Source organism: Phasianus colchicus, chromosome 1 (genome assembly GCF_987193195.1).
Source record: "Phasianus colchicus chromosome 1, bPhaCol1.hap1.1, whole genome shotgun sequence".
In the NCBI taxonomy this organism is placed as follows: Eukaryota; Metazoa; Chordata; class Aves; order Galliformes; family Phasianidae; genus Phasianus; species Phasianus colchicus.
In genome coordinates this window covers 129,129,943-129,418,300 of record NC_143436.1, presented here as the reverse complement: position 1 = coordinate 129,418,300, position 288,358 = coordinate 129,129,943, and the positions used below count along the sequence as shown (strand labels likewise).

General features: G+C 37.7%; 4 protein-coding genes and 1 long non-coding RNA gene across 14 annotated transcripts; 1 reads left to right on the top strand and 4 right to left on the bottom strand.

Moving 5' to 3' along the window:
• Positions 1 to 13,401: 13,401 nt before the first annotated feature.
• Positions 13,402 to 72,939, bottom strand: PRKX (protein kinase cAMP-dependent X-linked catalytic subunit). Of its 6 annotated transcripts, none has more exons than XR_016460295.1 (10): positions 72,446 to 72,939; positions 43,277 to 43,445; positions 39,305 to 39,568; positions 34,002 to 34,121; positions 28,239 to 28,334; positions 24,674 to 24,731; positions 23,801 to 23,878; positions 20,589 to 20,737; positions 19,935 to 20,080; positions 13,402 to 13,576 (listed from the first exon to the last, which is right to left on the bottom strand). XR_016460295.1 is itself a non-coding variant. In XM_031596130.2 (9 exons), exons 1-8 carry the CDS (start codon positions 72,630 to 72,632, stop codon positions 20,612 to 20,614), a joined length of 1,098 nt encoding a protein of 365 aa, XP_031451990.1. In that variant the 5' UTR covers positions 72,633 to 72,939; the 3' UTR covers positions 16,335 to 20,080; positions 20,589 to 20,611. The 6 variants fall into 6 exon arrangements, 4 of the variants coding, with proteins under 4 accessions (XP_031451990.1, XP_089982220.1, XP_089982224.1 ...); XR_016460296.1 differs by lacking the exon at positions 13,402 to 13,576 and adding an exon at positions 16,335 to 17,881; XM_031596130.2 differs by lacking the exon at positions 13,402 to 13,576 and having other exon boundaries at positions 16,335 to 20,080.
• On the top strand, positions 58,071 to 84,236 carry LOC149920030 (uncharacterized). 3 transcript variants are annotated; one of them, XR_016460307.1, is made up of 4 exons: positions 58,076 to 70,283; positions 70,697 to 71,492; positions 81,904 to 81,986; positions 83,826 to 84,236. It is a non-coding gene; the product is annotated as an uncharacterized LOC149920030 (long non-coding RNA). The 3 variants fall into 3 exon arrangements; XR_016460305.1 differs by having other exon boundaries at positions 58,071 to 71,492; XR_016460306.1 differs by lacking the exon at positions 83,826 to 84,236 and adding an exon at positions 82,318 to 83,612 and having other exon boundaries at positions 58,071 to 71,492.
• A 45,538-nt stretch (positions 84,237 to 129,774) lies between these two features.
• LOC149920029 (maestro heat-like repeat-containing protein family member 2B) lies at positions 129,775 to 135,738 on the bottom strand. Of its 3 annotated transcripts, none has more exons than XM_090126076.1 (10): positions 135,638 to 135,738; positions 135,347 to 135,502; positions 134,999 to 135,121; positions 134,610 to 134,689; positions 134,067 to 134,202; positions 133,858 to 133,950; positions 133,191 to 133,300; positions 132,557 to 132,709; positions 132,168 to 132,322; positions 129,775 to 130,368 (listed from the first exon to the last, which is right to left on the bottom strand). In XM_090126076.1, exons 1-8 carry the CDS (start codon positions 135,692 to 135,694, stop codon positions 132,673 to 132,675), a joined length of 792 nt encoding a protein of 263 aa, XP_089982202.1. In that variant the 5' UTR covers positions 135,695 to 135,738; the 3' UTR covers positions 129,775 to 130,368; positions 132,168 to 132,322; positions 132,557 to 132,672. The 3 variants fall into 3 exon arrangements, with proteins under 3 accessions (XP_089982202.1, XP_089982199.1, XP_089982195.1); XM_090126073.1 differs by lacking the exon at positions 129,775 to 130,368 and adding an exon at positions 130,698 to 132,012; XM_090126069.1 differs by lacking the exon at positions 129,775 to 130,368 and having other exon boundaries at positions 130,698 to 132,322.
• A 143-nt stretch (positions 135,739 to 135,881) lies between these two features.
• LOC116230706 (maestro heat-like repeat-containing protein family member 2B) lies at positions 135,882 to 141,623 on the bottom strand. The gene is made up of 15 exons (XM_090142175.1): positions 141,473 to 141,623; positions 141,062 to 141,183; positions 140,796 to 140,918; positions 140,491 to 140,656; positions 140,237 to 140,335; positions 139,917 to 140,068; positions 139,410 to 139,553; positions 138,784 to 138,876; positions 138,321 to 138,440; positions 138,057 to 138,164; positions 137,708 to 137,867; positions 137,233 to 137,579; positions 136,766 to 136,818; positions 136,327 to 136,434; positions 135,882 to 136,073 (listed from the first exon to the last, which is right to left on the bottom strand). The coding sequence occupies exons 1-12, from the start codon at positions 141,621 to 141,623 to the stop codon at positions 137,401 to 137,403; spliced, it is 1,617 nt and encodes a 538-aa protein (XP_089998301.1). The 3' UTR covers positions 135,882 to 136,073; positions 136,327 to 136,434; positions 136,766 to 136,818; positions 137,233 to 137,400.
• Positions 141,624 to 150,531: 8,908 nt separating this feature from the next.
• LOC149920028 (maestro heat-like repeat-containing protein family member 2A) lies at positions 150,532 to 235,732 on the bottom strand. The gene is made up of 5 exons (XM_090142152.1): positions 235,567 to 235,732; positions 152,039 to 152,221; positions 151,729 to 151,838; positions 151,097 to 151,249; positions 150,532 to 150,861 (listed from the first exon to the last, which is right to left on the bottom strand). Exons 1-5 carry the CDS (start codon positions 235,730 to 235,732, stop codon positions 150,532 to 150,534), a joined length of 942 nt encoding a protein of 313 aa, XP_089998278.1.
• Between the last annotated feature and the right edge of the window lie 52,626 nt (positions 235,733 to 288,358).

The following is a 288,358-nucleotide window of genomic DNA, read 5'->3' as shown; positions in this document are numbered from 1 at the left end:
AAAACCATAGCTCATCAAACTCACGTAAGAGCTTTAGAGAGAAAGTTACAGGAGGTGAGTTATGTTCTCACCTCCTGTGAGTGAAAGTAGAGCTACAAGTCATGAAGAAGATGGGGAAAAAGAGGGGAGATGAGGCGGCCTTTGAAATAACAAAGGTCACCTAGGACCTTACTGGGACTATAATAGATATTCATTTCAAGACTTGTCAGCACCTGAGGCTTTGTCTAATGATTTAAATACGAATATAGTATTTTCTGGATGGAGTAGGTGGTTTGAAAGGAAACCAAGGTGTGTAATATTAAAAAATAAAGTCCCTAACATTATGCCCAGGGTACAGAAATGTGTTTTGTTGTTCTTGCTTTCAGCATAAGGGAAAGATAGCTGCTGGGAAGTCTGGCTTGGTTGCTTTTACAGCTATAGAGATATTGCTAAATGCAGCATGTAGACTCTGCTGACCGGAAATGCCCACTCACCACCTACACGTTTATTGTGAAACCAAGGCAATAGCAGAGCACATCAAGGCTGCCGTTATCAAGTCAGATGTGAATATCAGAAATGCTTTAGTCTTCTCAGAAGCTGAGCAAATCAGCTAGACAGTGAAATCTCAATTATTGGTGCAACAGTCCATATACAGGTCTAAGGAGGCTTGAATCAACTATCAGACAGTGCCTCAGATTGTTCCAACTTCTTTTTTGCAGTCTCTCTGCTTAATCCACAGAGCAGATTCAGTGAAACCTGATAGGTTACTAGTGAGTTGCTTCCTACAACCTGTTTTCTTCCTCTGCAGTCTCAAATGGAGCAGCTAAATCAGGTTTGGCATGCAAATATCAGAAAAGAGAGAGGTTTGTGTAGATATATTAATTGGCATATTGACTGTAATGACTGAATAGTAATTTTTAGGAGGCAAACATGGACATGGCTATAGCTATTGCTGCAATTTGATATTTTTGGAGGGTGTTTTAGAGATTTACATTCCTTTAAAAAGTCCTTCTCTTGTTCTTCTTCATGGTATTGCAGTTTTGTACTCTCATATATTAATTCTGGATTGTCTTTCACCTCTTGTACAATTTTTATATACAAATCAAGAGTATTTCACTGTATAAACACACACCCAAATGAGGCAAGTGGAACCATTTCTGTTCCCAGCCACCTGGTCTATTTCATAGTTTCAACACAGCAATTACACAGCTGAACATAATCTCTGCGGAATTTGATGCATTTTCACAATAGAATCTTGGCTAAGAAATTCTGAGTTTATATTTATCATCGTTATTTTTATAGTCTTTGGCAGCAGTACACAAGGAAATCAAGGAAGGTCAGTTTCATTATTTTCCCAAAATGATAAACATTTTCACCATGTGGCTTGTAGAAAATATTGTAAGTAAAATACCATGGGGAGATGAGGAAGTACTTACTAAACAATATATTTAATACACAATGGCAGGTGCATGCTAAAAACTTGGGAAATTATCCTAAGTGATCTGAAATTGTCTAACATCATTGTTGCTAAAAAAGCCACTTATATTTGCATAAAACTCAGACAGTGATGTTTTTGATAATATCTCTACGCAGTCTAGAGAAAATCAGAAAATAATACAAGTTTTTGTTTGCTCTTTTGTGAGAGAGAAGACCAGAGCTTCTACCTCGTGCCATTGAGCTATGTGTTCAGTGAGTCTGTAGGTGCAATTAATTTGTCTTCACTACCATGCAATCTGAAATATGTTCACCTGTTTTCCAAATATGGCCTTTGACAAAGGAGAAGGAATGTCAGAATGCATTGTCCTTAACCATCATAAATGCATTCCTAGAATATTGTTAAGAACACCCTGAACTCTCCTGAAGTCTTTAGTAACTCACCTGTATCTTCTTGATTTTTCATTTTAACACTGATGCATATGAATGCCTGAATGAATATGAATATGAATACACAGTGCCTTTTTTCCTACCATGCTCCTGTGCCATGCTCCTGTCTTACCAAGAGATCAGTAAGGGAATAAAAAGGCTTTGGAGGTCAGGATTTAATTTAAACATTCAATTGAGTGACAATCAGGAAGTCGTTTTATCCTTCTGCACATCAGTTTTCCCTCTAGACAGCCATTCATAACATAAGTGACACTGAAATTTCTGTGTGGGTGGCTCTGTTATTAATTGTTTGCATGATGTATCCAAGGGTCTTTGTCACAGAGTCAACCCATCTGCACTGAACACAGTACAAAGCAGATAAACACACACATACAGATTGTAAAATCGTGTGTAAGAGACGAAGCAACAATGATCCATAATGCAAACAACATTAATACTAGCTGTCTTTCATGACTCTTACATTAGAAAATCCTGGAGAAAGCAGAGCTTTGAAAATGAGACAGATAGATGAAACATTCACTAAAAATGACTTAGTCACAACAAGTTTCCTGCTCACCAGCAGATTGTTTTGAGAAGCTGATATCTGCAATACTTGAGGCAAAGCAGCTGTTTTCAGCTACTCTCTCCACAGTAAGTCCTGCATATCGTATATAAGGCTGGGATGCATGGAGGCAGCTAGTGCCTGCATGATGTCACCCTTGAGCGATTGAACATCTGAGCTTTATTTCATAAGGTTTTTTTTCATTAAAAAAGCCAAAATGTCTACTCTGTTATCATAGCCCATCCTACAAAAGGATTACTGCTGTCTAGTTTATCGGAGTTCATTTTTTTTTTGCTAATGGTGCCCACATTTCATTCTCTTTGCAGTATACAAAGACATTAATCTTGATTTTCTAGTAATCAGTCCAAGGATTTTAACACTTAATATTTCATGTGATGAAAGCAAAGAAATGTCATTATGATATAATTAAATTCTCTCTCATTGACCCTTAAAATGTTTAACAGCACTTCTTGCAGCCATATAATTACAGTAAATCTCAAGGAAAGCTTCCAAATTCAGTAAACCTATTGAATAACAACTGCATTCTGCATTCCTGAAACCACAGCTGTTCGCTTTGCTGTTGAGATGTATTTAAAGGACCTTGAAAGAGTAACAACTATATGACCATAGCAGTATTCGATAGAAAATCCTACTGACATCATCGTTGATTTGTTAGATATCAGAGATCGCACTGCAAAAGGTTTCACTTTTCTGTTCAGAACATGTTATCGAGGATTTGAGCTAAAGAAACCGTTAAATGTTTTTTTCTCTATCCTCAGTAACCAGAGGCCATACAAACAAGTAGCAGTTACAAACATTTCTGATAAGAGATAATCAAGAAAGAATACAAATATCAGAAAAAAAAAAAAAAAAGAATACTATTGTGTTCCATTCAGAGGTATTTTTTCAGAAATAGAGATATGAAAAATTAAATATTAGTGCAAGCTTTAAGACTGTCAGTCCTTATCTAGCTCTATTTGAATTCCTCTGTATAGGATTGCACTGATAATTTTGTAATAAAAAAAATAAGGTTTTACTTTACTCAAATGCCCTCCTTTCAATGAAGAGCTTCCCTGCATTGATGGTGCAGATCACCGTATGTACCAAAAGAACTCCACAAATATCATCATTTAAAATGACTGAAAATACATTATTTTTTTCCATCTGTAGCCTCTACTGGTGTGTTTCCTGGCCAGGTATTTCTCTCTCCAAGCTCTTCCTGCAGCATTCACCACGCACAGCTAATTCACCAACCAGTCAGAGCAGTGAAGCTGCCTTCCTAAGGTCCTCAGGGCAGGGTGAGATCAGCCACCCTTCTGATTCGCACCAGCAAAGCTCTGCTCTCCATAAATCTGGTTTCCTTAGACTTTTCCTGCTGATCAAAGAATCGCTCAGTGATAATGTGGAGCAGGAATTGAGTTTTTTGGCTGCTGGATGCAGACATGACAGCACTCAAAGTTAACAGATGTTTCTGCTTTATCAGAAAATGATCTCAGCTTCCACCCCCTAAATTTCCCCTTCTAGAGGAAAATCAGCCCAAATCAGTTGAGCAGATATTTGAGGAGTGGGAGGAGGGCTGTGCTGCCTTTCACCCAGGCACCAGAAGGAGCTCAGGACAGCTCTGGCACTTCTATTTCCCCACTGTGAGTGCTCAGGACAGTCACAAGCCATTCTGCTCTCTTTCTTACCCCATGGCATGTTCAGGGCAGTTTTCAAGGCTGTGATATGCCTCCCCATAGAGCAGCTGGGACAGGGGCCAGTAGTCCAGCTCATGGTCCAGAAATGTGATTCTGATTTGAATTTTGTGATGGGTAAGGGAGTTGCGCTTAGCTTTCTTGGCAAAGAAGGGAGTTTGGCCATAGCCTTTGTAACACAACACAAAGTGCAAACCCCAGAGCTGGAGAACACAACACTATAGAAGGAGTTTGGCTCAGCCTCATTTTATCACTTGCAGCATTGCTGTGTTGTGCAGCTGAACCATGACCACGCTGCATGTAAATGCTAACAGATCACCACTGTCATGAAAGGGCATAGGGACCTTGCAGCCAATTACCTGGGGTAAAGGGTTCACACTCACCTCACAGCTATTTGCCTGTAGTTTGGAAAAGGCCTAAAAATGTTGGGAGAGCAAGGAAAGAGCTTGTGCTGGTACATCCCATTCATGGAGGCCTCCCCCAAGGACCTCTAATTATGGAAGTGCAGGGGACAGTTTACAAGCATCAGTGCTTAGTAGGCACAGCTGTGTCATGGTTGGGTGGGGACTGGGAGGCTCAGCAGCAACTCCTTCTGAGAGGAAGGGTTACTGCAAGGCAGGGAGAGGTGCTGCCTGCAGACACAGGGTGAGCAGTGCCTTCCCCCTGCTCCAGCTCCCTCCAGAAATAGGGACACCTCACCAGACCCACCTGCACCATTCAGACAGGTCTACTCCTGGGGGCAACATGCTAAAAACATTTTCTAAAGTTTTTCCTAAGGAGGTTGCTGTTCTATCCAAGAGGAGGCAAACTAAATATCTCAATTCAAGTCCTTTCAGCCTCATTTCTTTTTAATTCCTTCTGGCTTGGTGACAGGTTTCTGTTCCTACCCCAGTGCTCGTTCAGATCTGGTCTCTTCCCCCCACGAGCTGTCAGAGCTCTGCATTCTCTCTCTGGCTGCTATTAAACATCTCTGTACAAACCCCAGACCACAAGTTCTACCCCACAAGTCCTTTTTTATTTTTTATTTTTTTTCCCTTGGACCATGCTTACAGACTCTCATCTTACTGAAAGAAAATGGAAAAGACCACTCCTTACTTTGGCTCCCATATTTCTGCTACTGTTATGGAAACTGCGCTGAGAGGCAGCAGAGGTGTGCAGCTGTTTGGTTCTCACCCCACACGGTGCCACGCAGCAGCATTTCACCACAGAGGTACCTTTTAAACCACGTTTCCAGGCTGTGTGCAGGTGGCTGGAAGGTACCTACAAGCGAAACACTGCTCTGTGTCACTTATAAGTTCAACAGCCCTCTGTGTTTCTTCCAGCACTGCGCTGCATGAAAAAGATCTGCTTTGCCCCATTCCCATTTCATTGGCACACCTCCAGCCCTTGTCCATGTCCAAAGATGCCGAAAGCAGGATAAGCTTTGTTAGTGCTGGCAGAGATAAAATTATTACAGAATTTTAAGAAGTAAGTTGACTCCAAAAGCTACAGCACTGGTACAACTTGGTACCATTTCATGTCCTATCACTGTCCTATCACCTGAGAAAACAGACCAACACTCTCTGCACTACAACCTTCTGTCAGGCAGCTCTGGAAAGCAATGAGGTCTACACTCAGCCTCTTCTTCTCCAGACTAAACAACTTCAGTTTCCTCAGCTGCTCCTCAGAAGTTTCTTTTTCTAGTACCTTCACCAGCATCATTTTCTCTGCACAGGCTCAAGGCTCAATGACCTTCTTGTAGTGAGGGGCCCAAAACTGAACACAGTACTCAAGGTGCAGTCTCATTAGTGGTGAATACAGAGGGAAATTCACTTCCCTGGTTCTGCTGGTCAGGCTATTTCAGATGCAGGCCTGGATGGCCTGGATGGCCCTGACTGCGGCAGAGGGGTTGGAGCTTGATGATCCTTGAGGTCTCTTCCAACTCAAGCCACGCTATCATTCTATGATTCTATGTCATCAGCCTCCTTGGCCAGCTGGGCACACTGCTGGCTTCTGTCCAGATGGCTGTTGATCAGCACTTTCAGGTCTTTTTCTGCTGCTTCAGGTCAGTTTTCCAGCCAATCTTCCCTAAATTTTCCGACACTGCTGCATAGGATTGTTTTGACCAAGTGCAGCACCTAGCATTTGGCCTTGCTGAATGACATATGAATGGATAGATTTAGCCTATCCAGATCCTTCTTCAGGGCCTTCCTAACTTCAAGCAAATTAACACTCCTGCCCAATTTGCTGTCATCTACAAACGTACCGAGGATGCACTTAACCTTCCCATCCAGGTCACTGATAAAAATGTTAAATAAAACTGGCCGCAGTATTGAACACTTTGGAACACCACCAGTGACCAGCCACCAATTGGACTGAACTCCATTCACCTTGAGAGCAGTGATCCAGACAGTCTGTCACACAGCAAACCTCATGTCTGTCCAAACCATGAGCAGCCAGTTTCTCCACAAAAATACTGTTGGTGTTACTTTACTAAAATCCAGGTAAACAGTCCATAGCATTTCCCTCCTCTTTTAAGTAGGTCATCTCATCATTGAAGAACAGGTTCTTGAATTATTAAAGAAGTAATGCTTCCTATCTCACAATCATGTTAAATTATAAGCTAAGTTCACAGATATCATTAATTTGATGATGAGTCTATTTTTCAATGTGGAAGGGCAACCTAAAGCAGTAAGAAACCGTATCAAAATTACAGCCCTTCTGAATCAGATGTTGCAGCTACTTATATGACCTTGACATACCCAAAGAAGTGAGTATTTAATGATTACTCAGTTAAGCTGCTGCAGTTATCAATGAAAAAAAAAACAACAAAACCACATGACTTTAGGTTAGAACATTTTGGAAAATACTTTTTTTTTTTTTAATGCTCCCATTTGATGTTACATGGACTATGTTTTGTGAGTGATACCTATCACGCTCACAGACCCTGATGTTGCTGTCACATAATTTCAGAACTGCTAGTATTTTGCAGATACACAATTCATTTCAACAGACTCACATGGATACAGTAAGAACTCCTGTGACTAAAGTCTCAACAGTCTTGAACCTTATTATACTCTAAATCCATATTTAGTATCAGAGGAATGGTTGGTAACCCATGCAGCCAGAGACAGTTCCTCCAGATGTCAGTGTAAATGTCTAAGAAAATTCTGAAGCTCCTTTGCCATTTTATTTAAATTGTCAGTGTAGTCTCCATTTCTCAATTCAATTCTATCACTCCATTTTGAATCAGGACCATCAGGAGGAATCAGAGCTCTTGGTGCATGATAGTCAATGTCCTCTCTATCTCACCGTACCTTACTGCGCTATGTATAAGGCTATGAACAATAGCACTTGATTCTAATACATACTGTATTCAAAATACAGAAAGCTGAAAGTGGAGATAATTTCTGTATACAGTAGTGTATAGCCATTAAAGTGTTTTTAATAGCACTGTAGTTCATTTTTAAAGGAAATTTTTATTATTTATTTTTTATTTTTTACAGCACGCAGTGGATTATAAATTCATGGTTTTCATATGAGAAGAGGATATTCTGTGATCCCTGACTGAAAAGACAATTCATGGGGGACTAATGCTTGCCAAGTTATCCAAGGAGGAGCACAAATTCTCATCAATTAAAATAGGAAATGAGTAAGGAAAAACATTTCATTTTCCTGTCCTTCTTTTCAAGATTCATTCTTAAACTCTAAATTTAGAAGGGTTTGGAACTAAGCCTGGCTGAAACAATTGAACTATTTTCTATTGTTTGAAAATAAATACAACCATTCTGGGATATACTGTAGAGTACTTCTGTGGTTATTTCACTTTATTTATTTATTTATTTATTTTAGTATGAGAACAATTCTTCCTTTATTCTCCACTCACCAAAAGGCCAAGAACAATTCAGGTTCTGTTAATTAACAGTGGTCACACATTCCTTGAATCTGTCTGGAATGTTTTTCTTTGTCTTTACAAAGCATTTCAGAAGAGGGGGATTAAAAAAAATAATGGTGTTATTACTGTATGTACACAAACAGATTGCTAAAGAAACAGAGAGCATATCACAAGAAAGGCATTACTTGAAAAGGACATTAGTCTTCCTCTGTTTCAAATTAAATATATTCCAGGCCAATTCCCATGGCGCAGTTTACAGTTGCAAAGAAAAGATGCACTCTCTGTATTAGTAAAAGCCGAAGTATCAAAGTGAATTATGCTGTATACACGAGGACCCTTGCATGAGCCATAGGCTGCTGGATTGAAGCTGAGTGAGCGTGGAGAAATGCATGTCCTTAGACCTATTGCATGGCTCTGTGACACAACCCAAGGAACAACTGCATGGCTGCTGCAGCCTTTGTCTTGATTGCTTTTTATGCCAGAGGTAACTTTTCTTCTCCAAGATTTTCCAAGAGAACCCACTGTGCTCCATTCCCATGTGTCTGCGATGAAAGAGTTGGCTGGCGAGTTGAGCACAGTCCTGCTCGCACTCATGGTTCCTGGAAAGGCTTTTTGGTGGTGACGTGCTCTCTGTCTTCACTCCAGTTAACTGTACAGAAGCTCCTTTGGACTTATGAATCATCCAGACAATCACAGCTGGCAGAAATGCAAGCACCACGTTACACAACTTCACTGTCTGCCAGGTTGTCGTGTTACCATCGAAAAAGCAGGGTGGAAATAAGTTTCTGGTGAAACTCCTTTAACTAGCAGATATATACTTTAAGCAGCAGCCGGTATTCTTTGGACTCAGTGCACACCCATTTTCTGCCCCTTGGTTCCCAGAAAGCTGGGTGCCTGATGTCAGCCCTCTCCTGGAGCCAAGGGCTATGCCACCCTTCCAGACCTGAGAGAAAGGAGGTTGAATAACACGGCTGTTTAAAAGGTTATGAACTGCTGGAAACTCGGTTTGACACATGGAACCGGATGAAGTAACACTCTTCCTACTGTAAGTTGTGTCACATACAAAACCTTCTTAGCAGAAGGACTTGCTTGCTGCGAGCTACCAGTGTGCAGCAGTTAGCATTAAGGCATAGTCCACTGCATGGCTTCAGACCTCCATGAGGTTTAGAGAGGCTGAATGCAGTGTTTGAAAGGACGAGGAGCTGAGCAAGTTCCTTAGCTCTGTTGTTTAACTCTGCTGAAATGCTGAAGTTAAAGTTGTGAGAATAAGGAATGCATTAGTTTCGTTGCTGTTTGAAAAACTTTATTCAATAAATAATGTATTTTTAGATTTTAATTAGTTTGATTTTAAACTAAAACAAAAGTTTTGCATATTTTATTTGCTTAACTTCCAGGGACGGTTCCAAAAATTTCATTAGAGATGAATGCAAATCATTGTTCTGAAATGTTTAAGCAAAAGTCAAAACTTTTCCCAAGTTCTTCCTTTTTTCCCCAAATTAATTTACTTAATCGGATCTTTGAAACCCTGAGTCCCTCTGGTGTCATATAAGATACCAAATAGGAGAATTGCATAGAAAACTTTCAAAACCAAGGAAATATTCCCTCTCCCATTCCTGAGATGCTGCTATTCTTTAGTTTCAAGGAGTAAAGCCATAGAAGACTGCATCTGCCTTACATCAACTACTTCATGGGTGGTGGGGTTTTCAGTTGGGTTTGGTTTTATACTTATTCTATATATGGGAGAGAGTGTCAAAGGAAAGGATCACTGAAGATTTTACATTTTTTTGAATCCCTTTTCCAGTTTGAAGAAAAGAAAGCTATGGTGATAGCATGCAACATTTCTGTTAGAGAAGTTTGGAGCACACATTTTTTTTACTTATTCTCTTACCCAGAGATCCTTTTTTCTTTTTCTTTTCTTTTCTTTTTTTTTTCTTTTTTTTTTTTTTCCCCCAGACAGTTACCTACAAATCCTCTTACTGACTTTCTGCTATTTCAAACATGAAAAATATGAGAAATTGGGTAAACAAAACAAAGGACATTAATAGAAGAAATTGTCTTTAAAACTTTACTATTGTATCCTAAGACCTTATTTTAAAGAGTTAAAGTTAAAACATGTTAGTGAAAATTATTTTAAAGACATGAGCAAGATAGGATTTTCTCTTTTTTTTTTTTTAGAATACTTTGGTCTATTTCTGATTCAGACTTTTGTATGAGTCACAATAACGCATTGTTTCAGAGTGTAATTTATTGTTGCTATCCTCCACAATACCTTGACAAGAAACAAGATCAGAGATGTCTTTAATAGAATAAACAGAAGTGAACTCCACTGAATGTCATCCTCAGCAAGGAAACAGATTTGAATATGAAGAAAATGCTTCCAAAACAGTACAGGAAAATACAGCTACAGATGTCTTTAAAGTGAACTAGCCAGTAAATGTAACAACTTTTGGCAATATATGAAAATATGTTGTAACTCAAACCTGATTTTCAAGGTGTTTTTTATTTTTCCTTCCAATACATCATAAGCAATGGCCCTATGCAGAGAAAAAAAAACGCGACACTTTTGGATAACGCGCTCTAAAAGTCAGTGACTGTTTCTACAATCTTCCTGCAGCTTTTCCCTTTTTAGCCCTTGAACCTATGCCAATCTATGATCAACCAAAGAGATTTAGAGAGAAAGAATTTATGGACTGAATTATTTCAAGTGCCATGGAGTGTCGTCCACTCACTGTAAAGAAGCTTAAGGATACCACAAGATAGATTTCTCCTCCTCTGCATTTTTATTGCACTAATTACTATTATTGTTTTCCATCCAGGTAAATACTGTTTGTAAGGGGAATAAAAGAGGTTTTCACGCTTCTTTCAAAGACTTGGATTTTGACATGATACAAAAAGTATTTAGAGTACTGGTGAATGACAACAACCTACAATTTGACTTCAGGAGATAAGTGACCACCAACCTGAGGAAAGGGAAAAATGGAACCCCTGGGATGTCACAATGGTGTAGAATCATAGAATCATAGAATTGCTCAGACTGGGAGAGACCTTAAAGATCATCAAATCCAACCACAACATAACCATACTATCCTAACTCTAAGAACCCCCTGCTAAATCATGCTCCTGAGCACCACATCCAAACAGTTTTTAAACACATCCACCTCCCTGGGGACCCTATTCCAGTGCTTAACCACCCTTTCTATAAAGAACTGTTTCCTGTCAGTTTCCTGATATCCAATCTAAACTTACCCTTGTGCAACTTGAGGCCATTTCCCCTTGTCCTGTCACCAGTGAGAAGAGACCAGCCCCGCTCTTGCTGTAAACACCTTTCAGGTATTGGAAGAGAGCAATAAGGTCTCCCCTCAGCCTGCTTTTCTCCAGACTAAACAGCCCCAGTTCCTTCAGTCTCTCCTTGTAGGGCATATTCTCCAAGCCCTTCACAAGCCTTGTTGCCCTTCTTTGGACCTGCTTCAGCATCTCGATGTTCTTTCTGTACTGAGGTGCCCAAAACTGAACACAGGACTCGAGGTGAGGCCTCACCAGTGCCGAGTACAGGGGCAAGATTACTTCCCTAGTCCTGCTCACCACACCATTCTTGATGCAAGCCAGTATTTTACTGAAAGCACTCCAGTAGGACCTAATACAGAGCAAAGGACAACCTACAACCATTCACTATGATGTGGATTGAGAAATGTCCTGTATGTATGGCAGCTTCTCTGTTAGATTTTAGCTGGTGATGTAGCTGGATCTTTTCTGTTACATAAGTTTTGACATGTGGGTGGGAGAGAGGAATAGTTTCCAACTTCCTCTCTTTTTATTCCTCTTATTCATTAGTTGCCAGATTTAATCCCCAAAGTGAAGAATTTTAAACAGCCCACCTTCCTGATACCTGTTTATTCAGACAACATATTTTATATGAAAAGGTTTGGTATTTTTTAATATCTTCTTGAATTCACAGATTTTCTTTATTCACTTGCCAAGTCAATGTATTAAAGTATTACAATGTGTTGAACAAATTAATGCATTAATTTCAAGCATGTCATATTTTGCATGTTAATCATCACCAGCTGTATAAATAAAATCTTAAGTACTTAATTACTGGAACAATCTGCAGAGTCTTGAAACAGATTTTGCACACACACATTCAGAACCCAAAAATTAGTTACCTCAAAATTAGGGGTTAACAGGAAAACTGGACTGAAGAGTAACGGTCACTCTGTTACTGGTGTCTTGTCTAAAAGGAAAAAATCCCTGTTCTGCAGCAGTCAGCGAAACAACAGACCCACACTCTAACAACATTCACATAAGTGATCGATGGTCAAAACTTACTTCTTGAATCAAGCAAGGTTTTGCTGGGAAATACACCAGGCACAGTCCATACATGTCAAGATTTTAAAATGGGTTCAAAGTGCTCACTGAATTTCGTGTTACTTTGCATTGTTTTGCAATAGTCATGCTCTCCAGGGGGAAATACTCACAAGAAGGAATAGAAGGACTTCAGCTATACTCAGTTGTTGGAACTTCAGCTCAACTAAGTAGAAGTAAAGCTTTTCCTCTATTTAGCTTACAACAGGGAAACAAAATATTTCCTACTTCTTTTTATTCTATTTATTCACTTAATAGTAAATTCTTATCAGCATTTTTTTTTAGTTTCTTCTCCAAAATACATAACTAAAATTGGTAAAACACTGAGCAAAAAATAAGAATAGAATGTTGAGAAGTGCTGATTAATTTCTAAAAAACCCTCTTTATATCACTAAAAATTACACCACTTGTGAAGGTCTTACTCTATTAACACAGCCAAACAACCCTACATTGGTTACAAACCTACATTAGAAGAGGTTCCTAAATTAAGTATGAATTTCTTCTTTACTGAGAAATAAATACTAAATCAGAGAAAGTACTGTATATTACACACAACTTGAAACATTTAAGCACTGAATAGTTAAGTTAATCTTTTCTAAGTGTCCTACGTCAAAAACTAAGCTAATAATCAACTTCCTGAGAAAAATAAAATGGACTTAAAGAGGGCTACCACAGAAAAGTTGAGTTTTTCTAAGGTTCAGTCTTACTCTTTGCTAAGTTGTTGATCACACACTCAAAGAAAGACACTGAAAGACAACATGGCAAGAAGGTTTACGGTAAGAGTCTGAGCAGAACAGGGATCTCAGACCTGATACACAGTGTGCTTGAGAAGGCTGCTTTTTTCTTCAAGTGACTTATACCATGAGCAGCATTTCAAGCACAACCCACTCCTATGCACAGCTTGTAACACATGCATAAGTGAAGAGGACGATGGGTGCAATATTTCTCCTTCTCCAACCCAAGGCTTTTAGTCTCAAGTATTTTCTGAACTAGGTTAATTGACACAGAATAGGGCAAGAGAGCAGTTTGGAGCTTAGCAGCCAGTACAATGAAGCAAGGACAGTCACTACTTTCCCAACAACCTTTTAATGATAGAGCAAAGAGTGCATGTACAAATACATACTGATCAGACACAGATATTTCTTGGATGAAAGTCTAATTCAAGCTCTCTTGGCTTTCCAAAGTAGTTTTCTCTCTTCCATTTGTCTTCTTATTATTGAAAACCATGGTATGGACAATGTGCTGGAAGCAAGAAGGAGGATGGTTAGCTGTTTAAGCTGACGCAGACTACGTTTCCTAAAGTACCTGTGACATATGCCTGTGATATACTCTGATAAATGAAGTAGTGCAGCAGACACAGCGCCTGTACAGTGCCTTACAGAGCTTCACACGCAAGAAAATAAAGAGCTGTGCATTTTTCATGCTCCAAGTTAAACAGTAATTCAAGGGGAATTCTATCTGCGACTGCAGCGGCCCACGGTCCTAAATCACAGAGTCAACAACAGATTCTTGCTCTCAGCTGCCCCACTGGCACTAAATCAAATGCAGCAAATCATACAGAACCAGCCCAAATTATTACAATAGCTCCCTAATTTTTTTTTTTTTTGATTACTCATTTCCCAGAAACAATAATTATACTCAGATTTGTAAAACTTAAAAGTAATTTTAATCATTGAGATTGCAGTATATTTTTAAGAGAGCACCTGATAAGAGTTGTACTATAAAGAGGAGTAAAGAGGGGGAGAGGTGTTTTTTTTTTCCTCTTTTTGACATTTGCCATAACAGCAGGAGTGTCATTATGGTAACAACCACAGGCAATGTTAACACAGCTACATATAAGCTACATATAAGCAGTGGTGAGGGGACCCAGGGTACTTCTCTTATTTTTTCCATTCTGTGCTGGGTACCCAGGGAAGGTGTTGGGACTGGACCACAACACAGGTGTCTGTGGAGGAATGGGAGAAGGGAAAAGGAGGGGGAAGCTGGGACCCTGAAGGATGTCATGGTGTGCTATAGGGTTAGCAGGGAGGCTGTAGTACAAATATAGGACTGGGAGATTCCCAAAATGCCCAAGGGGTGAGGATGAGGTCCATTTGCTGCTGGTGGGGCCATGCCTTGGCTGAGCAGAGATTCAGAAGAACCTGTACCCATCAACCTGACACTCCCAGCAGCCAGATAAAACTGTTGTTACAGTAGCTGAAGTCTTTTCTTTTTTTTTTTTTTAAATAAATAAAAAATATAGTAAAAAAATATGCAAAGATTTTTTTTTATTTTTATTTTTATTTTTATTTTTTTTTAAGAAAGAACCCTCATATCATTTCCAATTTTTCCAGTCAAACAACAGTAAAGTACACATAGTATATTGCTGTATTAAAAATACCAGCTACTTTCAGGAATGCAACTTTTAAGCATAGACTTCACTCTTCCAGTCCAATCACATAAATGTTTGTTAAATAACCTGCCTGACCTTCCACTGTACTTACTGCTCTTTTTTTTTTTTTTTTGCTGTCAGTTTCTAATTTTCCTGGATAGGCTGAAAAAAAAATCACAACTCAGCTTTATAAAATCTTATAATATTCTTTGTTTCACAGATAATTGTGAAACTTGACTTACAGTCACATCTGGCATATTTATGGAGGGTAGATGGAAGGAATCTGAAGAAAGGAAGGCTAGACTTCCCGCTAGACACACATTTACTGTCCCAGTGAAAAGTGGCCTGAAGACTGAAGCTAAGAAAGAGTTTCTAGAGGTAACTGCCTGATATCTGAATATGTACAGATTTACAAAGCATGGGGCAATATTCGGAGTTGCAAAAGTGGCAACTGCTTACAGCCATTTCTTACTAATATTATATTGCTATCAGTATTTAGTAATGAAACCATTATTTAGGAAATCACAGAAGGGCAGATTTTTATCAAACCACTTCAATTTCTCATTTTTTTTTTGAATTAACCACGCAGATGAGAGAGATCTAGGGGCTGTGACCAGTACTTATGTGACTATGATCCACAGAGACGGTTACAGATCAGTAAAACCTACCTGCTCTGCATTAGTCAAGAACCATATTTTACACGACCTTTGTTGGAGAAGATTCTGAGTTAACATATGAAGCCAAAAAATATTCAGTACTCAAGCTAGTGAAAATGAACAAACACTCTATCACACAACAAAAAGCTTGGGTAAGAACAAGATGCCAAACTGAATTCTTTGCAAATACTAAATTCTTGAATGTTAGCAAGCCTATGTTCTAAGTGAGCAGTTATTTTGATTCATGTTTAAGACATGACTAAAAGTTTGCCAAGGCTTACTGCAGTGTTCCTTCACTTTCCATTAGCAATTTTTTTAAAGCACAACATAGTGCTTTATGAGTGAAAAATGTCAATGCGCAAAATTTAGATTTAAGCCAGGTACAAAAAACCCCACAAAACTGTGTTAAAAAACAAACCCTTAAGTATTTCATACTGTATCCAATCAAGCAGTCCTATAACCATGTAATTACCTCTCTATATAAGTAAGAAATAAAATGCAACTGACACTTGAGAAATAATTTACAACCAACATCTAAATGATTTCTGGTAAAAGCAAGATTGAAGTTTTTGATAGAAAATGAAAAAAAGGTTCAGTTAGGTGTGCTTGACATTTAAAGAATGTTCTTTGGTGCTTAGCAAAATGACAGCAAAGATTGAAATAAATGTTCCGGACAGCGTTCAGATAATTAAATTGTGAAAATGTCAAATAAATTAGGGTCATATAATCAAAGTTTAACGAGAAGTTCAAGTCAACGGTTTTCAGTATCAGTACTACCTGAAATGAATTGGAAAATGTACTTCTTGGCACTTCTTCCATGCCAAATGAAATATTTTCCACCACTTCTGTCATACTCTGGAAAGACTTAACTCCTGAGAAGGAGGAAAAGTTGTTTTCCTATTCCTCTCTCCTTCATCATTTTTTTGGATGAAGAACCTGTACCTCCTCCCACCATAAATGGAAGCAAACTAGGTTTAAACATTCAAAAAGTTATAAAGGTTTATTAAATGAATTCAGATTTGACAGATATTACATAAATTAAGCAGCAATAAAATTTTACTAGGGTTTATGTACAGATCACAGTGATTTTCATTGTGCAATGAGGGCTGACTTTGTAACTTTGAACAGTACTTATACATGTGAGCTACAACAAGCAACCAGCAACATACAACATTAGTCCAAGTTCACCTCGCAAATCTAGCGGTTCAAACTGGTTACGTACTACACAAATGCCTGCTATCACTACCACTACCTACTACACAACAGAGTATTTATAAAGCAGTTAGGTTTGCCATAGAAAAGTGCAAAACATGGAAAGTCTGTACACAGTACAGTACGAAAAGGAATCATGCTACAGTCATTGAAAGCTGAAAAATAACTCTATAGCATAGGAAGCACTGCATCACAACTCTTCTGAATGGCAAGCAGATGGGCTGAGGAACAGCCATATCTTAATTGCTTTCAAACCTGCAAAATCCCTGTTGATCTATTTAAACATAGTTCAGTACCTATATTTTGATCAATTGACAATGATTTTTTACAGTGGAAGATCACATTAGTTAAAGCTCAGTAGCACACATATTCATTGATCAAGCTAATTTACAGGAAAATCTACAGCATATTCTCCATTTAAATCATGAAGCATTTTTATTATTTGGTTACAAGGCCATTGAGTTTACAATGCACATTTATCACTTAAAACCTCAAATCGGGCAATTAAAAATATATATATATAAAACTCAAAAATAAAGATTGTTTTTTAATGTTTAACATTCTTGTTCGCCAAAGCAGAATATGAAAGGCCTATGGGCTCTTGCAAGAAAACAGTCCTTATGCAACAGTCTATATGCAAAAATATATGTTAACAGAAGCAACCATAATAAAATGAACTTCAGAATAGAGGAGGAAGGAAAAACAAAAGTATCCTAGCTTGCTTAAGAAAGAATAAAATAAATCCAGAGTCCTTAGAGCAGTGTGTATCTGGAAACATCTGCTTGAGCACTCAGACAGAACTATGTTCGTTAGTGGTCCATGAAGTCCTAGCAAAGACTTAAAATAAAACCAACTCACTTGTGCAAATAAATAAAATGGGCATGTAAAGTAACAGTTCAGTATGTTGAAGACTGTAGAGAAAATAACTGGTCATTTATAATAATGTTTCAAAAAGGTTTCTTGGATTTTAATTTAAAAAATTTTGAAGGTAGCTTTGTACTAGAAAGCATGTTGACGAGGTCAGTAGTTAGGTATAAGTACACATGGCTCTGGAAATAACGTGAAGTCCATGGATTAGTACTATAAAGATGACTGTATTCACCTCTTTAGTCTCTATCATAGTGAGTGCCAGTGCATCCACTGCCAGCAATGGGTATGTGAATGAGTAAGAATGGGTAAGAAAGAAAATCCACTATTTTCTGTTCAACCTTTCAAAACTTCTGACCACCAAAGTAGCAAATTAGTCAAATGCAACTTCAAGCTTCGTTTACTCAGCTCTGAAGACTTAAACACAGTGCAGTTTTTAAACTGGAAAGAAAAAAATAAAATCATGTTGTTTTTGTAGTACTTAGGATTCCAAAAAATACTGAAACTTGCACATTAAAAAATAAACTGTGCTTCCTCCCCCTTAGACAAAGTAAGCTCTTTTATGTACTTCAGTTTCTCTAACTGATTTGGAATAACTAACTCCATGGATACAAATAAAGAAGTCTAGACTTATTTTTCAAGAGAATGAGGTATTTTTACCACGTTAAAAAGATAATTTTCCATGGATTTTCTCCTTCTTATATATTCCTACATAGTTTTCACTAATTTTCAGCTGGGGCAATCAATTTGCAGCACTTTTTAATATCTGTAATAATCCAGAACTACCTCTTTGAAGAAGCGTAACTTCATTACATATTGTATTTCTGCAAAAAGTCATACACAGTCTCTAAGAATTAATTTGTTTTATAAAGATAGAGATCTAATAAACTAGAAATGGCAAGCTTTCAAAGTACATTTACTATTTTACTACATTTCTATATTGTTTAGAGCTAAACAAAAGAGAATTGAAGTAATTTTTCCATCAGGAGAGATCAGCTGTAGATCTGTCATAAATTTATAAAGATAGTAATTTAATTTGCAATTACTAGAATGCCTGTATAGTAAGCACACATAATTTAGTTCAGAAAAATGAATCTCTGGCCTCCATTTTTATGGCATTTTATATTAATAAAAATGTGGAGAATTCTTTGTAGGGAAAACAGTCTGTAAGATCTACAGAGACAGTTTTATGTACAGCCATCAGTCATAGTGGTACAACTTCAATAAGCTGATGTGCTTCTGAAACAAACAAAAACTTTTGATCTAAATATGACTTCCCTAAAAGTTATCTAAAACCAAAAAAGTATTTACTTTTTGAAATCAAAGCACTCAGTTTCCCTTGTATTAAAACAAATATCACAATATGAAACATGAAAAAGACTAAAACAATCCTGAATTGTACACAATCTACTCTTGTGTTTATGTGTACTCATATACGAGAGAAATACATATGCACACACAGATACTTGGTGCTACTTAAAATGAAACAGTATTGCAAATACTTCCTAAATTCAGTGTATTTAAGATGTCAGAAAGCTGTTATACAGTTTAAAAGAAATTCCTCAGATCTAAGGCTTGAACACTTACATATAGAATTCCTGGCAGTGGAGACTTTAGGCTATTTCCAAAAGCAGGAGCAGAAAAATCAGGCTCTAACATATATTTAGTGTTCCCTCTGATAATTAGAAGTGCCAAATATTCAACAACAACTATGCCAATAATGAAGAAAGTCTGTTATGGCTCATGCTTTAAATTTAGAGAAGATAGCAAGCTTAAGAGAGAGAACAACTCCTGTAAGAGCCAGTTATAGCCCTTATACCAGTATGCACTGAACTGAATGTTTACAGAGAGTTGTCACAAGAGGAATCACATTTCAGACAGCACGTCATCACTCAATATCCTGGTTTGTAGAGACATCAGTGTAACAGAATTTCATAAATTAACCATTAAGATGTATCTTAATCAACAATAAAACATGCCCTTGTCTTTCCGCTTTCAAGTACTATGGTTGCAAGTATGAGGCATTGGAAATTTTAGGTACAAATCTTATTTAAAACTTAATTATTTTTTATTTTTACAAAGAATTATAAAATGTATATAAGATGATGAAAAACTCATTTATCCTTTTAAGATTTTTATCCCTAGAGAACTTCTTGAAAAACATTATTTGAAAAATAAAAATCATAGACTCTGCAAAGTACAAAAATTTACATCTTTGCACAGTTCCTGTGCTTTAGTTGTATTGTATTCATTATATACATATATACTAATTTGTGCTTTTAATTACACAAGTTTAGTATAAACTTATAAAATTAAATCTATGAGTTAATTATGCAAAAAGGATCTGGGAATAGCAGGAAACTTAACTAAACCATAAGTTAAAAAAAAAAATACTAAAATATTTCACTTTACTCAAGTCTACTTTGGAGTAGACTGTCAGCATTACAATTTACTAAACCAATGCCAAATGTTTTCAGCTAAAACTGATTCTTGCCTGCCTCCAACTCCTTAGATATTCATTATATTCTCATTTGCATATCTGAATGCAGTATAATTCTCATCCACAAGGAGAATCTTCATTTATGTATTAATATAATTTTTTCTTCAGACTTGCTCTTCACTTCACTTTCTTTCCAGTTTCTAGGGCAAAAAAACAATGAAAAAAAGAATTAAAAACACAATGCAGAACATATGAATTCAATGTCAGTTTTCAGTCTTTCACAGTTCTAAAACATAATTCAAAGTATAGAATGAAATTGACAATCCTGTTCCTCGAACTAAAGCATTTACTCTTAATACAAAAACCTTGGAATTAAGAAATGAATGTTATTATTTGTCAAATCAATCTACGTATTTGCTTTTCACACTCAATTTAAAAAGTTAAGATTGAAAGATTAAAATATGCTTGGATAGGAATCACTATAGAACAAAGTCTGTAGCATACCTCTATCATTCAGTAAGCCTGCTTTAAAATATATTATTTCAATTTTACTTTATACCATATATTGCTGTGGCCAATTCATGTTGGTTTCAAGACCTGTATGGAAGAATTAATCACTGTTATGAATCAGAAGACATAGTTTCTGCACAAGGCTCTCACTCACCGACCTGCAATATTTTGAAGAGGATTCCTGGCCTGTAAACATACCTTATCCATTGTAGATGGTGCATTCAGAAGTTCTTGAAAATTTCTAGATCTTTAGGGGGTACTGGAGGCATTTTGTTCCAGTCATCTTCAGGATAAGCTTCAAAATTGGAAGTATCTCCATCATTGGATACTTTCGGCACAATAGGAGGCTAATGAGCATAAGTACAAAAAAAAGTTAGTATGCATTTACAGAAGTTCACCTATTTCACCAATACTGACTGATGTTGAGAGAGAAAAGACTACGGCAACACATACATGTTCCAAAACTTTGTATGAAGTTAAAAAAAAAACACACTTATAACGCAGATATCTATTTGTTTAGCATTCGAGCTCCAGATACTTTGCAAATTGAAGTTAATTACTGCACAAGATTATTTCAGTTTAGCTTCCAGGTATGTTCTGTTATGGGGTACTCTGCAATTCCCCTCATCTTTCACTTTTCAGCCAACTGGCAAGAAGAAGCATAATCATCATCAGATCCCTTTCAACTAAGATAAAGTCACGATAGCAGGGCAGGTAATTGCTTTGTAATTGAAGGAAAAGAAACCTTCAGCTTTCAAAACAGATTGGCTGCATGTGAAGAGGCTGAAAAGACCAACTTGTATGTGCCTCACACTATCTACTACACCTTTTTCTAGGCAGCAAATAATGAAACTGCTGCACTGTAAAAAACTGATTTTCACAAGGATGCCTGTAAAATTGTCTTAACACAAATGGATCTTTGGATTTTATGGAAGTTGGAAGTCCAATGAGAAGTAATTGTTTTCTACCTCTTTCCTGAGAAGATCCTTTGGATTTACAGTTTACAGTTTTTCTTTTTTTTCCTATTTTCTGTTTAGTGCTGAGATTACTCTGCCTTCTGGACACAGGAATGTAAGAAACCTTCTTTCTGAAACACTTAATCAATTACAGGTAGAAAAAACATTTCTTTACTCAAGTGACCTTCATTCCTATCCCCTTCTTAGTGGTATAGAGACCTTAAGTATCAGCATACCAAACATACTGCTCTAGTTTAAGAAAACCTGAAGGACACCAAATAGGCCAAAGAAACTTACAGCACAAAAAGAACTACGAAGCGCAATGTTATCCTCCATTTCCTGATAAAAGCTTCCATTGGCTCTGAGATCTAATTTGAAATTTTAAGCTTTGAAAAACGATGTTAGCAAGTTTCCAGCTGGAAGGAAAAGTCCTTACAGACAGTACTTCCACACTTCAGTCAAAAACAAAGCCTTGTTTGGCAATATGGCAGCCACAGAATACTGCACAGATTCTTATGAAGATGGGCACAATCTACTTTGCTCCAGAAGCTCAGCTTCTGTGATTTATGTTTAATGCAGAGTCCAGAGAGCTGTGTGCAGGGGACACAGGTATGTAGGACAGCTCCCCAGGTCACAGTCTTTCATAATCTCAATCCTCCAATGTTCCCAAACTGCAAAAACAACTGGAAAATGTACTTTCAAAACTTCCTATGCAGTGACAGCTACCCAAACTGACTGAAGATTGCCAAAATGCTACAGCTAAAGTCAAGGGAAGATGTAGCCTGGCCCAAAGCCTGCTTTATCTTGATCTTGCTTTCAAAATGTCAAAGAGCCTCAAGGCTCATGGAAAATTGGTCTTCAAGAAAAATCAGAGCTATATGCTCCATGAGACGGAATGCCTGATAGCCCTGCTTCCCTGGAAGCAAACTATCAGGGAAACTAGTTTTGTTAAGTAATATGGAGGCAGAGAGGAATTCACATTAACAAAATTATGTTCTCTCTCCCAGCACTTAATGTTATTTGCAAAATATTGGCATTTAAGATCATTTCAGGACTGTGATTCAGTGCTCCACTTGTACAACAGAACAACTCTTTTTAGAGGAAAAATGCATGTGTTATGTCATGTTTTCCATCTCTTCATCAGTAGATAAAAGACTAAGATTATCAAAATAGTTATTTTTAGAAGCAGAATCACAAAGCAAATTTCTGACCCAATTTATGACTTTGCTTTGAAGAATAATTAAGTAGGATCTCATCCTCATCTTCTAAAGTTCAATGCAATTATCACTAAGAATAAGAAACAAAATTTCAAATTCATCACCTGAATGCCAGTGAGTTTTTTTAAATTATAATGCTGCATAAAGGGTGCTTGGATCTGAGACTAACATTCACTTTTTTAATACTATTTGCTATTTGTTTAGTAATAAAAATCATTGTAAACCAGAGTTGAAATTTCTATTACAATGTTATATTCCCATCTGTGATTTCTGCGTGATCAGAATTTATGGTAGGTAATATGAAAAATGTGCCTTTGTTGTAACACGTGTAGATAAATCGTCAATAAGGTGTTGTAATCCCAACATCAAATAGAGAAAAAAATTGCCTACAGCATAACATTAGGATGTTGTTTACAAAAATACCTCATGAGTGTTTTCACTTCTTATCTATTTTCCCCAAATTATCTAGTTAGAAATTCATTGTAAAAAGCCGTGCAAATAAAAGTAAATCCAAACATCTAATTAGTACTTGACTGACTGCAGACAGCTATCTATGTTATTGAAAATCACTTCTGTGAGAAATTGTTCCAGTTAGAACTTTGAGGAAAGAAAGGTTTACTTCCAAAGTTCTTTAAAAAGCATTTTACAGTGTTGATAGCTTTTGCAAACATCTGTCCTCATCATATAATACTAGAATTCAGTGCTGTTAAAACTTATGTTAGAATTACGTTCATAAATCCTTCTCTCTCACCTTTCCTCTTCTTCCTACTCCCATATGCTTTACATTTTATTAAAGCATTTACCTGAGTTGAACTTGGCAGAAAAAAATTTAAGCCCAGAGAAAATATTCCCACAAATACAAGATGCAAACAAAGGTAATCCCACATCAACACTCTTTCAATCCTACAACAGTAGTTACTTACAAAGACCTATTAATGAAAACTGAAGCTTATAGTATGTAATGTTAATCACCAGACTCCAGCAAAACAAAGCAAGCTTTTTTAAGTTGACTGTTCATAAGTGTATTGCACACAATATGTGAACAGACATTCAAATAAATTAAATTTGCAGTGCAAAAGGGGAAAAAAAAAAAGTATAATTATTGATGGATACAAACACTCAGATACTCATACACACATGAAGACATACACACACTGCAAAAAAGTTTCAACAGAACAGTTCAAATGAACAATAACTTCTCATTGGCATGTCCTATACAGTGTTTTTCAGAAGGCACCTTTAGTCTCCTTTGAGGTACAGCATCCCAGTCTATAGACCTGAACCATCGATGCCTCTTCACATCATCTGCTCCATTCTTTAAAAAACAAACAAAACATTTAATAAATGCATCTGAATGCTAAGACATGTATTTCACCATAAGAACTATGCCATAAAAAAAACCTGGTGGTTTATTTAACCTTGTATCATTTTTTCAGGAGATAATCAATAAAAGATTCTACAGGATAAATTTACAGGTTTTATTTCCCTAGCAGATCCTCAGCTCCAGCAATACAGTCCAATTTATTTATTTATTTTTAGCATTTTTCTTACACAAGGGAGATGAAAATTAAACTTAAAATATCCGCAATGCCATTCGCTGTAGTTTTATTTAATTCAGTTTACTTTGGAGCTTCAAAGAACGACTCTTATTCAAATCTGCTTCCTAATTCTCACACTAATAAAAAAATTAATTGTGGGTTGGTGGAGTGTAAAGTAGAAGACAATACTAGGAAATACTTTTATCAAATGTTACAGATGTTTAGTACTGACAACAAGAAGTCCTAAATACTGTTATAAAAATATTTATATATATAAAACCATTTATTTTTTCATTTCAGTGTTTTGTAGTGATTACTTTGGTTTCAATTATGTACATTAAGGAAAAAAACTTTTTTTTTTTTTTTTTTAAACTTTTGAGAAGAGGCGGATAACAATATGAGTACAACTTCCAGAAATACAGAGGTGAACTTTTCATTTAGAACTGTACAACAGAAGTCATATTTGGAAACATTTAACTCAAACTCATGCTTATAAAACTAAAAACTACTTGTAAGTCTTTTATTTAGAATTCTTTCACCTTGGTGCATTACATCTAACATTTTATACTGACCTTCATATTTCCTAATCGCCTTGTCCTGTCAACCACAAGTAGCTTCTTAATAAGGTCTCTGCAATAAAGAATATGTGTTCTCTGTTCAACAGAAGCAATATATATTTGATTGCCATACAAATGCTGTAGAATAAGAAAATACATCACTTCGGCTAGTTAATACTGTGTATTATTTATCCATTCATTCATTTTGTATTTCAGGAGAGTTAAGAGTCATTATCTTCTGTTCTCTTCTTTCCTTCTCCCCAAGTAGTACTATCTTTGCATTGTTGTACTTTCCTGGGCATTCTGAATATCAAAATTGATCTCAAATCTATTTAGCAGAACACATACATATATACATACATATATACATATACACATACACATATATAAGTCACACCCTCAACTTCATACATTCAAATTTAAATTCTGTGAGAGCTAAATATTTGGGGAAACCATGGAAGAACTACTCATCTTTATAGAACTAGTAAGACCTGCAAGCTTTCATTTCAATGAAAATGAAAACCTTCCTTTGTGATTCTACATCACTGAGCAACTCTACATAAATCTACATCGACATTCTAAAAGATGAAAATACATTCAGAGACACAAAGGATTTGTGTTTTAAGTGCTTTCTAAGTGCCAAACAACATAAAACTAAATGAGCATAATTTATCAAGTTCAGTTGATTACTTACGAGTTGGGAGAAAATCTGTCTTCATATATTTGAAGCAGTTAATTTGTATCTCAATTATTACTGTGCTACATATCATTCTTCTTTCACAAACTTCCAATGAAAGGTAAGAACAACTGAGCCATCTCTCTTGTTTCTACAGCCTCAACAGACTTGAAAGTTCCAATATTGCATGAAATGCAAAAGATCTAGAGAATATGGCCAATTTAGACTTTTTAACCTTGCAGAAATTTAAGCAAGCTGATTTACAGGCATAGCATACCTGTCTCTTTCTACCCTTGGTTCAAACACCTACTATTCCAAAACAAAAACAATATTGTGTCAAGTATCCTAGGAATCACAGAAGTGTACACACAAAGAATACATGAACTCACAAGTGAATGTTTCAAAAGCTGTTGTATTTGGCAGGTTTCAGTTCTAAAACTAAACTGGAAAAATATTCAACTGCCAGATAAAAGGAGAATAAAGAAGGCAGAAATCACTTTTTAAACTCTCATGATAGTTTCAGACAGTCGTTGTTTGGATTATATTAAATAAATCAATTGACTCCCTTTACAGTGACCTTCAGTGAAATACTTCCTTCCAGTTCTTCATAGAGAAGCCTATATAAGTGGCTATAAACAATCTTTTCAGGTGAGTAGAACTGAAAAGAAATCCAGAAAACCAAAATGAGAGACATACAACAACCAAAGTGAAATCATGGCGTTTGTTCTTCCAGTATAACTAGAAAACATTCAAAAGATCATTATTTGTTAGCTTCAAAAACTGATATTAGAAAAGCATAGTGAAACTCAGTGATGTGTATTGTCAAAAAAAAAAGAATGCTGCATTCAATAGAACCTAGAATAATGCCTATTAATTTGAGTGCTTCTTTACTTTGTAGTTTCTCAAGAAAAATTTAGAAATCATCACGTTAGAATCTGTTGATATACTGCTGTATGTACATGCAGAATGAGATTTTACATCAAGACCTTTCCAGATTCCTGGAGCACCGATGTTTCATTTGATATTTTCCAACATTGTCTTTGCAAGAAAAGTTTACAAAAACAGAAGAAAAGTTTTCCTGCATAAGAGCAAAGACTTATAATTCAATTGTTACAAACACCGTATAACATCAATACTTTGATGGATGTGTCAGATAGGACACGATACTTCTCTTTCTTTCTGAGATACCAACTGCTAGGAAGACGATAATGAAAGCAAGAGGGATATAAGTAAGAAAGCAGACTGTCTTACTAGAACAAAACAATCTTAGCAAGTGCTTTAAGAAAATGGTGCAAAGATGTGAGACTACCTATTCTTCATATTATGATTTAAAATAAGGGAAGTTGCTGCAACGAGAGATAAATTATGCTAACAACTTGGTGCAGGAAAGCAGGTGAAGTCAATGGATGAGATCACTCAAAACCAAAGTGTGAAAGGGAGAAAGTCCAAACCAGAATCCCACAAGACCCCTTAAAGGCAGGAATGTAATGAGAATGAACTGCCAAGCACAAGCTGAAAGAACATCTGGATAACAAAAACTGGCAAAGAGGTGTATCAGCAAGTGTGCTGATTAATGTATCCTGCAATTCATGTCTAGACTGAAGAGCAAAACCTGCATTTACATGCTTAATAACATAACTAGGAAACTTACAGCATCAGGTGTCTTCTGGACAGTAGAGGTAAATGCTTGTCTGTCAACATTAAATACAAGCACAAACTAACAACACCTCTACTTTCAAATGCCTTCAAGCGCTGCTAGATACTCTATGCTAACAACCTACCCAAATACCCTAAATTTGAGCTGTTCAGCTCTGGTCATGCTTTTATACTTTAATGCACATAGTATGCACGCTAAAAATGCACACTATCTTTCCTAAAATAGACTGGATTAGGAAGACTGGAGGAGACTACCCTAGTTAGAAACCAATTCAAGATAGTGAGGAAACACTCTTAAGAATAGACACGAATCAGAGACACTAATGAGTATAACCTGACATAGTCAGATTTGATTCAGTGAACCTGATGATTCAGAGAAGGCTTAAAAAATTTCTCCCCAAACTAATAACTTTGCAGGAGAATTCATGAATGTTCAGATAAAGTTGGAAAGATTTTGTTATATTTGACATACAGTGTTTTATCTATCAAACTAGTGTTGACATTAAACACATGCCATTTCTACATGTCACTTCAAAATACCTCGAAAGGTTAACCTAGGTATGTAAGAATAACTTCCTGCCCTCACTCATGCAATCATCTCTTCATCTGAATAGAGGCACCTATGTTTACAATTACACTTTAGAACTTCTAAAATTTACTAGCAATTATTTCAGTGACAGAACTTTCAATGAAGGAATTCTGGAATAGGAGAAAGAAGCATTTATCTGCTACCCACCTGTAATGATTGAAAAATATTGTGAATAGAAAACAACGCATATTTAAGATTGCACATTGAACTGGGACTCCACTATCTGAAGAGCCATTTTACTCTGGACTTCAGAAGTATCAGAGTTCATGTAGTTATGCCAAGAGTGATTTAAGTGGTACTTACACAAAGGAACAGTACGGTGTCCTCTTAATTTTTATTCATGCTACAGTATCTCCTCATAGTTCTCTTTTCTTCCTCTCCCACACCATGCTAGCACCACTACGCTTTGTACAATGCAGGAAAGCATTTAATATTCCAATACATGCAGAGAAGTATGAGAGGCAGATAGTATATAACAACTGTATCACCTGCCTGAAGTCTATCACACATACAATTCTGAGTGCAAAAGTAAAGGCAATCTAAAATATTTTCCAACTTAGTGTTTTAGAAAATCACAATCATCTATGAAGATCCTTTCAAAAAGAATGCTCAGAAGGAAATTAGAATATAAAAGACATGGTTGGGAGTCATAGACTTACTTTACATATAAATCCAAATGCCGTGGGAAATCGATTTTGCCAGCAAGAATCTTCTGGTATATACCAAATGGATTGTCATCAAAAAATGGAGGAAACCTATTTTAACACAACAAATGTATATAGGTTAGGGAAAAAAAAAAAAGAAAATAAGAATCTTGCAAATATTATGATGTTATAGTAATCTCCCCAAACTGATTAGATTGTTCTTTTTGGTAGGACATCAACAATCAAATACTAACTTGGTAAATGAATTACCAAGCCATATTGAGGCCGCCATTGCAAAAAAATTTGTCCTGTAACCACTGACTAGTTTCCATCCAGACTGTCAAAGGCCCTACATACAAACAAGGTAGTTCAGGTCAGTTATTTACTGTACTTCTTTAGTTTAAGTACAGGCTTTGTTAGACAAGGTCTGAAGGAGACAAGTTGTTCAGACTGTTCAGAACCCAAGTCTCTTAAAGAGCAGCTCTCTTTTCTGCATTGGGAAAGATAAAGCATTGATTTAATCTCTCCAAGATGATGAGAAAATCAAGATACAATTAAAATTCTACACTTATTTTCTATAGAATTCTCCATAAAGTTGTGAGCTATCAGAGAGACTGCTTCCAGTCTGACATCCACGGTAAGATTTGAGAAAATTTTCTGCTGTGCTTCCCTTACCAATATATGACAGACCCTAATTAATGCAAGAGGCTCAGAGCGTACGTACTTCCGTACAACAGGCAAATTCAGCTTTGACCAAGCGCCAAGAGGTTTTCATAGTCATCATTTTAGAAATTACCACAGGAAATATTTTAGGGGAATGGAATAACTATTCATTCACTAATCTTTCCCACCTTGACTTCTGTAACACAGCACTGCTCTTATGCTTCTACCTCAAATCCTTTACAAAACAGAAACTGGATATAATTAATACAGATAGTATTCAAAATCTCAAATACTGTTACAACAGCCTCAACACTTAAAATGTTTTCACATTTTCTTAACACTGTGTAATTATTTTCTAAAAGACTTAAACTGCAGGCATGTGTACACAATACAAATACAGTGCTGGTGGTTTTAGAAGTCACTGGTAGCAGAAACAAGGGCAAGAACATTTCTTCATCTCAAGTTCTTCCCTTAATTTTACATTACTCAAAGCAGATTATTCCCTAACAAGTACCATACTTTATTTCCTCCATGTAAATATTTTCAGAAGTACTAAATGCTTATTTAGCTGATGGTGAAGTGGGTTAGCATTTCCTTTTCAATGCTCTAAAATTCAGACACAGACATAACCAAATTCTTCCCAATATGACTAAGATATGTCTTTAATCTTTTTTTTTTTTTTTAAGGGAAGAAAAGTTATAATTTTCTGAGCTTTGAACTATGACCAAACTATTTGTTATTATTATGAAAAACTGAATATTCTCACTATTGAAACTGGAGAACATACAGATATCAGGAAAAATATTTACATTCTTATGAATTACTGATTTGATAGAAAAGAAGAAAAGTGGACGTATTTAAAACATGTAACATTTCTGCAAACCAGACACTACTGTAGATCATATAAACGTTTTTTTTATTCCACTTGTGTAATGTCCTTCACATTCTCCAAAGCAAAACAACAAACGTATATAGTGTATTAATGAATTATAAGGCAATTAGAATTAAACCTTTGAACTGCTCAGCATGAAGGTGCCTGTTGCAGTAAACAGATTGATATGTAATATAGGATTTTTTTTTCCTCCATCTCCAAAAGTTCTATATGCTGCTGAGGTGTTGAGTCAAGAAGAATAAGGAACTTGTATATGTTTCTATGTATCTGTGCACGTTAAGTTTGCTTTGTGCTGTCCTAATTTGAAAATTCTATATTACTATGTTACCTTTCAATTATTTTTTTAAATTACGTTTGGCTATATAAAAATTTAATGTCAGTGTTGCTTAAAGTGTATTTGAACTGTATCGCAATATGAGGTGAAAACTTTTCTTACTCAAAAAACAAATAACTTGACTAATAACTTGATGCTACATGTAACTGGTCGATCTGCAACACATAGCATGGAATTTTAACACAACAGCACAATTACTGTGCTGGAAGCTACCTTATAAATCAACAAAAAACCCCTTGAGCTTCAAACCATCTTCACACCACAGAGCAAATATAAACAGCTGCCTTTTTTCCACCAACTGAAAAAAGACTAAAAATTCTCTGTATATAAGACAACAGCTGCAAACCATTCCTTTTGCTAACTGATGCGTAACAATGGCACTGACATTGGTCTCAAAAATAACAGATCGTTTTAGCACTGAAGAAGAGGTGTTGCAAAATGTCAAGGGAAAAGCAAGTCTGACATAAGAAACTATAGGCAGCAATCACTATCTACCTATAAATGATAGACCAAGTATGAAAGGGTCTGTTGTGATAGGACAAAAGAAAACGGCCTCAAACTAAAAGAGGGGAGATGTAGACTGGATATAAGGAATAGTTTTTTTTTTATGATAAGGAACAGGTTGCCCAGAGAGGTGGTGGACACCCCGTCCCTGGAGACATTCAAGGTCAGGTTGGACAAGGCTGTGAGCAGCCTCATCTAGCTGTGGTGTCCCTGTTCACTGCAGGAGAGTTGGAATAGGTGATTTTTAAAGATCGCTTCCAATTCAAATGATTGTGTGATTCTGTCACGTTACTACCAGAACAGAACAACAAAAAAAACACATAGTTCTCATTAAATGAGGAAATTCAGTTAGTTATATTTCTGATGACAATCCTCTAACACGAGTAATACATTAAATAACAAGTATATTTTTCTCTGTGGTAGATTGTAACAGAACATAGTCACTCAACATACATAAATCTCCTAACTTCTATTTTCTTCTATTGACACTTTATTTAGATTGTTCAGATTAACTCAAAAAAACTCTGGCATTAATAATCTTTCCCTGCTCTTTCTCCTCCCCATATTTTATTATCTCAAACCTAAACAGGACTTTGCCCTAAACCCAGAATGTGCAGAACCTGAATTCCATGGGCCACCAGGGACTGAGTTAGTGAAATAAGACACTGAAGAACAGGAAAGTGTGGTTTATTTTGTTTGTTTTTAGAGAGATCATTTCCTAACACACACATCTCTCTATTCTTTTCAATTGCTTTTGGGGTCCAGAGAGTAACTTCAGGAAATAAATACCAAATGTCACAAGTCATTTAATTGCACATAGTAACTTAGTCTTAAAGTCAATTTTTGCTCACTTTCAAATAACTGGCCTGCTTCTTAAGTCTTTGTTGAATTTTAAGGGGTTAAAAGACAAAACAAAACCTCTTATGGCTGTTTCTTGCATTAAGAGCCTTGACAGTAAGTATCAAGCCATATCTTGAGCTGATGAGGGAAAGTGCTTTAAAACATTGCTACTGCCAGCAACAGTGAAAAGCTGATAAAATGCTAAAGGCATTTAATCTGTGTGGTAACATTTCCTTTTAAATAAAAGATGGACAACACAGTCTCTGCTACCCTCAGCCCCTTGTCCACAAACCTCAGAATTTTAAAACAACAAGACGTGGACTGAGACTCCAAACTGAAGAAACAAAGCATATATACATTGTTATGGAGAGCATTTAAACACAAATATTTTTATTAAATCAGAAATATTGTAGTAAAAGAAAGACTGTTACAAAACCACTTGCAGACAGCAGCTGCTCTGTCAATCAGCCAACACAAGACCTCAGCTGTCTTTTAGAAAATGCATCATTTATCTCTATTAGTTAAGAGTCTCAATAGCTGAAACGTTCCTATTAAGCTTGAGGGAACCAAGACCTCTTCACACAGTGTCAAGTCACAGAAAATCCTACAGCTAGAAATGACTTCAGCTGCTCCCATTATGTTAAATATGTACCCACTATATTTCAGCAGAACATGCAACAGTCATAGTTCAGTGTTCTTAAGTCTTGAGATCTCACTGACTCCACAGATGAGATCTTGCTTGAATATCACCTGCACTCAGTACATTAGCCTTGGAAACCATTTCTGCTACTATGCTACCTGAGTTATGGAAAAAAAAGGGAAACTGCCAGATTTGCATTTTCACTGGGAGTAGGTAGGCAGAACAGAAAAGTTGGTATTCAGAGGTCCCCCACCAAATCCTATGGAAGGAAGTTAAACCACTTAGACAACCATTGGGAGATTGTAACATTTGAGCTAATGTTATTACCCCAGACACTTTTATCCTCAATGCTGTCTAAGACTAAGATTAGCAGCAAAATGGCTGCTGGGAATCTTGCTTCTTTCATTCATCCCTCTGCGAAGCAAGAAGAGAATCCCACGCATACAGGTAGCTATGGAACAAAGGTGAACCCTGACCTCTACACAGATCAGCCTATATAAAATACTTTTTGTTAGATGAGTCAGCCAACCTTGCCTGTGTCAGTAGGAAACTCCTAGTACATTTCTATGCTTTTTCTGCCTTGAGATTCACAGCAAATGCATATTCAGATCTTCAGGACTTTAAAATACCAAGCAGAGGGCTGTAGCATTGTCCTCGGACACAATTTGGATAGCATGAGTGGCTCATTCACATCAAACATTTGCTGTACACTGAAGCTCTGAAGCGATGAGCCACTGACAGTCTGCTCATGCAATCAATTTTTTTGTTCAAGCATCACAGCCCTGAACTGATGGCATGTCACAGAAAAGGAAGATCAAATCCAAGGAAGGAAGTTTTTGTTCTCACTTTTCTCTATGGGGCTGAAGATTCAGAACGAAAGGCCATAATGACAACCTGATGCATGCTCAGTCTGTGAGAAGGCATTGAGCACACTGGGACTGATATTCTAGAAGTTGTTCTAACAAACACTTATTGAAATACACTGTTTCTTTGGAAGCTATGAAAACATAGCTTTCATCTGTACTTACTCTATAGCAGCAACAATGACAAACCTGTTTTAAAAATTTAAAAAAAATATTAAAAAACAAGGAAAAGCATATGGATGCCTTGTTTAGGAACATGCACAATTTCACTTTCTCTCTAACCCTGTTACTTATTTTACTGAAAATACACATATATACTTTTTAAATCAGAGCAAAGTCAGGCAATTGCTTTTATCTACCTAATACTTAGAGTGAGAAGCAATTATTTATATTAATGCTGAAAAAATCTAATTTCCATTTTTATCTTCTGTGAAAAAAGAAATTTTGAGAAATTTCAAAACATCAGAAATAACATTTGAGAAAAATGATTATCAAATAGACTGTTCAACCTTTTCCCCATTGTTTTTCTTAAAACCAAAGCTCAATACTAACACAAACTGCACTAACGTGTCTTCCTGCTTTCCATCTATCTATTAACAGACTGCAGTTCCCACTGCAATTGTTGTTTTGCTATGCTAGAAACTGGTTACAGAAGTTTCAAAGAAAAACAGTATTCACCGTCTTCATCTTTTTATGGTCTTGCATATAAAAACGTCAACTTAACAGAACTCTTGTCAGAAGAGATTAGGAAAAAAACAGCTACTAAACAAATGTACTTAAGATACCTAAAAGGAATTACCTAAAAAAACTAATTTCCTCTCCCCACAAATACCCTGCCAATAATGGTAGTATCCTGTTTCTTTGTTTTTAATGTAGCACTGTAATTCTTGTCTTCAAAGACAAAAAAAAATGAAAACTGATAATGTTATTAACAAATTTAACCCAAATTTGATCTTAAGAGGATCACAAACAGAACTAGTAAAGAATCATAACCTTACCTCTGACATAGTATTACTGTGATATATTAATCACTATTACTTACCCTGACAACATCTCAAATATAAGAATTCCCAGGGCCCACCAATCCACAGCCCTCCCATGACCTTTGCTTTGAATGACTTCTGGTGCAAGGTATTCAGGAGTGCCACAAAGCGTCCACGTTCTGGGAGGAAAACAGAAAACATAGAATACAGTAATAAAATTACACCAAATTGGAACTAAAATTACAGTTAAAAAAAAACCAAAAACAAGCAGGAAACGTTCAAGATATGTCTACATTACTTATTATATATAGGATTAAAGGAAAAGCAAGACCTCTACGGATTTCAGAAGACTGCTGTAACATGATCCAGTTCACTTGGCGTATAAAGAAAAATATAGAAATTAAGAAACTGCTTGGCTGCAAGAGACACCAACCTCCTGGCTGCTAGCATGGCACTATACCCATTAGCCTATATGTTGCTTTGAGATCATTAACAGTAGTTTTCACCCTGTAAGCTGCAGATATTTGACAGGCCCAGCAGTGGCAACAGCAACGTGAAAGACAACTCATATTCCAGATGGCCATGCAGATTTTAACAAGTGTGGCATGCAGGCTGTTGTTCATCGCTGGCAAAAATGCATAGCTAATGGTGGTGACTATGGTGAAATCTATTGTTCTGAGAATTTGTTCTATCAAATAGTGCTACTGTGCTCTTCATAGTTATTGTAATTTCCATGGAAATAAATAGGAAGCATTATTTTATGCATAACTTTAATTTGTACAAACACTTGTGCAGAATTTGCCTGGCTTCACATCGCAACTTATTTTTAAACACAGTCTATAGAAAAAAAGAAACTCTGATTGTCTTATTTCTAAATGCAATATGATTTTTCTCCAAGGAAAACAATGAAACTGGTAATGAATGCATTAATATGAACAGCAATCACCTTTAAAAAGCAAAATACACATCTTTCATCTTTCTGTTTTTCTTCTCCTTCCATTTTTCTACTCAATTTAAACCACCTTCTTCACAATCATAAGGAAATGTTCAAAATTTTTATTGCGACATCTCAGACTATCAACATTTTCAGTTTATCTTTTGTTTTTTAGAAGGTTAAATAAAATGCTTTTCTAAGATTGCAGAACTTTAATTGGAGCTTTAAAAAAAAAAAAAAATTCCTAAAATATTAAGAATTAGGATTAGACAAGCTGTATAGCCAGTCATAATTTTCAAAAATTCAAGATGCAAGGAGTTGAATTTCTTTAGGCCTAATTTTAAAACAGCAAATGCAAATTACTCTACAGCTAAATTGAGCATGTTATTGATATATTGTGCATCTATTGAAGCCACATTCACTGGTGTAAGTGTAAATCTTCAGTTTTTAATGACAAATGGATGGCATAATTTAAATTGATGGAAAATATAAACTGACTTTCCAAATCAGTCGCATTCAAGAAAATTCCTGCATGCAGCACTATTTACACACTGCTGCCATCTAGCAGTTGCCAAGATAATGCCTACCGTCTAAAAAAAAAGAAAAATTAGGACCCGCTCTCCTCCTAAAATTTAAGACACTGTATTACAATCCAGTATACAAACTTTTATTTATGCCGATTTAGCCCATCCTGCAAGTAAACAACTGCCAGCAACTGGTGTCTTCATCAAGTTGTGTATTTGTACCACATGATCATGACTTATGTACTCTCTTGTTGGTCAAGTAACAAACTATTTTGTATTTTGGAAAATGCATGAAGTATTATTTTGATTATTATGCAGGCTGCTTTGAAAGTAATGCCTCCTATTTATTTTTATGAGAACTACAATCAAAACAAAAAGTACAATAACACTATTTGACAAAGCAAATCATCAGCTACAAAACACTACTTTTCAACAAAGTCACCACCATTTTCTCTGCATTTTTGCCAGTGATGAATTTGAGCCTGCATGTTGTGCTCATATAAGTCTGCATCAGCGGAGGTGACCCACTATTGCTGGTGCCACTGCTGGAATGCAGCACCCACTGCTTCTCTATCCATTCATCTACAGTTTGGTCCCCACTGACATTCAACAAAAGCTGAAGAACGTGAATGGGTGCTATTTTTTTTCTGCATGGAGGAATTCTGTTCCAACCTTTACTTCATCTACATCTCCACGTCAGATGCCATTTGGACAGAGTACCCTCTACTGCCATCTTTCATGTGGTAATGAAATGTAACAGAATGTTGGTGGGAAAGTTCAACCTCTAGCGCCATATAACCAACATTTATCTCTGACACCGTGGGTCAACATAATAACATAGGAGGCGTTACTTTTGGAGCAGCACTTGTAGTATTTCATCTGAGCCTTTAGATGCCATCCTTTTGGACAAAAATTATAAAACATAAAAATAAGAATGGACCAGATCCTTCCAATTGCTTCAAAATTTTCACTGCTATGGATTTGCAAGGTAAGAGCTAACAAGCAGGTAATCAATAATTAATAACACTGAACATGTGATTTTAAAATCAGGAAATCAAACTAAATATACGCTTGTAACAAAGATAAGCTATCAAATAACATCTGTCAGACTCGTTAACACTGTCATTTGAAGAAGCTGGTTACTATAGTGAAGTGTTCCACACTATTTAGCCTCCATCTCTGTTGTCCTTGCCAAGCTTCTCACACAGGACCCAGAAATAACTAACATCCTTTTTCGTGTTGTCTTCTGGAAGTTTCTCCATAATTAAATTCAATGGAGATGGCTTTGTTTCCAGCCCTCAAAAGTTTGTTCTGCAGAATATTCTTGCTTCTACAGTGACACACAAGACAATTACATAAGAACAAGACTTGCTGCATCTTGCCTTTTGTTTTCTCTGTTTCAAGGCCATTATGAAGAACTGCTGTGAGAATGAACCACTTTAAGGAAGAGTGAAGAAGTGTATCAAAATGCTTTAAACTTAACCACTTAAGTTATTACTGTGTTGTTTTTTTTAATTATTATTTTAATGGGATTTATGCTGAGGAATATAAAATTAACAGTGAACAACATTCCATTAAAAACAAACATGGAAAACATTATTTAACTTGAAAATTTCAGAAAACTAAGTAAAATATGTGCATAAAAATGTAAAATTGTGAACTCTACTTTTGTACATTCCTCTGAAATATCACATAAAAAATTGTGGGAACATCAGAAATATGTTTACTTTCTGTATTATTCCTGAGTAGTGATATGTCCTTTCCATAAAAAGAAATGTCTATAATTATAACAACTATAAAGTTCAAAGCAAATCTTTCCTATACTCTAAAAATAACAGTGTTTTATTCTGCCCCACAGTTGTTTTCTTTTTGAACTGTAGAAAGAAAACTTTACTTCCTCATGCACCATAATGGGAAGAGAGAAGTATGTGTCCAGAAAACCTCAAATTAAGTACTACAGAATCATTTATGTGAAGTAATATGCATCAAGAACATGTAACTATTCAGGCTTTGTGCAGACAACAATTTATGTTATAATTTATTTCACAAATCATGTCTTCCATCCTCTAGAAACATCCTCACATATTTAAAAAAAACAAATATTCTCTTCATTTTCATGATAATATACACATATATAGACTCACAAGGTTCACATGCAGAGATGTCTACCGTATTGGTCTCAATGTTTACTATACACAATAGTCTATAAAGCAAAAATAGTCTATAAAACAAAATAACCATAATCAACTGGTGTGTGTTAATGGATAGATGGGGTGTAGGTTTTGTTGTTGTTCTTTCTTTTGTTTTTAACAATATGTATTCAATATGTATTTTTACAGTGACAAAAACAATACTGTGCAAATGATTTTGTGGGAGGAATAGCATGTAGTTACAAAAAAAAAAAAAAAAGACTTGAGTTACCTATGCTCTGCATGAAAAAGTCCTCACTCCTTTCAACTGTGCTCTGTATTTTCTATTAGCTGTCATACATTTACATGCACAGTAATACTTCCTAAAATGTACTGAAATGTATTGGAACAAATTTACTCTTATAGATTCATCTTTCAGTTTGAAAGATAAACTTTCATTTGAACTATCATGTGATATGACCGGTTACTCCTGCTTTATCTTCAAACCACAGAAATCCAAATCAAGAATAACCACTAAGTGGCAGCATATACATCTAAAAAGGAGGGAATAAAAATTAGTACAAAGATGTCTTACTAAGAGAGCCTCCGACTTGCATCAGAATTTTTTTTTTTTTAAATGTCAATATGTATAAATCTGTTTGCTCACTAGGAACTGAATTCAAGCAAATGTGCAGGTACTAAAACATCATGGATTTAAAACAGAACTTTCAATTTCAAGGGTGAACAGGTGTATTTATTTCTGCCTAGCATTCTACTGTGCTGAGACAACACAGCACCAGAAGCAACCTTCATGACCACTGTAACATGATTTAATCTGTCCCATCTGACTTTTATGTCATAAGAGATATGTTAAGAGTAGCTCTCACAGTTCCTTCACTTCAAAACATTCCTTTAGACTTCCCCCACATGCTGTGGAAAAGATTCCCCAGATGAACTGTTGGAAAAGTAGCAGCTAATAGGTGAGTGAAAAGATGATTAACTATTTTACTCAACTAGAGTCATCCATTTATCTAACCTAGACCAACTGGATATGGTCTCTAAAGAGATAGCGCTAGGGTATGATATCAAACCTTACAAAGGCATTTTTCTAACTTGACAGCTAGTTTTTTTCCCTTATGTTCAACCTAATAACACTTCTTTCTTGCTTCTTTTTAAAAACACACGTAATTCTGGAAGAGTAGTTCAAATAGAGAGAACAGAGAAATAATGGAGAAAAATGATGTGTTGCCAAAATGTTTACATAATGCCAGTAAAAGGGATTACGGCACTGTAGAAATCAGTTAAATTATTTTTGCTGAACCTGGTCCCTACATATTAGTTTCATTTTAACAACAAGGTTATGAAAACACAGTGTCCAGCTTAAAAATATTACATCACCAAGAATGTCTTTAAAAAGAAATCCGAAGGAAACAGCAGTTACAAAGCATTTAGTAATTCCACTTGTCCAGAAGATTGTGTCCTATTTAACATATCGACACAGAGATCAATCATTTTCTCCTCATTTTACTTTACTGAAGTCTCTTTTTACAAAAGGACTACTTGAAAACCCAAATACACAAATGTACGCATACAAAAATATTTTCCTACAGTTGTTCACCTGTGATGCTACTCCTAATTAAGCCTAAAGTGTTACAATGATTTCAAGAAAGCCCACTTCCTTTTTATTATGTGACTTCATATTTGTGAAATGCTTAGCTCTGAAATCAAACTTTTCCAACTCTTATTTTTATGTTAAACAGTAAAAATGCACTTACCTATCCACCAATTTTTTAGCAAATCCAAAATCAGTAAGTTTGATATGTCCTTCTTTGTCTAGTAATATATTTTCAGGTTTTAAGTCTCTGTAAACTATTTCTTTGGAGTGCAGGTATTCTATTGCACAAATAATTTCTGTAGAGTAAAACAGTCCCGTGCTGTTGTTGAAACGGCCCATGTTGCGCAGGTAACTAAAAAGTTCTCCTCCTGGTACATATTCCATTAACATGTATAAAAAGCGTTCATCGTGGTAGGTCCAGAATCTGTAATAAAAATATTATTTTACTGCATAAACAAATTATCTCAGTAATTTGCTGCAGAATTAATGTAAACTGAAATCTTTTGCCCCAAGTATGTAGATAATATTCAAGAGTTACTCTGAAAGTAATGCCTTCTGTTTTAATGTGTTGGCCCAGGACATCAGAGGCGGCTGTTGGTAGTATATGGCAGTAGAGGCTGAACCTTCCCACCAATATCCCATTAAGAGTTTGTTGCTGTGTGAAAGATGGCAGCAGGGAGGCAGTCTGACAAAACGGTGTCTCACATGCAAGAGTAGATGAGCAAAGGTGTGGAACTGAATTCCTCCATGCGGAAAAAATGGCACTCATTGATGCTCCTTGATGCTTCCTGAATGCTTATGAAGACCAAGCAGTGGATGTGAGTACAGTGAGGTGGTGGGTGGTGCATTCCAGCAGTAGCAACAGTGGGTCACTTCTGCTTGCAAAGACTTTCATGATCATGGCATGCAGGCTCTTGTTCACCACCGGCAAAAATGCACAGCTAATGGTAGTGACAATGTTGAAAACTACTGTTTTGGAGCTGAGAATTTGTTCTATCAACTAGTGTTGTTATGCTCTTTGTATCCGTTGTAGTTTCCATGGAAATACACAGGAGGCATTACTTTCAGATCAACCTATCTATTTATGGTTACTACTGTGCAACCAGTAAAACCCAATCAATCTAGGACTATCTAACAGCTGTTTAAGTATTAGACTTAACCTGAAAAGTAAAAACAGATAGTTCAGAATGTGCACAGCAAACACTTAAGAAAGGAAACTCCTTTGCCTTTTACAAAACAGGTATCTGCTAAACACCTAATAACTGATTTCATATACTGCTAGTCTGCTAAGACCCAACAATTCTCACAGTTGTATTTTATTTAATCAAATACTGCCAAAGCCATGGGAGGGGAAGAGCAGAAGCTGCTTCTGTAAATATATTTTTGCCAATATATTCACACAGAGGACACCAGAGTGCTCTCCTTCCCTTTGCTTATTACTTCCTACATAGAAACATACAACCTCAACTGAAGTTAGTAAATAAGCATAAGATCATAATGCTTCCTCTACTATCTTTAACAAAAATAACAGAAAAGTAAAAAATGACAGCATTCTTTCATTTCTATGTCTCAGTATTAGCCTACTGAGAACTTTTTTTTGTTCAGATTGTTGTCTTTAAGAAATTTTGTGAATTATTTAAGAAATACTGTGATACATTCTCTCATTAAGTGCAATAAATAACAGTCAAGAATGAAGAAAATAACTCCACATAGTTTACAAATACTTTTGTATAGAATACAGGAATCTTCTGTCTCACACTCCCCTGAGCTAAGCTGGTTTTTTTTCTACCCATATTAATGAAGATGTACACCACATATCCAAATAACAGTAACATAATAATTAAAAAGAAAATGAGACTGCTATAGGGCTGAGAGATTATTTTTATTAATTCTAGTTTTCTTGAAATGTCAAGATTCATGTTAAAATCACAGTACCATATGAACTGCTGAACCCACTGAATTATGATAATTCACTCAAATGTATCAATAAAGATTGCCTATGAGTCTCCAATGAACAGCTCTCCTGAGAACATAAACATTTCCTCCAAAAAACAGCGTAAGAGTATAGTAGATAACTAACTTCTCTGTTTGAAAACTGATAAAGATCCTCTGTATATGTTCTTTCTTAAATGCAACAGGAAAATGAAAAAAAAAAAATCTTGAAGGTTTTATATATGAGAAGATATAGGATGAATGCCAGAAATAGATGATGTGCAGCAATACTTTAAAAGTCTTCATCATAAAGTGCTACAAAAAATAGAATTAAGCTTTACTGGCACATAATCCTTGATTTGTAGCCAGAGGATAATACTACCTGTGTTTAAGTTAGTGATACTAAATGGGAACACAATAAATAGATGAAAATAATGTAGTTGAAAGGATCTGAAACAGAACTATACAAAATATTATTCTTTTTTCTGATCAGTAATAGTAAAAAGAAAATAATGGAAGAAACACATGCATCAAGAAAGTAGGAGGCTGGGAAAAGCCCTGTTTGACAAAAAGTTAGTGTTCACTGTCCATAAATGCTTGTTTAGCCTAAAGCACACAAATACAATATTTAAACACAACTTAAAATTTAACTAACTCATTTCAGCTGGGTTGCTTTAAATCTCTCTTGCCAAGGGACACAGACCAAAAAAAAAAAAAAAGCACAGTTCATGCAGCATCACACACAGCACGTCCACAGGAAAAAAAAAAAAAGGAAGAGAGCTGAAAGACATGATAAACAGTTGCCTCGCACACAAGTGAACTTCTATTTGACTTACATTCCTTTCTTGAAGCTTTAAAACCTTACATTTTGGAAACAGGGCAAGAATGAAATCCAAGAAAACTTGTCCATTTGCATTTCTGACCACTGCTTCCCTGGGGACATCAATCCTCATGATCCTGTCTGACTTTTCATACAAGTTTTCTTGTTCCCACACCTGTAAATCTGTGCTTCTAGAGCTGTGCAGCATTTTTCCCTCTCTCTTTCTTAAATAGAATTTATACATGTACATAAGTCTACATGTAAAATCCTGTTCCTCCTGTTCTGCCCATACTTTAACCAGTTTAACCAGATGCATTCTCAGCCTCTCCAACTCGCTTTCCTACATGCATATCAAATGCTACATACCCTAGAACTCATTTCACTGATATTAGCACACATGGAGGATTTGTGAACACTGGCTAGAAACTAATAGCATCACCGTTCTGGAAAAAGCAATAGCACACAAGGGAAAAAGACTCCTCCTGCAGGGCTTTTTCCACACAACAAGAGCATGATTATCATGCTTTTGCGCCTTCTCTCTTTGATGCTTTCTCGGCTTTGAAGGAGGCTGCGCTCCCTTTGCTTAGAGATTAACTAAACCTAATGTCTCACGTTAGTAGAAGAGGTTAAGGCAGATAAACGCAAAACAAATCTTGGTCAATGGCCCTGGATCCATTTATGAGAAAATGGAAATGGAAATTAACTGTACAATTACCCAAAAGTTTAGTTATCCAATGAAAAAAGACTGAATAGAGAAGTGTGCTCCTTTCTCTCATTAATAAAAGAGATCAATAAAATTATTAGACCTGAACTAAAAAAAAAGTATTCTCTATTAACTATTTAATTTGTACAAATACCATAATTACACCTCAAATATGGGAATAACAAAACATATGAAGTGCTGCTGTGACCTCAACAACGAAAAACGTTCAGAGAAGTTTTCAAAAGATATAATTAAATCTAACTATATCTTCATCAATATATTGATAGTACATACATACATAGAAATTTTTATTATTCTAACATGAAGAATTATTATAGTTCTCAATTTGATAAGCTAAGGTTAACTTTTCTTCAATTATATTTTTTTCCTCCCGTAAGAAAATCTCTGCTGTAATTTGAAAACAAGAAACTATTACAGAGACAGCATAAAAATAAAATTTCTAATAAATTATTGCTTAAATGTTTAAATTGTGATACTTAAGCTTATACTCTTGATTCTTCCACACTACTTTAGTTTGAAGTCTTACTTTAGATTACTTAATAGAAAATAAACATTTGGCGTTTGTTAAGTATACAAGAGCTTGCAATAAGACTCTGGAACACTTAGCTTTAAATGCATTAGTTTAACTGCAAAGTGAGAAAATCAATACAACTTACAATCTGATCAAAAATGGGTGATTGACCTCTTTCAAAACTGACTTTTCATTGTGCACGTGCTGCTCTTGCTTCAGTCGAATGACATCTGGAATGCTCATTACTTTCAGTGCAAAGTAATGTTTTCCCATTTTTTCCTTCACCAGGTGAACACGTCCAAATGTACCTGTGCCTGAAAAATTGAAGAAAACCATCAACTTACAAAGGGAAAAAGAAAAAAGAAAAAAAAAAAAAAAAAAGCCAAGACAATTTGCTGGGTTTAAAAACACAGGATCTCAATTTCTTTTTTTTTTTATTTTTTCCTCCCCATCAACATTACATTATATTAGCTGTTCCCGCACATCATTTTTTGGGGGGAGGGTAAGGAAAAGATTTGTCATATTTCAGTGATAATGTTTTAATAAAAATAACAATACCGGGATATCGCCACTCTTTGGATAAATAGTAGAAGCATTTCTTGCTAAGAAGGGAATTGGTCCTGAGAAAGACTAAAGATGATCTACAAAAAAAATTGATGTGTAATTTGAAAATTCAAATGTACCCAAAAGAAACGAAACATGCAAAACTGTTCTCAAGTACAGAAGAAAGGCAGGGAAACATTCTCTTAAATTTCAGACATCAATTTCAATTCAGATTGGAAGGGGAAGGTAATGTCAACTACATATATACATGGTGTATCACATAAAGGGAAAAAATCACCTCTAAGGAAGAACTGTAACAGGCCTGACATTTACTTAATAAAAATAACAATTTAACTTTCTACAGTTTATTTATTAAAGCCAGATAGCTAAATTAGTGCTTAAAATGTAGGAACCCAAAACACAGAAGAATATACAAAATAGATAACAAAACAAACAATACAAAGTATTAATCTACTAAGGCTTGAGTGACTGAAAACAGCTGTCAGCAAATATTCAGGCAAGGAGATTATTCCCTTAAATATCTACAGAGCAGTGAAATGACTCAGTACATGACGGGAAAAAAAGCTTAAAAGTTGCTCACTTATACTTATAAATAGCAATAAGATCTTCTTGTAGTGCCGCACTGCTGTATTGACTGTTAGTAGAAGATTTCACGCACACTTTTTTTTTTTTTTTTTTTTTTTTTTTGTAGAATGTTGTTGCATTCCCTTCTCAATTCCTTCTAAAAAATATAAAAGGCAAATAAAAGCCAGTCCAAAACACTGGCATTTCTCATCAGGCAACATAGCAATTATTAAAGTTCCCTTTAAATGCTTTGCACTCGAGATAATTATACAGAACTGAACTGAGTATTATTTCAGAGAAAGCAGAGTTAAAAGTATTATGTTTAGCAACACTTCTATTTGTGAGCAGCACAATGTTACACATCTCAAGATGAACTCCCATTTCAGCTCTCTGGGTGGCTGGTTGCTCATCGTTTTGTTTTCATTAAACAATGTCATATAGGTTCCTCTAGAATGGTGCAGCACATTTTCAATCCTTTTCTCTGACAGAAGTACTTCCCACAAAATGAGACACTTGGCATTCACATCAATTGTCAATTTATAAAGGGCCACTCCCTTCTTCAGAAGTCCCTTCCAAGGCTGTCAGAATTTTGTACTTCTGCTCACAATTACTGCCTCGCACACGCAGTAGGAAGGCAGCCCAGTGACCTGTTGCAGAGTTATGAGCTGGTACGTCAGCTGACTGCAGAGCGGGTTGATGATCACCCTATCCTACAAGGAAACTTCCTATGACATGTAGTGGGGTGAAGAGAATGAATATGTATGTGGAAAGGGGAAGGATGGGAGAAAAAAATAGTCTGCATTACAGAGACAAGAAAAAAAGAGGGGGAAAAAGAAAAAAAAAAAAGAAGAGCTTTTGCCTATAGCAAATTCAGAAAACTTACTGTTTGTTTTGTCATCCCCCTCCCCCAACCTCCAATGTTTGTTTTCATCATGTGTACTTCCTTAAAACATTTACATTTTATTTAATTCTTTTTTTTCCTTTTCAGTCACTTGTATTTTTGTTTAAGAGCACAGCATTTGCTAAACCCAGAACAAAATACACAAACGAGGAACTAACAACTTCAGCAATTCAGTTTTACAAAAACATGCAATTCCACTACCAATACAGCTTTCAAAACCAGCTTTCAATTTCTCACTACACAAACTCACCCAGGGTTACAGTCATCCAAAAGATTATAATCAAAGCTTCTTTAAAAAACAAAAACAGAAAACAAACACCCAAAACAGAAAGAATTAACAAACACATATTCCCACCTGTCCTCAATTACAGCTCTTTAACCACAAAAACTGTAAACAGGTCTCAGACAATGCTTGCTGTTATATCAAAGTAAGACACCAGGTTACTCTGGAAAATTTATCATGCAATTAAATCCCTTAGCAATGCAGTCACATTGCATGACTGTAACTGTAAACAATCTCATTTTAATTTGGATGAGCCTATGCAGGAAACGAAACAAAAAAATAACACCATAAAAAAAAAACAAACAGAACATCCAAGCATGGCTATCTGTCCAGACCTAAATACTTATTATTTACATCTTTATTGGACGCATACACGAAAATAAACATCTTTGCTCATTTCAGAATTAGGAGCTGAAATGCAAATTGAAGTATCTTGAAAAAGACTGTCAAGAATAACTACAGTTCTATTACACATCAAAACTAAAAATCATCTTAAAAATTAAAGACTTCCAAATGCTGTCTTGGGAAAGTGACAATAGCTACTGCACGCGAAAATGCAGTTTTCATGTATGTTTTGGTACCTGTTTCAATAGACATCTTGCACAAACGTATTCAGGTGGAAAGCCAGAGGTTTTTAATGCCCTCCTGTTTCATGACTTCGTGTATGTCCAAGAAATTTTTATTTTAAAGTGTTTTATTTTCACTCTGCTATTGGTCTAACATTAAAAACAGTTGTGCTTACAAATAATGATATCAACATTATGTTCCACTATTTTTACAGCAGGATCTGCAAGAAACTTAATTTAACTTTGGAAACACGGCCTCTTTAAAAGTCTTCCTGCCAGGAGCTGCAGAGCCTGGCATGCAATAACAGATGAGTGGCAAAACCTCATCCAGAGAGCCTGGGGGTAAAGCAGGAGGCCACACAGGTGAGCAAGAGCCTACAATCTCCCAAACCAGCCCCATTCTTAGACTGGCTGCATGCAGCATCCTTAGCCTGACTCCAAGCCACTATGGAAATCAAGATAGCAATCCAGAACCCCTCTAACTCAACAGACCAATAAGTCCTCCAACATCTGTTTTTAGGTATTTCTTCTCGTGATATGAATTTTCTCCCATTCAGATCTTCTGAGAAGATCTGTTACGCCTACATCAGTTGTTAGTGATAGTATCCAGATACAACCAGCACCCTTCCAGTGCTTCTGGCAAACAATTTACACACTCAAAACCCAAAAGAAAAACAGCAGTGATATCCTGCAGTTTAAACTGAGGACTGCTTGCACACTAAGTTCTTTACTCAAACTCTTCCTCTTAGAAAGAGAATAAAAGGGTAAATCAACTACATATTTATTTATTTTTTCAAGCAAAAAAAAACTGTGTGTCATTAATAAGAATCAAAGGACAAGAGAATTTGCAGAAACTCAAAGAAAAGAGCAGTATAAATGTACAGAAATGTAATTTCATTTCTGCTTTTATACACTACCACAAGCACATTCATGGCAAAAAGCCTTACAGACTGAAGCAGTGAATTGGCTGTGGGTAAAATGGAGGCTCAGCAGCCATAAAACCAAAAGAAAGTTCTACGAAGCAGACAAAGGCATGGTTACCTGTCTTGTGTCAAAGCACCACTGTCTCTTGCCCCCCAGGAAGGAGACAATAAGGTCATGGAACAACTTCTGTTAATGCTTGTGCAATTTTTTTTGTCCTGATCTCCTCAAAGCTCAGGTATTTGAACAGACTAAATTTCACCCTCTATGATAGATAAAAAAACACACCTTAGAATTACATTTTAATATTCAGACACTTAACATATAGCTATGAAAGGAAATAGGGTGTTTACAAATTTGGACAATATTCTACTGACTTTTACTTAGCGTTCAGTTCTCAAAACAAGAGAATTTCATAAACTGTACCATTCTAGATGAGACCCTATCTCCCCTTGAAGGCATATAGCAAACAGAGGTTTCTGGCCACCAGTAACAAAAGCAGTGTAGAATGCTTGCGCTATCTGCAGTATGCAACACAATTCCAAAATTTTCAGGTCGAAAGGAATAAACAGAACAAGCATGCAAAATGCTAACCACTAATCCAGTATAATCTGTTTACAACAGAAACAATAAATTTTTTGGATCCTCTTTGCAAATTTAATGTGATTGCAGAACTTGAAGGAATGTCAACAATCTTCTCAAGTAAGTAACCTTCTCTTGTTAAACACACAAAAAGGGAGGAGGGCAAATACTGCTGGGGACCAAAATGAGCATTCTCAGTCACATAAAACAAGCTGCATTCCCTAACATTGCCCACAAGAACATCCACAGCATCCAGGATTTTGTTTTTTAAAATCTGGGAGAAAACAACAGCAAAGGTGGGAATTTTTCTGATTCAATCTCAGGTACTTCTGATGATTGGAAAACCAATCCTGCTATGCTAGATCAACTGATATAATAGAGTGACTAATCACGCACAGACTATTTTGCTATTGATGTATATGACTGATTTAATGTTCAGTTTGCCTCTTTGTTTGCCCCCATTAATTAGGCCTAACTGTTCCAACTTCCTACTCTTTCAATCTCCAGTTCTTTCTTAAAAGTAAGTTTGCCCTGCTCAGATAGATACCATCTGTTTTAACAAAGAATAAATTAGGTCAAGTGAGCTACACAGCCCTAAGGGCTGCTTTCTGAGTCCCAAAGGGGCTAGTCCTAATTTCCACAGATGCCTACAGAAACCATCAGATGCATTTGTTGTTTACAGTTATTACAGTTACGATAAACATTTCATACCATGCCATATATTAGTCTTTGTTGGTAGCTACAAACAAGACAGACAATTCTGCAGAATTTCAGAGATAAAGTAGGCAAACTGTATCAGATTACAGTCTTACTACTCAGTGTCTAACCTGCCTGCTCCTTAATCTGTCTTCTCTTCAACAGCCTAGCAATACATGCCTTAGAAGGCAGAGGGGGCTTTCATTATTCTTGACAAAGAGGGGGAAGAAGGGACACAGCAATGAGAGGAGCATGCCCAAACTTACCAGAAGATTAAATATTTTAGAGAAAGAAGAGGAAATCATACAACACAAGCAACTGTGGACTTCTACAACAGATAAGTAACACAAAGTAACACAAGACGAGGATTTGGGACATCAAAGCAGTTTTTGTTCAAGTATTTCCAACACAAAGACTAGTATCGCGTCAAAATGGCTTGCAGACCACCGCACACTCAACATGCCCAGAGTCTTCATATCGTACCATAAAACAACTGTGGGCTGCTGTTCATAACCACCACCTCTATACCTCCACCTTCCCACAGAGTTCTGACCTACACCTAAAAACAAAACAGAGATAAAAAAAATTTAGATGTTTAATATGCTGCCTATTGCTCTATGTTACCTTATTAAATAAGTGACTGTTACGCAATACCTTTTGCGAAGCTTTTGTATATCCTTCAGTTATCAAGTGTCTAAGAGCTTAACAGCATAGAAAATGGGACCAAACTGCCTCATACAGTTTCCCACACGCAGCTTTGCCAGAGTTCTATGATTTTGTTCATTCATCCACTGTGCTATTCCTAAGCTTCCACTAGGAACTACATGGATCAAGAACATGTTTTCTACTTAGCAACAATCTGAAACACCAGACAGAAAAAAAAAAAAAAAAACTGCTTTATAGATTCCGGGTGAGATCGTCAGTTTATGCAGGATAGAATATTACTTGCCCCAGAAATACCACTTGAATTGGTGTTCCAGTGTTCTGGAACACTTTTCTTACTTCTATTTTGGATTTTGGATTAATCCCTTTGTTAAGCCACTTTTCAACTCAAAGCTCAGTACCACCAATTCTTTATCTCAAGTTGAAAAGAAACCACTGCATGTTCTTAATACAGTCTTGCTCTCGCCTCAAAAGATTCACAGCTCCTGCTTTCCTGAAAGAAAAAAAAAAAAAAAAAAAGAAATGTCCACTTCTTTCCTGCTTCCAAATTTCAAACGTCCTGAATATGTGTCAGTTCTTTCTATGTACAAAGAGAGTCTATGACACCACAATACTAAAACTGTGCATAACACTACAGAACTTGGCTTAGCCTATTTTCAAATTCCCACAAAATTTGATATGCCAGAGAAGAATACTAAACGATTATATATGTAACTCCTGGTGCTGAATCATGCATTTAATTCTTTTTGAATTAAGAATGGTCAGGAATGACCGTGCGAATTAAAGCATACCAGTCAAGCTTCCTATTTTTCCAGAAAGTTCTGAGCCAGGTTCTTGATTTCAAGAACAATTCAACAGAACAACCATTGCAGGAGTTATTTTCCAATTCCAGATAAATTGTTTTGATCACAATCTGATGGGTATCTATGAAAACACTGTAAATATCTGAATGTTTTTAAACTAAATTATCAGAAGCTTTGGAGATTTCTTCTTTCTCTTTATTGTGTATGAGCCCCTGCTATTTCAGAACAGAATTATAGAATATTCTTAGTTGGAAGGCACCCGCAAAGACCATGAAGTCCAATTCCTGGCTCCACACAGAACCACCCAAAATTCAAACCCTATGCCTGAGAGCATCGTACAGACACGCACGTGATCTTAAGGAATGTGGGCCTGGCAAAGAGTGGGGTCAGGACTCTGAACTTTGGAAGAGCGAACTTTAAGCTGTCCAATGGATTGCTGGCCAAGATCCTCTGGGATGCTGTCCTTAAAGACAGTGATGCTGAGGAGAGCTGGCTACTCTTCAAGGATGTCTTCCTGAGAGCACAAAAGCTCTCCATTCCTCTGAATAAGAAAGCAGGCAGAGGAGGTAGGAAACCAGCATGGCTCGGCAAGGACCTGCTGGGCACGCTGAGGGGGAAGAAAGGTGCGTACAAGCTCTGGAAACAAGGGTGTGTCACCTGGGAAGAATACAGGGATGCCGTCTGGACTTGCAGATGTAGGATCAAGAAAGCCAAGGCACAGGCAGAACTGAATTTGGTGAGGGTTGTGAAAAACAATAGGAATATATTCTACAGGTACACTGGCCAGAATAGACAGGCCAAAGTGAGTGTACCTCCTTTGGTAAATGTAAAAGGAAAACTGGCTTCAACGGATGAAGAGAAGGCTGAGGTACTGAATGAGTTCTTTGCCTCGGTCTTCACTGGCAGCCAGGATTCTAGTATTTCCCATGTCTCTGAGCCCTCTTGTCCCTAAAACTCTAGGTGGGGACCGGGGCGGTAAATCTCCACCCACTGTAAGGGCAGAGACCGCCTCATGAGACTGAATGTGTACAAGTCTATGGGGCCGGATGGCGTGCATCCCAGGGTTCTGAAGGAGCTGGCTGAGGTGGTTGCCGAGCTGCTCTCCATCATATTTGAAAAGCCGTGGCTGTCAGGTGATGTCTGGATGACTGGAGGAAGGGTCACGTCACTCCCATTTACAAGAAAGGGAGCAAGGAGGACCGGGGGAACTACAGGCCAGCAAGTCTCACTTCTGTGCCTGGGAAGATCACAGAACAGATCATCCTGGATGACATGCTTGATCATATGAGGAATGAGCATGTGATCTGTGGCAGCCAGCACAGCTTCACTAGGGGAAGGTCATGCTTAACCAGTCTGGTGGCCTGTGATGGAGTGACAGCATTGGTGGACATGGGAAACGCAACCAATGTCATTTACCTGGACTTGAGCAAGGCCTTTGACATGGTCCCCCACCACATCCTAATCTCCAAATTGGAAAGATGTGGATTCGATGGGTGGACCAGTCGATGGATAAGAAACTGGTTGAAAGGCTGCAGCCAGAGGGCGGTCATCAATGGTTCTATGTTCCCTGGGTTCTGTCTTGGGACTGGTGCAGTTTAGATCTTTATCACTGACATCGACGATGGAATCAAGTGCACCTTCAGCAAATTTGCTGATGACACCAAGCTGAGTGGTGCGGTTGACACGGTGGAAGGAAGGGATGCCATTCAGAGGGACCTCAACAGACTTGAAAGGTGGGCATAGAAGAACCTAATGAGGTTCTACACAACAAAGTGCAAGGTTTTGCACCTGGGCTGGAGAAATCCCAGGCATCTATACAGACTCTTAGGAGCAGTCCTTGAGAGCAGCCCTTCTGCAGAGAAGGACCTGGTGGTCCTGATGGATGAAAAGCTTAACATGAGCCAACAGTGTGCTCTTGCAGCTCGAAAAGCAAATGGTATCCTGGGCTCCATCAAAAGAGGAGTGGCCAGCAGGGACAGGGAGGTGATTGTCACCCTCTACTCTGCCCTCGTGAGGCCACATCTGGAGTACTGTGTCCACGTCCAGAGCCCCCAGTACAAAAAAAGACAGAGAGCTGTTGGAGAGGGTCCAGAGGAGGGCCATGAAGATGATCAGGGGACTGGAGCACCTCCCTTATGAGGACAGGCCGACGGAGCTGGGCTTGTTCAGCCTGGAGAAAAGAAGGCTGCAGGGTGACCTCACTGCAGCCTTTCAGTACCTGAAGGGAGCCTACAAACAGGATGGGAATCAACTCTTTGAAAGGGTAGATAACAGCAGGACAAGGGGAAACAGTTTTAAGTTGAGGGAAGATCTAGGTTGGATGTCAGGGGGAAGTTCTTCACTATGAGAGTGGTGGAACAGGCTGCCCAGAGAGGCTGTGGATGCCCCACACCTGGAGGTATTCAAGGCCAGATTGGATGGGGCACTGGGCAACCTGGTCTAATATTAAATGGGGAGGTTGGTGGCCCTGCCTGCAGCAGGAAGGTTGGAGATTCATGATCCTAGAGGTCCCTTCCAACCCAGGCCATTCTGTGACTCCTTGAACTCCAGCACTCGGGGCCATGCAACTACCCTGTGGAGCCTATTCCATGCCCACCGCCCTCTGGTGCAGCCCCTTTCCCTAACCCCCAGCTGCCCTCCCCTGCAGCTCCACACCGTTCCCTCAGGCCCTGTTGCTGTCACACAGAGCAGAGCTCAGCACTGCCCCTCCGCTCCCTGTGAGGAGCTGCAGCCGCTGTCAGGCCTCCCCTCAGCTCCTCTGCTTTGTGCTGAGCACACAGAGGGACCTCAGCCGTTCCTCATATGTCTTAGCGTCTACACCCTTCACCATCTTTGTAGACCTCCTCTGGATGCTCTCTCTGATTCCAAGATTCATGGTATTAGTAAAGAGTTTCAATCTACATTTATATTATAACTCAAAATGATGAATCCTAATCTCTCCAGACATTGATTATTTTTGCATCTGCTTTTGTGAATACCTCCTACCCCCTGAACTGGGATTAGCACTAAAATAGTAAAAAATTGAACTCAGTGTCCTAGAGGTAGCTCAAGCCAAAAGGAACTGAATGCTATTTAGCTGTGAGGAAAGAATACTTGAAATTTACCTTTGATAGGACAAGAGGGAATGGTTTTAAACTGAGACAGGGGAGGTTTAGGTTAGATATTAGGAGGAAATTTTTCATCCGGAGGGTGGTGACGCACTGGAACAAGGTTGCCCAAGGAGGTTGTGGATGCCCCATCCCTTGTGGCATTCAAGGCCTGGCTGGATGTGGCTCTGGGCAGCCTGGTCTGGTAGTTGGCGACCCTGCACATAGCAGGGGATTGAAACTAGATGATCATTGCGGTCCTTTTCAACCCAGGCCATTCTATGATTCTATGATAAAGAATGAATTCTTATAAATCATTAATTTTTCACTCAATTTTTCACTTATTCTGATGAACTAGAATTGCTTTCCAGTAATTTTTTCCCTCCCAGTGGAACCAAAAATAGAGATGTTGAATAAAACATGCATGAGAACACATAAAAATCACATACACACACAAAAGATTTGTTGCACATTCTCAAGGTAAATCTTTATCTAAAACGACATTAAAGCTTTCTCATCATTATCTCCTTCACATTCTCTTTCAAGCAAGCATATATATGATTGATCAGTTGCCTTACTGACACTTTGAATAGAGATATTTAGCTTGTTTTTACATGAAAAGGAACCTGAAGCATTTTATGTCATTAGGTCAATAACTTTTTCAAGGACTTCTAACTAATGGGAGCTGTCATTGTCTTGAACATTTAAAACAACACCTATGTAGAAGATATAGCATGGTTCAGGTATTTAATAAGTTGTTTCAGTAGCTTTTGTTCTGTCAATTGCTGTAGTTGAATCTATTAGCTTCTATATGTTGATGGTAAACTACTTTATGTACAGAAGAATAATTGTTCCCAGAAAAAAAACAGAAAACCATTAAATAAAGCTGACCAATTCAAAGAAAATGGCTGCGCCCCAAAATATGTTTTCACCTCATAAAAAAACTTGGTGACAAAAGAAAAAAGAAAAGGCTTATAGAATCATAGAATTGCTCAGGTTGGAAAAGATCTTAAAGATCATCAATTCCAGCCACAGCCTAACCATACTACCCTAACTCTAACAACCCTCTGCTAAATCATGTCCCTGAGCACCACATCCAAACGGTTTTTAAACACATCCAGGGATGGTGACTCAACCACCTCCCTGGGGAGCCTATTCCAGTGCTTCACAATCCTTTCTGTAAAGACGTTTTTCCTGATATCCAACCTAAACTTATCCTGGTTTAACTTAAGGCCAATTCCCCTTGTCCTGTCACCTATCACCAGTGAGACCAGCCCTGCTCTCGCTGTAAGCACTCTTCAGATATCGGAAGAGAGCAATAAGGTTTCCTCTCAGCCTCCAGACTAAGCAGCCCCCATTCCTTCAGTAGCTCCTCCTAGGGCATATTCTCCATGCCCTTCACAAGCCTTGTTGCCCTGAATATGAATACAATAACCCAAGAAGGATTTGAAGTCATTCATTCTACAGAAATGGAAGTTGCACGGCATCTGATAAATATCAGAGATACATGAAACATCTTATGTCCAAATTTTTAAAGTAGCATCATCTAAATTATGAAAAGCTAAATACTATTACTTAATATCTAACACCTGCTTAGCCATTTTCCTTTTCAGCCCCCAAATACATGCCCCTACAACCTTCTAGGATTTATAGGATTTTTTTTTTTTAATTTTTTTTTAATGTAATCAGCATATTTTGTTCCACCCCACAATTGATCTTGTAGATATCTTTCTCTCCTTTTTTGTTTTGTTTTTCTCCCCAGAACTACTTGGAGGAAGTCATTCCCACATTAATTCAAAGAAGGTATCAGGCTTAATATCCTTGACTGTGTCCTTCTAAAAATCAAATGGAAAAAATCTTTCAGAAGTACAGAGGTTTAGTATTACTAAGTGAATGTAATAAAAGCCACATTCTTTGTACTTGACCAACACTGGACAGAAGCCTCTGAGGGACTGTTACCGCTTGTAATAGTCACTTCAATTACATTCCACTTCAATCTTCATGCAAAATAGTGCTAAAGGAGAAGAAAATCAAGGGGACATTTCACACTGTATAAAAAATCTGTATTTTAAAAGATTTAAAAAAAATATCTATCCACTGTTTACTGTGGTATTTATAGAATGTTTTTAAAGCATAACACTGAAGAATAAATTCTGTCTAACTCTGTAGACAAATCTGTGACTTCTGTCTAATTTAAGTTATTTAAATTATTAGTACTTTCATTGAAATATTCAAGAAATCACTAAATAGCAAAATACAAGGTTGAAGATACCATAGGATATCCTATGTTGTGTTACTACGGAATTAAGCATAGAAGATCCTACTTCAGAAACAGACTTGCAGGTGTATATATTTAAATACAAGCAAAACTGAGAAACTGAGTCTTAACCAAAAAGGCCAGGTTGAAGTCAAGACACATTAATATTTAGAAAGAAAATCCTACCAAAGCAGCACCAAAAGTAAAGTTCATAGTCAGTACCCACATTTTGCACTCAAAAAAAAATTAAAGATCAACCTTCTTTTCCCTTCCATTTTTTTTAAACTTTTTTTTTCTCTTTTTTTTTTTTTTTTAATTTCACTGACTTGGAGCTAATTCATGATGCCAAAAAAATACTGAAGACAAAGCCTGGACAGTGAGTTGCTTAAGGCCTTGAGGCTTCAAAGTTCATTATTCACGCTTTCACTTCTACCTTAAAGGTAGAAGTGTATCAAGAAGAAAATCATTAGCAGCCCACTCAATTCTTCATATTTATCACCAAAACTATGCCAAATGATATATACACAATTTTTCTTTGTAAGAAGGAGTTCAATGAAAAACTCAATATAAGCCAGCAATGTGCACCTGTAGCCAAGGCAAGGACAACCTTACATTGGGCTGCCGCAAAAAAAAAAAAAAAAAAAAGCATGATTAACATGTTGAGGGAGGTGATTCTCTCCCTCTGCTTTGCTCTGATGAGATCCCATCTCTATAGAACTCACAGCACACAAGAAACACAAGAGCTTTGAAAACAGCTCCATAGCAGGGCCAAGAGGGCTGATCTAGTAGGTGTCCCTGCCCATAGCAGGGGGGTTAGAACTAAATGATTTTAAGGTCTCTTCCAATCCAAACCATTCTCTGATTCTACAACCTTCAGCAGTGTCAAAAGGAAAACAAAACAAACAACACAATCTCATGAATGTGTTATTAAAAAGAAAAAAAAGTCAATTCATTCATCTACCAATTTTTTTTTAAATAACAATGTTGTTAATAAGCAGATATTGAACACAAGAAAGAAATACAGTTTTTCCAATTAACAACAGCAAAATCATGCCTAATTTGCAAGCCTTTATTTAAAGATATGGTCTACAATTTTATACAAGCTATTGAAGCTTATATAGCATAGAAGTCTTCAAAGGTACTTGAAATTATTTTAATGTTTACCTTACTCTTCAGCTGTTATGCAGACAAAAACAGAAAAGGATTTCTGATGCAACTAAGCATTCTTCAAAAAACTTTAGCTCTATTTTTATTCTGAACAGGATACACTGAAGATTTGTATACTATCATATTATCATACTATCATATTTTCATATTATCATACGCACAAAGGACTCAGTCTCGTAACTGCAGCAAACAAATGCCCTTCTGGAAATGACCAAAATGACCTATTATCTATAAGCTATAGTCAGTACATTGGATCACTGGGACTCTGTATTTCATTTTCTATAAATTAAGTTTTACACAATAAATCAAGTAGCGAGTCAAAAAGAATACTCTCCTTAAAGACTATTTCAGTATTCAGCCTGGAACACTCACTGATTTATTTTGAGGTAAGGGTTAACAAGATAACCGATGATTCACAAGTGGAACAAAGTATTCCTCAAAGGGATGGCTTTGTTTATATTCCTAAAACAGTATCAACTGATACTCCTGAGAGACTACAGAAAGATGCATTAGGCATCTAGAGTTCACTTCACATGGTCATTACCTTTCCACATTCACTCATACTATACCATACAGAAAATAATGTAACATTGTTCAAAGCAAGGAGATGAAATCACTGTTGTTTGGCACTAGAACGAACATAATATTCTCCATATAAAGAGCTATTATGCAAGAAAGAGGAAATAAATCTAGAATATCCAAATAAAGTTCTATCTGATACAGAATGGGAACAAATGCGCTAACACAAATATTACGTTTCAAAATCCCAATCTTAGAAATCCATTCTCAAATAGCATTTAAAAATTTCAGAAGAAAATTTCTGTAAAGGCTCTAGAAACTGTTATTGATAAAAGTGAAGTGTAAATATTCTTAGTATTAATACAGAACACTACTAAAGACATGCCAATGTTAATTTAACAGTTTTCTTTAGCGTAAATACTTCAACACAGTGGCTGAAAAAGACTGTTGGCTTAAATTTGTCCTGTTACTTGGGATTGTATGGACCACTATATAATTTCCTACATAATGCAAAAACATAAATCAAACCCCATTTAAAGTTCTGTTGCTTTCTGACATCAGTTCAGCCTGCCACATGGACTCGAAGCACAGAGTGGATATGTTTTTCTTGTTTTTACCATACAGTTTCTAAATAGGAAAAAAAGCCACTGTGCCAGTTTTCCACAGTCAGAAGCTAATTGTCTGCATCAGTCTTATGCATGTATATCTCTGTTTTTTGTTTGTTTTCTTTTTAAACTGCAATCTAGTATCTCTCCAATGCAACTCTGCTTTAATGATAGACATCTGAGTATCTGTCAAGTAACCCCACAAATCAACAGGCTACTACAGGCTCTTGCTCGTCATCGACAAAAATGCATAGGTAACAGTGGTGACACCATTTTGGAGACAACATTTCTCCTGTGCCAAAAAAGTGTGTTTTGCAGCTGAGAATTTGCTCTACCAAAGCAGCTTTATTGTATTCTTTCTACCTTTTGTAGAAACAAACAGAAGGCATTACTTTTAGAGTGACCTATGTATATAACAACCAACCTGTCCCATATTTAATATATATATGCGTACTGTGATAATCTTCACATTTACCTCTATTCTATCTTCACATTTACCTCTATTACAGAACACTACTAAATCCTACTAATAACACTGTACTTGCTTCTTTAAATTGCATATAATCCTTCATAATACGGATCTCAAGTTTTCTAAAAACTGCAATTTCTAATTTCTAATTGCAGTTTTGTTTGAATTTGTCTATGATTTCTATGTTGTGAACAAATAGGCTTTTCTTAAATACTTAAATACTACCTGTCTATTCAAGTTCCATTAAAGAAAAAAAAAAAAAAAGAAGAAGAAAGAGAATAAGTCATCTTCATATTCTTATTTTAAACTTTGATCAACACCATAAACAAAAATTTACAGAAATCCAAAAGAACGGAAATAGAAAATCCCACTCCAGTGGAATCCTACAGAAGCACGTACCTTGACACAAATCCTTCCTTAAAATTGACAAATGGACATAAAACCTGAAGTACTTCAGAGTTCTGCCAAACAAATGCAGTTTTTCAGTGCACTGAGAAGAAAAGACCATTTAATTCCTTTCACATGCAGCGAGTTTAGGCTGATGAAATTTCATCCTTACATCTTTCAGTGACATGCAGTGAACCACCTCAAGCTGCAGAATCTCAGCTTGATGGTGGACTGGATTTAGCCAGTAACCTGCTGGTGACTAAGTACAAAGCAATACAGTGGCAAATTACCAATATAAACACAAGGAAAAAGAAATAATAAATTGAGATGTTAAAAACTGCAATTTATGACAACTGTGTGGAAAATACATTGACTCAATACACATGGACAACTCTCTACCCTAAGTAGACTGGCTAATCTAAACCATATCTCAAATGGAAAACAAACAAAAGTCCCCTTTCCATTATCTGTAACAGACATCAGAAAAGCAGACAAGAATGAAGTCGCAGTGCTGAGACTTAAACGTGAACAGTTCTTGATTAGCATCACCTTTCTCAAAAATCTCCACTCTTGACAAAATCTAACATTTAAAGTACTGCATGGAAACCAATTATCAACATTTGAGATGTTCCAGTCAGTCTCTGTCCCAGGCCATGAAAAGTTATTTCCAGGAACTTGAGATATTCTGCCTGATCATAAAGAATATCAACTATATTATCTGATAGTAGTAATAGAAGGACTATTATTAGATAAATCATATTAGTAAAAACACAGTTTCTTGTTCTATCAGTTACAGTTATCAGCTAGACAGCACAGAGAGCTCTTCTTCCTTGCTCTTACTTTCCAGTCATCAGAACATTCATTAACAGTCCAATATTTGAAATATAGCTTTTGTATTTACATAAAAATATTTTCCTCTAGATTTTCAGTTATTTCTCACTGCTTTCTTATGAATACCTTCTTCATATATATATATTTTTTTAATTCTTAACTTTTTTTTACATACACTCATTAATCCAAGCACAGGTTAATTTATTTTGTTTACTGCCAGGTCTGCTTCTCAATTCTCACTCTCATTCTCTTGTTACATAAAAACTTGTAATAAGTTATTTCAACCTCGCTTGACAAATTTAAAAAGAGGATCATAGTCTACAGTGGAGAAAGCAAACAGTAAATTCAACACTGTTCTGATGGGACAGACTAAATTGCAGCTAATCAAATTCACAAGTTGTAGTTATCAGTGCAAGAGTACTTGACAGACCCTTGTACACTACTTCTCAAGAACTGTAGCATCAGTGTTTACTAAGACACTCATTTGCAATTATAGTTGACAATAGCACACTTCTCAACAGAAATATATTTTCAGCTCTTCATTTTAAAAAATTAGCCTTTTAATATAACTCATAACTCAGGAATTACACTTAAAGAAATAGTGCACAAGCACTAGTTCTGCACAGATCACTCTGGAAGCATGCCTCCTATTTCTTTCCACGGAAACTACAACAAATATAAAGAGCATGATAGCACTACTTGGTAGAGCAGATTCTCAGGATGGTCACCATTATTTCACAATACTGTGGAACAACCAGCAGTCTCAAAGACAGGACAGAGACTGAAGAAATTATTATTTCACAGTAAGACGTCCTCCTGCACCACTGATGAAAAACCAGCATGGCACTATCCAAAATGAAGTACTTCTGAAGCTGAGAAGAAAGCTGCACAAATTACCAATATCTTCATTCTTGATATAAAAATTAAATTTTATCATTTGTTTGTGTATCTCTGGTAATCCTACTAAGTACCATCAATGCTTAAGAGTCCGTATTTTCTCTATACTGTTATTTTTAGTCAAGTTTGAAAAGTTACTTGCTATTTAAAATTGGATATGTACTATTTGCATAATAAATTATTCAGAAGTCTGCACAGAAATGGATCTGACTTGCTTCTACAACTAAGCAACTATGCTACAGAAGGATCTCCAAATGAAAACAAAAAATTTTTTTTTATTGTTGTTTCTTAAAAACCTCTGCTCTTCTGACATCCTCCTCAAATGTTCCAGCATCTCTATGCTTTTTTCCCTTCTCCATTACTGAGATCATTGTTTAATTTATTTCAAACACTGTATTTTGAAGAAACAAGGGAGGCCAGGTAACAGTTGTGTTTGTTCTCAACACCATTCAGAGTGTCTCTATCAAAAATGAAAAACAATTAAGCTAGAAACTGCAACTAGCCTAAGATTATCTACTGCAAGCAAAAACATTTATCCCTCCTACAAACACTTTAAATGCCAAAACATGAAGATAAAGGAGAAGTTTTTCAGTGTATTTTATAAACTGGCAACACTTATAGGTAGGAGTGTCCAACTTCAGGATATTAATGAATTCACCACTACAATATTCTCAAACAGAAGTATAGCTCCATCTAAGCATTCAACACACTTTCTGCCTGCCAGCCTTCTCTAACTATCCATCCACTTCAGTAGTTGTAGTTCTCTTTCCACTAAGTGGCCTCTATTAAAATATAAATAAGAACCAGGCAAAAAAAGTCAATGAATTTTAAAATAGTTATTTAAAATTATATAGAGGAATGAATCATTGTCTCCACACGTATGATTTCAAAGCACTTTACTTGCAAGTAAATATTTAAGATCAAGACTCAAAGAGAAAATAATTTATATAGCAGACTTTATCACCGAGGAATGTGTCCTAGGAAATTCTTAAAAGCAAGGTGAAACAAGCATACTCTGAGAGCAAGGACTGTGCAGCCAGTTCCTGCTTTAAAGCTGGATGTGTTTACCTGAAGACATCAGAAAAAAAAAAAACAAAGTTGATGAGGAACTGGCTAATTAGAAGCACAGCCAGTCAGCTTCCTAGATTCCCACTTCACAATATTGTTTCTCTACTTAATACTATCATATAAATCAGTCTCTTCTCAACAAATAAAGCATTCACTAATAAGTCACATCACATGCAGTATAATTCACATACATTTCATACTAAAAGAATATTTAAAAAAAAAACAAAAAAACTTGATAAACAGGATTTTGAAAGCCTGTTTCTCAATTGAACATTGATGTCAGTCAAGTTGAGCATTTATGGAATTACGATCCAGCCACTTGTATACCTCATGCTCAACTCCTGCTTGCAAAATTACATCACGCTGCACTATTTTGGGGTGCAGGGAAGACACCATTTCAAAATAGCTTTCAGATTTCAGACACTGCAATACTGCTACTCCGCAAAATGCAAAAGGTTCACTCAAACTGTCTTATTACATATTTTGAGAGCGCTGTTTTCCCAGGATTACCTCAAATCAAGCAGCAATGCTGCACACTTCCTAAATCACAACTGACTGCTACAGGAGCACTGAAAACTGTAGGCCTACCTACCAAATAAGTAAGCAGCACTGAAAACAGTCATCGCCACCTCCAACAAAATAATCTTTTACCTTAAGAATTAGAGACAACAAGAGTTGAAACAATTGTAGGAACTCTTTCCACTTAGACATTTAGAACAAAGATACAGTTTAATAATATCACAGAATAGCTTACACTGGAAGGGACCTTCAAGATCATGGAGCTCCAACACCCTGTCATGGACAGGGTTGCCAAGTTTATTTTATGAGTGCTTAAAATATAAAAGGGAAAGCTTTCATTGGTTTTAATGCGTCAGAACTGGATACGCCCCAATTTGTTTCTAATCTTCCACTGATGAAAGACAGAATGTATATAACAGACATTCAAAAAATTAAATACTTTCTTCCCCCCGGAAGAAATATGTTTTCTTTTCATTTAAAATATTTTGCATTAATCTTGGTGTTGTTCCTTTTTTCAGCTTCTTTACAATTCCAATTACTTTGCTTTACCTCTAATGGCTCTGTCTTGTGGTTCTTGTGAGCCTCACCACACTTCTTTCCAGCTGTATTTCTGAACAAGGAAGTAACAAAACCTAACAGTAAGCAAGGAAAAAATTCAAGAAAGAGATTGAAGGAATTACTACTACTCATGGTGAAATTGCTAGAAGATGTGCAGGGAGTTTTTAAAAACAACTAACAGAAATTAGCTGCAATTCTAGAAAACTTATAGAATATTTTCAATGTGATTATATTCAATTATTTCAAAAGATATTCAGGAATGAGGAAATTTTTCAGTTACGGTTGCTAATGCTAATTTATTTTAAGTGGCTTAAAGTATGCTGGTAACAAAAAAAAAAAAAAAAAGGAAGGAAGAGCAATGTTGATTCAGTGTAACATCCACCACTTCTGAGTATGACAATATATGGCAGAATTGTTCAGAAGCCTTTGAAATTCACAAAAACCAAAGAAGAGTTTAGAGGCATCAGAACACAAATTCAGGATGCTGAAATGCAACCTGACACGTTTTCATGAAAGAGATGACAAGCATCCCAGCTGACCAGCAGCTGTCCTCCTTGTTTGTTAAGTTCCCCAGGGACACAGAAGGAGTTACCCACTAATCTTCCTGAAAACAATCTTAAATTTTAAAATGCATACTCTGAAGTTATTTCTGGCAGGCTCTGCACAATTAAAACTGTACAGGCTATCATCTGTTGCACACAAAGAGGTACAAGGAGCCAATACCAAGCTAGAGGGAAGAGGTTGAGGCTAGAAGTCTGTCATCAATTTTGGGGGAGGTGGCTAGAGTCTGCTATTGCAGTACTGACAGGTTTTACATAAATACAGACAGAATCCAGAACTCTTAATTTGTAAAGCTGCCATCTATGTAACTATTACAGTTCGTCCTAATTAGTAGATTAGCAAGGTAAAAATCTTACACCCAGTTCAGCCTGTTTTTGAAGAGTCTATCTCCCTAAACTATCCTGAAGCATTCAATTTACTGACTGGAGTACTACATGAAAGACATGAAAAGGAACACAAACCAGATATTTTGCTTTAATCCAGGGAGCTCCCTGAACCTTTTCTAGTAATGGCTGTGTCATTACCATAAATATTTCAGATTGCTCAGTCCCATGTACAATCTGAACAACATTTAAGCAAATGTCAAGAACTCTGTATAAGAAGGCATGTCATAACCTGCAACTACTCCAAAACTCAATTACTGCAATAGCGGGGACTCAAAATGGGCACTTCTGATGATTTTGTAACAAAGTGTTACCTACTTTGACAGTATCATGTAAAAAAATAAATAATAAATAAATAAATTAGCAGTACCACATTTCCCTGTTTTATTTTCCAAATAAAAATATATTGCGTTAATAGCTTTAGTGCTTTCTTAAATGCACAAAAAGGACAATGTGAGGTGTACACATGAAAAACAAATACAAGTATAAATCACAAGCTGCAACTTAAGCGACACAGCTCTTCTACCTAAGGTTGCCTTTCCAAAGTAGCCCAATGAATACATAGATTATACCTCCTGAACTCTTGCAAGCTGCATAGTAGAGTTGAATGAAGTTAATGAAGTTAATGTGACCTTTAAGAAAAATCAGATCAGAATCCAGCCTTGAAGAAAGTTAAAAATACATTAAGTAAGCACAACCGCATGCTGCAGATACTGTGTTAATGCTTTGTATAAATAAAGAATTACAAAATGTTAACAGATAACCAATTAGGAAGTCCTATGTAACTACACTCATAAAAAACAAGCAGAAGACTTTCCCTTATTCTTTCTACATCAACCTACAGGATTATAGAGCTTGTTTCATAATTTTATATAAATTTAACTATATATGCACATATATTTACAAGTTTCATAAGCTGATAAAGAAAGCTACAGGTGACCTTCACACTGAATATCCAGAAAAGACACAAAGTGCAAAGAAGGTTCTACATACAATTTTTACATTTAGACCCTGCAACCTGTTGGTGTAATGGCTACAACACACATTGTGAACCAAATAAAACCATATAACCTATCTTCTTTTATTTTCATGTTAAATGAACTGTTGACAATAAGTAGAGTCTAAAGATTAGAAAACTGGATACTTCACAAAGTATTTAAATTAGCTCAGAGATGTAGTTGGACTTTCCTGTTCCCCAACAGAACAATAAAGTGGGGGTCTGTAGTGGAAACACAAGTCATGGATTGAACCATTAACTGAGTACCTGGTGTGAAAGCGGGGCCAGCCCAGGGGAGCTCAGGTGCATGCAATGCCTGAGTGACTGGCAGGGGTGGAGCCAAGATCCAAATTAAGACCTCATTTAAGGGTTGGCAGTGGAGGCAAGGATATCTTGCTAGAGATCCCTGCTTACTTGAGGCCTTCTGAAGGTAAGCAGTTTCTTTCCTTTGTGTCCACAAATGTTACATCTGAGCAAATCCTCACTTGCTGCAGCCCAGGATCCTTCTACTCTGCTGTCACTGCTGTGCTTTCCAACGCATTACAGGGTCACAAAGAAGAACATAAAGATCAGTTCCAATGATCACAGCAATAGTCAACCCCGGGGCCAGTGTGACATTTTGTTGCTATTGATAACAGACATATATATGTTCTATCTCATAGTTGAGTCACCTAGAAACAATACTTCCTTCATTATTTTTAACGTTTTTTTTTAGCAATTTGCCTCAGGTGAAGCATATTGAAGCAAACCAACTGATTCCCCAGAGAAAAATCACAACAAATTTACACAAAACTTAGTGTTCATCAATTAAAAGTCAGGCTATCAAATTCTCCCAGGTGGGATGGAAGGGAAGAAAGCAAGCAACTGAGCAGGATGTCTTCAGGAACAGATGTCACAGATCACCACAACTGAAGACTAGATGGGGTAGCTGTCAGAATTCACCAAAAACAAATCTTAGACTTTATTTACATATGCATTTGAAGAGCTACTCTGTAAACATCTTCAAACTACCTCTAAAATGCAGTATATGCATTTTAATATGATCCTTTAGAATAAGCTCAAACTTAGGCAAGCTTACTTTATTATCAAAAAAGCACAAGCAGTTTAGCATAGTTGAACTGCTAGTGAGGCAAACAGTTAAAATCTAGTCTAGGTATGTCTATAAAAGAGAACTCTAATAGTATACTGTATGTACAGTATGGTACATATATAGGTATGTTCAGAAGAGCATATTCAGAATAAAATGAGCATGTAAGGATTTCAGGCTCCAGCAATATTTCCCCTGCTTCAGCCATCCTTCTGCCTTTCAGTGAAAGAGCTTAGGCATTTATGTGGATATAGTTAAACTGCTTAAATTGAATTGTAAACACAAATTATTCAGAGTTCACTAAGACTGGGGCCCCTAAACTGCATAAAAACAAGAAAGAAGCTTAAGTTAATCCCCATGAGACTGCCATTTTAGCATATTCAGAGTGTTCTTCAGAGTAGAACAAGACGTTTCATTCCTGTTTAAAGAAGCTTTCCAAAATGATAAAACAGTATTAGGCTCAGAAATTGTATCTTTTGAGATTACCATAGGGTGTTGGGCAAAACTGCTCACAGAAATCCTGTTTCTATTTTACACCCCGCTCCTTTCAGGCTTTAGGAGGAGGCTGGGAGCATTCACTGCTTCAGAAGTAACATCTTCTCAAGCATCATCCCCTGAAACCACTTCAGAAGGAAATCTTGAATTTGCCAGCTTAGTCTTACCATCACAACTGAAATTAATTTAAAACCCTTCAAGTATATTACATTTATTGTTTCACTTTGGATAGATACAATGCAACAGGCAAAGATTTGAACATTTCTCTTACAAATATTAACAAAGCAAGACTACAGTAATCCAAAGAGAACAATGGGATGACCCAAATGTTTTGAAAATATTTTTCTGTCCTATAACATTTCACTCGCATTCCAATATACTGTTTCATTAACTACTTCCATAATTTACCTGTCGTCCAGGTAAATTTCCTCAGCAGTCATACATTTACAGTCTCTATGTGGAAGAAGAGCTCTAAAAGAAACATGCCATCCCGTATCACTAGAATATCCCAGATGCACACAAAATGCAGCACCCAGCAAAATTTTACTTACCAACTCGCCAAAGTTGCTGAAACTGACCCAAAATTTTGCAGAATGGAAGGATATATATTATGCTTTACCAAGGCAATGTATTAAACTACTCCTTAGCTAATGCTAAACATGTTTTACATTAGGAAGTATCAACAGTAAGGGAGGTGTACTGTTTAACCTAAACTAATTTAGTTAAGTACAGCTTATGCCCAGACAAGTCCTTGCAAGGTAAACAAGAAGCTCCTATCTCCCACTTCAGGAAAACTCATTCTGTGAATTTGTCTGCGTGTCTACACTCCTCACAACAAACAGAAGCAGCACATAAACCCCAACACCCCTTTCTTACTTTTGATACTTATCTCTTGAATATCCAAATGGTTACTATTGCTGTCCACCACAAAAAGCCCAGACAGGCAAACTCGGGAATCTAAGCATAGAAAAGCTGAATCAAGCAGCATTTTGCCAACAAAGTTCATATTTCAAATCTAAGTACGTAAATAAATAAACAGAATCTCTATTTCTGTTCCCATTTTCTATCTTGTCAAGCTTGGGTTGATATACAACACTTTCAATGGTATTATTTTTCAACAGTATCTTCATTTGGATCGTAAGTTTTGTTTAAGCAGAGACTTTCTGTGGAGAAGGTGTGGTGTTAGTTGCTCATGATTCTGTGGGACGGGAGTTTTGCATATTTCTGAAATATCACAACTAGTTTGATTCCAGATGATTTGCATCACAGCAGGCACTTCTGTGGCTCTCTGAGCTACTTATAGGACTCAGTAGGTTATTTATCTTCAAATATATCTGATAGTCAAAGGCTATTCTAAAATGTACTAAGTTCTCAACATCAGAGAAAGAATCTCAAATTTCTTTCTGCAGTTAACTACATATCAAAACATAGCTGTAGATCTAATAGGTCACAGGCAAATACTAAGTAAGCCATTTACCTCCTCATTGACTTTAAAACCGAAAGGCAGAAAAACAGAAATGTGAACTTTCAGATTTCACATGCTCAGACTTCTTCCATATACTTTTTCTTTTCTGACCTTCCTTTTTGAAAGACAGAAGACAGTACTTGTTTTAAACCATTTTTTCCAGACTAAAAAAAGAACAACAACCTTATGCAAAAGGACTCGTTGCTGCTGATTCCACAGTAACTATCACAGTGCTCAAACAAGCAACAGAAGAAAGCTGAGTCACACCTGGTCATTCCCACTCCAGATCAGCTAAAATGGTACTAAAGGTTTATTTTTTGACAAGTATGATGTTGTGGAAGGGAAAAATGAAGCAAGACATTCCACAGAAGAGTGAAAATAAAATCCAAGTAATTTAGCTAGATGACTAAAGTCTCAAGGATGTACAAATGCAACAGTGAATTCAGGTCACCATTACAGTCACAACGTTCAGACTGTTTTCTTTCAAAACTCATGGTATTTAAGGACATTGCCAAGTAAAATTGGTGATTATTTTTTATCATTGCAATATCAAGTAAAAGTGACAAAACAGAAAAAAAATGTTCTCACACCTCCCTGAATAGTATTCAAAACAGCTGCTCTCAGCAGCAAAACCAAAACTAAAGCTTAGCAAGGCTGAATCAGAAACAGAAGAGATGTAAGAAAAACTTTATCCTCGTGTGGAAGTTTTCATTTAGACTACAAAGAAGGAAAATAGTCCTGTAACATCCTATACACAACCAGGTTCTTCTCACAGCATTAGACGGCAGTTCTGTACCTACTGTCCCTATAGTATAATGTCATTTAAAATAGATTTGGCTAACATATTTTGTCTGTGAACTCACTGAAATTAAGTATTTAAAAATACGTTGCTTCTCACTTTTCCCATGTACTTTTTAAAATTTTCCCATGCTCAGAAAAATTGCAATACTGGTTTGCCCAATTTTTTATTCTGCATTTGCTTCATTTAAAGCACATCATGGGAACAGCTGTTTAAAAGAATCTTTTCAAATGAAGATATTATTATTAAAATATTTCAATCAATTTAATAGATTTACAAAACCTGATTTACATTCAAAATGTGTGCTATGGAATTCACTGCACTTCAAAAAATGGGCAGGAAACTTATTTCGCAGGAGAGAGGGCAAGAATAAGTTTGTCACCCTCCTCTATCCAAAGCTGCCTGCTACTCCTGCACTAACCTACGTTTAATTTGGGAACATAAGATTTCTTCTTCGCTTCCGCTTACCCAAAAGTAAAGAAATAGCTTCTAAATCTCTTTCACTTGTACCTATTACTCTAGTTTATCTATATTATTTCTTCATTATGACATAGCTAAAAAATGTAGTATCTCCAGAGTATGAGTAAGGTGTCCAGCTGCAGACACCAGCACCTGGAACAGGAAGGGTGCCCTTGTTAAAAGCCCAGCAAAGCCAAGGATGATTCACTTACTGTTCACGGTCTCTTTCACCAGACCTACAAATGTTTTGAAACTGGTAACTTAGGCATGGCTGGGCCATGAACTTTTAGCAGTTAAGTTTCAGTAAACGTAGCTGTGACATCTACATTTTTGCTTCTATGCAGCATAGTACTACCTTGGCACAGATGAGTATCTATCATTTAAGCTCAACTGATTCACAAATATTTCATTCCAGTCTGAGCAGCAGTTTCTGAACATACTAAGCAAACACACATGGCTTAATCTCCATTGAAAAGGAAATCAATTCAAAAACAAAAGTGGAAAAAAAGGCACCTTCATTAGCTCCAAAGGCAGAGCATGTACCTTCTTAGATAAGATGGGTAGTAAAACAAAAAAACAAACAACAAAACAACCATGTACTTGAAAAACTCAAAGCCACAACTTCAACCTCTCAGGAAGTAACCTTAAAGAAATATTCTTCCTGTTCTTAGTGCCAGAAACCAGTCTGCACTCCACTCCTGGTGCCTGCACCAAATTTGCAACTACCTTACAGACCAAGTCTCAGGGTTGTGCCCCAAAACCATACACTACTCTCTGCTCTCAATATGTTTTATCAGAGAGCCTACAAATATCAAAGCCCAGGGATGTTTAGGGAGAGACAAATGTCCCCCACTTATCACCAAGTAAAACTATGCTTACTCTCTTTTTGCTCTCTTTCTTCCCTCATAAGGTGCTCTTTGCTAAACCAGGCCTAACTTCCAACAGAAGTCAGAGAGCAGCAGTTCTAAGCTAGCTTGCACTGCAGTGGTCAGTCACATTAGCAGAGACTAATCCTTTCAGTCTACAGAGGATATTAAAGCCAGCAGCTGTTGCCTTCAAAGCAAGTACCACTTCCAACCACTATTTGTTTTTATTAAGAACTTTATTCCATCCTCCAAAAGGAGGTGCCCAATCCCAAGGATGACCACACTCTCACTGACAGTAACGTAATTTATTTAGCTTACATCCTACTCACACACAGCAGCAGGAGCACAGAGCTTACCTCCAGACTACCACTTGCCTGCAGATAGTTTCCAAGGCTGCCTTTCTAGCCCTGAGTATATCTACAAGCAACAGTGATCCTCAAAGGGAAGATACTGGAACTTCCCGTCCTGTAATTTCTGGGTGTCCCCTTTCATGCCATAGCTATCTCCAAATATCTCAGAGCACACACAGCTTTCGAGCACACAGTCAAAAGACAGTGGCTGCTCTTTTCACAGCACTCAAGCTGCACACAAGGCTCTGGGCTGCTGTAATGAAACTGATAACAGTACAATCATCTCCTGTACTTCCACAAGGAGATCAAATAAAAGGAGGATAGGGTAATACTAAGTTAACCACGAACAAAAAGAGTAGATACACTCTCTCAGTACATGTGATATAAACCTAAACTATGTTTAACTTATTAAACAACAACAACAAAACTTTAAGCCAAGCAAAAATGTGTCTCTCAAGCTGCAGTACACCTTTGATAGCTTGTAGCACGTTGAGCTACAGGATGCAGGGCAGCATGTCAGCAGGCACATACAGAGCTGCTGACCCCATACCTCAGCAGCACTACAGCCATTTCAGGAGGACACCACATCTTCAAGTTTACAAACTCTGCCAACTTGGAGGCTGGTACAGATGTGTTCACTTTCAGTATCACTTTGAGGCTGCCAATTGCTTCCTGATCAGAAGCGAGGTCCCTTCCCTTCTCACAGTCTTGTAACAAGGAACACAGACCTCTTAAATCTACTTCAAAACCAACTGAAAATAGACAGGCTCAGCTCCTTTTTAAGGTAAGACCTTATGCGTACATCTGTGACATATGACATCACATCTTACGTTTTGTCTTTTTCTCCACCGACAAATGCCAAAGTCCAAAAGAGATGCAAATACTCATCTACTCAGACAGAGAGTTACAAAAATATGAAGAGGGGGAAAAAATAAAAGAAAAAGAAAAGAGAGCAGGTAGGGAGAGCATCCTTTCAGTATTGCTAATGTTATCAGAAGTAGCTGCCTGCTCCTTTTTACATTTTTTTTTCCTTCTGCAACTTTACATCAAGCAGTTTCTCTTTACTGGAATAAACTTTCCTCTTTCTTAAACTCTAAGGAGCACTTTAAAGAACACCTTAACAAGTTATAACATTCAAAACCATCATCAGGATTATTTCTATGCTCTGAAAGTAATGCCTCTTATTTTATTATGCAGGCACACAACATCAGAGGTGGATATTGAAGCTAGGGGAGCAGAGGTTGAACCTTCCTAACAAGATCCTGTTACATCTTGCTGTCGCACAACAGATGGCAGCAGAGGGGCAGCCTGTCCAAATGGCATCTCACATGGAAGTGCATGCGAAGCAAAGGTGTGGAACTGGATTTCTCCATGTGGAAAAAATGGCACCCACTGACATTCCTCAATGCTTGCTGAATGTTTATGGAGACTGAACAGTGGATGCAAGCACAGTGAGGCAATGGGTGGTGCATTTCAGCAGGGACGACAGTAGGTTACCGCTGCTGGTGCAGATTTTTATGAGATCAGTATGCAGGCTCTTGCTCATTGCTGGCAGAAATTCATAGCTAAAGGTGTGACCGTGTTAAAAAATAGTGTTTTGTAGCTGAGAATTTGCTCTATTAAACAGTGTTTTTGTGCTCTTCATGTCTGTTGCAGCTTCCTTGGAAACAAATAGGAGGCATTACTTTTGGAGCAGCCAATGTAAATTTCTTCATTGGCCTCAGCAACATTTTGATGACTATTGCATTTTTTAAGAATCAGTCTTTTCCCACAGACTGTGCTCCACATGAAGTCAAAATCTTTGGTGATGACAACTGTATCCCCAGCAACCGGCCGTGATGTAACAAACGAGACGAACCACTCCTGGCGGAGGGACAGCATCACAAACCTTTCTGGCAGACTCTGAGGAATCTCAATTAACGTCTCAATAAAACGCCTGTTGACATTTCAACGTCGAAATATTATCTCATAAAACAACATACTTCAAGAGAAGGTAATGTTGTCTTCACCAATCACCACACTCCCAGGCCTTTTCAACTCCATTTTTAAAGACCTTTTCAAACCACGAATTGCACTAAGAAAGGATTTCAATCCGCTTCACTGACTGAAGAGAGCTGGAGTTAAAGTTGCTTATATCTGCAGCAGTTGCCTGAATAGATCTATCCAAAATCCCTCCAGAGATCTCTAACGAAAAACGTCCAACTTCTGTACCGTTGAACCTTAGGTGTTCAAAGCACGCACAAAACCAGCACAGCAGGCAGATGTTACACTGATACCAACACATCACCACTGATGGTGGATGTGTCAGGTTACCAAGTGTGCGCATTTACACCTCAGCGCTGCTGATCACAGGAGCCTTTGTGAGTGTGGCAGATGTGGGATGTAACAGTGCCTTTCACCAACATTCAGCTCTAGGGCAAAACACCTCCGCATCAGCATTCAGGCCAGCAGAACGCTGGGGCTTTGAAATACACTTAAACGCAGTCAGCTAACTTGTTTGATCTCTCACCGGTCCTACGACTGCATTTAAATGATGAATTTCTATCACGATGCACCCACATGCAGCTAAGCCAGCCGAAGCAGCTCCGTACCGGAGGGCGGCCGCGCTGCCCGCGCACAGGCGAGCCGGGCGTAGCGCTGCTCGGCTGCAGAGCCGAATCGCACCTCGCGCCCAACGCGCCCGCGCTGCCCGTACCACAACGCCGGGCGGCACAACGCCCGCCGCGGACGCGTGTGTGCGTGCGAGGAGGGGGCTGCCCCGGCGGCACCTGTCGCCCGTTAACGGCCCAAACTCCCGCCGCGCCGCCTCCGAGCGCCGAGCGCACGGCTGCGGGCAGAAAGGGGGAGCGCGGCGACAACGGGAAGGGGACGGAGCGGAGGCCGCGCCCGCCGGGAGCACCTGGGCGGCTCTTTGTTCCTCCCCGCTCCCGCCGCCCCCGTACTCACCCACGGTGGCCAGCGTCTCCAGGTCCTCCAGCTTGTAGGCGGCGGGCTCGGGCGCCGAGGGCGAGCCGGGGCCGGCGGGGCTGGGGGCCGTGGCGGCGGGCTGAGGAGCGGCCAACCCCGCCGCCGCCGCCGCCTCGCCGCCGCTCTTCGCCCCCATTTTGGCCTTGGCGGCGCTGAAGGCGTCCATGGGGCCGCTCAGCGCATGGAGGGCGGCGGGGCGGAGGCGGACGAGAAGGAGCGGCGGGGACGCAAAGTTTCAGTTTTCAGCAGGCGGCGGGGTGGCTGCGCCCCGGAGCTCGAGCCCGCGCCCGCTGCCGCTGCCTCGGAGGGGACGCGGAGCCCTTCAGCATCACGAGCCGCCGCGCGCGCCCGCCGCCCGCAGCAGGAACAGCCGCGCAGGCAGACAATGGCGAGGGAGAGCCCGGGCGGGCCGAGCCTGGCTACGCCGTGCTGTGCCGCGCCGTGCCGAGCCGCGCCGCGCGACACGCCGGGCGGAGGGGCGGGGTCTGCCCGCCGCCGCTGCGGCACGGGCCCGCAGAGGGTGGCGGGGCGGGGGCAGGCGCGGCCCCGGCGCTCGGCGGGAGCGCGGAGCTCGGCCCTCGCCGCGGGCGCGGCTCCGGGGAGGCGCCGCCCTGCTGGGTGTCGCGGAACTCCGGCGCTCTGCGCTCGGTCTCTCCCGATTAGAGCGGTGCTGCCGCCGCCCCGAGAGGTCCCGCGAGCCCCCTCAGAGCTGCCGTCCTCTCTCCTCGTTCTCTCGCAAAGTTTGAGAGGAGCGGCGGTGGCCGCTGTCGGTGGCAGGACGGTTTCCTGGCCCACCTGCCTTCGAGCTGTCGGCTCCGGGAAGGCTTTGCCAGTCCCGAGCGCGCCGGAGAACCTCAAGCACTCCCCACCCAAGCATGTCAGAAGGCTAGGCGTGATTGTAGCCTCTGTTTTCAAATGGGTAGATGACTGGCTGCAGACAGCCTCAGAGTTCCCCGCTGCAGCCCACGATGAGATGGTGGGGTATATCCACACTGAGCTGGCTGGAAAGGCCCCTCATGCAGCACTGAGTTGCTCTGGACGAGGAGCTGTTGATGATTGTACTGAAAGCCAGGGAAAATTGGTGTGTGAGCCAAGTCACTGGGAAGAGGTCATGTCAAAACGGGGGAGGAATTCCTAATTTTTTCCATGCCTTGTTCTGGCCCAGTTCTACGCTAGTTACAGCTTCTAGCGCTCACTCCAATGAGTGGAGTGTGTGTAAGGCTGAGTGTAAGGTTACGGAAGTGGCATTTCGCATTTCCTTTGTATTGCATGCAAATGCATGGTCTACTGACTTTGGTGTGGAGAGCATTCGATGATAATGAGAAATAAGTATGTGTGCATACAAAAATGAGTATCGGAATGGAAATTGCTATTATTGGAGAAGGGAAGGCTCCAGGGAGACCTTATTGTGGCCTTGCATTACTTGAAGGGAGCTTGCAGTCAGGAGGGGACGGATTTTTACACGGTCTAATAGGACGAGGGGGAATGGCTTTGAACTTAAAAGGGGGGTATTTAGGTTAGGTGTTAGGAAGAAGTTTTTTACACACAGGGTGTTGAGGTGCTGACACGAGGTGGCTGGCAAACCTGCTCATGGCAGTGTAGTCAGAACTAGATGGTCTTTAAGGGCCCTCCAACTTAAGCAATTGTTTGATTCTATTCTATGATTCAAATTACAAACTTATGTATCTGTCTCTTGAATTTTAAAAGATCTCTGTGGTCTTGTTCATTGTTGTGATGCTCACAGCATGTATTATCTATTTTTATCTTTTGGCTTGTTGACGTGGGGGTTATGACTAATTTGGAAAAATGCTAGATCATCCCTGCTTCCTGCCAGCCTGTGAAATGAATCATTAGTCAAGGAGGATGACATAATTTTTGCTATAACATTTCAGATTTCCTTACTGCGCTTTTTGAAATGTGTTACTGTTCTATTTACTATTTTATTTAATTTCATTTTGCATTATGTATCGTAAGTTTTGTGTACAAAAAATTAGCGTGAATTATGGCTTGAATGTAATATTTCAAAGGTAGGATAGATGTATTTCAGAAATTGGGCTTGATGACCCTTATGGATCCCTCCTAACTTGGGATATTCTATGATTCTGTGAAAGATTCTGGTGGATTGTAAATTTAGTTTGGTCAAAAGTTGAACAAGCCAACAAGCCTCTCTTAACAAGAATGGAAACATCTTGTTTAAGATAAAAGCTTGAAAAATAAACATTCATATGCTGAAGAAATCAGAATGTGCATACAAATATAACTTCGTAGAAAAAATAAAGACTACCCTAAGTTCAGTCTGCCCAAGATGATCTTCCTGAAACCAATTTTGTCCTGAAAACAGGGAAATCATTCACTGCTCAGACATTAAAGAGGACAGAAAATACCATATAGAAGGTATATTTCAAGTCATGTTCCTGTTTATGATATGAACTTTAGTGATTAAATTTCTTGCATTCAAGATTTTTAAATTTCTTTTAAAATCTCCTTCTGTACTTTAATGGTTTGTGGGTTGTCACATAGCTTATATGGTGAGACCCATTCAAAAAGGCTGCAATTCAGTGAGGTCTGTAAACAGTGTTAGCTCCTTAATTCAATGTCCATTTTCTTATGACGAAACAGTCTTGTGCTTACTGCTTTGCTAGCCTGGTATCCAAAGCATTTGCTAGCTGTAGTTGTAGCAATCTAATTGCAATGTTTATATTGAATGTCAACATATTATTACTGTGCTTTACCACCTCTGTATAACCTACTTAGAATTTATCTTGCAGCTGCAGAGCAGTATAATATTTCAGGGAAATAAAATGCCATTCTTTCTAAATTAAAAGAGACTGAGAATCAAAACTCATAGCTTCATGAATTACAGGTGGAAGCAGAGCTGCCACTGGGTAACAGTAGCAGATACTAAGCTTAGTTTCTTGCCCAATTTGTCTGCACTTTGTAAGAAGGTCTGCTGCCCTGTTCTTTTGTCTGTCGCTTTTGCCACTATTTCAACTTAATATGTGAACTTTTGCTAACAGGTATTTCTCGAATAATCTTACTCATAGGTAATGCACAGTACTCATTTCAGTTTTCACAGTACTTTTTTAGTTTTCTCTCACGTGTGGTGGATGCCTTCAGTCAGTTTCTTCTAGAATAAAGTTGAGTTTCATATCTTATGTTTCCATTCCGTTATCTTGTAGGTGCTCACACAAGGCATTAACTATTATATTTTTTTCCTAGAACTACCAGATGTTACAGATGATTTTTTTCCAAATATAGTGAATACCTTACTAACAGAGAGTAAAAATTAAAAAAAAAAAAAACAACAGTGGTTTAATTTAATTTTATTTTTCTCTCAACACTTGTGGTTTTGAGTGATAACCTTTTTTTTTTCTTTTTCTTCCATTTCCATTGCGCAAAGCCTTCAGTTGCTTATATTCCTTTTTAAGTTCAGGAGCTTGGGGAGACAAAGTTCACAACTGTCAAGGAGTTTGAAGTTCCAGGTGTTAATTGTGTTCCTCCATGTTTCCTTTCTCATACATATGTTTGCTACACACAGAGCCACGCTTTCCAGACAGTGATTCTGTGGGTGATAAGCTACAAACCTACTTTCTTTCATTTTTCTTTTCATTTTTTTCCTTTTTGGGAAACCTTTGGAAAGGATCTCAGGAAACTAATGCAAAGGATTCCAGTTTTTCTGCCTGACTATGTAAAAATTCATAACAGAGCTCACTGCTCTGTCATTTACAGAAGACATTGTGATATGCATATCAAACAAATGGATGTGATTTAAGCACCGGACTCTCGGTTTTGTGGTTCTCTGTGAAGAGAATCAGTCATTTAAATGTCTCCATGACTGCAGACAAAAGAGTCTCTCCTGTGGTTTGAGCAGGTTTGCGTTTGCTTACCTGAAAGCATGCTTTTTCCTCCCCATAAATTCATAATTTTCCTCGCAAATCTTGTTAAAGCATATCTTTACCATCACCATCACAGTGAAATAACTACAACAAGATTGTTAGAGAACCTGCCCAAACCTGCAGGGAGGAAGTGAATAAGTTCTTCAGTGATTGCTATTATTAATAAATAGTTCTGCATCTTCTTCCCTTGTCACATTATGTACAGTGACTAAAAGCGTGGGACTGATCTGAGGAAGAAGAATAGCTGGTAAAGATAATTAGTACTGCTATGTGTTTTTCATTTGTTTTGTTTTGCTAAAGAAGCTCATGATCAGGCAAGTTCTGTGAAGTAAACAAGCAGGAATTTTGTACAAGAAATCCCTGCCTGTGACAAAGAAAGGGGGAAATTGTGAAGCCCATCTGAAGTAGTTCCTTCAGTGTATGGAAATAAGAGCATTTGTATAATGAACAATCACATATTATGCAAATATATGTAAGGATTCATATGGCAACTATCATACCTGTATTTTAATATGATTGTTTAATTTTTTTAAAAGTGTTTAAATGGTTATGAATGTAGAGTCTCAATCCAAACGAGAATTAAAGCACACACACACAAAAAAAAAAACAAAAAACAAACAAAAAAAAACAAAACAAACAAACAAAAAAACCCAGCTGTCAACATCCCAAACTTCCGTAGCATCTTACTGAACTGATGCCTGGCTTCAGGAGTGTGTCGGCTTCTCCAGTTGCAACACAGAAGTGTTGTTACTAGGGTGTCTAGACTTCTGCACAGCCTGAGCAAGTTTGTGCCATCATCTTCTGAAACAAGATTGAGATCTGGAAGCTAGATGTTGCTTTGCCTACATTTGCTGAGGAACTTTGCGTGAAGCATTCTCAATGCATATCTCACATATATGCAAAACTGCTTCCCTCACCAAATGAAGCTGTGGTTGCCTTTTTAGAAACAAACATATTGGAGGAATGCTGTTTTATTTTATAAGGGACACTGAAATACCAGTGTGCTGGATAAGCTCTCAGAATCAGATGGAGATATTTTCTTTAGATGGAAGGCAGAATAGAACAGCAATGTACCAGAATTTCTTTTTGTTTTCCCCAGATAAGTAGTTATGTGTATTCCTACTAATACATCTTATTTGAATACACAGGATAGGACGCTGTTTATAGCAGCCACTCAGCAAGTGGAGCATCCAGCAGATTTGATCTTAATGGTATGAAAGGAGTTCTCATTCCAACCTCCTTCCCTTAAATTAGCAGAGACAATTGCAGGACATATTCTTCACATTAAACATCCCTCCTTCACAATCATTCCCTTTTTTGCTGTGCCTGTTAGATGAAGTTGTCAGTTTGCTGTTCTGTAGAATGCTGTAGAAGTCTTAAAAATTAAATGTAGTACTAGATTCATTTATTTATACAAATTATGGTATATTACAGTAGTGTGTTTTTACAAATGTCGGCAAGGTCCTGCAAAGATTATGAATGGTATGAACCATTAAATTCCACAAATGATTGGCTAGTGTGAGCGTTATCAAAATTTTATAGCAAGACAAGCATTACATGAACTTTATAACATATTAGTTGTCAGGCAGAACAATAAAACACACCTTTTGGTGCCTGGCTTAGAGAACTAAGCCATCTCATCAAGGAGTCATCAGTTAGATAGATATGAACTCTTTATGGCAGAACATTTTTTCTCTATATATGAGACATAATAGTTAAAGGACTTCTGAAGTCTAATATTGCCATTTCTAAAGCACATACAACTTGTGCATGAACAGACTAAATCTTTCAATTCAACTTTTTTAAAAAATTGTTTGTTCCCCTCATATCCATGACTGAGAAGGCTTTTGTGAGTAAAAAGAGAGAACTAAAATTTCCCTCTAGTCACAGGCATCAAAGCGAGAAAGACAGTAGGTGTGGGAATCTATTGTGTCTTCTTTGATTTAGTGTCAGATACTCCACTTGTCACAACTTACACTGGCATCAGGCTTTTAAAGGTGTGGTTCTTGCTGAGCTGATCCAAATCCAGGCTGCCAGGGTTTTGTCCTTCTCTCAGATCATGAGTCCCACCCACACCCTAGTGTGTGCACTCTGCGTTCCAGCAGCTTCCTGGTGAGCCAGTTCAGGAATTAGTTTGGGCATTTACTTATAAGGTTGCTAGGTTTTTAGCTAGATTATTGCCATGCACAGGCTGTTAGGGCACATGGTGAACTCTGGGGAATTTAAAACTGCATTTCCATCGAGCTGCTTCAGTTTTATCCTCTGCTTTCTTCTGCTGTATCCTTGTGTCCCTCCCATTGCCCCTCAAAAAAGAAATTCAGCACTTAGAATGCTCTGTGGATGTACACAGCTGCAGATGAAGTTTGCATTACCCATGAATGGCATTTAGATAGATCTTGATTCAGTCTTCTGGATGAATTAATCACTTCACAGTGCCACTGAGGTTGGCAAAAAAAAAAAAAAAAAAAAAAAAAAACCAAAACAGGAAAAAGAGATGGGCACCTCATTTGGGTCATCAGAATTTCTTGTGTTCTGAATGTATCTGCCCAGCTCAATCAAAAAGTACAAAGTCGGATTTAACCCAGGGCAGCTCCAGACAATAGGTAAGCACTGTGTCTGTAACTTCTCTAACGCTTAAAGTCAGCTAAAGTCTAACGAATGCAATGCACATTTTTTTTATTGAATGGTTAATGTAAGCAAATCTTGCTATTCTTTTGAAAGCAAAATTCTTGCATGCATGAAAGCTGTTATCTTCAAAAATAGAATGGAATTATGAAAAGGATTTTACAAGTTGAATCTAGCTACAGTAATCATGCCTTTACTGTCCACAACTGATCTCTTCTGCCACTAAGTAATATATTCTCTTCTCAATCTGTTCTCCCATATTCTGTAATTTGTTAATTTAATTAAAAGTAATACAATGTAAGTTCTCTAAATTCATTCTGTAATGCCACACTATTTTAACATTCCAAACTGGTCTGATTTATACCTTATCTTCACCATCAGTTATTTTCCTTACAGAAACATGAGCTAAAATAGATACAAAAACCTTCAAAAATATTTCTAGTGATACTCTTATAAACTGATCATTACTGAAAATGAAGCAATAAATTTTAGATTTCTTAGAATTCATTGTTGTAATCTTATATATGAAATAAAACCTGTACGGTGTTTTCCAACTCTTTTTCTGCTGGTCAAATATATATATTGCCAAACAAATACGGAGTGATATAGCTGTGATTCAGTCTTCTGTTTACATTTCAGTTCGTGAACTGTTCACTACATGAGTCATTGTAGATTCATTAAGGAAAATACTCTTAAGTGCCTACCTAATCTCTATGCATTTCAAACAATTGCCTAAATTCTACTAAAACCAATGAAAGTAATCAACAAGATGCAGTGTTTTTGTGGCTACAGCTGGGTTTCCATTCATAGTTAGGTGATTTTATGAATGGCAGCATATAACAAAAAGCATAAAACTATTCAAGCGATGGAACTGAGTAAATATAAAGCGGAAGTGCATTCTACTCAGGCATCTTGCCCATTAAACTATGAACTTGAAAAAAAAAACAAAAAACCCACCATTGTTGCTTTTTGGAAAAGTCAAGTTAATGTGATTGTTACAGATTTGAGCAAATCTTAGATTATTTCCAAGCATACATACATTCACTCCTGACAAAAGATAATTTACTGTCTAGGGCTTTATAGTGCATTTAATTTTCACATGTATCTTGTTTTTGTATAGTAAAAGTCTGCAAAATAGTCAACATGGCAAAAGCATAACACAATGAAAATTGCACAAGGCAAAATTCTAACATAGATGAGTTCAGCAGCATAAAGGCCAACCAGTAGCTCATCAATCTTGCAAAATATCTAATTACCTAACTCCTGTACTATCTTTAGCAACTGATTTCTGGCCTTTGAGCTGATCTTGTTTCCACTCTTTGTGTTTGTTGAAAAGCAATGGATCATTTGTCTGGACATCTGGAGTGGATCACTAGGTCACAGCTCAGCTAAGGGCATGGACTTTTAGAAATCCAAGATGTGCACAGCCATTCTACTTACCAGGTTTTAGACTGATGCAATTTTACAAACTTTAGATAGATGAAATTAGGATTATTTAATTGAATGTAAAGTCTGTCAGCTGGAATTGAAACTATCAGCTTTTCTGAATATAGTTAACTACATTCAACTGGTACACTGTCAGGGCAATTCTATACATGAGAATACGTGACATAGTGGCTTGAAGTAGAGAAAAAATCATATAGAATACATACTGTAAGTCAGTGAAAAATAAATGTTAGCATTTTCTACTGGCTTTGAGTTTAGTTATGTCTAGAAATCAAAGCATATCCATCATGAGGCAGAGAAGCATCATATTGTTAAGAAATACACTTTTTCAAGGCTTATGTCTAGTGTTCTATTTCTCAACATATTTCTCTCTTTTACCATGATTTTTTTTCTTCATCCACCTGCCTCCTCCTCAGAGCCATGGGGAAATTGTAATGACATAGGCTTTGCACCAGATATAACCTACACTTGGCATTTTTTGTTTGTTTTTGTTGACTGAGTAGATAGTATGAATTTGTAAAATAAGAAGTCGTTTCTGTGAGCTTCACCCACAAAAGAAAAGGGTCTTCAGTTCTGATGTGTCTCTCCATCTTTAGTAAACCTCTAAAATGTTTTATGTGCTTAATTGTATTTCCTATGATATCTACCTATAAATGGCAAATCTGTGTTAAAGTTACTTCAGTTGTTGTAACTTGGAATTCTGTTGAAACATTACCATACAAGTCTATTCTTCATCATTAACATAGGCAGTTCTCATAACACTTTGAAATGCCACACATGGCTCTTGACACGTTCATGGACATTGCTATGATGCAGGAGGCACTGCCTGGCTCTGAATTCTTACCTGTGTTGGTATATTTGCAGGTAGAGGAGACTGGTAGTAGAAGAAATGCTTGGGAGATTATTCTGGGACTGCAGATAACACTTTTTTTTTCTTTTTTTTTTTTTAAGTTTCTGTTATCTTTTATAAATGCAATTAGCAATTCTGCTAATGTTGAAAAGGAGAGGAATTTTATGGAGATTTCATTGAGTTCACATTTGGAGTGTGGAGCTGACAGCTAATCAGCACACCACAAAGCAAGAGAGAGCTCTCAGCAGTTGAGGATTCATCTGCAGCCATAATTTGTCTCTTTACAGCCCTAATCCAGTAAGGCTTCCCAAGATAGATGTTGGCACCCAGAACCCTGCTGAACAGTGCTGCATGTCTGTGTCTAGCCTTCCTTGGGAAGGGGACAGAGCAGTCCCTCAGAGTGTTGCTCCATGTGAGCTATACTGTTATGCTTAAAAGCATACAGGAGAATAAGGCAATGACTGGCATTACATTTCTTTCATCTGTGTGCCCTTAGTATTTCTGTCTTTTTTATGTATTTGTATATTTATGGAATGTATCTAATATATTTTCATCTAATACATATCTGCACTCCCTTTCTTTCCACAGGTAGTTAATTCTTGTTACTGTTCTGTTCTCAGATGTTCCTGAATGTCTCTTTAAACTATTGGTTAGAAACGGAAGGGAAAAAATAGAATGTGTGATGGAGGATAGGACAGAAAAGGTAATAATACCATTTCTGTGTTTATTTCAGAAATACGTTCTTTTATATAGTAAAATTGTTTTCATTTTGAACAGTTCTATTTTTCTTCTTTTCTTCCCTCTGTGTGCCACAGAAGCCCTCTGTATTCATGGAAGCCATAGAGATCCTGTAGGACAGGGAAAAGGTTTTGCTCTTTGGTTACTTCTTTTTTTGTGACTGTTATTCTTCAGGTACTTTACTGTCTTAACCACTTTATCAGTGGTGCTGCTTTCTTGTTATAAAAAGCTGTTCTCCTAATGTTTATATACTGTGGGTTTCTTATCTGTTTCTGTTTTAACACACCCTTTCACAGAGAGACAGGCAGTCTCCTTGCACAGGACAAGGTTCATATCTCCAAATGAGAGCTGAAAAAGTAATTGTGAGAAAATGAACAATATACCAAGGACAAATCGTGCTTGACCAACCTCACAGCTTTCTATGATGGCATCACCAGCTGGGTATATGGGGGAGAGAGCAGTGGATGTCGTCTACCTTGACTTCAGCAAGGCTTTTGATACTGTCTCCCATGACATCCTGATAACAAAGCTCAGAAATTGTGGGATAGATGAGTGGACGGTGAGGTGGGTTGAGAGCCGGCTGAATGACTGAGTTCAGAGGGTTGTAATCAGTGGCACAGTGTCTGTTTGAAGAACTGTGACTAGTGGTGTTTCCCAGGGGTCGGTGCTGGCTCCAGACTTGTTCAGTATCTTCATCGACAACTTTGATGAGGGGATAGCATCCACCCTCAATAAGTACATCCATGATACAAAGCTGGGAGAGTGGCTGACACACCAGAATGCTGTACTGCCATTCAGCAAGACCTGGACAGACTGGAGAACTGGGCAGCAAGAAACCAGATGTGGTTTAACAAAAGCACCTGGGAAGGAATAACTGGAAGTATCAGTACAAGCTGGGACATGACCTGCTGGAGAGGAGCTCTGCAGAGAAAGATCTGGGGGTCCTCATGGATGACAGGTTGGCAATGAGCCAGCAATGTGCTCTGGTGGCCAAGAAGGCCAGTGTGATTCTGGAGTGCATTAAAAGGAATGTGGCCGGCAGGTCAAGGGAGGTTATCTTTCCCCTATACCCTGCCTTGGTAAGGCCTCACCTGGAGTACCGTGTCCAGTTCTGGGCTCCGTGGTACAGAAAAGACAGAGATCTCCTGGAGAGAGTCCAGTGGAGGACCACAAAGACAATAAAGCGCCTGGAGCATCTCTTCTGTGAGGAAAGGCTGGGTGACCTGGGTCTGTTCAGCCTTAAGAAAAGAAGACTGAGAGGGGACCTTATTAATGTTTATTAATATCTTAAGTGTGGGAGTCAGAGACATGGCCAACCTCTTTTCAGCAGTCTGTGGGGACAGAATAAGGGGAAATGGCCATAAACTGGAGCGTAGGAAGTTCCACACAATATGCGAAGGAACTTCTTCATAGTGAGGGTGACAGAGCACTGGAACAGGCTGCCCAGGGAGGCTGTGGAATGTCCTTCTCTGGAGATATTCAAGATCTACCTGGATGCTTACCTGTGCAGCCTGCTGTAGAGGCCCTACTTTGCAAGGGGGTTGGACTTGATGATCTCTGGAGGTCCCTTCCAACCCCTACAGTTCTGTGATTCGGGGAAAGGATTTTTTATACCTTCTCCATTAGAAAGGATACCCAAATTCATTGCATTCATGGCATCTGTGCTGCCTGTAGTTTATGTTATCTTTGATTTCTTTAGACTTCAGATGTTAATTGGATTCAAAAATAAACTGGAAAATTATGAAATTGTTCTGGACTGACTTAGCTGGATTCAGCATATTTTGTTTGTTTGTTTGTTTTTTAGAATCTGAATTTGACAGCTAGAACTTCGGGAATATCAAAAAGAAGAAAATTGCTGTCATTTAGAAAGAAATGCCAGTAAAGGGATATGGAGATTTCACAAAGAAACACTGGTGAAGAGTGAAGTACTTCCCTAAAAGAGAAGAATACAAGTTTGAGGGCATTAATACCTGATGAGATGTTTTCCAGTCAGCTGTTTCTGAATGAGCACATGCTATTTAGGTTGAAAAGCCCAAATCAGCTGGACAGTTTGCTGACCATCTTGTTTTTTTAGTCAGTGATAGATAGTACTGACTGTGCCAGCCTATGCCCTCAATGTATGTCAGATAAGATGAATGAAGATCTTAGCAAAAGACATGCAGGCAGGTTTTCAGGAGTTAAAAAATCAAAAGTTTAAGGTATGGAAATCATATTATGATGGTTTTGCAGACAAGAGAGTTAAAAAGCAAAGTTGGAAGATGGAGACATCAAATGTTTCTTCAGATTTATTCAATGTCCGGTTCTACTCTGCTGTGAGGAGCAGAATAACCTTTATCTGACTGTTGATACGTCTTCCTTTTGCTATAAATATTCAATAATGTCAGAACATAGTTTTCTGTTCTACCTAAATTATTTTGTTATTAATATTTGATGTAAAAAAAAACAAACAAAAAAAGAGCATGAGGATGATTTGGGCATTTGAGAAGGGATATGAGAATAGTTAGTGATGTTATTTCTGAGACAGCTCAATGAGAAGAAATGAAAAGCATTACTAGTGTCTATTTTGCAATATTGTAAATATTTCATATCAGTCTAATTATAGCATAGTTTATTTCTTAAAGTCAGTGGGGATAAGATGAACATAATATGACAAATCTGATACTTAAATTTTTTTGACATGAAGCTTTAGGCAATGTTGCAAAGGTTGACAGTTTAATGTTTCCAGCTATACTCAGGGATTTTTAGCAGGATAGAATCTCTAATGAATTTTAATGCAGTCAGATTACAGTTTGAAGGGGATTTTTTTGGTAACGCTAATGCAAAATATATTTCTCAGTTTGGCTTTTTTTCATGAAAGCAGATATGTGTATGTTTAAGTTTGAACTTATTTACAATTTGAAATCTATAGGAATGAAGTAAATACTTAAGTGCTTTGTTGACTAACAGAAAAACTAAGCACGTACTTAACAGTAAGTGCTTTACTATATTGAAACTCTTACAATTGAAACAGTTTTTCCAGTTGAAGTATGAGTACAGTGAAAGAAGAAAAGAAATTACCTTTGATCTCACTGAACCAGTAAATTACAGGCAAAGTTCTGTAAGAAGCATTTGTAACAAATCAGGCTGATTCAGCAGAATGAAGCTTGAAACTACACGTTCTTATTACATGTAACACTAATTTCACTGGGTGTGAAATTGTTTTCTGCTAATCCAAAAGCATGAAATAAGCACACAGAAAAGCACATTTTATAAAATACCACACTGATGATTTCTGACAGAATAATGATTTGATAGAGGGGAAAAGTGCAGTCATGATGTAGGTTTGCTGGAAAATTCACTTTCAAGTACGTCTTTAGTACCCAATTCATTTCTTTTCCCTTTTTTTCTTTACACTAAATTTTAAATTCACAGAGAGGTAAAAGCATTAAAGTGTAACTGCTTATTCAAAGGAAATACAATATTAGAAATTTACTTTTTTCTTTTTAAACATTTGCTGAAAATACAGAGTCATTTCTTGTCATCTGAAACCTACAATATATTTCACAAATAAAAGATTAGTTAATGTTACATCATTGACTCATGTAAATCTCTATTGCTAAGTCAAAGAATTAGGAAATCTGTTATTGTTACCTAAAGAATGGCATCCCTCCATTATGTAGAGACACCATGAACTATCACTAGAAATGATTATGCATTTAGTATCTGAAAACAAAAGTGCAATTATACAAAATCCTGAAAAGGTTTCTCCTTGTATTGAAGTTTGCTGTTCTGAAAAGAGTTTCTGAGGAAGCTGTGCCCATCATTCAAGGAGGGGAGAATAACTTCTCTGAAGTGGAGCCTGTTGAGGTTTAAGTTTAAGGGAATTATTTTAAAATTGGGAAAATGTTATGAACTCTGGAGCTTCTTGAAACCTCTTGCTACGAAATGGTAGAATAGCTTAGATTGAAAGGGACCTCAAAGACCATCTAGTTCTAATGCCTCCTGCCATGGGCAGAGCTGCTACCTACCAGATCAAGCTACTCAGAGCCTCATCCAACCTGGCTTGGAACACCTCCAGGGACTGTGGAACATCCACAATTTTTCTGTGCAGCCTGTGCCAGGGACTCACTGCCCTCTGAGTAAAGAATTACTTCCTTCTTGTAGTTTAAAGCCATTTCTCCTGTCCATAGGCGTTTGGCTTACCTGGGTGGCACTGAGTGAACAGGAATTGTCTCCAGCTGTATAAACAAAGGTCACTCCAAAAGTAATGCCTTCTATTTATTTCCATGGAGACTACAAGAGATGCAAAGAGCATGATAATACTTTTTAATAGAGCAAAATCTCAGCTACAAAACACTATTTCCCAACAAAATCATCACCACTATGAGCACATTTTTGCCAGCAGTGAACAAGAGCCTGCATGCCATGCTTGTAGAGATATGCACCAGTGCAGGTGACCCACTAGCACTGTTGTCGCTACTCAAACACACCAGCCACTGCATCACTGTGCTCACATCCACTGTTTAGTCTCCGTCGACGTTCAGCAATGAATTTCAACAGGTAACATTTTTCCACATTGTAGAAATTCAGTTCCACACTTTTGCTTCACACGCACTTCCATGCCAGACACCATTTTGTCACAGTGCCCCTCTGTTGACACCTTTTGCATGGAAACAAAATGTAATGGAATGTTGGTGGGAAGGTTCAACCACTACTGCCATACCGCTACACCACCATCTGCCTCTGACATCATGCTTTAAAATAGCAGACTTCACTTTCAGAGTAGCCCTCATAAAATATATAATAAAGTTCATGCATAAAGTAACAAAACTTATTTTTATCTTCACTATTTTTTATTAAAACAAACAAACAAAAAGCAACAAAAACACAGAACTAGTGGGATATTTGACCTTGCTTTTACGAAACTAATGTATCAAGCTGGTTCGATGGCTGCAATTCTCAGTGAATTCTTCAGGTGTTCATCAGAGATTTTTGATGAAATTTTATTCCTCTGGTACTTTATTCTTGGAAATAGTTGTTCACAAATGAATGTACTGCTGAAAAGCAATGACATGAATAAGGCATTCAGGAAGAGTGGATGAGCATGACCCATGTACCTACAGCTGAAGAAACCCACACAAAATGCTGATGTCAAACTATTTTCCCCAATGCTTCACTACAGAATGGATTCACAACACGTTTTGTCGTGAATCTAGCTATCATCAAAACTGTTTTAAGAGACCATCATTCTTGGAAAAAAATGTTACCTTTGCTTATCTACCTTTGCTTGTGAAATTGTTTATTTTACTGTAGACATAATCTGATTCATCAGTATTAATGAGAATAGTCAGAAAACACACAAAGATAGTGAAACCTGTCTAAAGTGACTTTAAAAACACTTTGGACTGCGTTCACAGTTGACTCTTAAATTGTAGTCTGTGACAATACACTCCATAAGTTGATTGCAAATAATTTATTTTGTATTCCTGTAGTGCACTGTGTACCTTTTATGAAATAGATATATCTTGTCATTTTTCTTTTTCTTTTTTTTTTTTGGCCTTATCCTCCCAAGTATTTGGGAAGAATCCATCTTCATATAATTAAAAAAATATTGACATTCCAATGTCTGTCTGTTTTGTTGTAATCTTATTACTGCAGTCTCTCATCAGAGCCAAGTTCAAACCAAGATCCTGCTAATTTTGACTTCCTTTTATCATTCCTAATTATTTACTATCTTTCTCTGAGATATATTCCCATAAATATTGGACAGGTCCCTGTATGAGTGCATCAATAGTTATTTTCAAAGAGCTTCTATCTTTTCTGAATTTCAACTTTTTTTTTTTTTTTTTTTTTTTTTACTTTTTCCTAACAGTTTTTTTTTTTTTTTAACCTTTCTTCTGTAACTGGATCTCAACATTTACATTATAAAATTTGTGCAGTCTTTCATGGTTGTAAGTTTGAATACTAAATCCTGCTCTACTCTAAAATACATCTAAATTTGCCTGTGTTAGCTTTTGTTCTTCCCAGAAATGCACATTTATTTCTGTGAATTCTTCCTATATTTTATATCCTTCATAATTCTGGAATACAGTCTTCTGTGAATCTCTGCTTACTTTTGTTGTTTGGTTGCCTATGAACAGTTATCTGTCCTATTAATTTTCACTTCTGTAGAACATGTAACTGTTTCTGGCATATTTTGCTCATTCTTCCTCACTGTTGTCTTGCTGTTTGCAGTTTTGGATTTATTTCAGGTTCTGTAGCAGCAATTCAATCTTGTATATGTCTTTAAAAATGCATTGACCGCAGTGATTCAGGTTTTTCATTTTTGTTGCTGTTATTTTGTAGGAATATAAATATTTATCAGATATTCCTTATCATTATTTCACATATATATATATTTTTTATCAGCTGAACTCACGTTGTTTTGTTTGTTTTGTTTTGTTTTTTAATCCATTTGGCAGAACTTTCCTGTAAGAACAGAGTAAATATTACAGCTGGTTTTCCCTAAAAAAAAAGTTAACAAATTTGGGAAAATAATTTGTTTTCATTGTGGAAGAAAGGAAAGGTAGATTAAAGTCAGTATTTATCTTCGCTCTGGATTTTAGAAACAGTGCAGTCAGGCACGTACCCAGCTGATTAGGGCTTTTTAACTCAGGTGCACAGATGGCTAATGCAGCAGTGCTGCTTTTAGTTTATGCCAGCTGAATATACCAATTCTAGTGTGCATTGCACTGGTGGCCTTGGTGTGGGAATGGTTTTTTGTTGTTGTTGTTGTTGTTTTTTAAATAGTAATAGTGCAGAGTACATGTAAATAAAAATTCAGCTGGAGAGAAAAAACTTGCTGACTGTGAGTTGTATAAGCTATAGAAGTCATTATAGAGAATGCTTCTTTAATTGCATCTTGCAGTCCAGAGTATCCATTTCCCAATTTCCACTGCTGGCCTTGCTGTGTTCTTCACAGAAATTCTGAAATCACTTCACAGCTAAGCTTTGTCTGGCAAAAGGCCCTGGAGAAAAGCTTCGCAGAGGAGGTGTAAAATATTAGCACAAAATAAAAAGAAATAGCCTCAGGCTTGCTAATCTTCTTGAGGTTGAGGACAATCCTCTGTTTTTTATCTCTGCATCACTAGCTCCGAAAATGGACTACTCATTAGCCATTTCTTATTCTCTGTGAATTCTAGGTGCACAACATTCCTATACCTGCTTAAGAATGCTGGATACCCCAGAGAACCAACCCAGCCAGTCTTCTGTGCTGCAGGGAAAGAACTGATAGAATCACAGTATTATAGAATGGTTTGGGTTGGAAGAGACCTCAAGGATCATCAGGTTCCAACCCTTATGCTACAGGCAGGGCTGCTAGCCACTGGATCCAGTACTAGGTCAGATTGCCCAGGGCCTCATCCAACCTGTCCTTTAAACACCTCCAGGGACAGGGCATCCACAGCCTCTCTGGGCTCTGGACCCTCTCCAAAAGCTCCACATCCTTCCTCTATTGGGGGCTCCAGGCCTGTATGCAGTGCTCTAGCTGGGGAATCATGAGGGCAGAATAGAGGGAAAAAATCCCCTCCCTCTCCCTGCTGGCTGCCCTTCTTTGACATAGCCCAGGATACTATTGGCCTTCCAGGATGCAAGTGCACATTGCTGGCTCAGTTTTTCATCAACCACAGCCCCTAAAGTCCTTCTCTGCTGGTCTCCTCAAAAAATCAGTAAGTTCTATGGTTTTGGAAACAATTCTTACCTTGAATAATGGAAAATTCACAGATCAAATGTTGTATGTCTCTAAGTACTCTTCACAGTTTATGAGAATTGCTGATTGATAAATGGAATTGAGACTTCTTTCTAAGAAAGAGTTCCTGAAGCATCTTCCATATGGCTAAACAGAAGTGGCTGGTTTTGCTTTCTTTAGCACATTCCCAGGTCCTTATTAATATGAGAATGAAGCATGCTATGTCAAATTGTTCACTTGAGAACAAGTCTTTTGATCCTGTTGGTGAGGCATTTATAACTAGAACATAAAAGTCAAGCTGGTTTAGGCAGCTACAGGAATATGGTCCACAATCTTTCCATATTAGTTCTCATGTGATGTTATTTCTCCCACACTTTATTCCATTTTAGTCGCGTTTAACTTTTCCATTCTTCTAAGTATATTTAGCTGAGCACATACTCTGTTCCAGAACCTCCTTTTCTCTCTTTTCATGACCATTCTACTGACTGTATCAATTTTAAAGATAATTGTTATTGTTTTGGATAGCAGTAGAAAGCAGACTGCTAGATGGTGGGTGTAGCAGTGCCTGTTCAAATGTTCTCACTTACTCAGGAAATACCCATTCTTCTGCTTTTTCTCAGGAAATACATTATCATTTTACAATAACCATCATAATAATGATCCCATAGTGCTTTATGGTTATTTCTTCTGAGGACTGTTTTTATGGCTAAGTTGAAGACTGTAAGCTCACATTTGGCTCTTCAACTAAGGGCTGAGTTCAGTATTTGAAAGTTTCATCTGAGACATCTTCTGCATAACTTCCCCTTCAGAAAATCATACTATTGCTGTCCATCTGTAACATAGAAACCCAGTTTTATTTATTGTTGTAAATCTCATACACTTCATGGTTAGATTTGCAGGAAGAAAGCACTTTGTTTTTAAGTTCTTAGGGATCTGCTCTCATTTGAAAAGACAGAAATTGTCCTATACATTACTCACTGGAATTAATTAGGGATCACAAATATCCAATGTATCCATGCTTAATGTTTTAATTTTTTTTTCAATTGTCTTTTTGCAAATGAAGTGGAAACTTATGCAGATAGTCATTCAGTAACTTGCTAGTATTATCTTCTTCTATGATGATAATCTATCTTTTTCAAAAATATTATTTAGATGTCCTATTTTTCATCATTTTGGAGACATTCATAAATTAACGAAAAAATTCTGCTAAATTTATGTTATTATGTTTGATCATGTATACAATTCATGGATGTGCTACACCTTTAGTTTATGTGCTTTTTGTCAGATGATTCTGTTGTTATTAACATACCTTCTGATTGCTACTATAATTAGTCACTGTATAATATAGAGCATAATGATCATATATAAAATCTCTACTAATTACCCTGTAATCTACTATTTGTTGATTAGAAGATCGTGGGATGAGTATTTCTGCTATTATTAATCTTAATTTACATGACAATTATAGGACTGCTACAGATTTTTCCTGTTTTCTTGCGTGGCTGTGTTGTGTGATGTTTTGTTACATTAATACAATACTGCCTTTTTACAATAATGCATTTTGATCCCTACTCGTCCAGTTTCTTTTTATGCGTGCATCAAGTCTGCATTGTTCTTAAGCTGGTACGTTTGCAGGTCACTACAGTGGCTCATCTTCTGTTTACTCCAAAAAGTATCCAAGTGAGTTTTGAGGCTTCGGGATATGTCAGCATTTATGTGAAATAGTTACAGTGCTCAAGTCTAGTTTAAATATAGGGTGAAACCCTGCCCATGCTGAACAAAAAATACAGGGAGCAGTGTCTCCGTGAATTAAGAATGTACACATACCTACTCTGAAGTTCAGGAGGAGGCAGTGTGCTTGGATAGTTGGATGAAGATGAAAGGAGAAAAGAATAAGGTTAATATAATGCTGGCCATTTACTATGAACTGCCAAACAGAAGGAGTAGGTGGATCAGGCTATTTTTACGTAGCTATATAATGTATCCAAATAGCAAAGCTGCAATAGGTGGTTTTAATGAAGTTTGTCTTTGGATGATGAATTTTGGTTTTCAAACAAGAAATAGCAAATTGTCAGATGGACACAATATTTTTATTTGAATAAATGGTTAGTACTATCTCTTTTAAGTATGATTCAAACTATCCAGACGATGACACTTGAAAATATAGAGGCATGTTCATGTAAGTGATCATAATATATCTGGGATTCTAGGAAGAGAAGAGAATGGATGGATGGAAGAGGAGGAAAAGACTGACAGATGTATATTTCAAAAAAAAAAAAAAAAAAAAAAAGACAACACATTCAAGGATCTAGTTGTTAGAGTCTCTTGGGAAGACAAAGTGAGAATTTAGTGAATAGAATAAATTAGAGAAATTATCTGAGATTAATAAAATGGAATCCAGTAAAAATCCAGTAAAAATGCTTTTGGAGATAAAAAAAAAAAAATGTTGCACAGATACAAAAAGGGGAATCAGTCCTTCATCAGAAGACTTATAGAAAATTATTTTGGGGATCGAGCATACAGCTACATAATAAATGTAAATCAATGTGTGATGTGGCTAAAAAAAATGCAAATTTCATTCTAGGGGGATATTAGCATCTATGTTATACATTACACAGGTAGTAATTATTGTGCTTTTTCCATGTCTAGTGAGGCCTTGGCTCAAGTGATGCATCTAATTTTAGGAATTACTCTCTGTAAAAGATGTAGACAAGGAAGACTGAGTACAGAATAGAGCTATAAAAGCTAAAAGATGTAGACAATGTGATCTCTGAATGCAGTTTGAAAGAGCTAAGTTAACTTAGTCTAGATCATTAAGACTGCTAACAGACACATATATAAATATTAATAGACATAGCATACAAAGACTATTACATAGGAGTATTCAGTTATTTTCCATGTCCACCAGATTGGCTGAATTTGCAACAAAAGGGATTTGAGTTAAACTGAAAATATACTGTTCTAAATAGATGAATAGCTAATAACTGGAACGAGCTGCCTAGTGTAAAAATAGTATTTCTATCACTGGAGGCTTTGAAAGAGAGACGAGGTGAACATATATTAAGGGTGGTTGAGGCTGGCTGTCTCGGTAGAGAAAGATAGACTAGGTAACTGTTCTAATGCTGGTCTGACATTTCCACCTGTGACTCTGGAGAGAATTTTACTTCCTGAATGAGTTGGATGTGACTAGGAGTGGAGCTACAAACTGGTATAAAATTTAGAATCTACAGATCAGGGAATAGGAACTAGGAAGCAAGGGAATTGGTTCAGTGCATGAAGACGTAATGGCAGAATGAATGCATGAGCAAGCTGTATGCCTCCTTACCTCTGGTCAGCCTTTATGCTGGATCCTTAGATCACAGGATTTAGAGTATGATTGCCTGAAACTAGACTGAAAGTTATCTTGAGTGTGAAATCACATAGGTCAAATGCATCGTGTAATTTGAAAATTTTCATTGTTATAAGAAATAAGTTCAGTTTAATGCTAACAATTTTTTAAAAAATAGTTTCCACTCGAGTGCCTTCTTTCAGATTAAAATTGTAAGTTCTCATTATAATTGACTCATTCTAATAAGGTTTTATTCTTCTGAGTGATGTTATCAATCTTACTTGAATCATTGGGAATAAATGCAGAAATTAACATAAATAAATGAATAAATTCAAATGAGAATGTATTTTTCACTATCAGATAATGTTCTAAATTAAAAAATTACCCATGTTAAGTATTGAAGAGGGACTGACTGTCCAGAAAATGATAGGAAAATTTGAGCACTAGAACCTTCCTTAGTTAAATTTTTAAAATGCTAGAAGAAAATTGTACTTACATCTCCCTATCAAGGCAATGTCAGTCATGAATTATACAGAAGCTATCACTCAAGAGCTAGCCTTGTATAATGGAGGCCACCAGCACATAACCAGTGTTATAATGAATACAATGCTTTAATAGCCCATTCAAATCATCATCTACTTTTAGAGAGGGTCAGAACTGCTACCCAAGAATTTTCTACTAGCAATTTTTGCAGTTCTGAGATTCAGCCTGCAATGATGTTTTCTGACTAGGAGATATTTTAGAACTAGAAAAAATAAGTGTTGCCCAAACACATTTTTAATAACAACACTTACTATGACAAAAAGTACATACTGTAACAGTAAGTAAGCATTTCGTTACTGAAACTGCAAAGTGTGAAGCCACACAAGTTGTTGACTTGCTCTGAATAGACAAAGAAATGATAGTTCTACACTGAGGCTGTCTTTTTTGCAAGTAGGGATATATTTATGCACTCTTACATTAAGATGTTTTGAATGATCACATAAAGATACCTATCTAGAATAGATTTCCCGTTAGCTTATGTTATGTCCCATGATTGCTGTGAGTGTCCGGGCACTACAGATGATGTACATACTGCCTAAAAGTATGCCTGAAAATTACAAAGATATTTTGATTTTAAATCCACTGGAGTCTTTGAAGAGAGAGATGCTTCTAAAATAGGCCTCGTATCTAAACCAGGGGATCATTTTTCCCTGCTCAGCACTGATGAAATGGGGAACTTCAGGAATCTAGCTTCAAAGTTTGATGCCATAGGTTGGAGGAGGGATGAAAATGTCTCAGAGCCTGCCTTAAATATAGAGGTTCTAAGTCCTGAACTGTCTGTTGGAAGTGAAGGAGGAGGCTGTGATGCACAATTCAGCAGAACAGGAACAGAGAAGGGTGGAGCCTGAGCCTAGAGGCTAGAATCACCAGCAGTAAATCTGCTTATCAGTGAAGCATTGAGACAAGATGGACAAAACTGGGGGAGTAAGAAGTTTGACAAGGGTGCACAATTATCATGCACTCAAGTAGAATGGGAAAGAGAAAAATAATGGGGAAGTCTGGTATGGAACAAACTGGAGGAGATGGAAAAGAATAGGTAAAGATTACAAAAGGCTCTGGGACCACAGTCATTGGTCTTCTATTGGTCTATAGTGCTTCTATTCAGAAGTGAGAGGTGAAGCAAGCATTCTTTGAGTGTCACCAGCACTGTTGTAGCTCCCCATTATACAGATGACCTGTCCAAACCACTGGCATGATACAATGGTTTCTGGTTTATTTGATTTTACTCCAGTTTGCATTTTAGAAAATGCATGTAGGAAAGGTTCTATTAAGGTAATACCGTGTTTCCAAGCACCTAAAATTAAAAGGCATACCTCTTATGATGCATTAGTGCTTTTATTTGCATGATCACATACAGGAACTATTTCTACGGACCCACTCTTATAATGAAGATGATTGTAATCACAGTACCTTTAGTCTACTTTTCGCTGCAGCTGGAGGCTTTGAAAAATTACTGTCTCACTTCCTATTGAATAAACACCATCTACTCTGTGTACTGCAGTTATACATGAACAAGTAATAAATAGCATCCATGCTAATGCAGATGACATAGTGGGAGCTTGAAGTGAGGTGTCATGGGTGACCCTAACTTAGTCACTTCCTGATTTCTGGCAGCTTTATTTTGTCCACTGATTTCTTCCAGCTTGGGCTTTTTGTCTTAAGATTTAGCACCCCAAAACCACCTGTGAAAAGTATGAATTTTCATAGGTAATATCTCTATGCAGTCTGTTTTTTGTTGTTGTAGATTTTTTTTTTGTTTATCCCTCATGTGAAAAACTTTGCTTCTAAATGGAGATATCTATTCCAACAAACTCGTATTTGTTTCTGGGCAGTTTCACCCGTTTGTGATTATTTCTTTTTATGTTTATTGTTGCTTGAGAGGATGATAGCTCTAGACTGTTCCATTTAAATAATGTACATTGTTGTTTTTTTTTTTGTTTTCTTTTTTTTTATTCAGGATCTCAAATGTCTTTCAAAGTACATAGTCCCTGGTAGTGTGACATGAGAATATTTCTCTCCAGCTGCAAAAGGTTTTATTACTTTTCTTTTGGTATTTTTAGCTATTTTCTTTGTCACTATTCCAAACCAGCCTTTTCAAGAAAGCTGTAAACACTTTGTCTGGCAGAGCCATTTTGCCTTGCTGACTGGTTACTATTGATCTGGCAGCTTTATTGCTCTCATCATAGAGTTTTTACTAATCACACTTGGGATGTGCATCTTGATTACATCTAGACAAATAGTGGTAAGATTTTAAAGATCTTATAAACGATTCATGAAAGCAAAACGGAATTTTTGATCAGCCCTCCCTCTAACATCATGGGAGTGTGAAGAAAACTATTTCAACATTGAGGGAAGATCATTTATCATGATTTCAATTCTCTCCCCCGCCCCCACCCCAAATTTGAAAAAAAAGTTAGCTGAAGGAAGAATTAGCAGTAATGGAATGAAAATTTCTATAAAATGTTTGTAAGATCAAGTAGAATATGAGAATATAGATGAGTAAAGAAAGATGAAAGAAACCTAGTAAAAGATGAATGTGTCTCGTGAAGAAAAAAAGGGCCAAAGAGTTTGAAAGACTCTGTCCCAGTATATGGAGGCCTAAAAATTAGCAAGGTGCACATTTGTCTTTTCATAAGTGTTTCTTTTATATAAGTTGGGATACTGTGTCATTACATATGTGCTTGCAGCACTGTAAATCAGAAATGTCATCTCAAAAAAAGAAATAACTGGTCTCTATGGTCTCTAGAAGACAGGTAAAGTCATACTGTCTGAGGCCTATGCCTCCCCCCTCCTCTTTCACCTGAATGTCTGCTTTCTTGGAATGCTCTTCCTGAGACTATCATCATAATCCCAGGAACTGGGGTTGGAACTAGATGATCCTTAATGGGCACTCCCAATTCAAACCACTCTGATTCTAATTCTATGAAATTTGCTTCCATCACAAGTTACTCCTTTATAGGAGAGCCTATATCTAGCTCATGAACTACTTTGTTCACCTCATCCTCCACAAAAATTAAAATTGCAAAAGATGTGTCAGGGCAAATGATCAAAAATAATCAGAGTGCAATGCAATTTCACTCATGTTACAAAAATAGCTACGTGCAAACCCTGTGGACACTGCAAAAAATGAATTATTAAATTGTGACAGAATAATTCTCCTACTGGTAGATTTGCAGCATAAAAAAAAAAAAAAAGAAGGTGTCTGGAACTACTGTGACAACTAAACACAGCTGAATAGGAGACAGACAAGCAGAGAGGAGCTGACTTGCTGATTATCACTATTAAGAATCTGTTTAGAATAGTCTGTGTGCCAAATGCTCTTTCAGAAAGCATAATGTGGTTTATTCTGCATTTGCTAGCTCTCTCCTTTTCCCCCTCTTTCCATTATACAAATCAAATGAAAACAAGTGATCTGAAAAAAAAGGCAGCATATGTTTTTAGTAAGTAAAAATATTTCTGACTTGTTTCTCCTACAGGCACAGTAGCACACTGTACAGTAACATATTCAACTATTCTTGACAAAGTCTTGTTCATAAATTTGTCAGAAGACAGAAAGGTGATGGTGGCACATGGATGGCATGTTAGGTACTTGCTGCTTATTGAAAAACTGGAAAGATTTCTGGATAGGTGAAGGCAATTTGGATGTGTCTTTGTAGACCAAGCAATAACTTCTTGGAGCAGTATCTGTCCATGGATATCACTGACAATATAATATATACATGGTGACTTCTGACACACGTTAGATTTGAAACGAGTGGTAGGCAGGTAGGTAGGTAGTGTGTCTGCATCACCTGATGTTCTTTCTTCTGTATTTACACTTCTGTACACAGCTGTACTGAAAACACATTTGTTCTTCCAGTATTACATTCATATTACATATAATTTATGTGAAATTCAGCAACACGAGGCATGCAAGAAGCTAAAAGAAAGCTGAAGATTGGAAGTCAGACAAGGAATAATTGGGTCCTCAGGCACCTTAAATAGTATAAGAGAGTGTTTGGTTTTTGGTATCGAGGGACCATTTTGTATTGGAAGGAACTTATTTTTTCATTCCCTGAATTTGCTTTACAGAATGACTTTAAATGTGCAGAGAAAAGATGGGAATGTCTTTAACTTTGCCCAGCTACCATTTGCCATAAGCTGTATGTCCATCCAGTGTGAATGATCTTACACAAAAATCAGTAGCGAAGTAACTGGTGTTTAGAGAATTATTGCTGGACTTCAGCAATAGCATCCTGCCGGAACGTACAAGGCAGTTTATGCCATTTCAAGCCAGTGTTCCAGACTGTAAACTCAGAGAGATATCCCTACATTGATTACCCACTCATTTTATGTTTTAAAGCACTGGGACTAGAGGCATTTAAAAAAATAAATCATGAATTTGGAAGATAATTATTTGGAAGAAAATTTAAAACAAATCTGAGATAATACCTCAAAATGCCCAGATTCATAATCATATTATTCACATTCCCAGGCAATAAGACTTAGGTAAAGTGTATGGGCTATATCTGGTAGTCATTTCCCTTGGCTTTATGTGGGCACCGCAAAAATTAATGTTGCTATGATAGGTCCCCCTGGTCACAAATGAGATTATGGATCTTCTGGCTAATTATTCGCAGGCAGCTCATGACTTTTAAAAATAAACTACTTAATGCCCTGAAAGACCTCTTTACATGTGAACGATGCTTTGGAACCAAATCAGCAAAACTAGTGCTTGGCTTGGTCCTGTGACCTCAGTGGCAGGTCATCAGATTTGTTACCTTGGCAGAGATTTAGATCACTAGTTTTAGATGTAAAAGATTGAAATTTTAAAGCTGCTTACTTTTTTTCTCTGAACTTTGCATTTCACTATGATATAATCTTGTTCCACTGAGTCAGAACTATAGCAGTGGCCAAATACCAGGTGGCTTCATTTTCATTCCTTCCATTTTCTGAAACCAGTGCACCAGGATATTTTTCACTCCAACTACATCTGAAATTATGTAGTTTGTAGAAAGATTTAATAGGTAGACTTAGAATATTGAACAATATTTAATAGTTATAAAATACTTCCAGCATGCCAAATCTTGTCTTGAGATCTGTTGTCTGCAAGGAGAATAGGGACAGCATGTACCAGACTGGGAGTTATTTTGCACCAGCCACTCCTGAAGTGTTTTGTGCACCTCCAGGCCTGAAGGAAAGTAAAATCTAGTCTGATAGCTAATACCAAAGAACAGAAGGCACTGTGTTTTGGTGCATACCACATGTCAGTGTCACTCTTGCTAAGCTCTCTGAAGGTTCTTCTGGCCAAGGAAGGGGCAGATAGAGCCAGGATCCTGACCTTTATTTTCTCATCTTTTTCTTTGTGAGTAGGCTCTGGCCATTGTCAGTATGGGCCTCAAAAAAGATTCACGAGGGGAAAAACATCTTGTATTCTGACCTCTATGTCTCTTATTGCGTAGCTGTAACTTAAGGTATGGTGTTAGGCTTGTGATTCAAAACAGGAAAGACTGCCAATCTCAGAACCATGTGTCGGAAGTCAGAATTAAGCTATGTTGTTATTAGGCATTTTTGTATTCTCTTAACTACAAGTATGTTGTCTTTCAAGGCTGGTGTTTACATTAAAACCCTTATCAGTGCCAACAAAAGCAAGGCTTGTCTCTCTGACAGTAGGAATCCTGTTATTACGTCTTGATGAGTACTAGGAGAAAAATGTCTCCCTGCTGCCATTGCTCAATTGGGCTGAAACAAACAGTGCAAAAGGAAAACATGTTACCCATCAAAGCTTATCTCTGAATGTGACTCTATCAAGAAAAGTAGGGATGCTTTCTGCAGCCTGTCACACAGGAATACTCCCATGTCTCTGCCTGTTGTTAAGGAGCTGTCAGCACTGTGGCAGCACAGCTCCCCTAGAGTGCTGCCCAGAGAGTGTTAGCAGTCAGGGGTTAATGTAAAATAAAAGAGATGGAAAACAGAAAACAAGATGAAAGAAATGAAAGTAATTAGTCTGCACAAATGCTGCCAAGCACCTTTCCAAAAATAGCAGATCTTACAAGCAAAAGCAGAAGTCACTTAGTGACACTGGCTTTGCGGTAGGAGAAATATAAATAGTATAAATAGCAAGTAGTTATGAAAGCCCTTGAAAGGAGAAACAGAAAGCACATGAAAGACCTTGGAATCACTTAATCTGATTACAAAGAAGTAGTATCCTTAACATTAAAGCTAACATTAATATTCTCAAAATTAATTAACAAATGTAAAATAATTAAGATGAAAGAGGAAATAGGCAGCCTTAGTAGTCTGTCGGCCTCATTTGTTTAGAAGGGTGTTTTTGTTCCCCCCCCCCCCTTTTTTTTTTAATGAAAGAGCTATAAAAAACAGAAGGATAGATGGACTTGACTTAGTTTCTTTCATTCTTTGCCTTGAGTGAACTGCAAGCCAGTTGTCTGCATACCTTTTGTCAATTGGATCACCTCTTTGTTCAATAGGAAATGACTGAGAATACTCCTTCCTTGTTTTCTTTCTGATCCTAAGCACTAGTATCACTGCAGTTTTCCTTTGTGTAAGAAAAGGAAAAGTGAAACAAGGCAGAAGGTGTAGACATGACACAGTGCAGAGACTAGTTTTAGGATCATTGATTTCTAAACTGAAGTGATTGAGTTCTAAACTGAACATCAACTCTTTGGATGCAAGTCAGACCTTTGAAACTTTTGGTGCTGTTTAAATCCAACAAATCCCACCCATAAAAATCCCACCCTGTTCAGACTGTGCCCACATTTCACATGTTCTAATGAAGCAAGACCCAGCAACTTTTGGCAAAGAGAACTTACACAGACCTGCTAGCTTCCCAACCATATGAAAAGGTAATGCATTTTTATCAGGCTTTTTTGAACGTGTTGTGTGGTTTGAAAAGTCACTTAACTTCAGATGCAAAACAACAAAAACACTCACAGTTGACAGACTTTTGGCTGAGTCTTTGACCGTAGATTACTTTGGCACAAAAGCAAATGGCTCAGATATACTAATGAGGTAGTAGGAGTTGAGTTCAGCTGCTCAGCATTTGTGGGTGTGGATGTGGTATGTTCATGGGAGGTATGATTTCAAGTTTTTCTTAGATACTCTTAGAGTTTGGATGAATAAATTATTCAAAAGAGAGAATGATGAGTGATTCTATTTTTAATGCAAGAAATTCTGTGTCTTTTGCCAACAATAAACTCACTTATAATATTTAAAAGGCTTACGTAAAAAAGAGATTAATAAACAGTCTAAAAAAAAAAAAAGGATATAAAAATGGAAAAAAAACATTACCCACCCCAAAACTCATGGTATAAAGAAGTATTAATATCAGTAGCAGAGCAAAGAAGGCAGATCTGACAAATGAAAAGTCACCATAGAAAATGAGCTCTCTATTTCTCCAGTGATGGAGGATGGGCAGGCAGATAAAACTTTAGTTGGGAGTGGAACCTAAAATGAGGGGCGTGCTCTACATATCATGTTGCAGAGAAGCCACAGTGTTATGCCATAGCCTCATAGCCTAGATTTACTGAGAGTCAAGAAAGGGGCAACCTAAGGTCATGTAAGGACTCTTGGATTCACAATGCTTACATGTGCCTAAAGATCCTCAGAGTACGGGCAGCTCCTGAAAATAGCTTTTCTTGGGTAGAACTGTGGGGAAAATGCAGATGTTTACAATTGCTGAGGGATTTAAAAAGTAAATATGAAATAATTTAAATTATCAAGTCTACTAATTTATAGTAAGATGAAGCAGGAAAGGTTCCTAGTTTTTCCACTGAAAGTGCTGTTTGTGATAGATGAATGGAAGCAGACAAATGTAGGCTCTTCATGCATCTGCTCAGGTATTCCTCATACTTCATCTTATTCTGGACTTGCTGTGACTTCTGACTCCTCAGATTCGAGCTTTTCTTAAACTTCATACTGGGTGATGGAGGCAGTTAAAACTTGCTGCTGGGATAGGCCTATGTGTTCTCAAGGCAAAAGTTTTCAGCTCTGTGCTCTGCTTCCTTTCTGTTGTTCCACAGTTAGCAGGTTAAAAAATAGAGGTAACAAGGAAATCAATGAAACAAGTTTAATATAAAGTGCTAAACTCACTTTATTTAAATGGAAAGAAAACAGCATTACTGGAGTGATTTGTTCGTTCTGTAGTCTAAAGTAATGAATTTTGGATAGATAAAATTAATTCTGCTAAACTAAAATAGAATTTAGTACTGCTAAATTGACTTAAACTAGTGCTGCTAGGGTATAATATTTTACATTTTCATATGCAGCTAATAAGCAATTTTCAGCTGCAAATATTAGAAACCTCACTGTTTCATAATTGCACTTCTAAAAGGAATTAAATGTTGCTCATTGACACATTTAATATTGCTGCTTTCTAACACAGCTGCAATGCCCTGCAATGTAGATTGTAAAGAACACAGCCAGCTTACAGTAGAAATAATGCCCACTACATCACAACAGATTTTCCATTCTTTTCAGAGAAATGTTTGAGCTATAACTTCCAAACTAAGCAATGAGCACTTGAACACATGTAAGCCTTAAAGAAAAAGGAGATAATTTTATTTTGAACGTTTGCCTCCTGTTGCCTTTGCCAGAAACAGTCATTTAACATCATCATGTGAAAAGCTACCTTTGCTTTCAAGGGATTATTGGTTCAAATCCAATTGCAAGTTTTTAAATCATTTTCCTGTTAAAAGCTATCGTGGCCGTGTAATCGCATTAGTTGTTGACTGGCTTCTATCTAGGCAAGGCAGAATGCCATGATTGATGCAGAAACTTGGCACGTGCTAGCTCAGGCCAAAGAGCATTTTTAAATGGATTATCCACAGACTAGCTCCTGATACAAGATCACATAGGAACCCACAGCTGTGCTCACCCATCTCTATGCCTAATGCTTTTTCATGGCTATTCAGTAGAGAATTGCTGAAAAGCACTTCATAGAACTATTCTCCATCTCTTATGTACATATTTTGGCTTCAGGCTTTCTTTGTTGATATATAGTGAATCAGCTGATACATAGTGAATTACCAGATACTTCTTTGGGTCTGATTATCATTACATGTCTTAAGGCATACAGAGCTAAAAAAAACTGTTTAAAACTATTTAAAATATGTAAATATTGTAAAATATGTGAATATTTCTGTAAAATGTACTTGCATATTCCCAAGATAGAGGGAAAAATAACTTCATGATGCTGTGTAGATTAATGTCTTTAAAATTTGTACATTGGTATAGGCTAGCTCACACAAAAGATACAGAATAGATCAACTTGTGGCTATCCTATCAAGATAGAAGAGTGACTGGTCATTACATACATGTTCCCTTGTATTGTTCCTTTCAGCTTAGTGTAGAACAATGTTATCATCACGGGTATTCTGATATACCTTACACCAGGCTAACTCCTGGATCCCTTAGAAACATTTTCAAGGGGACTGAATGTTATTAGTCAGATTCTCTGATGTTTATGGTGTTTGCTTACATTTGAGAACATCTCCAAGCTTCCTTTCCCTTTCTGGGGTTCTGTATTAGTATAGTTTTACCTGCGGTCTCCATGTGCATTAATTAAATTACATATCTTGACCCTGGCAGCTTCAGCTACATTCATTTCCCAGGCCACACCTATAGACCTGGAACTATAATGAGAGCATTCCACTAGCTCAAAATAGACTGCATGTGACTTGTATTTCTGTATGCTATAAGGAGAGTTCTTTCTAGTCAAAAGCACTCTAACAGGAATCGGGATGCAGTCTGTCAGAATGGATGATCTTTTCTCATAGTCCTGCCCGGGAGAAGAGCAAAATTACACAGAGGACATTAAAATTGGGTGAAAAAAAAAAAAGAAAAAGAAAAGAAAAAGAAAAGAAAAGAAAAAGCAGGCCAGTAGACCGTATGGAGCAGAGTAGCAGGCATACAAAACATAGCAGGCAAACAAATCCAGTATTCTGGCAGGGTCTTGGCAATACATTTGGACTTCAAGAGAAGTGTATGAGAATAAGGGCATTTTTAGTTCCTTTAGCACTTACTGAAAGAGCCTTTATTATGCTGACTCTATGATCACTGCCCTCTGAAAAATTACCCAAAGAATGTATTTGGAATTACCCACTGAACTTTGTTCTGTGTTGCCAGCATATTTTGTTTGAACTTCAAGCATGAACATGCCCATTTCTCAATATAACACTCTCTGTTTTCATTTTCTTCTTGTGTAATTCTTCAGCTGCTTGAGAGGAAAAAGAAAAAAGAGCTATTTTCTCTTCGAACTTGGGAATGCCTTGTTCAGTCACAAGTAAAACAAAACAAGGCAAAAAACAATGATAGGATACTCAGGCTCTGTTTAAGGCATCCCAGTCTTTAATTAGATCTTGTGCTAGCCATGGTAAAAATAGCATCCAGAAATAGTGTGTGTTTATGTGAATAATTTAAATTACTCTCTGAGTATAAATGAAACAATTAACTCACTGATTTTACAAGAATAGAGAACTTATTTTCAGTCTAACATTGCAATGACTACAAACATTTCTAAATTTAAATCGGAGAACAGAAATAGGTGAAAAGATTACAGAAGCTTGATTCAGGCAGTGATGTGATTTTTCAGGGTTCAGTGTGTGGATGCTCTGGTGGAAAGAATTGTATTGTTTGACTTGTGAAATACTTTCCAAAATATTTTGAAAACATTTATGTTACAGTGTAATAGAAGTCCAAATAATTGGGACTTACAGGAGAAACATGATTAACTTTGTAGCTATCCAAAATCATTTAGGCTAAAACTACTGCCACCCTGCTGAATTAAGAAGGGGATAACATCATTGTAATGGTTATTTTGTTGTTAGTGTATGTCATAAGGGTTTGTAGTTAAACAATCTACGATGGAATTGCGTGTGCCTGTTTTGACAACAGGCTGTTTTAAAAATAAACTTTGATGATTATCTTCAGACACCTACACACTGACAATCTGTAGACAATTACCTCTCACCCTTCCAAACTGACTGTGCAAAAGAACGTTTTCCTCTGTCTCCTGGATCAAGACCATATTTTATCCCCCAAATTACCTTTTAGAAATTTACTCTTTTTTATTTTTTAATTCTGTTATAATGTGCAAATGGACAGTTGGGCAATATCAAAAAGAGAATCTCCATTTAAACTATGAATGTGAATCAGAGTTAGATTATCCCAGATTTCATGCATGCATGTGTATATGAACTATTGTTAAAGATTACAGCTAGGAAAATTAGTGACTTCTTTGCCCCAGAGGTACATGGATTTCAAGGTGCCCTTGTGAGACTGGAGACCAATCTTGTAATGAATGCGATATTATCTAGTGCTAATAAAAAGAGCTGATTATGAACTTTCAGTCATGTGTCAATACCTCTGCAAAAACATCAATACAGCCCACGTTCAGCCAAGTCATTCCACTTTTCCTTCATCTCTCTTAGTTTCTTCAGTTTTATATCACAGGGAATTAGATACTCTGTACATAAACACACAAAGTGAATAGCAATTGCAAGGATTTGTGTGCCATGAAGGTGTTACAATTCACTAACAGACAAATAATGAATTAACATGGATTGAGAGTAGATAAGAACATGAAACAGTACTAAGCTGCCCAGACTCTGAAGTGTCCATCCATGGCACTATTCTAACTTGTGGTGGACAAAGTCAGAGCAACCTCATCTGCCTTGGAAGTTTGCCCTGATTTGGTGCTTCCAGAGACCTCTTTCATCCTTCATTAATCTGTGCTTCTCTATGTGCACATTCCTGTGTACTTATATGGCAATCTTGGCAAAAGCATGATCAGAGTTCTATCCAGTCCTCTTCTGAATAATGTATGCATCTGGATATTTTTAATGCATACAGTATTTGATGATAACTTTTATGAACTATTTCTAAACTCAAATAGTCAGTTTTGCTGACCACATTTTTGAACTATCCCTGAAACTTTAAGTATGATGGTTCTCATGCTTTGTCATGAAGGCCCATAAACAGAACATTTTAGCCACTTAGCTGTTCAAAACACTATTTTGAAGAAGTTGTACTTGAGGTCTTCACTGTGTAGCAGAGATGTTCCAGTCACAAAATTCAGCAATGAGACAACATTACAGTGCTGAACTCTGTAACAGGAGTGCTGTAGTACCACAGTTATGAGTATCCTAAAATTGGACCTTAGAATTTTTAGAATACAATTTCAGAATCACTGAATAGCTTAGGTTGGAAGGGATCATGAACACCCTTCCAACCCTTGGTTCCAACCCTTCTGCCATGGGCAGGGCTGCCACCCACTAGATATGGCTGCCCAGAGCCCTATCTAACCTGGCTTTGAATATCTGTAGGGATAGGGAATCTACAACTTTTCTGGGCAACCTGTTCCATCCTCTGACTGAAGAATTTCTGCCTAACTTCTAGTCTAAATCTCCCCCTTTTTTTAGCTTAAATCTATTCTCCCTTGTCCTATCACAACCTGTGTAAAAAGTCAATTGCCGTCTTCTTTATAACCTCCTTTAAGTACTAGAGGACTGTGATGACATCTCCCTAGAGCCTTCTCCAATCAGAACAAGTCCAGCTCCCTCAGCCTTTCTTTGTACGAGATGCTCCAGCCCTCTGATTACCTTCATGGCTGTCCTCTGGACCTGCTCCAGCAGCTCCAAGACTTTCTTGTTCTGTGGGCCCCAGGCCTGAATGCAGTTCTCCAGATGAAGCCTCACAGGGGCAAAATAGAGGGGGATGATCCTCTCCCTTGCTCTGCAGGTCACCTCTCTTTTAATGCAGCCCAGGATACTGTTGGCTTTCTGGGCTGCAGGTGCACACTGCTGGCTCATATCCGGCTTTTCATCACCAGGACTCCCAAAGTCCTTCTCTGCAGGGCTGCTCTCAGTGAGTTCTTTTCCTAGTTGGTATATACATTTGTGATTACACTGACTCAAGTGCAGCAGCTCATTAGATTCATATGGGTCCACTTCTCAAGCTTGTCCAGGTACCTTTGGATGGCATTCCTTCCTTCTATTGTATCAGCTACACCATTCAGCTTGGTGTCATCTGTAAACTTCCTGAGGGTGTGCTCTTCCCCACTATTTATATTATCAATAAAGATGTTGAAGAGCACCAGTCCTAAGATGGAATCCTGAGGGACATCATCTGTCAATGGCCATTACCTGGACCTAGAGCCATTTATCATAAACCTCCATCTGCAACAATCCAACCAACTCCTTATGCATTGAATAGTCCACTCTTCAAATCCATAGTCCACTTTTTGAATCTCTCCAATTCAGATTGAAGAATGTCATGTGGGTTCATGTCAAATGCCTTGCGGAAGTCTGGATAGAGGACACTTGTTTGTCTTCCCTTGTAGACTGATGAAGTCATTCCATTTAGAAAGCTACCACAATGTCAGGCATGATTTGCCCTTCGTAAAATCATGCTGGCTGTCTTGGATCACCTCCTTGTCCTGCATATGCTTTAACACTGCTTCCAGGACTGCTTGTTCCATATTCTTCCAATCACAGAGTGAGCCTCTCTAATACTAGTCATATCAAGCTACTGACCTGCTTTTATGTAAGGCCTTATAACAAACTGATAATTCATTCCTTTGTCCTGGTTCTAAAAGGCAACAGTGCTGCAGCAAAGGTACAACTTTTTTTTTTTTTTTTTTTTTTTTTTTTTGACTCAGTCATCATGGAGAAAGATATTGAAAAGGAAGAGCTAATGGTTGTGTGATAATACAAAGTACTTTTTAATTATTATGTTACATTTTTTGAGATGACTTTTGATTTATGCTACTTCTCTCAATTGCTTTCAGCATAGAGTATACTAGATGCAGCACCGCACACTGTTACATTACAATTTCGGGATAAAAGTTTGTTCCTTCCTCCCTCTGATAAATTTTAGAGGTAAATCATTCTATATGCCATTTAAGACATTAACACAGTGTTACTAAATATTAAATTGCACATTTTTTATGTGCTCATCACCTGTTATTTTCAGAAGAGTGCCATCATCTTTTTCCTGAAATGGAAGGCAGCTGCTGTCACTGCAAAGAAGGGGACAGGCCCCAGTACAGAGACCCTAGTGCCCACTACCAGCCAGGGAGAGTCCACACCCTGCCCAGTCCTCCCAGAAAGAGGCGCTGGTCCCTGTGTGGGTTGCTGCCTGGCTGCAGCAACTGGACAGACCTGTAGGGTGGTCCATGTCAGTCAGCTCTCATGCTACTTTACTCTGTGCTGGTGAGACTCACCTGGAGTAGTGCATCCAGATGTGGAGTCCTCTGTGCAGAAGGGACATGGACCTGTTGGAGCACATCCAGAGGAGAGCCACAAAAATGATCCAAGGGATGGAACACCTCTCCTATAAGGACAGGCTGAGATAGCTGGGGCTGTTCAGCCTGGAGAAGAGAAGGCTCAGGTGACTGAGTGCAGCCTTTCATTATCTGAAGAGGATCTACAAGAAAGAAGGGGACAGGCTCCTTAACAGGGTCGGTGATGATACGAGAAGGGGAAATATTTTCAAAGTTAAAGAGGGGAGATTTAGGTTGGACATAAGGAAAAAGTCCTTCACAGTGAGGGTGGTGAGACTCTGGAACAGGTTGCCCAGAGATGCGGTGGAAGCCCCATCCCTGGAGACATTCGAGGCCAAGCTCTGAGCAACCTGATCTAGCTGTGGATGTCCCTGTTCATTGCAGGGGAGTTAAACCAGATGGCCTTTAAAGATCCCTTCCAACTCTTAGGATTCTGTGATTCACTGATTCTCTGATTGTCTTTCCTCTGTCTCCCCCACGAACAATGGCCTCCACTGCGGCCCTGCTAATGCTGATGCCTCTGACACTGTTTCTGTGGTCCTCTGGGTGTCTGCAGAGATTTGGCCTGTCCCCACCACCTAGCCTTCATCCTGGTGTGGTCTGTCACCACAGCCACCTCCTGCACTGGGAGCAGCCAGTTCAGGACTGTATCCACATGACTTTTGATATCCAGGGATAGACACTTCACAACATCCCTGGGCAACCTGTGCCAATTCTCAGTCACCTGCAGTGTGAAGAAGTGCTTTCTCACATTCAGAAGGAACCCTCTTTGTTTCAGTTTGTGTCCATTGTTTCTTGTTCTGCCACTGGGCACCACTGAAAATAGTGTGTCTCTAACTTCTTTGCATCCAGAAGATAGTAAAGGGCAGCACGCTTCCTGCTGCTTTAAAATGGTATGTATACATTTTAACTATTTTGTAGGAAATCAATACAATATTGAATATTCTTATTTGTGAATCTACATCTACTTGACTGTTGTTTCTTTTTTTTATGACTTGCGAAATGTTCATTCAGTAAAATCTGCATGAAGCAAAAATCCATTTGACTAATCCAAGTACACAACAAGATGCATACTGCAGGCTAGAGCCTGTTATATTTTACAGTCATCTGCACTTTGAAATAGGTTCTGCTTTTCAGTTCATAGGCATAGTAAATAGCACAACTTCTCACAGCTGATACAATATTTCACAGCAATGCACAGTGGTACAGACCCATGATCTGTGCCTTGTATGCATTATAGATATTTTTTAAATCCTCAATCAGTAGGATTTCTTCTAATTTAAATAAAACAAACAAAAACTTGGATTTTTATTCATGTTCTGAAAGATTTTGTATCCTGTACAGCTGGATCTATGTTTCTTATTCTAATCTTCTACATAATTGAATATGGATCTTCATCCTATTTTATAGCATTCTTAAACTATCCCACAAAATTTCTGAAACAATTGTCTACTAAATCTTAATTGATTTAGTAATAGCTACGGTATATGTTTATTATCAATAAATATATATATGCTTCATTTTTAACTCTTAATTTCAAATTCATTTTATTGCGTTTTCCTATAAGGTGCAGTGCACAAGGGAATAAGTAAACAAATTGGTTTTAACATGTAAAGTCTAACCAAGCACCTAAATGAAACACTGATTAATGATTCCCTTCCACTTGTTCTAAGACGTTCCTGTAGGAATAAATGCAGCTGTGAGGCATTTGTGATCTTTGGGTTTTCTGTTTGTTTGTTTGTTCTGGATTCAAAGCTCATTTCAGCCTCTGCACTTCTCCAGTGGTACATTCAGTGTTTCCTCTTTGTTTTAATGGAAACAAAATGATGACTTTCATACTCCAAAACAATTTTCAACCAACATGCTTCTAAAAATTATGCCTTCTAAAGCCGTTTAGATGTTCTTGTGCTAACATGTAAATTAATTTTCTTAAGAGCTGCTTTAAAATAGCTTATGCATGCGTAAATATTTATGGCTGGAACTGTATTTATGACTACAACTGAAAAAGACCACAGACAAGCCTCTAAGTGTAAATAACTGTCACAAGAATAGTGTCTTTACTTTAGCTTACTGGATATTAATTCATGTACTTGGCATTCTGCATACTTTAGTAATTAGGCACTAAAAAGTTGAAGATTTCAGCAGAAGAAATATATGTCCATACCAATGTCTGCCACAAAATACATGCAGTAGTGATTATTTTTGTTTGCTCATCTGTGAAGCTTCACAGATTTGAAATATGCAAATACATTGTTCATTTGTCGATGCAATGCAGCTTGCTTACACTTTCTCAACAAGCTACTTTGTAGGGAAAATTAATCTACAGCACACTGATACTACGAGCGAAGGTGTATTTGATTTTTCTTAAGTACAAAGCCACAAAACTTTGGCTAACTGCGCATTATGCAATCATATATTTTGTTGATTGTATAACTACTAATACTATAAATTTAAGCAGTGAGAGATAAGATGTACTCTTCTTAAATAAACAGCTAGATACAATAGTTCCATAGATGAGGAAGTACTTTAATGAAAATATTTTTTTCCTCTTTCCTCTTATCCAAGTAATTTAAGCATTTGTTATGACCAGAGTTTGAGAAATTACTGGAAGTGCCAAATAAATTACAAAGAAGAATTTCCTATATTTGGATAACATATTTGTCCATAGCCTTTTAAAAGGTTAAGAGATTATTGTGATGTTACTTGTAGACAATTGTGGGTTATTTTTCACTGTGAAACTCCATGTTCATTAGGGTGAAATTATTTGTATGTACTTTGGCCAAGTTAACTAGCTTAAAACTTCACTGACACGGAGAGGATACAAATACGCCATTTTGAATTGTTGAGATGTAAGAACTATGCTCATTTTTTGGTAATGGTGGTCAGCATAACTACCAGCCAGCAGAAAGTTCACAATAATATATCTGTAATCCCTGTTCTCACATGTTCATTTTTCCTTCTCTGTTCAAAACTGCAAAAGCAAAATAAGACACAAAGTGTGCAGTACTTCCCATGGGGAAACTGTAAAATGCTGGTTTAAAATTAAAACAGCCAAAAAGATATTCTTGTTTTAAAAAAAAAAAAAGATATTCTTGTTTAAAGGAAGTCTGAGTATAGTATCACATTTTGAGATTAAATGGAATCATATCGATACTTCTATGTAGCAACAAGGTAAAGCATTGGTTAAAAAATTTTGTTATTCATAGCTTATGGTGGGACATAACTCTGTTAGACAAGAATGCTCATTCAGAGATCATAATTATCCATGTTTTAAACAGAACACAGGTTCTGTGCGTATGTTCTTTCTCAAATTTTTCAGAGATGTTGGAGGACACTTAGGAGAAACTTTTAAGTTATGAATTTGCTCAGTAGATACAAACGTTACTCCTCTGTAGAATTGTTTGCTGTGTATTTGATGGAAAACTTACATTTGCAGATGTGAATTCCTGTGTAGTTAGTTGAGACTGGTGCAAAAATTAAAATTTTTTACACTGATCTTCAAGGAGTCTTTTATGAAGGGGTAAGCATTCAAGTAAAAAGGACAATGAAGTCATCTGTTCACAATGCATAAGCCATACTTTATAGCTGAAAGTAAAGTAAAAGCAGATTGAATAGCAACTGCTTCCATGGAAGTTTTCACTGTCAGCTCCCAGAATGATCAAGCTCTAACATTCATCCCTCCAACACCAACTGATATGATAGAGGGTAATAAACAAAAAAGAAAATCAAATGTATTTTGAGAATTTGATGTATTTTTCATAAATAACAGAGTGCTTTGGACAAATAGTTTGAGATTTGTGTTACTAAACTATCTTTATCAATGACATCGATGATGGAATTGAGTGCACCCTCAGCAAGTTTGCTGATGACACCAAGCTGAGTGGTGTGGTTGACACGGTTGAAGGACGGGATGCCATTCAGAGGGACCTCGAGAGGCTAGAAAGCTGGGCCCGGGTGAACCTGATGAGGTTCAACATGGCAAAGTGCAGAGTTTTGCACTTGGGCCAGAGGAATCCCAGACATCCATACAGACTGGAAGGAGAGGTCCTTGAGAGCAGCCCTGTGGAGAAGGACCTGGGGGTCTTGATGGATGAAAAACTTAACATGAGCCAGCAGTGTGCCCTTGTGGCTCGGAAGGCAAATGGCATCCTGGGCTCCATCAAAAGAGGGGTGGCCAGCAGGGACAGGGAGGTGATTGTTCCCCTCTACTCTGCTCTTGTGAGGCCCCATCTGGAGTACTGCATCCAAGTGTGGAGCCCCCAGTACAAAAAAGACGGAGCTGTTGGAGAGAGTCCAGAGGAGGGCCACGAAGATGATCAGGGGACTGGAGCACCTCCTCTATGAGGACAGGCTGAGGGAACTGGGCTTGTTCAACCTGGAGAAAAGAAGGCTGTGGGGTGACCTCATTGCAGCCTTTCAGTACCTAAAGGGAGTCTACTAACAGGAGGGGAATCAACTCTTTGAAAGGGTAGATAACTGCAGGACGAGGGGAAATGGTTTTAAGTTGAGGGAGGGGAGATTTAGGTTGGGCGTCAGGGGGAAATTCTTTACAGAGAGAGTGGTGAGGTGCTGGAACAGGCTGCCCAGGGAGGTTGTGGATGCCCCGTCCCTGGAAGTGTTCAAGGTCAGGTTGGATGGGGCCTTGGGCAGCATGGTCTAGTTCTAAATGGGGAGGTTGGTGGCCCTGCATGTGGCAGGGGAGTTGAAGATTCATGATCCTTGAGATCCCTTCCAACCCTGGCCATTCTGTGATTCTGTGATAATTGTGTTACTAAACTATCTTATATCCTTTGCTTTGCACTAGGGTGTTATGTTTAACTAGTCTAACTCTAGTAAGTCTAGTAAAAATGCGAAATTTTCTGGATATATAAGCATATATGTCATATAAATGACTTATGTTCTCACCATCTATTTTTAGAAGTGTTGAGAAAACAAGAGATTATTTTTACTTATACAGATTAGCATATATTGTATCCTTCTCTCTGATTAATGATACACTGATGCTGTGATTTCCAAACTGTATGTAAAAAGGACAGGTCTTAATTTCATTGGTACTTTAGAATAGGCACATTCGTTTCAGTATTTGTGTGTAAGAGAGATATTTTACGAGTGATAAAATCTCTAGGACTCATTTAATTAATGTATGATAAGCAACTTCCTCTGTGTAGCACTGCATGTCAGAATGCATACAGTGAAAAAAAAAAAGGTAGATTGATTGATGAATATAAAATCAATTATACAGTATTAGCATACATGAAACTTGATATTTTTATTATGAATAAGACGTGCATGTGAAGAAAATTGTTTATCTCTCAGCTACAGCAAAGCAGTGAGTTGTGTTCCCTCCTAGTTCACCCTATATTGAAGTACTAGGACACTTTACCACAAGAAGGTGTTGCCGAGAATATCACGCCTCATCTAACTGTCAACCACTAAGGTATTAGAAAAGCTGGTTGATAATATGTGTCGCAAATGACTTCTTCCTTCTGTTTCACAGATCAGGACCTCTGCTAATTTGGGAACAAAGGCCAAGATCACCTCGGTTTTATTGCCCAGAGGGGATGGGCTTTGCCTGTCCTTTCAGACATCTCCAGGCAGTTTCTTTTCCAGTGTGCATGAGTGCTGAAATACTCCATCAAGGTATTTTGCATTTTCCCACTAATTGGCTGTCCAGTTGGAAGTGTTAACTACATGGATAGGTTAACTACATATTCAGAATACTTTGTCCCTCCTCTGGAGTGTATGGCACAGACAAGGACAGTCTAAGCAAGTATTTGTTTTTCCTGTTGACTTAACTCAGAAAGCAAGTAGTGGGCTCTCAGGATGATTTGTGAAAATGTAAAAATCAACAAACCAACCAAAAAAACCATCCTGTAAATATAAAAAGCCCTGCAAGTTTAAGTATGTGAGACTCACCTTGCTGAGGGCAGACGTTCATGTTTTAGGTATTTCAGTAATTGTCTGCTTTCTAGTGCAGCCATCTAGAATTTCACCCAAAGCTGAAACAGGTCAGAGTTAATCTTCTTAATATATGAATTTAAATTGGGACTTTTGGGCATCTTATTAATGTATATAAACACTTGAAGGGAAAGTGCACAGAGGACAGAAGCAGGCTCTTTTCAGTGGTGCCCAGTGAGAGAACAAGAGACAGTGGGCACAAAATGGAATACAGGAGGTTCCCTCTGAACACAAGAAATACCTCTGTACTGTGCAGGTGGATTTTAGAATTACAGCTTTTTTCACTGAATTATTATTAGAGATTGATATTTAGCCCTTAATACTATGGGATAGGGGGAAAAACTACTCAAAAAGTATGCAAAAGACTCTATTTTTAGCTTACTATTTAAATAAAGATAAAATCTCAACACTTGGCTGGGTTTCTTGGTCAGGAATGCATTTGCTACACAGTGCAATCATTGGAACTAAATATGCTGTGCAAGCTGGAACAGAGATAAGGACAGGAAAAGGGATGGGGTTTTCCCCTTCTGAAGGTGTGGCAGAGAAATATTTTTCTAGCCAATAAATTCCAGATTAATGAGGCTTTCTAGTCTACATTTATTTTCATGCTTTTTTTTTTCTTTCAGTATTTTACGTTAAGTCCTTAGCCATGTTTGTGTTATAAGAACAATTTCAGATTTTCATTAACTGTACTTTATTGGCAGAAATCCTTTAATGGTAATTCACTGAGCGTTATTACGAGAGGCAGACTGTGAAGCCAGGGTTTGGTTGTTGCTGAGCTGCAAACAAGCAACAACATCTCTACAGATGTCTGTGGCTTTTCTGTATAAGTATATGGCATTTAAATTGTATTATTTCCATACGTTAGCATGCTTTTAAAATTTTATGAAGTATTTTTCATTGTTAAAAATTCTCCTCTCAAATACTGTTTGCAATTTCCTTTAAATATTTTTACTCAAAATTTTTGCAGATGTTCTTAGTTCTAATTCTGCTTTGCCATTAAGATCTATTTATTATGACTGCTTTCTTCAATCAGTTGCATAGTCTTTTCCTGAAAATAATAGAAAATAAATTGTTCATTAGATCATTTTAACAATAATCCCTTGTATGAATCAGTCAACGCATTGCCTCCATCTGCCTAAATATTTTTTATTTTGTACTAGAGTTGAAAGAAGCACTTAATACTCTCTCAGGCAGGTGTTTTACCCTTACATATCAAAATCCTTGGGCATCAAAGGCATATCAAAATCCTCCAGCATCATCTCAGCACTGGGACCAACAAAGCATACCAGTAGCAGACATCTGAAATTCACTAGCATAACACTGTCAGGACAGTCCTTGGCTGATAGAAGAGTAATTTACCGTATGGGAGGTACAGACAGACCCAGATAAGCAGAGGATGTGGCTCGTGTCAAAAATGTCATAACCACACATACGCCTTGTTTTTGTGAACACCAACTTTAGCAGTGTGGATTAGAGTTTATTCCTAGCTACAATTTTCCATTAGAACGTTCTGTGATTTTATGATTTGTGAAAACTGTGATCCTCTTAGAGTTTAAGAGAATGTGTGATTGTCTGAGTGGTGCTTTGTGGCTTTCGTGAAGTCATTTACAACATGCAACATGACCACAGAATGAGAGTGATTCATGATCGTTCTGCTTGGGTAGCATTCAACATCCTATAGAGAGGCAGAAATTGTCACCCAGGAACAGACTGAAAGGCACCAGAGGGTTAAAGAATTCACAGAACATTGAATATTTTGGATTTAAGTAAAACATATGTGAAATAAGTGGACAGGAAAAAATGATGTCACATTTAAAAAAAGTTTTGCTATACATGGAATTTGTCATTAATAATCACAACTGTACAATGATGATTTAAATATTATTAAGGCAGATTATCATTCTACTCCATATATACTTGCACTCACAAACATATACATGTGCACCAGTTTGAGAATCTGAGGAAAATATAGGTTGTAACAGTGTGCACTGATCATACAGCAGAGGCTCATGGGTTTATAGTTCATCTACTGCATGAGAATGCACATGAAGCAATGTTCCTTGGAACTCTTTAACTAATCAGACTTCCCTGAAGTGATGATTTTTGTCTTCATGGTATCTAAGGTTTGCTGAATAACTTCACAATTCAGTCACTCGTGAGCAACTGAGTTTATGCGGTGTGGTATGTGCACCCATGTACATGTGAGTTACACAAAATGTGATGCAACACGTAAAATTAAACAATCCTCATCAGGAGCTACCAGTGCAACAGACTACTAATAAACCAAACTGGGATGGTCTAACCCATGTTTCAACAGTGAGAGCATCTGAAAACATTCAGCTCTGGAATGACATTAATGAGATACACTCTCCACATCAAAGAGAAAACTCTGGCTTTCTGTTTTTGTTTTCAAACCTCTACCTTGATCTCAACATCGCCTATGCAACACTAATATTGGATGTGCTAGATTAATACTTTATGTGCAAATGTGTGAAGATGCAAAAGAAAAGGAATAGCTTTTGCTCCTCATGCAGAACATAATGCTAAGCAGTAGATTCTTGCCCATATTCCCTTGAAGTGGAGGAGAAATAATTATGTAGTAACAAAATTGTTCCTGCACAAGCTGCACTGTGGAGACTTAATGGGTAATGTGCAATGAGGTGAGAATAGAGCTGCTGCAGGTGTGTAGGTTTGCAAAGTGTTAATTAGAAAGCAGGTGAACATAAAGAAGGAGCACAGATGGTGCTTACAGAGATGATTGGAAACCAAGCCACCGTGCAAATTCAGTGTTTTGTAACCTAAAATGATAAAAGGGTTCTGATTCTTTTTTGTTTTAAATGAGTTAGTCACAGCTGACCAAATTGAGTCCAGAGAACACATTCAATTATAGATCTTAGAAATCAACAATCTCTATTCTGCTATAAAACTCAAAGTTTCCAGACTAAGGAAAGGCTTTGTTGCTAACTTGCCCCTAGGATAAAAGTGTCAGATTTTAAAATCTGCTGTGGAAAAGGTAATGAAGAGATTATTTTTCCAAAATATATGCCATTTGAATGCTAGCTGTCCAACAAATTCAACTGAATATTCTCCGGAAAACAAAAACAAAACAAAAAACAAACATTAACTTTATCAATGTTGAGGAAGAAATTCTTATTTCTCCCCATGAGACGAAGAAAATCTCCAGCAAAACAGTAAAGCAAAGCTCAAATCATTTTCATAATCAAACAGAAAACTGCAATTGACCACTCAAACATTTACTTTTGATGATCTGGAAATACTGAAATCCAAATTGAAAACTATTTAATTAGAAATAAAATTAACACTTAAATTCATATTATGAACCAGAAAATAAAGTTTTTATTGAAGATATAAAAATGAAGATATGAATTCTGAACATGACATCAGTTGTTTTGAACCTTCATGCTTAGCAGCATTTGTTGCACTTTTACATAGAGACCAGTTTTGAAAGGAATCCTGTCACTGTGCTCTAATGAGGAGACAGAGCTCGTTTCTTTCCATATAGTATTTTCCCATTCAATCTTCACAATAGCAATTTCAAAGGATAACAGAGTGAAATGAAACAACTATTTACTCCTTTTTAAATTTCCCTAGAATAACTATGGAGAAATATAATCTGTTATATTTAAAATACATACATTTGTCACTGTCAACAGAATTTGATTTACTCACACGTCTGTGTAGCTTGGCTGAATTTCAAACTTGCAGATACCTACTTTGTTTGAAAGTTTTTAAAAGCTGCCAAATTGCAGTGCTTAGTTCTGATTAGTTGTTCAGGTTAGTTGTTAAGGTATGTAATACATCGATTTCAGTAGGTAAACTTGATTATTCTAATAGAATTTTCTCAGATGAAAGTATATTTATTCCTTCAACAATTCACTCAAATGATAAAAATCACTCTGCTAAATGAAGAACTAAAGCATGGAATGCTTTCAGTTCTGCTATGCAGAAATCTTTTGATAGTTAAGTGGGTACTAGAATACATTTCTGGGGAAGTAAAGAATTTTCTTTAATGGAATATGTATAAGCGCAGGTCAAACATACTGGGCAGATATCTACAGGGAATCTAACAGAATTACAGAGTATCCTGAGTTAGAAGAGATCACACAAGGATCACAGAGCCCACCTCCTGGCTGCACTCAGGAGCATTCAAAATTCAGACCTGCGTCTGGGAGCAACGTCCAGACACTCCCTAAATTCCGGCACTCGGGGCCGAGCCCACAGCCCTGGGCACCCCGTTCCATGCCCACCGCCCTGTGGTGCAGCCCCTTCCCCTGACCCCCAGCTGCCCTCCTCTGACAGCTCCATGCCGTTCCCTCGGGCCCTGTCGCTGTCACACAGAGCAGAGCTCAGCACTGCCCCTCCGCTCCCTGTGAGGAGCTGCAGCCGCCATCAGGCCTCCCTTCAGCTCCTCTGCTCTGCGCTGAGCACAACGAGGGGCTTCAGCCGCTCCTCATGTATCTTGCAGTCCAAACCCTTCACCATCTTCATAGCAATCTTTCTGACGCATTCTCAAACTGCGGTCCTCAAACCTGCACCCAGTGCTCGAGGTGAGGCTGCAGCACAGCAGAGGAGACAGCCCCTCCCCTCTGCCGGTGGCTGATGCAGCTCAGTGCACGGTTGGCCCTTTGGGCTGGCAGGGCACGCTGCTGGCTCATGCTCAGCTTGCCGTCAGACAGAACCCCCTGACGGCTTTGTGCGGGGCTGCTCTCCAGCCTCTCATCCCTCAATCAGTACCTACATTCAGGGCTGCCCGGTCCCAGGTGCAGAAACCAGCTATAGATATAGATGGCCTCGTTAAGTGGGGCAGGAAATATCTTGAGATATCTCAAGTACCTGGTTCTTTTTGTACGGTTATTTTTAGTTCTGTGAGTTATGCATCTGACTGAGAATGAATGAGATTTTAATGACAGATAATGCAATGCCTTTCAGAATCTGAGTATGTGTGATTCATACAAAGTCAGCAAGGAGGTACCTGGAAAAGCAAGGAATTGAGTGGCGTTCTCCCGAGGCCCAGATTAATGCTTAGTCTGTTGCACAGCCTTTCCTCCTTCAGGTAATTTAACAAGACTGTTCATGTTTCTTGTTAGAGGGACATTAAATACTTGCCTTTTGATTAAGTGTACATTTCACCTTCAAGTTCTCATATGCGAGAAATTGGTTTTCACTCCTGTGAAAATTGTATCACTGAAACACATGTACAGTGTCTGATTCAGATATATTCTACAAGTGCCAGCTGTGTACATGTGCTCTTTTAGGCACAAATGGTAACATCTTATTTTACTGATTTAAAATAAAAAGAAGTATAAATGCATGTTTATCCACAAAAGCTATGAAAATCTGTCCTTAAGATGTGACGTTTCATATTGCAACAATCTTTCAGGAAATTAAGATGCATCAAGTTCAAAAAGAGGATGCAGAGGTAGAACACAGACCGTCAAAACCAGTTTTTGTTATTATTTAAAACTTTCAGTACTTTTAAGATCTAATAATTTTGCAAAGAAAACCGAATCAGTCCCACTGAAATGTTATTTCTACAGAACAGGCAACAAATGCATCAAACATGCATATGTGGATGTTTGCCTATTCTGGTAGATATCTCACACAGGAGATTTTCAGTCTGTGGAGCAAGTTCTGCTGTACCCCATGATCAAGGAGGGGTTAACAAGTTGTACTCCACTACAACTTGTTAAGCACGTGATAGCTACAATTTATATGCAGAGCTTGTGAACCTGCCAAAAACTGACAAGGTTTTAATTACCAGTAATACAACCAGTATTGTGAGTCATTTTGTAATCTGTGAATCCTGAAGTTCCTCCTGTGTTTTATTTTATCCCCAGCTCCTTAGCAGTGTGTGTGAGTTTATATGTGTCTTTAAGGTCAGAATGCAAGACTATAGCATGTTTCATTTTTAATGGGCTGATAATTTTAGAGAAATAAAAATCATGATACAGAAATTCATCCAGGTGGATCAGTAGTTCATTGAGAATTGTACATGTTGTGAAGTATAGATTGCTTTATGAACTGACATACTGTTTCATATAGGATGGCCAATATTACATAACATTCCTCCTAGTCAGGATGGAAATACCTATCTCTGATCTAAATTAATGTCCAGTTCTTAAAAGTAATGTACCATGCAGTAGTGGAGCTTTTGGTTAGAATGGTAATAAAAAGAAGCTTAATTGGAAATTCTTTTAAGAACTTTCCTGTACTGTACATTATTAGCCTGGGGTAGGTCATTCTCACCTCCATTAGTTTTCTGACTGATGGAATACATTTAAATTCTGCCATTTCTTTAAGTAAAGGATAACTTTTTTTTCTCCTCTTGATATTTTCCTTAATACCCTTAGATTTTTTCCTTGCACCACTAAAACAGGCTGATGTAACAATCTGATATGTATTGCTTATAAATACTTCCATTGTCTTTAGACAGGTTGGCTGCCAGTTCAAAAGGATTTGTTGAAACAGCATATTTTAGCAGGCTACACTCTCTTCTTCTCTTAGCAACAAGAGGCTCTGACGTTAGCAAGCTTATTTTGGAAAGCTCTACTCTGTTCAGTGCATGATCTGAGCACTCCAGGGGCTTGAAACTCAACTTTTTAAACTTGCAAATTAATTGAAAAGCTACAGGAATCCTCCTAGAGACAAAGCAAAGATTTCCTCCTTCCCTCCTTCTTTCCTCCCTTCCTCCCTTCCTCCCTTCTTTCCTTCCTTCCTCCCTTCCTCCCTTCCTCCCTTCCTTCCTTCTTCCTTCCTTCCTTCCTTCCTTCCTTCCTTCCTTCCTTCCTTCCTTCCTTCCTTCCTTCCTTCCTTCCTTCCTTCCTTCCTTCCTTCCTTCCTTCCTTCCTTCCTTCCTTCCTTCCTTCTTTCCTCCCTTCCTCCCTTCCTCCCTTCTTTCCTTCCTTCCTCCCTTCCTCCCTTCCTCCCTTCCTCCCTTCCTCCCTTCCTTCCTTCCTTCCTTCCTTCCTTCCTTCCTTCCTGCCTCCCTGCCTTAACAAATCTGCAAATACAATCCAGGGCAGGAATTAAGATGTTCTTGTGAGTCAAATATCCAGTTTGGTATTGATTTACACTGTCATATTAAAATCAAAGTTGTATTAAAAGAGCCTAGTGGAATTCAGAAATTTGTCACTGAAATTAAGCAATACATCTTGAAAAAAAAGCAGGTAAAATAGAAAAAAAGTAATTGAAGGAGAGAGAGAAAGGAGGAAAAAAAAAAAAAAGTGTGAAACAGGAGCTTTCCAGTTGCCTGACCCCTTTTCATCCCTAAAGAGTCAGGTGAATAGAATTTTATTTATTAGAATGTTTACTGGAGGCACAAAGCTAGAAATACAGACAAATATTCCTGAGGCTTTTTAGCCTGGAAATGCTTCTAGGGGCTTTTTCAAAGCTTGTTTTTTGGGTCTCAGAGGAGGGGAATTCAGCTATGAAAAGATGAAGGAGAAAATAAATCTTAAAAAAAAAAGTGTCATTAATTGTACACATTTAAATAAGATTTGAGTGTATATAGTCACATGCTTAAATTTAAGCACGGTCTGTTTCACAGGCATGCACAGTAGTATTCAGTGCTTATGCAAGAAGTGGTTTCTCAGAAGTGGAGACAAGTGTTCACTCTTTGCAGAGAGGAATTAGAAACAATCAGGTGTTGTCCCTAGATGCCAGCAGGTATGTTTCCTTTTCATCTGCAGAACACTTATACGTCAGCATCTGCGCCAGAGAGGGAGCACTCTTGATCAACCCTTGAGAATTCTATGCTCAGAAAGCAAACATTGCCAAAGAAGAGACTTAGATTCACTGTTTGCAAACAAAGCACAACGAAGCACACTGAAGGGGAAAATCCTTCTGAGCTAATCTTTTTAAAGTAATCCTTTTAAGATCTAGAATTATTTATATTTTACTTAATTTCATTTTTAAACATGCTATTCTATAGTTTTGAGAAAGCTGAAATGACAACAGGTGTTTCTAGGACTTTCAGTTTGTAAGCTACTCCATAAACTCACAGTTCCAACTGCTGGCAGATTTACCAGGATTTCTTAGCCGTACAAGTAGGAGAAAACATGAAGGTGAAAGAATACAAAGAAAACATGGTTTTCTGCATAGAAGAACAAACAAACAAACAAATGCACCAGAAAATAAATTTAATAAACATTCCTAAGTTTTCTTATGCTCTCTTAGACTTAGAGACTATACAGTTCTATTCTGAAAAAACAGCCCTGCTAAAGTAATCATTGTATCAACAAGATGCATAGCTATCTTGGCATAAGTCTCAGACTAGACTGACACTCTGAGTCACAAGCTCATGTGTATGACTTACCTAGATATCATTGCAGTCTCCTGGTTCCCCTGTGCCTGGATGCCCAGAGGGATGAGCAGACTGCTGTTCTCAAGATACAACATAAAATAAATCTGCTAATTTAGAATTCATTGCTCTTATTGTCTTTTGACAAAATAATGATGTAAATAAATTCTTGCAGACTGAAGAATTGGTGTCATGGCATCTATCTGCATCCTAAACCAAAACTACAGCTAAATCATAGGAATTGTTAAAGGTGAAAAAGAATGAAATACTTTTACTGAGGAATAAATTAGTGGATCATCAGAAACTTTTTTTTTTCTTTTCTTTTTTCATTATTTGCTTAGCACATCTAAAGAAAACCTTTGTGGTTTGTGGAATGGAGACCTTTTGTATTTTTCTGTTGACTTCCTTCAATGCTTCGTATCTGGTAAACGTTTGGGCTTGTCTTCACCTTAGCTGCAACTGTAAATTATCTATAGGATACTCTATAGATGTTATCTGTCTTCCCTGAGCTCTGAAATAGATACAGAACCTGTGTAGGAAGAAAGGGTTTAAACCAAATGAAGTCAGAAAGGGAATCAGGCGCAATTTAGACAGTGGCTGAATGTGTTGAGGTGGAATGAGGAAAGATGTGGGCGAGGAAGGTGTAAATGAAGAGAACAGGGACAGTGTTGCTGATGATAAAGAGCCAGTGGAAATAGAATGAATGTAGTCCACAGAACAGATAGATTAAGAAAGGAGTACCCGACAAATTGAAGACTGGGATGGATTGACTCAAGAAGATGATGAAGCAAGGATAAAAATAATTGAAAAGCTAAATAGAAGTGGCAAGTAGGAAAGAAAGAACTATATCAATAAAAAAGGGAAGAAATTGTAACTTGCAGCAATACATGACAATGAATAAGAAGGGAGATGGCAACTGGAATACCGTGAGCTGAAGAAATGTAGGCTAATGAGTGACTCCCAGCAAATGCAAGGGAGCACTTGGAAAAGAATGAACAAATGTATGAAGGGTAAGTACCTGCGGAGAGAAAAAGTGAAGGAAGAAGCCATTGGATTAGGAGGAAACTGAGATTAAAGGAATCAGTAGTCTGATGGGACATTATGTCACATATAGTTATGTTTATATCTGCTTTCTAGCCTATTTTTAGCTGTACTTCTTCAGTCTGATCTCTCTCATGCTTTTATCTACAGTCAGATCTTACGATGCTCCTATTTTTAGATCAGGTTCTGGAGTACTCTATTTGCATAATAATAGTGATGCTTAGTAAATCTGACAGTGTGAAAAATGTTGATTAGGAATCTGCAGAAAATGTAGCACTGCTTTCACTAAACTTTAAATATAAGCAAAGAAGAAAGAGTAATGTTTTAAAATAACTCAATTTCTGTGTGTTGATCTCGCCCATATAGGAGCCCCCCAAAATCATTCTGACTTTCATTCACTTTACACCTCTCCACAATTGAATCTCTCTTCAAGACATCCTGCAGTGTTTGAAAAAGGACATTTAAACACTTGAAAACCTACTGAGACAATCCAGTATAACCGGGCCAATTCTTTGAATTAAAAGTTTCTGTTTTTTCTCAATGAAATTTCCAGAGCTTTAAATCCAAGCTTTTCTATATTATTTCTCCTTCCTGTATATATTGCCTGAGAATTTTGCTTTTCAGTTTAATTAATTACATGTAAACTAGCCTGTAGTGTTTTATTAAGGAAAGGCAACTCAAGATGTGTCTGGTCAACAGAGCCCAAGGTGCAAAAAATAGAACATCAGAGGCCATAACTGGGAGACTGAGAAAAAACAATGCCTTTCTTTTCAATGCTGAGAGTAAATTTCACCATATCAGAGTCTGATATTAGAAAATAATCTCATGAAGCCTGCTGATTGAATAGTATCTCTGTAACTAAGACTCATTAAAAAAAAAAGCAACAACTTACTGCTACAACTATAGAATTTTAGAATCCTATGATTATGTAGCTTGAAAAAAAGCCTTCGAGACCACCAAATCCAAACATCAATCTGACCTACCAACTCCTTTCACTCAACTCTGTCTCCGAGCACCATTTCAATTCTTGACTATCATAACCACTAAGAAATTCTTTCCTCTTCTTAGGTTGTGATTTTGTTGCATCTATCTACTGTGGATGCTAACTGGCTCTTCTCTGATAATCCAGAATAGAAACTGCACTGTTATTTTCCTTTCAAATTGCTTTTTATCTAGCAGCAGGTGGTTATAGACCTCTGAAGAAAGAAACCCTGTGGCAACCCAGGTATTGCAGGTCTATACCAGGAGCATGTGTTCACACCCTTCTGGTGACTCATGAGAAAGTCAGGGTAATGTGTTAAAATTGAATTCCTAGTTGCTGGGGTTTTTTTTGTTTGTTTTGGTTTTTTGTTTTTGTTTTTGTTTTTTTTCCTGATATTGTATGGAGGTTGATCCTGCAATTTAAAAATATTAACTATATTGAAATAACGTAATTAAGTACCATAAATTAAGCTTGGAAGGTTAGGAAATATCAAAATTACAGGTGATTGAGAAACCTTTTTTGACCCTATCAGGCATCTGTGCTATGACTTAGTCTTTAATTACATGATCATGCACTTTTTTTCCTACAGTAAGACTACCTCATTTAGTCAATAGCTCAGTCCTGTTCCAAGAATGATCCAACCTGTGTAGTTAAAGGTGTTGATAGCTTACCTGTAGAACCACAGTTTCTCATACCTTAGTTCTCCATGTTTAAATTGGGTATAATAATACCTTGTTGTCTCACTGGTGTATTGTGAAAATAATTTAATTAATGTTTGTGCATTGCTTGGCTACTAGAGCAAGCTACAAGAAAGCCCAGGAGAAAAATAATAATTTTGTATCTAGGGAATGCCTTGAGTCACGTGTCTTATACAGGGTGTGGGCTATGTTTTGGACAATGAATAGTAAACAAGATGTGGAAAGAGGACAGATCATCATTGGCCTCAGGTATCACATGTTTTTTGGCAGGTATCACATGATTTTTGGTAGCTAAGAGGATTCTGTCTCATCTATTCGAAAGGCTGAAGTAGATAGAGCAAGAGTACAAGAAGTAAAACAGTTCAGTCTGTGCTCTGGAAAAGACAGAAATTTAATGGGGAGAAAAAAGCACAGAAGTCCAGAGAAGTAAAAACTGTAATGTAGCTTAAGATTTGCACTGGACACATTACTTTTCCGTTCTTTAGCTTTTGAGTGCTAGAGCTTTTAGCTTACCCATACATTTTTGAATATCTTCCTTTCTTTTACATATGCCTACTTAGGTTCCATCAACTCAGAGAATCATCTTAACAGTCCTTAAGTAAACAACCATGAAACAGAAATCTCATTCCACAGGAACCACTGATAACCACAAACATTGCAGATGTGTATCAGTATCTATCTCAGCTAGTGGAAAACCTAGCTGGTCTTGCAGCAGTGCTTGGAGTTTCTCAGCTAAGAATTCTTTACCATAAAGAAAGAAGAAAAACTTAGTCTAAATCTTGGTGGGGAAAACATAATTCTGCATCTGCTACATGATCTTCATTTTCTCCTACTTTTTTCTTCATAACTGTAATAAACACCTATGGTGACTAAATGGTAGGAACTTTATTTCATTACTTCCGTGTATTTATATCCAAATCTACAGTGAATTAGTTATTTTCCATTGCATTCTTAATATTTCTTATGTAGAGTAACAGCTAAAAAGAATATTGAAAGCTGCCATAAATTAAAGATGCTCTTGTGATTATTTATAGAAACTGTGTCATATCATAACATCAGTTATGGTGCTGTGAGTGCCTGCATGAGACTTAGGCAACAGTATTTTGTTCAAACAATGTTCCAGCACCTACAGCAACCCCATTATTAAACTGTTTCCAGAGAGGCAAATCTTGCATTTCAAAACTCTGTGTATCAGGTGAAATGTGTACAGACCCTAGTATGTCTTCTCAGGGAAAAGAAAAATAAATTAATTAAAAAAATCAGTAATTCAGTAATTTTCCTCTCTCTGTTTTGGAGAGAAGAGAAAAAAAGTAACTGAAGCTGCTTGAGCCTTGCCTCTGTGTCTAGGAAATAGATCAAGATTTCTCCTACATTCATCGTGCCTCTGTTAAGGAGAAAGTCAAAAGCTAAGGAATTTTTTGCTGTGGAGGAAAAAAGGAGTGGTGTCACCCAGAGGTGTGCTGGAGGAAAAGAGTAGTGGGCAAGAACCAACCTGGATGGAAGCTACTCAAAAAACCCTGAAAAGCCAGGCTGATGGATTCTGCCTCCCCAAGCAGCGAAGCAGGGCCATCAATGAGAAGCATCTCTTGGGGCCATGCTCTCCCTGGGAGTCACAAACTCACCTCCTGCACAAACAGAAGCAGCACAACACAGTGTAAGCAAGGGCAACCAGGAGTCTTTGTGTCTGTCAGTTTATCTATCTGCCTCAGCCAAACCATTGTGCTTCTTCTGACCTTTAGCCTGATTCGTGTTACAGATAGAATGAGTGGGGGAATATATTGCTCCTTTGCTCTTCAATTAAGACAACAGATGTCAAGCAAAGTCATTTTGTTTCCTGACTTTTCATACCTGAGTTCTGCTTTTAATATTTATGCCCCTACTGATTACAAGGCAGAAAGCAGAGAAAAATCAACAGCAAACCAAGGCCTAGTAAAGTGGTTCTCATTCTCAAAAAGGATATCTTTCAAATGCTCTGTATTAACATTTTTTTTTTCTGTTATGTGCTTTATTTTCAATTACATTTCAGAAAGAAAATCAACTCGTCAGGTGATACATAGTGCAGACAAATTCACATTATTTCACATTTTGCGGAGATACTGACTTAATGGCTGAGGTGGAGGGAATTTCATCTTTCAGCTACCAAATCTCAGAAGCAAAATGTTTTTACTATTTCCTCACTGAGTAGTTTAAGCTACAGCCCAGTACGTGATGAGACAGAATACACCTGGAAAAATACCTATGCATTCATTTATTCAAGTTGTCTTTGCATTTTGGACCTCACATCCAACACATCAGAATGCCTGACCATATATTCTGGTCTAAGAATTGCATTACAAATCACTGAACTTCAGGCTTTCATACCCTCACATTTGTTCTTTCCCTACACCACTTCAGCTGCTTGCGCTTTTCTTCATCTGTAAGGAACTGGAAACTTGTATGATTTTCTTGCTCAAGTAAAAAGTACAGTGGTATAAATTCAGCTTTTTTTTCTTTCTTTTTTTCTTTTTTTTTTTTTGTTACATTAAATAGAAGCATAATGAATAGGAATTAGTTCTCTTTACTCCATCAAGTAGTCAATTAACTCAAATTTGCTCAGAATGTAAAATGATTCCTTTCCTTGACAGCACTTGACAGCATAATTTCTCCTATATCTCCACCTGCTCTCTCTTCCACATCTATTTGCTCTGACTTTACATTTCAGAGAAGAGGAATGGATGCAGCAATAAGAAGATTTCTAAGATCCCTGGAATTAACACCTGTGAGGTTGTGTGTCAGTTGAAGGGTATAAAGCTTTTCTTTCCTCAGATAATAATAATTTAAAAAGGACCTATAAAGGCTAAATGATGACTGGCTAGTCAAGAAAAATGAGGAGGAAAAAGTGGTCTCTTGCCTCTATATCCACTCTCTCCTTGTGATGACTGAAATATAGCATCCTCCAAAACAGATGTCCTTCTCTTAATCTTCTTCACATTTCTGTTGCTCCTTCTCTTTCATATCCAAGTCTCTTTTAACTATTTTTTTTTTTTTTTTTTTTACTTTTTTACTTTTTAAAATAAAAACAAGCAAACACAACTTCCTTTCATTTTCTACCTATTTGCTTCCTTAATGCCTTATGTGTAATCCCCTGTGGTCTTCAACTCTTCCACTATTTTTCTTTCAGGAAGCTTGTTTGTAGGGACTACTCCAATAAGACGTGTGGACTAAAAGGTAATGGATTCTGCAACAGTGGGATCTACTCATTTGGGCACACAAAAATATCCCCACTATTTTTTTTTTTTTTAATATATATATATTTTAAATTCTGTCTGAAGAAAACTGATGCGATCAGATGATCAGAGAGCTGGAACATCTCCCCTGTGAAGAAGGGTTGAGGGAGTTGGGCTTGTTTAGCTTGGAGAAGAGAAGGCTCTGGGGAAACGTCACAGTGACGTTCTAGTACTCAAAGGGAGCTTACAAAAAGGAGGGAAATTGACATTTTACACAGGCAGATAGTGATAGTCAAGGGGGAACATAATTAAACTGAAAAAGGGAAGATTTAGATTAGATGTTAGAGGAGAAATTTACACTCAGAGGGTGAAGAGGCACTGGAACATGCTGCCCAGAGTAGTTGTGGTGTTGTACTTGATGATCGCCAAGCCATTCTATAGTGGCTTCCCTGTATTTTTTTTTTTCTCTTCTTTTCCAATTTTCCCATTTCCCTTTTTCCTACCCTTTCTTTCCTTTTTTCCCTTTCTTTTATTTTTGAAGATATTCTATGTTTTATCACAGCCACTTCCAGTTTAGAGTCTTTTTAGTCCTTGGAGTTCAGTCAGTTTTTGTCTCCCAGGAGAATTACAATAAACTTATAAGCCAACATGTAAAGTAAAGACTTGGAGGTAATTTGAATGAAACACTTTCACAAGCTCACCCAAAATGAGAAGGTTGGTTTGGCTTTCCATGTGCTTTTAGAGCTGGTTATGAAGTAGCCCAAGCTCATTAGTTCTGCTAGGTATATCAAATGGGTTTCTGTATCTTTCCTGACAAGTTGTGAGTGTCTCTAGTTCTCAACAGTAAAAAACATAACAGGAGTGAACATTTGTAATATGATACAGTGTTCCTCTACCATTGATAGCATTTTTCCATTTGTTGCCAAAAGGACTGTTTTGAAAGTGAATTTTTGCAGTGAATAGAAGTGACATCCTCCAAAGACATGAGATGGAAAAAGTACTTTATGGAATTACAATGGCAAGAAATATTAATAAAATAAAACAAAAACACATGTAGCAGGGCTTTGAGAGATTTAGACAAAACTCAATCACATTTATTCATTCATTTATTTATTTATTTATTACAAATAAATGGATTTATAGTCTGAGGGGGAAAAAAAATTAAAAAAAAAAAAAGGTAACAGCATACCCTATTGCAGTTTGTCCTAAATGAAGTATATATATATAATTGAAAACTATAAAAGTATTTTGTATCATTTTTTTAATTGCTCATAAAGTTTCCCTGCTTTGAAACTGATAGAAAAAAAGTACTGATAATGTGTTGGTTTTTTTTTTTTTAATTATTATTTTCTTCTGCACCATTTTATTAATATTATTCATCAGATTGTACAAAAATGTAATGAGAAAACTGGTGATAGGATGTTGGAGTGGTGCTGGGAAACATCCCATCACTTTCGGTAAATATACATCCAATGGACAATACAAAGACTTCTAAAAAGAGCTAAACTATCAAAAATGAAACACAGGAACCACAAATGAAATATTTCAGCTTTTCACAATCTCACTCCACTTTTGCTGAAGTAGTTCCAAATCTACATATTTAAATAATCATGTCAGTCAGACCCACACTATCATTTCTTATTTTTTATTGTTTTACTAAATGCAGAATTTCTAAAATAAATAAATAAATAAATAAAAAGTAGTCCAAAAAGCATACACGTAAAATGCTTAGGAGGAAGTTTTCCACTCAGAGGGTAGTGATGCACTGGAACGGGTTGCTCAAGGAGGCTGTGGATATCCCATCCCTGGAGGCATTCAAGGATTCAAGGCCAGGCTAGATGTGGCTCTGGGCAGCCTGGTCTAGAAGTTGGTGACCCTGCACATAGCAGGGAGTGTAGAAGCAAGATGATCATTGTGATCCTTTTCAACCCAGGTCATTCTATGATTCTATGATCTCGAGAAAGGTAGGAGGCAATTGGGTGAGGCCAGGCTCTTCTCAATGGTGTGTAGTGATAACACAAGCAGTAATGGCCAAAAACTTGTACATAGCAAGTTCCGTGATCGAGCACTGGAACAGGTTGCCCAGAGAGGTTGTGGAGACTCATCCTATGGAGACAGTCAAGACAAATCAGGACGGCTAGCTGGGTGACCTGTCACAGGGCTCAGTGCACAGAATTCTGACTGAGCCATAAGCAAGTGTTAGTAGCATTGAAGGAGCTGTATCTGAGTGTTGCAGACAGGCTCTCTCAAGGCAAAGGCTTGATCTGATAGCAGAAAGATTCACACTATTTTAAGAAGACAAGAAAAGTGCATTAATAAAAACAAGATAAAGAAAGTATAATAATAGGTGCATAAGGTATCACAACAAATTACAAAAGAACTCCCATTGGGTGTTTTTAAAGCTCATCTAGAAAAAGAATATCCAAAAATAGAGAAGAAAAAATAATGTAAGAAGGAAAGAAAAGGTAGCAATACATGTAAGTTTGAGGGAAAAAAATGAGCAAAAATGTGAAGAGCAGACCATTTGCAGATGTGTAATTGGCTTAACAATCCTGCTGTTTGGAAAAAGTACTATGGATGTAAAAATACTTGGGATGGAGTATTCAAAAGGTAATTTGAATGGTACCAAATGGTACACGCAATATCCAGTCTTTTAATTAAAGGCTTGAGTAGTAATAGCAATTTCTTATCAGGAGTAAAGGCGTATGCCTATCACCTATGTACTGAAAAGTGGTACTGATCACTGACAATGGTCAAATTTGGTTCTATAAATACTATTCAAATGAATAGTATTCAGCAATTGCAGAACTCGCTTCTTGGCAAATTTGTCCATATGACTGGTACAACTTCAGAAAACAGTCTTGCAGTATATTTCTGCTTTCAATTTTTTTTTTTTTCTGGGAGAAAATTTTTGATACTTGCTGTTTGGTTTCTAAAAGGACATTTTGGACTGCTGATACAATGCCTTTTAGAAAGATAAGAGATAATTAGGAATGTCCTGTCTAGATGCAGATTCTGAAAAACGCAGATTTCAATGAAAGAAAAAGGAATTTTCACTGCTTCAGAGTAACTTCATTCGAAACCTGTAAAAAAGCTTTCTGTGTGCAACCCATAAATCACGACACAGCACCTGAGGGAGCTGTAACTTGAATGCTTCATTTAGCTTTGGAAGGATGTTACAAAGCTAGAGAAGAGAGAACTTTGACCAGAGATGGATTTTTCACCTTGATTATGCTCTTAATAAAACAGTACACAAACTCTTACAGTGTTTCATGGAATAGATGACTGGTTATTTATCTCCACTAGGCAGCAGACCATTTATCACGATGCATCAATTGTTTCTCTCTTTTTAAATAAACAAAAGCATAAAAAATAAATTGAGCTTCTCAGATTAAAAATTATGTTTTGTTTTCTGATACTTTCGGGTTGCTGTGTCCGTTAACATGCCAGTAAGACTTTTGCCACTTCTTTCTATGGAGTGTGTTTTTTCTCAGCAGGTGAGAGCAGAGGAGAGCACCCTGACACCAAAAATGGCTGCATAAGTGTGCAAACAGTACTCATATGCTCATAAAATGCTTAGGACAATGTTTTTCTCTCAGAGGGTGGTGATAAACTGGAACAGGTTTCCCAGAGAGGTTGTGGAGTCTCCTCCTGTGGAGACATTCAAGACCCATCTGGACGGCTAGCTGGGTGACTTGTCATGGGGTTCCTGCTCTAGCAGAGGGGTTGGACTCAGTGATGTCTTGAGGTCTTTTCTATCCCCCGTGTTTCTGTGATTTCCCCATTTCCCTTTGCCTGCCATCAGCCACAGTCCCCAAGCGCACTTTAGCAACTGCCAGCTGGAATGAAAGGCAGTAACTGGTGGCTGACTGTATCATCATCGGCTCCACCATTGCAGACAAAACTCTCTTATTCTCCTCCACATCTCACTAGAAGAATGAGAGTCTCAAGTTGTGACTGAGTAATTTTTGCTTCAAACAGTCTTTGAGAGGAAAAAAGAAAAGCTGCTTCCTCCCAGGATCCCTCTAACAGAGGCAAGCTACAACTGTGACCGCAGCAACAGCAAAGGCAGGGGTGCCAGTACCTGTCTGTGGGCCCAAGCAGCCGGGAGAAGTTGTCAGTCATGACCTCTTCGTGACAGTGGGTGAGGATGACCACTGCCTGGCACAGGAAGGGCATGCACGTGCTCTGCTGCATGGATGATGTGCAGCTGCGCAGGATGTAGAGGATCAGTGGCACCTGAAAGAAGGGGAGAAAGAATGACTTGCTGCATCCTTGACTCTGCAGGGCCTAACCATGGAGATTTGGTGCATGAACAGTGCTCGTTCCCTTGATGTGCTGCCAAGGCCTATGCCTAAATTTCATGCCAGCGCTGGTTCTGCACTCAGGTTGTGCGTTTACACAGGCGGCAAACGGCACAAGACATAGAGCAACAGCCAGAGAAAGTCCAAGACGTGTAAGAAAGTCTCTTACATCTTGACAGATGTCCTTTCCGTACATCTGCAGAAAGGTGATCAGCCACTTCCCAGCAGCACACACACGCATTCCTTTAGCTTTCCGGAAGCTCTCCTTGATGGCCATCATGAGGTCTACGGTGCGTTCCAGGGGGAAGTTTCTGCATACGATCTGCAGAGAAACGAGAAGCAGGAGAGATCCCATCACTGCTCTCTGGCAGCTCTTCAAAGTATAAAGCAGTCTTGAAGGCATTCTTAGTTCAGTGGCCTGCCGGTCATTCAGGCGGCAATCACAATGTTCCTGCTCTCCGTACCCCGCTATTTATTCATAAGGCGGTCACGCCATCTCTCAGCTTCTGCACCCAGGGTGTTTGCTTACATGCAAAGCCTACCTCCCAGCAGCCACAGTCACACACACACAAACACACACAGTCTCACACACACACACACACACAAATGCACATCATGGAGTCAGCTCCTTGTGCTGGGTGCCTGAAGGCCAGACGTAGCTCAGAGCCTCCTGCTGCGTGCTGAGAAAAGCGGTCTGAGGGCGACAGCTCGTTCTGGAAATGGTGTGAGAGGCTGCGGGGAGCAGAGGGACATGAAGAAACCTAGGCACTGGGATCCCACCACCCCTTTTTGGGTCCACTTACCCTTGCGATTCTGGCTGAGGTCTGGAGCTGAGAGATGTTGCTGCAGGAATGCAACCCCTCACGCAGGCTCCCGATGTCTCCCGTCTCAATGACTCTGTTGGTCGCCTTGGCTGGAAAGAGCATGGGGAGAAAAGTGAAATCATGCTTCTGGAAATGGAACTGCTTTCCACAGGGGAGAGACACTTGAAGCTCTTCACAAACAGCCAGAAGCTGGGAGCCGGTCTGCAGGGCCCTCTTGCGCTCCCACATGTTTCCTGATGTCATTGATCTCTGCAGGACCTGGGGCAGAGCATCTGTCTCATTGTGGACATCTTTTCTTTCCCTTCCTGCCACCCCTCTCCCTGTCCCTCCTTTCCCAGCACTTTCCTTCAGGGCCTGCCTTTGGGCTGCATGCGGCCCCTCGCCTCACTGAGCACTGGCACTGCTGCCCTCGTTCTCTGCAAACACTCCTGCCTCCTAACGCAGGAGCTTTTCCTCAGCTGTGGCCTGCCAGGAACTGGCTCCTGCCTTTCCCCCTGCAGGGCCCATTTCTCTGCCCATTTCTGAGCTCAGAGTGAGCTGGCACGTCATCAGATTTCTCCCCTTCTGATCGCCCTCTCAATCTCCAGATCTCTGTCCCTGCTATCAACAGGCACCATGCTTTCTCCCTTGCCCCACAAGTACTCACATGTACTATGTTCTGGAAGAAGCCACCAGTGGGCTCAGTCTCAAGCTGGACTGCTATGAGCCAGCCCAGAGCTTTCACTGATGTTTGCAGAAGCTGAAAGCAGAAAAGGGGATTGAGGTGTGGCATCACAGCTGCTGCAAGAGCATAGGTCGTGTGTGCTGAGATAGGGTTCTGACTGAGAGATGGCTGTGAAAGTTATGGCAGGTTACCTGCAGGTATCGAGCTGCTTGCTGTGACTTCCTGATCTTCAGCATCATCTCTGCTGAAGGGTGTGTCACAATGTTCTTGCAGCACAGAGTCAATATTTCAAGCATGTCCTTGCTTCCAAAAGAGGGCTTCAGCTTGCTGACAGGAGGAAACAGGAAGAGAAAGTAGAAAGGGCCTTTAGCAGCACTCTCCAGACTGGTTCAGACAACATCTGAGTTTCTCCTAATCAACAGCTGCAAAGCCAGCACCACCAGCCCGTACTGTTGAGTACCATCCTCAGTTCCAATGGCGTCTGCCTTCTCCCCAGCAACAGTGAACCACCTCCTGCTCTGAAAGGACAGACACCCAAGGTCTCCCTTCTCTTCTCCACCAGGGGACAGGAGAGCCAGGGCCTTTCTCCCTGCCCAGAACCTCAGCTTCACCAGGCACAACAGTCCAGCTGTCTCTCCTGTAGATGCGGCTGCTCAACCCCCGCCTCCAACAGACCTTGGAGAGCTACCCAAAAGCGGGCCACCATTCTACCCTGCAAAGGCTCCCACTCTTACCTCAACTGCTCCAGGGCTAGAACCACCTTGAGGGGTACTGGGGAGGCAGGGATGCCCAAATAATACTTCTTCAGCAAGTCCTGCAAGTCGCAAAGAAACAACTGTCAAAGAGGGCAAAGGGCACGCGAGAGCTATTCCTCCTGGCCTAGAGACAGACAGCTGCCACACACCGGTCCCATCGTTCCCACATTTCCCACTGAGGCACTGCAGGATGCAGCAGCTCCACAACTGTTGGACCTAGCCCACTGCCCAGCCGCTGCCTGCCAGCACCCAAGGACCTCACCAGCTGGAGACATGTGGATGAGGAAGACCTGCATGCTTCCAGGGAATTGAACCTCGTGGCACAGAACAGAAGTCTGCTGCAGACAGCCCCGTCTCTAGGCACTCACCATCAGGATCTCCAGAAGCTTGCCCTTCAAGGAGGGATTAAAGCAGGCAGAGTCACCCACAGCTTGGAAGGCAGAGCTGAAGTCGGTGATGCTCTGCACCAGCGCAAGATTGTTCTGCAAGTCCTGAGGCCCAAGAGAGAAGAACATTCTTTGAACTGTGGTTCTAAGGGGCCGAGGGCTGCAAGGTGGACTTGTGGGGGCAATGCAAAGGGAAGGGCTTGGATCTTCATCTGGGCGCAAACCGTTCTCCAAGGGAGCTTTGGAAAGACAAGGCCCATCTCAGCATCCCCCCATGTGGAGGGGCTGCAGCTGGGCACTCAGACACCCTGGGTCACTTCAAGCTCTCACCCGGCAGCTGCAGCTGTAGAGCATCAGGATGTTGCCCACAATGTCTCCCACTAGGCGGGCGAGCAGCTGTTCCTTAGAGGCACGCAGTGCCAAGCTGCCATGGGCGAGCATGAGAGCACTGCGTGTGGCATGAGCTCTTCTGCTGTCCAGTTCCACCTGTGTGGGAAGAAATGCCTTGAGACACTCGCTCAGCGGCCCCCAGTGCCCCGTGATGCACCTGGGCTCCCAAGGCAGGAGCTGCTGTGAAAATAAGGCAGAAGAATGCCAAGATGGAAACCCGTAATGCTTCACCTTCTTGCGTCTGGAAATCCTTGCATTCTGGCCTTTGCACAGCCTGGACGCAAACATGGTGAGTGTGTCCAGGACTGCGTGGAAGTTGCTCTCAGCAGCATGGCTGACAGATCATTCCCTGCGCAAAAGAACAAGGGGCAGTTAGTGCAGGCCTGAACCTACTGGTGCGGCCAGCCACAGTGGCCAGGCCAGTCCTCGCCTGAAGGAAATGCCAGCAGTGAGGAGACCAAAAGGCCTGGAGCAGGGCCAGGAGAAGCCCCCTGGCCCAGGGACAGAGTGGGGATGCTTGCAGAAGCTGGAGAAGAGGAAAGCTCACCTGGGCCTCAGCTGGCTCCTCCGCATTTGCTTCCTCCAGGTGCTGCAGCAGCTTCTCTTGGATGTGGAGGACTCCTTTACAAGCTGCCAGTGCTGTCCCCAGAGCCTTGTACAAGAAAGACTGCATGGGAAGGGAAGGAAGAAGCTGAGATGTGGCAGCAGCCTGATCTGCTGGCTCCCTGGGAGTCACTGGGAGCACCTGCAGGGCCGAGCTGTAGCCAGCCCCTGGGCAGTTTGCAGGGAAATGAGCTTTGAGGGGCATAGCCCGGGGAAGCAGCATGAGCAGCCCGTGTGGGCAGTGCACCAGCCCCAGCCCCAGCACCTGTTGAGCACCTGAGCGCCTGCACCACTGGGTAGAGCCGGGGGGAACTCACCTTTTCTCCAGAGCTGCTGGCAGAGCTGCTCAGCCACCGGCTCAGCTCGCAGCTCAGGCCCTTGGTCCAGGCCTCATCCTCTATGGTCTCCAGCGACGCCCTCAGGAACTGTTGGAGAACAGGAGAAGCCAATGATCCCTTGCCCTTTGCCTCTTCCCCCATTCCCATGTTGCTGCAGCCTTCTGGGGAGAGGTGCCTGGAAGAACAATCTCTCTCCCACCTCCACCCAGCATTCCTTCCATTAAAGCTGCCTGCTGCTCTTCTCCTAAGACCCCCCTGGGCTTGGGACAGAGAGGAAGAGGCAGCGCCACAAAGGCATGCAGCTGCTCCGAGGCAGCATTTGAGAGGCTGTTCCTGTCCCACGGTGGCTCATATGGGAGCAGGGCTACTCAAGGCACGCAAGCACTTCTCTGCACTGCACCGCTCAGCAATGCTGTACCTTTAGCAGTCGGTGCTCCCACTCTGCAGAGTCCGGGAAGCTCTCGTCTTTCCCTGCACAGCAATAAGAAGCAAAAGACCATTGCTTGGGATCAAGCCACAAAGGAAGAGCTGCTGCAAACCTGACTTGGCCTGGGCACTTGGCAGTGCCAAGCTGCGACCTGCACCCCTTCCACAATGACCTGTCCCTCCCCACAAAGACTGTCCCTTCAGGAACACAGAACTAACTGTTCCAAGACTGCTATCTGAGGGGACGTGAAGGGCCCATCCATGTCCTGGAATGCACAGATCCCTGGGGGGAAAGATCCCCAGGCCTCAGCGCTGTCTCCCTGGAATGGGAACAGCAGCAGAGCAAGCACTGGGCCGCAGGCAACGCTTCCCCTCTGCCATGCTGCAGAGCTGCATTTTCATTCCCCCCCTTCCCTTCTCTTCCCTGCCTCCACCTATCCCTCTCCACCAACACTTTACCTTAGAAGCACTGCAGCAGCAGGGGGATCTCAGCAGCCCACATGGCCCCCAGAGCTCTGTGGAACCTGCTGTGGAGGTTTTTCATCAGCAGTAAGGCAGCGGCTTGGAGTTCGCTGCCTGCAACATGGCTCCCTGCCACCACCTGAGCAAGAGCAAAGAGAAGCAGGGTCACTTCTGCAGCAAGAGCAGCAGGAGGGAAGAAGATCGGCTCTGCCCTGGTGGGCAAGGGCAGCCAACAGCTTTGCCTGTGGCCATGCTGCTTCCTCCTAGGGGCTGGTGGCACTGGACTCTGGAGCATCTACTCACCAACAGGCATGTCAGCAGTGTCTGTGGAGTCAGTAGTGGGCCTGCGGGGAGAAGGAAGTGCTGAGTAAGGCTCCAAGACACTCCGTGCCCTGCCACGCTCACCTCCGCTGTCCCTGCTGGGTGCTGACAGAAGACCAGCAGAGCTCACTGGGGGAGTTTCTGCTCCTACCTTGAAACACAGAGTTGAGGAAATGGGGATTTAGTTCTTCTATCTCCTGCCCTGTCAGGTCCTGTCTTTCAGCCAAGGCTTGGATGCAGCGGGAGACCGGGATCAGCATGCCCGTGTACTCGGCTGGCACCACAAACAGCAGCAGCCACGGCCACAGGAGCTGTAGGGAATGAGGCAGTTGAGCATGTCAGCATTCCTGCCCCCGCTCAGAGATGAAGAAGACTCTGTGAAGTTCCCTGAGTCATGTGCGCTTCAGAGCACATTGGAAGAGAGACCTGGGGTGTTGGAATGGGATGAGGGACACGTAGTGTGCAGGCAAGGAGCAGCAGCAGGGCGGAATGTGACTTACTTTGGACATCCCTCTCCCAGAGACATCCAGTGACCCCAGGATGTCCATGCACAGCTCTTGGAGATCTCCTTCTTCCTGGGCTTCCTGGGCAGAAAGGTTTCCGGTTGCCTGCACAACAGTGTTGTTGCAACACCGGTTACTCTCAGTTCTCAAAAGCCACTCACGGAGGCTCATGTGTGGCCTCTCTGATGCTTCTGTGCATCAGAAGATGAGCCCCTGAGCAGCACAGGTTTTCCAAAAGAAGATGCTGCCCACTGTCCTTACCCTTCTTCCCGTGGTGCGGCTGAACTCACTGAAGATGTGCCCCACCACATCCCAGGACGAGCAGCTCCTGGCATTAGTGCTGAGCAGATCTTCGATGAAATGCAGAACAGCCCTCCTCACCTGCCAGGGGACAATTGTGAGTGTGATTTTCCTGATCAGAAGGCAAAGGGAAGCCACCTGCCCATCGGAGCAGCCCTTTGGGTGTGAGCAGAGACTACAAGAGCAGAAGAGAAGCCTTGGCTCCTGAGGTGAGGGCCAGGCCTTAGCACCAGCCTGTGTGCTTTCCATGCACAGCGCAGGGACCTGCCCGCTCCACTCTGCCAGCTTTCCCCACAGGACCCATTGCGACCATGTGGTCCATGCCCCAGCACCTCCCTGGTCACCCATCCACCTGTGCCCCATCCCCTCCTGAGGCTTAGACAAGGGGGAAACTGCTATGGGCGCAAGGATAGGTTCCCCTTACCTGATAGAATGTGGCACTGGTGATGACCAGAAACTTGTCCTTGGGGATGAAAGACTCAACACCCTCTAGAGCCTCCAGGAAGATAGTGAGGCTCTGCAAGAGACCAGGAGAGGAAGAAAGGCCTGAAGCCACATCTAGCCACTTGGAGCGAAGAAACTGTTTCCCAATGGTTTGTCTCCTGGGAGAAGCTCCTGCACAGGCATTCCTGTTTGTCCCTCCCTCCCAGCAGCACCAAGATTGTCTCTCTGCTCTCAACTGAGCCCTGTTTGGGCATTGTTTGCAGGTATTTCCCACCCAGCAGCCCTCTTCTCCCCCATCAGATGCAACTGGATGTGGTCCCCCTGGTTGTTAGCACAGCTCCTCAGGCACTCAGGCCCACAGTGGTGGTTGTGGTGGTGGTGAAGTCTCCCATCCCCAGGAGATGGGCCCCAGTGACTCTTGGCTCCCTCCTGGCTCCTGTCTGGGTTGTTCCTTCTTTGACTGAAGAGCTCTGGAAGCCTCAGATCTCCCTTGAACACCTGTTCCTCCTTTCTTCAAGGGCTCTCTGCCTCCTCCCTGCATCCCCCTGGCCCCTCGTGGCACTTCACGGGCCTCACATCCATGCTGAACCCTGCGCATCATCTTACCTTGGCCATCCTGCAGGTGTCTTGGACCTCCTGACATGGGTGCACAAGCCAGAGAAGCTGCTCCCAGGCCTGCTCTCGGTGCAGCTCCTCTTGCAGGAGGACAGCCATCATGGCAGCCAGAGCCCGGAGGACAGCCTGTTTGTCCTGGAGAGGGATGGCAGAGGCCCGGCATCAAAGACTGAAGGTCTGCCCTTCCTACAGAGAGGGCGTTCTCTTTTCCTTCCCTTTCTTCATACCCTGTGCCCAGCAGGAGATGGGCTCGCTCTGGAGGGCAGGCAGGTGTTTCCCAAGTCCTCATCCCCAGCTCTCCCTGCCACAATACTGTGATGTGCAGCTGCTTCCCGGCAGGGAGATCCAGCTCAGAGCTCAGAGCCAGTCTGGGGCCCTTTGCAGAGCCAGCCCACTCCCTCTTGTCACCCCTTTGCTCTCAGCCCTCTGGGCACTGACAGAGCTGCCGACGCGGATGCCCCCACTACCATCCCAGGCTGAGAATGCATCAGTGCTCACCTTTTCCTCCTGGCAGTCCTGCCAGTTCCTCACCACAGAGAAGAAGAGCTGGTGAAGATTCTCATACATTTGCTCTCTCTCCATGGCAGACCAGGGGCATTGCTTTGCAGAGGACAAGTGAAACTTGATTCCATCTGACCACTGTTTCACAACTGAAAAAAACAAAACAAACAATAAAAAAAGAAGAATAATTAATTAAAAAACAAACAAACAAGAACAACAACAGAGCAAGACAAGAGAAAAGGGAGCCTGTGAGAGTCTGCAGCAAGGCAAGGTGCAAGGGCTGTCCCGAGGCCCCCTGCTCTGGGGCCAGCACTCACCAGCACAAGCGATGCGCAGGGTCCGGCCACTCTTCACCTGGCCCACCACACTGCGTAGGCCGGCAAGAGTCAGCCATGTGAAGGAGATGCACTGTGGAGCTGCAGAGAGGAAGGAGAGGGCCATGGTCAGAACCCCAGCAGTGAGGGAGGAGGGGCTGCAGCCCTGCATCCCCCAGCTCAACACAGTCCAGGTGCAGAGGGGAGAGGCCCCTTTCCCAGTTGTCAGAGATATCAGGAAGCTCGGGGCACTCTACCATAGGTGCTGAAGAGTTTGCTCAGGGTGATGAGCACAAACTCCTTGGACATCTCCCCTGCGGCCTTCAGGTGGCCCTGGAGCTCGGCCATCACCAAGCTGAAATGTGTCCAGGCCAGAGCCACCAGGACATTGCTGGCAGCCATCCTCACGTTGTCTGTCACGCCCTGAAAAAGAGTCACTGGTGACACGTGGCACAGGAGACTGCCTGAGGCCTTCCCTTGGAACAGCTAAGCCACCGCTGTCAGCCAGCAGAACACCAGCGTGGGCAGGTGGTTCCCTTTGCCTTTGGGAGTGACCCCTCACCTGGGCTGCCGTCAGGTCCTGGGACACCTCTGCCAGCAGCCAGTTCACCACTCCGCATGGTGGGTGGCTGTGGTCTTCCCTCAGGGCACTCTCCAGCTCACAGTACGCCTGCACTCGGTCACCCTGGGGACAAGGATCAGTCACGCTCGCATGGCCCGCTGCCAACCATCGCATTGTGGATGTGCTGCTGGGGCCTGGCACACATGGGACCGGTACTGTGGCACTGGGCCAGGGCAAGGATTGATGGTTGGATGTCCCCAGCTCACCTCCTGATCTTGCAGACGCTGCAGCAGCAAAGACACGGCACAGGCAGGGACAGGGCTTGCCACCCTGCCTCTCTCCCTGCGACGCATACATCTGGGCATGCAGCCCACACAAGCAAAGAGTCCTGGAAGGAAAAGCAGAGCAGCTGTTGCTTGGAGCCAGGGCCGAGCATCCGGCTAGCTCTGGGAGGAACACTCCTCCAGCCCCACAGTGCAGGCTGAGCTGCGCTGGCACATGTGGTTTGCAGGGAGTGGAGAGAGAGCCTTCTACTTGCTGGGGTACTGGGGAAACCACGGTGGGCGGCTGCACTCAGCATAGCAGGGATAGTGCTGCTGGCATATCCTAAACAGACACTGGAGACACACATGTGCTCGGGCAGCGTCACGGTGTCCAGAGAGGTGGAGGGAGCTCACCTCGAAGGGCTCTTAGCCGCTCCATCACAGCAGGATATCTCCAGACAGACACAATGCTCTCTCTGGGTTCACTTCCTGTGAGTCCCACAAGCGGACTGAGCCACCGCTCCCACTCCTGCCACAAGGGTGAAAGAGACCACAACTGTGACATCATACCAAGCAGTGTCACCTCACAGAGAAGGACGTGCTCTGGCCTGGGAACCAGACAGCATGCAGAGCAATCTTGCAGGCCCCCCAGAACAGCATGTTTTTGTGATGCACTTGGCTCCGGGTTGGACACGTTCCACGCTGAAGCAGAGAATCACCTCAGCAGGAGAGAGAGAGCCCCTGCCAGGGATGCCGTTGCCCGGCATTGTCTTAGGGATTGGGACTCCATGCCGGGAGGCACTGAGGCCCCCATCTGCTGCCCAGACAACCTCTCCAGAGAGCTTTGCTGTCTTCCAGGAGCATATAGTGTCAGAGACATTAAGGAGACACCACCACATCTGATCAAACAAGAAGACCACCAACCACTTGTTGTCATTCAAGTAGGGTTATGGGAGGCTGCTATGAGGAAATGGCAGAACATCAGAAAGGGACTTTACATTCCTTGGAAAGACGCTAAAGTCATCAGGAGCACCTCTACCCTCCTGAGTAGTGGCTGGGTCCCACAAGGAAGAGGAGAATAGAGGTGGTAAATTACTAGCTGATTACCAGAATGGTGTCGGGATTGAGGTTCTGTGTACCATGATCTTGGGCACACCTGGGAGACCAGGTGTGCTGGCATGAGATGGAAGATGGCTGAACAGGTGGGGCCAAAGTGTTCTGGGGAATAAGCTGGCTGGGGAATAAGCTGGCTACCAGAGCGTTAAACTAGATTTGATGGTGTCTGAACCCTTCTTTGCATTTGGCTCAAAGCTTGCTTGGCGAGGCATTTCTTGTAATAAGACTCTTATCCAGGAGATGAGAGGTGGGTGTTGCCTTGTGGCACTTTGTGGACAATTTTACATTTGAAAGCATTTCATTGGAGCTGTTTCCCTTCAGAAGAGAGTGTGCAGGACTTTTTGCTGGCGGAAGATCTGTCCTGTGACCAAAAACTCCAGCTTGATACGGGAGAATTGGGGAATGATACCATCATATTCTGTGAAAAACAGGATGCAGGTGGGTACCTCCCTCTTATCTGCTGGCAAGGCCCGTAAGATGGGAACAAAGGAGTTTCTACTGAGATCCCAGAGCCAGAAGCTGCTGCTAAACAACTAAGATTTGTAATAAACTGGTCAGGCTAACATTTGACCCACTTTGTCTAAATCTCCTCTTGTGACAGAGAAGGGCGTGGGAATGCTGTCTTTTTACTCAACTGTGAAAAGAAATCTCCCAGTTGGCCAGAGGACTCCTTGGAGAAGATAACATTGCCAAGAGCCTGGCTTAAACGTTTCTGCATCCCTCTAGAGATACCTGCACCCTCTACTTCCCTACGGTGCCTGTATAGCAATGCATGCCACGTGGGGAACAAACAGGAAGAACGAGAGATCCGTGTGTACTTGCAGGCAAAGCAAGGTGCTGGTGTTTATGTGAGAGAACAGCTAGAATACATTGAGCTCCACTGCAGAGGGGGTGATGAACAAGTGGATACAGCTTGTGTGTAAGAATTAAGAGTAGGGCTAACATAGGTGACACTGTTATGGGTGTGTTCTACAGGCCATCTGATCAGGAGGAGGAAGTGGATGAGGCCTTCTACAAACAGCTGGAAATAGCCTTGCGATCCCCAGTACTTGTTCTTATAGGAGACTTAAACCATCCTGATATTTGTTGGCAAAATAACCCGGCCAGGCACACAAGGTCCAGGAGGTTCCTGCAATGCATTGATGAAAACTTTGTGACGCAGGTGGTGGAGGAGTTGATGCAGAGGGCTGTGCTACCTGACCTTGTTTTTACTAATGAGGTAGGGGATGTGAAAGCTGGGGGCAGCTTGGGATGCAGCGATCATGAGAGGGTGGAGATCAAGATCTTGTGTGAAAGAATCAAAGCAATAAGTGGGAACGCTACCCTAGACTTCAGCAGAGACAACTTTGACCTCTTCAAAGACCTCCTTGGATGTATCTAATGGGCTAAAGCATTAGAAGCTAAGGGGGCCCATGAGAGCTGGTTGGTCCTTAAACTCCATTCTATTAAACCTTGTAGTGGCTGTGACACATCAGACCTTGTTAAATGCTAAACATATCAAAGCGCTTTTATAAATAACATCAAAAGGACTGGGAATTTGTACTTACCCTTTTGGTCTCAAAACAAAATTAGCACAAAGAACCATAATCTATTCCTTAAAGTCATGTTTATTTCTTCTATGGACTAATTGCAAGTTTGATCTGCATCATGAGGGAGTTGTAAAGGAAAAATTGTCCTTTTCTTTCTTTTGGATAACAAGTGTCACTATTCCCAGATGAAAACGAGCTTCTCAAGAGAGTTAATTACAAAAAGCATCTTTTATATGTTAGACCTTGATTCATGCAGCACAATTGTTAAGGAGAAGTATCAGCTGATGTTAATGAATAGTTTTATTTTTTGATGCAATTCTGAAGTACAGAGGTGTTTGTTTTTTATTTTTGTTTTTTATATTGCAACAAAACACAATACTGCTTTATCTGCAATTACAAAAGCCTGGAAAAGTGAGAGAGGAACTTTGGGTGGGTGGTGGGGAATACTAATAGGAGCAACAACATAATAGGACAAGACTGGGAAAGTTCTCTCAACTATGTGACATAACGGTTGGGAAATACTAAAAGACTGATGAAGACTGTCTGAAAGCCGCTGATCTTTTTTTGTTCCTCCTTTTTTATGGACAGAGTTGCTCTCTTTGTGCCAAACCTAACCCTTTAGTACCAGTAAGTAAGTGAAACATGCTGCAGGCAATGACTAATAAAAACTAAAGCATTCTTCGTACTGGAAATTATGTTCTGTCCATACTGTCACATTTTTAACTGAGTTTCAGATCCCCCCTAAAAACAACACAGGGATATAGTAATGGGCTTGGAGAAATGGAAAAAGCCATCTATGCTGATATCTAGCATTCTCTATTGAGAGTATGTTTCATGCAAAAAGAGAAAAACAAACTGATCCCAACTCACAAGTCAGCTGATAAACTTTATGTTTTCTGCTGTAAGGAATCTGATAATTGAGGTCAACATATATCTTTATCAGCATTGAATCTGCTGTCTGATATCCAGTGTCAACAAGTGTAGCAAAACTATGCAAGTCAGAATTTGTGAAAACAAGCAAAATAGTTGATACCTTTCTCCCAGTCGATTATAGGAGAGGTTCTTGTAGTTCTGTAAATGGCTTAGAAGGTGTTAGATTTTTTTTGTGTGTGGAGAATGTATCCATCAGTGTCTTTTTAATATGGCATTCCTGTCACAGCTCCTGGCTCAGAAATTCCCTGAACAGCTGGCTGCTGAGAAATAGTAGACAAACCCACTTTCTATGTTTTAATTTTTTTGATGTGCTACTGTTCACTGGTGGAAAAATAATACTGGGCTAAATGGACTTTTTTGTCTGTCACATTGTGATAGATAGCCCCCATGTTGTGACGTGAGGGAACACAGAGCTGCAAAATCCTAAACCTGACTAGCAAGAGCTGATCCTACTTAAGAGTCTCATAGAAGAGTTTGGTGCATATATAATTTTCCGACCTTCTCCAGCATGCCAAGTTTATTAGACATGGGCTTGGAATTGGGAGGATTTAGTGTCTTTCTGCTCTGACAACAGCTTGTTGAGTGATAGAATCATACAATGGCTTGGGTTGGAAGGGACCTCAAGGATCATCAAGTTGTGCATATCTCAGCTGCTCTGTGTCTTCACATGGGACTAGGGAGCGATGACCTGCAAATAGGCATCATCTTGTTAAAAAATACACACAAAAATCCTTCAATTCTATTCTTATGTTGGTTTTTCTGCCATCCACAGTAGAACAGATTATTATTATTATTATTATTATTATTATTATTATTATTATTATTATTATTATATTTTGTGTGTGTGTGTAAAAAATCATGCCTTTATCGTCTATGCTGAGCTTTAAGCTCACCAAATGCTCACAAATACTTTATTTTAGAGGCTATTTGCAGTTGCTGGAATCACATCTGCAGATATGTGGGCCATAAAAGCACTTGGTCATCTATTTTTTTCTCCAATCCAATTTTTTTTTTTTTTTTCCTGGTCTTCTAAAAACTGTTATACCACAGCTTATGGAAATATTTGATGTCATTCTCTTTCGTTAAATTCTTCCCCTTGGTATGCCTCTTAATCTGTTTATTTCGAACTCTTGTCTCTCTCCGTTAAGTTTCTGCCCACTCTTCCACCCTGTTCTGTCACTGAAGACGTGACTTCCAGCATGGCACGCCCCAGCTCTGCCCCGTGCCGGAGCAGTTCAAGCTCCCGTTCCGGCCGCGGAGGCCGGGCTCCGGCTGTCCGCAGACTGCTGCATTCCATGGCTCTGCAGGAGCAGCAGCACCCTCTGCTGGGGTAAGGCATGAGCTGGATTTTGGGTCTTCATGGAGCGTGAAGCAAACCGTTAGAGGGGACTTCTTTCTGAAAGGTTGACGCTTTCTCCTGTGTGCATTCCTCCTGTTTGTTACCTCTCCTGGGTGCTCTAGAAATGGAGAAGACTGGATCCTCTTCTACTGCTTAAAAAAGAGCTGGAGGAGGACTTGAAGTATTAATGTGTTGCTTTATGGCCATTTTACAGCCATCTTTTGGGTTAAATCCTTGCTGTGGAATGGAAGGCTTTCCAGCTTTTCTGTGGGAAGACTTGGAGAAAGTAACAGCAAACCTCAGAGAAGGAAGTATACTAAGAATTATTTTGAGAGCTTTTATATTCTTGTCTGTGCATATTTTGGGGATTATAGGAAAATATTTGTGATATTTTAGGAGTTAATGTAATAAGTGCCATGTAACCTGGCATGTCAAAAACTCAGTTACATTGCAAGTGTGTGTGTATCCACCTAGCTCCAGAGAAAGACACTCCCTGTAGTCTCCATAGTAAGAGCCCCAGGAGGGGCTCACAGACCAGTGTTGCCTCAGAATGCATTCTGAATAGTGCAGTGGAGCAGTTTGTCTTGCAGGAAGACAAAATGTCAACCTGACAGCCAGGAGAAGGGAGGAGAAGAGTGAATCTAGATTCAGGATTCCATACAAGCTTCTCTCAGTCTTGGATTAGGTGCCACTAGTGTGGTGTGAAGGCTCGGCCTGCAGCTGGTATATGGAATGAGGAATGAAGGTAAACGGAATAGTTGAAGAAGAGAAATATAGTCAAAGGAAAAGAAGTAGGAAACAGTTATTTGAAAAGTGGTGACTCAGTGACCTAAAATGGCTTTACAACAGCCATTAGTTGTGACAAAGTACAGCCTCATTAGTTAGAAGTACTGAACGAGATGATTGTTGACACCATAGAAGAGAGGGACACCATTCAGAGGGACGTGGGCACATGAGAATCTAATGAGATTCAATAAGGCCAGGTGCAAGGTGTTGTACTTGGTGCAGACAGGAGTACAGACTGGGAGAAGAAGGACATTAGGAGCAGCCTGGCAAAGAAGGACTCGGGAGTCCTGATGGATGAGAAGTTGGACATGAGCTAGCAGTGTGCACTTGCAGCATGGAAGACTAACAGTATGCTGGGCTGTGTCAGAAGAGGGGTGTCAGCAGGGGGGGAGGGGATTGCACCCCCGGCTCTACCCTTTTGAGGCCCCACCTGGAATACTGTGTCCAGGCCAGTACAGGAAGGATGTGGAGCTGTTGGAGCAGATGCAGAGGAGGACACAAAGATGATCAAAGGGCTGGAGGATCTTTCCTGTGAAGAAAGTTGGGAGTCAGTTGGGCTTGTTCAGACTGGAGCGAAGAAGGCGCTGGGGAGATCTCATTGTATTTGATGTATTTGAAGGGAGGTTACAAGCAGGTTGGGGACTGACTTTTTTACTCCATGGTAGTGATACGATGGCAAAAAGTTTATTCAGTGTCTGGCAGACATGCTGAACACACATAGTTTCTTTTGGTTTTGGTAGGTTTTCTGAGTCTTCAGTATCTGAAATCAGTCAAAACCTCTTATTTCTTATCCCAAAAGTACACTGAAAAAACGAGATTAGGTTTCATAAAGCCACAGATTCAGAAGCAAGTGAAGCTTTCTAAATGTGACTCTGAGGATGTATGCTTGAAGTCAGACTAGGCATGAATATCAGTTATTAGCACTACAGAAAAGACCAAATAAAACCACCATGTGCACAGAATACTGACTGAGCCATAAGCAAGTGTAAGTAGCATTGAAGGAGTTGTATCTGAGTGTTGCAGACTGGCTCTCTCAAGGCAAAGGCTTGATCTGATAGCAGAAAGATTCACACTATTTTAAGAAGACAAGAAAAGTGCATTAATAAAAACAAGATAAAGAAAGTATAATAATAGGTGCATAAGGTATCACAACAAATTACAAAAGAACTCCCATTGGGTGTTTTTAAAGCTCATCTAGAAAAAGAATATCCAAAAATAGAGAAGAAAAAATAATGTAAGAAGGAAAGAAAAGGTAGCAATACATGTAAGTTTGAGAGAAAAAAATGAGCAAAAATGTGAAGAGCAGACCACTTGAAGATGTGTAATTGGCTTAACAATCCTGTTGTTTGGAAAAAGTACTATGGATGTAAAAATACTTGGGATGGAGTATTCAAAAGGTAATTTGAATGGTACCAAATGGTACACGCAATATCCAGTCTTTTAATTAAAGGCTTGAGTAGTAATAGCAATTTCTTATCAGGAGTAAAGGAGTATGCCTATCACCTATGTACTGAAAAGTGGTACTGATCACTGACAATGGTCAAATTTGGTTCTATAAATACTATTCAAATGAATAGTATTCAGCAATTGCAGAACTCACTTCTTGGCAAATTTGTCCATATCACTGGTACCACTTCGGAAATCAGTCTTGCAGTATATTTCTGCTTTCAATTTTTTTTTTTTTCTGGGAGAAAATTTTTGATACTTGCTGTTTGGTTTCTAAAAGGACATTTTGGACTGCTGATACAGTGCCTTTTAGAAAGATAAGAGATAATTAGGAATGTCCTATCTAGATGCAGATTCTGAAAAACGCAGATTTCAATGAAAGAAAAAGGAGTTTTTGCTGCTTCAGAGTCACTTCATTCAAAACCTGTAAAAAAGCTTTCTGTGTGCAACTGTAAATCATGACACAGCACATGAGGGGGCTGTAACTTGAATGCTTCATTTAGCTTTGGAAGGATGTTACAAAGCTAGAGAAGAGAGAACTTTGACCAGAGATGGATTTTTCACCTTGATTATGCTCTTAATAAAACAGTACACAAACTCTTACAGTGTTTCATGGAATAGATGACTGGTTATTTATCTCCACTAGGCAGCAGACCATTTATCACGATGCATCAATTGTTTCTCTCTTTTTAAATAAACAAAAGCATAAAAAATAAATTGAGCTTCTCAGATTAAAAATTATGTTTTGTTTTCTGACACTTTCGGGTTGCTGTGTCCGTTAACATGCCAGTAAGACTTTTGCCGCTTCTTTCTATGGAGTGCGTTTTTTCTCAGCAGGTGAGAGCAGAGGAGAGCACCCTGACACCAAAAATGGCTGCATAAGTGTGCAAACAGTACTCATATGCTCATAAAATGCTTAGGACAATGTTTTTCTCTCAGAGGGTGGTGACACACTAGAACAGGTTTCCCAGAGAGGTTGTGGAGTCTCCTTCTGTGGAGACATTCAAGACCCATCTGGACGGCTAGCTGGGCGACCTGTCATGGAGTTCCTGCTCTAGCAGAGGGGTTGGACTCAGTGATGTCTTGAGGTCTTTTCTATCCCCCATGTTTCTGTGATTTCCCCATTTCCCTTTGCCTGCCATCAGCCACAGTCCCCAAGCGCACTTTAGCAACTGCCAGCTGGAATGAAAGGCAGTAACTGGTGGGTGACTGTATCATCTCCCTCCTTCTAGTTTATGAGTTGTGTCTCTCCGTGGTGCAGAACACTGTGGCAAGCCTTCTGTACTGTGGTGGGATTGTGGTGGGGTTGTGACCTGCTGCCGTTCCCCTCTGTCATTACCATGCTGTTCCGTTTGAATCATGAAAAAAGCTGTGGGGCTGCTCGTTCTCCTGATGCAGGGCTTTGTTACTTATTATATTGTGTGATGCATTTTCTGAGGGCTGCTCAGAAAGCAATGCCTCTCATTGTGTGGTGTTGACTCATGACATTAGAGGCGGATGTTGGTGGTGTGGCAGTAGGGGCTGAATCTTCCCACCAATATTCTATGGTGTGTTATTGCCGTGTGACAGATGGCAGCAGAGGAGCAGTCTGATGCAGTGGGTCTGATGTGGAAGTGCACATGAAGCAGGGATGTGTCACTGAACTCCTCCATGTGGAAAAATTGTCTCCACTGACATTCATCGATGCACACGGAACACTGAAGAAGACCAAGCAGTGGATGTGAGCACAGTAAGGCGGTGTGCAGCGGCAACAGCAACAGTAGGTCACCTCCACTGGTGCAGATTATTACAAGCATGGCATGCAGGCTTTTCTTCATTCCCTTCCCTTCCGCTCCTCTTTCCTCTTCCCCTCTCCTCCCCTCTCTTCCCCTTTTACCTTCCCTTTTACCTTCCTTTTTAAGTCCCTTTCTCCTCTCCTCTCCTCTCCTCTCCTCTCCTCTCCTCTCCTCTCCTCTCCTCTCCTCTCCTCTCCTCTCCTCTCCTCTCCTCTCCTCTCCTCTCCTCTCCTCTCCTCTCCTCTCCTCTCCTCTCCTCTCCTCTCCTCTCCTCTCCTCTCCTCTCCTCTCCTCTCCTCTCCTCTCCTCTCCTCTCCCCTATCTCTTCTCTCCTATCTCTTCTCTTCTCTTCTCTTCTCTTCTCTTCTCTTCTCTTCTCTTCTCTTCTCTTCTCTTCTCTTCTCTTCTCTTCTCTTCTCTTCTCTTCTCTTCTCTTCTCTTCTCTTCTCTTCTCTTCTCTTCTCTTCTCTTCTCTTCTCTTCTCTTCTCTTCTCTTCTCTTCTCTTCTTTCATTCTTCTATCGGCTCCACCGTTGAAGACAAAACTCTCTTATTCTCCTCCACATCTCACTAGAAGAACGAGAGTCTCAAGTTGTGACTGAGTAACTTTTGCTTCAAACAGTCTTTGAGAGGAAAAAAGAAAAGCAGCTTCCTCCCAGGATCCCTCTAACAGAGGCAAGCTACAACTGTGACCGCAGCAACAGCAAAAGCAGGGGTGCCAGTACCTGTCTGTGGGCCCAAGCAGCCGGGAGAAGTTGTCAGTCATGACCTCTTCGTGACAGTGGGTGAGGATGACCACTGCTTGGCACAGGAAGGGCATGAAAATGCTGTGCTGCATGGATGATGTGCAGCTGCGCAGGATGTAGAGGATCAGTGGCACCTGAAAGAAGAAGGGGAGAAAGAATGACGCTGCATCCTTGACTCTGCAGGGCCTAACCATGGAGATTTGGTGCATGAACAGTGCTCGTTCCCTTGATGTGCTGCCAAGGCCTATGCCTAAATTTCATGCCAGCGCTGGCTCTGCACTCAGGTTGTGCTTTTGGACAGGAGGCAAACGGCACAAGACATAGAGCAACAGCCTGAGAAAGTCCAAGACGTGTAAGAAAGTCTCTTACATCTTGACAGATGTCCTTTCCGTACATCTGCAGAAAGGTGATCAGCCACTTCCCAGCAGCACGCACACGCATTCCTTTAACTTTCCAGAAGCTCTCCTTGATGGCCATCATGAGGTCTACGGTGCGTTCCAGGGGGAAGTTTCTGCATATGATCTGCAGAGAAACGAGAAGCAGGAGAGATCCCATCACTGCTCTCTGGCAGCTCTTCAAAATACAAAGCAGTCTTGAAGGCATTCTTAGTTCAGTGGCCTGCCGGTCATTCAGGCGGCAATCACAATGTTCCTGCTCTCCGTACCCCGCTATTTATTCATAAGGCGGTTGCGCCTTCTCTCAGCTTCTGCACCCAGGGTGTTTGCTTACATGCAAAGCCTACCTCCCAGCAGCCACAGTCACACACACACAAACACACACAGTCACACACACACACACACACAAATGCACATCATGGAGTCAGCTCCTTGTGCTGGGTGCCTGAAGGCCAGACATAGCTCAGAGCCTCCTGCTGCTTGCTGAGAAAAGTGGTCGGAGGGTGACAGCTCGTTCTGGAAATGGTGTGAGAGGCTGCGGGGAGCAGAGGGACATGAAGAAACCTAGGCACTGGGATCCCACCACCCCTTTTTGGGTCCACTTACCCTTGCGATTCTGGCTGAGGTCTGGAGCTGAGAGATGTTGCTGCAGGAATGCAACCCCTCACACAGGCTCCTGATGTCTCCCGTCTCAACGACTCTGTTGGTCGCCTTGGCTGGAAAGAGCATGGGGAGAAAAGTGAAATCATGCTTCTGGAAATGGAACTGCTTTCCACAGGGGAGAGACAGAAGACAGGGTGGGGACAAGAAGAGAGCCGCACGATGCCTCTGCCTCCTGTAAACAGGGCCCAGCCCATGGGGCTCTGGTAGTGCTGCAGAGTAGAGCAGAGGTCTGGCTCATGGGTGCTCTAATTACCTTGGATTTGGAGAAGGGAGCTCAGGCAGGTGTTGGCCAACTGGCGGGATGTGGGCGTGGTGTCACATGTCAGAGGTGCCAGCAATCCCACCAAGGAGCCAAAGTGCTCGCAGGCATCTCCTCTCTGCAGGGGGAGGAGGCAAGAACAAAGCTGTAGGCAGCCCCAGCTCTCCCTGTCTTCTCCTGCCTATGCCTTCCCCATGCCGCTGTGACACAGCATGTGACTCCATCACATCTGATCAAACAAGAAGACCACCAACTGCTTGTTGTCATTCAAGTATGGTCATGGGAGGCTGCTACAAGGAAATGGTCTGCATATGTCTGCAAACTGACCCATCTGCAGGTAGTGCTGTGATTCCCTCATGTTTCTGTATGTCTAGATTACCCATGAGAGAAGCATTGCATGTGCTTCAAGCATGGACTCCCAGTCCACTTGCCATTTCTGAGGCACTTCTCTGGCTTGGATAACAGAGCACTGTAGTCAAAGGACCTAATATAAGTGAAAGATAAACATATTCTGGGAAGAATAACCTTATTGGGCCCATTGCCTAATCCATAAAATAAATCATTCCTGAATCTGGAAGAAAACGAAGGACTCACTTTAAAAAAATTAATGCTGTTCTTCTTAGTGGGTCTTTGGCAATGATGTAAAGTGTCTATACACCATCTGCAGCCTTCTAGCAGTTTTAATAATATAACCAAATGGATTCAATGTAAACATGTAGATTTCCCCCCATACTCTATCTGACTATTTTTGCCACCATGGATTATTGTTAGGTATGAAAGGCTAATACTACAGAGCCACAAGGTCTCCTGCTGAGAAAGGTATCAAGGACATGCAGATTTTCTGCCCAGATAGCCATCTCAAACTGTTGATAATTGACAGAATAATTCCTTCTATAATATTTTGCCTGAAAGGAGTAGGACCGTTCAACTACAAAATGTGGGAAAGGCTTCATGGAAACCTTTCTGTGTTCAAGGAAACGTTTTTTATGTTCAGTACACAAGGTACAAAGGACAAAGTAGCTAGAATCTCTTAAAATTTCCTGTGTCAGGGAGCTTTCTCTGCTAGTCCAAAAACTTTACATTCCTGTATCATTTTTTGGACTCAAGCCTCTTGGGCTTTACCAGATTACAAGGTAAGCATCTCATAGGGGGGAAGAGAAGAAACTCCTTATCATGTCATTGCTCAGACAACAGTTGTTGGAGTTATTCTGTTTATTTATACAAACATAATGGGATGAGCAAGGAGTAGAAAAAAAACAAGATGAGCAAGAGGTGTGTGGAGCTTGTATAGAGTCCAGCAGATGCATGGCCAGAAGCAATAAAGGCCAAAATAAGAGATCGTGAGCACGAGTGAAGTCTGTGGCTCTGACACTGTGGGATTTAGAGATGATTGTCTGTCATTCTTGTGCTGCCATCAACAGACAAGTCAGATGTGGAGAAAAGATGATGAATTTGGCTTTAACAATCCGTCATTGCTTATCTGATACAAAGACTCCTGGGGGCATAGGCTACCTTCGTAAGTAAAGTTTAGTCTGAAATTATTGCCTATTTTGAGTCTACTCAAGCCTGTGGGAATGGCATTGGCACTCGTCCCATTATTTTTTATCCCTATATCATATTTGCTTCTTCCTGGGTGGATTCCAAAAAAGAAGAGACAGAACAAAATATTTTTCCAAGAGCTGTAACTTGATGGCAGAAGATAATGTTCATTATCTTGAGCAGTGTCATTACTTCATTAAGGGAGACTGCAAAAACATTAACAGGAAGTTGCAAACTCCTAGAAAAGACTCATAGCAGTGTAGTTTGTTCAATGTGAAATGATGAAAACAGGCTGTGATCACTGGCTACAGGTTTAAGCATTCAATCTGCCCTGGAGGAAATACATCGATGCCCAAAGTAAAATACAATTAGTAATTCTCTGTCTTATTTAAATACTTCTAGCCAGTAGCTGTGGCCTGTTCTTATTTATCTGTCCTAGATGACATAAACTGATGATGACGTCCAAATCTCTTCAGATGAAAAGTTCCACAATTTAACAGACCATAGAATGACTTAGGTTGGAACCCCCTGCCATGAGCAGGGCTGCCCCCCACCAGCTTAGGCTACCCAGGGCCCCATCCAACCTGGCCTTCAGCACCTCCAGAGATGGGGCGCCCGCAGCTTCTCTGGGCAGCTGTGCCAGTGCCTCGCCATCCTGTCAGTGACAATTTCGCTTCTGACATCTAATCTAAACTATTCCTTTTTTAGCATTCCCCCTTGTCTTATTGCTATCTCCCCATATGAAAAGTTGATTTCCTTTAAGTTTATAGCCACTGTAAGATCATCCAGAAGACCTGAATTCTAATTTCTCCTTTTCTGTAGGCTGTTGTTTACACACTGAAATCTTTCACTGTGGTTCAGTCTAAACTCTTACTTATCATATGGTATCTCTATCTCATGAACAGCATTCTGAGCAAAAGCAAGAGGCAAGGCCATGCTGGAAAAATAACAGCACACTTCTTCATGGACTATACTGATGTATGCAGAATAGCTACTTGAATCTTGGATTCTCTTTCAAAGCTTTCTTTTCAAGATGTTTTATCCATTTCATAATAGCAGCTGTTTTTTTTTTTTTTTTTTTTTTTTTTTAAATAAGTTTTATTTGCAAATAATCAGTTACTTTTGGAAAAACAGAGGTTGCTAGGTATGTAAGGAATATTAGTCTGCCAGGGCTCCTTTATTTATGTAATATTTTTCTAAGCAGTGTCCTTTCTCCTGTCTGCATTGCTGATGTCATTCACAGACTTAGTCTTCCCTCTTACTGCCTGCACTCTTTTTGAGTGGGGTCTTGCTGAATCCAACCTTGCAGTGGTTCATCCATATCTGTTCTGATTCTCTTGTCTTCCCAGCTGATGGGGATCTGTATCCTAACAGTTCTAGCTGTACCTTTGCTTATCTGTACACCAGGTTCCTGCTTTTATCTGCAAAGCCTTTCATTTTACTTCCATTACTGCTCATAATGCAGTAGCTATCTTGTACAAGATATCTCAAAAATGTTTTGTGTTTCTGTTTGTTTATTTGTTTGTTTTTTAATATTTATAGATCCACTTGCTGGTTGGACCCACACTTACTCACACTTACTTACACTTACTTATTATAACATATGATGCTTCTTTTTAAATTTAGGTTCCTAAACAAAGTTGCTTAGACTGTGACTACCTTAACTGCATAAAGAAAAGCATGTTTTCAGGGTGCCCTTCGTCTCATCAGCCCTCATTTAATTTCTTCTCATCTCACATAGACAGGGATTTAAGCCAGCTGAGATGACTTGCACCCTTACTTACTCTCATGTATATTACTCTCATGATGACATCTGAAATTAGCTGAAATAAATGTTACTCTTGTCACACCTTTAATTTATTGGAATAAGTGCTGTGTTTTCTTTAAGTTTACCGTCTTCAGACAACTGCAGCAGCAAATACTCTCCGGTGGCACTTTTTTCTTGTGATAGCATCATACAGTGAACATTTGTTTGAATGCCTATGAAGCCTGCCCTGTCCAACACTTTTATTAGATTTTATATGGTCTTTCACTGAAACTGTATAAACATTTTTGCATTTTTGTTAGAATGTATCAGTTATTCCAAAGGTATGTATGTTAAACCTAAAAGGCTGCATTCAGCAATGGCTCTTTCCAGATGTATGTGATCAGATATAATGGCCAAAGTTGACCGAGTGACCCTGGGCTGCTCAAAAATCATTCCCTGATAGTGCTTTCTGAATGCATAAAACACAGTCTGTTTCTCAGGGTTGTCCTCAGAAGTGTTGTCATCTCTTTTCATTATTGCTGCACTTAAATTACTTTGCTTATTTCCAATTCAGCACCTCCATAAAGTGGCAGTACCATAGGACAGATGTACTGCTTATGTTTTATTTATTTTTCCTGTCTCTTTCAAAAATATGCCCTTGGATGTCTCTACTCAGACATAATATACTGCAAGTATAATGTAGTAAATAATAACAGAAACAGACTGCCAGTAAATATATATATATATATATATATATATTTAAGATAATTCAGCACTACTTCCAAACTCTAAGCACTCTGATTTCTTCTCATTTCTTTAATTTTCAAACCATCAGCTTGATGCATCTAGAACTTCTGGACTTACAGCCTGAATACATCTGAACTGATTTGTATGACTAAACATATTTATCCTTTCAGAAATGACTTGCTAACACAGTCTTCCATGGATGTTCCTGGGTATAGAGCTTTCAGGCTTTTTGCCTGATGTTTTAGTTGGAAGATATGATCTACTACACTTACACAGTAATCTCTATTAAGTTTATTAAGCCGTACTTTAAAAATAAATAACGTTTAGCTTTTCTTGACAATTTTTAGTAGACTAAATACAGGTACATTTCAACAAAGATAAATACTGTGTCCCTCTATAACCAGAGACAGACAGAAAAGTAAGGGAGATTGTCTAAGACCACCTAGGGAGGAGATGGAACAGTAGAGCTGAAAATGGTATTCAGTCTTGGTCCCATGGCCTCTCCATTAGATCCCACTGCTGCCACACTATTTCATTAAAATGATCTTAGTGCTCAGTCATACCACAAGCATATGCCACTGTAATTAAAATACATCATATTGTATACAGTCACTGAAGTAATTTTGAACAGTTCACAGAAGGGTAGACTGTTGTGAGTCTGTGAAGTGTTTTATCAAAAAATGTAAACGTGCATTTACCAAGCATAGTTAGTGTGCTGAAAATAACTATCACAGTTTCATTTGTGCTTCCTAACTCTTTCTAGTGGAACTGTTAAACACCAGTGTCGATAGGTTATTGTCTTTTAGATTTTCTTTACCTTAAACAGACTGCAAATGTGTTCATCTAGCTGTGTTAACAGCTGCTAGCAGGTCATGCATTTTTATTAGGTCCATTATTATGAATACTCAGCTTTCTTTTTCAAGTCTTTTTAAGAGTAGCTATTAACTCTGCCTTTGTTAACAAATCAGCCCAGAAAGATGAGCTTTGCACCTGTTGTCTACTCCTGCCAGAGATGGAATACTGCTATCTGGAAGCCATCCCAGTGATTTGCTCAGTGGCTGCCCAGGCACATCTTTTCTCAAGAAGCCTTCAACCATATTGAACAGACCACATGTCAGTAGTGATTCATGCATACTTAGAGTTTTCACAAGACAGGACCAGAAGGTTAACTAGCAAGCCTGACTCAGCAGGAGCAAAGCCAGAGCTTATTGTAGTAAAGGGGAGGAAGGGCAATGACACAGAATATGGAATGACATACAGAATAATGGTGAAATAAACAAAATCTTATTTAGGCCACATTCAATTGACCACTGAATGAACTACCTACACAGAAAGATAAGTATGACCTGGGCAGTGATTAACGTAATTTATATTTAATTAAAATTACATTAAACATTGGAACAAGCCCTGCTAAAATTCCTTCTTCAGGTTTGAGGCAATTTCAGGTATAAAAGATCAGTAAGATCTTTTGAGATCTTGTAATCTGTTCTGCATGATGCTGTTTTTAGGGGCTCTTAAACATGTCTAAAAAAATGCTTGGGTAGTCTAAGTGTATATGAAGATATCTTTCTTAATGACGGGACAGACTGAGTTTGTTGGGAGAAAAAAAGTAGAGGTTTTAGCAGGGTTCAGTGTCACAGCACAATGCTGTGTTGGCAGAGGAACTGCTTGCATTACATTCAGAGTGAAGAATGTCTCAGCTCTGAAGCAGCTTAGCAGAAAATATCTGAAAGGTGAGGACAGTTCAAAGCACTTAACACATGGCAGAGACACAGACAACTGGTCTTCTACAAGATACCCTGAAGACAGATGGAGGCTGTTACAACTGCACATTCATTTCACCACAGAAAACTTCCAGAAGCAACCACAGGAGCAGTTCTGTTGCTCACTGTATCTCAAGGTTTAACTTTTAACTTAGTGCTGATTCTCTGCATTGTACTGAAGTCTTAATGAAGGAATTAAAGATCATTAGACGTCCCAACAAAGTTCTCTGAAGTGTGAATCAAAATATCTATCCTTGAAGGAGAAGATTGGATTGTTGCCTATCTGGACAGTTTATGCTGTCAATCACAGAATCACAGAATTGCAGGGGTTGGAAGGGACTTCTAGAGATCACTGAGTTCAACTCCCTGCAAATCAGGCTCCCTACAGCAGGCTGCACAGGTAGGCATCCAGGTGGGTTTTTAACATCTCCAGAGTAGGAGAATCCACAGCCTCCCTGGGCAGCCTGTTCCAGTGCTCTGTCACCCTCACTATGAGGAAGTTCCTTTGCATATTGATGCAGAACTTCCTATGCTCTGGTTTATGGCCATTTCCCCTTGCCCTTTCCCCACAGACCGCTGAAAAGAGGTTGGCCATGTCTCTTTGACTCTCACACTTAAAATATTTATAAACACTAGTAAGATCCCCTCTCAGTCTTCTTTTTGCAAGGCTGAACAGACACAGGTCATCCAGCCTTTCCTCATATGAGAGATGCTCCAGGCCCTTTATCATCTTTGTGGCCCTCCGCTGGACTCTTTCCAGGAGAAATAGTCCTTCAAGACTTGTCAAGAAATGCTGCAATCAAGTGGTGGATCAGAGACTGATTAATTATTATTCTTTCTATATTTATAAAAAAGCCCAAGTGACTAAAGGTATCTGAATCTAACCATGGCTGAATCTGATGGAAGTTCTCAGGACAGTGCCTATGTAATGAACTGCGTGATGAAGAAGCCAGTATGAGTCAGGCTTCATTGACTGTGAAGACACTATGCTTTATTGCTTGCTGTAAAATGTGTGCTGCTTATTCTCTTTACAACTATGCTATCACAACTGTGAGGTATGTACAGACATACTTGATCTATTCTTCTGCTTGGACCCATTTTTCCATCTAAGGGAATACAGTGGTAATTTAGGGGTATTTGGGATACTGATCATTTAACTGTCATTGATCATTTTATTGCAAAGAGTGAATGCTATTTTCTTTTCCTCAATTACAGCTCCGAGTTAGACTCGAATCCAACAGTTATCAATCCTATCTTTGAATTACCACAGGCTGTTATAATAAAGAAATAATTGAAACTCCCAGTCACAAAACTGATGTCAGCCATGGGAACTCTATAATTCTTTTCAAGAATTATTGAATAATCGAGTAACTAAATAATGGTGATGGTATAATAATAAAAGAAGATAATGTCCTGATGTCACTGGTGAGTCCTCTAGGGTGGCTCTGTGAATAACGGGAGCACAAGTGGAAGCAAGATATTTCCTTCTCATAGAAAGCACTAGAGGAACCATATCAGGAACGGCGTGGGGGGAGGGGGAGAGGAAGGACCTGTACCATGTAGTTTGCATATAGAGACAGCTTTAGTATTCAGTGACAGAATGTGAAGAAAACTGTATAATTCATTCCCATGCTATGTTGACATGAATGCTTATCCTGCAACTACGTTATTTTAATGTGTTTGATCTGATTTTGTTCTTACACTGACTGATGATTACATTTTAGTATTTTTGATCTTGCAGACTTTTAAAACAAGTAATTTGTTTCTGCTCAATCTTCAGTTTAAGTACGTTCCCAATTACTAGGGTACATGAAATTTTTGGAGTTGAGGGTTAGTTTGTTAAATAGTTAGACAAGAGTCAGAATTCAATAGGATTACATTACACACTTTCCTGAAAATAAATAAATTCAGCGATTTTCATTCAGTAGACATGTAAATATAAGTCTGTCCACAAGGGGTCACCAAATACTGTGACATTACTTAAAAAAAATCTGCTTCAAAACAACCCCCAGCGTGTTCCAGTTTCAGCTTTTCTCGATTCTGCAGGCTTATTGTTACAGACACAAAAAATGACTGATACTATCTGAAGGTTGGAATTAAGGTGGTCACAGCTCATTCTTTCCTTGACTGTAATCTGTGATCAAATGATCTGGCTCTGTATGCCGATAGCTGCAGCGCGGCGTGCTCAGTCTTTCTGGAGTGTGTAGTGGAATAAGGAGATTTGATTCATGCAGAAGTAGCTTGCTCTTTCTGATTGGATTATTTACAGGAAATATTGCTCTCTATGGGAGGTATGTGGTTTCAAAAGGAGCGTGTTGGATATGCACAGGTGTATGGTGGTATGGGTCCAGCTTTGACTGCAGCAAACTGAGCCAGAATGGGGGAGGGAGCCCAGAGAAGCTATTCCTGCCCACAGAAGGGCTGATCATGCAGATAACAGCTGGGAGCCATAAGGAGTTTTACTAAATTAGAGCTACAACAGATACCTTCTGTTTCCAAACTAACAAAATAGAGGCTGTGAAAAGAGACCTGCCAAATAGTATCAGTTCTCTCTCTCTTTTATGGTTGCCTTTATTTACATGAGAGAAACTGCAGCAAGCAAAAATGGAAAGTAAGAATTTATGCCACAAATATTTATGCTTTCACTGGAGCCTGAATACAAATGTGTATCACTGTCACTTTTATATTTCCTCAATGAACTAATGCTAAAGTAGCAGTGCATGTCAATTTTTAAAACTATTTCCTTATATGTGTTGCTTAATACACTGTAAGAATTATTATTTTTTTCTCATGACATAGACAAACATATCTGTGACAGATTTAATGCAGGGAAAAAAAGAATATTCATACTTGAGTCAACAACAACAAAAAAAGACTTGATAGATACATTTTTTCTTATTCAAGTATATTGTAGATTTTGAGTAATTGGGCTCTGATGTATCTACCTTGCATATCTAAGCAGATAAGAAGAAGCAAATATGTATAATGCCATAAGAGCTTTTGGGCTGCAAAAAGAAAAGTCAAAAATTCCAACATTTTTTTTTATTATTTGTATGTAATTTTTATTATTAATTTGGTGAGAAGAAGGGAAATAATTGTATTAATCAATTATTATAGCACTTAGAAGCCAAAATAAAGTAGGTAGAAAAATACCCCTCTCTAGCCAAGGGAGGTGACAGTAGAATAAAAATGTGTAACTGCTTTCACTGAAGCAGGAGAGAAGGGGAAGCAAGTGCCTCCTGAGTAACAAGAGAATATGATCCTTAATGAACTGAATACTGCTTTTGGATCTCACTGTAACTGAAACATATGGCAAAGTTTTGGATGGAGAAATGATCCATTTAATTAATTTATCCTATTAGATTATTCAAGAAAAGAACAAAATGTTATGTTTTATATAAACAAGTACATTGATATAGACAAAACCTGCAATTAAATGGAAGTTACAATTACTGTATCAAATGAAAGTTACAACAGCAAAGTTTTATTTACCCACTATTAAATTGCAACTGTAAAGAGGTTTGTCAGGTACTACATGTCTTTGCTATGGCAGATGGTGACAGCTACAGCTATAAGGAACATCTAAAAGCATAGCACAGGCTTGTATGACTAACAGAGTCAAATTTCAAAGCGTTTTGGTCTCATCTGATCTGATAAAGCTTGGCATGCCTAAGAGGAAAACCAACTTTCTGCTTCTGATTAGTTGACTTCCAGTGATGCCAGGCATTAGTTGCTTGTTAGATGTTTACCTAGATCTCCAAAATCTAGTGTGAAGCTTAAATGTTAATGAAGAATTTTAGAGATTGGAAAGAACTTGAGGTCCCTTCCACCCCCTGAAATTCTGTCATTCCATGAAACCTCTGGAGTCCTGGCTCTGGGGAGTGAGGGAGAAGGCAGCCTGTGCCCCCCACCCCCTCCATGAAAGAAAAAAAAAAGAAAAAAAGAAAGAGAAGAGTCTCTTCAGTTTGATATTGTAATTTTTTTTACAGAAATAGAACCAAATTCAGGAAGGAGGGAAGGAGGGAAGGGAAAAGGTTTTTGAGAACTGACCTATAGGTACAGTATGAGAAGTACGCAAACAAATTGTACCTCAGAACCCTTCTGCTGATTTTGATTAATGTAGCAAAAGGACAACATTATGAAAAAATCTAACAAACAGTTCCAAAGAGAAAAGTGATTTGGTAGCTGGAAAGAATACGTAAGTTCATGTACCTTCAATTTATTAAGTAGTTTGGCCAGGTGATTCCATTTCTTTTGAACCAGAAGGCTGAGCAGAAGCCTCCTTACCCTCATCAATAGCATTAAACCATCTAAAAAAAGAGATTTAGTTAATCCGTGTTATCACTTTATTTCTTCTTATACTGAATCATTGAATCACTTCTTTTTCCCTTCCCTTCCCTTCCCTTCCCTTCCCTTCCCTTCCCTTCCCTTCCCTTCCCTTCCCTTCCCTTCCCTTCCCTTCCCTTCCCTTCCCTTCCCTTCCCTTCCCTTCCCTTCCCTTCCCTTCCCTTCCTCCCTTTCTAAAATTTCTTGAGGAGAATTAATAGAGGATCCTACAAAAGTCTGTAAGCACAACATTCTTATTGTTTCTGATGTTTATCTACAATTTTCATGCTGATTTTTCCATTTTATTACTAATTTTTAAAGCATATAGTTAAAATTCTTTTTAAATATATCTCTATTCAACAGGAATAATTATCTATTTTGGAGTACACCATCAATATATTCTTCTTGCTGAAATATTTTTTATTGTTCTACCTATTGAAGTGGGAAATTAAATAAAATGTGTTTTTTTTTTTTTTTTTTTAAGTGTTCACCCCACCCCCATTTTTTTCTATTGGATTGCTTCTCTAAAATATTGAACTTTAAAAGATTGTCTGCTTTTTTCCTCCTTTTTTGAGAATCACATTAAGGCTGAGGCTGTAAGGATTAGAGTTCCCAGTCCCACCCTTTGCTCAGAGCAGGGCTATCTAGAGGAGCTGTGTTTGGGAGGGGTTTGAATATCTGCAGAGGTGGAGACTCCACAGCCAGCATTTAATTACTGTTACAGAAGTAGTTTTTTCCTTCTATTTAAAAGGACCTTGTTTCAATTTGTGTCCATTGCCTCTCAAGTCATGCTTTTATCATTTTACTATTAGTATTTATTATGTAAATTTGATCTGAAGCATTACAGATTCTTTGAATACGTAGATTTAGGCTAGCTTTTTTTTTTTTTTTCCTTTGATATTTTTTTTTGAAAGAGTTGATTCCTGTGAAGACTAAAAAAGATGGCACAAATTATCTAGATAAGGGCCCAAAGTTACTTTTAGCCTATCCAACATGAATAATGTAATTTATTGGTCTGAATGTAATTTTAATTCCCTAAAGAAGTTCTTAAATTTACCAGGCAGTGTTCCGTGTGTCTCTATGGGGTAGGATAGACTGCCTATAGCAGCAAAATGAAAAGAAGTTGCAGTAGAATCACGTCCCAGGTGACAGAGTGGTTCAGAGTCTTGAGGAATATTTAGCACTTACTATTATTGAGGGACAAAGATAGATGACCAAAATAAAATAAAAAAAAAAACAACCCTAACTTTGTATGACTACTCATGAATCTTTTAAATAATCTTTTTAGAATCATGTATGTTCAGTATATTTATTTTTCCCAAAGGAAAAGCTCAGAATTTTATTAAAATCTCCTCAAATTTAAAGCAAGAAGGTGTGCATTTATCTGAATAGCAAAGCTGAAATCCTTTCATGTACCAATTTCTGACTACATAAGCAAATATAAACTTTACCGGAATGTGGGGGAATTTGGCCTGATCTACATAATATAAGCCTTTTTTATCTTTACATGTTCTTATTCTAGGTACTTTCTTTCACTTAGAAGAAAAGATTCCAGGAAAAGTATGCAGAAAGAATAAACCTACTTATGCAAATTCAACAAAGGATTTTTTTTTGCATCTGTACAAATGGAACTGATTTTTGATGTTCAGTATTCAGCTAAAATTGAACAAAAAGCTACAAAACAGTGCATAATATGAAAATCTCTAACTATTCTAAATTTTAAAAAATGTTCAAGATACTTTTCACATTTATGGTTTCTTATTTTAGACAAGACCCACTGATTGCTCAGCTTCATCTATCTCAAACTAGATTTCAAATTACCACAAACACAAAAGTCACATCAGCAGTCTAAATTTTCTCAGCAAAACCAAACTTCAGCATTTTATTTGGAAAAGTTGAGTTGATAAAATTATTTTGTTGGTATCAGTCCCTAGTGCTTCAGGTTACCCTTGTTCTAGTATTTGTTTCATAGAAATGTGTGGCTTTGATCCATATAATGTTCCAAAAGCTGTTTACCAAATCTGTGCAAGGCCTTATGAATAACTTATTCAAAAGAAAGAAAAAATCTCTTGTACAATTTTTTTTTTTAATTTAAATTTTAAATAAGCTTCTCCACATTTGTAAATTTAAAAATTTTAACTATAAAAATCTTTATTATAAGAAAAAAAATTGTGTTGAGACTAAATGTGTCCTCTTTTATCCAGGGCATAATAAATCATTTTTAATTTTAAACTCAGCATGTCTTTTATTTTTGCTTTATTCGGAATGTTTTTCCTAATGTTTCAGGGAGGAAGAGGCAATTAGAGGGGCAGAGGTTAAGTCCCATGACTCTGGTTATCTTGTGGAGGAACACTGAACACTGATGTTAAGGGAAGCAATAAAAATTGAAGCTAACTTTGTTTATACACTGTATTATTTTTAGAAAGTAATTCTCTGATGTGGGGCTAGAGCATATTTGGTAAAAAGTCTTTAATGCACAGCAAGGGTTAGCTGTCTAATGAGGTATGAGACAATTATATCAATCAACTATGTCTTTCCTTAGTCCCTCAGTTAAATATCTGCACATTGGTTATGCCTGATTTTTATTGGGTCTGCCAAATTTATCTGCAAGTTAGAGTTCAGGAAGCTCCCAGAGACATCTGTCTGATATTTGTCTTGCTACAGCTGCTGTTTAATTTCTCTAGATGGAGCAAACATTTATACCTGGTATAGACTTTTCCCCTTACTTTTTCTTAATTTCTAGGCTAAGACAGTTACAGTAACCCTTATTCTTCATTTGCATATGAAATTACCTTGAGACCATCTGGACATAATGCTTTTCCTATATATATCCCAGTCTTGACACTATTGATAATAGGCACAATCTGAAAGCACACTCCAAAACTTAATGCAGTGCATTCTGATGCTACTTCCACCAGCATATTTTTTATTAGCTACTTGTGCATATACTGATGTCTTCCTCTTAGTGATGGGTTTTTAAGATATCCTTTTTCTTGTTTGTACTGAGTCCAGTACTCCCACACCATGCTTACCTACTGCGTGACTTAGAAAGCGATGCATTTGTTTGAAGCACGCAGCTGTGCCTTGCTGTCACTTACACTGTTTTTCAGTATATACTGGTTTATCTCACCCATTATCTTGCAGTAATCCGTTTCTCATGGGTAGCACACTGAGTCCTGCCTTCAGAAAACATTCAAGGTAGCTTGTCAATGTAAAGCTGCTTATTTAAATGCGATGAAGATAGTGCAGTGAGTGTACCCAGAGCTGCACAGACTGCTAACATACAGACACTCCCATGCCCTCCTCAGCTGCCTGAAGAAATGATATGGTTGAGAAGCAGCAGTGAGAGTTTTTTGCTCATTTGACCTCCGTGGGAACATGTACAATTAAACTCAAGCAGCTAGAAAGGAGCTGCACAGCACAAAGCCCCACCTGATGATAACACCACCTTTATTCTAGCAGCAGCATTAGCAATGATATGAGCAAACAGTCTGAAGCCTCCCTCTGTTCAGCTCATCCTGGATATTGTCTGAAGTGGGATTCAGAGAAGAATGCTGTATTCAGAGAACAGCAGGGTTACAGAGATTTTGCTGATAGCAGATTTGAACCAGAGCTGATGTGCTGTGATGCTTAAGACAGAAAAGCTTCCAGCTGACAGCTAATGGAGACATTCATGGCCAGATGCAAGAGTGCCAATGTATCTGCAGTGTAAGAGAGAGAATATCTTTTTTATGTCTTAGGTATATATATGTGTGACAAGTATTATCCAGAAGATGCAGAATATGATGCCAACAACAAGTGAATAGGCTACAAAGATAAAGAGAGGAAAAGATAAAGAGAAAGCAGTACTTTCACCCTAGTTGAGCACTAAGTACCTCAGTAGTGTTGGGATGAAGGACATTTGCAACGCCACCTTTTGGTAATTATTCTGAGTTCCTAAATTAAGAGATTCGGAGAGGCAAGGAGCCAAAATAATATCTTCACTTCTTTCCCTGTACTGGTCCCTAGTTCTAGTATTGCCCACATTACATTAGCACTGTACTTCAAATCTGCTAGCAGAATGCTCTTGAAGTATATTTCCTTATTGCTCCTTCTGACTTACATGGAATGAAGAAGGCTTGGTGTTTCAGTAGAGTCTAACCCAACAGGAGTGCTACTGTACATGAGGCATTCACCCTGAAGAAGTGCACGAGAAACGTCCTGAAGTAAAGCCTCCTAACTACAGGTGGTCTGCACAATGGCAGTGAATGATTTTGCTCTCCAGATCACTTAGTACTGTGCTGCCCTGCTTGCTGTTGCAGACCCTGCTAACACAGCTGCCTAATACTGCTCACTGCAAATACCCCCATGAACAATATTATGAGAACTGAACCTGTGTGGCTGAGACTCAGCTTAGGGAAATGCAACATCATCCTGAAATCAGATTTCAGAGAGTTACTTCAAGGTTACTTGGTTCCTGAGAAGCTGTTTGGGGGGAAAGGTGTTAATCAATATGTGATTAGTTCTGTTCTCTGAGCAGTAGCACGGTTTGCAATAGTCAGGCTCTCTTGAATTTTGGTACTGTTCAAAAAGCTTTCCTACAATTTTTCCTACCAGACTCTGTATGATGCTGCCTGTAGCTGGAACACTCTTGCAAATGTGGAGCTGCAAACAAGCCAGTTGTCTGGGTTTAAGTGGTCTGAGACTTTCTTACATCAGCTGTCTGTTGTGGCACTTGTGTTTGCTGCAGATGGGTGTAAATTTAGCAGTGCAACATTTTTCCCATCAAAGAAAATGTTGATTTGTAAAGAAATTGTATAGAAGTTCACTAGAAGTCAAGAGAAAAGTGTAGATAATTTAAAGAAATGAAGAAAAAATGTTAGGTATATTGAACTCCAACATAGATATCTTTCTTTTATTTCAGGATCATTGCTGCCTGAGAGCATTACATAAAGGAGTAAATGTGTTATCATCTGTTAACCTGCTCAGACATCTTGGAACTTTTTCTATGTTTCATTTTCACATACTTGCACTGGATGTTTTCTTCCATCCCAATATGAAAAAAAGAGAAAGGAAGAAATATCTACCCACAAAATAAGTGCAAAGGTAGACAAAGGTAGACTTTTTTTTCTTTTTCTTTTTTTTTTCTCATATAAAACTCAGTACTACAGAGCATAAAGAAAAGGCTGAGGCAGCTATGTAAAAAAGAATACAAACAGAACTGCCTAGGAGGGGAGAACTGGTAGATCTTCAAAATCCTCTCTCTCCATGAAACCCCTCTAAATAGGAGTACATTAATGCTCTAAGGATGTGAAAGTACTGCTGGGGAGCTTCTGAAACAAGTAGTCAGATAGAGGCCTGGGCAGATGGAGGCTGAGCTCTGGGGTTGGCCTATGTTTCACATCCCAACAAATGTGACATGAGGCACTGAGTGTGCTGATTTCCTCTATAATTAAAAGATGTGAGCTGAAGTTACGTTTGCAGCATGTGGCTAAGCAGGTGAGAAGTCTGCAGATATAAACAAGAACTGAGAAGTATATTTGTCCCCTGATGAGAGCTCAGAGCTGACTGGTACAGAAATATCACCTGGCAAGCCCTGCATAGCACAGAATATATAGAGGATATATATTTTCTGTTCACCGCTAAAATACAACTACCAATATTTATCTTTTTTCTATAGGTTTATATTCACCACTCTAATATGGCTACAAATATCTGTGTCTTTTCTATGGCTCCAAACAGCTCTAAATTTAAGCTTTTTGTAACTATAAGCTCTCCCTCTGGGATGTGTTCCTTATGTGGAACATGGAGAGGCTGAAGAGATGATTCAAGCCATCCCTTGGCTGAAAGCTGCCCCACCAGCACTACAGGGCTGGCAGTGCCACCTGCCCACAAGCTACAGAGATGCCAATGCTGTAACACTGAAGGAAATGGAAAAGAAAACATGATGTGCCCCACACGGCAGGTGGGTTTCTCCTCACAAAACTTTGAATTTCCACCCTCTGTATTAGAGCATATGTGCCTTTGTACATAATCACTTTCCTTTTTTTCCTGCCATTTCTAATCAGAAAAGGACCCAGAAAGCACTAACCAAAACCCCAGTGCTCCTACATAGTGCTCTGGAAAACATGGTGCCTTTGAGTGCTGAAAATGTCACTGTGTCAACCGTTAGGATCATCTCTCTTTATGTTTGCTATGTGCACAATTTCCTTATGTTTCAGGGCATCTTGTTTGGTTTTACTTTTTAGTTTATGGTTGTATTCACCCTAAATGACTGCCTTGAGCTGGAGATTAAATGATAGTTTTTAGAGATTTTGCATCTTTAGTCATGTTTATATGCATGAAAGCCAGAATTTTTTCAAAGACAATTATGTAGATGTCTTTGAAAGCTCAGAGGGTTTTTATAGAGGTTAACGGTAAAATGTCACACTGCCAATGCAAGATCTGACAGCGCTGACATGAATGAAGATGTCTGTAAAAACAAGTAGCTGCTTTGACTGACAACGGAGGAACCTGTGGAGCTCCTGATTTAATGACAAGGTGTTATTTTGTGTCCTCAACATTTCAAATTCAAATTCCTAAAACATACCACTAAAATTACCTGTAAGAAATTTTGGCTATAATTCATAAACACTGACTTCCAGTTAAAGTTATGTGCTTTTTACATTTTTAAAGATTATTTTAAATTGGAGAACCTCTCCTAAGACACTGTATTCCAGGAACATGCTTGAAAAGTAAGTGCAAAAAAAAAAAAAAAAAAAAAAAAAATTTACTTGAAACTAATCAATTTAAAACTTAGTCCTTTAGGTTCAACAAACTTCAGGCATCCATATCAAGTTTGATGATTAATTTCTAAGTGCTGTAATTGTTTGGCCATTAGTCTGTTGTAACGATTTGCTTATATGTTCCCTGAAACAGTCTTCATGCTGAATAGCCAGACATTATCAGGACTTCCTAACAGTTACTGGGGTGGAAAGCCTTGTCACTCCAGAACTGAAGACTGGAAGGTATTTCTTTGGGCATGCATGATTACAGGCTTTTGGGCAACTGTGGTTTGAGAGCTCTGCCTCTGGGAAGAAGAAATCCATCTCCTTCAGATCTTGGGCTTACACTGCAGGAGACTGAGTAGCATAATGACCTCCTTGATTTTACAACCTACTGATCCAGTTGACCATTCATTCCCTAACTCTTCACTTCTCATACCCACCATAAACTCTTCGTAATCTAATTTTCCCAATATATGTAGAGCCTGTCTTGTTACTCTACTCTACAGTTTGTTCAGGTGGATTTTATTTCTGCATGTGCCATTACTCAAAGGCCCCAGTAATTGCAGAATTTGTGCCTAGCACTGTGTTTTTCTTGGATCCAATACTCCGCTATTCACACGCTTCTCAAAAAGAGGTCACAGTATATCTACATAACCATGAACCACTCTGGTCAAGCAACATTTAGACAGTTTAGCTATTTATACTCAGTGATGGCTGTAATCAGAACAAAACAAATAAATAAATTAACAGTAAATCAGTCTCTACCATCAAGTCATATAAAAAATCTTTGAATCGTTGAAAAGCCCCAGAGGAATCTGTTCAAAGGCAGCCAATTTCAGTAATAGTTGCAGTCTTTTTAATCATATCATAATTGTTTGGTACTATGGCTGAAGCCTATTCACTGAAGGAATGTAAAGTCTCTAGACATAATTCTTGTCAGGTTGAATGAGCATTCATGTATTCACAACACAGAAGAATGCCCAAAGAAACCCCTTTCATCTAATTGTAAATATAGCCTGAAAAAAATATTTTACTCCAGTAGGAAATAGAAGGGGGAGGGGGGGGGAGGAGGGGGGAAGAAAGATAACATTAGAGGGAGCTGTTGCACAAAGTAAAAAAAGCAATAATTCAGAAACCATTCCTTTCTTGCAGGCAAAATAACAACAATAAATATAACACAGAAGAAAAAGGGAGGGGGCAGAGTAAGTAGGAAAGAAGCCACGGCAGTTATAAAAGGAGATACGATTATGCTCAGTGATTTGATGAACAAATCCCATAATGCTGATCTTTGGGATGGCACAGCAGGGCTGCCGTGCTATAGACAGTCTGTTTAAAAATGTCAGTGTAACAGTCACCCCGCAGCCACTCAGGTCCTTGACCTAATTAATTTTGCATGGTTTGGCAGAACATACTTCAGGATCATTCCTTACTTCTAAGAACAAAGCTTGCACTATTCTCCATGCTAAGGGGAAAGTGTGTGTCCGCAAGAGAGACGGGCTGAGGATGAGTGTCATTTGACCATTTCACATCATGGTCAAAACAGACTCACCTTAGGGAAGATTAATACCTTTTAAAAATAGTGAGAAACAAAAACAATAACAAAACCACCTTCCCCACCATCCCTCTTCTTCCCAAGCCAAACTTCACTCTCAACTCTCCTACCTCCTATGCCAGAGCTGCAGTCTGTTCATAATGCTCTGTTCTTGACACTCTTTCATGGTCCCCTGCTGCCATGGACCTCTTACACAATACCATCCTTTCTGAACGGATCCCCACAGGCTTCCTGTAGTCTGCAGCCCTCCCAGCACCACCCCAACACAGCTCCGTACAGCAGGGCCCACCCTCCAGGCACTGCTCCACAAGGTCCCCATGGTGGCAGCTCCCTCAGTCCTCCTGCTCCAGAGCTGCCCCTCTCTCCACGGGCTGGCAGCTTCAGCCCAGGGCCTCATCCTTTTCTCGCTTGTCTCTCATAGCTGTTGAAGAGCATTTTTTTACACTTTCTTAAATAAATTACTAGGTGTGCTTAGAACCTAAAGGACTAAGGTGAAAACCAGATGATGGATTTAGCTTTGACCAGTGGCAGGTCCCTTTTGGAGCTAGCTGGAATCAGCTGTACCTGACATGGGAGCAATGCCCGATCTTTTCTCACAAAGGCTACCTTGACAATCCTACTGTCAACATCTTGCTATATAAACCCAACACACAGGAACTATTTTGTTTTACTTTTTTTTTTTTTTTTTTTTTAAATTATTTTTTTACTCCTTTATTCATGTGAAGAAAACACATCTTAAAAATGGGACTATCCTTGTCTGGACTTGAAAAATTACTGTGTCTCAGATTCTGTTAATTATTAACGCAAATGGTACTGAGTGAATGGGTAAGAACCAAAATGCTCAACAGACTCACATTTAGGTTTCAGAGTAGTAAATGAGACATATTTTTAACTGCAGATTCTGTGAAATTGGTTTTCAGCAGATAACAGTAAAGAAAGTCGCTTTTATGTTCCATGTGTTTGTGAGTTTAGATTTCCTTTCCTGTAAAAATAGTCATTTACAAAGCACAGTAGGGACCTGTACTCATTTCTTCTGTCTCAGGGTGTTATTTCCAGGAAAACCAAGAGAACGCATTTGTTAGGCTGAGAGATATTAAATCTCACCTTTTTGTTAAATGGTTGTTGATATTTTTTGCATTGCTTGAAGTATCAGAAGCTTGTGAACTTCTAAGGTTTTTCATTTTTGTGCACTGTCAGTATTTTCATATAGACAGAAGAGGGTTTTGTATTTTTGAACTTATTTATATTTTAAAATATGTATTTTTACCAAACTCCTGTAAACTCACTTTTCATTTATCTCGGTAAAACTCCCACAACTCACACGCTCAATTTTAAACAAGAAAAGCTATATAACTGGGATTCTTCAGCAGTAGCATTGCAGTTCTTGAAAACTTCAAGATGCATTTAACTCTTAGAAAAAATTATAGACAAGGTAATATAGAAAATTCCTTTCACTCAAGACTGCAGCTTTCAGGTTGGCCCACAGGCCTTCTAGGGACAGAGAATAAGACACAATAACATTTCCATCACTACTTCACAGTGGATAACAATTCAATTCTGTTCTTGAGGGTGTGCTTCTTTGTTAAGCGGGCTTTCAAAATGAATTTCAGATAAGATTTCGTTGCAGTGATTTTTGTTTGTTTGTTTGTTTGATTTTAGGAAAAGAAGTAAAATCACTAAAACAAAACCATTAGGATGAAGAACACAAAGTCTCCACGAATCTACAAACCCCTCTGTTTTGACTTTTCTTCTTGCACCTAGTAAGGAGATTGTTAAATTTTACATTCTTTCTGTAATAATTTATTATTAACTGCATTTAACAGACTGCTGAATGCATGCATGAAAGAAATTTATTCAAACTAAATTAAAAAAATATATATCTGAAAACTAGAATGTTCAAGAACATCTTTTTGGTATTCAAAGAAAGCCCATATCAGTGCCTTTGATAAAGATATAACATTGTCTGAAATTTCTTATCTACTTGTAATTTTTTGCCTTGCTGCTATTAGAGTTCTCATTCAATGAATTTTTTTTTTCTTCTGTAACCAGTTTTAATTAGAACTTGAATCTGATATTAAGGATAGTAGCTGTCTTGAAACATAATATCATTCTATACTGTTCACTTCCATAATCTGAATTCTTTTACAACTCAGGAAACAAATAGAAAAATGCAAGACTACTAGTTTGTCTATTAAATAGCATTATGACACTGGCTTTTTGTATCCAAATGCCAAACTCTTTGGTAAGATACCTAAGCCTAGAAGAAACTTGATTTTAAAACACTGATAATGAATTAAAAGTTGTCTACGTACCCCCAATTATTACAAAAACAGATGTGCTTCTCATTTCAGATCATTTTTATTCTCTACTGCATGTGTTGCCTCACCTTTGAATCTGTTAATAAAACTGTTATTACCAATCACCAATAGAGATGGAAAATGGGTTTTCTTTGTGAGAAGTATTTTATTTGCTGGAGCAAATCGAGCATATTTAAATGAGAATGTGTTGTGCGAGAATAAATTACTAGTCAGTTCAGTCTGTAAATTTCTTAACTAAGATCTTAGTTCTTTTCAAGAGATGAATTACAACAAGTAATAGTTTTGTAATAGTTGTGTACCACAGCATAGGTTTTTTGTTTGTTTGTTTTTGTTGAGTGATTCTCAGAAGCAGGAATTCTACTTAGATTTTTATTTTTCCTTTTTTAATTCTCCTTTTGAGAGATGATAAAAACACAAAACCCTTATGACCAAGCGTAATAAAACTCTGGAAGAATGGGGTAAATTAATTTGGAGAGACTGAAGAAGCATTTTACTCATTTTTCTTCACATTGTTTCATCAGTGAAACTGAGTAAAGTAAGTATCTGAAAATGCTGAATTTCGAAATACGAATTTCAAAAATTATATGGAATAGAATCTTTGTCTTTTGAGTTATTTTGTCCCTCTTTTCTTATAGGATTCTCTATGTGCCTAGTTTCAGGCAGTTGATAGTAGATAGAAGATCTATTTGCAGGGCTTCATAAATTAATTTTACTGCATAGATAAGGATAACTTCATCGTATCTCTAGTATGACTAGAATTATTAGATACATGGTACCAACCATGTGAAATACCTTACCATTATGAAATTGCTAGCATAAACATGGATCTCTTTAAACTCGTTGCTTTGATTTGTCTTTGTTCCTCCAGAATGAGAGTTTATTAGGTACTATCTAGTAGCACCTGAAGCTTACTCTCTGGCATCCGCATTCTATTTACAGGGGATCTTCCTTTACAGCTACATGTTTTCCTATGGAATTGTTCCTGATTTTTCTCAAATAATGCTATATTTCCCCATTACATGTCTCCATTCATCTGTCCTGTTTGTAGACAACAATCTGTCTGGTATCCTCCCAAAATTTTCCTTTTGTATATTCTTTTTCATTCAAGTCGCCTTTATACCAGCTTGTCTTACGTGACTTTATGTACTGCTATGTCCAGGGAGTCCATTTCAGATATACGTGAAACTGCAGGAAGTATAACTGCTGTCCTTATAGAAAATGTTTTGTCTGTGTAGCCTGGTTAGGAGTAGCTGTCACAGGCTTTAGGCAAGATGATAGCTTGAAACTGGTAGGGAATTTCAGGTCTTTGGAGAATCACTCGGGTTTCTGAGTATCCTGAGCTGCCCTGAACAACAAGGTGATAAGGGAATACAGAATTAAGATTGTGCTTATTTCTGAGATAAATGAATCAAGGTAAATGAGGAGTTTATTGATTTAATTAAGATATTCAGACTAAAAAAGTCCTCAGGGAAAGATCATCAACTGAAAGTAAGAAGCAAGACAAAGAAGACAGCACATCTCTAACTATGTTACTGCTAACACATTCACTACACTACCAGTAATAAAGCCAGACACGTCCTGGCTCCGTGGACTAAGTTATCACAGAATAACCCTGTATGGATTTTCAATCTGCTTGTACTAATCAGTAAAATCTTGCATTCTACATGCCAATTTATTTTACCTGAGAGTTTGGCCAATGGTGTTTCTCTTCATCATCTCTTCTGTTTCTCATTTGGATGAATTTTGGTCTTTATTTTAATCACTGTGACTTTTTAATTGTTCACGTGCCCTAGGTTACTCTGGAAAATGATCTTCAGCAGGTGAAGTATTAACTATACTAGATTATTCTGCAATTGTATGACAGTTTTAGAATTAATAGATTCTTTGAAATAGATTTGTCAGAATGTGTTTGAAACAGAGAAAACAGTGGTAGGAATTACTCTAGTTCAGTATGGGAAGTCCATAGTAGTCCATTTGCAGCAATTTTCTACTCAGTAATTGCTATAATTACTACTGTAACCAATAATATAAACAGTATTACTCAATAATCAAAATCAGTAGAATATAGATAATTCTTGCTGTTGTCCATCATGGAGTTCTAGATGCTAGTCATTTACCATCTGCTTGAAACTGTATAAATTAGTATCGCATAATAGAAGATCAGAAATAAATGCAGATATGCTGCTCTTTTTTTTGCTTTTTTTTTTTTTTTTTTTTGCTTTTTTTCTCTCGCTTTTTTTTTCCCTTCTGCAAATGAAGCTAGAGTATCATAAAATCGTAAAACCACAGGATGGTTTGGGTTGGAAAGAACCCTAAAGCCCTTCCATTTCCAACCCCTGCCATGGGCAGGGCTGCTCCCCACCAGCTCAGGCTGCCCAGGGCCCCATCCAGCCTAGCCTTGAGTGCCTCCAGAGATGGGGGAGCACAGCTTTTCTGGGCAGCTATGCCAGAGCCTCACTACCCTCTTAGTAAAGATTTTCTTCTTAGTAAAGAATTTCCCCTTACGATTTTCTTTTCTCTCAAGCAGTGGAATTCATAGGAGATGAAATCTCCTATGGCACCAGCAGGTGGAAATGCCTGAAGTAATATTATTACTCCTGCCTCACTGACTGTCTGTAAATTAATGCTAAAGCTTAAAAAAGACTTAAAAGTAAGTCTCACATTTCCAAACATTCATCAGCAAAGAGATATTCAAGACATTGAAGCCAGACTTCTTCTAGTAAAACATGTTCCTATGCAATGTAAGCTATCGATGCGATATTCTGTGTTGCAGTCTGCAGCCTGTTTAGCATTTTGGGTCTTGGATTACTTTATTACATGACAGTATAGAGGAACCACATACTATTTGGCTTAAAATGATAGCTTTCCACCTTCTGAAACCTAGTTTCATGAGGTTCATTTGCCTAAATGAATGCTTTTAAAATTTAGAAACTAAATCTGAATTGATTACCTTGGTTTCCTCTGAAGTCGTAAGTATGTATCTTTGCAGAGAAGTCTTTGCAGACAAAAAGGTAGAACTCCCTTGCTGTTGGATATTCACATCTGAACACCCAGCCTAGGCACACCTTGAAATGCTGCTGGTTTGATTCATATGTTTTGCTATAAATGTCTGCATTAGGATAACAGATTGCACTTCAGAAATTCTTACTTGTACTGTTTACTGACTGCAAAGAGACTGTAACTGACAATTTTTCAAGTGCATATATTGTACACTAAATACCACCTGCGCTGAATTCATCTAAAGGCTATTTTTTTAGAAGGACTTTATTCTCCAAGCACAATGCAATGTTGGAAATATTCACCAAATATTTGCTTATGGGGATTGAGAAAAACAAGAGTGGGATAGAGAAGAATGACTGATACAGGCAGGGTTAATGAATGGCCTTGCACTCAGCCAGTGAAATGTACTGGTGAGGAATACTAGACTTTGAGGGAAAATAAATAAAAGCAAATCATAGACCAGCTGAGGTCAGACTAAGGAAAAAGAGGAGACCTTCAGTATCTAGTGCGGACTTGCCTGAAAGCAAGAATTTATTAGATTATTTCTGCCAGCTGGCTCCCCCTCCCTTGGGTGAGTCTGATTCTGAAGTGACATTTTGAGATTCCTGGTCCTGACTAGAAATACTGTACTTCCATCCCTGCAAAAAGATAACCCTATCCTAGCTGTCAGCATAGGTCTGTCTGATGGGCTTCTAAAACTCCAAAAGCTTCCATGGCTATACAAAGGTAATTGTCCACATGATACTGTAGTAGGGAGGCAGAAGTGTGTCAGTTTCATGGTAGGATGCCCGGGAGAAGAAGAAATGATGTTTTATTAATCATCCTCACAGAATTTTAATCTGGCTAATGTGCTTCTTTTCAAGGAGAGGAAAGGTTGTTCCTTTCACTCAGAAGCTCATTGCTTTGACTTTTAGGATGTCTACATATAATAATTATATTGATACATTTAGAATATCACTGTCAGTAACACTCTCCAGTGCTCCAGGGTGTCACTCCAAAATTTAATTTTAAGCAGCACCTTCTCTGGTCAAACACCATGGCAAGCAGTGCTTCAGAATTGCTAAATCTGCATTTTGTTCTTAAAAAAAAAAAAAAAGAAAAAGAAAAAAAAAATAATGCCTTTTATTTTCTTTGATAACCTCTCTCAAAATTTAACATATTCTTTTGGTGCAGCTCTTTTATAATATTTCTATTTAATTTCACATAATGTTTGAATTCTATTTTTGTATACTTTTCATGTTCCAGTCATTATCCACTGAAAACAATTCTGATTCCTTGAACTGATGATGTCATTCACAACCTTTCACCCAAAATGTTCTCAAGTTTTCCAAAGGTAGAGAACAGCAATGTTATTTCCATGACAAATATTTACCACAACATTTGGCTATTGCAAAATGCTATCATTAAATAAATTTAACATGAAGAACAACACAACTTACTTACTAGAAAGTAATTGGAAAAGAAAATAAACAGGGTTAAACATGTAGTAAGAAAAACCAAATGCCATAACAGAAGACTTCAAAATAATGGATAATAAGTTATCTGCATAAGATATTGCTCCAGAGTAAAACACTATGGTCTAGTAATGACAATAGTAATGTAACATACTATGAAAATTCCATATCTTTATTATTATTATTTAGTCCTCTGCTTATACATAAGGAAAAAAAAAAAACCAAAACATTTATTCATTTGGCACTTAGGTATGTGCCTTAGTGATGAACTTGATAGTGGTACGTTGATGACTGGATTTAAGCTGATGATATTAAGGATTTTCCAACTTAAATGAGTCTAATATTTTATGATTCTGTGATTATTTAAAGTGCCAAGAAGAACTGGAAAAACAAATTACAGTGTTTTTTTACTAAGATTTGAAGTACAAAATGCCTATGTCGTGGAATCAATTGGTGGTGAAAAAATTAGTTAATAAATACTGAGATCATTCAAGTTGATATGCAGGGTCACAGAGATCCAGTCTTGACTAGGCTTCATCTAGGAATTCCTGATAAAAGCCAGAGTATTATGAAAAGTCAGCAGCAGAGCAAGATAAAATGATGTTGAACTCAGGTGTCAGGATGTTGAACCGAGTGTATGGTTTTGCAATTTTGACCATGTAGAGCTTGTCTGTCCAGTGTACAGTTTAATAACATAGGTTTCCATATAAAATACTGAGTATATGAACCTGTTTTAAATGCAACATAAAAATTCACCCAGAGTATAGCCCTGTCACCTACCACCCATTGAATGGAATAATGAGACAATGCTGCAAAAATGTCTTGTGCAGTGTATGTGAGACAAAGAAACATAATTTATAGATGAAGCCCAGAATTCAATAATAGTCTAATTGAAATATTTTAGAATATAATGACAGTACAAGAGTTATTATTTTCTTTCATTGACAGTGACACTATAAATCACAGTTTCAATTACCTAACAAATACAGAAAAGTCTAACATCATCATAAAAACAGTTATACAAAATGTACTTACTTTTTTTCTCAGATATTCTCACCCTTTTGAGTCATAACATTGATGGCTTTGTTCTGGGTGAAGAGGTTACAGAAAGTCATTAGTGTCCCAATCTCTCACCTGGAGATGTAGGATTTTAGAATGGATGATCTTTTTCTTTTCTTTTTCTGAAAGAGATGTGACACTGACAGTTTCTTCCTCTTCACACGGGTATCCACTACTAGATATTTTATATACATTCTCCAACACACTTTACATCTTTCTTTTTCTTCATTTACCTCCAGCTCCACTTTATATCCAAATTTGCTATATATGGTGTACATAACATGCAGCAGAAACTTTGTTTTCTTTCTTACCCCTAAAACAGTTTTCACCTATCTGCCAAGAATGTATTCACTTAATGACCTCTTTAGTTATATCCCCTTTGCTTCTGATATTATCTTGTGTTCACACTTCCAAGGCCACTGCTAGCGTGCAACATTAGTACTTCTCTGTCCCACATCCTTCTTCCAGGGTCATTAGCAGTTCATTCTTTATATAATTGCATGTTATCACCATCTATTACAGAAATATATCATAATTATTATAACTATAGGCATTGCATCTCACAATTGTACAAAGCTAAGCAAGACTAAAGTTATTTGGTAGTAGTCTCTTTGACATTAGATAATAGATACAGATAAAATAAGCAAGCTCTGGGCAAGCCTATCACAAGTCCATGCTAAGCAAGCCTGACATGCTGCAGTCCCGAGGATCTGCAAAGTCAGTAAAGTGCTTTTAGCCTATTATTATTAGCAAAGACAATACCATATTTAATGGGCTAAATCAAACTACCCTTTTCTAGTTTTGTCTTCCTCAGTTCATAGTAATGAACTCAAAATAAATATTCAGTATCTTAGCACAGCTGCAGGGATTGCCAGTACTTTTTCTTGCTTACTTAATAGAAAAATAAGTCCCAGGAGAATCCAGGTCTTTCTTGCCCAGATTTGTGTTTTTCTTATTGTATGCTCATGCCAACTTTTAGGCACACTTCTATGCTCAAATGTCTTTACATCTTTAAACTACTTTTGAATTATCCATTTTTCCACTATGGCAACATTTCAAAATATGTAATAAAACAGAAATATTTTGCATCAGTACTTATAAAAGTGCAAAAATAAGAGTTACTCAGCTGTGTTCCACTTCTGTATAAAAAACTGCTTCAAGGTAATTCCATTCTCTGTTTAAGGTTTCTTGCAGTGGTTAGAATTTTTTTTTCTCTTTCTTGATATATATGTATAAGATTAAACATTAGTTGTAGGGGTAGTTCTAGAAGGCTCTATATCACCCTCTCCAGACCTATGTTTTTATGATTCAATTAAAATAAAAACAAACAAATCCTTATCTGAAACAAAAGGCAAAATTAAATTGCCTTGTCTTAGATATTAGGGCTGGGGAATATTGAGTAATTAAGTCAAATGTGAGTCTCTAAAATTAAGGATGGGATTCATCTCACCTGTTTAACAAAGGAAGTATTGATGGGACAAATGTATCTCTGCTTCTCTCCTCTGACTGCTGAAGGAGGCTAAATAATTTCCTTGATGTACACATTTATATCTGGCCTAATTATCTCACCTGTAAATGAAGCTTTTAGTGATGGGATGACTGTAAGCTAATCTAAGTCTAGGAAAAGTTATACAAGATGAATGCTACAGGCTAGGAATAACTCCATTGAAACAAATCTATATGCACTGATTTAGTGTGACACTGACTCAAAATATTTTTATGTAGACAAATCACATTTTCTCCACCCAGGAAGGCAAGAAAAGGACATACATCTGTAATAAAGAATAACCTAGATATGATGGTAGTCACCTGAACTCTTAAGAATACTCTCTGAATTTAACTCTTCCATACTAAGTACTTCTATGCCCTTAAATCCTATCTTAATTATATACTTTCTCTTAGTATAATCCATTTGTGCTGTAAACATTGGTGCATAATCATGAGAGAAATGATACAAATTGAAATCCAAGTTTGAAATGTTCATAATGATCAAAAAGATTTGGCTGAATGAAATTATCACCACGTTAAACTAAGCCCAGTAGAGTAATCAAGTAAGATTCATAAAAATTAAAGTTGTGTTTTCTTGCAGTGTGGTGGAAATATGCTTGTCTTATCAAAGGGGAAATTATGCATCATAGAAGGTGACTCTGCAGTTTGGCTTATTAAGACAGACACTCAGGAAATCCAATTGTCACGAGGCACAGCAATACAGTCTATCTCAGATCAGAAGAAAAATGGACCTAAGAAAGTGTAGGCAAAGCAGAAATTCCATCACTTGCCCTGCCCAATGCCTGGCAATTCCCCCTGTCCAATTGCTGCAATTGCATTATACTGTCAGATTTTTGAGGAATATTCCCTTCTTAAAATACTGACCTTTTCTTTCTCTTACAGTGTACAGGCAACGTTTCTTTTTCATTTTGTACTTTGTACCAATCCAAGCTTATTTGCAAACTTGTATTTTGCTTTTGATAAGGGTTCTACAACACTTACAGTCACTTTATTCATCTCGTGTTTTATAAACCTTTTGTTTTAGGGATATTGGATTATACACACTCCAATAGCCTTTTACAGTCCATTTGAGGACCTGTTCCCCATGAATCTGTATAATTCTTATTTGAACATGCTGAAAGATCTGTCTTCACAGCTGCCTGTAGGAACAAGTGCCAGAAATTTACTACATCCTTAGTAAATTCTATTTGTGTCTCCTGCTGCAAAAACAATACAAAAACTATAGCATTTAGTTTCTGTCCACATATTTTCTGTAGAGAATGGAAATCCATATTTAACATACAAATTGTTTATTGGATATAATTTTCTCACTTTTCATTGTTATGCTACGATGCAGTTCAAAAGATTATCAGATCATGAGACATAACTTTCCTGCTATACCCTGATAATCAGTGTTTCAGTGCCAAGTCTTTCAGTGATGGTAAAAAGATTTGAGAATTCCCAGCTCAAAATCTATTGTCTGCAGAATATCTAAATAATTTTAGGCTTGTATGAAAATGGCTTTTTTTCCCCCTTTCCTTACAAGCAGTAAAAATTATTCTGTTTTAATTTCATTTCTGATAATTTCTGTGTCCTTAGACAGAAATTGGTTTTGCGGTACCATGCTTCACAAAGTAGAAATGTAGATCATGAGCCCCGAATGTATACTGTGTATAAAACACATGCTTTCGATTAATAAGAGAATTTCATATATGCATCATTTCAGTTTCAAAATACAGATCTGAAGAAATCATCGAATCATATATCATAGTCTCCTTAGAGTAGGAAGGGACCTTCAAAGGTCATCTGTCCAACTCACCTGCAATACACAGGGACTTACACAGTTAAATCAGATCACCCGGAGCCTGATCCAGCCTCACCTTGAAAGTCCCCAGTCACAGAGCATCCACCACATCTCTGGGCAGCCTGTTCCAGTGCCTCACTATAAAAGACTTTTTCCTTCCAACCAACCTAAATCTACCCTCTTTGAGCTTGAAGTCATTTCCCCTTGTCCTATCGCCATAGACCGTACTAAAGGGTCTGTTCTTTTCTCTAGTTCCCTTTTAGATATTGAAAGGCTGCTATCAAGTCACCTTGGAGCCTACCCTTCTCCAGGGATGAACAGCCCCAGCTATTTCAGCTTGTCCTTGCAGGAGAAGTATTCCATTCTGTGGATCATTTTTATGGCCCTCCTCTGGAAGCACTCCAATTTATTACATCTTTTTAGTCATAAAACAAGGATTCCCAAATAAAAATGTTAGTCCATTTTAAAATCTGCTTTTAAACTCACTTTAGGCATACCAAATTTCACTTTTCACTAGTATTTCTGTCAGCAGTGGATTTATCAAAAAGAGGAGGAAAAATGAGAGTGTAGCAAAACTGGTGTCTGAATAAATTGTATTACTTTTCTGCAGGGCTATGGGAATAAATAACTCATTTTAAGGTTAAAAAAAAAAGCTGGCTTTAACAACTTTCTAGAAGACTTTGAATTTCAAATTACAGGAAGCACTCAAAAGGCAACAGAAAAATAGTGCTAAAAAGAACACTTCAAGAAAAAGCTGTCCATTTTTGAGCACACCTGTTTTTTTCTGGTATTATTTCTATCTTTGCAAACACTTGTTTAAGTTGAAAATGTTCATCTTAACATCAGCACTGGTGAAATACTCAAAATGTGTTGACCTTGGATACTGGGGGCCCACATTTGCACTACATCAGAAAGAAGCTACTGGACATGTTAAAACCAGAGAACTACTATCTGCTCCCTCTCTTTCAAGCTAGGTCACAAGAGACTGCAACTGCAAAATTACAAAATATTTTAAAAGACTTATATCTCTTGGAAAGACGCTGAAAGGATTGGGATGTCAATCTTTCCAGTTGAAGACAGGCAGAAGCAGGAGAATGGACCAATTGAATGAATGACTGTATAGATGATATGTGATGGGTGTGATCCCTCCTGCCCCATGCTTCCTCCTTTGGCCTGATGATTATTCCCAAGGCCTTGCTCAGTACTGATAACACAGTGTTGCTAAATACTATAAGTCAATCATCTTACTCCATAAATAGTGAGCAGAATGAGAGCCCCTTGAGCTCTAATCCTAATAAAAAGACTCCCCAATTCCTTCTAAATAGTGTGACGCTTGAATGATTATAGACTTAGGGTGGAGTATGTGGAATATTTACTGGAGGTGACTTATTGAAAAGTCCACCTCCTAAGAGAGGGTAAACCTCCAGAGTGGAATGCAGTGGATAATGCATTCAGTGACAGTTCTCTAACGAACACAAGACCTACAAACTTTAGACTGTTAGCAAACACTGGGGGAATCTTGTATGCTGACCCTAAGAAAGTAAAAACAACATGGAATGTGGAACTGGTGTAGAGGCTATTCAGCTGGTCTATCAGCCATGTTACTTTCCTGGAGGAGCCCTCTCAAATTCTTTTGGGACAAATCTGAGATTTTCTCCTGCTCATTCCTAAAGTGACTGTTCCATATCTCTTCTGTGTCACTCAGCAGTACATCTTCTTTCCCCAGTAATTCTAGTTTAAAGTTCCAGTGATAAGCCCAGACAGATTACTACTCAGTATTTTCTTCCCCTTCCTGGTCTGTTGCATCCAATCCAACATCAACAGATCATGCCTGACTAATCTGGTGGCCTTCTATGATGAACTGACAGCATCAGTAGACAAAGAAAGGGCAACTGATGTTGTTCACTTGGACTTCTGCAAGGACTCTGACATGGTCCCACAAAACATCCGTATTTCTATACTGCAGAAATATGGATTTGAAGGATGGACTATGTGATGGATAGAGAATTGGTTGTATGATTGAAGCCAGAGAGGGTTGTGCTCAATGGATCTATGCTCAAGTGAAGGCCAGTCATGAGTAGTGTCCCTCAGGGGTCCTTCTTGGGAGCAGTGCTCTTCAGCATCTGTATCAATGACATAGACATTGACATAGACTTGATCCCATGATCAAGTGAAATTTCAGCAAGTTTGCTCATGACACCAAGCTGAGTGGTGCAGCTAACATAATAGAAGGATGGGCTGCCATCCAGAAAGACTTCCTGGAAAGAGAAGGATGGCTGTCTCCCTCTACTCTGCCCTCATGAGGTCTCACCTGGAGTACTATGTCCCAGTCTGGGACCTCCAGCACAAGAAAGTTGTGGAGCTGTTGGAGTGAGCCCAGAGGAGGGCCCAGGTCAAAGGACTGGAGTTCCTCTCCTACAAAGAAATGTTTAGGGAGTTGGGCTTGTTCACCCTGAGAAGGCTCCAGGGAGACCTTATTGTGGTCTTGCAGTATTGAGAGGAGTTTATAAGCAGGAAGAAGACCAACTCTGTATACATTTTGATACTGATAGGACAAGGGGGAATGGTTGTAAACTAAAAAAGGGGATATGTATTTTTGTTAGATGTTGGGAAGAAATTTTTTCTGTGGCAACAGAAAAATTGTTACTTTATATTTTTGAATATCTCCTTCTATGCAGATATTCAAGACCCATCTGGATGCCTACTGGTGTGACTTATTGTAGGGTACCTCCTTTAGCAAGGAGTTGAACTTGATAACCTGAATTCCCTTCCAACCTCTGCAATTCTGTGATTGTGATATTTTATAGTGGATTCAAAAAACTATGAAAAGTTAATTCTGAAAATGGCTAAATTTCTTTACCATTACTGTTCACTGTCAACATGTTGCTATAGCAGCCTCTGTTGTTTCCTTTCACAGTCTTCTTCCACAGTAGTTCTGTGTAGCTTTCTGTTTCAGGAAATTTGGTGAATGTATTCTCCACCTATAACAGAAAGATCTACACAAAAACTTCTTTTTTGTTCTTCCAAATGAGAAATGCATAACTCTAAACCAACTGAAATTTACTGCAATGATTTTGCCATTTCTTAGCCAATCCCATGGCATTATTCAGCTCATCTGGGAACGATTTTTGCTTTGCCAGCATAAGATACACTATCACAAAATTACAGCTTATACCACTCCTTGGTCTGTTGGCCTGTTGTGACTGCATTTCATTTCGAGCTCGTAAAATTTGATGTTTGTAAATGGCAAGTCCATCATTTCTTATCAGAGTATGTCCAGCATAACTGCCATTAATTATAAAATTCTCCATCATCCCAGGATACTATATGGAAATAAGCATGAGAAGAAATTGTTGCTGGGACTACTGTCATCAACTGGGCATGTGTTTTCAAGTTGTTCCTTGAAAATAATGTTATTTTAATAACAGATATGGATATTACTGATTCTCTGAAATATTTTAAAAGATGGCAACAGAAAATTTTATCCAGAGGTGAGGCTGCATGTTTGCTCTGACCTTTATCTGGAAATTAACTTGCTACTTCTTGTGGATTTAATTAAACAATCTGTTCTGTTCCTTAAATAAATGATAGTCACATACACATAAATTGTGACATTTTTTTTCTTGTTTAAAGGTAAGCCTTACTACAAACTCACACATACACATACACATACAAATACTATAATGAGTTTGTAAGTGAAAAAGCATAAACATGATCCTGACAATTTGATTAAACAAAGGTCAATTATTTGGTTGTTATCTATTACTGCTCTTTGAAACCATTGATGCTGTATCATTATTGACACTCTGAAACTTATTCTGAATTACGTTCTGCACATTGAAAGAAAAATCATTTTGGATGTCAGTGCACAACAAAGATGCTATAAAACATAAGTGGATATACCCTTATAACTTTTTACTTTGGCAAATCATTTACACAGCAAAACATTTTGATCAAAGTGCCTAAATTTGAAATAAGCTATTTTCACAGAAATCATGTTTTCTTATTTATTTATAAAGACATATTTTAGAAATGCTGGATATTTTTTGCTTTCATGATCTGACTTAGTAGCCTGACCCTACCGAACCTGCAGACTTATGAAGAGTGTATGAATAAAGGACTGAAAATCAAATGGGTGTTTAGTATCAAAAATACCGAGATCCAAGAAATGATATCTCTCTTTTCTCTTTGTGAACTTGTCCGTGCTTCATAGGAAAAAGGAGAGATGGTGAAGAGCTTTCCTTAGCGTTTCACACTATTTTCCATTATTCTGGCTCAGGCTTTGGACTTTGCCTTCCCACCATCCATTTATAGGAGAAAAAACAAACAAACAAACAAACAAACAAAAAACAAAAAAGAAGAGCTTCAATTAGTTAAAAATCAATATCAAGTTAATAGCAGCTGCCTCTTTTTGGTATGTTGACTCTGGCCAGCAAGAGAGCACCTGTTTGCTCAGTCTCCACCCTGCATGGAGAGCAAAAGTGAGAAAAGTTGTAGGTAGAAATATACTTTAACAATTCAAGAATAGAGAAAATAAAAACAAGTGATGAAGCAATCACTCATCACCTCACCCAAAAGCAGATCAATGCCCAACCAGTCTTACAGCAATTACTACTTTTGGAAGAATGAACTAACATTTTTATCATTAGGCATGATGCTATATGCTGTGGAATATATCTCTGGTCATTGCAGGTTTCAGCTGTCTCTTGCTCCAGCCTTCTTGCTGGGGTGGCAGAATGAGCGCCTGAGAAAGCCTTGATTCTCTGCAAGCACCATTCAGCAAAAACTAAAACACTGGTGTGTTATCAACACTGTTTTAGTCACAAATCCAAAATATGGCACCATAGGGGCTCCTGTGAAGAAAGTTAACTCCAGCCAGATCCAGTACACCCTTCATTTTGTGCACAGCATTTTCTGATATGCTATTAAAATATTCCATCTGTGTCAAATCATAAATAGAACTTGGTTTCCAGGACATTTGTAGATTTTATATCTGTTGTTTCTGAGTACAGGAATATCTCTAGAGAGCTTTATTTTTTGGAAGAAAAAAAAAAAAAAGGAAGCAGTTCACCTTTTCTTTCAAGAAAGAGGTCCCCATACAATTATATTATAGCAAAGAAAGTGTTTTAAGGAACAAAATATTTATGAACACTAAAGACAGGGTAGGAAGTTGCTACCTAATAAGTTATTGCATGCTGGTAGCAATAAACGTGTAATCCTATGGCAATCAAAAAATAAGCTTATGTAGCTTGTCCCTTAATGGAAAAATAACCAAGTACCTCATATTTTCAACAAAAGCCAAACTTTACAAAAAGGCAGTTGTCAGGGAATAGCTAATGTGCAGGAAAATGTGCAGGTCCTTTAGACAGCTGCTTGTGTTTGAATACATTCAAGTCTATATTTTCAGTACTGAAAGTAAATCTGCATAGCTTCAGAGAGTAGACTGAAATAAGCCATATATTAAATGCAATTTCATGCAATATCCTTCTCTCACTAATCTCATTTGTACTCTACTTTGTTAAACTGTGAACAGTTACGGTGGAAGAGCACTGAGATAGTGCTAGTATTTGCCATGAAACAAACATTTAGCATCTTGCTTTGGCACACACAGGGGGGTGCAATTTGCTTGCTTTTGTGTGACATGTTGGTGATTTCCATGGCACATGACCAACTCAAAGGGACCCGGGGCCCACTGCTGTGATTTACAGAGGATGGCTGAAGACCAGAGCTACCCAAGAAACAGGATGTGACTATAGAGGGCATCTTCCTTGTACAGGAACTTTCCACTGTTAGCCAATATGGGAAAGAGAAACAATTTAAAACAGAAGCATTTGAACTGCTGTGAGCCCTGAAAGGTTAAGCTAATACAAAATGTTATTTAAGATAAAGATAATAAAAAGGATGTTCAATGGTTAGGAAGTGGACATATTGGCCTGATGAGATACCAGCTGGAGAGCTACTTTACTTGCTTGTTGCCATGTATGCATAGGTGTGATGACTGTGGAGGGTAAGAAGGGAGGGCAGGATTACAGCTTACAGCAGGTGGATGTGGTTAATGAGAGGCTGCTTTCTACTGCTTTGGATTTACAAAACACCTGAATAAAGAATGCAATTTGTCAAATGTAAGCATTCACCTCTTTAAGTCAACAGCAGATGCAGTAGGTAAATTAGAGATTAAAGCATGTCTGCTTACAAACAGGGTAAAATAAGGGCCAGGCAAGCACTTTTATTAATTCAGACTCAAGTCCCTTTCTAGGCTTTGTCTCTGTCACTACTTGTCACCTTACATATGCATGACAGTTTTGTTGAGTACAGAACAAAATCCAGCCTTGGGTATGTTTGATGTAAACAGTGAAAGATTTTCATCAAATAATCTGTAATTCAGTTACATTCATAAAAGCAATTAACAGAAATGAAGAGGAAATTTGTTTAGTCGTTCCTTCAGATATCTCCTGAATATATTTACTTTTGTTTCCCACTGCATTTGGCATTCAAACATTTATTAAAAAGAAACAATAACTACACACAAATATTTTAATTTTGATGGGAGGTTATACAAATTAATTTAGAGTTAGTGTTGTCTCTTCCTCCATGTTAATAAGGCATCCTTTAAGGGGTAATATTCAGACAAGTATAGCAGGAAGCATGAACAAAAAATTCTGAAAAATATTGAGTCAGATTTTTTTTTTCAAAAAACGATGTATTGGATATATTTGATGGACTGCAGTTCAGTTTTTTTTAAATTAAAGATGATGTTATAAGTGGGTGATCATTTTCTAATCTGATAGTAAAGAAAAAAGCGACTTCCTCATTCAAATACTCATGTTTATGAATATAGATAAGCTGCATTATTTTATACTGTATAGTTTATTAAAGATGCTTCATTTAAGGAAATCTTAACTGAAGATTAGGCCAATTTAAGTCTGCTTTTATTATAAAGATAATATCTTGAGTTCAGAAGCTTAATCTCTTCAGATCGTTTGATAACAGAGATAAAAAAGAGAAGTAATCTCTACATACTGAAGCTTGCAAGGGAAAAAATGTGTATTCTAAATAAATACAGCTATATCACAAGTATATATCACAAATCAAGTGGGGAGCTGAACTGAGCAAATATGTTTTGAGATGCTGCTCTCAAAAAAAGTAATTTATGAAGCAATGCCAACAGTAAATATGCTTTGAGATTTGGTGTTAATACATATTTCAGTTATCACTATGGAAACTCAGAGTAACTACTTAGCTAAAGATCTATAAATACACAAGCAAAAACAGAAACAGATTTCCAAGCAGCAGCTAAAGGCAGCAGCAACATATCTGTCTTTGCTTATGGCAGCAATTGCCAGAGGAGAAGTAGCAAAAGCAGCAAGAGGTTTCCACTGGCATTTCTGGGTTTCAATTCCTTTTCAAAATGGCGAATTTACAATAACAATCTTTCAGCTAAACATTTCAGTATGCACGCAGTTGTCTGGCTCAGCTGCGGAGAGGTGAAAACTTATCAGCAAGAAGAATCTTTAAAATGTTCACTTTCTACAAGATAACTGAACTTATAATTGAGAAAAAGAGTCAGATATTGACTGGTAATTTTTTAGGAAACTGATTTGTTCTTTACTTTAAAACTGCTGATCAGAACATATGCATTTAAATAAAAACCTGGAAAACACAGTTATTAAGCTGAGTCATTTGCAATTAATGTTTCTTCTGAACATTGCTTCAGAATTTGTAGTTTGGGACATGGAATTGTAACATATACAAACATTACAGTGACAAAATACTATGGTAGCATGAGTTTAAGAGCTGCACTTTGATATGCACTTCCTGAGAGTTTAATTTTTCTAAAAATATTTTCAGTACTTCAGGAATGAAGTTACAGACTACAAATCACATTAGGCCGTGGAAAAACAGAGCATTTTTGGAATACCAATCACTTGTGTCTGTTTCAAGAAAGAACTAAATAAAAAGTCAATATTATCTTCCAGAACAGTCTTTGAAACACACGCACTGATCTACTGTTGTTGAAGATGTATTGTGATGACCAGATGGCTATACAAGAAAATTTCAAACATACATATTCAACGATGTTCATGCAAGAATGCTGTAAACTCTATACGGAAAGGTAGCATTTTTTACATTTGATACAGTAGTGAAAAGCAGACAGTTTTTGGATTTGCTGACCTTTTATAGAAGTCCCCTATGTATCCAATCCTTTATTGTTTTTCTAGTTGGTTCAATAGGAATGATTACTTGTTGTTGTTGTTTTAATGTTTTGTGTCTGTACTGATTTAACACCATTACTGCTAACAGAATTCACTGATGTGTTCTAGTAACATACAAAAAAATAATTTTTTCTTATGTTGCTCTTACAATATAGAGACAGTACAACTCTTCTTTTATTTGCCTCTAGGAACAGCAGATACCCCACTTGTTTCACATCTGATTAATGCTTCAGACTAGTTCTTTTAGTTTCTAACCCTTGCAGGTTCACTGACTTCCTTTCCCTTCTGTTATCAACTTTTTCTTCCCTAATATACGAGTGACAGTAAATGTGCTAACTTCTGTTCTCAGTTCTATGCTTATCTCACATTTTTTCCTTGGAGGCTGATTTCTTTGTTGATATGTATATATTCATCAATTTATAGTCATTAAAACAAACAAACAAACAAACAAACTTCTATGTTTTATCTGCTTTCAGTAAAGCTCTGATGCTAAGCCTGTAATACAGTGCCATAAAAATCATAGGGCTTTTAGAAATTTTTTACCATTTTCGTTCCCTCCTTGCCTTTCTTAAAATGTTTTACTTTATTGGGTCAACCTAGAAATAAATGAATTGAACAATTCACTTATACAGATCTGGCAGAGCTTGAGGAGGTTTCTATTTTAAGAGCGTGCTGGCCTTACATTGGAAATCACATGTCTAGCAGGAATGCTTCTAAGAAATATACATATTGACATTCTGATTTTCTTATAATGTTGCTACCAGCTATTCTAAGACCAGAAACTAAAAGCAGCTGAGGGTTAAGCTATTCATAGAACAAAAGTAAAAGAAGAAATACATAAATTTAAAAGGAAAGTCTTGCCTTTGTACGTGTATTCTGGGCAGGACAAATTTATGAAATAGAAATGTAGGCATATACACTGACACATCCAGACTTCTGAGCACTGGTGCAGGTCCTTTTGATATTGAACTGTATGTTTTGAAAATAGCATACAGATGCAGACTATAGAAAACAATTAGAGCTATATCTAAAGGGTGTCTGTTTCTCTAGACACTTTTTTGAATGTAGGTGATAAGTCTGATCCTGAAATCCAACCACTCTGACAACATCATTTTGTTGATGTTCAACGATGATTGTTGGTTTGTTAGATGATCTTCCTGGTCTTGAATGGTATCATCAGTCCCTTGTTTTCTATATGTTCAATAGTGGTTTTACCACTGCAAACAGCAATTCACAAAGAATCTATAAAGCTAGAGCCTCTGAATTAAGAAAGCATTCATTATTTCTTTTTGTGTGATCAAAAGACCAGACTGATTTTTTATATTTTTCTTGTAGTCTTTTGCCGATGATTACCTGGTAGTTATCTGTTAGAAAGCCTAGCTATTTGCCAGTGCCTCCTTTGGCATTTGGTCATTTCTTTCCCTCACTTATTTCTGTAAGGACTGACAACCTGTGACAGAATGCGATTGCCACAGATGACTGATACAAAGCAATACTTACATGCTTCTTTCCTTAATTGTCATGCATTAAAACTATTCTACAGGTTTTCTTTTTCTACTTTTTTACATTTTACTAATGGTAACTGGTAATAGAAGAAGCAAATGATATCTAAAAGTAAATGCCATATACATTCTGGCTGTTTTTCTGCTTCACTTGTTCTTTAAAGCACTGCTCATCAAGATTAATGTATTCAAAAACTCATTTCAATTATTTTTATTATGCCTGGCTTCAGCTTTCTGCCATTAAAAATGTGAGTGCACAGTTCATTTAAGGATTCAGTATTCCTGTTAGACAGTAATTCATGTCAGCTTCCGCATTAACATTCCAGAATTCATGGGATTTAGTTGATTTATAGAAGTATTTGGAACTGGAACCCTGCCTCTGCCACTGAATATGGTTTTGTGTAGGGAGTATTTTACACACTAAAGCTTAACAGTCAGTAATAAGCCATTTATGTTTTGGCCAGCTGCTCATGATATTGTGTTTTCTGACTATCCAAAGGCAACTTAATCTCTTTCTCTTCTACTTTTTAAGTGTTGATAAAGCTATCAAACATATGCTTCTAAGTGCTGGAGATGTTAGCTTCTTGGTCACTCTTGAGGTCAAAAAAAGTGAAAGTAGAAGAAGTTGAGACAGATATGGTAGAACTGGTTTTAGTGTTTGTATAAAAATAATTTGACTCTGGTGCAGTGTTCCTTTAGCTCTCACCATGATAAAATTTTTGATAAAGTTAAACATTTTCTGGAAAAGGGCAAAAAAAAAAAAAATCTTTATACACCTGAATTGAAAGCATTTCTCTGGCTTGCTTTAATACCTGTATCCTTTTTTTTTTGAAGAGTTGAATTGAGATTTAAAGGAAAAACAAGAGGTAGACAAATGGGTTTAGAATTCAGTGCCTGGAGCATTTTCATCTAATGACCACTTGTAACTGAATGAAGTACAGCAGTCATGGCAAATGCAGGGCCAGAAGGCACTGGCTGACTAGTCATTCAATCCCATTGGATTCCTACTGAATAATTTACAGCATATTATCTCAGGGAAGGAAGAGACTCGTCCAAATGACTAGGCATGAGAACATACATCAGTGAGCCATATCTGGACCTCAAAAGTTATCTCTCTTTTAGGATGTCTGCTCTCATATTAATTCTTAGTTCAAAATAATCACTATCCTTTTCCTGAAGAGCATTGTATTACTTCTAATGGATTTTCATGAACTAAGAGAAGTATTATACAGAAGTATAACAAATCATAGCAAACCTGTAATTCCAATTTAGTACTTGGTCTAGCAGCTGGCGGCCCTGCCTGTGGCAGGTGAATTAGAACCTGATGATCCTCGATGTCTCTTCGAACCCAAGCCATTCTATGATTCTATGATTCTTCTTGCTAATCTTTAAATATCTTATTAATTCTCATTCCTATGAATATGTAGCTGTCTAGATAGTGATGTCTTCAACTGTCAGAGGTAAAACAACAGTAAACTGCAAAGACAATTAATTGAGACTTTTTAACAGTTCAGATTGGGGCTTGCTGTCTGTATTGTCTCTTCTGGATTAATAATGTCTTTTAGAGATTATCTCCCCATGACACAGCAATGCTCTCCAAAAGACCTTGAAGTTTGGGCTTTTTCTGAAAATACTTGTCAGACATATGCAAATGGATGAAAATTTAAATTTTGTACAGCTTCTCAACAACATTAAAGGAAATCTGATGTAATGATGTAAGATATTTATAACTGTTGCTCTTGCATACTCTAATTGTCTAACAAAGCTGAGATGAGATTATATGCCCGGTCAGTAAAATGCTTATCAAATATAGGTCTCACATTTGTTGAAACTCTGATACTAAATAATCTTTTGATCATTTCAGTCTATATACATTCAAGATCAGAAGACATACCTGCAACTGCAGTAAAATTTGTTGGTTGCATTCTCACTATACTGGGTACATGTTGTTCATAGTATCATAGAATGGCTTGGATCGAAAAGGACCCTGAAGATCCTCCAGTTCAAACCTTCTTGCATTGGCAGGGCTGCCCCCCACCAGCTCAGGCTGCCCAGGGCCCCATCCAACCTGGCCTTGAGCGCCTCCAGGGACGGGGCACCACAGCTTCTCTCGGCATCCTGTGCCAATGTCTCACCACCGTCTGATTAAAAATTTTCCCCCAGATATCTAATCTAAATTTCCACTCCTTTAGTTTAAAACCATTTCCCCTTGTCCTATCACTTGTAGAAAATAAGACTTTCAGCTTTGCTAGCTCAGGCATATTGAATCATTTCGTATTGTTGTGTCAAACACATTTCATTGTGAGTATAGTGATGAAGTAACCAGTTGAATGTTCATATTTATTTCATTCTAGTCATGTTTCAGTCTCTTGTTTTAGGCAGAGCATCTCTTGTGTTGTCAGTGCATCATTGAGGTGAATCCTATAAAGGACATAAAAGACTCTAGGAAATACCTCCCAGCACAAATTTAAATTTGTGACAATCACTTTCAAGATATACTGAAGATAAGTAAGCTAGTAACACTGGTTATAGTCTACGTTGTTTAATACTACTAAGCTTGGGGTGAAATTTTAAACCTGACAGTTTTGGACTCAGATTTCTCAGTTTGGGAAAAAAACTTTGGGAAGGCTTTATTTTCATACTAGAGATCTAATTGTGTTCAGTTTCAGAATAAATCTTAATCCTTTGCTTGCCTTGCAGCACCATAGTGAATTCTTAAGTTTTGACTATATAATGTTTTTCCTAATAAATATCATCAAGAACAGGAAAAAAACACCCTTATAATTTGACTGTTTTTAAAATAATTTATTTCTCAAATTTGTATTTTTTTAATTATTATTATTATTAATTATTATTAATCAGATAGTAGTTCATGGCATGGGGCAAAGCTAATCTATATATTTTCTCAGCATAATGGTGATAACAAGTTCCATGTCAATCTCACCCACCAAAGACACTGCTTTTCATTTAGCAGAGGGTTGTTAGGTAGTACAGCTAGGTCATGGTTGGACTTGATGATCTTTAAAGTCTTTTCCAACTGGAGTGATTCTATGATTCTGTGGCAACTAAAAGCTTACTACTGGAAAGATTACTCATACTTATCTCACCTTGGTTTCCTGTGGGATATTTGCATCCTGAATAGATTGTCTGTGCAATAGCCAGTCTTGTGTTATCTAGTACACATTTTTTTAGTGGGAAAGATACCTATGAATGTCTACTGGTATTCAAATCCAGATCATGCACTGACTCTGCTTTAAAATTATCTTCAGCATTATTTTCCCTCTCATATGACTTATGAAATTTTTCTGGACTAGGAACAATGTCTGTTCTTTCCTTAAAGGCGTATCATGCAGTAACTTATTTACTGATATAAGTGTGAGCTGCACTGCTGTTTATATTGCTTTCCTTGCTGCACTTGGCTTATCTACCTACTGCTTTCTTGAATGGCAAATCAGTGTTGAGCTTCAGTCTGAGCCATTCAGCAGCCTATCATACCTCATATAATAATCTACCATTAATCCTCTTTGTGAAGGCCCAGAGTTGTGCAAGATTATGAAAGACTATATATGTCAAAATTTCCTATGATTACCTTCCCCTTGGAGTGATAAAAAACACCTTTCTCACAAAAGAGCTATCAGACTGAGAAAAGACAGCATTATATGATTTCACATTTTTATTTTGTTTTTAAGTTTTCTACCTGAAAGACATCATGATTTCTTCAGCCTATAGGCTTTTCAGATACAGATTTTTTTTTTTTTTTTCCCCCTCCTCTGGCTTATATTTTATGTATAGGCAATGTGAAATTGTTCCAAAAAAATAAAACATTTTCTCAAACACTCGATGTGCACTGAAAGAAAATTTGTTTTTAAGAAAGAGAATGAAGTAGCAAGGAAATCAGATTTTGCTCATAGCAGCATTAGAGGTCACAGATCTGAACAGAAATGAATGAAATGACCCTTGAACATGAAACCGTTGAGGAACATATAGAGTAATCAATCTGTTAGAATGAGAAAAATTTATTTGAACTTCCCTTTTTCTACTACTTGGAAAATATTCTTAACAAATAAAAAGAGGTGAATTATTTGAAAAGACTCCAATAATGTGAACTAACATAATATAAAAATGTTGTTCATAAATGGTATAAACAAATGCTTAACCTCCATACAGACAGTTTCATTTTGGAGTCAATTTTCCCTTCTGTTTCTTTTCTGTTAAACTAAGAGGATTTTGCATAAAGCTAATTAAATCACAAGTATGAAAACTGATATAAGTGAGAGGAGAATTAGTTCCTACATTCATGTATTTTGACTACTTAAGATTAACTGTTCACAGAAAATGATCCCAAAAGAATCTCTGAGAAGTTGTGTTTGAAATTAGTTTTCAGACTCAGATGAATTCTGACAATTCACTACTGCTTCAGTTCTCTTTCTAACAACTAAGTGATAGTGACATTTATATTAAGGTCATCTAATGCTTTTCATTAAAACTTCTCATATCTTAGCTATCAGTGGCTTATTTTTTTGGCAAAGCTTGCCATTCATGATAAAATATTCTGTCTTTTATTCCTGTCTCAAGCTCTTCTTTCTCCTCCTTGCCACTCCAAAAAAGTTTCAGTAACAAATTAGTCTCTCTGGAGTATGCTGCATAAAATACATGGAGAGATTAAACTTTGAATTTTTATTTTATTTTATTGGGTTAGGACTCTGGAAAGAGCTAGTGGATTATGGTAAAAGTGATTAGTGCTCTGTGAGAACACAAAATAGGCTCTCATCTGCTTTTGCAGTTTGCTCCAAATCCAGAACAATAGGTTAATGGAGCAGTCTCCTGGGAAAAGGGAATACTTAAAGCTAAAAGTGATAACAGCTTTCCCCCAGCTTGAGAAGAGATTGATGGTTTATAGTATTACCAAGGATGGACTCCAGCCTACATTTCATTGTAGAAGTGCATATCTATAATTTCTTTTTCTCTCTCTCTTTTTAATGTGCATTAGGTGGCTGGATTTCCAGTTGTACAGTTCTAAAGAACTGAGATCTGCATAACACTTTTATACAAATCTCTTTTAGAAACACAAGCATCTTCTTCATGTCAACTGACATGCAAGAACAGTGAAAATAATAATCAATTTTCCCAACACTATTTAAAGCATCTGGAACAGCAGCGTAGAAATAAACAGCTGTCAATTTTTCAAACTATTACATAGTCGTTGTACTCAGTAATTCTAATTCTATGTGCTATATTATAAATGCTACATTTCTGTTCTGAGAAGAACTTCTGAAATGCCACTACAATTGATATAATTTTCTTTTTATTTTGGGTGGAAAATGAATTTGTTATAATTGTACTGTGCAAGAGAAAAAAATGTTGGAAGTAGGCTGAGAGAAAAATATGTTATTATGTCTTTCATAGACTTGATTGATTTGTATAACCCTATATAATGACTGTAAGATTGTTTCTCCTCATAATCATTTTCTTCATTGACTTTGTATGGTGATCTATTGTATTCTATTGATCTTCACATGCCATGGAACCACAGGCTGAAAATGACAGTTTTATCATACGTGCGCAAATGGTCCTTAGTAATTCTGCAGGGATGGGACATTTAAACATAGCTGACTGATCCCTGCTATACAAAAGCTGACTGTATTGGCAAGGAAGTATATATATGTGAAGCTTGGGCTGCTTAATAGTTCGTTTTAATTGCTCCATTAAAGGTGCACATGGAACAGAGAAAGGTAACAGATCATAGGGATCAGATCATAGCCTTTATTCTGTGAGGGCAGTAAAATCTTGTAGTGGCAAGGTTACTGGATAATTATAGTTGAAGCACTGTGAGGTTTGAAGCCTTATCGAAGACTTCCAAGGGTGATAGAGGAAAATGATTAGGGCAGCAGTTTGTCATGCTCAGTTGTGCTCCACCAGAGGCATCTTTCAAGGAAATAAAGACCTCTGAGTTTGTGCATTCATTTTCTATTTCACAGTATTGCTTTAAAAATAGTGAAGTGTATAAGGTGGTGGTGCTGGGACATGGAGGTTTTGCAAACATACAAAGCAGGCTCTTTTGATTCACTTTCCTGAAACAGACAAAATAAATCGATGAGAGCTGGTTCATACAAGCTGAAAGCAGAAGGAACACTGATTCCTGGGATATTCAAATGTGATGGCTCTAATCCTGGCTATGCACAGCATGCTTGACAAATAGGTACATGGGCTGACTTTTCTGGGTCAGTTTACATGATAAAGCAGATTATTCCTTGCGGTCAGCCAATTCCTGTAGAGCACCATTCTATCACATATATCTTGGGTGTTTCTGCACATCATATTTAGAAGTAACTTTCATTCAGCTGTTTCATTATCTTCATAAGATATAAACAATCTCCTTGAAATTATAAACACTACGTTTGAATAAGCAGAATAATATTTTGCTTATATCAGAAGAACAATTATTTATACTTTATGTGTTACTCTTCAAAATTAAAGCTCTTGGTAATAAAAGTTGGATGAAAACTGTCAGCTACATACAAATTTACTGCTCTTAATAAATAAGGATATTTACTATGAACTATCAGGCTGGCTACAAGCTTCTGAGAAAATGCTTGTTCTGATTTCTAAAGACTTATTATGTTGCCGAATTTCCAAAGTCCATCTACACAGCTAACTTAAATCAGTGCTAGAGAGAAAATATACTTGGGGAAAAACAGCATGAGACTTACAAATCTGTTCTTAAACTCCTATGCTCTCTGTTTCAGCCACAATGAATTCCTTTCAGTACTTATTATTTCAATAAATAAAAATTATATTTCTTCACTATACACTCATTTAACATTTTAATGAACCAAAAAGCACACATTATAATAGCATTTCAGAATTATATATGTATATTTTTCCATTATTTATGCCTGGTTATAAAATGCAAGTACATACTGGGAAATATAGCCTCACAATCCTGTGAAACGTTTGAATACAGTAGGCTGCTATACATATGAAATATTAATATGATTTTTTTCTTTCTCAGTGAGAAGGGGGTTGTGAAGCTAGTAAGCAAGGAAATAACACTTATTTTCTGTCTAGTCTGAATCTTCTTCAAATAGAAAACTGGGGCATGTCTTACAGGGACAAACCCAATATAGAAGTCTTCTACATTAAGATTCCCAATTAGATTTGTTTACATCTGCAGGCTTATTTTAAATGTGGAGCAAACTTTCAAAAAATAAAAAACAAACAATAATACAACCCATTTGCAAACTATGACTGTAACTAATTATATTTTGATTGAAAAGTCGCCCCTTCACTTTAAGAGCTAGAAAAGATAAAACAAGAAAAAAAAAAAAGATAAAATGTCATCTCTAATCTTCCTTTAGATTCCATAATAACATATTGTTTTCCAAATGGGATCATATTGACTCTGCTGCACTGAAACATTACCTTCTTTCTAAATCATTCTTAACACAAATTCATCATAGAATCATAGAATCATGGAAATGCATAGAAAGATTACCTCTCTTAACCTGCTGGTGATACTTTGCCTAATGTAGTCAAGAATACCAATACCTGCCTTAGCAGCAAGGGCACATTGCTGACTCATGATCAACTTAATACTCGTAGTTTCTTTACTGCAAAGTTACTGCCTGCTTTTTCAGAGTTGTCCTTCTAATAATTTATCATGTCTCCAGAATAAAATTAGCAAACATATCCATACATAAGTATTTTCACAAGTATTTTTCTGAACAGTGAATATATATATTTGTTTTGTAAAAAGAAACTAAAAGAAAATTATCTAGTTGAAATGCCCCAGTGTACGGTACAATTGCTGTCCAAGCAATCTTTTTCATCTTGGGCATCTTTAAATGCAAATGAAAAATGCAATGGAGACTGCAAGATATTTGTTCACTTCATAAATCTTATTTCACCAGTAGCAATAGACAGAACTACTTTCTTATCAGTTATCACAGATAAAATAGAGATTATAGCTGCAGATTGATAAGTCTCTATCAAACGAGCAAATAAAAAGTAAAGACGTCAGATTTAGGTAAAGAAGTAACTGTTGTAAATTACCTCTCTGCCACTTTCTGAAGGATAAGTGACAGAAAATTACTTTGGAAAGGCTATCAAAAGTTTTTATTTTACTTAATTTCTGTAAGAGATTCCTGAACATATTCAATACTTCACTTAAAATATTCTAATTTTAGCTGGACTGTGGAGACTCAGCAGAGATAATGTTAGCCTAAATGACATAAACTTGATAGGAACAATACTCAACTTAAATTGAAGTTTACACATTATTGATTTTGTGAGACAGCCTTAGTCACTTTAACAGCATTACTAGGCCAGTCCATTACTGGTATGGAGTTCAATTAAATGTAATCAGAACTTTAAGTATGGATCCACTATGTGGTCCCTGAAATAAAATGTAACTTTATCAGGGGTAAGATCCTTGTGGTCCAAAGAAAAGCTTATAAAGATCTTTACAGTCTGAATTGATCAGAATGGTATACACTAGTCTTGGACTGAAGACTACAGTCAACAAACCGCAGAGTAAAATAGAATAGTAGGAGTTACCTTTTTTTTGTGATAAAAATCTGAGAAAATACTCTTTTTTCATAATTCAAAACTGCATTATGCTTTTATTAAATATTTACTAAGAAATCTATGGAGTTCTAATCCTTTCTCTCACCTAGATTTTCAAATTGGAATGATTATTATCTTTGCCTTTTTTTATTACCTGACTTTTGTTTCTTAGTCAGTAAATGTGTTCTGTTCATGCATTTTTCTCTCCTTCATTTTTACATTGCTTATTCTCCTCTCTATTTGAAATATCTATCTATATCCCCCAGCATTTCAGATATTTGCTGTTATGCTTCTAAAAACAGTCCAAAATGCCAAGATCAGAAATCAGGAAGCATGGTTTTTAGTACAATTCCTGGTAGATTTAATAATCATTGTTGCCAAGGATTGGTTTCAGGATGAGAAAGTTCAAGTGCCAAGAGATAACAGCTTATGATATAAATGGCCTCTCCTTTTAACAAGAATTTTATCAGATTGTAACAGTCTTTTTCATGCTTGATTTCTCATGTAATCATACACCCTGAAGGAAATGACACATTTTGTTCTGTGCCAGTAAAAAGATAAGAAAAACGTAACAGGGAAAAAGAAAAGAATGGTGCACAAAGCAAACTTTGATGGTTACATTCTTTTTGGAGACCGCTGTTTCAGTTTTTCAAATAGTCTTCATTCATCTTTCTGTTTTTCAGCATGATGGAAGCACTGAAATTTCTTAGAAAGCATGTCTGCAGCTCTGGAGTTTACATTTTTTAGAAAGCATTACATCTCTCAGATCATTGTTTCTGTCACTAAAGAACAAGAAAAAACTTCTCATCTTCCTCAACTGCTCAGAAAAAGGGAAAAATTATGATTCACACACTTCTGCTGCTTCCTGGAGCAGCGATACACAGTGGTGTGGTTTGGCATGCTACTGGGAAACAGACTCACCAGAAGAGTCTGATTCTCCATGGCTGGGAGGTAAAAAGATTCAAGCTTGCACGGATGCAGTGTACTGCTGCAACTGTAAATGACCAGTAAAATTTAACCTTAAAGTAGGTAAATAGCATCACACATTATCGTACATCTAATGGGAAGACTGTACAGCATGTTAGCATTTTAAGCATTTATCCTTAATGGAACACTGATATGCTGGATAAATTTCTAATGTGAAATTCCCTTGTGTAATTCCATTACAGTTAATGGGGTTGCAACACCATAACCTAAACCTAGATCTGAGGAAGTCTGAAAAAGAAGATTTCACTCTTTTTTAATTTATCATGCAATCAAATATAGCTTCACTGTTTCCAGTGAAGTGTGTGTTGATTTTCACCAGCTTTATACATGAAATGAAGTCAATTTGCATAGCTGTTGTTCTATACCATTTTGTCATTTGAGAAGAACAGTTCTATACATAAGTTAAAAGTATGTTTCTCTTGACAGGATCTCGACTCTGAAGTAGTTATTAGAAAAAAATATTTTAAATAATTATGCTAATTACCTATTAAACGGTTTATTAGCTTAAAATCAATTTATTTAAAGCATGCATTGATTGAACTTGATGAATTGTTTCAGAACAACCGTAAAAAGGACGCAAAATAGCCAATGTGGTTTTCTTCAAAATCTTTCTGAGCAAGGTATTTCAATTCTAGGTACTGAATAGGTTGGGGATGTTGGCAGTATTTGCAAAATAAAGGATGAAATGAAAGAGGGGACAGTATGCAAAACACAGATCTTTAAATGTACCAAGAGGCAAAAAACAGAGGCAAATGTACTAATGTAAACAGAGGCAAAAAACGTTAATTTTGATAGTAATGCTACACTGAACAGCTGAAATAGTTCTGCATTTTCTTAGTTCTTCACTAGTTTGAAAAAAAAAAACACCAAACAACAAAATCATAGATTTGCAAATCTTATCAAGAAGCTCAGGAAGGAGGCTGAAATTACATAAATAAATACAAGCAGATTGTGTGTCCTTGTCATTATGTTTGGAAGCAGCATTTAGAAATGAACCATTATATAGCTAGTAAAAGCATCAAAATGACTGTTAGGGTCTAACATTCAGAAGCCTGATCAGAAATAACTGAATCTGAACTAACTCATGGCAATTAAAGTGATAAAACCAGCACAAGGTTTCAGTCAGAGAGACCTATAGCCAGTGTACTTTAAATCAAGACAACTTTTTTTGTTTATAGCAACAGAGAATCTTCTTATTGAAAGTTTACAATAATTTCATTATATCCATGATATTCACAGTATATAACATTGAAAAATATTTAGCCACTGTTTTAATAATCTCATTTCCCTGGATACTTTGAGAGTCTGTAGAGGTTCAGATTACTAGCAGTGTATCTGAACACATTAGAGAATTATATTTGTAACTGTAAGTGTGGAGGCTTTCTGTGAATGACAAGCTAGCTTTTCTGTTACAGATCTTGATCACCAAATGTAGCTCCCTTGTCACAAGGGAAACAGAGGTAATGCAACAATGTGCTGTGTATTGGCTATGAGGATTTTGGGAATCTGCACAAGAGCCTGTACAGTGCAATACATCAGCAAATGACGCTAAAGCTGACTGAAGATTTTCAGAAGAATCTAATGATATTGAGTAGCAAAATGAGCAGACAAAATTCAGTGTTAAGAAGTGTACTTGAACAAATGTATACTAAGAAGATCAATGCAGTGATGTATTCTCAGTTATTATGCTGTAGTCAGACCCGTGAAAACATCAGCTCAGTGTTGCATGGCAGTCAATGCGGCAAATAGATTATGAGATGTTATTAAAAAAGGAACAGAGAAATAGAAAATATCATGCAGCTCTTGTGTAAATGCATGATATGCCATTTCCTTTCCCATTGTACGTGATCTTTGAGAAGTTGCACTATAATTGTAAAGGAATAAAAGAAGAAAATATGCTGATCAGACTCACATCTACTACAACAATTGCAGAACCCTTTTTAGTACAGAAAGCAGAATGAAGGGTAAAGCACCATGAATAGTTCAACAGAGAATTTGGCAAATTATCAGATACGTAGCTATTAAGCATGTGGTTAGAACAACTTCTGGCTCGGGCAGAATCTAAACTACTACCTGTGGGAAATTTCAAGAGGGGAAAGATCAGTCTGTTCATGTATTCCTTGCTGACATACTGATAGCCATAGAAAAGACATTTCAAATCATCTGGAAAAGAACTCTATGTTGTGTATTCTTCACATTAGTATTCCATAGTATTCTTCACACAGTGAATTGGTTCACATTACTATGTCTAAATAAAAATGTTTGCTATGATATTGATAAAGAACATGACTAGGACAAAGAACCTAAATCCAGTTCTCAAAACAGTCATCCAGAAACGATATTAAAAAAATGAAAAAAGGCAAAGAAATATGTGCAATATTTGCTTATTTTTCTTTTAATCTGTATGTCATGAATTCATGAATGCACAGATTTTAAAAGAGTATCTTTAAAATTCAGTGTGATGATAATACAACTAAGCAATGATTTTGAGAATTGTGGAGAGTAAAAACTCATTTGCAGTATCTGAGCTCTTAGAAGACTTCTAAACAGAGGCTTCACATCTAAAGAATAAGCCTACTGCCATGCAAATTATTTCTGTTCCTAGAAAACAATGACCTTGTCACAGACATATCCCATTGGATTGATTAGCATGGCAATTTGATCAAGGTCTAAATTGCCATGCTCAGACATTAATTCTCTCTCGATTTAACAAATGTTAAGCTTAACTAGTATGAAAAAAACCAACACAGTTTGCCTGACGTTTAGTATGCAAACCTAAAGTTTGGTTAATCCAAATTATTGAGATATTAATTGTATCTAAATTAAACAGATGTATTATAGACTATTAATTCCACTTGTATTGCACTTTTATCCAAATTAAATGAATAAATAATAAATAAAGACCACTCTACTGATATTTGAAAATAGCAAACATGCTCTCTCCTTTTTCCTCACACGCCCTTGGTAGCATCTTTTAACCTGATTTGCCCACTTCCTAAATGGCAAGCCTTGATCCGTACAACATTTCAAACCAGGACCTCACCCATGTTTAAGCCTACTGGCTAGCAAAGAGCAAACTTAGTAATTGAGTGAAATCTCAGTGGGAAAACAGCATAAAGAACATTTAAAAAAGCTGACTCCTATCATCAATACTCTATAACATTCACGGAACATCTCATCAGTTTCTGAAAAGTGTTCCTTAAGGAGTGCAAAGGTTACTAAACTCTGTCTTCAGCTACTTAGTGAACTTGACAGTACTCTCCATGAGAACTCTTTTCCATTCTACCTGTTGAAGCATGCAACTTGCCCTATTCTGCAGGTTGCTGTGACATGATTGAATCACTACTGCATAGTGGAGCACTTCAAAGATCTAAAGTGCTAGATTAAAACAAATAAACAAACAAAAGGCAAATAAAAAATTCCTTAGTTCAGTCAGCATTAAACTGAATTAACTTATCGTTCTAATACAATAAAATATGCAGACAATAAAAGCTCCATATAGCTACTGTAGGGAGAAAAAGGCATGTACAAAGAAGTTCCATTTTTCCTAGAGGAACAAGAAGTTTATCAACACAGTTATTTTTATATTTCATCTTATGTGCCTCCATCCACCTCTCTGTATTTTTATTGTGACATTCCAAATGGTTATCTATACTGGTTAGCTACATGCACCATGTTTTAAAAGTAAGTAAAATATTTGTAGATACATAAAATATATAAATAACTTTTTCTACCAACTTATTGATGTGACTGAAGAATCAAGATTGAGAAGAAAAGTCCGAAATCTTTAGGTAGGATCTAGTTTTCTGACATTGTTTGCAGTTCTCCTCAGTTTATGACAAATCCCCTATCATGACTTTGGTGGAGTAAGCACAAGGAGACAAAGATCTCACTTTTTTTTTGTTCCCTTCAGCAGTAAATGCAGCTACTCTCAGCTCCACAGGGAATTATACATATACATAGATGAAGGAAAATAACCTATGCTACTTTTTATTATTTACAGTTTTATTTATTTTCTCTTTTATTTCCTGTTGTCAGAGTGATATTCTAGTACTCTGAAATCACTTCACTCCCTCCAAGCACACTTGCAATCCCACCAGACCTTTCTATACATGAATTCTTCCTAGCCAGTCTCAGAGCGATATCAGAAACTACAGCTATTTGCAGAAGGTGGAAAGTTAAATCTCGTCAGGTAATAGTTGCTAACAACCAAGTAGAATCATCAAATAAAGTGCTTTGGCCTGTGCCTTCATTTACAAATGAGTTGTGAGAGAGTAGCCCTGTAAATGATACAGATATAGTGGATGTCCATAAAAGGCTATATTGTCCTATTTTCTCTGTCTTTGATTGTCTGGGTTTCTTTGAGAAACAGAGGGGTAGGCTGAGCTGGCAATTAGTCTGAGAAACAAAGACTAATTGCCCAATTATCCTAAGGAGAACAGCTGAGAAAGTTGGTGCCCGGAGCCAATTGGAATAGGTTCATGTTTAAAAGCAAATTCCAGGCTGTTTTGCTGGATAAATGCTCTCTACTTGACAGAGGGATTTTTTTTTTTTTTTTTTTTGATTATAGTGAAATTCTATAATAGTTTAGATTTTTCCCCTAAACTATGGTGTTTCACATAGAAAGGTCAATTATACATTCTGCATTGTGATGTTATTAAACTTTGCCTTTAGCTATCTAATCAAAAGTGCACTTTGGAGAACTTCAAAACGCATCTAAATCATTGTTCTAGTGAGAATTAAAGAGTATGCTTTTGAAGTGAATATGCTCCCTATAACACTTCGGTGTATAATGTGAAGCACCCTCAGAGCATGTGGTCTGGATGTGTTTCAAGCTAAACTAAATTAAAAGATGAACTAGAGAATTGTGCTTATTGCCATCCAGCCACTAACAAGCATTCAACTTGCAGGGCCAAACTGGAGATACTGTGAAATAAAAACCTTATAAATGTATACAGAGTGAATATTGTGTCTTAAGCACCAGTTGTTTCCCTCTACAAAACCGCTTATGTTTGTAAGATAATTCCTCTCCTTAACTGACCTCTAGAGTAATCTTTTATCTGTGTCGAGAGTAGAAAATATAGAGAGAAATAAAACTCAGCAGGCTAAAATTAACCTTTGTGAATAATACCCATTGTATTTTACTCTTAACAATAAACATCTATGTTTTAGAAAGTTTTATTTCTTTTTATAGTGATTTTTATAACCAAATATTCTTGTATGGTGAGATGCATTGTTGCATTAATACATTTATAAATATATATGTTTTGTATATATCCAGTACATTAGGCATAGCAAGCTTATTTTAAACCATGCAAGATATTCAGGCTCTTTTGCACTATTCAGAAGGAACATGCAACCTTTTTTTTGTTTCCTGGTGAAAAAGGAAGATATGCACCATGTGAAAACAGGATTGTAGAAGATTCATAATAGTAGTTCAGCCTTAAGATATTATTTTTAAGTTGTGAATTAAAAAACAGAAACTGTATTCACTAGTCAATTATACACTTTTAAAATGAGCTTGCAAGAGTACATCACCAAATTTTATTAGATAGTTAATTTTTACATTGCCAGCAGGAGATCTGCATGAAATATTACAATAAAAATGTGTTTCTTCAAGAAGCAGTAATGTAATAAAATGCATCACTAGTTTTGATTGCATTGATAGCTTGTAGGAAGAAAATTCCCTTTAGGGGGATGTGCTTTGTGTTCATAAGCAATAGGAGAGACTTTATTTTGCAGTGTGTTAAAACCATGGGAGCCATTAGGTTTGTATAATAAAATCTTGTAAACACTGATAGTTTTATGGTTAGTCTTTTCAACAGCTGTTTTGTATAAGATTCTGTGGATGCTTGAAGTCATAATACTTTTCAAAAAGACCATATTAGCTATTTATTAACTCAACATACATTTTCACTTTCCTAACTTAGATAACCATGAATAAAATGTTCCAAATTCAATCAATTACAATAAAAAGTTATTTTCAATTTTGTGTAGAACGAAACAATTTTGGAGGGTCCACTGACTTTAGAGCATAGATTATATTTTCTAGAAAGCATACAGAATCAAAGAGATCCCTTGAGAGAAGACTGATGTGAACTTTGAATACAGAGAAAAAAATAAACTTCACCTGAAATCAATAAATATTCAAAATTGCTGAACACAGTAGGACTGATTAATACAGCTAAAATAAATTGTATTATGGCTGTGTCTGAAGAGTCCTACTGTCCATCTGCAACCTTTTATATAAGTCTGAATGTTGTTCTTCAGTTTATTTGGAAATAGTTTCCTGATGTAATTGAAATGTCAGAGGCAGCTTGGTAAAACACAAACTACAGACCTCTTTTGTATGGTAGTGAAAACAGTCTTTGAGGATTTAAATCAAAGAGATGGGAAAATTGTACTGAGCAAAGAAATTTGTGAAACAATAGAATGGAAAATGAACTCAATGGCTTTAGTTAATTCAGCAAGAATTAAGTTCTACTATGAGACTGCAGGGACATGGTTGTAAGAAAGTTTACATTTTCATATATGTAGCAATGATAGACAATTTTAAGAGTTTTGCTTTTTCTTCTTAATATCTTTAGAGTAAAATTTGGAAGTTAATCCATTACATAATCCATTGCTGTAAAAGAAAAATCCTCCCTATGCTTCAGCAGCAAAGGAATTATATTAAATGAAAACTCATTTAATGGAGCAGAAGTTCTTCTCTAGAATAGAATCATACTTTGTATATGTGTCAACTCCATTTAGTCAGTGAATATGTTTGAGTTCTATAATCATGAATATATTTTCTTTCCTAACTTTTCTACCTTGCAGGATAAACATTTAATTTTTTTTTTTAATAGTTCATTTAGGCATTCCTATGTTCTTGTGTCTTGACTAGGTCCAAATGAATAATCACATATCTATTATCTGTAATTATAAGCTGGGTTTTTTTCCTAAAAAAATATAACTCCCTCCCCACAATCAACCAAACAAAAAAAATAAAATACAACCTAATTCTACAATAATTGAATATGAGTCCATTCACTCATATTTTATTTATTTACTTTTTTACCTATATTTTGTTCAACACTAAATTAAAAAAGAGGCTTTTGTATGGTGACCAGTTAGATCTCCAAGAATGAAACGGATCCAAACACTGAGGATGATTAATGAAAAGCAGTTGGAAAACTTCTATCTCAACTCTAATAGCTGATCTCACTAGTGTCTGTTAAAGTTCTAAAGATGATAGTACTTAGATCCCAACAAGACAGTTATTTTCTCTTTTTTTCTCTTTTTCATCAATCAAACCAAGGAGGTTTTCTCTCCTGTTTCTCTACCTCCCACTTAAAAAATAACCAATAAATGACCAAACAAGCAAACGTGAACAAAGCTCCTACACAAACATTTAAAAGAAAGAATTAAAATGGGCTGTATGAAGATAAATTACATTTTGTTTTTTAAAGAGCTTTTTTTTTTTTTTTTTTTTTTCCTCCTCCTTCATGTTGAAGAAGAAACTGACCAGGGATTGAATCTTTTCTCCTAGGTGTTGAGAAAAATTCTGCTTCCGAGTACTTCAGCTAACAGTATAATGCATGAATGCCTAGAACACAATGAATGTTTCTGAATGCTCCTAGAGGGAGATATCCCTTTAAGTTTCAAAACCAAATTATGGATGTGTTCAAAAACAGTAGTCTTTTACCATCGGTGGTACAGGTATTACAGTACTGTAGACGAAAACCCAAATCCTTTAGTGGACACCAAGACTGTAAGTGTAAATTGACTGTTCAACAAGCCTGAACTTGAATTGGCTCCAATCATAAATTTCAATGGGAAAAAAACATCACAAATACATATTCTTGTGTCTGAGATTTGACTGTTGTAAATAAAAATAATTTAAAACGTGTGAGATGATTACTTTAAAAATTGTGTTTTTATTACCTCTTCTTTCCTTTTTTCTTTTCTTTCTTTAATCCACCGCCCTATCTCTTTAAGTCTCTACTAACTTACTCTTGTTGAAGATTAAAAGTTGTTTTTCAATATGCTCTCATTTTAAATTTTATATTCTAATACCACTAAAAGGAGATTTCATGAAGCAAGCCTCCAAATAAGACATTCACTCTATTTGCTGGTGTTTCAAGCATTAAATTAATATTCTTGAAGTTCATTCATTAAGTCCCTAACCTGTAATTAGGATTCAGGCCATACTGCTGATTAGACAGGAGAAAGAAATCAGCCCACAGAGAAAGGCAGCTTTTCATTTTAATCCAATCAGGGAGAGCAAACACACTTCAAAAAGGGTTTCTGTAGTATATAGATATAATTATTATGAAAGCAAAGGGAAAATGAACTTGGAACCATAATGAACATGAAATAAGGTGTTTTGGCCTTGAGAACTCCCAGCAGCAATGTTACTTTTCTTAGTACCAATCCTATTGAACAAAACTTGGCAAAAGAAGACAAAAAGCTTTTTCATAATTTTTCTAATGTGTTCATTATGATCTAAAATGTCTGAGTTGATTTATTACAGTTGGCAGATCCATGCAGATGAACGGAAAAAAGGTATTTGCTGTCAATATGCAAGCAAGCAAGATCATGGCAGACACTTTAGGGAACAAAACCAAAACAACTAAATAGTAAAACCAATCTATAAAACAAACAAGATATCCAACAAAACAACCCTTCAAACTATTTCTGAGATATACTGAAGAACACTATTAGAACAGCAGCCACTAGGCACCTCAGGGTTAAGGTCATCCAAACACGTCTAGTACACAGAAAGGAAAACTGAAAATTTGTCTTACGTAGGGGTCTCTGACTTTTGTGTAGACTGAACTGGCCTTAGCCTAATCTGACAATCATCTTCTAGTCAAACTGGTATCCATGTGACTGAAAAACATAAGGACAAGACAAAAGAATGGTGTGACAATCAGTTATATAAACTATAATACAAGCAACAACTTTCCTTTGGATCTGTATGCAAAGCCACTCTAACACAGGATAAAGGTTGTAAAACTGATTACAAGAGTTGAATTCACAATGTGAGAAAGGGGCAGAAAATAGAAGACAGCAGCACAACAGGCAAAACTTGATTGCTGAGTAAAGATTAAGACCTTTTTCTACAAGAGTAAATGTTATGCCAAATTAACTGATTAAAAGTGGGAGACCAGATATGCCTTTGAAGAGGTTAAACTTTGAATAATAGCTGCTATGAGTAATGGAAGAAAAAGTTTTCTTATGATACTGAAACTGATGACCTTTGCCTATATGGTGAAGAAAATGTACTTAGAAAAGACTTTTCATAGAAAAGTCAAGAAACAAAACTTCTGAGTTTGCAAAATCAAATGCCAAAATATAGAGGACAAAAATGAAACGTGAGGAACTATTTAGAATCTGCATTTTTTAAAGTCCATACAACAGCAATTTTCATTCATGCTAGAAATATTTTTAAACTTCTTTATCAGGAAAAACTTTACAGAAAGGGTTGTTAAGCACTGGAATAGGCTCCCCAGGGAGGTGATTGAGTCACCATCCCTGAGTGTGTTTAAAAACCGTTTGGACGTGGTGCTCAGGGACATGATTTAGTGGAAGGCTGTTAGTTAGGGTAGTATGGTTAGGTTGCAGTTGGACTCGATGATCTTGAAGGTCTTTTCCAACCTGAGTATTTCTATGATTCTATGATTCTAGGAAAATGTGTGTTACTGGATGTAAAAAGAAAGCATGTGAACCATTCTCAGTTTTCCTTCATTTCTAAGCAAAGATTAGTAATCTGAGGAGATAAAGAGGCACATCTCAGATTTTGTCTAATTTGTTTATATGACGACAGATAGAATCATAGAATTACTCAGGTTGGAAGGGACCTCAAGGATCATGAAGTCCAACCGCAGCCTAACCATAGTACCCTAACTCTAACAAGCCTCTGCTAAATCATATCTCTGAGCACCACATCCAAACAGCTCTTAAACATGATCTTAGAAGATCATGTAGAAGCAATTTAAAATCTTAGAAAGTTATAAAAGGAATTAAAAAATATTTAAATGCAAAAATAAGAACAAGTGTGAGAAACAGAAAGCAATTACAAAAAGAGAAGGTGATATATAATTTCAAAAATGAATTCTGACCTGGAATCTGTTAAACATGTTGCTGGGTGATAAAGCAAAGGAGCCATAACGTGTTATACTTAAGAGACCAGAAAAACTTCTAAGAGTATTGCTTTGGTAAGTGGGACAAATTGAATGCATAGTAGCAGAATTTTGGAGGCTGGAAAATAGGAAAACTGCGATTAATTGTTCAACCTCACTCCTCGCTGAATTCTACTGAAAGCTATATCAAGTTGAACAATGCACTGTCACTACAAAAAATCTAGTTTTACAATTTTTTCCTTTTTCCTTTTTTTTTTTTTTTTTTTTTTTAAATATAATGAGACAAACTGGAGCACAGAAATGTTGTAAAGTAGCACACAACATTTTCTGGGAGACAGCGTGCACTTACAGAGAGGGCATAATTTATAATTCTGGAAGTAATTTAGTCCATGACATCTCTTGTATTGACAGTGGTCTCAGAAGCTCTTGATAGCAATTGCATTTTACAACTCTATCACCACAGGTTTTACCAGAATCACTGACCTGGGTGGTGCTGAGAAGCTCTACATTTTACTGTAAGTATCAATATGCACTAAAAGATCATTTTAATGTCTTTGTTCCTGGGTAGAAACATCTGTATTGTAGTAATCAAGATGTAAACTGCAATGAGAAATTGATTTCTTCTCTGAATACGAAAATTGTTATGTGAGGAGTAGCTTTGAGAAGCAATCCTGACATATTTGACCTAGCTTGGCTGTCCACAGGGACCCAAATGAGCACTGAAATGAAGGTCTGGTAATATAGAACCTATTGTCTGGAATATAAAAAAGAAAACAAACAGAAAGAGAATAGCCAGATCTGAAAAAAAAAAAGAAAACCTGAAATCATATATGCATGGAAGCCTGGTGGATTTTTTTTGCTGAAGCTTGTGGCAGCCTCCTATAGATACACTTTGATGTAGCAATAGCTTATAGTAGTTCTTTAAACTTTCCAGCAATCTTCATTTCAATTGCCTTCTCCCTTTACACTATTTAGAACAAACTTATTTTTGGCCCGGAGTAGGTTTTAGATCAGACTCAGTCCAAATTTTGCATTCTAGGAGCATATAAGTAGGAGAGAGAATGATGTTTACGAGGCTCGATAATCATAGGACAAGGGGGAATGGTTTTAAACTAAGACAGGAGATATTAGGAGGAAGTTTTTCGCACAGAGGGTGGTGATGCACTGGAACAGGGTGCCCACGGAGGTTGTGGCTGACCCATCCCTGGAGGCATTCAAGGCCAGGCTGGATGTGGCTCTGGGCAGCCTGGTCTAGTGGCTGGTGACCCTGCATGTAGCATGGGGGGGTTGAAACAAGATGATCATTTAGGTCCTTTTCAATCCAGACCATTCCATGATTCTATGATTCTATGATTATTTGCAGAACATATTTAGGAGTTACATACATGGAGTTCATAGTTTTAGTGTCAGAAACAATGAACTACACTGAAAATAATAAAGATTCATCCAGTTCAGTTTCGAATGGGATAATGTTTGGTTTTAGCAGCTATGTGCTTAATATTGGCTATACAACAGACTCTTGCACCATAGTCTTCATAGACAAGCTAGAAACTGGGGATCGATGTAGGAGAGGTTGAAAGACCAAATTTCCACAATAGAGTCAAAGAAAGTATTCACAGTCCTGGAGCCCCCTTGAGCATTAGAAAGTGCCTCCTTTCTGGCTCCAAAAGTAGGATGGTACAGGTTCATTGTAGTCATCGATATGCACTTGAAGCTTGAGGTCTAGCAGCTAAGTTTTAATAGTTCATACAGGAAACCTTTAGAGGTGTAACATATACAGGATTTGATTCCCTAAGGACTTACTGCAAAAAATGACAGTCCTCTGGAGGGGAGCAGGAAGAAGTTTAACTTTTTCATACTTTTTCAGAATTGCAGAAGTTAAAAAAAAAAGGTAGAAAGACAAAAAACAGGCTATTAAGCATTCTGATTATACTGGAAGAACTATAAAGTAGAATTAAATCTTACTCAGATGATATCAATAGCGTGGTAACTTCTGGAGTGAGTGGCTGATTTACCAGTAGTCCGTGCTCATTTCCAGACAGTCAGCCTTTGAGCTAGTGCCGGTGCATGTCCATGCATGCTGGATGCAGGACTTGACATTTACCTTTGCCAGACTTCATGAAGCTGCTGTTTAGTCATTTCTCTAGACTGTTGAAGTAACTCTGAACATCTGCATGGATATCTGATGTATTGGTATTCCTTCCAGTTTTTTTTGGAGACTTGCTGAAGATCTAGGTCATTAATTAAGATGCTAAACAATATGGTTTCTAGTATGAACCTTTGCAATCCAGGACTAGTTACTCCAGCAGTCCAACAGGACTTCCTGTTGTTGACTGCAAACCTTTAAGCCTGGCAGTTCACTCTATTCTTAGTCCACCTATTTCTCCTCTGCTGCAGAGGAGATGATATTATAATACTTCAGCACTGGGAAAGAAAATTCCTTCCAATTTCTTGTTCTGAAGACTAGATAAACTACAAATACAAAAAGCTTTAATTTCCACAAGAACTGTATCCCTGAGTAAAAGCTGCAAGTTGCAAGTGGCAACACTTCTAAATGCTTAGAAGCCAAGTTTTACAAGACAGTGAGAAAAACAATATTACTGGTTGCACAAAGAGGCCTAAGACTGAAACAACACAGATAGAGTTCAAGCAGAATTAACCTTCTTGTTGATTACAGTATTCACACAAGTGTTATTATCACAAAAATCTTTTATTAGTATTATTATTTTTACTAATGGGATCTCTCTTGATTATTCTTTGGGCTAATGAAACTCTACTGTAGAAAAACTTAGATATTTTATTAATGCTATGTTCTAAATAAACATAAATAAATAAATTCAAGGAGATAAAACCATGAGGTTTTAGAATACTTTAACACACTTGCATTTTTTCGTTTTTTTCCTCCATGTTCTTCACAATGGAAGTAATCACCGGGGGCATCTACTTTCTCTACCTGGTAGCACTAGCAGATTTATATATTGCTTTCTCAGATCTTTAACTCTTCGTCACAGTAAATGCAGGGCCAGATACACACACAAATTCCAGGAGTTTGTGTTCTTAACAGTTCAAAGTAATGAAATTTTAATGAGTCTAAATTGTATATGCCTAATTGTGACTATTCTGTTTATTTCTGTGTTGTTATTGTTTTTTTCCAGTAATATCAAAAATAGTCTCAACTGTAATCTGAAAACATTGATTTCCACCTGTGTTCCTTCTTTTCTAATTCTAGCAGGGAATTCCCATTGAGTTTAATTGTATGAGATCATGATACTAGAAAAGCCTTAGCTTTCCCCAGGTCTTATAGAATTATTTTCATCCTGTTCTTTTTTTTCTTTCTTTTTTTTTTTTTCTTACTCTCTTACATGACTTTGGTACTGTTTAGATGCTTATTTAGGAACTGTGAAAGGAAATCCATGGAGTAAGGCATGGATTATTATATTATAACACACTTTACACAAAATGACTCTTTTGCATTAGAAGATTCTGAATGTACCTTAGAACATCATAACAAAAATGCTTTAGAAAAGCAGCTAATATTTTTCTCTTGTGTCAGTGTATGAAAGTTGATATTTATTTAAGTCAAATTAGAAAATTGAAAAATACGTGGAGCTCTGTAATCTTTGTAATGTCTAAATGTTACTTTTACTTCATCTGAAATTTTCTCTGTTAACCTTGCACACTTTTTTAAAGATTGTCTTTTTTTTTTTTTTTTCATCTCTCCCAGACAACTTGTGCTTAACCTGCAAAACAATAAGGAGTTATTTTTTAACTTAGACTCTGTCACAGTATGATACTCTGATGCGAAACAGTCAGCAACAAAACCAAATGTATGAGATGAATTTCAAACAGGTAGATCACGTTTTTTATTTTTTTCCTGAACTGTTAGTTTTTTCTTTTATTTTCTTCTGTTGTTTCTCGTGAGTTCTTGTGTAGGAAGAACTGGATTTTCTAAGTGAGGAAGAAAAAGAAATACATTATCTTTGGGGGAGAATAAAATGAGGTGGCTTTAAATTTCCTAAAGTGAAAGAAAGCATATACAAGAGTCCTCTCCTCATACTTTTCAATGAGGCTATTTGTAGTAGGATTTTGTAGTAGAGTTCAAAAGATCCATTTGCCTCAGAAGTATGAGAGCTGCTTGATTTATCTTTCTAAATTGTATCTTCTAGTTCAAGCTACTGTACTGCAAGGAAGAAACCGGTCCCATTTGCAGAGACAAATTTTGCCTGCCACTCTATGACTTCCATGCATTTTCAATTTAACTTCAAATCCAGAATAAATGCTGCTATACTTTTTTTTTTTTTTTTAAAAGAAAAACATCAACAAACACAGGAATATAGATTTTATATATGTTGGACAATGTCATGCATATGAAGCTGTAGATAATGTGAAATATAAACTTCCAAGGAATAAAGATGGACATTTCTATCTAAACAGGATGCAAACTCCAAAATGTTTGTCTGTTAAGTTATTAGAAGTTTATCCTTTGTATGCGGACAAATTCTTGTTACAGAGATTTGTGTGCATGTAAAATTTTTGCTTTGGTTTATACACATGTCTGGAGTCAGGAAGCACTTTAGTTAATATTAGTTGGATCTCAGCATTTGCCATCACTGAAGACCAGAATGAACAAGTCACCTTCTTTAAAATGAAATTGCAAGGTGTTGGTTGCCATTCTGGGACCAAAGCAGCTTTAGATGTTATAATCAGGGAAAACTTCCACTGATTCCTCCAGCATGAAAATAATAGAGCACTGTATGAGATCAACATGAAGAGAAAGCTTACAAAACAGTATCAATTGTCACTTTATTGATAAGTGTTGAAATGTAGCACCACAACATTGCTATTAGAAGAGTGTGTATGCAAAAAATGCCTAAGGTAATGCAAGAATTGAAAATATATTCTTGTTCCCATGTTACTGAAGTAAAAATGGTAGAAATCTCTCAATTCCCATTTCCAGACCTTTCTAATCAGGAAGATGAATCAGAGGGAAAGAAAGAGGATAAGATATTTGTCTTGCAATAAGCTTTTGAAATCAGAATAAGAACAAACAAATGAGCAATGTGTCTGCTCTTAAGCACTTTGCTTAAGATCAGAAAAACAACATCTTCCTACAAACATCTACAGGCTTCCTTTCTGTTGTGGAGATTTCTTTAATCACTTTAAATATTTTGCTCATAAATTATTAATTTGTTCATGTAAAGATTATTTGAGAAAGTAGTTTTGATCAAAAGGATGATACAGTAATCAAGTAACAACATCCAAGCCATAGAAGTTGTAAACTGGGACATTTAAGAAGCAATATTAGACAGTCATGGGGAAAAATAAAGGATATGTGAATTCTTGTAGAATCTGAATGTCATTTTACTCTAAAATGTGTAATTGAATTATGGAGAAAAATACTTTCAGTGATGGAGAGATTAAAGATTTAGTCTAATGGGCAACATTTTTCTCACTGTCACAATGGGAGCATAATTGTATTCTATATTACCTACATTCTACAAATCTAGATTCAGACTTTAATTTAGGGATTATTAACGAATGTAACAGAGTCATCTCAGTCTTTTAAAAATGTCCCTATAGCCTTGCAAAGTATTGCCCTTTGCTCAGTGGAAAATGCACTTCTTCTTTGCTTAGAAATGAAGGAAAACTGAGAATGGTTCACATGCTTTCTTTTTACATCCAGTAACACACAGTAACGTTATCTTACAAGATTTCTGACAAACTTGTGCATGGATAAATCCCCTGACATAGAGTACCCAAGCTTAGAGTATCTCAGCATGCTTCTGCTATTACAAAGCTCTTCAGTGGCTGGCCTGATGTGGTTTGACTGCCATCTCTATCTTCCTCTCTTCGCTTCCATATTTCTTCCCTTATTTCCCATGTGAGACAGTACAGGTGGGCAAGAACAAACATAAACATATGACTGAAACATAGAATAAATTTATTTTCATTACCTTGCCAACTGAGGGCTCCCTGTAGCAGCATCAGGACAGAGGCATACAAGCATGGAAATAGGAATTGTTAAACTTAGTTCATGCTGGAGAATCACCATCCTGCTGTTTACACCTGTTTATCAAAGATTTGTGCTTGTGTAGGTTAGCATCATGCTGTGATCTTTGCTGTGCTTTGATTTTTTCTGTACCAAGGCATGTCTTATAGGGTGCCTCCAACAGACATCTAGATATCTAAGTTCTCTAAAGACAGATGTTCTACTTGTGAAATACAGAGAGGATTAAAAGCAGTAGGTATGAAATATGTATTTAATATATTACTACTCACCAGACTTTGTGTCTTCCAGCTGCAAGGCCACTTGAGCATACTTAAAAACCTTCTTGCTAGCTTACTATTCTCATCTCATCTCCTTGCAAATCTTCTGCTTTTAACCCATTCCTCCCAACATTTAATTACTTGGCTTCAATGTCATTCCCTGTATATCCTCTCTTTACAATTCTCAGGCATCCATTTCTCTTCTGGGCGAGAGAAGAACACACTGCAATGATGCATAGTCTGTTTACCAAGACACTGAAAAGTAGACATATATGAGGTAGAATTCTTTCTTTTTTCTTTTTCCTTTTCTTTCCATGACTATGCAGAAAAGTGGTTAAACTAGCTAATATATTATTCCCTTTCAGGGAATGTATGTACATAAACTTTTACAATCCTGATATTGAATTTGCTACTTTGGTTGCTTGACATTAAAGAAGTTGTCTTACATGATTACTTAGCTATATAGTTCTATACTGGCAAAACTAAGGGAATTTCTTATTGATATTCTACAGTAATAGCAAAGTAAAAAAGAAGAGAAGCTGTAATGCCTCTTTGGGGAATAGATAGCTGACAGTGAATTTTTATTAAAGCTATATTCTATTTCTAAATTACAAGGCAATGTTTGCTGCAGCTTTTTTTGTCCTTAGTCATTAAATTGTTCATGTTACTGGAATCCTTTTGTTCAGGTAGAGGATGAGAAACTGTGTGAATAAACAAAGCATTAGAGCTGTGTCAGTTGTTCTAGTTCAGATATAGCAGAAGGATGGTGAGAATCAGTTCTTAATTGTCAGGTTGTGGATAGAGTATTCCAGACCTTAATCTTCCATGTGCTAGTCTCTTCTATAATGGATTCTGTCCTCTGAAAATATAGATATTATAGAATTGTAGAATGGCTTGGGTTAGAAGGGACCTTAAAGCCCACCCAGTCCCACTCCCCTGCCATGGGCAGGGCTGACCCCAGCAGCTCAGGCTGACCAGGACCCCATCCAACCTTGGCCTTGCCTCCAGGGATGGGGCACCACAGCTTCTCTGGGCAGCCTGTGTCAGAGCCTCACCATTCTCTCAGTAAAGAATTTCCTCCTAACATCTGATCTAGAGTTCCCTCCTTTTAGTTTAAAACCATTCCTCCTTGTCCAGTCAGTATCAAACTTTAAAAAAATGTCAGTCTCCCCCTGTTTATAAGCTCCCCATTAGTACTGGCTGATTGCAATGAGGCCTCCTCAGAGCCTTCTCTTCCACAGGCTGAACAAATCCTGCTCCTTTAGACTTTCATTACAGGGGAGGTGCTCCATCCCTGTGTTCATCTTCTTCAGCAGGGTAGCAAAGAACTTCCAGCAAATTCAAAGATATACCCTAAATTGCTGTTTGAAATTGCTGTCTTGAATCTCAGTTTGAGAGCTAACTGATCCTATTATTTAACAGTTCTTCAAATTAGTGGTTTAAGGGGAAGATGCTTCATATTGTGATCAGTTGGTGTGTTTCAGTTCTGTGAACATGCTAGTTAATTCCCCTGTTACAGACGGATTTGAAACTGAAATCTAGTATTCTCTCAGTTAAACAAATCCATAAATGAGATGAAATGAAACTTTTATTCCAAACTTGCTTATTTCAGATTTTGCACATAAATGATCCATTCTTACTTTTTATTTCTTCTGTGTCAAAATTCTCATAAACCACCACTTCTAATTATTCAGTTGCTATTCCATATGAGTAGCACTTTTCTCAAAGCCAATGTATTGAATGCTTTCATAATTATTCCAATGAAATCAGCATTTGAATGTCTTAGATATTATGTTTATTAATTGAAAATAGTTTACATAAACTAAAACTATTCTGTTAATGAAGTTTCTTTTTGTGTTTCACCCAATACATTTGCAACCCAAAATTTATAATAATTTCATTTGAGTTTACTTGTGTTATAATTCTAGGAAATTATACCTAATCACAGTGAAGATTTTTGATATGATTCTTATATATTGTCATAATTGAGGTCAAGACAAGTCAACAAAAACAATCAGTTCTTCTAAGGACCTTACTCCCAATTTCATAATTTGCTTATTAATTTTTTTGCATAGACTTTATAACAACAGCAATGAAAGTAGTCTAGCCAGGTGATTATAGAAAAATAAGAATTTCAAGGAATTTGACTTAAAGTTGTATCATTGTGGATTTTGAGAAAGGGAATGGTTAAGTTTGTCCACCTATTAAAAATACATATGTCAAAGTCTTCAGAAAGAAAGGATCATATTAAATTCACAGACTTGTTATGTAATAGATTGCAAACAAATATGAAAGATGGTAAATTCTACCATGATGAGTAAAGAAAAAGTGGAAGTTCCTGTGAAGGGAAAGAGAAAACATGTAATGTTCTCATCACTGCCCTTCACTCTAGAAGGGGTATCAAATTCTAAAAATGTGAGAAAAATAATTTTCTGAATTCTGTGATGTGCTTTGATGGACGTGGGAAAGGTTAGTACCAGTCTCAGACTAGAAAAGGTTCAGAACTCAAAGTAGGAAAGTATCATAAACTTAACCTTTTCTTGTCTTGTGTTTTCCTTCTACAGCTGTTCCCTTTACATATTTTTTTTTATTCTTATCTAAATTAAGTAATTAATTATGAATAAAGTTGTTTTCAAACAATTAGAGTCTGAGTCATTCATTCTCTGTTAATTTTGCAGTGGCATACTACCATGAGCATGTTTAAGAAACCAGAGACTGGAGGGCATGTCCTTTGAGCAGAAGCTGAGGATACTTGTGTTCTACAGTCTGGAGAAGAGGAGGTTTAAAGGCAACCTCATTGCTTTATGCTGCAACCTGAAGAGGGGAAACGAAGATGCCTAACTGTGCTCCTGGGAACAAACAGCATGATAGGATCTGCACAAAGCTGTGACCAGAATGGTTCTAGACTGAACATTAAGAAGTTTTATTTACTATTAGGGTGGTCAGACGCAGAAAGAGTCTTTCCAGTGACTGTCAGTGTTCAAGAGGTATTTGGATAATGATATTTGGTATTTGCCCTAAAAAATATGCTTTTACTTTTTGTTAGCCTTGAAGGGGTCAACCAGTTGAACATGATGGTCTTTCTAGGTTCCTTTCAACAGAACTGTTCTTCATTTGTTCTAATCTATCATCAGGAGAACTTTATTCTAGCTGCACGTGCCCTTGTACATAGGCTGTGATTTTCCAAGAAATCTTCTTTCCCACTCTATATATCCACCTTGAACAGAAATTGCAAATTGAATGCTATTTCAATTTTGCTGTTATGTGATAGATTGAAGCTGAATACTTATGTTGTTGTCATATGCTAAAATGATAGTGGTTTAAACACAGTGCATTTAAAAAAAATGCTACCCCTAGTTTATGTCAGGGAATATATAGAATTTCTGAAACATTTGTATATTTTATAAAAAATTTTTGCTTATGCTGATTGTGCTTCAAACACCTTCATCCTATGGTTGACTGAGATCCACCTGCAATACTTAACAGTGGGAAAGTGATTTCAGTCAGCAAATAGCAAGGTGATTGAAAATGGAGAGAGAGAAGTGACTTTCAGATTCTGCAATGCATTGATGGGGAATGTTCTGATAGGAACAAAACTGAAATTTTATCAATTATTTTACTCTTTGAAAATAAGCGTTCTTTTTAAGCAGCAAGAGCAGTATTTTGTAAAGGTGATAATGTATCAGGTAGGTGATTGACTACCATATAATATCTTGCATCTGTTTCTCTTTTCTGATTGCTTTCTGTAGCTTCTTATATAGTTTATAAACATCACAATTTTTGTTTCTTTGTTTCCCAAACAAAGATGAAATTGTTCTTGAGGAAAATTCATACACACTGATGTGCACAGACGTATACAATCAGAATATGGTTGTTTTTTGTTTGTTTGTTTGTTTGTTTGCTTGTTTTTTTACTTTAGCCAAAAGGAGATTAAGGGAAGCAAAGAGAATGTTTACATAATGTAGAAGAATGAAAGCTCATATAGATATGTCTCTATTTAATAGCATTCTGAAATTAAAACAAGGGTGTCTAAAATGACCATCTTTCAATTTGTTGCAAGTTGCATGTTGGCTCACAAAAGATTAGCAAACTATATTAACTCTCTCTTTTAACTCACAAGGAATATATTTTTGTCATGCACTATGAAAAATAAGACTTGTAATCTTGAATGTTCTGTCTTATACTCTTCGATCATACATATCTAAATGCTTTATCCATTGTTTTCTTCTGCATGGTAAGATTCTACATTAGTTTTTCAGGTTTTAAGTATAAGGCTGATCAGCTAACTCCTAAGCTACCTAGTACTGTTAAGAAATAAGCATTCTATCAAACACATGATTTTACTTGTGAAGGCATAGTCATGGATTGGTAGTATGTCGCTTTCTGTTCAAAGAGTAATAATGACATTACTTGCAAGATCAATTTAAAGATCATACACAAGGCCTTTCTTAAAAGGCATTTGCTAGTTTGAACTTTGCAGCGAAATATGTAATTATGATGCTTAACATGGGAGTATGAATAAAGGAAAATTTTATTCAATTTATTCAAATTTATTTATGCAACTCAAGTTTATTAGATTTTGAGAAACTTTACACAGAAATATTATTTTGACATGATAGAACATAGTTGGATCTTACAAAAGCTCCAAATATGATTTGCATCTGATTTTTTTCAGCTTCTACTGCATCTTCTGTCTTAGCATCCAGGCATTCTCTCTATGGATAGTGTTGCTTTTAAGTCATGTTGCAATAGGAATTTTCTCTAGTTATAAGGAGCCTCAACATGGAAAGGAGCTAATTTCTGTACTGCTTGTACTTCTGAAAGGAAATATGTTGAAACACTTGTAGGCTTTGGACAAAAACAGAGCTGCAGGTCTTGGATGGAGATGACTGAATTTTTTACTGCTGGGAAGAAAAAATCAGGTCATTTCCGGAAGGGTCTGAATCTTGATCACACCAGTTACTTTCTGAATGGTCGAAGTCTGTCCTGTAGATTGTCTATGAGCCACTGTCTATGTGATGTGTTGATATGCAAGGAACAGTAAGTTCTTGTAGGTGGTATTTTCTACTCTCAACAGATTTCCTATAGATGTCATATTAATCTCCCCATATGTCTTGCCCTCTGGACCTTTCCTTTTTTTTTCTTTTGTAGACCTTTGGACACTCTGTAATAGTTTTTCTTATACTGTGGCATTGAAACTTGCACTCAGCGTTCAAGGTGAGGACACAGCAGCACCAAGCAGACGGGGACAATCCCTTTCCTCAGTTGGCTAGCTGTTCTGTGCTTGATGCATCTTTTGGCTTAAAGGACACACTACTGACTCGTCTTTTAGTCTATACATATAGAATCTTGGAATCATAGGATCATTAATGTTGGAAAAGTCCTCTAATATCATCAAGTACAAACATCAATGCATCATCACCATGTCTGCTAAATCATGTCTCTGAGTGCTGGATCTACACATTTCTTGACCACATTTCTTGATCACCTCCAAGGACTCCAGCACATTCCTGGGCAGCCTGTTCCAATGTTGAACCACTTTTTCAGAGAAGATTTTTTTCTGAATATCCAACCTGAACCTCCTCTGGAATAAATTGAGACCATTGTCTCTCATCCTTTCAGTAGTTACATGGGAGAAGAGATCAACTCCCACATCAGCACAACCTCTATCAGGTAGTTTTAGAGAACAGTAAGGTCTCCCCTGAACCTCCTCCTGAGACTAAACAATCACAGTTCCCTCAGTCTCTTCTCAGAATACTTGTGCGCCAGACCCTTCACCAGCTTCATTGTTGTTCTTTGGACATGCTCCAGTAGCTATCTCAGTATCTTTCCTGTAGTGAGGATCACAGAATGAACACAGTATTTGAGATGCAGCCTTGCCAGTGTAGAGCACAGGAAGACAATCACTTTCCTAGTCCTACTGTCTGGCTGCACTATCCTGGGTTGTCTCATTCAAGGTGCAGAATCCAGCACTTAACTCCTGTTAAGCTTTATGCAGTTGGTGATTGCCCAGCTCTCTAATTTCTCAGAATCTCTCTGCGGGGCCCCTCCACCCTTGATGGAGTCAATAGCTCCTCCCAGTTAGTTGCTGTTTTCTGCAAGCTTCAATAGTACATATTGAACTCCAAGTCATTGATAAACACATTAAAGACAACTGACCTTAAAAAGGAGCCTGGTGGAACCCCATTAGAGACTAGCTGCCAGCCTGATGTAATCCCATTTACTATAAACATTGACCTACCTGCTTGACATCTAATATTTTGGAATTGTCTGTTCTTGTGCTCTTAAGAGGTGGTACTTAAAAAGTGACCAGCACTGACAGATATCTGTGCCTTCAAAAGCAGTTTCCCAGTGGACTATGCTAACTAGTTCCTTGACCTGCATGAAGTCTGCTCTCTCATATCCTTAGTAGAGGTTTTGGTGGCAGTTTTCCTCCTATGATCAAAGGTTTTCAACCATGACTACTTATTGGTTGCTATGGCCAAGACTGTCACCAATTGCCACTTCACTTACAAGACCCTCTCTTTTTATGACAAATCTAGGAGGGCCCCTTTCCTAGTTGGCTGTGTGAAGAAGATATCATCAAGGTGTTTTAGGAATCTCCTCAACCTGTTTGTATCAGCTGTGTGTCATTCCAGTTAATGTTTGGCCATTTGAACTCATCCCAAAGAAAAAGTCTGGTTGATCAAGAAGTATCCTTATTTTCTTAAAGGCTGATTAATCTGTGTCATCATCCTAGCTGGGTGGACTGTAGAAGACTCCCAACATCTACATTATTTGCTTGTCTCTTAGACTTTATCCAGAGGCTCTCAGCCATGTCATTACCAACTGTAAGTTCTGCACGACCATCTCTTTCACACACAGTGGATCCTGTCTGCCTTACCTGTTCTGCTTAAAAGGGCCACTCCTCCCTTGCAGTAATGAAAAACTCTGTTTTATTTATAATCTTAAAAAAAAGTGAGTGAAAATCCATGAAAATAGTTTGCTCCTGCTATTTTTTTCCCATGATAATCCCAAACGCACATTCAACAATAAAAGAAGTTTGAATATTCAAAAACCAAAGCATGAATTTGGTAAAATGCCAATTTGGGGATTACTTCTGCTCTACTGACACAGTTCAGATCAGAGAGAAATATAATGCTGTAAGATAATATATTTAGAGGCTCAAATATTTTTGAGATTAAGTAATAATCAATGTATGATATACACAATAATATATTAAATTCTGGGTCTAGTTTAAAAAAGACACAAAGTTTAATTGAAACTCTGTACAGATTAAGAACTCTTTAAAAGATGGATCAGCTTCTTTTAAGCCTACTAATTAGGCATATTAGTCACAGTTTTCAAGAGTGATATGTGAAATCTTCCTGCAATTCATATAACAACCCACAACAGTATTAATAATAACATAAAAGCAGAATTGCCTGTTATGAAAAGGCTCTGTGACACTAGTTTTATAAGGTGATCTGCAGTAAGCCTGTTGCCTGTAATTATGTATACTTCTGTGCTCCTTGCTGTGCAATTATCTCTGATGTAAATTCCCATTCAAATTTGAGGTGGGCTGCTTGTTTTCAAACGTGCTCCAATTAAGGGCTAGTTCCACTGGTTGCAATGCCAAAAAGTCTATTAGGAAAATGTCATATTTTTTTTGCTTCTAAATTAAAACTTGTATGTTTGTGTGTGTGTGTGTAGAAGAAGTTCAAAGAGAAATGCATTACTGTAAGTTTGTTTGTTTTCCATTTTTAATCATATCCCATGTAGGATAGAAGCACATAAATGGAAGTAAGAAATACATAGGGGAATAAGGGATGAAAAGCCAATTCAGAGACATCCTACTTGCCAGGTAATTATATCAAATGTTTAAGCAAGAAGGTTGAGACATCATATAGTGTTGGAAGATTTTTTGGAGATCACTTTTGCTTGTTAGGAGTCCTAGAAACTCAAGAGATGCAAATGTTTCCACACTCAATTATAAGTTAACTTCCTTGTTCTGCTAAAAAATTCCTGTATCTCACTCAAAGGCCTTTGTTACTCATAATTGGAAACCATAGAGACAGTTTTGAAGTTGTATACAGAACATGTCTTTCTGATGGTTATGTGAAAATGTATGGGACTCTGCAAAATTAGGAGACTATTGATCAAAATTTACACTGTTCTTGTTTTAGAAACAACAATCTCTTGCTCTTTCACAACCTTGTGCTCTTTAACATCTTTATCACTGACATTGATGACGGAATCGAGTGCACCCTCAGCAAGTTTGCTGATGACACCAAGCTGAGTGGTGCGGTTGACACGGTGGAAGGAAGGGATGTCATTCAGAGGGACCTCAACAGGCTTGAAAGGTGGGCCTGGGTGAACCTAATGAGGTTCTAAACAGCAAAGTGTTGCATTTAAGCTGGAGGAATCCCAGGCATCAATACAGACTGGAAGGAGTGATCCTTGGGAAGAGCCCTACAGAGAAGGAGCTGGGGGTCCTGGTGGATGAAAAACTTAACATGAGCCAGCAGTGTGACTTGCAGCTTGAAAAGCAAATAGTATCCTGGGCTCCATCAGAAGAGGGGTGGCCAGCAGGGTCAGGGATGTGATTGTCCCTCTCTACTCTGCTCTTGTGAAACCCCACCTGGAGTACTGTGTCCAGATTTGGAGCCCCCAATACAAGACAGACAGAGAGCTGTTGGAGAGGGTAAGTATTTAGTGTTTCATTCAGAAGTTACAGCCTACTGTCATCCCTTGGAAGAGTTAAGAAACGCCTTTATTTGTTTAGTCCAGAGAAAAACAGAGCATCCAAAAAGTATCTTCGTCACAAATATTCTACATTCCATTTTCTCTTATTCTTCCTTTCTTAATTACAAAAATATCTCTAAATGATAGGTTCAGTTTCCATTACAGATCTTTCCAGTAAGCTCATTATTATGGGTTGGTTTGTTGCAGTATTGATAGATATAGAGCTTGTTGGCTCTTGTACAGAACAAGAGGAATGTTGTTAGCCCAAACCATTTTCCTGACTGTGAGGTATTTTTTCCAGGGCAGAAACACTGGTTGGGGGATTGGTTTGAATTGTTTTATTATAATGATGTATTTCACCAGGAATTAATTATATGCGAGTAGAGTAATGATAATAAGTGACAGTTGTGGATGCTGCTATGCTGCTCCATTACATCTTGTTTACAGCAATGAACATGAATTGTGTTTGTGCCAGTAATTCTGTGAGGCATGAAACATTGGCCTTGGTAATGGAAATAGCCTGCATTTTTTTAAATAAAACTACACTTTAGAGTATACTGAAGTTTCAAAGATTTTAGGGAATAAAAGAGCAGAAATGAAGGATTACTTACTGATAGCAATAGGAAATTGTTGCTGAGCTGGGGCCCACTGTTGCAGCTGATAAGATACAGCCTTGTCAACTGGACATCTGTCTCAGATTTAGGGGGTCTGGGATCGGTTCTGCCACAGATTTCAATGAGCAAATTGTTTAATCTCTGTGCTTTGGTACCTCATCTGTTAAGCAAAGTAGAGCGGTTCTTTCACCTTTTGCAGCTATTAGCTGTTTAGGGATAAGATTGATCTTTGCTCTATGTTCGTATAGCACTAAGCACAATAAGACCCTGGTCTCAGTGGGACCCACCAAATTCTGCTACAATGGAATGCAAATAAGTGCTAATCTGAAAGCTATGCAGAATGTAGTGATAATTATGGTGTCTGTTTGTTTGTTTGAACAGTTGACAGCATACTGCACTGTTATAAAAGGAAAGTTAGTAGCTGTGAGTGATTTACTATGGGGGGTTAAGGAGAAAAGACTATTGGAAATGAGAGAGAGTTAATGCAGTGTTTTATGATGAAGCTATTTGAGAATTGAAATTCAGAGCCTTCTTTTTTTAATGGCTCAGTAAGGATATCTGAAATTTGGAGCTGACTAAAGCTCTGGACCTGGGATTTCTGCCCACTGGCATAAAGAGCCCAGCTATGACAGAAAAACAGAGGCAGGGAAGCTGGAGAGAGAAGAATTAAATATTGCACACTGTTATCCCTGCTGGATAGATCATGGGCCTGCTGGCAGACTCAATTGAGAAACTGTTCAAAAAAACCCAAACCAACAAAAACCACTCAAGAACAGGAGAACTATTTGTCTTACAGGGAGAATCTTTGATGCAGTATTTATCAAGAGAGAGGTAGGAAGCTCAGGGCATGTTTTTCCACTCTTTTTTGCCTTTTTTTTTTTTTCCCCTTTGGCATCAATTAGATTGTAATTTGAGGATAATTTCAAAGATTATATTGTTTATAAAATGTCACAATAAAACTTTGAGATTCAGTTTCAATGGCATTATTGAAAATAGGAAGTCATCATAGATACAGGAAAATTCGCTTAGAACTTTCTAGTTGCTGGGTTAAAGTTTCTTTCCCATTTCCCAAGCAAACAACCACCACTGGAAAAAAAAAAAAAAAGGCAAAAAATTACTGTAACACCTCTGCACATAAAAGAAATTAGTGCTGAACTGTTAGGACTGAGGGGATACTACTGATTTTACTGATTGCTCATTATGCAATCTAAAAGAACCTTTGCATTTTTGCTTTTTCTGTACTCTTAAGGCAAATTCAAGAAATGCAGAGTAAAAGAAATGCTGTATGCTCCAGTGTAAGTTAAGGAACAAGCTGATTTGTCACAATACCAGAGATACAGAATAATTTTAATAAGCCTTATTTACTGTGATCATTTATCTTCCAGGCAGAACACTGAAACCACAGATATTTTTTCAAAGAAAATGTTGTTATAGTGCAAGAGGAGAAGGATGGATGTATTTTGCTGCCTTTTCCTTTGCCTACTGTGGCATTAGCTTCTAGCTCTTCTTGAGCAAGAGGGAATAAACAAGACTTGTAAAATTTAAGAATTAACCTTTTTCTTGCTTTTCATACTTTAATTAGATTACTTATGCATTGAGAAGAAGAAATATAAAAACAGCATTTGTTCAAAAGAACAGTCAAAAACATGTTTTTTTTAGACATTTCCATGTTATAAAAAAATAAGCCCTTCAGTAATAAAAGAACAGTCATACAGGGCAGAAGGTTTGTGGCTGGTTTGTTTTAAAATTTTAATGGTTTTACTACATTTAATTTTAAGTATATCAGCAACATAAGAACTCCATCTGTCAACTTGCTGAAAGAGAAGGAGAGAAAAGTTTAAAAATAGTCTTTAAAACTTCAGTGGTATAAGATATTGTTGACTTTCTAGACCTCCGTCTTGTAGGAGATGCAAAAGTGAAGACTGAAAGTTTGTTCAGAAAGTTAATTCTCTGTGAAAATTTGTTTGCATATGGCAGTCAAGCTATGCTTTACCTAACATAAATAACATGATTATATAACTGGAGACATTAAACACTCAGTTTGGTCGATTTGTCAGGCTGCCATAGAGCATGTTAATGTGTTAGCTACACAATGAGCAATACTATGTAGAAAAGGTTTAGGAGCCCAGGCAAGCCCTGTTCATTTCTTATTAATATATAATAAATCCTGATCTTCATCTCTTTTTAATTCTAGTGAAAAATATAATCGGTATTCACAAGGTTTAAAACCCTCTGTGGCATGAAGCTGAGATTCTCTGCTTGTCAATGCCCACAGTGGGAAGGCCTGAGCAGGCTTTGAAGGGCACTGAGCACATGGTCTCAGAGAGCAAATGCTGGCAGGCATTGCTGAAGTGCTCAGGGTACTAAATACAACCCTGGGAAACCCATCTCCATTGGGAATTAGGGCTCTCTTTAGACAATAATCAAGAGTATCTACTTGTAACACTGCTTCAATCCCCACATCCTTGAAAAAGAAATTGCCTGTGTGCTCAAACATGGATTTTGCTGCCCTGTTGAGGAGATAATGTTTGTCTTCCAGCTGAGTTCTGTTGCTGTATGATTTTAGATACAGAGCTGCCCAATTCAGCTTAAATCTCTAAGGAAATCTACAAAGCAGGTCACTTTGCTGTTCTGCAGAACTAACTGTAATAAACAGTGGGTGGTGGCAAGTATCCGAGCAAAGAGACTTCTACAAATATACCAGTGACATTTTCCCCAACCAGACCCTTCTCAGTCTGAAAGAATTCAGCTTCCACAACTCAGGGGAAAGGCCTCACCATCAGAATTATGGAATATCATAGACGTGAATTCACAGTCCTCATGGTGAAGTTGCACTATCAGACAATGAAGAAAGTCCCTAATAAGGAAAGATAGCCAGAGATGCAGATGTACAATGCATCCAGGCCTGCAACTGGCTGCTCTCTTCTAGGACAAAAGCAAGCTATCCTTAGCTGACTGCTTGCTTTCCCTATGATTCTTAACTTCCTAGTGCAATCTTGTCCAAATTCAACAGGTGGGATGAAATGTCTTTTCATTTTTTCTCTACTTGTGTTACAGCCTGCTATTAAGAGCATGCGGGACACATAAGGTCAAATCTCCCCCTGTGTGAAGAAAGCCCACAGTCTAATTCTCCCTTAATATCTTTTCACTGTACCAGTGAAATAAATACAGGAAGAAATCTCATTTGGAGGCAGTGACCCTGCTTAATAGCTGAGATAGCCCATATTTACTTCAGGTATGTCTGGAGAAACTTTTTAAACTTACAGGTAAGTGAACCAGAAAAAAAAAAAAAAAAGAAGTCTGAGTCTGAGAAACCATTTCAGATGTTGTAATGACAAGCAAAAGGGGATGCCCTTAATAAAATGATGGATTATAGCATCTAGGAAAATGTAACCAACTGATGTGTCACCAGAGCATACCAATATGGCATTTATTTCCTTTTCCAGGGACAGAACATCAGCTGGGACCATTAAAATAAGTGGGTGTGTATCAGTTTTAAATTCATCTAAGAGTCTGGACCTTTATTTAAAGTATTATTTATTATTAGATCCATTTTTTTTTTTTTTCCCCCGGTTATCTTTCAGAAAAGGTGGCCACTTGGGGTTAACATTCCATCAAAAACCTATCATTTTCTCATTCCCACCAACCTCCTTTGAAGAAGCAGTCTAACTTGCTGTACAAATGTCACTGTTTCCACAGGGATCTTCAGACCTTTGAATGTCGTAGAACACTGTATTATTTAGTACAGCCATAAGATAATCATTTCAACTGCTCTTTTCTAGTGAGAATTCTCCAAAAAGAACCTATAAAGAACAGATGCCAGTTTTCAGACACTTAGGAATTTTTTCAGTTAAGTGACTTTTACCTTTATCCAGTGGGACTTTGATTTTCAGACACAGATATCAAGCTAAGAAAATGTGCTGTCACTGGCAGGCTTCATGAGGATTTGTTTCTTTTTCCCTTTCCTTCTATACTTTAGAATTAAACAACAACAACACACACAACAAAAACAAAAAAACAAACAACCACCCTCACCCACAAAAACAACAACAACAACAAAAAAAACACAACTAAACCTTCAAATCCCAGTAACTTTCTGTCTGTCTGTCATTTTTGGGAAGCCTGTTATCAAAAGCTATAATAAATACTTTCTTAACAAAGAGCTCTGTGTAATTAAAATATGTAATGTGAAACAGAAGGATTTCAAAGTATAATCAGATTTAATTTTCTCCTTAAATAATGCTAAATGTGAGAATTTTAAAGTCCACTCCGTCTGTAGCAAATGTTCTCTCTGCAGGACATGAGTTGCAATAATTCACTTATCTGAAGTTGCTTTTTTCAGACAATAAACTGCAGACATATGCATGTGTACACTGTTTTCCTCAGAGAAATGCTCCCAAGGGCAACTGAAGTCAAACAATAATAAATGCTACTATCAAAGTATAGTTTTCTTGTTTCTTTTGGTTGCAACTCTTCTGAGTAGAACAAGACAGCTCAGATGTGTGTGGGACTTTTCCTTGTCTGGGCTTAACAGAGACTGCCATATCTCCTACCACAATTCGAAATAAGCTGTTTCAAAGGTACTGGCTACACAAGAGCTCATAGTGAGTTGATATGCATGTTAAAGCATACTGGTATCTCTCTAGCTAACACTGCTTGGTGTTTCTACAGCCCATATGTACGGTAATCTCAGTGGAGTTAGGGGCAGGAGGGAAAGAAAGGCTAGAAGTGGATGTGCACTGAATCCTCATCACTTTTCCTGTAGGCATGACATCCCATAACAATATGGATATTTACAGCAGTCGGCCATCAAAGGATACTCTGTGTATATCATCATCACTACTGAGGATCAGGAAATCATGTCTTCTCCAGTGAAGAGAAATGCTTTTATTTCAAGTGGGAGTTTTAACATGTGCTTGAGCAAATAAGGCACAGAAGAACACAGGAGAGCATGTCATTAGACTCAGAGATTTAAGTAGGACGCAGCCTCCTTCAGTGTTTTTTACCTGAAATGATTACATTTCCCTAGATTTTATTATCTGTCTGTCTGTCTGTCTGTCTGTCTATCTGTCTATCTATCTATCTATCTATCTATCTATCTATCTATCTATCTATTTTCCCAACACAGGAAGTTAAAAGTTTCAACCCAGGAAGTTACAATGTTCATTGAGGGGGGGGCAAGGGGGCGTGAATTGGATTAGATGATCTTTCAAGGTCCCTGATATTCTGTGATACTGTGTGATTTCAGAGACCGTGATCTTACACATAAATATTATCAACAGAAAATTGTAATTTAAAAATAGCCAAGCCAGTACCTCATCCATTCTTTTGGTCTCATCATTCTTTATCTCTGTATGATCTTCTCTGATTATTATAAGTGAAAAACCATGAAAGCAGCTTTTATATATCATCTCTCCATTTAAAATCTTTATTGCATTTGGGAAAAATAGAAGGCAATCCTTAATACATTTCACAAATCAAAAATGTTAGTATCTGTTTTAAATAATATAAAGATTGAAAAGTTGTTCTGGTCGCATCTGGGACAGAGATATTTTTTTAAATTCACAGTGTCTGGTATGATGCTATGCTTGAGCTTTAGGAGAAAAAACAATGTTGATCACACTGAGGTTTTAGCTGTTGGTGAGCAGTGCTATAAAGAGCCAAGAGCATTTTAGCTTCTTGTACCGCTGTGCCAGCAAGGGGGCTGGGAGGGCTCAAGGAGCTGAGGGAGGACAGAACCAAGACAGCTGACCTAAACCGGACAAACAGATATTCTATCACAGATGACAGAATGCAAAAACTATTAAATTGTGGGCAGTTGCCTTGGGGGGGGAAGAGCTGCCTGGGGAATGACTGGGGATCTGTCTGCAGGTAGTGAGCAACTGTACTGTGCATCACTTTTTTTGTCATTCCAAAAGTAACGCCTCCTATTTATTTCCACAGAAATGATAACAAAGAGTAAAATAACACTATTTGATAGAGCAAATTCTCAGATATAAAACACTTTTTTTTTTTCTTTTTTTTTTTTTTCCCCGAACATTCTTTTCGCCATTAGGGATGAATAAAAGCCTGCATCCTGCGCTCATAAAAACCTACACCAGTGGATGTGATTTACTGTATAAGTCTAAATAAGCCTGTTAGTATATAGCCAGGCATGTCCAACCTCAAGACCACAGGTCATGTGCAGCTCAGGACAGATAGCAATGTGCTCTTCTCTCAGCTCCCATATCATCATAGTGTCAGCACTTCCCCACCAAGTAGTTTGGCCCAGCCCCAGGCACTCACCCATCACTCAGCAACAACCAGACACTGGCCCAAGACAATATTTCTTCACTCATTGCAGGCCAAGAAAGTCGAAAGATTGGATGTCCATGACAGGCCAGGCCATGGTAGTTCTCATGTATTCACAGTTGTTTTGATCAGTGTGGAGAGGGAGTGGGTAAGCCAATAGACAAGTTTGTCTAATTGGCCTGTGCTGTCCAAGAATAGTATTTATTGTCAAAAAAAAAAAAAAAAAAAAAGTTGGGGAGAGCAGAAGGCTCTCTTCCTTTCAGCTGTTGAGCTGTTGTCTTACTGTCTTACTTTTTTTTTTTTTAGTCATTTTTGTCTTCTAATTTACATCCAAATACATTTCATAATTCTACTTGAAAACATACCAGACATACAACTCAACTTCTGTCTTTTTGGTTTTACTAATCACTAGATTTTATCATTCTATTCCCTTTCAATTTTGGAGTTGCTGAAGATTAGATTTGCTTCTGCATTTATTAATTTGTATGTAGTATTTTCCATTATCTTTCATTATTACATTATAACCTCTTATTTGAAATACTGTTTGTATTTCAGCATTTTTAGACACTGTGCTTTGATTATCTCAGTCAACAGGACATAATATTTTCAGTTGCTATTTTTATATTTTAAGAAATATGTCCCTAAATTATTCTGCCTCAAATGTCTTTAGAAATAATTATCTCATACAGAAGGAGGCTTGTTTAGTGAGACTGTTTTATTGTTTTTTGAGTTTTATCATTAAGTTCATCCAAATATCTGTGTGTTTCTGTGGTAAAAATTGCTATATATTATAAAGGATGAATATATATTTAAATGAGCTTAAATAAAATAAATAAATAGGGGAAAAAAATCTTAAATCTCTATAATTGGAAAGCAAATTTCTGTGTCATAGAAGTCCTTTATTTTGCCAAATCTTCAGGTTCAGGAGCTTTATGTCAGAAACTGCTTTGTCTGATTTGCACTAAAATTGCTGTAATTTACTGCTGTATCTGGAGCCAAGACACAATAGGTGATGATTTCCAAATACAGAAAAGGAAAAGTATTCTCTGAGGAAAGAATAGCTAAGTCATATGAATAAATCAAAACTCATGTGTATAACACTCTTGAGAGAGGAACAATATTCTTCAAGGATTTTGTTCAGTGTTCATGGAGATAAAAGTTGTCCAAAAGTCATTACCTTCCCCTTTAAAATTTTTCTTCCTCAAGAGAAATATTTTGTTAGGGAGTCTTGTAAAAAATATTTTGTAATGATTTCAAAGATAAGTGATATTTGTCAAATTTTGTTTTATTTATATCTATAAAAATATTCTGTGAATGCTGTCTTAAAAAAGTTTCAAGAACAAAAGATTGTGGATAAAAGACTTCCAAGACTTTTGGAGTTTAAAAGACATGAAAATTACTCATACATGCTGAAAAAAAACTGATACATAAATTCAGGAAGCTAACTATATTTAGTGTTAGTTGGAGTAAGAATGCTTTCTAAATCTCAACTGACATGATTAGTGGGCATGGGTGATGGGTTGATGGTTCAACTAGATGATCTCTGTAGTCTTTTCTGACCTTAATGGTTCTATGATTCTATGATTTTATATGCTTATTAATTCTCTCTACTTTTCCTGCTTGTTACCTGGTAAGAAGGAATTCTTTCATTTGCTTGTACCATCTTGCTACCTAAGTACAATTTGCAGTTGCTCCTGTCAAAAAATAAGAATACAGTGTAAGTCCATTTATGTTGTCTTTCCTAATTCAACCTGATAATGATGCATTCAGATGATATCACACAGTATGGAAAAATGCTGATGTTCTAACTACCATTACAAACTTTTTGCTTGCTTATAACACACCATTAACACAGACAGATTATTCTGAAGGTACATTGACCTATATGCCATCTATATTCTACACAATATTTCATTTGCTAACTTCATTCTATGTAATTGATAAGTTGTTCCAAAAAGAACGGCAACACTGGCAAGAGAAAAATTGTAATATTCTAGTTTACTATTCCAAGCAAAGCTGGAAAATGTAAAAAAAAGGTCAATTACCTATAAAATTGAACTCATGAAAGACTGACAGTAACATTGTTTCAGAGTTTGCATCTCCTTTCTCATCATATGTGTCACTGCTTTTTATGAAATTGTCCCTGAGAACTCCATTGAGCTATCTCATGGCCACTTTGAGATGACTTCACCTAGCTTTCTTGTTAGAAGTAGAAAATAAAACAACAACAACAACAACATAGTCTTAATAGTAAGGATATTGCTTCATTCCTCTAGTTTTTCTTCCAATAATAACTCTATTAAATGTAAGTATGTTTCTATTCATTGTTTTCCAGACTATTAATTCTCTTCCATTCTCCTCTCACAAGCTACATTTTCTTGCCCACTAGTTCAAGTATCTCCATCCTAAACTGTAATATGCTAAAATGTAATATGTTAAAATGTCTACATAAACCCACACCACCAACAAACATCTTTCTCCTTGTCTGTGTTACTGTTTAGTTCTATTGTTAAGCATACAATTGTTCACTTGTAGCTCTCAAACACTTGAGACATAAGCAGGGGAAAATATAAATGGCAGTGGGAATTCTGAAATATCTTTATGATTCAGGACCATGAGTCCAACTGAGTCTGTTCCTGTCTGGATTCTCCATGGGCTGTGCCTCCTCTAGACCTCATACATTGCTGACCTGTGGGCTCCTCCATGGTTCCATGGAGAAATCTGCTCTGTGAGGTGCCCATGGATTGCAGGCGGATGGCCTGCTCCTCTGTGAGACTTTCCTGGGCTGCAGGGAGATGCTGCTCCAGCCTGGAACTCCTCCTGTCCTTCTGCTGCACTGACCTTGGAGCCCACATCTCTCCCATCTCAGTACTCTCTCCCAGGTGCTGTTGCACAGTGATATTTCCCTTCCTTAAATCTGTTCTCCCAGCGCACACCCAGCATTCTCAATGTCTCAGCTCTGGCAGTTGCGGGTCCTTTTAGAGCTGTCTGGAACTGAGTTCTATCTGACATTGGCTATCTTTCAACTCTTCTCTGCAGGACAATTCCCTTGCCCTTCCTCCCCACTTCCTTAAAACTTGCCATCTAAACCTAATACAGTCCATAGAAGGTGCAAATAAAGACAGAAATGAAGCAGTGAACAGAATCACATTAAAACTCTCCACATCTTATCTCAAAATAAAACCACTTTAATTCTCAAGAATCTCCATAAGAAAGGAATACAATTTCCAGAGATCTCTTGTTAGTATGGAAAAAAATGGCATTTAAGTAAGTGGTTTACAAAAAGATGCATGTCCTGTGTTAACACCTAAATGCATGTCCTACCTCTGTTTCTTTTTCTGAATTCTTGAATGCCAGACACACATCCTTAAAGAAAGATTCTTGAAGAAAATGAAAGAGGATAAGAATAAATAGAATAAAATCAAACAGAATAAAGCAGCAAAAAAATCTATGACAAGTACAAAAATAGAGCTGAAAGAAGATATGAAGAACTACAATAAAATCACAACGGTCCTGATTAGAACATCACTGTACATGAAGGAATCAGTGGTCCACATAACACTGAGGATCACAGAATCACATTAACATAGAATTGTAGGAATTCCAAGGGACCTCTGTAGATCATCTAGTCCAAACCCTTGCTAAAGCAGGTTTACAACAGCAGACTGCACAGCTAAGTGTCCTTGTGGGTCTTGAATATCTCCAGAGGAGGAAAATTCATAACCTCTCTTGTTAGCAGCTTGTTCCAGTGCTCAATAATTGTCACAGTAAAGAAGTTCTTTGTCATGTTTTTGTGGAACTTCTTATGTTCCAGTTTGTGCTCATTGCCCCTTATTCTTGCTCTGTGCACCTCTGAAAAAAAGCCTGTACCCATCCACTTGACTCCTGTTCATTAGTTAATTATAAGCATTGATAAGATCCCCTCTCAGTCTTCTCTTCTCCAGACTGAACAGCCTTTCCTCATACGTGAGATGCTCCAGGCCCTTTATAATCTTGGCACTCCGCTGGACTCTCTTCAGTATTTCCCTGTCTTTCTTGAACTGAGGATCTCAGAACTGGTCAAAGTACTCCAAATTTGGCCTCACCAGGGTAGAGTAGAGAGGGAGGAACACCTCCCTTGATCTGCTGTCAAGGAACATTATCAGGCATCCATACAGCAGTGATGTGCTGTGCCATATTGCACATACAGCTTTCTGGCCTATATTGTGCTCTGTATGTCCTTTGGCCATAGGATGAACTCAGAGGAGCCCAAGTATATTTTCCACTTTGTCCTGGAATTACACCACTTATGTGGCCTTGCTTTTATCTAACAGTGCAGCTACAAGTACTCATGCAAACTAATGCATGGATTTTTTTCTATTAATTGTGATGTGAAAAGATGTCTTGGAAAGCTATAGCAAACAGAAATATGGTCCTAAAGAAATAGAGTGCCTTCAGCTTTGTTAGATGCTAAGGTTAAAATTTCTGTAACTGTCTGAGTAACATGGAGACACAGGAATTTTTTTCAGAGAGCACTGGTTTGTTAACAAAAACAAGACATATTCAGAATGGAAACTCTTGGATAATCTTTACTGACATGGGTAATTGGGAAGAGTTTTTTGTCCTTCAAATCTGTAATTAGGAAATAATTTCTTTTCCAAATTGAGGACTAGATAGAAAGAACACAGTATCTCCCAAATTTTTACGTTTTCATCAAGATCAGATGAAGTGAAAATGAGAAAAGTAAGTACATAAATTTATCGTTCACTTTCAAATTGAATGAATGTGACCACAACCTACCCAACATGTCCATCCAACATGCAGCCATAAAGGAAAGTTCCTCCTGTAAATGCCTTATATATCTAACAATATCTTTATACTTTTAGCATAAGCACAAGTAGTCATCTTCTGAACTTCTCCTTACAAATGCTCTTTTTCCCAGTTTGGCAGCACGATCCATCTTGTGTGGTGATAAATCAGGAAAAGCCATTTAAACATCACTGATCATTCTGGCACAATCACAGAATTGTATAAATAGAAGCCTTGCAAACTTTAAGTAGAAAAGTAAATCAAGTTACCAATAAGAAGATGACAAAAAATGATGATATATGAGCACATGGAATATTGATTAAAGATTGGGGGTTTTGAATACAGCTAAGGCAGTAATGGAAAAGGTCAGGGGGAAGGCAATTAAAATGGTTAGAGAAATTGCACTTTCGGAGGGTTGCCAGCCTACCAGACTGTGATACTTATAATACTCTCAGGCTTGCTTGGGGCTAGAGATCACACAAACTAATCTATAAAGGAACAGATGAATGACTGGCAACTAGCTAGCATTAATTTTCATAACATCACAGGCAATCTTCAGTGAAGAGCTGATCCAGATTTATTCTTCTTATGTAAGACTCCAGAGCCCAGAGTTTCATGGTCCCAAAGGCTTCTGTACATACATATACAGGGGAAAAACAAAACAAAACAAAACAAACAAACAAAAAAAACCCCACATTTTGGTTTAAACTGTTACTGGACATTTTTGGTTGTAATGAAATAGGACTATATTTTTTTTATGAACAAGGAACACTAAGGAATCACAGAGATTAAATAATGAAAGCAATTATTTATTCTGCCCAAGCAGGTATTGTTACATGCGGGAAGTATTGATAGATCAGTATTGATTACACCTCTGCTTTTTGACTAATTAGCTATGTACACTTTCAGTTAAAATGACATGAAAGTAACAGAATCAAGTGCCCTGCCCCAAGGAATTCAGGAATAATGTTTATTTAATTAAGTTTCCTGTTAAATGATAATTTCTTTCTTTGGAGAAATGAACTCCATTGCTTCTGCTGATAAAGAAACATTAACACACTCTGCTTTGTAGAACACAGATCATTACTCATAGAATCATAAAATCATCAAATCTATGATAGAATCATAGAATGGTTAGGGTTGGAAGAGACATTAAAGCTCCTCTAGTTCAAACCTCCTGCTGTGGGCAGGGTTGCCCCACCAGCTCAGGATGCCCAAGGCCCCATCCAACCTGGCCCTGAGTGCCTCCAGGGATGGGGCACCACAGTTTCTCTGGGCAGCCTGTGTCTGGGCCTCACCTTCTTCTGAGTGAAAAGTATCCTCCTACTATTTAACCTAAAACGCCTCTATTTCTAATCTAAATCTCCCCTAAAATGCAAATGTAGAATGTAGATTATTTAAAGTTAGGAAAAATATCAATGATATTAAATATGCAAATATTACTGAGGTGTCCAGATGTGAAAAATATAGAAATGAAGAAAAAATAAAAAGCAAAAAAATCTTTGCTCATATTGATTTCTGCCAGATCTAGCACAAATCTGACAAGTTTCTTTGTATGAGGAAGGAGGTTAATAAATCTATCTAAATGAGGCATTTATCCTACTATTGGTCAGAAAACCAATTTTTTGTGTCTTAACTTTCCAGTTTAAGATTAGATTAGTTTACTTAATCACCTCGGATTGCTCTAGTCTAGTCTTTCTTGTTGCCCTTTGAACTTGTGTGATTCTTTTTTAATAGCAATAATATTGATACGTTTCAAAAATAAATATCAGGATCCCTTAAGGGATTAGTTCCTGTTTTTACTGGGATAAAATTGTGTGATGAAGAGAAAAAGAGCCAAAATAGACTGCCAAAAAAGAGCTAGAAGAGAGGAAATATATTAATTACTATGAGTTAAGACAAGTAAAGAAAGAAAGGAGAAAGGATAAATAATACATGGAAAATTAATTAAATGTTATGGGATAGCATAACTGTTGGTCATGAGGGCATAAGGGATATGGAGAAAGCTGAGATACTCAATGACTTCTTTGCCTTGCTCTTCACTGGCAAGGCCTCTAGCCATACTGCACAAGCTGCAGAAAGCAAAGGTAAAAAGTGGGAGAAGGAAGATCTGCCCACTGTAAGTGAAGATCAGGTTTGAGACCATAAAAAGAACCTGAAGGTGCACAAGTCCATGGAACCTAACAAGATCGATCCACAGATTCTGAGGGAACTGGCAGATGAAATTGCTAAGCCTCTGTCCATCATTTCTGAAATACCGTGGCAGTCAGGTGAAGTTCTCACTGATTGGAAAAGGGGAAACATAACCTCCATTTTCAAGAAGGGAAAAAAGGAAGATCCGGGGATCTGCAGTGCAGTCAGTCTCACCTCTGTGTCTGGCATGATCATGGAGCAGATCCTCTGGAAAGCATGTGGAAAATAAGGACAAGGTGAGGGTAGTAACCAATATGGCTTCACCAAGGGGAAGTTGTGCCTGACAAAGTTGGCTTTTTATGATGGAGTTACAGTGTCAGTGGAAAAAGGAAAAGAAAGTGACATCACCTAGCTTGACATGTGCAAAGCCTTTGACACTGTAACGCATGACATCCTGGTTGACAAACTGAAGAAAAATGGATATGATGAATGGACCACCCACTGGATAAGGAATTGGCTGAATAGTCACACTCAGCGAGTTGCAGTCAACAGCTCATTGTCCAAGTGGAAGCTGGTGATCAGTGGCATTCCTCAGGGATCAGTGCTGGGACTGGTGCTAATTAAAATCTTTGTAGGTGACATGGGCAGTAGGATCGAGTGTACCCTCAGCAAGTTAGTAGATTACACCAAACTGGGTACTGCAGTTGACACTTCAGATGAAAGGGATGTCATCAAGAGGTATCTGGACAGGCTTGGGAGGTAGGCTCATGCCAATCTCATGAAATTCATCAAGGCCAAGTACAAGGTTCTGCACCTGGGTCTGCCCTGAGAGGCTGTGGATGCTCCGTCCCTGGAGGCATGCAAGGCCAGGCTGGATGGGGCTTTGAGCAACCTGGTCTAGAGGGAGGTGTCCCTGCCTATAGAAGGGGGTTGGAACTAGATGATCTTAAAGGTCCCTTTCAACCCAAACCATTCTATTACTCTATGATAGAAATTTGCTATTCAGCTCCCACAAATAAAGCAATGGAGGCTACAAAATAGTGTGTAGTTTGAAACTCAGTTGCAGTCAAGTGTTTACATGGAAATGCAGTGAATATCTTAATCTAAAATAACTATGAGTATTGTAAAAAAAGGTAGAATGGATAGTGTAAGCAGAAAAATATGGATTAATTTTAGTAACTGCTTAGGGTGGGAGGGCTGTTCCCTCAGCTTAATGCTATTTATTGCTTTTAACAATGACCTTGCTGAGGTACAAGGGGTTTGTTTCAGTCAAAACAGACAATTAATCCAGATTAATCCACACAATATCAAAGCAAGAGCAAAATAATAATATTGATATTAAGTGGAAAAATGAGTACTCTAGGACATACAATAAAAATGACTTGGTTCATCTTCACAGTCGACCAATTAGTGTGATCTGTTTGCGTGACAAACAGAAAAATGTCTGACATTTTATATGAATTCAGCAATGCGAAGTCATTCAGTCCTAGCTGCCTGTTATTTACAGTGTCTTAGTAATCCCATAACAAGATGAAAAGGGCTGGCAGTTGAAGTTATCGAATACAAATGGGAAAATTTCACACAGTTTTAACATTGTCTTCAGTCAGAGAAGCCCATTCTCAAAGGGAGCAGTAAATCCCCCTCCACTTGAAGTCCTTAAATTGAGAAATAGTGTCTCCCTGAATACACCATCTATTTCAGCTGCAGTTTTTAGCCCACATGCAGGAATCACTGGTTGAATTGTATGCCTTGTGACAGAATCAGCCACATGGAAGTGTATTCAGCAGTTGTTCATATAGTGCACTGAAAATGTATATGTTTTCATTTAAGAAAAAAATATGAGATATGCTTAATATGATTGTTTAAAAATATTTCATTCAAAATTGTGCAATTTTCACGATGATTGAAACCTCAGGAAGGCCAACATCTTGTACTAGGATTGTATTTTCCAAGTTTCTAGAGATACTAGGTCACTCTGAGGAATTACGCTGTTTCACAATTGTAAATGATGGAAAACATAACAAGCTATTTTCGGAAGCAGTTAGGATGGTTAACAAAAGTGGTTAAAAAGTAGCAGATAGCAATCAGGAGAGGGTATATTTTTCTGTGTACTAAAGGATTACAAACATAAAGCATAAAATATCATGTAAAGTGATTCTATTATTTTCCTTCTCATCTTTGATCTCTGATAGTATCTATTTTAAAGATATAGTGTCTCTAAATTCTGTAGACCAAATCAGTGTTTGTATTGGAAAAATAGATAACATTTTTCTCAGCTGAGTATTAATTTAAAAGAATTGATGACAGAAGACATTCTTTCACTTATCATAGGATTTTCCTGATCACTGATTGATTATCTGGATCACTGAAGAAACTGAGATTACTCAAGGAAACAAAGATACTTAGTCAATAATTATTTATTAATTTTCCAAAAACATTCTTTTCAGTGGAGTACCCAGTCAGAAGTTCCATGCTTAATAACTTTATAGACTTAAATAATCTTATGAAAAGTTATTTCTAGGTTATTTCAGTGATTGTTGCAGGAAATGTTGAATTCCTTCAGGAAAAAAAAAAAAAAAAAAAAAAAAAAAAAAAAGGGGGCAATTTCTTTCTCCTCTATCTGTTTCCTTCTTTATGGTATTCTGATATTTTCAATATTTTGTATTGTGAACTCTTAAGGAGAAATAGGCCAAATTTTGATGGAAAGGAAGCAGTACCTACTGTACCTACTACATAAGGTCGTATTAATTTTGTTTAAAAGATACATCCATTAAAAAAGATACAACCATTTTTGTTATCCATTGATAACAAAATTTCTAATCTCTTTGGAAGATGAAAGGTTTTCTAATTTTCTCTCTTTTGTCTTTGTTCATTATATGTTCTGTTGTCATTTAGAAAATGAGAGTCTCTCTCCAACAAATAGTTGAAAACAATTGTATTTCATATCTTGATATTCAATTTGGAATCATGTAATTAGTAAAATGTTATGCAGCATTATTTTTTCTCAGTAAAGTCATCAATTTCAAAATTCTGCTTGCTTTTTTTTTTAAATATAAATTTTAATATATGGCAATAACATTATTGACAAGGTTTTTTTTTTTACTTTTTTTTTTTTTTTTGCTTTCTTGAGAATCCATATGCTATTAGTGTAGAGTATTGATCTCTACCTAGAGCAAAATTAAGCAAATTGATTACACAAACCACAGAATCTATCATGTTGTTAATATATTACTAATTGAAAAAGTGGTTAAATAAATGAACCTCACAGTAAACATGAAAAATCAATACACTTAAAAACTAAGAATTTAGCAAAATAATTAACAACAGCAAATTTAGCTTTAGTACAGGCATAATACACACATGAGCTTGGGCAATGTAAAGAACATTGTGTTGTCTCAGTTTCAAAAATGCTCCCTGAGAAAAGTGTGCAGAGACATGCAGACTTTGTGCTGACTTTCCTAAAGGCAAAGTTTAATCAGAAACATCTGAAACATAGATGCCAGAATCTATAAAATCTTACAAGTACTGCAGATTACACACTGAGATGCAACTTTTCTTTCCCTTGCTGTTCTGTAATGCATCTCTGACACCGGATCTTGAGGCCTGTCTTGTGGAAGCACTCACTTTGCTTATTCATACAAATATTCAAGCAGAAACTGCCTTCCCTCAACCCTGGTTCATTCCACAAAATGATGTTCAGGGGAATCAACATTAAGTAATGTTTGATACAGAATAATTTATTTCCTTTTTTTCTAAACAATTATATTCCCTTGAAAACATCTGGAAGCCCACACCATTTCAATTCTACTGTGTTTCATTATGTTAACTTACCAAATACTCAAATATTACTGTCAAGATATGAGAATCTGAGTAGGTTCTCACTGCTGCTATAGAATAAAAATGTCTGAACGTGGGATGGAGGAAGAAGAACTTGTGTTTCTCCTGGCCTCTTTGTCTGCATACTAATTAAATCACTGTGCCAAAAAAATGAGGAAATCTGTTTTTAAAGAACTTGTTACATTCATTGTTGCCTTGAGTAGCAGTAAAGAAGTTCAGGGATTGCCTTTTCCAATTTGTAGTCAGCAAAGCTCCTTTTATGTTTCATTATCTGTCAGGAAAGAAAAGAAAGATACTCAGTCAGAGAGATATAGGACACCAATTGAGAAAACAGAAAAAAGAAGTTGGAGGCAAAGGAAGCTGATTGCAGGAGTTCATTACTGCTGAGGAATTGTGTATAGTAATAAGTAAAAGCTTAGAAGACACAGTGCATGTGAAGAATATTCACAAGAAGCATTACTTGTATTGATAAAAAAAACCTCATTCAAATAAAGAAAATTACAGTAGGGAACTTCACTGTTTTTTGTTTGTTTGTTTGTTTAACAAATCCTCAATTACTATTCAGAACAGTAATTTGCAAGGATCAGTCTTCACCTTGGACAGATATTGCAAGGTTCCCTCTAAATCTAAAAGGTGACATGAAAGATATTTGTGTAAGTAAATGACTGAATAGAAAATCAACACAAGAAAAATGAACTTAAAGGATATTATGCACTAATGTATATGGACCACTACTTCCTATCTCTTTCTTCGCACTCTCACCTCTACTGATGTGACCTTGCCAATTGAAAGATATACAACTTCCATAAGCTGTTAATGTACTTCATGATACTAGCTCTGTTTCTTTGGCTCCTGCACTAGTGAGTTAGCTTGGGCTCCTTCAGAAGTTGTCATAACAAGTTATACCAAATTGATTTATTTGTCATTTTCCTCTTGCTTTCTTTTCTTGCCTTTCCAGAGACCGCAAAACTTTTCTCCATGTATTCTTAATGGAAGATACATTCCTGAATGTAACACATATGATATTACTATGATTGTATTCATGACATGTAAGTAATTTCTGGAGACAATAAACCCAGTCTGAAGCACTATGTCTTCTATTTAAATTTAGGCAGCTTTGTAATCTTTCATATGTGTATCAATATTTAGAAGTTTAGAAAATAAAATGATATGAAAAGTTACAATAATAAATACAATGCAGTAATTAATACAATAATTTAGGCTGAAATAGAGAAGATTCAGAAGGGTTAAACAACAAAATCTCAATGCAGAAATAGTATCTGTAGAAGATAGAACAAACAGTAGATTGCCTATATTTCATTAAGTAAGATTTACTTTAGATATCAGAGAATCTTTTCTAATTTTGTGATTAGTGAAGCAGTGGAATAAGTTGCCTGGGGAAGTAGTGAAATCTCACTCACAAGAGCCTTGGGAACCAGATTAGACAAGCATATGTTGGAAATGACATAAAGTTGTGCCTTCCTTGGGGCAAAAAAAATACATTAATGACTTCTTGAAGTCCCTTCCAGTTCTGTGTTTCTCATGTCCTATTTGGTGCACAGTTTTCTATCTCAAACCCCTCTGGGCCAGTCCTATCTACTATAATAAGCACTGCTTTTGTAGAATGTCTCTTCATATGTACCTGTTAGCAGCTTTGATTCCTCGGAAATTTCTTCAAAATGGTCACCTTTGTAAATAATCTGAAATAGATGCAAGCCAAGCCACTGCAGTGTACAAAGTACAATTTATATCAAAACTGTTGGCACCTTATTACACCTTGGTTCTGAAGGTAGTTCTTTTAACAATCAACCCTTGTGATTTTTGAGCGCTGTCTTTTATATATGAATTTCAGGATTTGAGACTAGCTTTACAATGTTAGACTATATTTCCACTGCCCATATTTAAAACAAATAGAGAAGAGGTAACAGGAAGGACATGTAGAAGGATGTCATTTTAGGATTACAATTGGAATGAGTGGAATAAAACAGTAAATTAAAGAAAATTTTTCTTTAAAATATCTATCTAGTTGTATATTAAGACACGACATAATGCATGGAGTTTTTTCTTCAAAAAATGATTGTAGCATACTTATCCTATGAAAATTTCTGTGCTAGCACATAATTTACTGAGTCTTTAGCATTATACAGCTACTACAGGACAGATAATATCTACTTGACATACCTTAGGGCAGAGAAATTTTGAGGGGAAAATTGCAGTGTTGGAGGACACATTTTTTTGACAGATTGATAGGACCCCAAAAGTGGCTGAATAATACTGCTCATCTTTAGCCATACTAAAATATGCTCAGAGTGATGAATTAGTCATCAGGTAAGACAGTCAAAAATGGAATTTTTCACTTGAATGGCATCAACACTAATGTCAAGGATGCTTAAACAATTATGAATGAAATCTATTCACTAGAAATAGATGGTACAGACATTCTCTGTGAATGAACTAAATAGTACCTAAGGAATACATGGATCTTTTGGCACAACTTTCTCTTTACAGCAGAAACTATACAGCAAAGCTTCTGGTAACATAGTTAACTAATTCCTTAGTTTTCCAATTATTGATATTAGCTAATTGTTTTGGCCTACTGCCTAACAGTAGTTGTCTTTTTTCCATTCTTTCCAGAGTTTTGAATTGACTCTTTTCCTATATGGATAAATTTGGCTATGTAAACCCTATAAGAGATAACTTCTAATGAAATCTAGCATTAAAACTTTTTTTTTTTTTTTTTTCCTTTTTTTTCCACACACTCATATATGTATTTCTTTACATATTTTGCTGTGTAAAATTTTACCTAGATTTCTTTAAAGAGGAGCACCTTTGTTTCGAGGTACTTTCAAGCTCCATACAGTCAGTATTTATGATACTGTTGAACAAATATCAGTGGAGCTATGGAGTGCCAGTAGAAGTAAATTAAGGAGTTGCTTATTATCATAAAGGACTGGTAACCTGTATTAAATATTACCTAGAAATACTAGTCTGGAAAATTCCTCAATGACAGGAATTTATAGAGTTGTTTTCAAGTGATATAAATATGCCAGTCCTCTTAAATTCCTTGTATAGTTTTGATTAATGCTGCCTACTTTGTATTTTGTCGTTTGATTACTATCTATTGATCTATCAAAGTATCTTATCTACCTACCTACCTACCTACCTACCTACCTACATTTTTCTGTTGTTTATGTGAAGTTAAACCAAATATTGTACATATATTCCCAATTATTTGATCATTTAAGATGGCATTAATTTCACCCAATACTTGATGCTTACAATGCAGATTTCTACTTCCAAATGAGTAAGTCTAAACTTACTTTATAGTCAAAGTGGCAATTAAATTTTCTTAGGCCTTTTTTTTCCTATGGAATACTTTAAGCATCTTCAGTAACATAAGAGAATATATGCCCTATCAAAATTCATCTCTCTCCATTGACTATAGAGGGACATCGGGATCATTAATGAAACAAATCCTTCCCTTAAGATTTCTGTCAGTCTTTCTAAGCCAGTCAATACCCACCTAAATGACATCACAAAGTTCATAGACCAGTTACTTATCATTTCTATTGTTCCTAGCAACTGTCTAAATTCTATCAATGATCCAGAGTTTTTGCACTCAATACTTACTTTATAATATGTATATTATATAATATAGAATATATATAATAACTCTATATAAATGTTCTATATAATATGATTGCAATTTTTCTGCAAGGTCTGTATTTGAAATTAAATTACGCTGCTTCAAAAGGAACCTGGACAAAACAAATGTTAAATTATGTTTAGTAATCTATTTTTCCCACTCACAAATGCCAGTAAGTTTATCTAATAATGTTTCATTAAAAGTCAAAAAGAAAATAACCAATTATCCGTATCAGATAATATAAAATTCTTTCTCTGCACTCGTGGAGTAACTCCTGGCAAACTGGCAGTCTCCTCAACCAGGGTGTGACAGATCTTTTGAGGCCAAAAAGCCTGATCCAAACTGACAGTGCTGCTGAGCTGGAAGCTGCTTTCCTCACCTGCTCCTATTCTGCTTGCCTCACCAGACCCTCCCATGACCTGATCATGGTCATGGTCTTCATCTGCTTTGACAAGCTGCTTGGCACTTCCTGCACTAGCAGCTCTACCTAACTCCTGCAATGTTCTTAACCATCTTCCTTTTACTTTTTCATAGGTTGCAATAAATGCATTATTTATGACTAACAGTGCTTCTTGGAAACAAGTCTTAGAAGACACGACTGTCTTGTAGCTTAAAGGAAACTAAATGGCAGTCACACTTCAGAGCTTATCAAGACCTCTAAAAAAAGTCTCTGATCTATTTTTTTTTTCTCTATACTTTAATTTGACTCCCCAGACTTTTTTTTTCCCCTGAAGTTACTGCTTTATATTAGAAGGATCTCAGATATAAATACTTGCTCAAACTTTCAAACGCTGTGACAATTTTGTTAATTTTGTTTTATATTTGAAAATATGCTTTCCCTTTTAACAGAAATGCATCCAAATGTAACGAAAGAGTGTAAAATGCTTCAGTCCTACTCTTTGGTCTCTTTCAGTTTATTTGCCCTCCTTTCCAGTAGATATCACCAGAGCTCACCTCTGAATTTCTTTGATGGAAGGAAGAATAGAGAAGTGGCGTACAGACAAACAGCTTTTACTTCTGGTCTTCCATCACAGGACTTATGTTATCTCAGAGATTTACTCTAAGATAAAAAAAAAAAAATCCTAAAAGAATCTCCAGATAGATGGTAAATATTAGCAGATTTCCTTTTTATTTTTTTATTTTCTTTATTTTTTTCCCTCGATGTTGTTGCATGATAACAGGAAATGCAACCTTCTGTTTCAGTACATATTATCAGTTATTCTTGAAAAGCAGCTGTTACATTGGTGAAGACTGAGTGCATCTCTAAAATTAAGAATGTACAAACAGCTATTAAGCTTTGAAATGTGTTCCACATGTAATGGCATTTCAGTATAAATCAGATAGTAACTCTAGTGAAAATAGTTTTAGTCATAAAAAAGGCAAGCAAATAAAAGAATTCAAACTCCAAAAATAATCTCACACCTTTAAAATGAGATCATTACAAAACAAAAAGAAAACCCAGAAAAACATAACCTCATTAGTTCTACAGTATCCTTTTACACGGTAACTAATGGAGAGGGGTTCAAAATAATAGTAGGCATACATAATATTAAATCTATATTTAGAATACATTTGACTGTGTTTTACAAAATCAAAGTGGTGGATGGTATATATTTCTTATGATCAGCCTTGTTGTTACTTGCAATTATATGCCAGAATTGGGAAACCCTACAGGATTCATCAACGTTATATTTTCAGATTGACTGACATCTTTTGCCCAGAAGTTGAGCTCTGCCTAAACATAAAACTTTATGGGCATATATAATGAACTCAGTTTTGATTCATATATTACTTTCAAATGTAGCAGTCTCAGAATGCACAGTAATGAAAATGGAACTACAGATGTGATACAATAATTAAACACATTTTTATTTGAAGATTTTTCCCTGTGCTACCAAGCTGTGGAAGGTAGCATTTAAGAGCTCTAAGTGCAGTGAACAAGACTTCGAATTCCCCAGGATGCTACCATAATTTTAAGTCAACAAATCTACTTTGACTTCCCTGCATTTTTCTTCAGGCTAATGCTATTTTTCTTCAACAGTATAGCAGTAACTGCTGCATTGAATCAGTACAACTGTAGGAAAACCAGTCACATTTGGGTTGTAAAATAGCCAGATCAGACCTGATTGGGATATTGAATGATCTGAAGATTACCCAAGATGACAACAGAATAGTTTATCTTGTTTTAGGAAAAGCAAGCTTCATTTTTTTGCATCCCTGGGATGTTATGCTGAAGGGGGAGTCACTGGCCATTTTGATGGAAAAAAAGAATTATTTCGTGTTCAAGGACAGTTTGCTTTTACCAGACAGGAGCTGGCAGAATGACTCACAAATTACAATCTTGATGAGGTTTGCTGTCAACATATTTGACAATGCAGGGTACTTGACAGTGATTCTTTGAGAAAGATATGTCACCCAAGTGAATTTTCCCAAAGTAAAGGTAGTTACATACCTTTATGTATCTATATCTGTCTTCTTTTTTTTTTTTTTTTGTCCTTCTCTCTTTTTTTTTTTCTTTTTTTTTTTTTTTTTGCTATTGCTCCTTTTTGGAAACCCGAGATGATTAAAACTAAATAAGAAAGGGCATAAATACCCCATCTTTCCTCTATCCCCTGCCCACTCATTTTTCTTAGGCCTCAAAAGCATTCTCAGTTTAGTTCTAGAGATCATGCTGAGACATATCAAATATTTATTTACGTTTTATGTTTCCTTATTACAGCTGAGACAAGGAGTGATCTTTGAGAGCAGTCTTTTTCTATGGCTTTTCTACATTTAGCCTTTGAAGAATTTGAATAAGCCCTAATTCTTTACTGACATTCAATCTTCAAACCTAGGTTTAGAAGTTAAGGAGGACAAGTTCCCCATTAGCCCTCCCAAAGACAGATTAACATATTATCTTACTTGTAAGAGAGTAGATGAACTGTGTTAAACTACACTGTTCAGCTTTTGTTCTGCTTTACAAAATGCTGGGGACCTACATTATGTTCTTCCTAGATTGCATTACAATTTATGTTAATATTGATTTTTTTACATTTTAAGTTCTGAATGATAGTAATATTTGAGAACATTAAATGTGCATTCTGTTGTCCTTCCGCTCCAAAATAAAAGACTATATGTGATAGAAATAGCTGTTCAGGGAGTGCACTGAGGGGTTATTTTGGCTCCCAGCTTCAGGAATGAGAGAACTTGCACAGATTTTCTTGGAAAAATACTAAGTTAAAAAAGACAGTGCAAATCTATATGCTATTACTGAGTACCAAAACAAAGGAACAAAAAAGCCCAGAGGATCTTATAATGCACACAAGTACAATTAGCATAAACGAATAAGTGGAATTGCATAAGGAAAAGAAACACCATGTTCAGTTCTGACACTGGAAAAGTTTGGATAAAATTGAACAAGGAATTACAGAAAAGATGATTATGATCACGGAACACTGCCAGGACTAGTAAATGTAACATGAATGCTTTCACCCTTACTCTTATCTTTGCCTCTTCCATTAATTTTTTGTTGAATAGTCTGTGTTTCCCAGTTATTGCAAAGGTATACAGTGCTCATTTGAGATAGAAATCTATTCACGCTTACTTGCTGGCTACAGTTTTCAATATTGTAATTAACACTTTTTTTTTTTTTTTTTTTTAATTCTAATGGGCTTGTTTAATACGCTCCCTTCGAAACAGCTAAACACAGTTTAAAGCTAAATCAGACATGCAAAATTGATTATTACTAGTGATTTCATGTATTGACATAATGAAAAGCTTTAAACACATTTCATTTGCAGTGTTTAAAATTTTGCTTACTTCTCTCTCTGTCTGATACCTAATCAAAGCCGTTAACAACACATATAGGCAAAAGCAAGACAAACCAAACCATTCCAAAATAATTTGTACATGCAACAGGTAGACTCACAACCAGTAAGAATAGTTTTTTGACTTTTTTCAAAATCATAGTGATCAAACTATGCTGTTTGCTAAAAAATGCTTCAGAACATTTGTATAGCAACAACTGTTTTTTTTTTTTTTTCCCCATTAAGCAGTTGGATTTTTTTCTTTTTATAGAGGATATGCAATAAGAGGAGTAGTAGGAGATGTGTTATTCTTTATTTTCTAAACTTAGCTTGGACATATGATTTATCAAATATTTGCTGCAATTGAGTGCATGCTCTATTATCACATTGCAGTAATTGTGTCTATAAAAATGGTGGAATGGAAAAACCATTCATAGCTCACTGAGTCATATCTTACTGAGCTCAGACCAATGACAAAATAAGTACTACTTACTCTATTTCCATCTTTTTATTTATTTATTTGTTTGTTTGTTTGTATCTACCAAGGAGGGCTGTGTATAAAGTCTGCTGCTGTGGGAGGTTGGGAACAGGAGAAGGACAGACATTCATAACAGTGAATTTAAACTCCTTCTTGTCAGAGAACTACTCTTGGCATGAAAGTATTACCTTCCGAAGAAACACCATAGAGATAGATCAGGTTGAGAGGGCTGTTAATCATTTTGTTGGCAGGTACAGACTTCTCTTAAGTCCCAAAATATTTAATTCCCTTTAAGCACTGTCTATTTGATATAGTATCAACTACTGTAGCATTGCTGAGAAGGTAAAATCTAACAAAGGTTTTCTAAGAAAATAATAATGTCATAGTAAGTTGAGCCAACAGAATTTTCATTAAAAACAAGCAATTCATATTCGTGGAGGGCAAATAAGTAATCATCACAAGGTCAAGCTCTGTGTCTCACTGCCCTTGTCATAGCCTAGAAAAGAGGTGAATACAGCAATATACAAGAACTGTTGATTAGCTATCAGGCAAAGGTAATCCAATCACATACTTTCAGATACTAACCTCTTGAGTAGTAAATAAATACATAAATAAATGTTATGTATTTTTATTAATAGTGTCCTTTGGAGCAGAAAATTTCAGTAAAACCTTTCAGAATTCTATTCCAGGAAGCTCTGTCAGCAAGAAAAGAAGAACAACATACTTCTTTTTCATGGGAACTGTGAGGAATTCATTTTGTTTTTCTCTGTCACAGCACCCCTGAACCATTTGGCATTAAAAGGCAAAGATCTGACATTTTTTGGGAACTATGCTCTGTTCTTTTGTACACTTTTCTTCCTGAGACAAGTTCAGTTCCCCCAGTGACATTCAACAAATCTTTCTGTGATCACTGTGGCCTTAAACAAGATTTGGTTAGTCTATCTAGACTGCTTTGCAAACAGTGCTTTAACAGCAACCTCTACACTTACCAAGATAGAAGAAACGCCTTGTGCACAGATCGAGGCTAAAGTATCCTCCCCCCCCCCCCCCCCCCCCACCGCCACAGGCAGGGCCACAAACCACTCCATTTAATACTGGACCAGGCTGCCCAGGGCCCCATCCTACCTGGCCTTGAACACCTCCAGGGATGGGGCATCCACAACCTCTCTGGGCAGCCTGTTCCAGCACCTCACCACTCTCTCTGTAAAGAACTTCCCCCTGACATCCAACCTAAATCTTCAGTCCCTCAACTTAAAACCATTTCCCCCTGTCTTGCTATCTACCCTTTCAAAGAGTGGACTCCCCTCCTGTTTATAGGCTCCCTTTAGGAACTGAAAGGATGCATGCTATACATTTTTTTTTTAATATAAAAATATTTTTTAATTCATAGTATACCATGAACTAGAGACAAATAAATCTGGGAGAAGAGCACTGGCTACTACATAAAGACTTGTCCTAGAAAAGAGTAAAAGGGCAAATATATGTATTTTTATATTCGAGGAGTATCATGATAAGAAAGAGTTGGATGGTATTACCTGGAATAAATAAGCAAAAACACAAGAGCAAATTCAGAAATAGACATTATTTTTCTTATACTGTCTTTGAATGACACTTCTAAGTAAAAAGCATTTGTACTCAAATAAATTTCTTTATCTGGAAAACAAAACAAATAAACCAAAAAAACATCCAGGTATTTTTTTACTTATTTGTGTGCTTATGTATTTATTTACTGTTACTTTCTTTTTCTTTGCACTTAATTTCCTTGGTCTCAGTGAGCTGTTGGGAATTTTATAATAAAGGCTTAAACACACACATCACAGCTTTCTTTAATGAAACAACATTGTCATTAGGTATGTTCCAGTAATTTTAGCAACATTATATTTTGAAACTGTTCATCCCCCAGATCCTTATCAAATGGGAAAAATATCACCATTTTTTTCTCACTTCTATACTTTATTTCTACCTTTGGTCATGTCAGGGATGTTGTCATTGGACTGTTCTCAGGTTCTTCTCTTAATGATTTATGCCCTGCAACACACTGTCAGTACTCTTTTAGGACTGAGACCTTCTAGCTTAATTTACAATAAAGAAATGAATCACATATGGCCATTCATGGTTCAGCCATATTGATTCACAATGTGCAAAGTGACCACTAACTTGGATTGGATTTGAACTGGAATAGAAACTCCGAAAATAGGAACAAAGATGTTATATTAACAGCAATTTCCTGAATCAGTAAGTACCTGTACAGCTAAATGTGTGCATTTATCTGAAATGCTCAGATGAGGACGTTTTTTCATTTTTTGATTGTTTTCAGCAGTAGAACTGTATATTATGTGCTGACTGGTGTCAAATGTGATAAGACAAATCTCTGGAGGCCTATCAGGAAAGCTGGGGAGGGACTTTTTATAAAGGCACAAGGCAACAGGACAAGGGAAAATGGTTTGAACTCAAAGACAGTAGATTTAGACTAGATATTAGGAAGAAATTCTTTACTGTCAGGATGGTGAGACACTGGAACAGGTTGCCCAGAGAAGCTGTGGATGCCCCCTTGAGGCATTCAAGGCGAGGCTGGATGGGGCTGTGAGCAACCTGGTCTGGAGGGAGGTGTCCCTGCCTATAGCAGAGGAGTTGGGACTAGATGATCTTAAAGGTCCCTTACAACCCAAAACATTCTATGATTCTATGATTCACTGAATTAAATCTGGTAGGTTATGAATGATCTCTATTTTTTTCTATATGGCTAGAAAGTGTTGTAGTGAAAGGTATTAACTTAAATCCATATCTTATCATGGCGTTATCCCTTGGAAAAGAAGTAAAGCCAAAATGAAGCAATCTTTTGGTTTTTAGAGGGGAATCTACCAAAATTCTTGTCTTTAATACAGACTTTGCCATACTGGAAAAATATAATAGAATGAAAAATCAATAAGCAGCTAGTTGTTTTACTGTGCAACCCAGTGAGCAAACTGTTAGGTATGCTTCCTTGAAAATGCTTATATCTTTTATACGGCAATTGGTTCTACGTAAACAGGTTCCACTTTTGTGTAGCACTCTGCTGGAATTTCTTGTGCTTTCTAGGATTTTAGAGATAATGGTCTCAGCTCAGGCTCATGAACTTGCTATCAGAGTTGTAATTGCAGGACTGGGGTTTTATTGGTCTGTCGTTCACCCTATAGCTATATAGACTAACCTGCTTGAAACAGATGTAAGCCAGGAAGCTTATCTGCTGTGCTTCAGCAGTATACAGCAGAGAGGTTACAGCTGGAAGTAAGATGCCAAAATGATTGGAATAACTTGGAAAACACTCTAGTTGCTAAGATAACTATTTTTCCATTTCTCTATCATTAGTATTTTCTGGGATAGTTAGCTACAAGCTCGCAGAGACATTTCTCCATTACTTAAACAAATGTAAGAATGGAGATAATAAACACCAGGTAGTGACAGCACAGTGAAGGCTCATTTTGAGTTTTAATGATCAATAAGTAGCTCTCTAACAGATTTAATCTGTCTTTTAAAAGCTTCTAGTATAACATATAGTATGGATAATCATTATCTAAATAATTATTTTATGGGCATTTACATAAGAAAGCTTCCCTATCTGTTCCTGTACAGGAAAAAGAAATAGATGTTTAGAAGAGATGAAAAAAGAAATTGTTTGCCATGTATGTAATGATTTCATTTCAGTTTCATCAAAAATATGACAGAAACACTTCCAGTGGTAGAGAAGGGAATCATTATATCAGGTCTCAGTAAAAGACAGATCTCAGGAAAACAAAATCTTTCATTTGCTTTTCTGCTTTGTTTTGTCCTTGATTTGAAAAGTCTCAGAATGCAGTGTGGAAATATCTTTAATCTCTATTCCATCTTGCTTTCTGCATTATATTTTATTATAGAGTTTGCAATAATTTACATTAAAAAAAAAAAAGATACTAGATTTTCTGAATGACTTTCAAGGGTACAAAGCCACTAGTGCGTATATGTAGGTCACTCTGAAAATAATGTCTTGTATTTATTTCCACAGAAAGTACAACAGATACAAAAAGCAAAATAGCATTATTAATAGATAGATCAAATTCACATCTACAAAATCCTATTTTTTCAGCATAGTCACCATCATTAGGTACACATTTTTGCCAAAGATGAACAAGAGCTGCATGCCACGCTTGTAACGATCTGCAGCAGTGGAGGTGACTCACTGTCGCTGTCACCACTGCTGAAAACACCACCCACCACCTCACTGTGCTCACATCTACTGCTTGTTCTCCAGAAATGTTCAGCAAGCATCAATGAATGTCAGTGGGTGTCATTTTTTTCTGCATGTAGGAATTCATTTTGCTTCATACTCACTTGTATGTCAGATGCCATTTTGTCAGACTACACCTCTGCTGTAATCTGTCAGCACCAGCACCAAAATGTAACAGAATATTGGTGGGAAGGTTCAACCTCTATTGCCATACCACCAACATAATAAAATAGAAGGCATTAATTTCGGAGCACCCCTTATAGTAACAGCTCTTGCACATTTTTGCTTTTTGCCTTTCACTGAAGACTCCAACAATACAATTTAATATCCATATGCTAGTGAAATATAGGCAAGCCAGAGTTACATCTTATTATGAACGTACATCTTCTATGCCAAGAAGATATAGAGAGGCAAATAGACTACAATGACAGCTCTCCATCATCAGAGAATCCCCCTTGACTGAAAGAATCCTATGGTGTCTGTTAAAATGACTTTATGCCTTTAATATAATAGCAATGTGAGTCTGGAGATTTGGAACAGTAAAGCCTCTCCAGATGGAAAACCTTCTATGATTCATCAGCTTTGCTCAGGAAACAAACATTACTTTTACCAGAAATAAAAAAAACCCACAAAACCATACACACAAAAAACGGAAAAACAAGGAACCATGAGTATGTGGAAAGGTCCATAAAAAGAAGGGAAAAAAAGGCTTTATTTTTCATTTAAATCTTCTTTTCTCATCATTATTTTGGATATGTGATTTAATGCTTCAGTTCAATATAAAGGTCATTGGGGAGAATGGCTTTTCCCAGAGATGCTCAGAATGGTTTGATCACATTTCAAGTGCTAACAAACTAAGTGAGTTTTCTAGTCCACAAAGAGAAGATTTTGGCATTCACCCTGATACTGATGGAAAAAAAAAATATCAAACAGCAAAAAAAAAAAGAACCCTTTGAACATTGGAATGAATGCTTTAAAGATAGGAAAGAGAAATTTTCTAGAAGAAGTCAGTTGAACTGAGAAGCATCTTTGAATGCTTTTGAATAGTCTGAAGTTTGAATTTGGAATTTAAAATTTGAATTTTGTTTTATTTTATACCATATGATGGATGTACAGTACTTTCTCCTTTTGCTCTAAGGAGGGCAATTTTGAAATATATCCACTTACAGTCGAGGTTACTAAAAATCGGATTTAGCACTAGTAAGGCTTTGTGAATCGCGCCACATACAGTGTATACATGAGTGTGTGAGCATGTAAAATCTTTTTTTTTTTTTTTGCACTGGGATTCTGTAGTGAGTAAACACATTAATGAGAATGAGTTTTGAAAGATGGTTTGAACAAATGTGGAAGGCAAATCATCTCATGGATTGAAACCCGCAGTACCATTCAGTAGCTGAAGAAATTCTACAGTGAATTGCTTTTACTATTTAGTATGGAATTTCAAACTTTTTGGACTTAAAACATATTTAGAAGCATATTAACAGATTTCACTAGTGCTTCGTATCTGTAAGAATACCTCTTAGAGCATTTGTTGAAATCCTAAAGTACTTTTCAGGAAAATCACGCTAGTAACCAGAAATTCGAAGGGAAATAAACCTCTTTCCTATTACTAGTCACTGCTCCCCTATGCCTTAGTTTCAATGTGCTAAGGTAAAGGTTATTGGACTCCCATATATTTTATGTTGTTCACTTATATGTTGGGCAAAGATTTAAAATCATATTGACCCCTTTAATCATTCATTATAATTAATTAGCATGTACCAGAAGAAAAATAAACTTTCTGAAAAGTAAGGAACTTTCATAATATAAAATTTTATTCCTAGTATACTGATAGAGTGACTGTGTAAGACTCCTGCCTGAAGGTTTGAGCATAGTGATGCAGCCTGTGTAGCTTTTATCATGCTAATATTGGTTCAGGGAACGGCCACAATGGTGAAGAAACGTTCACAACAAAAACAGAGCAGCTGGTCGTTCAATGCAGACCACACCAGGCTTCCAGCAAATCTCTGCACAAACTCAGGACTCATGCAGCAATTGCTGTGGCTTTATTGCTATACATAACCTAATTTGAGTTAACACTCGCAAGATGTAGGTAAATACAGGTGTCTGTGTGCCCTGTGTTAGTCTTCTCTTACTATATTTTAGAAATAAAGAAGTACAGAGCCTCTTGGAGCTTAAAAAAAAAAAAAAAAAAAAAAAAAAAAAAAAAAAAAAAGCCATCAAATAACATATTTACACAGTAAAACACTATTATGTCCTTACATTTTTAATAGAAGCAAATAGGGAGAGAAAACAATCTTCAAATCTAAGAAAACATACTTGCTTTGTAGAGAATTTTACCTTATCTTGCTACAGCTAATACATGCACTTCTGGGTAAACAGACAGCATTGCAAATGTAACTTCATAATTTTCCATTTAGACCATTGCTAAACTTACAGTTGTGAACAGATTATGATGCAAGGATAACTAAGACACATAAATGAAAGCTTTTTACTAAAACTTGGCTAAGCACTCAAACAACGCATTTTCACTTTAAAGTCACTGAAACTAGGGCAGGTAGTTTAACATTAGCTTAGATGCTTTAGCACAGTGCTGCAGATGTGGTGGTGTAGGCACATCACTTTTATCTATTCCATGATCACAACCATTCTTATTGATCTGCTGAAAACAAGCTAAAAGCCTTGGGAAGAAGGGGATGAATGCCTTCAAGTGAAATATATCTCTGCTGGGAAGTTATGGATCAGAAGTGTTCAGCTTAAAGGGCTTTTCAATATTTCTTCTGGGAGAATGTATTTGTGGAAACAGAAAATAAAATCAGAGAAAATAGATGTGTAATTTAGTTAATAAAAAGTGACTAACATGAACCACAGAATATAAAAATGTACTGCAAATCCTACCAATACACTGAAAAAACATTAAAATAAAAAAAAACAAACATAAAAAAAAAAATCAAAAACACCACAACTGTAGCTATTGCTTCATGTCTTTCTCCTACAGTGTTAACAATCACAGACTGATGCATTGTATTTCTTATAATAAGAACAACAATGATGGCTGCAATGGTCAGTCTTTAAAGGAGCTATTCATCAGGCTTGTATTCTAAGAACCAGCTGCCTTTATTTCAGTCAGATTTTGTAGCTTTGTGAGAGAAACATGAATTCAGACAGCATTAGGATCCACAGTATCAGAAGGCAGTTTGGTACATAATGAAAGGAAAATGAAGATTGCATCAGTTGTTGTCCAAAAAGGGAAGCGGCCACTGGTCTGGACACAGGTAATCAGGAACAATGGACAGCAGTGTCTACAAAAGGCATGGGCTATCAAGAGTTTGACAGGAATTCTGCTTTCAAATTCATCCCTTTTCTACAGAGCGCAAGAAAAACGGGGAAAAAATGAAATGAAACTTTAAATTTGTCTGTTCAAGGAAATTTTGATGTAGAAATATATATATATATTTTTCAAAATCAGGTGCTACAAGGGAAATAACAGGGCAGAAGGAAAAGGATAGAAAACTGGGAGCATTACTGGCATCACCCATTCTTCCACAGAGGTGTTGTCTATTGAGAAATGCAACCTTTTCAGATGACCACTATGGAATCTCAGTGTGATTACAGAATAGGGAAAAAATTGTTAACAACCATGCCAGATGGAGCCTCATCTGCCAGGGATTCAGTTTAGAAATGGAGAAAATATAGGTAAATATGGACTCTGTCTTTTTAAATTTGAGATCTTGGGAAATATTGACATCCTACTTTGATGTTTAGCCAGGAGAAACGGTTATCTTGAGAGATAAAGGTGGTAGGAATGCTAATTTGTATAGAGACTTCAAGAGCTATTTGCATGTTAATCGAGTCAGCATCAGCAAAGACTCCAAATGCAACATATATCAGCTGAAGTTCTCACATAAACATGAACAGATTTCTGCCTCATGAATGCCTGAATGCAAAGCCAAACAAAAGTGAACATTTCTCAAAGATAGTCTTGAGTTATGGCACTGAAGAAGTAAAGAGGTGAGTTGTTGAGTAACAGATGAAATTTATCTTAGATATAATTGTGTTTCTGTGAGAAGGGACAATTTCCTAAGGAATAGTACAAAGCAAAGCAGAGAGAAATGTCTGAAATTAGCTTTTCTTGGCAACACAACATAGAAATAAATATCAGTATGCTGACAGACACAGGCAGCAGAAAAACAGGGGGGTCTCTAGCTTCTTCAAAGTGCTCACCATTATGTGTAATGTCCTTACAGAAGGAGCTGCTGTTTTAACTTTTCATTGTTCTTCAGTTGGTCAGAATAAGCCACATGGATTTCTTAGTAACAGCCTCAAAACTTCCAGCAGTTTCCTCTGCAGTTTTCATCATAGTATCATTTGTATTGAAAGGGACCCTTAAAGGCCATCTATTCCAACTCCCCTGCAAGGAACAGGGACACCTACAGCTACAAGTTGCTCAGAGCTGCATCCAGTTTGATCCTGAATGTCTCGAAGGGACTGGGCATCCGCCACATCTCTGAGCAACCTGTTTCAGTGCTTCACTGCTAAAGCACTGCAGTGAAGCACTACAGTGACTTACTGAAAAAAAAAAAAAAAAAATTTTCTTAGATCCAATCTAAATCTTCTCCTTTCTTCTTATAGTCCCCCTTTATATACTGAAAGGTTGCTATCAGGACTGCCAGGAGCCTTCTCCAGGCTGAACAGCCCCAACTCTTTCAGCTTATCATAGAGGAAATGTTTCATCTCTAGGAATAGGGGGGACCTCCCTCCCCCTTCAAACCTCATTTAAAGCCCTGCCACTGTGTTCTGCTAGCTTTTCCCCAAGGGCTCTCTTCCCCTCTTCTGAGAGGTGAAACTCATCTGGTGTCTGCAAACCTGGGGTTGTGTAGGCCATCCCATTGTCATGAAACTCAAAACTGTGGTGTGGCACCAGCCAGGAAGACAACTGTTTATATACTGGATCCTTTCATTTTTTTCAGTGTTCTTACCCACTACAAGAAACAGAGAAGATGTTTCTTCATCCTCTAATCACCTATCAATCTTTTAGCAGGCTTGTAATAGTCAACTAACCAGATGCACCTTCATTTTACATCCCAGAAATGCAAAGTATGCTCTCATTTCTGTCTAGTATGCAATATGAAAAAAGTAGCCTTTAGAGTCTTCATATTACTTAAGTTACAGATGAGAAAAATGCATGTAAAGGAGTACTTCTGTCATAAGGTCACAGGGATTGCCATGCAGGGTAATGCTGTGCCTTGAGGATACAGTGAGTATGAATGAAACATAATCCGCTTCTCCTCTCTTTGCCTTGAGATCCAGACTTATTCCTTGTAGCAGACAACATTAGAGATGTAGACCTGAATTAGCACTTGTTAGCATCCATATCACAAATAGCTATTATTTATCCATGAAGAATAGTGCATTGTTTACTTTAGTAGATCATGTTCTACTTCTGCTTAACTCTGCAAAAAGATCCCTTGGTGGTGTTTAAACATTGATGCACTTAAAAATTTTAGCAACATATCTAAAGATAATTCAAATCCTTCTTAGTGTGTTTAAAGGTGAAAATTTCAGGAGGTGACCTTTCATAAAGAAACATATATTTCTTCTGCAGATGAAAACTAAAAGGGCAATTTGATGTAGAAGAAAAAGAAAAACAACCACTGAATAGACACAAACTTCTATTTATTTAAAAAAAAAAAAAAAAAAAAAGAAAACGGCAAAGTAGCTTATAAATAGATAATGCATAAGGACAGTTTATCTCAAAGAAATCCAGACTGAATGGAGCTCTCCACAAGTCAGGGACAAAGTTATCTGGCTATCAGTTCATCCATTATTATCTTTATTTCTGAGGTATGTATGGGCATCTGAAACTTTTTGAAAAATTAAGATAAAATATATATGGCAAAATTTACTTAATAGAAGAATAGTCAGTGGATAGCAACACATTCTACAGAACACCATGCACAGTCATGGTCTGAACACACTTTGTATTTTCCTATTTGAATTATTCATATTACTTAGAATTTCCTATGACTTTAAACTCCATATTTATTTCTCTCTCTTTGAATATGTACATTCCAATTTTTACATGTTTCTGATATGATTATTGTCTTATGAATGTCCTTGGGAACTATGATAGTCAAGGTGTTTTGAAAAATATCAATAATGTGGGCATCCTAGATGGCCTTACTTTTTTAAAAATGAAGGAAGATGTATTCTTCTTCTGTGAAGATCAGTGCCCAATTTCTTCCTAAAAACAAAGTGGTACTGTGAAGAATGAGAATCAGTATATGCTGTTTCAAGCATTTGCAAGCATTTTCAGCCTTCAATATTTTGTATGTGAGCAAAAATTCAGTCAAGACATGGAAGTTTACATGAATTTTTTACTTAGTCTCACAATCATAGTGTTCAGTTCTTTATAAAGTAGTGACAATGTCAGGTATTCTGAATGCAATTAGATGAAAGCAAAAGTTCCCATATGTTAAGAGGAAATAATGATGAACTGTCATTATTATCCAGAAACGTAAGATGTATTTTTAAGACATAGTTTTTAGTAAAGAAAATAAAAGCTTCATAATAACTGTGATAAATAATTCATAATCCTATATTATCTTCATTTCTTTTTAATTTCCTATTTCTCCCTGCATGTAATCTAAAAATATATGACATATCTTTTTGAAACATCCTAAGCTTGTTAAAAAGGGAACCAAGAGAATTGGTGATGACTATGTCTGTAGGGATGCTGAATAAGGCTCTATTTTGAGGTACTGAGAGAAGCAGATATAGATGCCTCAGGGAAAAATGTATGAAGAGGGAGTTGCAAACATGTATGCTGTTCGTTTGCAGATTTGCAGTGCCTTTAGTAAAAAATGTGTAAAGAAACTGTAATTTTTCCTTACAAGAAAAAACAATTCAGATTCACACAAGGAAGTTTCCATTTATTGTTTTCCTACTGGGAAGAGTACAAAATGAAATAAGTACAAATGAAGACATACACAAACTGGAAAGGAGGAAAAAAAAAAAGAAGAAAAAAAAAGACAAAGTATGAATGCAACTTTCAAAAAAATTCACTTCCAGACTATGCACAAATTATACCATTTAAACTTTGAGCCAATCTGGCACAGAAACAGAGATGACCAATGCATTGCTCAGCTTGAGCCACAAGATAAGTTTCACTTCTATGTTTTTTCATGAAAATTAGGAACTATTTCTTCTTAGTTGAGAATTAAGAAGCATTTCTTTATTCTCAGTGCTTCATCTAAAATGACTTGTTAATATTTGCCACAGTTCACTGTAAATCTTGGTTGAGTAAATCAGATTGGAGATGTTAGTATATGTTCAGCTCATGTCTAGCCAATGGTGCCAAAAGATGCGTGTATTATAGAAATATTCTTGACGTCCTTCTCCCAGGGCCTTTCCATAATATAGAGATATAGCCTTAAATATGTTGAAATGACACAGTATATAAACAGGAAACTAGAAAGGCCAGGTAGGAAACTGGGAGGATGAAATGCAGATGGAGCATTTTTTTTCAAACAAAGCAGTCTGAAGAGTTGCAAGTTGATAACCTCTCAGTTCAATTACCTCTTCCTTCCTTCCTTCCTTCCTTCCTTCCTTCCTTCCTTCCTTCCTTCCTTCCTTCCTTCCTTCCTTCCTTCCTTCCTTCCTTCCTTCCTTCCTTCCTTCCTTCCTTCCTTCCCTCCTTCCTTCCCTCCTTCCTTCCCTCCTTCCCTCCCTTCCTCGCCTCCCTCCCTCCCTCCCTCCCTCCCTTCCTTCCCTCCCTCCCTTTCTCCCTTTCTCCCTCCCTTCCTCCCTTCCTCCCTTCCTCCCTTCCTCCCTTCCTCCCTTTCTCCCTTCCTCCCTCCCTCCCTCCCTCCCTCCCTCCCTTCCTCCCTTTCTGCTTCTTTCCCTCCCTTCCTCCCTCCCTTCCTCCCTTCCTTCCTTCTTTTTTTTTTTTTTTCTTTTTTCCCCTGAGAGTGTTGAATTCACTCTGAGTGAATTCAAGTGAGTGAAAACACTTTTAAGTGTGTGTGCAGATGTGTCTAGTTGTCACATAAATCCAGTCTCCCACATCAGAAGAAGGAAATGAAAATAAAATTATTGTTGCCTACACAACAACTTTACATATTTTACCTGTAAAAAGATATGCAGATCTGTATGAGCATTGTCCACATTTTATGTGAAATAGGCTAGAAAAAAAGATTCACAAATGTGAGATGTTTTTCTCTTTTCTTCATACCAGTTTCTAATGTTTGATTCTAATTTTTTAACTCAATTTTTTCATAGTTCTGTAGTCTGGCTTTTATCTCAGTATTTCTTAAAAAATTGTAAGAATTATCTTTGATCTGTTCTTTTTAATATCTTTTTGGGGTTTTAGAAAGCTTTGCAAAAGGGGAAATATTTTAGCTAGCATTTTGGAACATATGCTACTGCTGATTTCCTCTTAAAATCAGGTACTCACAAATTGTATCAGAAGATACAAAGACACTTGCTTCTTCTTCCCAAAGTATTATGTTTATTCTTAAAAAATGATGTCTGGGGCATTTATACTTGCATTTAAAGTTGCATCCATTTGTAGTTTAAAGGGAATGAAAATCTGTGGCAGGAAGAAATAGTTAAGAATAAATGAAAAACTATATTTTATTGAAGACTGCATTTTAAAAAAAACCCCAATTTTCGTCTTGTTTCTGCATTCCCAGACCTTGAAATGATGTACTTACGAGGATCTTTGGAGTCATTCTTTGAGAATGGAGAGTTAATGCAGAAATATTCAAGCACTCAGTAGTTCTCCAATCCCATTAATATTTCTATATGTGCAGTATTACAAGTTTGGAGCCTAAATATATTGCAGAAACTCTTTAAAAGTTCCTAAAACCACAGGTGTAGTAAAGAAGGAATAAAAGTGAAGATCTGCCAAATAACTAGGCAGTTTGCTGGTGTATATAATGACTTCAGGTTTTCAGAAGGTACAGAGAAATCTGAGGTACAACCTAATTCTCTTAGATTTTAGGACAGAAAAGTATTGAAACAGAAAAGTTGATGAGTGTTCTGTTTAATGTTTTACTGTGCTATATTATTATATGGTGAAAATTAAAAAATTAAAAAACCTCAAGCAAAATCAATATATTCTGTTCTGTTCTGTAATGCCTGGTTAATTCCTGAAGAACATTTTTAGGTACACTGACAGTGATCACAGTCAGCATTCAGAAGCCAGGAAAAGAGTCTTTTTAGTATGTCAGTATTTGGGTAGGAATTAAGAAATCCATGACAAGTTTTTTATCTGTTGCTGACTTCACTTTTGAGTTTTGCATGCTGGTGTTAGCTGTGTCTCTTGCATGTAGACTGCCAAAAGGAATAAGAAAAAGATTTTTATGAGACTGCACCTGTGAGAGGCAGCGTTTCACTGCACTGGAACATGTGCTGCCCCAGCTCAGGTTCCTCTACTGAAGAGCCAGCCGCTTGCCAGTAAGATGCAGCCTATCTAGCTCAGCCTTTTACCACTTCATAAGTCCTTTTGAGCCTTATGAGCCTTCAAGCAGGTCTCATACTGATAACAAAGGTTAAAGCAATCGTTTCTTTCCTTTTGCAGATAAGGACTTGAAAACTGCCTTTGCAGCCTCTCTCTTCTGTGTGCCACACAGAAAGATTTCTGCAGCCTGCAATTTCTCTTGGTTTCAACAGTATTTATCAAATGGGAACACAAGTATATAGTAGGTAAGTAAACATTTGCTGCACTTTGAAGAAGAGATTGATTCTCTTTTGTTTTAGTGTTGGTTATCCTTAACAGAAGTAGTTTTAAAGCATACATGGGACTAAATGCATGATAAAAGAGCTTAATCAATTCAGCTCCCATTGAACCATAAAACAAACTCATTTTTAATCATCCTGCTTTATGCATACTCATATTCCCTACTGAGAGAAGGATGGAAGATCTGGAAATTGGACAGTGCTGTGTTGTTTCTAATTACTTGTTACGAACACTGAGATTTTAAAATTGCTTTGGGAATAGCTCTTAAAAAATTAGGGAAGTCTAAGCAAGTCTCCAAAGAAGAGCAAACCGGATCCCAGCTGACTTTGGCATACTTAACTTCAACTTCACAAATTGCTCATAGTTGACAAAAGTTAGGGATTTTTTATCTGATTTTTATGATAGCTTGAGAGCTTTTCCCACAATTTTCAGTAATCCTTATGCTACTACATTTCTTTTCCTCTCCAAGTTTCCCTTGAGGAAAACTTTTTTTCTCTTTCTTCTCCTCAAGACATACAGGGTACTTTTTGGACTTTATTATGAGCACAAAGCTTCAATTAAAATGTAAGAATTAAACTAAGTAAATAAAAAAACCTAACAATTTAATGTCTGTTAATCTTGAGTATAGTAGACTGGATTCTCAGATTCCATTTTTAAACTGACACATTTAAACTGACAAAGCTTCACTGAAATGAATTATAGTGTTTTAAATAATTACTATATGACTTAGCAAAACATGTTAATCACTGTTCCATTATTCACTGCAAATACTGGTTGAATGGAACTTCACAAACATTATAATTAGGAGAGTCTACTGCTTTTTGGACACCATGTCTAATCCATCTTGCTCCAAATCTTAACCTTCCTTGCAAGCTTTGGAAAATTCTATTCTGATCAAGAGTAATCTGAAGGAGGACAAACAGGATATTAAATTATACTAATTTTATCCAAACTGATGAAAAATTGGAATAATTTATTTAGGATGCTATTTTTTTTTTTTCCAGTATGCCAAATCTAGTAGAAGAAAAGGAAGTGAAAGAGCAACAGCACTCTACTTAACTGGAAGAACAGGAATATGTTATTCCTTTTTCAGAATTCATTTATGCATGTATTGGGGTGCAAAGATGGAAAGGAGTAATTAATTTTCTCCAGTGCAGTTTAGAAGTCAGCCAATAGTCACATCTACTCGGTACCAGTATGACAAATGCAGACTGAACCTGAATAAAAACTGAGACAGTATTTTACATTGAGATTAAGAGGAGAAAAGATAATGAAGTTACTCTAACAGTATTTTTGGAAATTTACATTCAGAGAATTAATTAAAATTGCGTAGACTAAGCAACTACTTTGCATTATAAACTCCAACTGTGAGAAATCTACAGTACTACAGTGTACTGCTAAAGCTTCTTAAATCTAGATAAAGCTTGTATGAAAACCAGTGAAGTGCCTTGCTTTCCTCTATTATATTGTACATACTTGCATACAAAAGTTACAAACAATTCTCTTAATTTATTTGCCAAGATCTTTTGCTAACATCAGAGTGAGCCAGGCAGGAAATAAACATTAGGAATCAATTTTTAATATTAAAGTATGATATAAATTGTGCACATTGCTCTAGCTCTATATGGTCTGTATTGTGAAATGGACATTCAAATAAAAACAAAGCATTTCAGAATCTCACCATGTATCTTTCTATTTTGAATCATTTCTGTTCAGAGGTCTTTGGTTATTTCTGTTTGTTGAGTTTTTATTGCCTATGCTCCCCTGTGATTTGAGTCTTTAAGTCAGTGAATTCTCTAGTAAGCACTTAAAAATGAAGACAAAAATTGTTTACTTTGTTGAACAACTACTTCTCCCTCACCTGTTTACATCAGACCTTCAATGGCAGTGCTTTCTATATGTGCCATGCTGTTAGCTCTATTATCTTTTGTGTTTCAGGGAATTCAGTGTCACAGAACTTGCAATAGACATCAGAAACTTGTGAGTGTTTTTTAGGATAGTCATGCACTGGACCAGGTTGCCCAGAGAGGTTGAGCTTCCGCCCAGAGAGATACTCAAAACATGTCTGGACATGGCCCTGAACAGCGTACTGTAACTGACTCTGCTCTGAGCAGGTGGTGTGACAAGATAATTTCTGCAAAGGTGCCTTGCTGCCTCAACCATTCTGTGTTCTGGTGATTCTGTAGGTGAACTGGGTAATGATATGCTAGCAGCCCTGCATTGCATCTCTAGCTAAAATAATAGGAATTCTGATAAAGAATTCAAGAACATATTAAAATATGGAAATAAAATAAGTGTCAGTGTAGCTTCCTGCCAGTAATCAAGTGGCAAAGATGTAGAATAAAATTTAACTGAGTCACTGTAAAAAAAACTTTGCTTGAGATCTCCCACTCATAAATCTAAGAAAATTTAAATAAATTTATTATTATACTAAATGGACAAAATGTTTATGTCTTACAGCTATAAACTTGTTACTGAATAATATTTTCAATAAAGCTGATGAAGAAAACTTTAGAAAGTTATAAGATAGTTTGAAAATATCTGATTCTCAAAATATAACTCATTCTATAACAATGTACAATCTTCCCCACTGGGAATGCAGTGATGAGGATGGCCAGCTGTTTTCCCCATCCTGCAGAGACCTGCATTTATGATTGGAATTTTTAACATTTTACTGAGTAGAAAAGCCCAATGCTGGCTAAACTGACATCTTGTTCTAGGTTGCTGCCATCTTCTCATTTCTCTCCTTTACCTTGGTCGTGCCCCACCCTCCCAGCGGTTTTGCTTCACCTTTCATCTTATGCTGCTAACCAGTTCTCCTGTGCTGTCTCACTCTGCTTTATTTCAACCTACAAAAAGAGGAATAAATCATCCCTTTCCTCCCAGGAAATCAATCTGAATTTCTTTCTCATTCAAATCATACAAAACTAAAAAACTTTTTTTTTTTTTTTTTTTTTTTTGTCATACTCTTGAAAAAAGTTCACACAACACCTCTTTTTCTACTCCAGTTTTCATGTTTTCAACCTTCACTAGTGGGAGGAAGGAAGAACAGTGCAGCTGGGGTGTCACTTGCTGTCAGTCTTTAAGAATGGTGAGGCAAATGTGCATATCCATCCTGATGTATACATAGTTTTTGCCTGGAGTAAGCAGAAACTACAGTAGGTTGACACAAATTTGGCTTTCCCTGCAAGATTTTAATGCCAGATTCCCTTTCCTCCTATTTGTGATACCACCCACATGTGCCAGATTTAAGATAGATACTGAGATGGGATCATGGAGGGAAGTGACAATTTGTTCCTTGTAGACTACTTTATACTTAAACTGAGGAAAGCAGTAGGATTATGTCCAGACAATATTTCCTGGAGACACAAGAATAGAACCATTTAATTTAAAGTTCACAAGGGTCTGGTTGAATTTGATAATAAGTTATGACAATAACCTATACATATGTATATATTCATATATCTGTATATACTTATAAAATTATATAAATATATATGTCTATATATACATAGATAGACATATATAAAATATGTAAATATGTGTATAATATATTATTTTTCATTATTTGCAGTTAGAGAGATTCAACTCCACCTCTCTTGTGCATGTTCTTTAAAAAAAAGTTTAAAAACTTACAATGCTACTCCTTTAGTATCTATAATGGAAAAAATAATTAACTACTGGAACAATATAAATAAACACATTATACTAATTTTCCTGTCCTATTAAGACACTGGCTCAAGGCAATGCTGGATCTCAGGAGTGGTAAAAATCCCTTTCCGTTTCCGTTTCTGTTTCTGTTTCCCTTTCCGTTTCCCTTTCCTTTTCTCTTCCCCTTCCCCTTCCCCTTTGTCAACAGTTTAAGGGCTGGTTCTGCCCGGTTCCATGACTAGCGGGGCGGAGGGATTTTGCAAAATCCGCACCTCTGGAAAAAGGGAACAGGGGACCTCAAAATAATTAAAAACAGTGGCAACGATCTGAGGAGAAACAAACTAATTTACTAAATATATTATATATGCAAGATAGCACACTATAATACAATATAATTAGAATTGAAGCTAATAAATCAAATATAATGAGAGAGAGAATGTCCAAAAGGTGGATAGGCATCACCACAAAGCTGAGGTGAGATGCGCAGTCCGGTTGAGTAGCACGGAGACGGGAGGAAAGCAGGTGAAGAAGAGCGCATCAGGTGACCTTGCCAGGAGTTATATCTCCTCTCTGTGACCGCAGAGTCCCCTGGAAAATGTAGTTCTTCTTCTCTTCCGGGCAGGTACCCAGAACTTGAGCATTAACAGTTAAACCCAGTGCCCCACATGATGTTATGATGTGGAATACTGAAAACCAAAAATCACAAAACCATGACACCCTTCCCCTTCTCCCTTCCCCTTCCTCTTCCCCTTCTCCCTTCTCCCTTTCCCTTCCCCTTTCCCTTCCCCTTCCCCTTCACGTTGCCTTTCCCCTTCCCCTTCCCCTTCACGTTGTTCTTCCCGTTGTTCTTCCCCTTCCCATTCCCTTTGCCCTTGCCCTTCCCCTTCCCCTTGCCCTTGCCCTTCCCTTTTCCCTTCCCCTTTCCCCTTCCCCTTCCCCTCTCCATTTCCCTTTCCCTTTCCCTCTCTCTCTCTCTTTCCCCTCTCAATCTCTTTTTGTTTTTCTTTACTATGCTTTGCATACATTTTTCTCAGAGTAGTTGACTAGGAAGTAAAACCTGTGTGTTAGTACCCTTTATCCATAATGATTAGTGTTAGAAAGTTGCCTAAATATGCCTCGAGGTGGTTGACTAATTTTTAAAAATCTTAATAAATTGCCTTGTATTGTTCCTCTGAGTCACTATCTGAACTCAGTTGCTTCTGTGACCCCTGCCCTATTTGGAGATTTCCAAGGATTCGCCTTCCTCACAACCCACAGAGTGGGATGACACCAATGGTAAATGAAATGAAATATGATGCTGGGAGCTCTTTATCCTTGACATTTCCATGCAAAGAGAGTCAGATCTGAACACAATCAGATTCACCTTAGTTATATTCATCAGGAAATATTTATTCCTGGAAATGACAAACAACATAAGGGAAAAATATCAATTCTCCTTTTTCCCAGACACCCTAATTGGACAGCCTCTGTTTCTTCTGCATCACCTGTAAGGAAAACAAACCTCCCAATCAGCACTTTTGGACTTTGAGTACAAAGAGTTCTTAAATTCTTTGAAATAAAAATAAAATTATTTGAATTCAAAACATAAAAAGTGTATTATAAAGTACCGTATAATATAAAGATCATAGTGTAATTGCTTTAATTTTCATATACTAGTTAAATACTTGAATGACAGTTATAAGGTAATGCAATCTCATTGACAAAGATCTATATTTAGTGTTTAAGAGATATATTGATATTTTAATCTTCCTTCGCATTACAAAATGAAGTCCAAACAAAATAGTTGTTAAATAATTAAATGGTACAAGAAGGTTTATAATACTATGTTTACTGAAGTAAGTGATGTTTTTGCCTCTCATTTCTATAGGACGCATCTTTCATCCAGAAATTATGAATCCACATATCTTTAAACCCAATGGCAATATTTATGTGACTCCTTATATATAAGTTTTTACGTAAGCAATATTTAATTTTTAAACTCAACTTACTCTATTTTGTTTCTGCTGTTTTGCTTTGGTTTTAGTTTTGTCTTTGTTTAAGGGCATTTATGTTTAACTAGCAGTGCACATGAGGTCTGCAATTCAAAACAAAACAAATTTCTCATCTGTTGAACTGATCAAAAAGTCTATGCCTACATGATTGGTATCTATTTATGGAAACCCAAATGTCCATCTGCGATGTATTTTAATAGGGAAATTTTAATAGGGACTGTCTTGTTGAAGTCATATTAGATTCTGCCTATCCTCTTGCTGCCTCTCCAATCTCTGTAACTTAAAAAATCCTTCTGGGAAATAAAAAGTTTATTATACTAATATTTTTAGTGATATAGTGGTTTGTAGCAGGAAGCAGAGTAAGCATAATCTAAACAGAGTACAGATCACAGCTGGTAACTAAGAATTTATCTTGTGATAAAGCAGAAGAAAAAAATACAGAATTTTCAAGCCGTATAAAAAACATCAGTGTGTGCCTCTTTGATTCAGGCACACACATGTTTAATTTCTATCGGAGAACCATATGTTGCTGGGTTCATTATTTCAGCACAGTTGTATTTGGATTGGTTGTCTAATGTCTGTAAATCATACTTAACAATAAAAGCAATGATTTATATCTGATATAGTGTTTCATAGTTCTTAATAGGTCTTGTTAAATTTCAGCCTTAACAAAGTCTTTCCTGGCAGAAACAAGACAGGCAAATTTACATGAAATTTTAATTTCAGTGTAAATCCAAATATTGCATCATATGTCAAATAGTCTGAATAAGAAAAAAATCCAGACATCTTCCTTCTTTTATTAAAGTTCATCCAATCAAGATTCTTTTTGCAATTCTCAATGGTGTGCTGTTTTAAATGATCCACATCCTACTTGCTGAGAATGTTTAAAATTGAACCCAGAAGACCTGTAGTGTATGCTCCATTATACTTTCAGCATTATCTAGAGCTCTACTGCATTTTCCATTTTGGACTACAAAGACAGTGTATATGTGTTTTACATACCAGTTAACATGTTCTCCTTTTCTTTCCTGCTGTGTTGAACAATTCATTACTTTCTTTCTCAGTATTCCTGACCCATGTATTTACCACATCTTTTAACCTGATAAATTGTAGTTTGGATTCTTACTCCCTATTTGTTTGGTAATTTGTTATTGTTCTATACAGAAGTAAAGAAAGGAAGGAGACTGAGAATGAAGTTACTACCTTTTTCCTTTAAGGAATGAAAAGAGTAATGAAAAGAGCTAAAAAAAATAGTGTAAATTCCTGGATCTAGCTAATCTTCACAGAATTTTGAAAAAAAGGAACGTGTGAAGAAAATGTCCTATATGACCTTATGACTGCATGAAGGGTGATATGCTATCAGTGGAGACTAGACTTGTATATGTGCTGAAAAAAACACAGGTGTATAGAATAATGGAATGGCTTAGATTGGAAGGGACCTTTAAAGATCACCTAATTCCAACCCCCCTTCCATGGGCAGAGTTGACCAAGACCCCATCCAGCCTGGCCTTGCAAGCCTCCAGGGATGGGACATCCACAAATTTCTCTGGACAGCACGTGACAATGCCTCACCACTCTCTGAGTAAAAAATTGCTTGCTAACATCTAATCAAATTTCCTCTCTTTAGTTAAAAACCATCCCTTCTTGTCCTATCACTATTAGACTGTTTAGAAATTCAGACTGCCCTTGTGCTTATAAGCTTCCTTCAAGTACTGGAAGGCTGCACTGAGGCTTCCCTGAAGCCTTCTCTTCTCCAAGCTGAAGAAGCCCAGTTTCCTCAGCCTGTCTTCATAGAAGAGGTGCTCCAGCCCTCTGATCATCTCTCTCTCCACTGTACCCTACAGCTCTCCACTGTACCCACTCCAAAAGCTTCACATCTTTCTTGTGCTGGGGACCTTAGGCCTGGATGCAGTACTATTCTGCAATTATAAGGCCCCTTCTGGGGAGGGGGAATAGAGGGGGACAATCACCTCACTCTCCCTGCTGACCACCCCCCTTTTGATGCAGCCCAGGATGTTGCTGATCTTCCAGGCTGCAAGTGCACACTGCGGGTTCATGTCCAGCTTTACATAAACCTGGACCAACAAGTCCTTCTCTTCAGGGCTGCTCGCAATGAGCTCTTCTTGCACTCTGTAAATATATCTGCGATTGCCTACTGTGATTGCCCACCCTAAGTGCAACACCTTCCACTTGGCCTTATTTAACCTAATTAGATTCTCATTGGCCCACTTTTTAAGCCTGTCTAGGTCCCTCTGGATGGCATCCCTTCCTTTTATGGTATAAACCACACCACTCAGCTTCTAGCAAGGCCTGGAAGATAGGAACAAAAGGATTTCCTACTGAAATCCAAAAGCCAGAAGCTGTCACTCCAAACAGAGCTGACTCGACTACTTTGGACTTATAAATAAGTTTGTATTGCTGCAGTTGTCGTCACTGTCAAACAAACAACAACTCCCAGTGACCCATCACTACTGAAGATCAGTGTCTGAACTCTGAGCAACAGCTGGAATCTGTGGCGGTGACTATCTCTCTCTTGCTTCCAGCAAAGACTCCTTGCTCTTATTTCTTACCTTTTCTATCACCCGTCTTCTCTTCCCTATCTCCCTAAATGCCTAGGATTTGTAATAAATAGATTGGGCTAACATTTGACACATTCTGTCTTAATCTTGCTGTTGGGTATGCAAATATTAAAAGAACCTCCTCTCCCTCCTATAAACTGGAGTAAGAGAACCACTCATGATGTACCTCTACCTGGACATAGATCTTTCAGCCACAACACTCTGGCTGTGACCATCCAAACAATTCTTTAGACATTGAATAGTTCACATTTCAAATTCACATCTCTCCAATTTATTGATAAGGATGTGGTGCGGGACCACGTCAAAGGCCTTGCACAAGTCCAATAGACAACATCAGATGACCTTCAATTGTCCACTGTTGCCATCACTTCATTATAGAAGGCCAATAGATAGATCAGGCATGACTTGCCTTTGGTAAAGTCATGAAAAAGAACAACTTAGGCAAGGGATCCATACATCTGATATCAAGCATATTCAGTTACACAAATTTTGTTTGGTAACTTTAGACATAAAAGTGACCTGAATATGTAGAAAAAGACAAAACACCTAATTATAATTGCTCGTGGAGCTGTAAATGTCCTGTTAGCTTCAGCATTTTTATTAAGTTAAATGTTAAGTTTGTTGTTGTTTATCATAATGTTAACAACAAGTGTAGAGGGAATAAATTATTTATGCAAGCTGTTTAGAAAGTTATTGTGTGTTTTTGATTTTAAAATTTTCAAACTCATCTTTACATATGGAGAAAATACAGTGACCTTATGAAAAAACTTTTGCTACAACACAGTCAAGTATCTCTTTGTGAGAGATGTATTTGAATGAGCATTTTTTTGTTTGTTTGTTTTTAAATATGCATGGAAGTGTCTTTCTCATACTGCCCAAATCTTGGGTTACTCAATCAGTGATTATTGGCATTGTATCTACTAATGATCTTAAGAGAAAAGCTGCTTTATTCTTTTTATGGTGTTTGAACTACAGAAATGCAAATTGGCTGAGGCTGGAAGGGACCTCTGAAGATCATCTAGTCCAACTCCTGCTCAAGCAGGGACCCCAGAGCTGAGGTATCCATACCCATACCTAGGCAGCTTCTGAAGATCCTCAAGAAGGAAGACTCCACAGCTGTCTGGGAAACTTCTGCCAGTGTTCCTTCACCTGCACAGTAAAGTGCTCCTGACTTTCAGATAAAACCTCCTGTGTTCCAATCAGCACCTACTGCCCCTTGTCCTGTCACTGGCACCGCTGAGCAGACACACCATTCTAGTTTTTAAATACCTTGACGTGATTCTCCCTGAAACTTCTGTTTTATCAGCCATTCCACAAAGGAGACGTACTCCAGTCTCTTCCTCATTTTTGCTAGATCATGTTCAGTATGTCCTTATCTTTCTTGTACTGGGTAGTCCAGAACTGATCCTCACTGGTGCTGAGCAGAGGGGAAGGATCATTTCCCTCCCGCTTCTGGCCATATCTTATCTAAAGCAGCTCACTTTACCATGAGCCTTCTTAGCAGCAAGGACATGTTGCTGGATCATAAACTTCAACTTGATTGACTTCAACTTCCTACTTGTAAATATTCCACTCAGTGTGTGACATTCACAGCCTTAGAAAAGGACTTGTGATACATTAAATATAATGTTATGTCTCTTATTTTTTTAACCTTGGAGAATGCTTAATTCACATATAGTGTCTTGAAAGTGTAACTGATTTGCAAATTTTGGTTTTGTGCTTATCAAATAAAAATAATCTATTCCTAGAATAATGCAATTCATAACAATATTCTACCAAAAATGATAGAGAAATAATATAAATGAAAATTGTTTTATGCTTGTCAGAAAGTTCACCAAGTGATTAGAAAATGAGCCATGGTGGAAGTGATATCTAGCTAAGGTAAAGTTTGACAACACCCAAAACATATAGGAGAGAATAAATTTCACATAAATAATATAAATAATATATTTTATATGTTGTATCCCACTTGTCTATATAAGCAAAATAAATGGATACATAAATAGATAGGTAGGTAGATAAATAGATAAATAGATAGATAGATAAAGGGAAGTTTGTTTACAATTTATTCAAACTAAGTGTTCATTCTCATACATTTTATTGGATAAGTAATTTATGATGTGGCTATATAGGACTAAATTATTAAGCTTGTGAACTCTGTTCAGTTAGTTACATTATTTTCTCAAGAAATCTTTTTCCACAATTTGAATATTTCTTGTTTCTACTAAAGTAGCTTTTGAAGGCTGTACTCTATAACTCCTTCATCAAGAAATCTGAGTAAACATAGAATAAAAATAGGGCGACCATTTTAAAGAGCTTCTCTGCATTTTGAACTATAATTGGTGTAAGAGTAACCTGATGATTCTGTCTTCATATGGCATAGTTTTAGCTTTCTTGAATTTCTAAACACAGTTGATACAATAGACTTAACCATTAAGTACTTCTGATTTGCTTGAAATGGAGATTAACTTCTTTTAAATTTACCTTGGTTCAAAGTAATGGCTGTACAGTTTTTATTATAGTATTAGTATTATTGTTATTGGCCTGAAGGAAGCAATTATTTGAATGTTACTTTAATTTGGAGGTGGCACCAAACTGGGGAAGCAGTCATTATGTTGGAAAGCAGAGCTGTCATCCAGAGGGACCCAGAGAGGCTGGAAGAATGGCCATAAAACTCTTGAAAATCAAGAGATTAAAGTGTCAACACAATTAGTCTGCTCTTATATTCTTCCCTAGACATCTGCTATAAGCCATCATTGCTCTTATGTTATGATATTTATGTTTAAAGTGGTGGTAAATGTACACAAACTGAGAGAATTTGTAAAGCTTCATCATAATACAAATAAAAATTGAGTAAATATCAATACAATTATATTTAGGAAATATATATATTTCCTAATATATAATTATATATAATCTAATGAATATAGATATTCATTAGAAATACTAACACGATGAATCTGCATTACCCCCACCATTTATTTTCTGTTTATTTGACTGTCAGAGTGTTAATCTTTAGTGTGTTTCAGTGTTTCTCTAATATTTCACTTCATTGTTCTACACTTTTCTTTTGTGATTTAAGGCAAATGCTAATTTAGTTTGCAGTCATTGATAGATTCCCATTTGTTGCACAGTCTAACTGCCTAACAAATCACTTTTCGTGTTCTCTGTTGTTTAAGAACCGGGAATCCAAACAAACACATATAAATACTATGTAATGTCTTACTATCAAATTTTTATTTGCTTACATACCCTTTTAACTCTTCCTTTGTGCTTCCTCCTAGTGACCACCTGAAATGATTGTTCATTGTTCTATCTGTGAAGCCCTTATTTGTTAGATCTTAAATTTCAGTATAAATTCATATTTGTCACCTCTGGATAAGAAAGTAATAAATCTTACATGTAGGCCTTGAAATTGGTCTAGTTTCAGTTGTCTCCTAAAGCTGATATTTATGGAATAGCAAACCTTTATTAAATACCTAATTTTATACTTAAATCTGAAAAGAACTAAATTTAGATTACTCCAGCCAAGATCTTGTTTCACAGGCAAGTCTTCCCTCATTTCTCCATTGTCTACAAAATAAACAGACAAACAAACAAAAATCAGTCACACTACAATACAATTTCCTTTGCTCATTTTAAAATATCAAGTAGAAATTAAATAATGTGGCCAAAATATGATGTATACGAGTTAAGAAAAAAATTGACAGACATCTTATTAAATTCAGAGAATAGGATTTTGAGGATGCGTTTCAATTTTACATTCAGTGTCATTTAGTTTATCCTAAGTAGAATGGAATATTTAGACAGAAAAATTACCATCTGACAAAGGCAAAATCCAATTACTTTATCATAAGTACTTGATGCATTTGAAAGTTTTTGGAATACTTTGCTTGCATTCAATTTTATATTTCCAAAGACTTTCTTTTAATACTTGGGCATTATTTGCTTGCCTCTTTTAAGTATTTCAGATGTTTATATGTTTCAGATGATTAGATGTTTTAGATGCTTCTACAATTAAAATAGCACTAAACACTCCAATTTATGAAACTACTCCCCATCTCTGATCCCTGATGAGTATAATAGGGGAATGTAACCCACACATTACATTTATATCAAAGATGTAAAGGTAGACAGAGTATGGACTGAAACAAACTGTGATTTTAACAAAAGTAAAAGTCAAATGTGTCTTCAGTAAGACAGAAGATTTTGTTTTGGAATGCAGAATAGAATCATAGGGTGACCTGGGTTGAAAAAGACCATAATGATCATCTAGTTTCAACCCCTCTATCATCAACCACTAGACCAGGCTGCCCGGAGCCACATCCAGCCTGGCCTTGAATGCCTCCAGGGATGGGGCATCCACAACCTCCTTGGGCAACCTGTTCCAGTGTCACCACCCTCTGTGTGAAAAACTTCCTCCTAATATCTAACCTAAACCTCCCCTGTCTCAGTTTAAAACCATTCCCCCTTGTCCTATCACTATCCACCCTTGTAAACTGTTGCTCCCCCTCCTTTTTATATGCTCCCATCAAATACTGGAAAGCCACAGTGAGGTCTCTCCGGAGCCTTCTCTTCTCTAAGCTAAACAATCCCATTTCCCTCAACCTTTCCTCATAGGAGAGGTGCTCTAGCCTTCTGATCATCTTAGTGACCCTCCTCTGGACCCACTCCAAGAGCTTTGCATTCTTCTTGTGCTGGGGGACCCCGGCCTGGACATAGAACTGCAGATGGGGAATCACAAGAGCTGAGTAGAGGGGACAGTCACAGAAGACCTGAGTATTTTGCCATCAAATAAAAAAGTGACCTTGTAGCAATTTTGTAGTTAAACTGGAAAGACGATAATATAAAAATGACAGAAGAGCACTGTACAGAAATGACACCTTGGATCAGAGCATTCTAGTCTAGGCAAATCAGTAGCTGATACAGCTATAATGAGATATTTGATTCTGTACTGTAAGAAAGATACATTTTGAAAGACCTTTGTTTAGCCTAAAAAAACCCCAAAACCCTGAAAAGGGGAATGTTTGCTTGATCTGTTTATATATTCAACAATAATAATTAAAAAATAGCTATTTAAATAAACAAGTATTTTTGACATACCGAGAAATGAAACAGGTTATCTGAAATGCATTTAATTTGGATACTGAAAGGATGTTAGACCAACAAAGTCATAACATTCTGATTAGTTTTGAAAACAGAAGTATTAAATTCCATCAGTTGATGGCTACAGATGTTAATCTAGAAAGTTGTTTCTAAATTGTTGCATCCCTCAATTACTTAACAATTACATTTGATTAATTTATATAAAGTGTTTTTTTCCCTAAATTTGTGCTTAATGAAATATCCTAAATTAGAATTATTGTTAAGACAAACTCAATTTTTCTTTGTGTATTATGAAGAAAATGTACTGCAGAATCTCTGGAGTCAGGTAACTACATAACTTTATTAAACAAATGCAATTGTCCAAAATTGTCCAAAGTAATCTTGTTAAAAGAATTCATATCTTTCCTCTGTAAAGCAATTTCACAGAATGTCATTCTGTAGTAGTGAATCTTTTTTTTTTTTTTTTTACAGATTACTATAATTACATTCAAACAGATATACCTTCAAAAGCTAGCAAATTAGAACAATAAACCGTATTCTTTATAAGACTACAGATAATAATATTCATGGAATTCTATGCTTTTATAATTAAAATACACCTACCTGTACCTCTAGCTACAGTTCTCAACTACCCTATTAAGCCCAATTTTCTGATTTTTGTCAGAGATACAAGCACTTATATGAATAGAGTGATGGTTTTAGTATTCAGCTTGGCAGTAATCATGTCTTCTTAATGCTGTTTATCTTAGATTATCTAAGATTATTCTATCTGATATGTCAGTTTGAATGAACCGGATTAAAAAATTTCATGTAGTTGTATGCAGGGTGTATTAAAGAACTTCAGGGGTGTACTTGAAAGAAACAATTTTGTTTGTTTACTTAAAAGAAACTTTTTTTTTCCTTTTAAAAAAGGAAATTTATTCAAACTTGCAAGCCCTTATATAAGCATTTCAGGGCACTGTGAACACATTGCTAAATGAATTTACTGTGCATAGGCAGCAGAATCATTTTTCACACTTCAGCATTTAATTACTCTCGGATAATGGTGCAAACAATGAGAGAGGATAACAGTACTTTACAAAAAAAAAAAAAAAAAAAAAACCTGCTTTTTTCATTAAAAATAAACTTTCTATTCTGCACAGGAAAATACTTTTTGTTTAACATATAGATTTAATTAAAATACCACTGGCAATTCTTAACGTTCATCGCAAATGGACATAGAATGACTCATGCGAACAAGAAAGGTGCACCTAAACATAGTGATAACTTACATTTTCTTGACTTAACAACTCTTTCCTATTGCTCCTTTAATTTTTAATAATACCAAGAACAGTATTTTATGTGTGTCACTACTGGCACTTACTCATAGCAGGACTGGAATCCAAACAATCTCATCTTATTTCTGGCACTAACAAAACAGGTTTTCTTAACATTAGATCTTCAACAGTAACAATGCTATTACATTTCTTTTATTATCAGAACTTGCCTTCTTTTCTAATTCTTCAGCTGAATTTTTATTTGTTCGTTCTGCATCTTTATTTTATAGACTCATTTTCACATCTGCAAATATTCTCTTTCTTTAGAATTTTTGGATGATCAGTGTTAGGATGTTGTGCAATTACTTCTTTTATTGTTTGTACTGCATTCTTCTCACCTTATCTTTATGATTATGGAATCCCACTGTGTTTGCAGCACTTTGATATTTAAAATGTACTGACTGTTGCTTGGTACTGAAAACTTTCCCAACTTAGAATTAGTAAGACCATCTTTATAGGAACAATAAAATGTGTTTATTTTTCTTTTAATTACAATATATGCCCTTTTCTCTGAGAGGATTTGTTGAATATAATTAAAAGAAAGAGCAATCTAACTCCAAGCAAACTGAAAACTCATTTCTATTTTAGTGTTATTTGCTATTTTTTGAAGAGAGTAGGGGGAGGAATAAAGAAAAAGAGCAACTAGCAGCAGAGGGATAGGAATCACTGATTAACATAAATGAATATGTTAACAAAAAATCACCAGTTTATTAAACTCCTAGGTCTATTTCTCTTGTCCTGACTACTTTAAAGAATAAATATGAAAGCAGGCTTTGTTGAATCTGACTTCAAAAATGGCAAGTCATACTGGATTACAGAATGAGGCATTAAAATGTATTCCATTAAATGTTTAAAGCAGTGGTATAATGTCTTTTCAGAATCAGGAGGTATTGGGAATGGGAGCAGCAGGATGGGACTCGGAGGCAAAGAATGTTCTGGGAAGAGTGTCTGACAAGGGTTAGGTGTCCTCCAGTGAGAGTCTCTACTTTGTTAGCATATAATTGAAATCCAAAATATATTAGATAACACAGGGCAATAAAATAAACCACTTCATTATCTTCATAGGAATTTATCCCTTGACTGCAAATAGATAATAGAATGACAGAATATCTTGAGTTGGAAGAGATTCACAAGGTTTCTTGAGTCCAACTAATGCAAAAGTCTCATCAAATTTCTGAATAAGGCAGAAGAAGGGAATACAGAAAAGAACTTTTCACTATCCGGGACAAGTGACTGCAAAAGTACAGTTTATTTTCTGCTTAAAACACAATGTGTCACAGACATACAGATGCTACAGTGTTTTAGGGATGTGGATAAGGACATAAAGACTTTTTGAGGAGTTACTACAAGTATACTCCATTGTCTAAATTTTGCTTTCTGTATAGATACTTTTAGATTAAGGTCCCACCTGACTCTGTCTGGAGTCATGTTGCCTGTACATAAAAGTGTTTCTGACTGACATCAATTACAATATAAACAGTAAGACAATAGAGAAAATGTGTTGCCTAAAAGAAAGAAGGCTTACTGTTACAGAAAAAAAAAAAACTATCCTTTAACTGAAGAATAGGATAAGTAATTTAGGACATTGCAGACCTTGAGTTTGGTTCAGGGACTTCTTTATTTATGGAAAATAACCTCACATTTTTCATATATACAGTTCTGTATATGGCTGTGAGGAGCTTGGCTCTTTATACTTGATAACTGCTTGTAGGGAGGAGCTGGGTTCCTCCAAATCTGACCCAGGTCATCTTCCACCGCTACTCATCACAGAGCAGGTACTCCAGCCTTTACCACTTCTGGGGCTCCACTGAACTCCTTCTAGTTTGTCATGACTTTCCTGTATCAGGGGCCCAAAACCTTAGGCAATATGTGGAGCACTAAACACTTATTAGTATACCCCAAGACATATGTGACAGGCCTTTTTCTGCCAGAGCATGATACTGGCTCATATTCAACATGCTGTCCACTGGTATCCCTGGACCCCTTCCAGTGGATCTACTCCCTGATATGTCAGTCAGATATATTCATCCCATGTAGTTATAATTTATGAGTATATAAACTGTCTACAGTGAGGTAAATGGGTGCTAAGGAATAACTTTTTTGAATTGCTTCCCAAGGTGACTTTGCTTCTTGCCAGCTTTCATCTCAGTTTTGACTTGTATCTACTTCGACTCTGGGACCTGTCCTTCAGGGAACTAATCTTTAATACTTTTAATAGTGAACTATATTTTATACAAAAATGTGTCTGTTATAAGACCTTTGATAATAAAATCAAAATTAAAATGTGAATTTAATTGAAAAAATACAAACTAGTGTGGTTGTCATATGTGTATTTTGATCTGAGACAAATTCCATGCAGCACTGTCTTTCCTAGACATTTTTTAATTCTTGATTATTGGTTCCTATAAGTGAATTTGAAAATTGAGAATCATGGGTAGCGGTTTTAAAACACACAGATTATATTTGTGAGTTTTCATTGTTTACTTAACATTCACATGACATGACCAGCTGTGTTTGCTTTTCACTTAAAAGGTTTAAACAGTTTCTTCTTAGACTGAAGGTGAACTGTTTGTGACTTGTTTTTTTCTCGTTATATTACTAACAGAGATTTGAGAGGTGTTTTGTTTGTTTACTTTTTCCTTATGCTGCCTGATGAAGTGAGTTTTTACATTCACATAATTTCTGAGATGGACTTGTATGTATATAGTGGAACAGACTTCCACTATACACACAGTACAACTAAGCTCGTTCCCTTATATTCCCCTGTAACTTTCTCTACTGTGTGTTCCCAAAACCTATCCTTCAGTTATTATTGCTTATCTACTTGTGAAACCCCTACAGTGGAAGCATTTGTTTGTGCTTTGTTGATTATCGTATCAATACCAGCAACCATTACAACCAAGTCTTTAAGCCACTGTGTTACAAGAAAATACACTTGCCTGATATTTGAAGTACTGTATTAGAGAACATAGCCTTTTGAAAGTACAAGCTTTGCAAAACAACTCTTGTTAATTGGCTACATTACTTTGAATCACAAACAGCATTACCAATTCTTGCACTGTCATAGTCATCGGAAATGAAAACTAAACTATGAGAAAAGAACCGTTGTGTTTTAACCCCAGCAGGCAGCTCAGCATACACAGCTGCTCATCTGCTCTTTCTGGGTGGAATGAAGAAAGAATCATAAAGGTAAAAGTGTGAGAATTCATGAGCTGAGATAATAACAGTTTAAAAGGTAAAGCGAAAGCTGTTCATGGAAGTGAAGCAAAACAAGGAATTCATTCACTACTTCCCATTGTATGCAGATGTTCAGCCTCTCCTAGGAAAGAAGGGCTCATCAAATGTAACAGTTTATTGGGAAGACAAACATCATTCTGAACATCCATCCCAGAGCATGTTGCTATATCTTATGGGATATGCCTTTATTCATATTGAGTAAGCTGTCCAGGTAGTGCCTCCATTCAACTTCTTATGCACTCTCAGCTTGCTTGCTAGAAGGACAGTGTGTGAAGTAGAAAAGTTTTTGACACTTTGCAAGCACTGCTTAGCAACAACTAAAACATTGGTTTGTTATTACTGCTGTTTTGATGAAAAATCCAGAGCACAATATCATGCAGATCTCTTCAAAGAAATTAATTCTATCCCAGCCAACACCATAAGAAGAAGTATATATTTCAAGCTTGCCTCCCAAATAGTTACATTTTCACCAAATTAATCAGTTAATAAAATTTGTTTGTTATAACATGATTTACCTGCTGTATATGAAACATACAAAATGTTATGCCACTCTTTGGATTGCATCATGATGCCTGAAGCTTTCTGTCTCTCTGAAACATCTTTATTTTGCACCAAAACTTGATGCCAAAAGCTCATCCACAGAGGAGTCACTTAATTTAGTTTCCAGTACAGAACAATGAATCTGAGGCAGTAGTTATGCTTAGCCAATCCTCAGCATGTTTCTCCCCTGCAGTTACTCAACAAATATTGTTAACTGGAACACTCAAAGGTGAGAGACAGTGCATTATGCTGCAAACAGTACTTTTTTTAGACAGTCAACACATCTCCAGTTATTTTATGATTCAGTAACAGTACCTGCTATAGCATGATCCTTACGTCATGCCTGCATCACTCACATAGCTCGTTGAGGTGATATTAGCAGTCTAGGCATTGTTGACAGATGACATTAGCACTTCCCAGTTGATTTATCACATCTGTAGTCTTAGCATCCTTTCTATTCTTTTAATCTTAAAGACTTTTCCTCATCAGAGGATAATTTTTCTGATTACAATACTCAGAGAATGAGTCATACTCATCAGCTTCACTCCTCTTTAAAAAAGTTGCTAGGCCTCATGTTGCAATTATGACTGGATTTTTGATATTCAAACTAAAGTGCAGTCTATGAAGAAAAATGAGCCGAAAACTGTACAAGTGGTACTTGTTAAAACCCATCCCAGTTTTCATGTTGCCTTTGATTTGTTGGTTTGATTAAATTGCCTCATTTGACAGTTCATCAGTATTTATTTACTCTGCTGATTTACATGAGGGGCTTTAAAAGCCCCCTTTAAAAACATGGAAAAAAAATGTAATGCCAAGCTATGAGCCACTGGTCATGGCAAGACATGTGGATTTTCAAGTAATGATATGCCTGGTGCTTCTGGAAATGCTGGATTATTAACTTATTTGTTAACAACTCTCTTAACAAAAAGGAAAAGGAAGAACTGTTACTGAATGTCTTGATTAAGTACTTGACTTACTTTTTCTACATTGAATAGGCAGTGGTGTAATAAAATTTATTATTCTTTTCTCTTATGGATCAGAAATTGAGAGTCCTTGTTGCAGAAGTACTATCAACATCTGAAAGGAAGTTTATTACTCTCCTAAATCTTTAATCCTAACAGTTGCTCAAATAATCTGAAGCAGACACAAGTATTACAGCAGATAGTAAGTATGCTCTTCTAGTGAATACTTGTGCTCAGTGAAGCTGCCAACAAAGAAAGCTTTGCAATTTTCATTAAGAACCAGAGGTCTCCTGGAAAACAATATCAATCCATCTCCACGAAAGCAGTTTTGGCTTTTCTTTTTGAATTCATGCCTGTTCCTCTTGAAATGCAACTACAACTCCAAAACCACACAGTAGAATACTCTGACATAGAAGAAACACAGTTACTGAGTGTATTTTCAGTCTGCATGCAGGATACCCACAGGCAGCAAGCCACCAATGAGAGGAGGCACCAGGGTTAAATGTATCAGGTCATGCAGAAAGCATGAAGAGTCATGGTCCTACTTGCAGGAATAGCAGTGCTTGTGAAGGGGAGTATCCTGGGGCTGAGTACATTATGGGGTGCTTAGGGTAAGGGCTAGATGCAAGAAAAGGAGAGATCAAGGTTGTCTGAAGAGGAACAAGTGTTGAAAAACATAGGGAAAAGGAGACTGAAGTATGTGGTGGTGTGATCAGAGGCAGGTCAGTTGACATGCCCAGCCACACCTGCACCAGCATACCAGTCTCCTCATTATGTTCTGTTTCTGGTGGTTTTCCTGGGACAAGGCTTTCTGTCCCCTGTGCTTGTGCCTGGCAAGGCTGAGGCTGGGGTGAAGGCCAGAAGGATGGGGTATATGCAGCATGTGTGTGTGCCACATGCAGGCCAGAGCTGCCAGTAGAGACATAGGCATCTTGAGGACAGGTGTCAGGAGCACAGAGAGGTTAGGCCCAGCTACTGGGAAGTCCTGTGTGTGTGTGTGTGTGTGTGTGCGTGCACACATGATGTAGCCATGGATGCTAAGCATGTCTACCAGTGTTGTCCTGCAAGGCTGGAGATGTTCATATGCATACATGTATTTACACAGTGTTCCTTCTGTTAGGACCCACGGCATGGAGCTGCAGGACTCAAATATAATACAGAAAAAGTGTGACTGATAATGGAGAGGTATTTTTAAGTGTGCTGCCTTGTAAAGATGTCCAGAACACCAATCCTGCAAAAGATGTAATGGTGAAACAACTCTTATTCAACAACCAGCATATTCTTTTTTGGATTCTAATAGGAGTAATGCAATGGCTCTGCCTTAGTTGAACTGATTAGAGAGAAAGAAGATTAGGGAATGGGATCCAAACAAGTTCTCTGAATGACTTCAGCATCATGTGCCATGCAAGACTGACATGCAAGTTTAGGATTCAAGTTACTTGATGTTTGTTGATCAGAGTAGAAATTAAGTATTCTCTATTCTCACTTAAAAATGGGCTTCAAAAATTCTGTGTTTCTGAGCTGTCCAAGCAAAACTAGTATAGCATAATATCCATGCAGTCATGCAGGCTTTGCTCCAAAGGAAAGATAAACACACAAACTTCTCTTTAGCACATAGATCATTAGCTGTAGTAAGAAACTTTTGCTGTAGTATGCACAGCACTTCACAAATTCTGCAGTGCTCTTGCATGCTAGATGAGAGAGCAAGAGTTTTAGTGAACCAATACTTCAAATCACTGCTCTTGCACACAGATGTGCCTGCAAGCTAATGTTATATGATGGTTCCAGTTATGGCAATCAAGAAAAGATATATTGGATTTGTCAGCTACACAATTTCACCCACACATCTGGAAGCACTTGAAGAATATGTTACTCAGCCGTCTCTCACTCAGCTCACTACTGAATTGCTTTCTATCACCTGCACTTGAATGCGTTCCTTTCAGTTGAACGTTACTTTGTTTTCAGACTATGATTGGAGATGAAGTTCACTCAGGCAATTCTTGTCAATACAGGGGGCTCATGAGAACATTTCATGAGTCACCTCTATACATTTTGCTTGGTTTCAGTGTAACTTTACTAAATTATGGTAATGTCCCACAGTGAGAAGTTATAAGGTCAGTGTACTTTAGCTACCTTAAAATAGCTGATGTATCAGCTGGTAAAACAAAGGACTGGGAAAATTTAAAACAAAATTTGAAAGCAAAAACAAAAACAAAAACAGAAAGCATAGTAGAGGAAGAAAAGCCTGTATTGCTCAAAGTTCTCATGAAGGAATGAGATGAAAATGAAGTATTGGAAGACAGGGAAAAAGACACATTTCTTTCTGTGTTTTAAGATTATAATCAAGGAAATGAAACAAACAAACAAACAAACAAAAAAAAAAAAAAACAGGTAAAGAGTTTCTTGGGGTGAAGTTCAACCAGTTCTTGAGTTACTGATGTGTGAAGGGCATGAGATTCCTGTATAGACAGTATCAACTCAGTTTAGAAAGGAAATGTAGCATTATTCTGATGACACCTTCATTGGAGGGTATCTAGGATAACAAAATCTTGTCAAAACTTTCTGTCTTGGGTTTCTGACTTGAGAAGAATATGTGCAAAAGCATGCCTGGCTAGTTCATGAGCAAACCACTGAATTTAAAGAAAACACTCCTTCAGGTTCTTAGAGATCTGAAGAATGATGGAAACTTTGCATTATTTATTTATTTATTTATTTTCCAGTGGACTGCTGCAGTTATGATGGAATAAGCTTTTCCTATCTCAGTACTCCCAGCTAATATCACATCTGACAGCTGTTCTGAGAATATAAAAAAACTATTAAATGTTAAACAACAACAAATACGTATTTCCTGTAAAGGAATAGTAGAAAAAGTGAAAAAAAATACTAATTTTCTAGATGACAAAGGAATTACTGGGTTTTAGTTTTTGCCATTCTTCAAAACTCCCTAGCTACTTCCATAATTTCCCTTTGAGGTAATGGTGGAATGAAATGTACAGATGCCAGAACATGTGGAATAATAGAGCTCTCAGATACAAGGGATAAAACACTGCATGACCATTACGTAAGTTTCTGAATCTGTAGCATTTGTAACTACAAAATTACAGAAATCCAAAACTAAGGCAGAATCTTCTTTTGACAAATTTCAGAGAGGAAACCTAGGAAGGTGGAGATCTGAGAATACAATTAGTCTATGCAAATCCTGTATGCAAGCTGTGTCACAAATGCAATGGGCTGTAACCAGGCTACAGGCAAGGTCAACTCTTTTGCAAATTAAAGTTACTGGAGAGAAGAAAGCAATAGATAAACTTTACCATTCAAGTCAGCTGAAATTGTGCAGGCAAGGAAATTTTTCAGAACTGTGCAAACCCATCTCCAGTGCATTCATGCAAAGATGGAACTGGGCAGAAAGGTTAATTTTTGCCTCTTGCTTCTCAGTGGTTTTTAGAG

Excerpts from the sequence above, each read along its gene's own strand:
- PRKX (XM_031596130.2), bottom strand. The coding sequence starts at position 72,632 with ATGGACGCCTTCAGCGCCGCCAAGGCCAAAATGGGGGCGAAGAGCGGC. Across the intron at positions 39,569-43,276 it reads CACCCATTTTTGATCAGATT|ATTCTGGACCTACCACGATG; the intron begins GTAAGTTGTATT and ends TTTTTATTACAG. Across the intron at positions 24,732-28,238 it reads CATTTGGATTTATATGTAAA|AGACCTTATTAAGAAGCTAC; the intron begins GTAAGTCTATGA and ends TCTTTATTGCAG.
- LOC149920029 (XM_090126076.1), bottom strand. The coding sequence starts at position 135,694 with ATGTTTGCGTCCAGGCTGTGCAAAGGCCAGAATGCAAGGATTTCCAGA. Across the intron at positions 135,122-135,346 it reads TCTACAGCTGCAGCTGCCGG|GACTTGCAGAACAATCTTGC; the intron begins GTGAGAGCTTGA and ends CTTGGGCCTCAG. Across the intron at positions 134,690-134,998 it reads AGCTTCTGGAGATCCTGATG|GACTTGCTGAAGAAGTATTA; the intron begins GTGAGTGCCTAG and ends TGCGACTTGCAG.
- LOC116230706 (XM_090142175.1), bottom strand. The coding sequence starts at position 141,623 with ATGTCACAGTTGTGGTCTCTTTCACCCTTGTGGCAGGAGTGGGAGCGG. Across the intron at positions 138,441-138,783 it reads CCAGTGCCACATTCTATCAG|GTGAGGAGGGCTGTTCTGCA; the intron begins GTAAGGGGAACC and ends GTCCCCTGGCAG. Across the intron at positions 138,165-138,320 it reads GCCGCACCACGGGAAGAAGG|GCAACCGGAAACCTTTCTGC; the intron begins GTAAGGACAGTG and ends ACTGTTGTGCAG.
- LOC149920028 (XM_090142152.1), bottom strand. The coding sequence starts at position 235,732 with ATGTGGGCTCCAAGGTCAGTGCAGCAGAAGGACAGGAGGAGTTCCAGG. Across the intron at positions 151,250-151,728 it reads CCTCAGCCAGAATCGCAAGG|ATCATATGCAGAAACTTCCC; the intron begins GTAAGTGGACCC and ends GTTTCTCTGCAG. Across the intron at positions 150,862-151,096 it reads GAAAGGACATCTGTCAAGAT|GTGCCACTGATCCTCTACAT; the intron begins GTAAGAGACTTT and ends TTCTTCTTTCAG.